Source organism: Filicampus tigris, chromosome 2 (assembly GCF_054856515.1).
Source record: "Filicampus tigris isolate MCC_2025a chromosome 2, RoL_Ftig_1.0, whole genome shotgun sequence".
NCBI classification, from domain to species: Eukaryota; Metazoa; Chordata; class Actinopteri; order Syngnathiformes; family Syngnathidae; genus Filicampus; species Filicampus tigris.
The window spans coordinates 15,073,231-15,307,857 of record NC_141218.1 but is presented as its reverse complement, the minus strand read 5'-3'; the positions used below and the strand labels follow the sequence as shown (position 1 = coordinate 15,307,857).

General features: G+C 40.5%; 7 protein-coding genes and 1 long non-coding RNA gene across 14 annotated transcripts; 7 read left to right on the top strand and 1 right to left on the bottom strand.

The window, feature by feature from the left end:
- Positions 1–64,991: 64,991 nt before the first annotated feature.
- On the bottom strand, positions 64,992–91,046 carry LOC147151553 (uncharacterized). 2 transcript variants are annotated; one of them, XR_015085752.1, is made up of 4 exons: positions 90,904–91,046; positions 66,907–67,041; positions 66,659–66,794; positions 64,992–65,672 (listed from the first exon to the last, which is right to left on the bottom strand). It is a non-coding gene; the product is annotated as an uncharacterized LOC147151553 (long non-coding RNA). The 2 variants fall into 2 exon arrangements; XR_015085751.1 differs by lacking the exon at positions 64,992–65,672 and having other exon boundaries at positions 65,681–66,794.
- Positions 66,662–149,060, top strand: frmpd3 (FERM and PDZ domain containing 3). 2 transcript variants are annotated; one of them, XM_086024023.1, is made up of 17 exons: positions 66,662–67,246; positions 103,160–103,243; positions 130,147–130,259; positions 131,290–131,444; positions 131,561–131,663; positions 131,976–132,021; positions 133,628–133,732; positions 135,824–135,931; positions 138,118–138,249; positions 140,402–140,521; positions 141,075–141,211; positions 142,025–142,151; positions 142,956–143,045; positions 143,177–143,356; positions 143,449–143,584; positions 144,187–145,074; positions 145,839–149,060. In XM_086024023.1, the coding sequence occupies exons 3-17, from the start codon at positions 130,219–130,221 to the stop codon at positions 148,628–148,630; spliced, it is 5,160 nt and encodes a 1,719-aa protein (XP_085880149.1). In that variant the 5' UTR covers positions 66,662–67,246; positions 103,160–103,243; positions 130,147–130,218; the 3' UTR covers positions 148,631–149,060. The 2 variants fall into 2 exon arrangements, with proteins under 2 accessions (XP_085880149.1, XP_085880150.1); XM_086024024.1 differs by lacking the exon at positions 144,187–145,074 and having other exon boundaries at positions 66,663–67,246.
- A 4,206-nt stretch (positions 149,061–153,266) lies between these two features.
- LOC147151551 (ribose-phosphate pyrophosphokinase 1) lies at positions 153,267–159,507 on the top strand. 2 transcript variants are annotated; one of them, XM_086023716.1, is made up of 8 exons: positions 153,267–153,415; positions 153,508–153,657; positions 154,467–154,656; positions 155,957–156,055; positions 156,779–156,903; positions 157,043–157,216; positions 157,852–158,011; positions 158,319–159,507. In XM_086023716.1, exons 2-8 carry the CDS (start codon positions 153,536–153,538, stop codon positions 158,409–158,411), a joined length of 963 nt encoding a protein of 320 aa, XP_085879842.1. In that variant the 5' UTR covers positions 153,267–153,415; positions 153,508–153,535; the 3' UTR covers positions 158,412–159,507. The 2 variants fall into 2 exon arrangements, with proteins under 2 accessions (XP_085879842.1, XP_085879844.1); XM_086023718.1 differs by having other exon boundaries at positions 153,319–153,657; positions 154,467–154,650.
- A 338-nt stretch (positions 159,508–159,845) lies between these two features.
- LOC147151550 (solute carrier family 25 member 53-like) lies at positions 159,846–162,300 on the top strand. The gene is made up of 3 exons (XM_086023719.1): positions 159,846–159,909; positions 160,013–160,090; positions 160,240–162,300. Exon 3 carries the CDS (start codon positions 160,247–160,249, stop codon positions 161,117–161,119), a length of 873 nt encoding a protein of 290 aa, XP_085879845.1. The 5' UTR covers positions 159,846–159,909; positions 160,013–160,090; positions 160,240–160,246; the 3' UTR covers positions 161,120–162,300.
- A 982-nt stretch (positions 162,301–163,282) lies between these two features.
- On the top strand, positions 163,283–173,039 carry tmsb1 (thymosin beta 1). 2 transcript variants are annotated; one of them, XM_086023306.1, is made up of 11 exons: positions 163,283–163,450; positions 163,898–164,005; positions 164,917–164,952; positions 165,857–165,952; positions 167,304–167,339; positions 168,494–168,589; positions 168,901–168,936; positions 169,326–169,421; positions 171,074–171,109; positions 171,654–171,749; positions 172,382–173,039. In XM_086023306.1, exons 2-11 carry the CDS (start codon positions 163,906–163,908, stop codon positions 172,423–172,425), a joined length of 672 nt encoding a protein of 223 aa, XP_085879432.1. In that variant the 5' UTR covers positions 163,283–163,450; positions 163,898–163,905; the 3' UTR covers positions 172,426–173,039. The 2 variants fall into 2 exon arrangements, with proteins under 2 accessions (XP_085879432.1, XP_085879433.1); XM_086023307.1 differs by lacking the exon at positions 171,654–171,749 and having other exon boundaries at positions 163,284–163,450.
- Positions 173,040–175,429: 2,390 nt separating this feature from the next.
- On the top strand, positions 175,430–188,472 carry LOC147151548 (SLAIN motif-containing protein-like). Of its 3 annotated transcripts, none has more exons than XM_086023920.1 (9): positions 175,430–175,595; positions 176,163–176,791; positions 180,092–180,228; positions 181,190–181,312; positions 183,650–183,790; positions 184,428–184,757; positions 184,887–185,027; positions 186,342–186,627; positions 187,578–188,472. In XM_086023920.1, exons 1-9 carry the CDS (start codon positions 175,545–175,547, stop codon positions 187,630–187,632), a joined length of 1,893 nt encoding a protein of 630 aa, XP_085880046.1. In that variant the 5' UTR covers positions 175,430–175,544; the 3' UTR covers positions 187,633–188,472. The 3 variants fall into 3 exon arrangements, with proteins under 3 accessions (XP_085880046.1, XP_085880045.1, XP_085880047.1); XM_086023919.1 differs by having other exon boundaries at positions 175,435–175,595; positions 184,884–185,027; XM_086023921.1 differs by having other exon boundaries at positions 175,459–175,760; positions 184,884–185,027.
- A 132-nt stretch (positions 188,473–188,604) lies between these two features.
- znf711 (ZFX family zinc finger ZNF711) lies at positions 188,605–195,549 on the top strand. The gene is made up of 8 exons (XM_086024223.1): positions 188,605–189,000; positions 189,966–190,044; positions 190,128–190,240; positions 191,766–192,593; positions 192,674–192,820; positions 192,897–193,073; positions 193,201–193,335; positions 193,442–195,549. The coding sequence occupies exons 3-8, from the start codon at positions 190,162–190,164 to the stop codon at positions 194,620–194,622; spliced, it is 2,547 nt and encodes an 848-aa protein (XP_085880349.1). The 5' UTR covers positions 188,605–189,000; positions 189,966–190,044; positions 190,128–190,161; the 3' UTR covers positions 194,623–195,549.
- Positions 195,550–201,179: 5,630 nt separating this feature from the next.
- On the top strand, positions 201,180–223,846 carry kctd12b (potassium channel tetramerisation domain containing 12b). The gene is made up of 2 exons (XM_086023918.1): positions 201,180–202,540; positions 222,962–223,846. Exons 1-2 carry the CDS (start codon positions 201,697–201,699, stop codon positions 223,552–223,554), a joined length of 1,437 nt encoding a protein of 478 aa, XP_085880044.1. The 5' UTR covers positions 201,180–201,696; the 3' UTR covers positions 223,555–223,846.
- Positions 223,847–234,627: the final 10,781 nt, after the last annotated feature.

Here is a 234,627-nt window from a genome sequence, read left to right as displayed (position 1 = left end):
AGACGTGCTTCTCACAAGAGGACAAAAGACAGACAGTACATATCAAGACTGCCTTGAGTGTATTCTGTACACACACCCGAGCATGAGTCTATACACTCATTGTGATTTTACAGTTACAGTGATTTGTTTTTTTTTTTGTTTTGTTTCTACACCACCACAACAGATTAGAAATAAATACCGCATGATCACAATGTGTATAATGTGGACTCACAGTTATTTTTTTGTTTTTTACTATAACTATTCAGAATGGGATGACTGAAGGGATCCAGGAATCAATCATTTTCTGGGACATCTATCATAAGTAGAAGTTTTGTAGTTGTTGTATTTTTACAATCTTATGCAAAACATCAACTGCTCGAAAGAAAGTAAAGGCTGGATTTACACCAGAGTCAACCCGAAAAAAAAGAAAAAAAAAAATCCCATGGAATTGTGTATTCTCAGATCGAAATTAGACCTCTTTGACATGGATAAAAATTCAATTGGATATTTGTCAATGTGAAGACGGTCAACGTGAAACTGTTGTAAAATACACACAGATTTGACAAAAACACGTCTACCCTACCCATAAGGAATTAAAAAACAAAAACACTCAGAGTGAATTCAAACAAGTCAATCAAGATTTTAGCTGAGGAAGAAACAACCTATGAATTTAAACACAAAAGTCTTCCAGTTAAGTGAAGATATTTCAATGTCTTTTATGGATGCTGTATTTTTGGGGCCTTTTAGATTTGAGGCTATGCTGGTTGTGCATCTGAGGAAATAGGTTGCTGAATAAGTCTTCTATCAAAATCAAATGTGACCCCTGAGCATGAAAATTGCTTACCCCTCACTTTTTTAAAAATGTTTGCAATATTAAATGTAAAATTATATCATAATTAATCCTCCACACTAATTGAGACATACTGCATTTACAGCGCCGTTTGGCTGTCACATATCTGTCCCATTTTTAGAATGTAAAAATATTGATTGTATGGATATACCATATAGTGCTTAACCTTTCTTCGGGTTGTCTCCTCAGAGCTGGTGAGAGTCTGTTGTGCTGCATGATAATGCAGGGACCTGGCTGTAACCGATGATAACGGTGTCATACATATATTCATGACGAATAATGAAAGGGTCAGACTGATAGTATTCACCAGTGTCCTCGCTGCAGCAGGTTAATTAGAAAATCACATGTTCATCCGAAGGACAATCGAGCAAATTAAAAGATTTTTCTGAATTATTTTTCCCTCATCACGTTGAGCTATCGTTTATTAGCACAAGCTCAATTAATTTGCCGAGTGTACTTGTGTCTTGCTCGCTTGTGCTAAAGTCCAATAGATTCAAGGCCACTTGCATGTTAAAGAACGGGCCTAAAAATAACATTTTTCAGATTTTGATTGAGACAGGAGTTCAGGAATTAGAGAGGACGATGATGATTTCAAAAGGAAATGCTTTCAAACAAATCAGTAATAACTCTAAGAAAAACAAATATTTTCAAACAGGCATACAGTAGAGAAAACAATTCTGAAGGGAAATGTGCTCCACTTGACCGGTAAAAACTGTAAGACACAGCAGAACCATTTTTAAAGGTGTACAATACACAAGGAAAACGCTGGCCTGGCACATCAACGTGGAGTTCATGCACTTCTTCTGGCGTCTTCTACTTCCGGAAATACGGCGTAGCAATCTATAATCTAATCTATAAAGTACCAACAAAAAACACCGCAATGAAGGTAACACAGCAGTCTGCCCCCCCCAAAAAAGATTTTAAAAAAAAAAATAGAAAAGTAAGAAATCCAAAACTCAGCAAAGTTGGTGGAAAAACTAGGGACAAAAGTAGCAACAAAAGTTATCATCAAAGCTAGAGACAAAAACATAACCTCAAGGAAGCACAAGAAACAAAAGCATAGAGTGTTGGCAACGTGGAAAACAAGGCCTCCAGCAATGGCTGGTTCAGGACGTGACAACAGACAAGATGATCTGACAAGGGAAGGACAGGGATAGATGCAGATTATTTATACACACAGGATTGATACAGGTGGAGAAAATCACAATGACGAGGAGACATCAAGACAGGACAACAAGCGCAAACAGTCCGCCATCTATTTTCTATACCTCTTATCCTCATTAAACAATTACTTCAAAATAAAAGCAATAATGAAAACACATAAGACAGGACCAAAAAGTAAGAATTCACCATACATGTACTGTACATATACTGTACTGTACGTAAATTTCAAAATATTTCTACATTGAATTTGTATTTAATTATTCAATTTTTATCTTATTCAAGGTGACTCAGCTGAGTGGCGGTGTGGCGCCCCCTTTTTCATAATGTGATTCAATATGTAGTTCACTGAATTAACACCGAGTTGAACCACTAAAAGCCTTTTATTTTTGACTTCCCGCAGAGGGCATGTCTCCTGCAAGTATCAATACTGCATTGTGAGACAGGAGTAGGGGAGGCAAAAATTATGCATCGGTGCTGTCCACTAGCTGGGACGGACTCGCTCGGGTAATTCCGTTCACCTGTCTTTTCCATCTATCTTGGACGCCAGTCTGAGTATTGCTGTGCCAAGCAGAGGCTTTGCTGGGCGGCCCCACAACAGCACTGCAGTGCCTGTATTGACCCACGACTCCGTCACAGTCAAGGACAAATGAGCTGCTGCTTCCGAGGGGATTAAGAAGGAGCATAACGCCAAAGTGGAGGGTTCATTTATCTGCTTGAACTTGAGCAGCAGTTAAAACCACATTTGAGACAGGGTTTGAGGCCTGGGACACTGGGACAAATAAGGACTGAGAGGAGCCGATCTGCTTTGGTAACAGTCGAATTAGATATATTTGGTCCTTGGAGCCAGCAGTTTGAGCAGCTCATCGGGGGTCAGTGATTGAAGGTGACGGTGAGCTGTCGCAGATGCTGACGCAGAGGGCGTCTGTGCAAATCGCGTACAACAACTATTCAAACAAGTCAACTGTGGCGCCATGTCTGACTTGGACAATTTCTGTCAAACCTCAGCAACACATTGATGCAAGCACGACATGCATGCCAGCAACCCAGCCTTTGGGGACCAGTTCACTGAAGCTGCTTAAATATTCCTTCGCATGGCATAATTTTAAAATGCACTGATTGAGGATTTGCATGCAACAGTCAAACAAAAAGCAATTACGGATAGAGTTGATTCATAAATTATGCATGTCTGCTCCAAGGATGACAATGTGAATTTCACCAAAATATCTTCTTCTTCTGCGATAACTGTTATACACCGTATGTATTTTGTACTATAGTATGTGTGTGAGCTTCACTGGTGATGATGTAAGAATAGGCACACACTCGCTAGTACAAGTATGGCTGAGGAAAGTCACAGTGGAAACCATTTTCGGTGGCCCAAGTCATTCATTCTGATTTAATAGCAACTAGCCTCCACAGAGTTGCTATACTGTTAGTTTAGAGGTGTGCTCTCCTTGGTGAGGTCAAGGGTTAAAAGCAAGATGGCCGTCTTAGGTCAAGTGTGTGTGCGTGTGTGTGTGTGTGTGTGTATGTGGGGACGGGAGAATTCACTCCCGTGTCGCCCTCCACTGTGTAGCTGATAGCTATTAGATTATTTTCTCTGTAGACCTCATTCACCTGCTAATTGATGTTCATATTTGGTTACACTCCACTGTAATGCAGTTCAGATTTATGTAAAAAGTGAACTGTACCTAGCACTTATTCTGGTGTTTCGCTGCATTACATTTCACGTTATCTTAGTGGTTAATAGGGCTTTAATGTCTTCTCCTGTACTTGCTCTATGTGTCACCTAAATTACTAATCATTCTCTTTAAGTGATTATGATACTTGTCAGAAGTGTAGTTAATTTGCCACCATGTAGGTGAAGATTATTGACTTTCAGAGAAGCTACGATAGAAAACTGTTTAGCCACGATAGCTAGCAAGACGCTGGTTGTGCTATTACCAGAGTTGGGCATTTTACTAAAAATGTGCGGTCCGTTTATCGCCTACTGCCTGCAGCCGGGGAACCCTTCTGCCATCTTTCAATCAACCTTTTCGTCCGGCCAGAAAAAATTGCATTCGCCTATAGGCCTACGATTTTAAACGGGCTTCCATTAGCGTTTCTGACTACCAACTTCGACAAACTACCACTCCCTCCCGAATGATATTTGAAACGAGTGACTGACTCACTGAGGGACGGAAGACTCACCACAGCCGGACTCAATGCTCCACCTTTTAGCACCTTTTAGGCCCTTTTTGGAGCTTCATCTACCTTTAAGGACCTCTGAAGTCTCGTCGCATTTACAGGAGACGCATTTAGTCCGGCCGTCTCCGTCTCGCAACATAGGAAAAATGTTACTTCTTCTCGACTGTTCCCTCACTCAAATCTGTCCCCCGAACAACAACAATTCAATCTAACAATACTATTTGTAACAGAAACCTCGCCGCGGCCGGACTAAATGCTTCTCCTTTTAGTACCTTTAACCCTTGTATTAAGGTATTAAGCTCCCCAAAACCTAAGGTCGTCTTTGGAATTACTCTCGAAAACGAAAACGTTTTCCCGGAAATTCAACACCTCCAAAATAATTAGTATCTCAGCCCCTGCAGCAGAAACATCATTCCAAAAGAATTTTGGACATTCTTTGACATGTGGCTTTCACACAGTTTATTCATCTTTGTTTCAATCGAGGATGTAAAAATAAAGTGTCAGCGCAAGAGGAACACCATCACATATACTGTATATTCTGATGCATTTCATTGGTTGAGAGACCGATAATTAAATAATAATAAGAAGATGACGTATACGCTCTCCCGGCTTTAAGGGTGGAAAGATGCAACTGCGCTCCCACCTCCAGTAGTAGAAACGCGGTAATGCGTTTCCGGCCTTAATGGGTTGAGGACCTCTTTGCACTTTTACGTACTTTTGAGGACCTCGCGCCTCGCCTCATTTAAAGAAGACACATTTAGTCAGACTGTCTCAGTCTCTTAACATAGGGAAAACACCACTTTCTCTCACCTCACTCAAATCACTCAAATCTGTCCCCCTGAAAACAACAACTCGCTCTAACAATACTATTATTATTGAAACATCGCCGCGGTCATTACTGAAGCCTCACTGGAAATATAGATTATATAGACAAATAAAAATGGGCTTCCGGCTATGCTTTGTCCCACTATTTTTTTAAATTTCGCGTTTATCGCCTTCAAAATGGGCGTCCGTCATAGGTGTTGTTGTCTCGCTATTACTTTAGTCACTCACAACACAAATGCACACTCTACTCCTTTTTAAGAACTTTGAGAAATGAATAAGATCCCCCCAAAGTGTAGATTGCATTGAAATGGAATAAATTTAATCAGATTGATTTCAATCTGCAGCTCAGCAAACTATAACGACTAATTCATCTGGAACTCTGTGGTTTCATGTCATTCTCTCACGGTTCCTTTCTTCCTTCTAGCCTCCATTTCTCAGACAATCAGATGAACAAACAAATCCTCGAAACAGGCTTGGATGTCTGCTAGTTAGTCGTGACCCATTACATATCAGTTGAAGACTTAAGAAGGAACAAAAACATGGAGCAAAACATTATCTGTGTATGTTTTTCTCTGAAGAAGAAAGGTAAATGAGCCAAATAGTAGGCCAAGGATATGTTTCCTGAATATTGTTGGGGCAAAAGGGTGTTTAGGAGTGACAGCAGCATTTCTTTTTCAATAACACACAAGGCTGACTCCAAAATATTTCATCTTTCTGCGCTCTCACTCTGTGCCAACTGTGCGCTTGTTGAATGATTGTTAGTGAAATGTGAAGATTTGCTGGGATAGGTTTTCAAGGAAAAAGATGAATACAAAACGATTTGAGTATTTAATACCAAAGAACATTTCAAACCTTTCCACTTAATGTACAGTATGTTGTATGCAGAGCTGGACATACCGCTTATGTGACGGACCGGTCTGCCTATGACGGACGCCCATTTTGTAGGCGATGAATGATAGACAGGAAACTTAAAAAAAATAGTCGGACTAATCATACTCAGAAGCCCATTTTTTCCCCGTCTATGTAATACCCGGTTAGCTAGTGTTCATTGTGGAGGGATAAACAGGCATGGGAATGATGATGTCAGGGCTACAGAGCACTCTTTGAGTTGAGTGTGTTCCTCAGCCAGGTGGTGCTGCTCTGCAGCCTCCTGCCCAAGGGGAGGGGACGGAAGAGGGTGTGTGCAAGGTGCTTTGGGTCCTCGATGATGCAGACGGCCCTCTTTCTGCATCTGCTGGTCAAGGTGCCTGTGGTTGTGGGGAGAGTTGTGGTTTCTCATAGTCTTCTGAGAAGCCTTTATTACCCTATGAAGAGGCTTCCTTTCTGCGTCTGTGCCACACTGTGACGCTGGTGCTGAGGATGCTGGCCACTGGACATTTGAAGAAGATCCTCAAGACAGATCCGCAGTCTGGTACATCGCAGCTTCCGGGCGATGTCGAGACATTGGTGAACTTTTTTCAGTGGACAGGACGTGTTTCGAGTCCAGGTGAGGTCCGTGGAAAGGTGGACCCCGAAGGTGCTTGTAGCTGGAGACCACTTCCATTGCTCTGTACTCGGACTCATCATTGTTCATGACATGTTTCATTACCATCGTTGTCTGCAGACTTCGCTATATGACAGCTCGGGAATTTCGCAGCGCAGTCATAGGTCAGTTGTGTGAACAGGAGGGGGCTAAGCACACAGCCCTGGATGTTTCTCTTTTAGGTACATTCTCTGTTATTTGCTGTTCCTGGAGATCTCACTGGGTCAGCACTTTCTGAATTATGCAGACAAGCCCAATTGGAACCAACTACCATACTGGGTTCACTTAAATACCCTTTAGTTCTTCATCGAATACTACACTCAAACTGGAGTTAAGGGACCGGATCATGCCAAAATTAAGTTCGTTGTTTGCCCGCAATTGGCTTATTTGTACTGCCAATGAGCAGTTGTTGTTCCAAATAACGTGGATAGGTATGGAGCACACTTCTGCCACTCCAACATAACACATCCATTTCATTACACTGTAATGTGCCTCTCTTATTCTTTGTTTTCTTAATCGTACATCAATTTAGTTCCAAACGAACGATTGAACTACAGAGAGCAGTGTGTGGCCATTACCGACAATACAACAAATATGGCTGGAAGAACTGTTTTTGCAATGCCGCAGGTTGCTTTGTGGAGACGCTGCACTACAAGAGCAGTAGCTAGGTCTGTAGGGTGCGATTTACCTGACAAAATCAATGGCAGCAGTTAACTTAAGATCCAAATGAGTGAAAACGGTATCAAATCCAATAATAAATCAATCTGCACTGTTAATTCAGCGTGTTGACATGTAAGGAATGGTGGGTTTGTAGAAAGAAATAAGATAACTTTGTGTTCGACTGAAGTTGAGTGGAATTTTTTTTTTTTAACCACAAAGAAAGCAGTTCCTAAACCCATCAAATTGTTTTACACGGGTCTGTTTAAGCACTGGCTCAAGGCGGTGGACAGCGGTGTTATTGTGAATGTGCTCACGTTTCTTCAGACTGTCAAATCTCCATAAACAAACATGCTTATGGTTGTCAATTTTGAAATTTGATGCACATTTTTTTTTTGTCCTTAAAGCACTTAAGCTTTGCGGAGACAAGTGTGTTTTGAGGTTTCTTTGGCTCGTTTGCTTGTATTTTGTTTTTGTGTCTGTCTGTAGCAAAGTGAAATGCTACAAAATGAAGAGAATAGACTGTTGGGAAATTTAATAATAATAAATTAATAAATGTAATTTAATAAATTAATACCAAACTTAATTTCATATAACAAATATTAGAATTTAGTTCATTAATGGATGTCAGTACTTCTGACAGTGTTCCTAACAGCCCACCACTACACTTTGTAATTGAACAGACAGTTTCATTGGCATGTCAATTGAACGGCAGGTAGCAGTCCATGGTCATAAGGATGATATGTAGGAAGAAAAAAAATCAGTTTTATTTGATATTGATTGAATTCATTTCTCACAATAAAACAAAACTGTTTTTTATTTAGGTGCTGCTTTTCACACTCAAATCTCCACAATTGCCAAATCTTCAATTAAGATACCCAGTGGAAAAAACTGTGACAAGATCATCTGGTCAGATATTTGCAGATGAAGTGTTCATTTAGTTTTTTGTTGTTGTTTTTTTGTTTGTTTTTTTTAACTCTGTGGCCTTCACAAGGGAGCCAGGCAGGCTTCAGATAATTATTCTATGAGAGTAATTGCAGCTTTGGTCCTAATGTGGTATAGGGGCATTATTTTATTAGGGTGTCGACAGTTGAATGTGCCGTTTACCCGTTTCTCATTTACTCTCAAGCCAATTCTAGTATTTATGTGGTGAGCTGGGAAATCATAAATTAAAGAGCGCAAGCTTCTAAATAAGAATTCCTTGAATCATTAGCTGCATTTGATTGAACAGAAAAGCAAATAATCATCTCTTGGGTGCAGTCAAGTCCGAGAGATGTCGATTTTTGTTGCACCGTCTCAGCTTAAAGAGACAGACAGAGGGGATGGAGGAAGGTCACCAATGATTCACACAGTAATGGATGCTAAGCAGTTGCATATGGGCATTTAGTTAACATTCAAATAGAACTTTATTGGTCTGTTAGATGGAAAAAAGTAGATAAATATGAAAGAAAATCTAATATTGGTAATAATATGGATCACAAGCTTTTTTCCTAAACTATACACTATTTTTTTTCTACAATTTGCAGTTTGTCATTTATGTCGGATAGTCTAGTAACTGCGGTTTCTGCTCGATGATGACATCACCGCTCAGCTTTGTGACACACAGATGGCCTACCGCAGAGTGGGGTCAACCCGGTGACAGGGCGCTCAATGTGTTTAATCAAGCAAGGGCACACAATAGAGAAACAGATTGTGTAGGAAGTGCTGATGCATTGATTTATCTGACTTGCAGCCATAACAAACATGAGCATTCCTAATCCGGACCAGTTGTATCCCAACTCTCCCTAAGAAGAAGCCAGGAGGGACCTTAGTCCTTTTTGCTGTTTGAATGATTTATGTTTCACCCTGCTGATGACTAACTTCTCTTTTAGGGGGTGCAAACCAAATAAACCTTGGAATAAAATAACCTTCACCCCTATAGATGGTGCTGCAACATAATCACTTGTATTATTCGTCTTGATGTACACAACAACTCTGTCAAAACGTTTCACTTCCACATGCACCAGAAAAAATGATAAAATGGTGTAATACGCATGCCAAGGCAGTAGTTGGTGAAGAAACATGTGCAGGATCGCTTACTGATTGTTCAACAAAGTCTTATTGGAAACCTTCTTTTGACTACCCATTGTCAGCAAAAGGGTTTAAAATTTGAAAAACGATGATCAAATGATGATCAAAAATGTAAAGTGTACACCTTCCTATCAAACTTAAATACCTACCTCAGTTTTTTTTTCTTTTTTTAATAAATCAGAGTCTGTTGTCAAAATTAACACGTAAACTTCCACTTGTTTTCATATGCCCATTCAGGCTCCAAAAATCTGAACAAACAACTCAAAAAACAGCTCAAGAAAGATTTTTTTTTAATATACTACAAGATCAATAGTTCCATCAAGCATTAGTCCGAATTCAATTGAAATGGACAGGTTGATCAGCTTCTCAAATAGAAAACGGATTGCTTTAAAAGTCCAACAGGCAGGCTCCGCTGCACAACATGATCTTGAAAAAGTTCATATTCCATCTGTAAGACAGACTGTAAATCTCCCTTCATAGGCCAATATCCATCCAGCTTTGGAAGCTCTTCACAAAATCATAAAGATGAGGTATTAGCTTCTCAAGACTCCAGCTCTCCCGAACGTCCACTGCGTCCTTACATTGTCGTAAAAGTGAGCAATATAAGATGGCATTGTCTTTCACGGGACAGTAACTTTTCCAAGAGTGGCTTTCTTTGACGAGGGAATGGAAATCTATTAAGTGGATACATTAGTATAGAGGATGGGATGAAGAAATGGTAATATGATTAATGGGTTGCTCCATCATACAAAGGACATACACAATCTGTTACAGGACGCTGGTTAACCGATTACTTTTATTTTTGAATACTGTAAATAGGTTCAGGATCAAACTGGATGTCATAAAATGTATTAACTGTAAATTAACTGCGCGTTTGAAAGACAAATGAAACAGGAAGTACTGTATTCCAGCACAGCCTAGTTTTTGTGGAAAATTATTGAATGTCACCTGCTGTAATCCTGCATTTTACGCCTACACAAAGTGACGGCTGTACGTTCATTTTACAATGTACATCTTTGGGCATGTCGCTGACGGTGTAGTGGTACACTCGCCTGAGTTGTGTGCGGGCAGCGTGGGATCGGTTCCCAGTCAGTGACTGTGTCCGTATGTGTGCCCTGCGACTGGCTGGCGACCAGTTCAGGGTGTAGTCTGCCTTTCGCCCGTAGTCAGCTGGGATAGGCCCCGGCACCTCCCCGCGACCCTGTACAGGATAAGCGGTGTGGAAGATGACACATCTTTGGGCATGACATGATAATGATACATATATTATGAGATGATAAGTAAAATTAATTATTTATTAATTAGAATTTGTTTACGTAAACACTTAGAGGGGTCGGTACACTGTACAATCTTTTTGTGTTATACATGGCTTTTTCTCTGTCAACGTGTAAATGTGTTCATAACACTTTTAAAGTGTGTATAAAGACATCCATCATCTGAACCGCTTATCCTCAAAGACATTAAAAATAAAATAAGTGACTGCTATAATAAAACATGCCTTTTGAGTATTTATATAGGGTATTTCTATATTGCGGATTTCACTTAATGCGGAGGTGGAACATCACACCCTTAGATTTCCAAACGGGTGACCAATAACTTCCCAAAGATTTTCTGCAACGTTCAAGCCAAATGTATTCTTGCTTTAGGGGAATTTGTTCCACTGTAAGTGCTACATCATGCCTTGTAGCAGTCACTAGCTTGTTCCTAGTCTCTTTGAATGTCATCTCATCCATCTGCTGTGTCGCTGCCTTTCCCCAAAAGGGAGTAGATGGAGTCACTGATGCAACCAGGTTTCCTCATTTGTCTTATTGCCCCTCGACCTGGGCCAGAAGTATTAGCTCACCGCAGGCCCTAATTGGGACGTGTCTTATAACTGAGGTCCCCAGGGTGTGCTCTAATGAATAGAGAATATCATTAATGCCACCGTGACAGATATTGGCTTGCAGCCCTCCAGGACTTCACTTCCTCCCTCTGTCTCTCTCTTTCTCAGCAACCACTGTCCACCAGAGTTATCCACAAACTCAAATCAAATCTTTAACAATTGATTGGTTTTGTGCTGGCCCATCTGTTTTTCCATCCTTGTTGTTGCATTATTTACAGTGTTGAGCTAAGAATAAGGTGGGCGTGTGGCTGAGATCTGCCTGTTACTGTGTCAGCGTCAACAGGTGAGTCGAACAAAAGATGAACGAGTGAACAGCTGCTGCGCTTCACGGTGAGGGCACCTCGAGGCATCTATCTCTCGCCGTCTGCCACGCTGTCGCGGCTCACACGGGGGGATGCCGATGGATTCACCCTGGATCTTAACCTCTCCTCGTCTCCATCTGTCCGCTTGCATGCTGCGAACTGCCCTTCAAAACCAGGAGATAAACTGTCTGCATGCAGCGCCATCTGCAACAGAAAGACATGGAAATATGTTTTTCCAGACAAAACCTAAACTCTTTAATTCAGTGGTTTTCTCATTCTCGTGAGTGCAGCATATAGGCCAGAGGTCAGCATTATTCTTGTTTTACAGTTATGCTGGATCATACTGTATGAAATGTTCAACAGACAGGCAGGACGGGGTACACTGCTTGCCAATCAATGTCATCTGCACTCCTGCCATTCCAGTATTACATTTCAGTTAGCACAAAAAGGGACTTTACTGCCCCCCACTGGTTGAATGTCATGTGTGCGAATGTACTGTATATACAGTATATATATATATATGTGATATATGTGTTTGCGTGTGTGTGTGTACACCCCCACACAATAACTCTAATGAAGGTTAGCGGTATAGAAAATGGATGGAAAGATGGATAGTTGTGTCATGATAAAGTTGTATTGACGTTAATATTTCTGGAAGGGTGCTTGTGGGATTATGTTACCATGATAACCAAATGTGACTGGCAGAGAGTGTGATCAGCCATGGCAAGCTCTAACAAGGGATTCTAGAGTGGAATGAGAATGAATGTGAGCAGAATAAAATGGGAGAGGGAAAAGACAGTTGGAGAGAAGTCCGAGTTAAAGTGGGGTGTTGTGTGTCGTTCGAGTGGGATTAGCTCGTGAGATGATGTGTTCGCGGCAGAAAGTGGCGAGCTAATGACCACACAGGAGCCAAATGACCTTCAAATCTAGAGAGTCTGTGTGAGTTTGTTTAAGTGTCTTTGCAAGTGTGTGTTTCGGTCACGTGTGTTTACTGTCAGGACTCATGTACACAACTTCACATTGACTGACAGCTCATCAATAAACATTGCACCTTGCATATTTAGCAGGCAAACACAAAAACTGAGCCCTGTTAAAAGTGGTGGTATTGCAAGTTTGCGGCCCCTGCGTTATGTATTATGTGCGTTAGCTCGATCGAATAAGTGTATTTAGGGCGTAGTGTGAGTTATACAAGCAATCACTAAGCATTTGGCATCAAGGCAAACTATACTGCAGTGCCCTGACCTTGGCTGTAATAGAACCAGCACCTATTCCTTTATGCGTTGGTCGCCAGCATAGACAATTTAAATGTCAACCAGGCCCGAGGGGCAAGAAGCAGTGGTACCTCACTGTATCGGCTTGGATGACATCCAAAATGTCTGACATTCGGTCTCACTGGTGCGTTTGCTCATGCACGAGCACCCCCCCACCCCACACACACACACACACCCACACCCACACCCTCTACACTTGACCCCCTGCTTTCCGTCTTTAAGGGAGTCTAGTCAGCGTGACTTGTGAAAAATACAGCATGTGGTCTGGGGGGGGACACAAGGTTGACCCGAGCTGCACTTGGTCAAGGCTTGTCAAACATCACCAGCAAAATGTTCTTCAGTGTTGTGAGCTTCTATAATGTTTTTGTTTTGGGTGGTGGTGATTTGCACTCCAGGGCCAGTGCACACGCGTATAGCGTCAAACTGAAGCCACACATGCGCAGGCATGCAAGTACTTGTCACTGCAGGGGAAACAGAGCACATGGTGACATAAGAGTAACATGACATTGATTGACCGATTGTTTTGCAGTTTGCTCAGTGCTCAATTGTCTTAAACCCATTGCTTTCATTTCACCAATTGCAGGTAACTCGTTGATTTAATGTCACGTTTTTGACTTTTTGAATCAAGTTCGTCATGGTTTTTCATCAAATGTGTATGCAAGGAATTGCATTGTGGAACTAAATGAGTTTACTGCCGGTTGATAGCAGAATAGATTGCAGGAGATAGTAATTACTTAATTATTAAATACATGTTTTCAATTTCAAGTGCATCTAACTAGGTGTAACTTGTGACTAGCACGTAGCACCATACAGTCAAACGTGCTAGTTTCAAATCTCATCTCAGACCCACTTCAGCTTCCTCCTGTTATGTTCATTGAAGACTCATGCCCATAGGTGCGAATGTGAGTATGAATGGTTGTTTGCAGAGATGGGCATTCAGTCCCAGGGATGGAACGGTCCGTCCGTCCGGGACCCATTTTGTATACGGACGGACGGAGCATGAGAACTTTTTCAAAAAATCTGGACTAAGCAAGGACGGAAGTGGATTTTCGTCCGTCCCTGTAATCATCCCTAACTGGATCAAGTACCGACTGACGTGTTGTCTTGGATTCATTTAAAAACCAAGACCACTGTTCTCTTCTGTGATAAGTTGGATCCCCCTCTTTATTAATTGCCTGCACAACACTGAAGTCCTTTTTTTTTGTCTTTTTCATGTGCGCTCCCTGCAATAACATTGTACTCATGGGCATAGTCTGCCCTTTAGTGGTTCAACACGTGTAGTACCATGGATTACACCAAAGGACTGATGAGTAAAAAAAGATAGATGGCAATTTTGTTTTGTTAACTAACTGGTATCATTTAGGACATAACGTATCCCTTTGCATGCAAACTACGTCCTTGTAAAAATCTCTGCACTCCCTCATTCATGTCAGCGCTGTACACTTAAAGCTAAGACCCGGAAGTGGAAGTCTTTCGTTCTGCTCCTAAAATAATATTGCTTTATTTTGCAAGTATTTTTTGGAAAAAATAATGCAACGTTTTCAGTCGTTTTTATTGGATTATCTTGCAAAAAAAACATTTTGCAATGTTAGTTTGGGTAGCGTGGCTAAAAAGGAATAATGAAGTTCTCCTCTTTAAACAGCAGATTTGAGAATATGCGTTGGCAAAAACTTCACCATATCAAATTCACTCTTTATAATGCACCAATAATACATTTACAACTTGCTTTATCTGTTTTCAGGTGGCTTGTTATCACCAGTTTTAAATAAAATAAACATTGTGTGTAGTAAACGTGTCCACATATAAACATTCTCTCATTAATTGTCATGGAGAAGTTCTAGTGAGCTCCCAGTTCTTTGCAGCATTTCAACAAACGATTCAGACCATCCCATGGAAGCATCATCTAAATGATATTCAATATGCAGTTCATTTGCAAACCAAATGATGTGGCACAATTCCAGCTGGGTTGCAATTGCTGTCAAGTGAGTGGGGAGGACCCACAACCCCGCAACCTAATCATATGGAATAGCTTGTCACGGATCATGGATTACAAATAATTCTTTTTCTGTATGAATAGGACTGGAGCAAATTAAGTCTGATTAAATAGTAACAGGCATGGTCGGACCCAGAACTTGATATGATGTCTACATTATGCCTGATTAGAAAGATGGAGGTTTGGGGTATTTAGTAGGGGTGGGCGATACTGGGAATTTTGGTATCGATCCGATACCAAGTAAATACAGAGTAGTAGCAGCCGATACCAATACGATAGATACAGATACTTTTTGCTTGGAAATGTCATGATCCCCCTTGAGTTAGTATATTATGTTTGTTTAATATATATATATATATATATATATATATATATATATATATATATATATACATACATATATGTATATATATATATATATATATATATATATATATATATATATATATATATATATATATATATAGTTTTATTTTTAATTAAATAACTACAATGCAAACTTTAACAGTATAAGAAATAAAATACTTCCACTACTGTTTTACTGTTTTAGAACAAAAGTCAAGAGAGTCAAACCAAAAAAAGCAGCAATGTAACGAAAATACAAATATAGCAACGTTAACATGACAACTACAATACATCCCATTGCACAATATTTGGAAAATAAAGTCAGAAAGTGCAAATAGTGTATACAATACAATGCAAAAACCTTTAACACTATAAAAAATAAAATACTAATGCTACAACAACTATTGTTGACTTTTTGGCTGAAAAGTCTCTGTCAGAGTACATTGTCTCTGTGTCCGCGGGGGTGTTCTGGCTTGGGGATCTCCCCCCTCCTCCTCCTCCTCCCTCAACTTCTTCGCTTGCAGCTCATAGTTCTCTGTAGGGTGAGCTTTTTTTTCATATGTTTGTGTAAATTCATGGTGTTACCACAGTAGCGGAGCACTTTATTACACAAATCACACTTGGCTCTGTCCTTTTCTGTTGTTGTGAAAAAAAGTCCACACCGCGCTCCGCTTCTTGTTTGGCTCTGCAATTGCATTAGGTTCCGGCTGCTCTCTCACTCTCCCGTCGCCCTCTCTGCCAGGGAGGGGCTAAAAGTGTGCCCGAGTCACTCACTCAGGCAGAGACTCAGAGAGTAGCAGGAGGGGCTGGGCGAGAGAGAGGGGGGGGAGAGAAGCGGTGCTTTGAGCAAAGTATCGATCCCGGGACAATAGTATCGATTCTATCCAAGTACTTGCTTAATATCGATAATATCGATATCTGGATCGATCCGCCCGTCCCTGGTATTTAGGCCATTATAGCTACATCACAAGTGGCCAATATGTGGCACCATTTTCACTTTTTACGAAGTGTTCCGTCAAGCAGCAGGCAGGAGTAAAATCAGCCCCAATGCCTTGATTATTTAATTAATCAAGAGTTTCACTCTGTCTGATGATCTCACACATCCAGATCATGGTAATATGGAAAGGTTACATCGAGGCAACTGGACTGTTCTGGCTTGTTGAAGATATTTCACCTTTACTCCAAAAAGCTTCAAATTAAAGGTAGTGTTTGCCCTTACTTCACTCCTTCCTCACGTGTCTGCCCAAAGAAATGCCCCCAACAGTTTCATGATGATGACTTGTTGGTCAAAAAGGAAAATGTCAGTCTTTATAGGTGCTTGCGTTTCTTTTGAGATTCTGGGTTTCTTAAGAGCAAGCAGCCGCCCGCCTGGTCGTGACACCCTTATTCTGCCCCTGGTCGTCATGGTAACAAAAGCTCATTAACCATGCAGAGCAGGTGAAGAGTGGCTCTTTTGTATAAAATGCATTACAAGTGGTGGCCACGTTGAGCATTGTTATTCTTTATACGAAAATGTTTTAAATTGTGAAAAAAAAAAGCATATACGGTAACTTTAAATCATAGGGGAATCCTAAAGGGGTCAATAACAACAACTGATTGATTAATTGATGAAGACATGAATACAGATCATTCACGTCTTTTGAGATTAACTCCAAACAGTGGCAGCTTTGGTGTTTCCTTCCCTGCTCCACCATCCCTTTCCTTAAGGAGGTGGATGATTGACCGGTGCGTTTGTGAGCACAAGTTGAGGCGTAATTACAGTATGTGTGAATTCTGGGAGGTCATGACAACTGTTTCTTTGTCACAACTCCCTTGCTGTGTTAACATAGGTTGAGTTGACTGTACACAGTAATGACCAATGGCAAAAAACAAAATTCTCCCAGCTCCTCACTTGGTGGATGAAGAATAATGCTCAGCTTGTATTCAACAGGCCGAAACAAGAGTAATAATATATTTTATAAGTCACTGACTTTTTGCAAAGATTGAATAAAACTCAATATTTATTTGCAAATACCTTGTTTTAATAAATGCATCAAGCCTGTGGTCCATTCACATCAAACAAGTGAAGCCAAGTCAATCTCCTGACTTAAACCCTATAGCGCACGAATATTGCCTGCTAAACAGTAGACTGATGGAATAACTTTAACACTATAAAAACAGTTGGGTTAAAAATAACACAATTTTGGGTCAAAAATGGACCGATCCACTAATAGGGTCAATTTGACCCACCTTCTTGTGTCGTTTTGTAAAAAACAGTCCAATTTTTGGGGTTATTTTGTACAAAACGACAGATTTCTGGGTTGCTTTCCGCAATAACAACTCAGAAAATTGGGTCAAATTGACCCAAGTAGTGGATCGGCCCATTTTTGACCCAAAATTGCGTTATTTTTACTCTCTTTTTACACTCTAACTGTTTTTGGAGTGATAAGCGAATAACAGCAACAACTGAAATAGACTGTGGGTTAAGCCTGAAAAAGTATCACAAAAGAGCAATGCAAAAATTTGGTAATGTCACTGGTCCAAATAACATATCGCAATAGACCACATGCAAAAGAAACCTCTGGCTACATTGTTATAATTGATGTGCCAATTTTGCGGAAACCCTGGTCAAATGGTTGATTGGGGGTTTTGCTTAGCGGTACACGGTAAAAAAATAAAATAAAATTTAAAAAAGGCTGCAGTTGTTAAAACAACGCAATAAATGTTGACAATTTTCCCTTGTGGTTGATATCTGACAGGACAATGAGACATTAAAGAACCATTAGAAAGAGATTATTTTCCGCCCTATGGGATGCCTTCAAACTGCCGCAGAACTGTGGGCTACTTATAAATCATTGTCACTGCTCAACAGGATGCTGGAGAAGATAAACAAACACTGTGGGTGGAATGCTTGAAATATTTCTATTCATATGCAAAAGAAAAATTTTGCCAATAAGAATAACGATTTTACCCTGAAAAATGTTTACACCGATACACCAACATCAAATGTCATTACTGCAGCTGTCCGTTGAGAATACAAAACATAATGAAAAGAACTGTTAAAGGCTCTGACAAATACAAACCACTGACTGATACCTTGGGAAAATAATATATCTGTAATTTTTTAACATTTTGTTGTAGCACAGTTTCATGTTCACGAGGTCAAAAATATATATTAGATGCCGGGCTGACCTGGTCTTTGCTCAAAAACATTCTTCTGCATTAAACACTCAGCCATGAGTGGTTTCAGCAGTGAAGACACAACAGGGGTAGTGAAAAAAGTGCCTGGAACACAGTCCGATGCCTTCTCACTGGAGGATAAAGGCAGCATTTTTTTTCTCCTTTTATTGACAACAGTTTTCTTAAGGTCCTTACAGATAACACATCCCCAAATCATGCTCATGTGAGGTATGATAGCATGCACCGACTTACTCGATTGGTGGACCTTTAGGCATGGAGAGTCATGATGGTCACTATTAAAGCGAGCACTGGTTCCTATTTTCCACAGCACTTTCTGGATTTCTTGTTGACAGCACAAGATTAGAAAAAAAGAGAAAGATAGTGGCTTGGATGGGGTTGCGTTCATCCGTCACAATTTAAGGGTGTAATCACGTAGGGGCAGTCATGTCCCACTTATCTTCAACTTGGCTGCAGATCAATATGACGCCTGAAGCATGGTCGCTCATACCAATCCTGAAGGCGGCATCATTTTAAGGCCTAATCTCAATGCCTCTTTATCACTGCCCCTCTCACGTGATTCTATCTTTATATATTTACAATTTGTATTTTGTAAAGCCAAAGGCAATGGGGGAGTGGCGTCTAAAGATGTTTCCATTACATTCATGTTATGTGGCGACACAATGAGGAATGCCTCTTTCCCAGGTACACAACTTCCATTGTGTTCATATTTCCGCATTACACATTTCATTCTGGGAAAAGTGAAGATGTCCACTCAAACCCGTTGAACCACAAAACAACTCAGCAGCAGATCAAATGCCAATAAAAGCCTTAAGAGGGGGCGGGGGAAACAAACAAAGAGAAGGTCATTTATTTTAAAACATTAAAGAAGTGTTTCAAGGCCTGTAAATGGGACAGAGGAGAAGAATGCACCTTATCCTCCTCTGGCAAGCTGCCACTCTTGTGCGGCTTTCATTTGGCCACTGAAAGAAAATGGCTTCTCTGATAATGGCGCCCAGTGTCACACGCTTTTCCCTCCATTTAAAGGAGAATAACTGGCTATTAGAGGTTGCTTGGAGAGGGGGCAATGCCCCTTTCAGGCGCTGCCCAGCTCGTCAGGCTCTTGAACATATCGAAAAGTTCAACCCAAATCAATGATTAGAGCAGCACTTGATTCATCATAATTACTTATGGTTCACTGTTTGCTCATAATTTTCAAACAGAATATTTGATTATTAATTGTAATATGCCCTTTTGTTGAATGAAAACACACTGTATGTACTTCAAAACGATTGTATATACAGGCATATCTCAAGTCAAATGTAAAACAAGAAATGTGTTCAAACTTCAATATATATATATAAGTTTACAGTCAGAAGCCTGTTTAAAATTTTAAAATCAGAGGCAGGTAGGAGCGGTGATTTTGGCCTGAAAGTGTTGAGGAATGATAAACGATTCATTGCTTTAAAGACTACTGGTGTGTTACCTCACCCTTTGTATCTTAGAAATGAGTTAGCAAATTCTCTGTTTACCGTTAAGACCTCAAGTACACAGACAAAAAGCAGCTATTTTACTAATCCTGTAGCAAGTTTTCATGGTCGAACATGCTTAGTCACAGTACAAGAAAAAAAGTCGTACTTAATGAGAACTTGGAAACCTGATTTCTATTATTTGATCGGCGCGGCTTTGTTTCAGAATATACATAGAGTTCATTCTGGTCTTCTGTTGGAGCCTAATGAATTTGTTTGTTTGACAGGCTACTGAAAAAACACATAAAGATAGTTTGATTCGTGGTTAAACATGTCAATCAAGGTGGGACATTTTCATTACGGCTGCATGACTACAGTAAAAGGAGCGTCCCATTAGTAGCTTTATCAGGACACGATCCAGACATTTACATCAATCATTTGCAGATTTCGGTCAATTAAACATAATGAAGTAGCTGTCGAGTTGAAAGCAAATTTTAACACCGCCAATAGCCTGATTAATAGCACATCCAGCAGGCTTTTAGTGCACATTTAGCCAGAAAGCAAAGATAAAAAAATGTGAGATTTGAGCACAATGACGTATTAAGTGCGTAGTTTGCCTCAGGTCTACATGTTAATCACAGCATCTTATGGAACACTTTATTGTTGTGAGAGTCGTTTTAATGCGGCCAAAAATCTGACAACTTTAATCCATACAAAGTAACAGGATTATTTGTGAAAGTCAAAGAAAAGTTTGACAGAGAGAAGAGTTAAGTGAGAGTGCCCCTGAGTTTTAAGGCTGCGTTATATGCCGACGGATGTTGTGTGACGATTCGGTGGCAGAAACCCGATGGAAACCTTATGCCTGCTCAAACCACATCTAACAACAGTGCATCAAACCCTCCGGGTCATTGTATTGCATTTTTTTAATCATCTCACTGGGTGGCAGAGCTACGGGGGTCGGAGGATCACGCGACCAGGAGGGGGCGGACGGTCTCCAAATGCCCACTTCATAGCATGTGCTTCCGCCATGTCAAGACGCTCGTGTTCGACTAGCACCCTGCATTTATAGGGAATGAAAGAAGATGCTTTGATTGGCCATGATTGAAGTTGGATGTGACCACTCCCACAGTGGCGCAGACCTCCTTTTAATCTGCAGAATTACCAACGACGTGTCTAACCCGCCTCCGCGCAGAGTTGCGCCACGTGTCGGCAGGATTTACGCCGGTCAAAAAAATAGAGCCCATAATGTTTGAATTGGAGAAGCCTCACAATTAAAAGTAATAGCATCGTTTTTGCATATGACCTCTGATATTTTCTGAGAATAAGGTGCAGCTCAGTAAACAGTGTTATTCAAACATGTGATCCGTTCATAATGTGTGACGTAAAACACTTATTGTATATTTTATCTGATTCTACTACGCTGCTCGGAGCAGGCTGCTCCTCTTTCACAACCTCTTCTCTCTTTGGATTATAAGGTCAGCAAAACTTTTTAGAGCTTGAGCTATTCTTTCGCATTGTTAAACTGAACAGTAAAAAAAAATAAATGTGCAAGATGCAGATATGCTTTCGCGTTCTTCTCAAGGTCAATGTAATATCCTGAAGAGTTTCTTTTAGTGAGTGGCTTCAGACAAGGCTAAGGTGCCAGCCACAAGACGTTCCGTATAAAGTTGAGGTAAGGGTTCCATGTGTAACGGAGTTAAAAATATACTTAATTTGTTCGTTTTGAATGTAAATGATCATTTCATGGTTATTTTTGTATATTTGTGAATTTAATCTCAATGCGTCATTTTTATTTATTCATATTTAGACATCTCCTGCGTAATCGGCGCACTCTGCTTCCGTCACATATGTTGGGCTTCCGTAGCAACTTCCTTCTTCCCTCACAATGCGGTAACAATTGCTGAGAGGAGCAGATGTGCCAGCTTGAGAAGACAAAGTGTGTCTGTATTGTCTTCTGTAGATTGCTGAGGCAAATAAATCCTGGAAAGCAGTCAATTAAACACTTTTCAGTCAACCCTCCACACACACCGGAGAACATCGGATTTACCAGTTCCTGACGTGTACATAGCAGGGCAGAGGATCAATGTGGTAACAGAGTATAAATACCTGGGCATCCTTTTAGACTCCCAGCTCACATTTAAAAAGCATGTGAAAAAAAGTTAACCAAACAGTTAAATTAAATTTGGCGAATTTGAGATATATTAGGCAAAGTCTAAAACCTGAAGCTGCCAAATTATTTTTCCACGCAATGATTATGCCACATTTGTCCTACTGTGTCAGCAGCTGGTCACAAGCCCGTAAAACTACATTGAAACCAATTCATTCAGTCTATAAACAGGCCCTGAAAGTCCTTGACATGAAACCGTATCGTCATCACCAATTGCAACATACTGGATGAATATAAATTGCTGAATTGGGAAAACTTTGTTAATTTCCAAGATGCCTCTCTTGTTTTTTAAAATTTTACATGGCATGGCCCCGCCGCCGCTCTCCAACTTTGTAAACCTGAGCAGGAGACAAACTAGATCTGCCTCCTCAATCAATCTCTTAGTTCCTCTCAGGAAAAGTGCCTTCAGCCAGTCGGCATTTTCAGTGAGAGCAGTTCAGTTTTTGGAGCACCAGTCCTTTTCACATACGCAATGTTGATTCATTTGGGCATTTTAAAAAATGGTTAAAATCACGGCTACTCGATAATCAAGTTTGCACACACAACCACCAGTGATGTAACATTTTAATTTTGATCTTCTGTGCTGCCTGCTGTCAATGTAACTCTGTACATTTTGTTGATACTGCTGTATTGTGTGTGGTTGTTGAGGTGTGATGTAGTGTGTGTCCGTATGAGCTTTTATGTAATGTTTTATTTGAACATCGTTGTTGTTTTTAGCTGCTGCATTTTAACATCTTGCACAGGGACTACGGTCGAAAACTAGCTTTATAGCTAAAAGTGGCGCATTTACAGAAATGTTGATTAATGTGCACTGTCCCCGTTTAAAAATAAACAATAACAAACAAAACACCCGTTACATGTGCAAGTTATTCCACATCAAACACATTCAGGCATGCCTTCATGGACCTTACAGAAACAACACAACCATGATTTTTTTTTAATTTTTTTTTTTTACAGGGGTTAATGGAATTGCATATCCACTCCCACCCCACATTGGGAGAACTTTCTGGCTCACTACCCCTGTCCTGAACGACCATGTCCTATTTGCTACCCATTGCGTCCCTTCCTCTCGACAGTATACTGTAGATAAAAGCCAACTCCAATGAAATGCCATTTTTTTTCCTCATCTTGCTGCAATGCCGGTATTGATTTCTGTCGTTTATGCTCTGTTCTTTCTTTCCTCTTCCATCCATCCCATCTCAAACCTCGTTCTGTCCAACTGCATTTCTAATAAATATCCATCTCAATACAAATGACAGGACAGGAGTAAATCAAACTTTCCTATCACACTTAAAAATAGCATGGAAACGGCAAACAGATCCTGATCCATCTTAGCATGATCAGGCAGCAGAACAGGACAGGTTATAAAAATAAGTATCTCGATACATTTGTCTGTAGCGTGTCAACTCTGCAGCATCTGATGCAAAGGGCAGCTCAAGTAGTCACAACAGGGAAGTCGGATCAATAACAATTATAATTTGAACGTCATACAATAATTCTCTGTTTTAGGGACAAGGATTAAATTAACATTGGAGCTAAGCTCTGGATACCCCTGAAAGTGTTTCTTTTTTTAACTCCAAAAACGATTGTTTAATGAACAGGTGAAGAAGTAATGATAGCTCAGATAAATTGATCGCTAGCGGGTGTGCAGGTGGAGCACGGGAGGTGAGCAAACAGCAATCTTGTGGCTATGGAGGAGCGCCAAGGGGATCACGGCAAGCGGACCAAAGAAATACACAAGAAAGCAAACAGAAAAGAGAAGCGGGCATGTTGGGGACTACAGCATCATTAGGGAGCTTTATTTTTAAACACAGATTGCTTTGCATGACAAATGACTTGGCATTTAGAATTCCATTTGAAAAGTAAACATTCCGACAGCACATTTCGGGGTAGAAAATAATATAAAAGCACTTTTGAAACAATGAGAAATACACAGATTGCATAACCATTTCCACTCTGAATCCCAAAAGAAAGACAAGGGATGTTGAGAGCTTCACAAAACAATGCCTAGTCCCCGTGACAGTTAGAAGGCAAGCCACATGCACCATTTCCATCCTAGGGGATAATGTGGAAAGGCTACCTCTGCATATGTATATAATGCAATTAGTCTGTTAGTGAGTGACTGTCGCCCCTTGGGCGGGATAAAACAGGACAGCCTCTTTTCGTCCACCAAGCTGCTCGGTTAAATATTGATGCCCCCCTGAGCTGTTTGAGAGGCTTGTTTCGTCAGACTGGAATGTAGCCACTAGCTGGCTGTACCACTGCGGTGGGAGCTTTGTGAACGGCCCCCGGAGGTCTCAAGCAGCTCACTTACATGACAGCTGACAGAGTCTGTTGTTTGGCAGCTGAGGGTTTAATGTACTCGTCACTCACAAAATCTACAGGGCGTGCGCTAAAAAGTAAAGTCAAGACATATTTTCTTGCAAGCTGCAGACCTCTGCGACAATCATTGTGGATTGAGTCGCTGATCCAATTACGGTACTTCAGTCTTCTTCAAAATATGTTTTATACCTTATTGACTAATATTTCATATTTTCTGTTTTTCGTATTTCCACCAAGTGTTAGAGTTCACTATGTCACGGTAGAAAGTGGTATGGGGCACTAAATCGTGATCAGGCCTGGCAACCCAACACATTAAACGATAGTCACATATATAGTAACTGTGATTTCAAATAGTGCTTTTTTTTCATTTTAACTTTTGGTTTACAATATTTATTTGGGTCAGATTTAAAAAAAAAAAAAGTTCTAATTTTGATTTATTAAAAGCAGAATCTGTAGCATTTGTGTCTCACCACAGAAAGATTACAAGTCAAAACCTTGGCACCGGAAGTCCCACAGTCCAAAATTATTTACTGCATGAAAATGTGAGTGTTAATGAGTGGAATTGTCAGTTTCTAGCTCCACATTTAAAATGGTAAAACACTAGCTCGGAAGAAATGGACTAGATTCATCCAGAATATCATTATTGGGAGCTCCAGTATAGTGAGTAAGCCATTTCCAAATCCTTATTTCCCATTGAATCTATTATTTGTCTTCTTTATGTCTGAAGCAAGACTTTCCTTTGATGGAAACTCCAATATTTTTGTGTGGCACGGTTTAAAATGGATGAAAGCATAACAAACCATATAACCGTGCAATGAACTTCTTGTGAGTGGTTGATGAGTTCCTGTGAGAGGAAGGCGGGTCATTGTAAAAACTCAGCGTTCCGCAGTAATCTTGCCTTTTGTACTGAGAATCCCAAGAGGAGTTGAATAAAAGCACGACTGATGAGATCATTACCAGATGTCACAAGACTTATCATAAAACTTGGCTACCATTTGAAAAAGTTGTTCTGGACTCCCATAAGTTAGATAGCTTTCTTGGTCCGATCTCAACATTATTACTCCAGTCTCCACCCAGTGATTGATTTTAAACAATGTAACACCCATCAATATAGGCTATGTATCTATTTCAGCTCCCTATATAAAGTTGTGACATTCACCTTAGTTCTGTGATGTTTTATGTTTGGCTATGCGTAGTGCAATCTGTAATGTGTCAATGGAAATGGCTTCTGCTCATGCTCATTGTGTATGTGTGACAGTGGGAAATTCAGAGTGAGTACCGGTAGTTCAAAAGCCCTTGTCTGTGCAAATATGAAAGGTACCACGGCAGACACCATCATGAAATGGGGCAGATGTGACAGGGACAAAGTCACTCTCCCAGCAGGAGACTCCATCTAACTGAATGAATAAACAGGAGAGGTGAGTTGTTCCATCATGTGAAAAGGTGTGTATAGCCATATGACATATTTTCGTAAAAAGTACAGTAGACGTGCACTTTTGCTGGCTGATCTATGAATCACGAGCCATGAATTATTCTCTTCATGTATCCAATTGTACTGTTACTCTAAACGGAACTTTTAAAATTGCGTCATTCCCAACTGAACAACTTATTTCCTCACTTCACTGTGAGAACTGATATCCTCCCACTTTCAATAGTCGGAGTACACCATGATACATCTAATGCAATATAATGCAACAGCCCTGAAATAAATCCACCCTTCAGGAGGATTAAAGGTTCCGTTTATTTTCGATCTGTAAATGTTGATTCATCCAGATCTTTTGTGTAAGTATTCTGGCAATATTATATTCTTAAACCCTGCACCAAACACAAATCAATATGTCAGCTGATCAATTCTCACTAACTGGACCACGCGGCAACAGTCTGTGACTTGATGGTTGCTATCGTAAACAAACTGATTAGAACATTGCGACTGGTGGAAACGTGGATCTTGTGGTTACCTCATCTGCTTCACAGTCAGAGGTTCTGGGTTCAAAACTCATCTCTTTCTGCATGGCGTTCGGATGTTCTCACCACGCTAGGGGAAGCTTTCGCAGTTTCATCCCACATTCCAAAAACATGAATGTTAGGATAACCGAAGACTCGAAATTGCCCATGGTGTGAGTGTGAATGTATACAGTTGTTTGTCTATTTGTGCTCTGGCACTGACAACCAGTCCGCTGTGTACTTAGCCTGAGCAAAATGATCCCAGGGCAAGATAAGCAGTACGTAAGCAATATTCCTGGCAACAGATTGCAAACCTGAAAAGAACATCTCAACTCTAATTGTTTTTTCACTCCCAAATAGTTTACTGCGAAACAGCGAAGATTGAGTGCATGAGTCAGAACGGGGCACACAAACAACAGCATGGAGAACAGAATGAGAACAAGGATCATCCATGTGTGGCTGTTAGACAGATGACTGCAAGAAAATGGACGACTGTAGCAAAGAGGAGACTTTGGAGTGGGACTTTTGTGTGTTTATTTTTGTTAACAGTCTACATACTGCAGATCCTCAAATACAATACAATACAATACAATGTTATTTATATAGCGCATTTCATAACGGCTAGAGCTGTAACAAAGCACTTTACAAACAATACAATAAATAGAACAAAAACAATAAAAGGCTGTGATACACGTATTAATAAATATAGACATAAATAATATATAAATATAAATAAAATATAAATAATGAAGCCAATAAATTGACATAAAACACCATATACAATTGACACCGGAAAAGAGCCGAAAGTTTCAGGTCTGATCAAAAGCCAGAGAAAAGAAATGTGTCTTCAATCGGGTTTTAAAAATGGACAGAGAGGGGGCTTGCCTAACAACCAATGGCCTAACTAGCTAAAAGTAGTACTTGTAGAAAATGAAGTACAGTACCTGCTTTTGCCAAAGGAAAGTTTTGAATGACAGCAAAGTCAAGGCAAGGGGAATAGGTACCATGCAATGGAAAATGTGTAACCAAAGTGGTTTAAATGGAAAGTTAGCAAGACATAAGATGACAACGGTTAAAAAATGTAAATCATTTCATTAACCTACCGGTATTATAACATCTAATTGAAAGTGAAATGTTGCGTAACCCTGGCCACCCCACTGAAAAATATCTGACTACGCACCTGTCTTGGATTGATGCTGTTTAAGGTTAAGGCTTTTTATCTCACCCCAGTCATTCCCAGCTCCTGGTTTCTGGTTGAAGAAAATAACATTAGACACTGTGACTACGCTTTTGTCATTTTTTTTTCCTGCATTTGGGTCATCCTGTCTCGACCGCCCCTTTAAAGCTTCGTTGAATTTGTCAAGTCTACAATAGGCTTCAATTACAGGCTCACAGATATGTCAGAAATGCATCTCCTGAAGTTAGTAAGGCATCAGTCCATCAATGTCTGGAGGTGAGGCAGCCCACCACCTCCAATCTCTCTCCTTGGTAAAAGATGTTCTTTTATGTTGAGCACAGACACAGACGCTTCAAAATGAGAGGTGAGATTTCAGACTGCCAATTACTTCAAACTGCAGAGAGATCGGGGATAACAGCCAATACCTGCTGGCTCAGCCACCTCTGTGCAAATAACCCCAAGGAATGCCAGGCGAACTTCAAAACCACGTAGAATTGTAAATGACTGGATTAAGGTCTAGTTTACAATAGCACAGAATTACACAAGCACCTTGTGTAAGTTTCTCATGACCTCTATTTACAAAATATGTACACAATTCCCCCTCAGAACTGCAACAGATAGAGTGCTGACAGAAATGCATAAGTCACGAGACAACATTTACTTTCTTCCTTTGTCTAGGTATTTAAAGCGGAAGTCAACCGAAACATATTTTTTTCAAGAATATGTTCCCAGCAGGCCCACTATTTGAAACACGGCATTCTGATAAACTTTGCGTTTGTGGAATATAAATTAAGAAGCAAAATGCACTCGTATTTAGCCATCTCTGGGGGCGGCCATTTTGTCTTCTGTCGACTGAAAATGACATCACAACTGCTCACAATGACCAATCATGGCTGACCTGTTTTCTGAATCTGAGCTGTGATTAGTCGTGAGCAGTTGTGATGTCATTTTCAGGCGACAGAAGACAAAATGGCTGCCCCCAGAGATGGCTAAAAACGAGTGGATTAACACTTATTCCACAAATGCAATATTTATCAGAATGCCCTGTTTCAACTAGTGGTCTTGCATGGCAGTTATACAAACACATTATCATAGGCGTCAAAGACAATAACTCAGGAGGAACCTCTACTTACAGTATGTTCTGTAATTAAAAATCTGATGACATGATTCAGTCTGGAGGAGAGGACTCTAAACCTCTGCTGAGTACCCCTACTCTAAACCAATAGCTGTGAGTCGGTATCTGTTGCCTCATATATACAGAGGGGCTCATCTCCATACGTGTCAGGCCTCTGATTGGCTTGTATTCAATCCAAGATGTAGTCCTCATTTTACCATAAATCTGATTTGATAGGCTCCATCTTCATCCATATAAACATAGCCAGTGTGTATACTGTAAGTGCACAAGCCCCATGTGAATGTGTATCCCCGTGTCTCCTGGTTTGTGTTAAGACTGACTTTTAATGAAAGAAGGTGTGTGACTCTGCACTTTTAACTTAAGCAGAAGGTCAGCTGGAGACCAAGAGGGAAGAAAATGTCCCTGTCACGACCAGGCAGGGCTTGTGAAGAGAAGAGCCAAGAGTCTTGTCATGGCAAGAGGGAGGCTTCGGCAAAGGGCAGGGCAAGCCTTCAGGGTACATGGGCTGAGCTCCACGTGTACCACACTCATATTTTGATTGCACTGTGCTCATTAGAATTGCCCTAAGGGCCGGTTCTGTCTGCAGCCTTCCAGTCTCACTGGTGAACGTATATTTCTGCAGTTTATTATATTTTGACATTAAACAAAATGTTTTCTTCTCGGGTACAGAAGCCAACATTCAAGTTTCTGTTTCATCTGGCACATGGAAAATGTTAGGTATCAAACTATGTACAACTCAAATGGGACTCAGCAAAGAGCTGACCTATGTCAATGTTGAACTGTTACAAAAGTGAAAAAAATATAATTGGCGCTTTATGGTTCATGGATGATATAATACTTTACAATTGCAGGATGGGACTCACTTGCATTGAGGGGCAGGGGAAACATTTCCACTGGGAGTGAAAGGACAAAAATGAAAATAAATTCCGCTAAGTGGAGCTGTGCGATATCTGATTCTGCCTCAGGGAATATGCCCATTGTGACTCAAATGACAAAATGAAACAAATTCCTGTAACAAAAGTGAAAAGCTCATACATCTGTGCAATTGTGCTGGCGCACCAGTTTTCTTCTTAGTAGGGTACTTTCTGGTCAGAAGGCCATACGGCAATTGCATAGGCAGGACTCTACCATTTACAGTTCCAAATTAAAGAGACTAGACTAAATGAAAAAAAAAAAAAACAGTAACCAAACTTGTTTGTGTTTAGATAAGCTGCTCTAAATGACAAAAAAAAACAAAAAAACAGAACCCTGGTTGACAGAATAAAACCTACTTGCTTAAACCTGGCTAACACGGCAAGATTTTTAAATTGTCTGCCGACTTCCAAACTCAGAGAGACCCAACACGTGATGAGAAGAAAAATCACAGGTAAGCTACAACAGTTTTGAACGTACCGTGTGCAGTACATCACACACAAACCGATTCACTCACGGATATTCTCATGTCAGATGGAAAATCTTGCAAAACCCGTCACGATTAAACGTGACTTCCGAGTAAACAAACATGGCGGATGAAGAGGCAGCAGGGGTCTCAGATCGTGTCTTGACAGTGGCGCTAGTTTGTGGATTATTTTTAACAGAAAAACGTGACACAAAAGCGAGTTGTTCCTCCAACGTCCACTGCACTCTCTGCTGTGCCATAACTGTTTTGACTTTGGATTCCCATCGAGTTTCCTCGATGGCCCGTCACCTCGCTTTCTGATTGGCTGCACGTCACTGTCAACTGTCCGCGTGCTCGTTTGTTCTCGGGGCACATCACACACGGTGCAAAACAATCCAACATGATGAATATCCCCGATTTGAGGTCGAAGGCCTGCCTGAGCGGTCGAGATCAGACCGAGCACACTACACATGGCAGGATCATCTGCTAATTTAATCTTTGGAGCCATTACGAGAATTGGGGCCAACCTACAATTGTTGGGAGGGGAGATTCGGGGCTGTAATTAGGCCAATTATCCTGCCGTGTGAACCGGCCTTTAGGCTTTGCACTTACGAGTTGATTTTAGGGTATAACTTGGCAGTAATTAGTGTCCATCCTGATTAAACAGGGTGAACAGATCTCACTGGTTTGGTCACAGGCAAGCGCGCTTGCTACAATGGGCACATTCATCTTGTCATTACAATTGGTCATGCTGGGCTGTATGATAGATGATGTGACAAGGACATTCCAGGTCTCCTTATGCTGGTATTTACACACGAGGAGAACATAGAAGGCAGCAAGTGCATTGCTACAAGAGAGCTTGTCTGTGTCAATGAATATACATTGGAAATGACTGAATACTGTACTGAGCAACCCAGGGTATAGGTATTAAAACAAAGTGAAGATATCCCCCTTCAAACAGCCTTCAAACAGACACAACTTTAGGCTTGGACACTTATGAAACGCCAATTAAAGATTACAAGGTCTTGGAGACTGTGCCATTATTGTCCGCATTAAGAATGATGATGACATGGGAGTAGAGGGAATTGACTCTAGACTTTTTGCTGGCAGAACCTTCCCAGCGACATGGGGAAGTGGGCGGAGCTGGGGGTAAACTCCCTCAGGCACAGCCACACATCTTCAACATTGGTGAACATCAAGGGGAAGGACGCAGAGAGTGGAGTCTCACAGGTACCTGGGTGTTTACCTGAAGAAAAAAATGGATTGTTCTACAAAGGCCGTGTACAAAAAAGCCAGAGCAGATCTGCTGAGGATACACAGGTCCTTTGGAGTATCGGGGGCCCTTCTGAGGACATACCGTACCATGACTCAATAATGGTAACAGACATTATTCAGGCTGGTGCAGCAGTATCTCAGCTGCTGACAAGGGATAACTGGACAGACTCATAAGATAGGCCTGCAATGTCCATGGACTTACCACAGGAGGTGGGGGAGAGAAGAATGGTAGGAAAGCTTTCTCTGAACAACAACTCCCACCCGAACCAGGAAACCATCAAAGCACTCAGAAGCTTATTCAGTGACAACCTCCTTCACCAGACATATGTGAAGGAGTGGTGTTGCTGCTGTAAGACTTTATAACCCATACCGCTCTCAATAACATGTTATTGCATAACGATTATTTTGATGGCTTTATCCCAATTGTGTATAGGGTATATTATTGTTGATCCATGTTTAGTCATCACATACAACATATAGTAGAGTCACTCCACTTAATATTGTCATTCCACTGCTGCATGCTGCTGGTGTTTAACTTCATATTATATGACCTTCATGAAATGCAATTTCCTCAGGTAATTCTGCATCATTGCAAATTTGCTTCACAAAGCCAAGACTGGAACAACCTCTTTTCAGCCTGGATTGCCAGGAAAACCCACGGCGTGGCCTAAAAATGACACTAATCTACATTTTTGGTGCAATGTATTTTTTGTTAGGGAATCCAATAATTGTCTTGAAGTTTTGGGGTCAATTCTGCTGGTGCTTTGCTAGAGCTATTTGATTTGGGAGGTCTGCCAAATGGTTAAATCTAGCTATTAGCAAACAGCCATAAAGGGCATAAAAGCCCCATTTCAGCATTGTTTATACACTCCGCAAAATAGTGAAAGTCAAGTACGAAACTTCACACCCCTGCCCCAGCCTTTCAGTGCTCCGTTTTAGGCAGGTGCTGTCCTACCTCCATTATGGCGTACTACTATGTCTGAAGGCAGAAAATTATTGGGACAACTACTGTTGAAATGTTATGTCCAAAAAAGTACCAAGCAGAAGTACGAGAAAGCATTGCAATCGATAGCGTAACAAATTATTATCAAATGAAAGTAACTGGCAAATTAGAATGCTTACTCCACTTTAAAAGTAACATGCTCAATGCCATGACTTCTTTAGGAGCTAGATAGGCTGTGCAAAAGTTGAAATCCACATGAAGGGCCTGACATAAAACTGCCTTAAAATCCAATTTGTAGTGAGCCTCACATATTGTAATTCTGCCTCCAAATGTAGCATTCCTCTAGTCTAGACAAGCGTTTTGATTATGGAGAGGAATGCGAAACCTGACCTTTCAGTTGATTGGACACACGTGTTTGTGCAAGGCAGCAACATGCCGGCCAGATTGAATTTTGATTGAATTTTGAATTCACATCATATCACACCCTTCGCATAAAATATGCATGAGGTAGCTCTGCCTCTTCACACTTCAATAATTTGCTGCGTGCCAGTTGTTAGACAACATACACGTTTATCATTGTTCATTCATCATTAAGTAATAAGTTTGTCTGGAGGCAGTAATTGGGAGCATAAACCTTTACTCGTTTCATATCAGGATCTGTTTCACTGTAACTTTTTTTTTAAGTCAGTTGTGGTCCCCAGGTTTCCACCAGTCTTGGCCATTTACACTGTGATAGTGTTACTTCAGAGGTTTGATGGACAGCTGAAGAAGATGTGGAGAAGACAACAATAGCAGGAGTCATTGCTTTGGATGTGTGGTTGAAAAACCTCATTGGAACATAATGAGCGTGGCAAGCTCATAAATTGTATGTAACAGTGGATCTGCACAGGGGAAAGATGATGTTGGATGAGGTCCTTTGACCACCAAAATGTAATTTGGAACTAAATACATGGTGAGCATTTGCTGCTTTAGGACTCTGAATGGTCTAAGCCTTCGACTAATGGGAATAGCAGTCTAAGACTAGGATATACAGTAAACACTTGCTATGATGGATGGTGTCACATTAAATGATGAAATGATGTGGCTAGGAAACAAATGGAAAGAAAGACGTCTCCAATCTGGTCCTATTTTATAGTTGAAGTCAGGAAATATATCTCTCATCTATTTGTTTATCACCCACTTATTGGTATGTGTTTCTTTTAAAATATATATATAAAAGCCAATGCATTTATTTCCTCATCAATATATTACACTAAGGGATAACAAAAATACTAAATTTTTTCATCAATCATGGAGATTAGTTTTTAAAGGTCAAACAAAATGCCAATGATTTAAATGTCATGATGCCATTTCACGTTTTACAATTTTTTTAAATAAATGGTTATATAGCGTTTATATATATATATATATATATATATATATATATATATATATCTATATATATATCTCTCTCTATATATATATATATATATAGATAGATAGATAGATATATATAGATAGATATATAGATAGATAATGGATATATGCGCCATGCTACCACAAAACGGTGTCCTGTGTGGCCATCATCACGGGACACAAGCTAGCTACACAGGTCCCTGTTGCAGCTGCTCAGAACAACATTGGTAAAGCGGCGATACATCAAAATCCACTTTTTCTTTCGATAAAGTTCATCATAAAGTAAGCTACCATTAGTCTTTATAAAGATGGTCATCCCAATACATAGTACAACAAGTATTGTCACTGTTACTGTTCTGTGGTTAACTTAACTATTGTATGACAGTGAATGAATTGAAATGCATTAATCTTGCAAATTCGCACAGTATACTTTGCAAGATTATTCAATCACATTAGTGAGCGGCTTGAGTAACTGAACTCTACAATATGTACCTAGTTCAACATTGTTGCTCGCACGTCGGTACATTCACGGGGAGCGATTACAGTTAATTGGTAAGGGAACCCTCAGCTGACTTGCGGAAAAGTGAATGAAACACCCATCCGTGTGGACTGACTAATAGTATACATTTTGGAAAAAATATGAAATTCACCAAAATGTGACTTATGAGGTTTTGGCCCGATGCCAGCGATATGTACAGTAGCTTAGTGATAGATTACGAGACATTCTGACTTGAGTACAAATTGGGCTCACGTCGTCGAGGACCCCCTGCACAGAATGACCCAGCGCAGATTTGAACTTGAGACCTTACTGTGAGACACTGGCCTGTGCTACCACAAAAGTTATTCACTGGACGTAAAAAAGTGCAATCACCCTCTATCGACTGCAATTTGTACTTGTGCATCCTGCTGAGACAGTCGGATCACGTCCTGCACCGTCATTCTCAGTCACCTCAGGAATCACCGATGCCTTCCACACAAAATCCAGTGCATTCACTTCAGTCGCTGTTTGGAAAACAAACTGCCTTTTATGACCAAAGCCTCTGTCATCCATGCCCTGTCGATAAACCCTCATTCAAATCCACGCCTTTTTTTCTTGCCACCTTGTTCCAATGTTCTGATGATACAGCATATTTTTACACAGTCATGTTAACCTCTTGCTACAATGAATAGCTTCATTCATTGTGAACATTGTTTGTGTATTCTTTTCAGTCACCCCCCCACCAAAACAAAAAACAAAAACGTACACCGGTGCTGTAGCAATTGCAAGCCTCCTCAACAAGATCAAGATAAGAGTTTCTCCTAAGCCGATGACAGATGATGACAAGCATGGTTATCTGTTTCAAAAATATATGTCTCCAGAAATTTGCCCTTGGTACTGAGAAATCCCTATCTCATCCAGCAACTAGATTGTAGATCTTGATAAACAATGAGATTCTAGACCATGATAAAACATCATGTCCCTAATGCTCCCTTGCATAGAAACAAGTAACCTTTACTAAAATGGCACTCACAGTAAAGCACTAACTGTTGACTAAAGTGGACAAAAAAGGAATGTCCCATTTGTGTGGGTTTGTCCCACTGTTAATTGGCAGGCTACATCGTCGTTCGTGGAGAAGGATGGATATATGTTACAAAAGGACAAGTTGTGTTATTTTTGGTAGGAGACATTGACAACATAAAGTGACTCCACTTGCAAAAAATATATTGCTACATCCGCACTTTCATGCATATCCTCAAGAAGATTTATAAGATGATAGGTTTCTTCTTCCATGTGAAACCTCTCCATGGAATTGTGTCAGGAAATGACTTGAAATTCCTGCATCCTCAACTCAAAGTACATCCTCACCAAGATGTTCTTCCTTGGCTAATAAGCTACCTCCATAAGGTAACAAATGAGCGGCCTGGACAGTGCCATTTTAAGTGATACTCAATCATGAGAAAAAACACTATGGTCAACAAGATGGTAATTCAGTGAACACTCACAAAATGACTGGAGGACCTAGATTTTCCAGATGACATCCTTCAAAACAAGATTAAGATTTTCAAAAGCAACATCAAGGCAGTCCTCCTAAATGGATCCGAGACATGGACAGTCATCAACATCACCAACAACAACCTTCAGATCTTCATCAAAAGTTGCCCAGAACACATCCTGAACATCAGGTGGCTCGACGGATAACTAAAAAAAATCTATGGGAGAAAACGGAGCAGACGACCATCAGTCAGGATGTGATGAGGAGAAAGTTGGCGTGGATTGGACACACTTTACAAAAAGCACCAGAGTACATCACAAGACAGGTACTTGACAGGAACCCATCGGGGAAGAGGAAAGTGTGGAGGCTAAGACAGACTTGGAGAAACTCATTCGAGAGTGAAGTCAAGAGAATCGGACAAACATGGGCCCAGCTAAAGAAAACGCTCAAAAATTAATTTGTAGGAGGGCTGTGGTTCCTGTCTGGCCTTTGCTCCACTTGGGAGTCTAACGGTTCAAGAAGCGGAAGAAGAATGGGACACCAAAATTGAATGGATTTTCTTTAGTTCAGGTGCAAATCCTCTTCTATATTTTGTCAAAATCTGTTTCAGGGCTTGATAAATGGAGATCGTCCATAATATTTTGTCAAAATCAGTTTGATATCTTGGTAATTAACCAACAAACAAGCAAAGATAATACCTCTCAGTTTCATGCTTTTGAGCTTGACAAAGGTAAACATCTAAATAGGGTGAAATGGATACTTTTTGATGAAATCATCCTGGCAATTACAGATGTTGTCAGGATCAAGATGGCGATGAAGATACTTCAGGACACAGCCATTTGATTAGTTCAGTTTTATTTTGGTACCAAGCTTGTATCAGAGGCAAATCTAAAAAAATAATGGCGCTCTTTGTCGGCTTCCCATCCATCTAAGGCTGGAGAATGAATAGCTAACGTTAGTCATGAATATGTATGCCATAGTGTCACAGAGTGTCACCTTACACTACAGGGCCCCCTGACATCAATCTTGTCTTTGTTCTTCCAAAGCCTGCAGAGACCAGTTACCCAACTGTGTATATGCAGGTCACAAATCTAACAGCTACAGATGTTTACCTATAGTGAGATAAAAACCTCCTTCCCTGTGCCTACAGGCTTCTTTGACACCTCAGTAAACCATAAAAGCTTTAGATCACCCATTGGAATCTTGACTCCTGTGATTGATTTGTGTCTTACTCTAAGCCTGTAGCAGTGCAGTGAGCCAAGACTCCAACTGAACCATTGCTCAACTCTTCATTTTCATAGGTAAACCTAATAAAATGTCGAATCTGTATAAATGATAATACATCACAAGGGGCAATGCACATGCTAACTTGCACAGTGTTCAAACAATCGAATTGGTTTAAGAGCATCTGTTGGCTGTCCGCTGGCTTTCCCTAGATGAGAAACACACTTGAATGGAAAAGATACTAACTCATCAGCTTTTAGCTGCATGCAGGGAAAAAAAGTCTACATTAACAGGCCTACTTGTCCCACTGTCGATTCAACACACCAAGATACGCCATTGTATACACAAAAAGCTGACACTACATAATCTCACTCAAACTGTTCATGCACACGCATGAGTGCACCCATGTATTAGGTTTGATTTTGATAAATGTTAGTGGGTGGAGTGGGCATTCAACCATTTTTATCGGTAACATCCTGGAGCAAAGTCAGGATAGAATGCATGCAAATGTATGTGTGAGTTTGTGTGCGTTGTAAAGACTAGAAAGACAGATAGAGTTGCTGCATGCATGTAAACAACTCTATTAGTGAGCTGTCCTTGCATGATGGAGAGAGCCTCTGTGGGATGTTGTCTCTGGTGTTCTGCCAACTCTCTTCCCGTATTCTTCCACTCCTCATTCAGGGGGCACATTATGAAATACTCAAAAGGCTGTGAGAGCTGTTTTGTTCTTCCTTTCACCTCCCGTGCATCTACTGCTCTTCAAGTCTGTGCATAGTACAGGCGGACTCCTCGTTCTGATAATGTTGTTCGGATAGTATTTTAATATTCAAAGGCCACCTAATGCTCTCACCTTTGTATAATTTTGTCTTGTATAATGCAGCAAAAAGAAAAGGGACCATAGAAGCCAGCAGCTTTCAGTCTGAAGGTGGGTGAAGAACATTAAGAGTCAGAGAAAGCGGAGATGGAAGTAATAAAAGAAAATATGAAACAGCCATGCTGAATGTCACTTGTTCAAATGACAGACCTTCTTCAGGTAAGGTGAGCCCAGGTCTCTAATCTCTTCCACTCCCCTGCCGATTGCAAGGTGCAGGGAATCTTGTGTTCTCATCAGCATAAGTGGGACGCCGCAGAACACACGCCGGAATGCAAACGTTTAACCTTGGAGTCGTCTTTGGTTAACAGATTGCACCATTGCCTCCTGACACTGCAGTACAATAAAAAAGACGGGATGTGAGACGTGTATGAGCAGTGTGTACCTGTGTGTTTGCCTCGAATCTTGACAGCTATTGTACGCAACAGTAACGCCGCGCTCCGCCTAAAAGCTTGTTGCATAGGAAATCATATTTAGTGGAACACAGGCTGCGATTTGTAATCCTTGGCAGTGCTTTTTAGACGCAGCCTTTTATCAGGCACCCAAAAGAACATAAACAGAGACCTTCCATACACAATGTTGGATGAACATCATCAGGCACAAGCGGGGAAACAGACAGATGCATGCCCTCTTGAGAAATGAGCTATGCTATCTCTGTTATCGTCCTCTCCAGCTGGGCCCTGTAAAAGGCAATAGCACTGTCGAAACGATCCTCGTATTTCAACAATTCACAGGGAGCATGTTGAAAGCTTGAACTTATTTATTTTTTGACATTCTGCAACCAAATGAATATGTTTCAGATGCCACAAACAGCTGCTAGCATGCTCTCTTTTCAATCAATTTAGGGATTTACAAGGTGGGTCAAATCAGCTGGTGGATATGCCAGTTAGCTGCCTCGGTTAGCAAGTCTACAAGCATTGTGCTCAAGATCAATCCGACACCAAGATTTGCCCGAGACCAGAACTCACAGAGACCAAGATAAGACCAAGACTTTTGGGAGTCAAGACCGAGTCAAGACCAAGACCAAGACAAACCGAGACCTAGACAAAACCATAAAAATCAGAAAACCATGACAAGGTTGAACAGTTAAAGTGGAAGACAACCCATGTGGCGGCACGGTGATCGACTGGTTAGCACGTCCGCCTCACAGTTCAGAGGTCGTGGGTTCGATCCCGGCTCCGGCCTCCCTGGGTGGAGTTTGCGTGTTCTCCCCGTGCCTGCGTGGGCTTTCTCCGGGTACTCCGGTTTCCTCCCACATTCCAAAAACATGCATGGTAAGTTTATTGGACTCTCTAAATTGCCCCTAGGTGTGATTGTGAGTGCGGATGTTTGTCTCTGTGTGCCCTGCGATTGGCTGGCAACCGATTCAGGGTGTCCCCCGCCCACTGCCCGAAGACAGCTGGGATAGGCTCCAGCACGCCCCGCGACTCTTGTGAGGAGAAGCGGTATCGATAATGGATGGATGGATGGACAACTCATGTGAAATATGAATTAAGCTACAAAATCCACCAGTTTTTAATCCATCTCAGGGGTAGCCCTTTTGTCACTTTCTGTCAACTGAAAATGACATCACTGTTGCTCAGGGCTCAGGTAACAACCAACCACCGCTCAGCTTCAGAAGACAGGGAAGCGGTGATTGGCCGTTACCTGAGCCCTGAGCAACTGTGATGTCATTTTCAGTTGACAGCAAGTGACAAAATAGCCGCTTCCTGAGATGGCCAAAAATGGGTGGATTTTGCTTCTTAACTCATATTCCGCAAACGCAATATTAATCAGAACACCTTGTTTAGACAAGTGGGCAGAGATGGGAAATCCAGGTCTAGAAAGTATAAACCCTAACATAGTTTGGCTTTAGCCACAGGTGCTTCAACTCAGGTAGGCAAGTAGATGAGCTCAGTTGATTAGAAGCACCTGTAGCTCAAGCCAAACTGTGTCAGGTTTTTACTTTCTGGACCAGAATATCCAATCTCTGCTAGTGAGGCACATACAACTTATTGTTGTAAAGACATTTTGTGGGGTTTACCTCCCATTAAAGGGCATTTTCACTTTAATTTTAATTTTCTTATAAAACACCTACAAACACAGTGTTGCAACACTTTCAAACTTTTTTAGCTCATTTTTTGCAAAAAAAAGAAAAAGAAATGCCTGCATGTATTAAAAAAATGAAGATTTAAGAATAGCTTGTTTGCATTCAGGAAACATCTGCGACTACAGCATTTTGTGACCTAAATGTGCATGGTGGACTCTCATAATGTTCTTTCAAATAAACATTTTCAGTCATAACACTGGGAAAGTTGCAGCCAATATGGCAAATCCCAAGTCCAGCCAGTCCAAGAAATCTACACTAGACCAGGGGTCTCCAAGTCCAATCCTAGTGATACGCTATCAAGCCTGTTTTATATGTAACCGTTCCATATATTCTGTATAGCCCATTTTCCAAAACACCTGATTCAAATGATCAGGATTGTTATCAGGCTTGTGCAAAGCTTGCTGATGAGCTGATCATTTGAATCAGGTGTTTTGGAAAATGGGCTATACAGAATATAAAACAATATATAAATGTGTATATATAACAGGCTGGATAGGGGCTCACAATGACGGACTTGGAGACCCCTGATCTAGACACTCGACCTCTCATAGCTGGTTTTACACATTCATTTCAAGATAGCGTCTTATTACCGTTATCTTGAATCTGTCAAACAGTGATGTGTGGCGCTTATAGCATTGCCTCCCATAGCAGACACTTTTAATACGCATGTTTTGCATATCCTTACCCTACCAAGCTGTGGTACGCCAAGAATTCCCAGGAGACTTTTTTGACAATGGCAAAAGTCAACGGGCTCACTGGCTGCTCGCATGAACAATGGGAGGGTAAGGGGTCGTGTCAATCTGCCCGCACTAACGACTTAAAAAACAACAACAACCCCAAAGAAGCAGTTCATAACCACTGATGTTGAGTTTCAGTGGTTTTGAAATTGTGACTTTTTAAAACCATGGTAGGCTATACCTTGAAACCGGTAACCGGCCCGTGCCTGTTGCCTTGTAGTGTTTCAAACTTAAACTTCAAAACAAATGAAAGGTCACACAGCGTCCAATGTGACGTGTATCTTGACACCTTAAAAATCGAAAGTTAAAAGATTCTCCCCGGATCTGCCCACATATCAATCAGCCTGTTACTTTCGTTCCCATGACCTTCACTACCCGATGTGAACAACAAGTCATGTGTTTTTACTACTTTGTAGGTAGAAAGATGGTGCTACTGTATGGCCATTATATGTCATGGTTGAAAGTAGAAACAATCCACCTGGAGGTAACTGAGCACCAACTGCATTCAGCTCTTAAATACCGTAAGCGTAGACACATGACACATTCTGCCCATTATGCCTGCATCAGTAGGCTATTTATGAGGTGCCATCAGAACTAAAGAGCAAGGTTGACAGCAGAAGCTTTAACATTCACATCGCAGCTGCCATCTGGAAAGGTAATACTGTATGGTTTAATTGTTGTGTGTTTGTATTTGTGAAGAAGTGTTTGTGTTTCCCCTGTGCTTGTCCCAATTTGAAATGCATTTAAATGCTTACACAAAAGCCTAGGCAGACATTGACTTGTTGCCACCTCAAGCTCTGAAAATATGAGCTCATAGGATAGTGCTCTATTCAATGAATAAACACATTTCAGCGCCAGTTATAAAGTGCTCGGTTACACGATCAGATGTGTTTTTGACAAAATGACAAAAACAAAAGACAACGTAGAAAAGGCCCCAAAATCATTAATTGTTTGAGAAAATATTTTATCTTCATTATTTAGGTGTCTCAAGGATTTTGTTTTCATTCATATATTGTTGTTGTCTATGAAAAAACAAACACCATAACGTAACACCAAACACACCAAACACATACACCTAACCATACACGCATGCATGAAGAGTGAGGAATTGTATTTCAGCAACTCGAGTAGTAAAGGAGGAAAACACACATACAGTATCTACCTCAGTGAGTTTATTGCTATCCCTCCTCTGTGTCTGGCCTCACTTGGTGTTTGGCAAACACACTGACGTGACGGCAGCCCCGCTTATCCTGAGCTATAGAGAGAGAATACCTCTGACACAAATTTCCAGGTGGGGTTGAAACGTTTTCACATTTTGCATCTGGACCTGCAAGAAGACATTGTTCTTCTGCCCAGTAAGAGATAAGAAAAGGTTTAGAAAATGTATTAATTGAAAATAAGACATACTTATTGAAAACACACATTGAGATATATGACTATTTCATTCAACATTAAAGTTTAGTAATGATCAGAGCAGGACATTTTGCTAAAACTTTGCGGTGCGTGTATTGCCTACCGCCTACAGCCAGGGTACCCTTACGCCATCTGTCTATCCGCCATTTTGTCGGTCCGGAAAAAAATTGTAATCGCCTATAGGGCGGTCCGCCTATTTTAAATGGGCTTCCGTTAGTGTTTTTGACTACCAACTCCGACACACTACCACTCGCCCTTTTTAAGTTTTCCGTCTATTGTTTATCGCCTACAGAAAGGGCGTCCATCAAGGTGGATAGACGGACCGGTCCGTCACATAGGCGGAATGCCCAGCTCTGGTAATGATTGACAAATGAGTCAAACTCAAAAATGTCTGCTTATGACAAAACAAAATGTCTATTAATATTGTTAGTTATTTGTATGCATTTATCATAAATTATACCATATTTCTTCTTAATTCTCAGTCTTTTTCAGTCAGATTTAAAAAAAAATAATGATTAAAAAATATGTGTTTATTTACTTATTTCTCAGGTTAATTTCTCATGGAAAATTACTGTAAATGACCAGAAATGATTATGCCCCTACAGATCCACAGCACACACGTGTGTCCTGGTGGGTTAGCGACATTTCATACCCTGTGTTCATGTTGATGTGTGTGCGTGTGTATGTGTGCAATAATCTACTGTATTTGTGTGGTGCTTAGCAAGGGGCTGTGGGACTTTGCTTTTCCCCGTTCTTTCATGATTAAAGCAGAGAAGACTCTTTTAATCTCGGTATTTTTTTTCTACCCCATACTTTTCCTGAGAGTTTTCGCTCTTCCTCGTCCACCCCCAACTTTGACAAAAGCCTCTTTCAACCCACCCCATAAAAATCATCCCAGGGGATTGCATACTTTTATTTTTGTAGATATAAAATATTATGAAATAGTAAGAACTATTGAATAAGTCTACTGTTTGTTTTGAAATCCGTCTGAAGAAGGGCAATTATGTAGTTGGAGAATGATGCTTTAGCGTGTAGTGTTGTGTATTGGTGTGTACATCATCAGTCTTGAGTGTACAATAATAGTTTTGCAAGCAAGTTTAATTGCGTACACAATCACGTTCAGTTGTTTGCAGCAAGTCAGCTTTCCTTCTATGCCTAAATGGAAATTAATTCCTGCCACAATAATAGCCGCGCTACAGTGTGTGGGGGGGGGACAATAAAATGGCTGAGAATACATGTATTTATACAACAGAATATTAAACTTTCACAAGATAATGGAGTGAAATCCTCATCCCATAGGAGAACAAAAAAGAGAGGTCTGTAATTAAGTTGAAGCTGAAGTGTGCTACATAGTAGAAAATTCACCAATTACCTGGTACATTAGATTTAATTTGAATACTATTGCACTGTATTCCCATGTTTCCTGAAGAGTAATTGCAGGTTAATTGAGACAAACACCCGCAATCGGCCAAGGCTGTTTAAAATGTAGGATTAGAAATAATGTGAATATGACCAAATGAAATTTGTCATTTCTTTGGAATTATTTTCCATTTGTTTATGCTTCCACTTCATTATGCTATTTACTTAATTGTTGAACTCCATGGAAACAGCTGGCAAGAAAAGTCATAATTGTGGAAATTGATGGGATAAACGTTCCATAAAAGAGGTTGTGTTTTACTTCTTATCTCTTAATGATGAAAAGGCAAAATGCATTTGACAACTTTACACAAACCAACCGGTTCAGCATAGTTCAGGTCAAGCTAGTGTGCTGCTAAAACTGGGGCAGCACTCACACTTGAGTCAACATATAGAAAGCAGCGATAACAGGACTATTAAAAAGCTTTACAGTGTGTCGACATAACGTGAATTCTATCACAAATATTTGTTGAGGCAATAACAAAGTCATTTCGTTTGAACATAAAACTCTTAAAACAGTATTCATGTTCCACACGACAACATATTCTTGCGAGTACTTAATTGCGCGCCCTTTCGTAACCTTGGAAAACCATATTTCGGGACTGTGGAGTGTAAATGAATTCCCTTAGTTACCGGTGCAATTGCTCAAATTCGGCTATTTTCAGCTAATGGACTGACCCTTTTCACACTGCACTTAGCAGGGCACATCCATTCATTGCGTATGTGGTGGGGGACTGAATGGAACATTGCTGCGCAGCACGTTAACAGGACTTCTGACGCGACAACTAGGCGCCTTGAGTTAAAAAAATGTTCTATTTGAGAGCGACGTCTGTGTGACATCAGACAAGCTCTGCCAATAGGAGAAGAGCTGGCGGAGTGATTTGGTGCTATTTCGGCGGACTTATCCACACATAATGAGGACAATGGAGGAAGCCATTGTTGTCATAAATGTCGTGTCTCTGTGATACAGACAAGAGATGACATACAGTGATGTGTTTAAGAAGACACTGCTCCCTGATCGTCTGAAATATATTTCAAAGCCTTGGTGGATCTGTAGCTCACGAAAGAGATTAAAGTCTCCAGGTTTTGTCAAGCCATTAGTAAAGGATTCACAATTCCTTAGTTTTTTTCTGCTGCTCGTTCCCTCCTCCTTCTTATAATTTGCTCTTAATGAAACCAGCAACTCTGATGCCTCCAGAATGCAAATGGTGTAGCCTCTTTCCCGCTCATTTGCAGAGCTGTAGTGAGGATCTATTACATTTTGGTGGGTATACTTTTTAGTTACACATTTCCACTATATACCCATTCGGTCCCACCCTAATGTGGAACAGTCCGATAACGACAAGTCTATATCGAGCAAACAGTAAAGTCAACTGTGACTTCATGTTACTTAGTGGAGCGTTGCTGCATGGGCCATAAACCGTTGACAGAACCCTACATCTTTTCCAGGTTTCATAACCCCTAGTGAGACCTGGCATAGTGCCTTCATATCATTTCTCTTAATGAATACACTTTTATGCATGTAACAATGTGAATAAAAAGCTTTAAAGTGTTCTTTGCCAGGAACCTTTTGTGCTGATACGTAGACCGCAATGTATTCACCTCTACCGACTTTTATAGATACCATAAAATGGTTATGAACGGCTGTTGAATAGTTAAGATAACTGTTGTTAGGTAATATATATCGGATACCCACCCTAGAGTTCAGACCATGTTTACTTTTATGAAAAATGGTGCTTCACTTCAAGGAGTTTCTTGTGAACTTGTTTTGTGGATAGCGTCTTTTTCCCCCAGACTCGCAGATGTGAGGATTGTATTTCCCAATGACAGACAACAGCAGAGAGGCCTGCATTGTGTGTTCGCACCTGCACATTGATGAACTCACTACGGAGTTGAGTCTTTGATAAAAGCTGCCAAGACAGTGGCAGTGCTATCGGGTAAAGCCTTCTGGGGGAACACAGTAGAGTTAATGCGCTAGTTTTTATTCTCTGTGGTGTTCACCCGTTTCGTCTATCTTGTCTAGAAACTCTGTCCAGATATAGATTGAAGTATTTCTTAATTCTAGGAGTGAATGACTAAAGATTTTTTTGCAGTCATTGTTAATGTGATGAAAGTCAAGTGGAGGTCAATGACTTCATTGATCTTTTTCAGCACAGTACAGCAGTCTTCAACGGTTTGCGTGTCACGTAAAGACTTATGCTAAATGTAGTCATTGTAATTAGTGGGACTGTGATTGGTTGGCGACCAGTGTACCACGCCTGTCATCCAATGAAAGCTGGGAGAGGGTTAGGCTGATGTTACATCAAGGGCGTGACACGTTTCATGATGTTGGTGGTTTGTTGTATGAATAAATTTCTTGTTAGGACGAAGTTGTTATTTTTGTTCATAGGACATTTTGTTGACTGCCCCTGGTTTCTCGCTGCCAGTCCTGTGGTCCTGCTGGTATGTAAGTCTTAAGACTAACAGAGATCTAACTAGCTCAAGCTAGCTACTTGAGGCCAACTGCTAAGGTCATCCACTACCATCTTATTTTTAGTATCAGACCCGCACAGATGTACAAGGACTGTTTGCCCCAAAGAGCATGATAGTTCACCAACAGCAGCAGACGGGCGAGTCATAAGTCTTCTGTAAATTGGCCGATTGGACGACGAGGTGTCAACATTTTGTGATTAGCGATTAGGTGACTAAGCTGTAAATGTTGATGCAGAGTAGTAAAGTCAACTAGTCTGACTAACCCATACTTCATTCTAGTCGAACTGTATTTGCCATGCACTGTGACAGGCATAGGCCCGAAAATAGACATGTTCATATTATGACACCACTGTATACAGCTACACTGTCTCCTAGAGAACATCATTTACATGAATATCAGGAATCCATTTTCGTTTGCCTGACAACCATTTAGGGTAATGAGGGAGTGTGATGCTGAATAGTGAATAGTGGTATAATTCAATGAAACATCTGGCAAGTGTTGGGCAGTAAAGTGCTCTATTTTATCCCTGTTTGTAATGTTTAATGCAAATGGGCACTTTGCCCAACTGCATCTCTTAGCTACCTGAGTATTTTTTCCTTTAAGGAGACACAGATAGCTTCATTCACATGTGAGTAAGTGACATTTTTGTTTTTTTCCTTTTCTCCATTCACATATATTAGCTGTCAGCTGGCCTTTCCTCAGGCAGCTTCATATAAGAATGAATAATGGATTTTTTGCTGCAATATAATTCATTGTCTGAATCAAATATATTGCTTTGCAAAAAGTGCTGACCAGCAAAGCTACAGTATTTGTATTTCCACCACCACTCTTTGCTCTACTTAATCTGATATCCTTTAGTTCTCATTCAGCGCACCACTTATCTCCTATTAAAAGCATTTTTTTTTTTTTTTTTTATGCCAGGCGACCAATCTGCATGAGCAGCAGTACGGAACAAAAACGGTTTGTTGTTCAACACACAAAGGTGGCAAGTAGGAGTTTTTGTTGGACATTAAGGGCCCTATTTTCATTCCCAGAGCAAGTCTACCGCAACGTTCAGTCTAACTGTCTGCATGGGTGTACTTTTCTTTCTTTTGGCATTTTGCTAGACTTGGCACAGCTAGAATTGGGCATAATGGGGCGTTTTCACCATTGTGGGATGGAACGAGCCTTTTCCCAACCAATCGAGGCGACATCCCTCATTTGCAATGAAATCAGGGCGGTCGGAATGCAATACACGTCAACCACGGTGGTTGACATTGCGGAAACAGATATAGATGCGGCGGAGTCTGTGTATGACATTGACAGGTAAACTGCAAGATCTCCTCTTGCGGGTGATGTGGGAAATTGGAGAACGACTTGCCCCAGTACGACCGTGCGTACGCCGTGTATGAGCTAAGATTGACTAAGATTGTGGAGCATTTGGCAACAGCTGTAAAAGTGGTGGAGTTTGAATGAGGGTTTTGGTTGCTCTCACTGTTTACCATGAAAAACTTGCCACGAATGCAAATGGAAGTTTGAAGTGGTTGAACTGGAAGTGATAGTGGAGGAAGCAAAACCACTATATTAGTGAGATAAAGAAAATATATCGATGACTCTGGTTTTTGGGGGAAGCCAGTAACCACATCAAAGATTCAAGTAAGTGCATATGTTGAGTTTTGTCATAGGTGATATGGCATGACTCCTTCAGAAGCTCCAAAATTGCAATGCTTAATAGACAATGTCTCAATAATATTTGTTTATGGCATGTGAAAAATGTTTACACAAGCAGAAAAGATCTTTTCTCGCCATTGTCTGTCATGCTTGCTGAATCCTCCTCCTTGCCATAATAACATCGTTACGCACATCGTTTACACCTGTACCACCACAATTACATTGCTAGTGCTGAATTAATCGATTTGAATCTACTTCTCCCAGCATTATTATTGCCGTTCATGCACTATATACAACTAAAACAATTTAAATTTATTGCACATTTTGTCACTGTAAACAATGTTAATATTACTGAAAACATACTTTTTTGCTCATTGCCCAAGACAATGCCACAGTGTACTCTGTGTAAATTTTCATTTTCAAATCCACTATACAGTAATCCAATACAAAGCAAAAACAATGACAAATTAGATGTTAGTGTTTTCCCCCATGTCAATATCAACAAAACAACGTGAGTTGGGAATAGCTTTGAGAAACACTATGCGAGGAAGTCACATGAGACAGATACCCGGACCACCTGCTTTGTAAAATGCATAAACTTTCAAAAAGAGGATACAGTATGTTGCATTCCCAAGCAGGCCGAGGAGCATCAGTGAGGAGATGTTCATAAATGAATAAACAAACATTATGACACTGTTGACTTATTCATGCTGAGCTCTCGGTCATACACTATACACGGACTTTTCACGTCACTGAGAATTCTTGAAAACCAAATGGGCAAATCAAAGAGAGCCATGAAAAATGAATCTTTTGTCTCGGCCTCCACTATAAATAGAACTGACTGAGAGCTTTCACGTGTCATTAAATAATATGCACTTGCCAAAAAGTGCCTCCTTTACTTAAAACCTTTAAAAGTTAGAGACAGTCATTAATTTTAGCTTACAGCTGAGGGCTCCCATTAAAAACAAACAATTACCCAGTGTAATTAAAGGGGTGTGCCATGCTAGAGGCCTTGTTTATTTTCCTCAAGTTAAATGCTGAAATTCAATTCCTCTGGACACAACACACACATAAGAAATGTGATTATCATGCAAACATTTGAAAAATACATATGAAGCTACTGTCAAACTTGCCATGGTTTTGCTCAACCTAACCTGAATACTATTCATATAAATCATATGAAAACATTTACAAAATGTATATCACAGTCAAAAATAAAACGTGTTTAGACTTAGGCTGTATTCATATTTAAACGTCAAATAAGTACAGTGGTAGTTTCAAAAAAAAAAAACAATACAAAAAAGGAAGAAGCGCATCAAGTTGTGGTTAGCAAGTCTGCCTTAGAGTCAAAAGGTTCTGGGTTCAAATCTTGGCTAAAGCCTTCCTTTGTGGTGTTTTTATGTTCTCCCGGTGCCTACATGGGTTTTTGTCCATAATCCCTGCTATGCACCATAAAAGATGATCAACAAAACAAATTGGGTTTGAATAATAAGCCCAGCAACAGTTTCTGATTGACTCAATGATTTATTGACATTTTCTGCTCTCATTTAAATCAGAAAATCAAACTAAATGTGAATTCCATACAATATAAAGTAATACAACTTAGGTTTCTTCCTATAAGGTGGCAAATCCAGGTCAAGAAAGTAAGTCTCCCACGGTTTGACCACAGGTGCTTGTTTACCTGGTTAGCTTATTGGTTAGCTTGTTACTAGTAATTATATCTTAATATTACCTGCAAAATCTGGTAAAGAAAAAGAATATAATAAAATGTGTTTTCTGGCGCAAAACGTCCTTATCAAGACATTTTTTCTTTTCAGGTTAAAAATAATAACAATTTCCTAAGAACTAATCTTTTTTTTCCCCCCTAGGAATCTTTTTTTTGCAGTGAAGATAAAACATCACAGACCATGCCAATCTATTTTGTAATCCATTAAAATGTTCAGTGAACCCTCACTGCTGTCACCTGCAGCTAAAATTAAGACTTTGAATGACGCATAATCAGGACATAACTATAACTTCAACTAAATGCAAGAAAGAGACACCATTTTTGGCCCAATCTCAAGTACTGTGACACAAAAAAAGTCTGTGTTATAAACCCATAGCATCCTCCACGTTTCCACAGTGGGATGCAGTGAAACTGTTTAACTTTTCAAACGTATGTCTCCAAAAATAAACTTCTGAACAGTTTGACTGGGGATGTGTTCAACTTTGTAGGCTTGCTACGTTCCAAGAACTTTTCCAAAGGCCTCAAAGTCATTAACAGATAAAACGCAAGGCAAACCGTATAAAGGCAATCAAGGCTTTGATGTTTTCCTTTTCCTCATAGTACAAACACTTGACTTTGGCCAACACACACTCTCAGAAGCCATGTGACACGCCTCACAAAGTACACTGAGGAAAATGAGCGGTACATCAGTTAAACGGAGCGCCACCTTAAAAAAAAAAAAAACACAACCGTCAGCGTATTTTGATGATCAGAGCTATGTGTTGCACCAAGGTGAAGTTTAAAGAAAGCTCGAGACCGGAGCAATTTAAGTTGGCAGGGGAGGTATAATTAAAAGGAGAGCAAACAAGAGCAGCTCAGTGCTGATGCCCTCGTTCTCCTCCATTAGAGGGAGAGACCATCATAGGCCTAATGTGTCCATTGCAAGCCGCAAAAGAGGGAGCAGGAGCTGCTGGGGTCCGAATGGACTCACTAATGAGTAACTTTTCAAGACTGCCCTGCCAACAGAATAACTCCAGGGAGTAACACACACATGAGCAAACATGCACACACGCATGCACACAAACATGCCGAGCTAAAACTGTCGTGTCGTCAGCTAATGAGAGAAGAGGGTGCCGTGTGTAAGGAGCCACAGGCAGGATAGTTAGGGCAAGGAAAATACTTTACGGCACAAAAGCCAAAAGAGTGTAAAATGAGGGTAATGACAGCTGGTTTGGAATAGATGAGAATACACTTCAGCTTATCCGCCCCAGATGGCGCACTCAAAAATGTTCCTCATGTATTACTCTGCAGAGCGATGCTGATAATGGGGCAAGTAAACAAAATATAAACAAACAATTCTTCAACAAGCACTGACACATAGACCCACCCACCCAGACACAATGTGATTACATGTCATTAGATCAGACGTCAGCATATTTTCGTCCCAACCATCCTTCAATGTTATCCATGTGTGTATGTTTTTTTCAGCCACTCTGGTTTCCTCCCACATGGAAAAAAAAAATCACGCTAGCTTCAATGAAGACTGAATTGCCAATAGGTGTGGACGTGAGAATGGTTGTTCATGTATGTGCCCTGCTACAAGTTGCCAGCCAGTCAAGGATGTACCTACCTCTCACCCAAAGTCATCTGCGATATCATCTAGCTCACCTGCGACCCGAATGCTACTTTCAGACCAAATTTGAATGGAACTATTCTAGCGATGTGATTACTGTACCATATGAAGTTCATGTAGAGACGTTGACGGAGATGGGTCAACTTGAACACACTTATCGCGTCGCAACAGCCAATCAGTGTCGACAATGTACTTACTACATCACACAAACAGAACACACGCACACACACACGCAAAGCACACGGCGCCCTGTGCAGGTGGAGTGGAGAAACAATATAGAGCAAAAATAAGACATTTCACTTTCTGGGCATCAAGGGTATTATAGTTAACTAAAACTAACAAAATAACTAAAATTGGGAAAAAAATGTTTTGTTAACAAAATAAAATAAAACTAAAATGCTTTACAGAAAACAAAAACTAACTGGAATTTCATGTTACGTTGGTAATCCTAACTATAATTATGGCAAAAATGTCCTTCATTTTCACGTTTGTTGTTAAACGTCATACATGAATTTTCGAGGTACATTTTAAATGTATTTATTTCGGTATTACTGTACGTCCGTACAGAAGACGGAAGGTCAGATGTTTGAATAGCGTAGTTTACTTTCCATCATCACGCAATAACTTACTATACTAAAAGTTATCAAACGAAAGTAAGTACTTTGTAAAACAAAGTGTTTAAAAAAAACACGTACTAAAAACTAACAAATTTGCCTATAAAAACTTACTAAAACTAATTGAATTTAAAAAACAAAAGTCAAAACGAAATATAAACGAACTAGAAAGATCCAAAGCTATTATAACCCTGGTAGGCACCGGGAGCTGTACAACACAGGCAGCTTGCAGTAGCTATTGGGAATGAGCCAAAAAGGAGTAGGCTTGGAGAATGGTGACTGGGGATGTTGGCGTATATGTTAAGTGTAACTTGTTTACAGCTGTTGAACTTTGAACCAAGATAGCACGAGCATTTAGCATTAGCCAATGTTTCAGCACAACAGGTTATCTGATTGAGAGATGTTCATACAGTATTTTTCTTTTCTGTCAGAGGAGAAGGAGCCCCTCCTCTTTTCTGTTTTGGTATGGTGCAAATGAAGCAGTTACGTTCGTAGCACCCCACTATCAGAGAAACATGCGCCGAAGTGTCGTTTCACCTTTGGTGTAAACGTAGCATTACAGAGATGTTGCCACAGTACAGGCAAGCCACGCAATTGTTTACTGTCGAATCACATGAGCTACCCTGACCTGAAGAAACTCATCAATCACTTGTTGGGTGAACTAGAACAGAGTTTGTAAGCAACAGTGACCTCACCCAAATTCCCACAGACACATTTTTAAGTCGAAGGAGTAACCTTTCATTTTAATGAAAGATGGACCTGACTTGGATGAACTCCTCCCATCTGGGAAGGATCTTTGACACTGACGAACACATCTCTTCCTCTGAGGTGAGCTTTGGTCTCATCTCAGTAGTTTCGTCAATTTTACAAAATTTAATTACCCCATTTATCAGTCATTTCACAGGCCTTCTATGCCACTTTAATGTTCTCTCATTCCCGGACATTGTTGTGACAAGCTGCCCTCTATCTTGCCACACTGATTTATTCATAGATGACTAGATTTGCATATTTGGACACTCCAACGACCTGGAATGAATGTGGTCACAGTTTGATCATCCGTAGGGTAACATTCCACAGGAGTTCCAACTAATTTGGGGATTGAAATTCACATTATAAAGGTCAAGTGACAATGCTGTAGAATGCCAGGGGGACATTTTCGAGTTCGGAGGAAGGCGCACCAGGTCCCTGTTGGTGGGCCAGTGGAAGCCTGAAGTCAGAGGAATTCAGAATGGTACTAGTGGAGATTCACTTTTGAGGCTGCGAGATAGTGTCACATGTTAATTTATCTAGAACACATACACATCAGGAGCAACAAGTTTCTAATTGGAGAATTGACTCAAGCAAATCTCTATGGCACAGCTTTCACCGCTCAAGTGCATTCGTTTACCAACCAACTCTTGGGACAAACAAATTCTGTGAAATTTGTTGTCACATTCAAAAAGATAGATATGAATATTTTTGTAGAATGAATATTTTTGTAGACTGGATATCGTGTTGATTAAAGCAGAAGTGGCTCATTTCTATCAATACCATGATACTGGTCAACTTCTATTTCTTTTGACATAAAAACTCTACTAACTGTACAGGTACCTTTTAAGTCATATTGTAACATTCTTAACTGTCATACAATGTGAAAAATAAGGTCACCAAGCGTACTATTGTAAAGGCCATATTATGGGTTTTCACTAAGGGGTATCCTGATAAAAGCAGTTCAAAGTACAGTACATTTAGTACTGACTTGTAACTCTCCTATAGAAATTATCTGAAATATAGAGGACGGTTCGGAGAAAATTGGTGAGGTGGAATTATGTAAATTGGGAGAAAGAAAACAATGTCTTCACCTTATTTCAGAAGGCGTAATGCCAAGTTGAGTTGTATTGCAGATGTACCTCACAAATACAATGTGCAGTAGCACTTGTTTGTCACACAACTGTAAAAAAAAATGTTAACCACTCCCAATAATAAATAGCAAAAACAATATAACACTCTTCCTTAACTTTGATAAGACGTGATGATGCATATGGTAATGTGGTCTCAAAGCCAATGAAAAATAAAACAAGCAAATTTGATGTAATGTCTCATGCAATAGGCATGCTCCTAATTCAAACGTTTGAGATGTATTTTCCCCAGAAGTTCAGAATTGTAACACCTTAAAGGCTAAAATGTTCTGCTGCACCCTATTAAAATCTCTCAATAAAGCAAACAATGTAACAGCAGTTTAAACATTGAAATGACAGGTATATAATTGGTTCTTATAAGCTTGACGGCAGTACTGAAGTCTAGAATAATGTGATTTAAAGATACTAAAGCCTCCCTTGAACTTGAATTATTACTTTGTTCTGGAGGGGGAAAAAATTACCCTTAGGCCTCTTCCTTGACTTCTTTGTTTTACTCTTATTAATAATAATTTCATGACAATTCCCACACTTCATGCTTTTCTGCTTCTTTTATATTCAAGTACAGTATTAATAACAATATATTATTAAATAATGAATAAAAAATGTGGCAGTAGTTAGCACAGCTGCTCATAGCTGGGAAATTCATGGTTGGAATTTTGTCTGTTGCCTTCCTGTGAGGATTTGGCATGTTCTCCCCATGCTCGGGTGGGTTTTCTCCAACTTCTTTCCAAAAAAATGCGTGGTAAATTACATTTTTTTTAAAGACTCTACAATGTCCATAGGTGTGAATGTGACTGTGAATGGTTGTTTGTGTATAATGTCAGCTGAGTCAATGGCAGGCTTGAGTCCGACTGGAGTCGCCAATTTTACGACATGTGGGTACTTGCTTGACTAAAACGTATTAACGACTCGACTTGACTTTGACTTGAACTACATCACTCGATAAGTTGTCACGTTTATATTTCAAAATCGGAATTTTCAAGATCGTTAAGCTAGCGGTAGCTCGTCAAAATCTAAACTAAGCTTTCATGACAGTTATGTATTCAAATGAGAAGGCAGTGATTGACAATTTGGAGACTGAAAACCGGAAAGTCACCATATCATAAAAGAACTACGAATGAAAACATGTTAGCATGGACACTGAAAAATCCATTAATTTTTGTATCTACATATGCAGGTTACGTTAAAGTTACCACAAAACAAAACTATGGAGTGTTTGCACATTTAAAAATGATGCCAGTGTAATTTTAGAGCGGTTAGTCCCGATATAGATTTTTGTCTCCGACTGCTCCAATGACAGAATGATTCAGAGTGCACATTTGGAATCACGCTATGCCAATTATAATCAGTAACCGGACCTCCTGTAGTTGTCACATAGGAGTGAGATAGGATGCAGGGTTGTTTTCTGTTGGTTCAAAAAGCCACAAATCAATGCGGGACTCCCAAGAGCTCACGGCTTTGTACTAACATGGTTGTGCTGTGTCTGTCTGTGTAATGTAATGCTGTTTGACTGCATGGAGTCCCAGCGGCTATTTTCAGTCTCATCCCCATGACGATAACAGCCAAATCCTTGATATGCCTGGACAGAGATCTGGAACATCTATCTTGGAGCATCTGTAAACTCGCACAACACAAATTAGCTGTCTTCTTTTTCAAAGGACAATGCTTTTAGCGACATGCTTCTTGCCAGCACAATTGCTTTGGCCCTAAACTGTTGTTTTTGAGCTCTTGGATACATTTGAAGGATTAGAAAGAACAAACTGGGCAGTGCTGTGTGTATTCAATGTAGGCCTAAAACAAAAAAAACCAAAAGCATTTTGTGAAATTATAATGTCATCCACAGATGACTGCAGACACATTTGTCACAGAAATTGAGGTGACAGAGTCTGACATTTTAATTTGCCAGTTTTAATCCTTGTTATTCAAACCGGTGCTATTATAATTTCTGATCAAATGGTACATTCTTTGTTATGGGTAATGTTCAGATTTTACAGTGCATATATACATAAACTGAATATAACTGAGCTAAACCTATTAATGCCGAAACCACTCAAGTGAAACTGACAGATGAGACACCAGTACAGCAGGCATGAAAATGAAATTGGAATATAGTCGAAGAAATTCGACATAAGACAATATTGTTATTCTATTTTGCTGTTGATCTCGTTTGTCCGGTCATGGTTAAGAAGCTCCTCGGTTGTAAAGCCCAGGTGATGGATGAGATCCGCCCTGAGTTGCTAAAGGCTCTGGATATTGTGGAGCTGTCTGAGTTGACACACCTCTGCAACTGTCTGTAGACAGCACCACTAGATTAGCAGACTCTGGGTTGTGATCCCCCTTATAAGAAGAGGGACTGGAGAGAGTTTTACAACTACAGTTTTACAATGCTCAGCCTTCCCGGTAAAGGTCTATTCAAGGATTCTGGTGAGGAGGGTCCATCAGGAAGTTGAACCTCAGCCTTTGTCCTGGCCAGCAGGATCCTGGAGCTGGCATGGGAGTTCACCAAATGAGTCTACGTCCGATTTATGGACCTGGAGAAGGGATTGAACCATGTCCCTTGGGTGGTCCTGTGAGGTGTGCTTTGGGACTATGGGGTAATGGACCCAAGATACGGGCCCTTCAGTCCCCTCATAACTGTCAGTGTCAGTGTTTGGTCTGCATTGTCAGCAGTAAGTCAGGTTCTTTTCCAGTGAGGACTGACCTTTGTCACAGATTCTGTATGTAACCTTTAAACAGAATTCCTAAGCAAAACCAACGGTCCGGTTTGCAACTTCAGTATTGCTCTGCATTTTGCAGGTGATGTGGGTTTGTTGGCTTCATTGTCAAAATGCTACTGCAGTGGTTTGCACCAAGTTTGAATTGGTTTGGATGAGAATTGGCCACTCCAAATCTGACGCCATGGTCCTCATTTGGAAAAAGGTATCAGAGATGGAGGGGGGGGGATAAGATTCTGCCCCAAGTGGAGGTGTTCAAGTATCTTGGGGCCTTGTTCGCAAAAGGTAAGAATGGAGTGGAAGCATGTAATAGCATCGGTCTGCCGTGGTAGAAGTGAGCTAAGACGAAAGGTTAAACTCTGGATTTAACAGTTGAGCTATGTTCGCATCCCTTACCTACACTGGATTTAAAAAGTCTACACAACCCTGTTGAAATGCCAAGTTTTTGTGATATTGTATAAAACAAGACCAAGGTAAAACATTTTATACTCGTACAACTCAGTAGTAAAAAAAAAACACATTTCAGAGAGGGGAAGTAAAAACGAACAACAGAGATAATGCGGTTGCACAAGTGTATGTCTTGTAATTGGGGCTGTGGCTGTGTTCAGATGCATTTAAATCTCAAGTGTGAAATCTTTTCAGAAAATGCCAAATGAAGTCTCAGTAAAGTAATTCAACATAATACAAAAAATAAAGCATGAAAAAACAATTCTATTTGGTATATTCAACAAAGTAATCGTTTTTCCGAAGTTTGATCCTGGTGAGCCACAACCTGGAAGTGAAACGTCACGTCAAGACAACAACAGCAGTGCGCAACGTGGAAAGTGTGCAAAGCCAGTCAGAAATCGACTTGGAAAGCAGTATTTTAAACTCATCTTAGGCGATCCAGGTGTTTGATAAGTTTTACGAAGAGGAAGTTGTTGGCATGATGTATGTTGGACCATACATGCACGGGCCAGATGCTCAGGCGAAGAAAATTGTTGTGCCCGAGCAACATGACATGGAGTGGAGACGAGACTCAGACTGGAAGAATGGTAAGCTATATAGGCTACGGTTATTAGCCTTGCATTATTGTTTGAAATTTGATGCTGTGCTGTGCTGTAAATTACACATGATGAACTTAGCTGGTCCGTTTATTCTGCTAGTACTGAGAGCACACGTCATAGTGGGTTGGTGTCCCACATTGTCAAATTAATTTCTTGTCACATTGCGATAGTACTAGTAGGCGCAACTAAAGTATATTTAAGAAATCATAAAATGCAAGTGAATCTAGTGAGACTTGATTGGCAGTTTTCCAAGAGGATCTTCATTCATCAACAGTCATCCCGGCTCATGATGTAGTGGGAACAGCGTTTGCTCCAATTGTGGGCCGCTGCTTTTTTCCTCTGTGTATTACGGGTTCAAATACCGCTCTCTACCTTTATATTTTTCTTTTTTACTATGTTTACAATTTCTTGCAGCCAGTCGAGAGTTGTAAAGGAGATGTTTAGGTTCAAGTGTTTATTGCGCCATTGAACAGGTATGCAGTTGAACAGTTTGGATGTTGCTTGTGACGAATCTGCGGACAGGAAAAACAAAATTACTGGACTGGCATAGCCCGAACGGCCACAGCTGGAATCGGGAGCCAGTTAATGTGGAAGCCAGTTGAACTGTATCAGAGGCGTGAAATCCAAAACGAAACTGGTCCATTTACATGTGTTGGCCTGAATGTGTACAATGCATTGCCACATAGCGCAGAGGCATTTCGGCGAAAAACGCAATAACAACGGCGAAGAGCAGTTAACGGGACAATACACAATGCAGTACAATGCAGTACAATGGGTAACTGGCGACTCGATCTCTTCAAATGACATCACTCGCCGGAGATTGCCGAGCAGTCGCATTTTCGTTGTTAAGCGCGCTGCTATGGGTCTATATGAATCTGGGTGGGTTGCGTCATAAAAACTAAGGAAAGTATGCTTAAAATAGTTTTAGCTGTTAGTATTACTCAAAAGATGGTTTGGCCAAGTTTACTTCACACTTGGTCTTTAAATTAGAATGATATCACAATATAGGACTGGACATTTGACTAAAATTCCTGAATAGATGATCAGGGAAGTTAACATTGATTTGCTCAATGGTTAGTTCAAAAATAATAATAATAATGAGGCATGAGAATAATGCTGCACAGTGGAATGTGGAAGTAGCTCAACTTCACACACCAAGCTCACCGGTGCCTTTATTGTTACGCCGAATTAGTGCACTTCATTTTGTGTAACGTCAGTAGTGGATCGCAATATCTTTCGATAGCCACTGTGATGTCCCTTCGAGTTAAGGTCAATGTGGATATTGACCACCTAATTTCTAGTCGTGCTTTCACTGTGCATCCATTCATGAAACTTAATGCCCCGGAACACTTGACCCCCAGTGACAAAGCAGTTGAGTGACATTGCCATGTGTACACGCATAAATCTGCAGCGCAAATACGGCCACGCGGAAGCGGCATCTTGCCGTGAGGCGTCTTTGTGCATGTGCATTATGTGCTGTGTTAGAAGCGCTCCAAAACATTGTTAACCGCAGGATCAGAGGCGATCCAAGGGTTAATCGAACCGTTAAGCCCACATGCTGTGGAGGATCAAAGACTTTCAAAGTGGCATGATTGCAATCAGTCCTTCAAGCTGCTGCTACATGCTCTCTGGCAAGGTTACGGCTGATACAATGCAGGCAAGGCAAGCCATCTTTATTTATATAGTGCATTTCAAACACAATGTAACTCAATGTGCTTTACATGTATGTATGTCTTTTGACATGTATCAGAAAAAATTAATGCAAATATAATTTGCATGTTTAAAGCAGCAACAACACCACGTCTGAATAGTTGGCAAAACATTCGGTGGTTGTTTCTATTCTGTAATTGTGGGCTAATACTCCTATATTAGTAACTCGTTCACGGCCTGCCTTTTCAAAAGCAAAGTTCCCCATATTGCCAGCTGTTTTAAAACATTTCCTCTGACATTTCAAGACCTAAGGAATATGTATTTTGTGACAGTATGAGAATTTTACCAAAAGAAAGAGTACATTCTCCTCTTTCACCAGAAAATAACGTGTTTTATGTTCTTTAGTATTCAGGAGTATGCCTGCGTTACATTGGTTGGTTTCACCAAAAATACCAGTTCATTACCAAAAAGAGGAGAAAGGGAGCTTTTTGTGAAAAACTGTCAAGCAGAACAGTGACTTTGACGCTAATATCTGCTGCTTTTGTGACACTTAAAAACTATAAACTATAAAAGAACAAAACACTGAAAAAGGGCTTCTGATGGCAAACCAAAACAATTACTTACAGATGCATAAAAAAACAGGCCATGAGTGAAGCTGACTCGCCATCTGGATTGATATAACTTGAGTGGATTTCATACATGGCTTCCATCCTTCCATCTTTTCTTTTGCAATTGCAACACTCACTTTCTACAACAGTACTCACCGTGACACATACTCTGTTTATGTATACTGTATCCGAGTGCCTTAACTTGTCTAACGTTCAACGTGTTGGTATTTCTCCCCCTCATAATCAACATGACAAGCCAAGTCCGCCTGTCCTTGTCCTTTTACAGCACTTCCGTCCTTGCATTCAGTCTTGTCCTTCGTCCACAAAATTGCCGTCCATCCGGGACGGACAGACGTAGACAGATTGTTCTGTCCCAGGGACAAAATGCCTATCTCTGCAAATGACCACATGCCAAGACAAAAAAAAAAAAAGAAATGCTGGATGCTGGATTGTTTTCCTTTGTTTACTATGTTGTTAACCACCAAAGGCAGACAAAAAAAAAAAGAAGCCATCGATAAATGTGCATGCCAAACACTATCTTATACGATTAAAAATTTAACATATACCATATAAATATATCGTTTTAGCTTGTGGGAAAAGTTGTAAAAGTCCACTGAGGTCTTTTTTATTCTTTAACAGACAGCAATTTCTTGCTCAACGGAGATTTAAAACAACATCAACAACTAGACAGCTATAAAGTTATAATTGATTATCCCCAGACTGGGATTTTGTTATTTTCAATGTTTTATAATGACTGTATAGTCAGACATTTATCATGAAAGTATTTCATGTTTTTTTTAATTTATTTATTTTTTTTATTAAAAGGTACTAACCATAGTTATAAGAAAGCATAAGAAAAAAACTATTTATATCAGCAACATACTGCACTGTTTCTACTTTTTCTACTACTATAATCCAGTCATCCATTTCTTGGAAATACTTAAATCACAAAGCAGCAGAAGTCCGCTGATAGTGTAGTGGTACACACGCCTGAGTTGTGTGCGGGCAGCGTGGGGATCGATTCCCGCTCAGTGACAGTGTCTATGTGTGCCCTGCGACTGGCTGGCGACCAGTTCGGGGTGTAGTCTGCCTTCGCCCATTGACGGCTGGGATAGGCTCCAGCAACTCCCCGCGACCCTATATAGGATAAGCGGTTTGGAAGATGACATGACATGACATGACAAAGCAGCAGACTTTTTAGGTTTGTCATGGGCACATGAAGTGATGTATGACTACATGACATTGTTTAAGTCACACGTTTTAAACTCAAGGCCCAGGCACCAGATTCGGCCCGCCACATCATTTTACGTGGCCCACAAAGTCAAATCGTGTGCGTCGACTTCGTTTCTTGCTAAAATATCAACATTGCAAGTTGCCTTCACTTTTAATATTAAGATATTGCAAGCTTTTTTTTTTTTTACTAATCACCCTTTAAAAACAACTGACAAATAATTTTAACAATCTATATATTTTTTACTGCCTTCTGAGTTCAAAACTAGCCATCAATTGTTGTGTATATGTGATAATATGAGGCATACATTTATATGGGTTCAGTCATCTGAGCACATAACTACGATGTGACCTGCGACAAAAATGAATTTGACCTCACTGGTTCAAGGCACATTTTATTTTCTGTCAATTCACAAACACATCAATCATTCATTACAGTCATCCTGAGGGGGCAAACATCACCTTGGTACCTGCAAGATCACAGGTGACACAAGACGGGGGTGGAACGCAAGTGTGTCAAGGCAACTGTTAGAAAGTTGAAATGATCAACATTACACCTTCCACTACAACTGTATTTACAGTAATTGTTGTATTCTCCAAAACGTTTTATGCCTGGGCCCAGCAGTCAACCAAATCAACACAACACCCAACAGCCCCCCAGCTAGACCGCGGCCCCCCAACTGCCCGATGCTTTGGCACTAACGGAACAAGGCAGGAGCATGATAGTCAGAGTGAATGAAAGCACCTTCCTTCACCCAATGCTGTACTAACCTTCTTCCTCATGCACAATTACACGTGCACATTCATGCACCGTGGGATCAGTCACAGCCTCAGTTCACACCTAAAGCCTGATTGAGCGGCAGATTACAGCTAGGTGAACACATCGGAGCGTCAAAAGCAGGCAGGTCAGCGCAGGCCTGTTCCTCTTTCGGGATGAGTGAGGCTACAACAAAGAATTAAAACGTACCTTTGATTCGTTCTTACCTTAACTTCTATTTATTTATTCCAATTTAAAAACAAAAAAAAAGGCGCATCTTTTACCTTACTTGAATTAACTGGTTCAAAAGTGCATGTTTTTATCCTTCAGAGGAGTACAGCGGTGGTTTGAGGACCTAGGTTGTTTACAATAAAAATTTGGCGTGAAATGCAGCTAAAAAAAAGTCTCTTCAGCAAATGGAGCAAGAAAATGTGCCTGTAGGTCTTAGCTTCCTGCAAGGAAAGCGTCTCTCCATAGCTAACATGCCAGCCTAGACGGTCTTAGTTGGCAGGACTACAGAATCTGTTGATGGGCTTTTCTGTCATATTGACAGGGCTGACGGCTGCTTGAACTGCTCTTCCTACATAAATCCCAGATTGAAACTCAACCAAAGGCTCTTTTAATTTGGGATGCGACAAAGAGCCCGTCAGGGAGGGATTTTGCTGAAGGGGGTTTTACCAAGTAGAATGCAAATATAAGGAGAAGACTTATCTTTATCCTTGCACCACAAAAAGAGGAGGATGAGGAGCTTGTTTAGTATTCTCCTCCCGCTCTTTGAAAATGCCCTTGCTTTTTTATCAGATGGATATTAGTGGCTGCATACTCCTTCCCTCTCATTTCAGAAGCCTTTGTCTGCATTCCTTTCAGTTCTATCATTCGTCATCTCTTTTTAATTGATGCAATCGAAGCAGCATAGACGGTATGCTCAAAAAGGTCTGCATTAGCTTCCACACACAGAAGTGTTTGGACAATGACATCAGAGTTTTGGTGATTTTGCCTTCGTACAGCATCACAACTGATTTGAAATAAAATTGTAGAAGTTTTTTATCACACCAATATTTCCAGCCCTTATAACTAGTTTTCCGACATTTACAGGGACTCCAGACTATATGGACAACAAACCATACGCACGGCAATGCATTAAGCATGGAAAGGTCAAGTGGCATAAGGGTTCCGTTGTCAATATGTTGCAAGCTTCCAGGACGCCATCTGATGGAAATATAACCTCTGTCGTTAAATGTGTGACAACCTGGGGCTGCGCAATATGTACATACAATAGTTTTATGCTGGTACTTGGCATCAAAGATTTGTACTTTTTAAAGGAGAGCTGATAGCTCCTGCAGCCAGCACTGCGGTTTGCTGTCTGCTACGTTCAGCGCTGTGCGCACAACTACAATGGAGGTGCAAAGTTAATATTTGCCAAAACAATTTCACCATCACAACTAATACAAAAGCTGTCGACAGCTGTCGCAGATGCGTCTCCCTCGCCATTCCACGCCACCGAGCCAGCCGCTTCTGTCACGAATCTCCCCTCATGGGGAACAACAATGGGAAACTGGCGCCGTGAGCCATGAGCACATTAATTCTGTCAGTAATGTGTGCTTGTCATTATTATTTTATCAATTGCAATTTTTGATGATTTTTGTTTTCATAACCCCAATTTTGTTGCATCTGCACCATACAATGACTATGAGTGCTTCTATTCTATTTAGCGTATGTTCAATCTTTGTGTCCAGCACTTTGTGACATCCGTGGTTGTTTTTTAAAGTGCTCTATGAATAAAGTGTCTCAAAGATTAAGCCATGCAAGTTTAAGTGAAAGGCCATTGGCTCATTTAATCAGATATGGATTTTTAGATCACTTCATCTTTACTTGGATAACTGTGGCAATTACAAAGCTAATACGTTATTCACGGTAACAGCGAGTGATGTTTTTACGAGTTCCAGTTTGTCATTTTCACTATATGTTTACCCAGAGATGGGTATCCTATCCCAGGGACAGAACGGTCTGTCCATCCGTAGGTCCATTCTGGGGATAGAAGATGAGACATTTTTTATAAAGGATGGACTAAGGAAGGACAGAAGTGGGTTTTTGTCCGTCCTTGTAATCGTCCTGACTGATTATCGTCCTGGCTGATCAAGTACTGACTGATGTGTTGGGTTCCTTTAAAAAGAAAGACAACTGTTCTCTTCTGCGATACCACGGCGCCGCCTTCATTAAGTCCCTGCTCAACACTGTAGAGTCCTTTTTTTTCCTTTTTCATGTGCGTTCCCTGCAGTAACATTGTACTCACACGCATAGTCTGCTCTGTAGTGGTTCAACAAATGTAATACGAATTACCCCACAGGACACTCATTTCACTGACGAGGAAAAAGGTGTTTGGCAATTTTGTTTTGTTAACTAACTGTTAACATTAAGTACATACCTTATCTCTTTGCATGCGAAGTATGTGTTGATCTGGGACCTCTAGAGCGTTAAAAATCCCTCCAAACCGTCATTCATGTTTTTACCAGCGCCGCCATACACTTAAAGCTACGACCCCGAAGTGTAAGTCTTTCCTTCTTCTCCTAAACATGTCATTATTTTGCAATAATTATTTTAATTGTGAAATGACGCAATAAAAACTGAAAACTTGCTGCGTTCTAATGCAAAGGTTTTGCAATAAAACGCAATTGTATTTCTTTATAACACAATCTTAAATATTCTCTTGATTCTCTTGGTGACCAACGGTGGTTGTGTTGGCAGCTAAATGCTCTCTTGATTGACACTTAAACAGTTGTAAACAATTCAATCCATTCACGCAAGCATGAAATACTGAGCGAAACGTGACCCAGTAAGACTACCGTAACCCGTCGCTATCTCAAAGCCGTCGTCATGGTCGCTGCAGCTCTACTGAAACCAGAGGTTTATCTCATCTCAAAGCACACATCCAAAAGTGATGGCACGCCCACTACAGCTCTCTGTCACTCACCAGAGACGACAGAGAGAGGGGGGGAAAAACTCACACTCGATATACAGCGCTACAGCAACACTCTCGAACTGAAAGTTGCAAGTTTTGGCGCTTCTTTTGAGAAAATAAATCCTTACTTGAAAGTTGAAAGTTTGAAAAGTCAGTAAAGCAAGGAACAAAGTCATATGGAAACATTGGGCAGCAGAACTGTTCTAAGGGAATATCCAATTTGATTGGTTGGTAGCGTAAGGTGGGGCGCTGTGCCGGCTAGAAGCAGAGGTGAAGCAGAGAAAGCGGTACAGCTCAATGTTGCCCATTGTAGGCAGGTGAAAACAGACAACCCGTCAACCCAATTCCATTCACTCACAAGGCAGAGAGAAGCAGAGGAAGGAAAAATAACTGACTGGAAAATTGGTCAATCGATTTTTATTTTTTCAGGACGTGTGGTGGTTGTTATTCTGACTCGGCCTGTACCACCGAACAGAAATTACATGTTTTTTATTTTTTTATGTTTTCATCCAATACAGTGGTATTTTCCTTGAAGTGGAAATCAACCCAAACACATTTCTTTTCAACAATATGTTCCCAGCAGGCCCACTAGTTGAAACACGACTTTCTGATTAATATTGTGTTTGTGGGATATGAGTTAAGCAGCAAAATGCACCCCCTGTTTAGCCATCTCAGGGGGCGGCCATTTTGTCACTTCTGTCGACTGAAAATGACATCACAACTGCTCAGGGCTCAGGTAACGACTAATCATGGCTCAGCTCCAGAAAATAGGTCAGCAGTGATGGTCATTACCTGATCCCTGAGCAACTGTGATGTCATTTTCAGTCGAAAGAAGTGACAAAATGGCCGCCCCCAGAGATGGCTAAAAAACGGGTGGATTAACTCTTACCCTACAAATGCAATATTTAGCAGAATGCCGTGTTTCAACTAGTGGGCTTGCATAGAACATTTTCTTGAAAAAAAAATGTTCAGGTTGACTTTCACTTTAAATACAAAATAGCAAGTAGTAAAAAAAATATATAAGCCAATTAAGATGCTTGGTCAAGGACTAAAAGAAACTAAAAGAAGTCAAGGTACGACTGTATAAGGCAAAATTATAAACGCTGTCATTGTCCAAATATAGACAAACTGTACCGACTTTAATGTTTATCTATATACATTCAAGTCTAGGAATATTTGGACAGTTCAGTACAACACTACAATGGCTTAGAAATGAAACAAGATATGCTTTAACTGAAGACTTTTCGCTTTAATTTGAGGGTATTTACATCCAAATCAGATAGTATGTATATCTAACTCCCACTCTTTAAAGGACCAGAAGTAATGGGACAATAGGCTGCTCAGCTGCTTTATGGTCAGGTGGGCATTTATGGCTGCCGCTGGAGTTTAAGGAAAAGAAGTGGAATGTTATGCTATGGCCACGTCAACTACCTGACCTGAATCCAATTGTGAATGCATTTTACTAGCTGAAGACAAAATTGAAGAGAAAAAGACGCCAACAACCAGGAACCAAAGACAGTTGCAGTAGAGGTCTGGCAGAGCATCAGCAGCAATGAAATCCAGCCTCTGGTGATGTCTATGCGTTCTAGACTTCAGGCTGTAATTGCCTGCAAAGAATTTGCAGCCAAGCATTAAAAAGAGCAAGTTTGACCGATGATTGTTAATTTGCCCCATTACGTTTAATATCTTAAAAAATGAGAGGCACACATACAAACTGTTTTCATGCCTATGCCACTCACCTGATTGGAATGTCAATTCCCTCAAATTCACGCTGAAAGTCTGCAGTTAAAGCCCATCTTGTTCATCCATCCATCCATTATCTGTACCGCTTCTCCTCACAAGGGTCGCGGGGCGTGCTGGAGCCTATCCCAGCTGTCTTTGGGCAGTAGGCGGGGGACACCCTGAACTGGTTGCCAGCCAATCGCAGGGCACACAGAGCCAAACATCCGCACTCACAATCACACCTAGGGGCAATTTAGAGTATCCAATCAACTTACCATGCATGTTTTTGGAATGTGGGAGGAAACCGGAGTGCCCGGAGAAAACCCACGCAGGCACGGGGAGAACATGCAAACTCCACACAGGGAGGCCGGAGCCGGGATCGAACCCACGACCTCTGAACTGTGAGGCGGACGTGCTAACCAGTCGACCACCGTGCCGCCTCCATCTTGTTCATTTCATTCCAAATCCACCGTGGTGGTGTTTGGAGCCAAAAAGAGGCGAATTGTGTCAATGTTCCAATATTCATGGACCTGGGTGTACATCATTCCCCTGGCGATTTAGATATGCAAGGACCTGTTAATGCTGAAGTGTCCCACGTGTATTCACGTCCACATGCAATTGCTCAAAACATTGCTCATGGGCAGACTTGCACGCAAGCAAGAAATATATTGCATGTACTGTGACAGCACATGATGCCGTTATGTGCCACACATACACTGTCATGGGAATTGGTGACTCATTAACTCTGCCACTGCCCGATTGACTGATATAGATGCAGGCAGGGGGGTGGGGTGCATTCCCTTTTCGTATATCTTTTCCATCCTCCCTCTCGGCTCTTAAATGCTTTCTCGCTCCTTCCTTTCTGCTTTACCTCTGCACTCCTGCCCGCGCTCTCTCTCTCTCTCTCTCTCTCTCCCACTGTCGCGCTCCTTCTGTGTCTTTTTCACTCTCTCTTTCACATTGCCTCAGCATCCCGGAGCCACCAGCGGCAGCAGACAGCATCATCACTGAGGGGGAAGAGACTTTTTCAAGTGGACTGACACGCAAAACACACACACAGGAAGCAAGGCTAGCTGGACAACGGAAAAGCGGTTTCATGTCCAGCAGCTGCGTGCTGACCCGTAGTAAGAGGAGGCGCAGCGCTCTCAGCTCCACGTCCGCTTCAGTCCTCTAAGCACCTCCCATCGCTCACCCCTCCACCCACCTTGAGTGCTGCCTGGTGTTGCGGCTGCTGAGGGGCTGGCTGGAATGACCCTGGAGCGCAGGAAGCACAAGAAGATGCGATCAGGGGGGCTGGCGCCTAGTTAGACAACCTGATCCTTCATCCCTGTTCTGCTGGACAGCACACCGCTGTGACCTGAGTGGCACATACATGCCCATGTAGGAGGGCATGGCTGTGTAGAGCGAGGGTTGACAGTAACCACGCTGGACCAAAGGACCTCTACAGAAAGACGCACAGGTGAGAGAACAACCTCATGCATATGTATCTGCGACAACTAAGCGTGTTTGATTATGTTAATCTGTGCGATTTTTATTTGCTGAAGGTTTTTTCCGTTATGTGCCTGCGTGTCCTGTTGGGCTGCCATTGCCGCGCTCTCATTGATTAGAAAGCAGATGGGTGAGCTCTGTGGCAGAATGATAATGGAAGATGTCTCCTGGAGGACATGGTCCGATCTCCATCACACGTCCGACGATAGTCATTGGGGATGGAAGGGTTGCATAGGGGAAATATTTGGGCGAGGGATGAAAAGGAGAGTGAAGGTCTGTGGCATTTTGTGGAATTTATGTGAGTGTCATGTCCTTTGAGATAGGGCTGTTTATGGGGAGAGCTTTTGGCTTTGTTGAGTGTCATTTTGAATTCTAGTACAGTATCGAGGATTTACGAATTCCAGGAACTTATGTGATGGCAGACTAGCACACACGTGATGGAATCAAATCTAGCTCCTGAGGTCCCAGCCCTAGAACTGTGATTCTATAGTCCTGTTTGTCCAGTACCACCCAAAAAATGAGTGCTCCAAGTACCGCCATAATGACCAACTTTTAAAACAGAGTAGTGTAATGGGCCTAAGTGTTCATGACAATAATAGTATTGCAAGTCACCGTCACATTATGCAACGTTTGAACATAAACACTGTGCCTAAATACAAACAAAATGTATTGAAATGTTAAATACAACTGAACTTTACTTGGCCGGTGAATCTTGAGCCCAAGTACCACTAGTGGTACAACAGTTTGAGAATCACTGCTAACTGCTCCTCAACTCACTCATCATAACAGACTTTTCTCAAATAAACAATCTAACTCATAAAAATGCTGAAATAGAAACTCTAACTAAGAGACTATTCTAAAATATCTTTTTTAAATCTGACTAAACATGCGAAGCTAACAGAAATCTACCTAAGTTGACTAGCAAGTTGAGTAATGCTAGTTATTCCCTATCTACTTCCCTATCGAGTCGAGTCTGTAAGTGTGAGTGGTGAATTGTTACATAGACAGTATTACTTCTAATGCATGCTTAGTCATATTAAAGAAGTCAACCCAAACCTTTTTTTTCTCTCAAGAATACGTTCTATGCAGGCCCATCAGTTGAATCAAAGCATTCTGATTAATATTGCGTTTGTGGAATATGAGTTAAGCAGCAAAATCCACCCAATTTTCGTCATCTCAGGGGACGGCCATTTTGCCACTTCTGTTGACTGACAATGACATCACAACTGTTAAGGGCCCAGGTAACGAGCAATCACGGCTCACCTGTTTTCTGAAGCCGAGCCATGATTGGTCATTAACTGAGCCCTGAGCAACTGTGATGTCATTTGCAGTTGACAAAATGTCAAAATGGGCACCCCCTGAGATGGACAAAAAAAACGGGTGGATTTTGCTGCTTAACTCATATTCCACAAACAAAATATTAATCAGAAGGCCTTGTTTGAACTAGTAGGCCTGCATAGAACATATTCTTGAAAAAAAAAATGTTTGGATTGAGTACCCTTTAAACAAGTAACTTTTCTGTGACTCCTGCCACAAGCTAAAAAGGCCATAAGCCTTTCCTCCAAATTCTCCTTTAATCAACTTGGGCTCATTACACTAGTGTAAAATGGTTACTGTGCTTTTCATTTTCAGTAGACGTCAAAGACAAGAGGCAGCAACAGCAACCCCAAAGTGCATTTCAGAGATTGGCTCGGGGTGGATGTGCTTATTCAGTGGTGCCTGTGGCTGAGAGAGATGAGCTGTCCAGTGCTGTTGCGTGGAGCATACATCACTGCACGCAGGGCTGTGGACCCAGGAGGAATCAACAGAAGGAAAGCCATTACTTAGATGACCAGGCTCCTCTGATCTCATCATGTGGCAGGGTGGGTTATGGAGACACTGGACATAGGCGGACGGAGGGAAGGAGACAGCTAGAGCACATGAGAGACAGAACACTCTCTTTAATGCCGAGATTAATTCTAGAAGGCAGCACATTCAGAATGCTGGAAATATCAATATTTTTCATTATGAGGTTTGTTTCAGAGAGTAAGGTGGCTGATTGCGAAGGCCACAAAACATCTATATGGAATCCACTCAGGCCGACAGTGGTCATGCCGGCAAAATGATGTAGGCGTCTAAAGGTTAATTTGTTCTTTAGCAGGAACAGTGTTGGATATCAAAGCATGTGAAGCCAGTCAGTCAATGCATCGTTTTATGCTAGTGACTGAGCAGTTGATTCCGGTTTCAAAAGCATGTATGGAAGATGAATCATCGACGGGTCTGTGCTCTGTTAGTGTACATTAGACAACCACAAACAGCTGTTAATGCCTTGCCAACTTTGCTTGGCCACATATTGAGGAGTAGCCAAACATGTGCCAAAATGCACAACCAAACAGGAAGCTCTCGTGTAATGGCACTGCCTAACATCAATATGTGTCGAGAACACTGTTAAGTGTGGATCCAATGTAGCGAGGATGGGGGTAACGGTTAAATGTACAATAATGAAACAAAAACAATCTTTGCCATCACTGGAACACATTGACTGATCAACTTGATAGGAAGGCGTAGGCAACGAGAGGCCCGTGGCCTCTTCATTCATTTCCCCCACGCCTAATCTTTTATGGGGGGGGCGGGCGAAACAATTTTTTTTTCTTTTTTTACAAACCAAAAAAACTCAACTCAAAAAATGCTGAGAAACATTCACTATACATTTTCCGCAAATGGCAAAAATAATCCAAAATATGAAAAAATATTGAAGGAAAAGAAAAAAAATCTGCAAGTCCACTGTTGCCAAACTGTGACTAGGCAGTGGTCGACCGTAATTTTAAATTGTAATATCACCAATCATCACTAGATGGCAGACATGTCTGATGCATCTGGTCTCAGACTGCCCTACCACGAGTAGGCCTAATATATTTTGCAGATTTAAAATGATCTGAAGGACAAACATTGTACCCCAATAATATTACAATTTTGAGTGAGTTGATTTTTGTACAAACGGAAGTCTTGCACTTAATGTTCGTTTCTTGTTCAGCAATTTTGTGCCGTCATTGAATGGTAATTTTTTTTTGCACTGTAGAAAAAAAGCACAGTATTTGGTTATTTTGTTTTTTGCTTCAAGCCCTCTGTTGTTGGGTTAGGATAGTGGATCTTGAAAAATGTATAATAAAAAGTGAAATATATTACGTATTTTGGCCATATTTAAAATAGCATTGTCATCATACATCTGGTTAGGAAGTTCCGCAGCACCACTGGTGAAAAATTGTGGCCTCCTCCAGCATTTAGTTAGTTGGCCATGCCTGATCTAAGCAAATCGTAGAACAATAGCTATGAGCCGCCACTTAATACAGTACATTAATGAAATAAAACACTCTCTTGATAAATTAGCAGAATTTCAGAAGCATTTGTCTTGCTCATCTAATATGTTAGCATTCTCATGTGTAAGGGTGTTAGCCATCATATACCACTTTCTTCACAATAACTTGCTCTTAACATAACATGTGACATCATGAAGGGGAGTTAGCCCATTGATGGCTAGCTGTAAAGAAGCTAACATTAGCAGTTGACCACATTTCCTGATCTTCAGCCTCACAGTCTCTTTTGCTTACTCATCCCTGGTAGACAGTCCATTAGCACACACTTGAAATGTGTGAGGCTGTTTGATACATGGACTGCACCCCCCAGTGTACTGTATCTTCTGCACGCTAACATCTGAAATTGGTGTTGAAAAGAAAACAGAGAAATCCCCCCAAAAAATGCGGTGTCATCCAATTACCTGTTATCATACATGATGACGATATTTTATGAAACTTTTATGGCATGTTTATTGGGAACATAGCTCAAATTTGACATTATTACCATTGGAGATGTGTCAGCGGATATAAAAAGTCGACACAGACCTGTTCAAATGCCAGGGTTTTGTAATATACTCTAAAAAAAAAAAAAAACACAATTAAAAAGACAGGACAAATATAACTCATTTCAAAACTTCTTCCATCATTAATGTGACGCATAGCATGTACAACTCAAATGAAATCAAGTATGGCATAATATACTGTAGACAAACACTCACATTCACACCTATGGACAATTAAGACATTTCAATAAACCGAAAATGCATGTTTTTGGAATGTCGAAGGAAGCAATGGTACCGAGTAAGTTCAGGGAGAACATTTAACACAATTAAACTCTTGAGTTGTTGATCCAATGCTCTATATACCAAGATCAACTCAAATTGTATATGGGTACTAAAATGGGGGAATGAATGAACAAAATCACTGCAGTGCCCTGTAAAAAGCCTGGCCTTGTAAAGGTGTGATGGACTATAGAAGCATATAGAAACAGACAAACAAAGAAAAAACTGTGTAGGCCCTCAAAACAATCAAACATTTACAACAGAAAGCAGTTAAATGAGAAACAGCACATATTATTTCAGTCTCACAAATTAAGTGCTAAGTAATTGTTAAATATGAGTCTCATTGGCACATACAAATGCTCAAAAGGTTTTTAATCTAACCAAAGATCTTTATCTCTAGTCTTCTTACACATTTTCATAGAGTTTTCAAAGCACTGCTTGATGTGAAACTTGGGGATTAAAAGGCATTTGATTTTCACTTCATTTGAAATGGATTTCTTTCTTATCATGGCATTTACTGTCTAAATAAAAAGTGGCAAAGAGCGGCAACCTGGTGGCTAGACGGTGCATACTTTCTATTCTACCATTCCCAGTGCATTTATGGCCAGTGGGAGAAGATGAATGGAGGCAGTCAGGCTAATTAAAAAAAAACAACAAAAACATGTTTTATGAGTTTGAATACTGCACAGTAATGTGCAAAAATCTTCGGCCACTCGAGATTTTTTTGTTTGAATGACGTTGGTTAATGAAAAACACAAATGTGCCCCACCACAAAATACAAAATAAGCACTTTTCTTGTTGAGTTGAGGCACAGCATTGTACATAGCAATAATAATTCAAGTGAGAAATGACTGCAAAGGGCAACTGTCCAAGCAAGTGATTACAACATTTCATGTGACATTTTGGAAAGATGCTGACTGATATTGTATGTATTGATGTAGTCCTCCCAAATTATGACTTTTTACATTCTACTGACTTTGGTGACTGTCGTCATTGTGTCTAATGCATTCCTGATGTGTGTACTGATAGTGAGTCGACACAATAACTTTAGCTCATGTCTGTGCAATAGTTGTGATCTCACTTTAAACCATGCCTGCTAACATGGCAGTTATCAGGTTTAGATGAAGTCTGATTCTTTTCTGTATGTCTCTGGTTCCACTGCAGCGTTGATTTGTTATCCAGTGTTTATTGTTCTCATCTTTAAGTGAACACAGTTGCGCACAGTCTATGCTTCATTTTCTTTCACTCATGTGTAATTGCTGTCAGCAGCAACATTTCATCATGTCACAAAATGGAACAAAGGGACAACAAAAACTAGAAAACACAATGCTAATCAGTGATGGCCTAACATCAAAATAGGTGGAAAATGACAGCTAGTAGAATGCTGTCATTTTTGGTTGAATTGTTTTTTGTTTTTTTTTACCTCAGCTTTTACATCCTACCGCATTATACATTATTTGCAAGCAGATTGTGTTTTTGTTTTTGTGTTTCAACAATTATTAGGTGCTTTTAGGTTTTAATACTATCAGCGGACAACCAATTTTTTTTGCCCGTTTACGAAAGTTATAGTGGAAGTCAAGTCAAACATTTTCTTTGCAATAATATGTTGTATGCGCCCTGTTTCTTGCCATCTTAGATGGTGGCCATTTGTACTGCCACTTGCTGTCGACTGACAATGATATTACAGTGCCTAAGCGCTCAGGTAATGACTGTCACAGCTCACTTGTTTCTGTGTTTGGTCATGTCACATTTGCAAGCTGAACCTTTAGGCACTGTGATGTCATTTTCCATTGCCAGCAAGTGGCAAAATGGCCGCTCCCTGAGATGGGTAAAAACGGGTGGAATTTGCTGCTTGATGGATGGATGTATCTGGACATCTAATGTTATGTTTCCACTGCACCGTTTCAGTTGGATTAAACTTGTCTCTGTTGGGCTTGTAGAATAATTATGTTGAAAAAAAAAAAAAAAAGCATGCTACGTTCAACACATCAGTCAGGAAAAACACTCTGAGGACACACAAACAATGGGAGCGAACAAGTGTCCTGTATTGTATTTTCTTCTTCACACCACGTGGCTGTAAGTCATGGTAAAAAGATTTTTTTTTCAGTGTTACCGGGTGAAATATGCATATTAATCTCTCTCTTGCTAGCACATCACTGAATTTCACACTTGTGCTCTGCAGCGTAGTGTGCAGGCCTTACCTAACTTGGCCAGCATCCCAAACTATCAGCTGGGAATCAGAAGAGAAAAACACTTGAAACAAAAATAAAACGTTGCTTATTATACAACCCTGCAAGAGACATTTGACTTATGACAGGCTTGTTGCCTCACCAGCCCTGTTTTACAGGGTTTACTGCCATGCTGGTTTGTACAGACGTCATTACAGTAATGCCAAACAACGGGGGAAATATTATGTCCCTCCTGTTTCCATGCAGTCAGGTAAAACACTCCTGCTCTGTGACATAATCTTGTGCTTACGCCAATTTACAACACTGCCAATTAAGTATGTCTACAAATGTGCTTGTACTATTTCAAGGCTGAAGATGCTTAAACATCCGCTCAACACTGACAATTGCATGGTAGTGGGTTTCTGTTGCCTTCGCTCAATATACTAATAGCCAACGCAAGCTCCACATGTTAGAACATCATAAAAAGCCCACCTATGTGTCTGCAACCATGTAGGAAATAGATGACTGCAGTGTTTTCTGCAGGCTCTCTTGCTCTCGTTCTTATGACATTAGGCTTGGTTTGGAGCCCTTTTCATTTGTCAACAGAGGAAAACAAGGACCATGAATGTATTGTAGGTTTGTGGGCGGTAAAGAAAAAAACATACATTTTTCAAGAAAGGACAGCTTTGAAAAAAAGAGGAAAAAAAATAGCTCGAGGAGATGTCGCGGTGGTAGGAAAGGTACTTCTCTAGGATAAATGAGTAGCTAAGTCAGGTAGACATTAAACAGCTCTGCCATGCTGCGTTCCACATGCAAAAATCAAGCCAGAACCAAATTCTTCAGTGCACGGGGCTAATTTGCCAAAGAAATGAGGGTAGTATTCAGATAAATGTTCACATTTATTGAATATTTCAAAAGAATTTAATGGAATTCACCCTTCCACCACCTTCCGGCCAGTGTTGTTCCTTATTTTTAGTCATCTTTAAATATGCCACGCACAATGGCATTCATCCATCCTTTATCCAAGCCGCTTATCCTCACGAGGGTCGAGGGCGTGCTGGAGCCTGGGCAGTAGGCGGGGGTACACCCTGAACTGGTTATCAGCCAATCGCAGGGCACACAAAGACAAACAACCATCCGCACTCACAATCACACCTAGGGACAATTTAGAGCATTCAATCAACCAACTATGCATGTTTTTTGGAATGTGTGAGGAAACCGGAGTTCCCGGAGAAAACCCACACAGGCACGGGGAGAACATGCAAGCTGTTAACAAAAGGTATAATAATATACTGAAACAACATTTGACTTGGATCCTTATTTTTGGACCACCCTCCAGTAAAAAGGGTTGATACCATGATCTGCTGTTTGCTGCAGAGCCACAAACAACATTCAGGCCCATCCCCACTACTCGAAGGCGGAGGGAGGCTACCCTCTCATCCACTGGCGTGAATCCAAATGTACAGGCACCGAACCAGAGGGACAATAAGTTACGCCTGCTTGGCGCCTTTCACCATGGGCAACTCCAGAGTGGAAGAGAGTACAAACCCTCTCAAGAGGATGCTACCAGAGCCTGTGTGTGTTAAGGTGAGCCCGACTATATCCAGTCAGAACCTGTCGACCTCACACGCCAGCTCGGGTTCCTTACCTGTCACAAGGGTGACATTCCACATCCCTGGAGACAGCTTTTATAGCTGGGGATCGGACCACCAGTCACAATGCGCACGACCTCCTTGGCCTCTCCCACAGGAGCTGAGCACATGGGAGCCTTGTACCTCCCATACAGAAAAAAAAAAAAAAAAGGTGAAAAAAAATTTGATATGACCTCAAAGTGGAATCAACCATGTGCCTATGACGGTCAAAAAATATATATATATACAAACCATTCCAGTTTGGAACCAAGGTCAACCCGGAGAACAGATGCAAAATATGCAATCTCTGTCATTGCAGTATTTGATGTCCATTATAATACACAACGAAAAACAAAATAAATACAATTTTTGTCATTGGCACAGCAAAAACACGGTAGCACCGAGCAATGAAATTCGTAGCTTGCTAGTCTCCCTTCACGTATACGAAGAATATAAAAATTTTAAAATGAGTACGAATTTAAAAAAAACAAAAAAACAATGAATACTAAAGGAAAAAAGAAGGTAGGCAATGTATTTAAGAACAATGAGATAATGACAGTATAAAAACAGAAAAAGACTGTATTCAAGTTTGGCAGTAGTAACAGTCTGGCAGTGCAAAAAGGAAGAAAATATGTATCGTACTGTGCAAAGATTCAGCCATTTGACGATTTCTAAGTATTGCAGGTGGCAGAGGTATTGCACAGTGTAAACGTTCAAAATATTGCACAGTGTGGGTGACAGGTGATGTCATTTGTTGAGGAGTCTAGGTAGAAGCTGATATCCAGTACAATATCAAATACTTTGCCGCTGCAAAGATGAGAATGTTAAATGCAGAAGTGAATGTGTGATGAACATGTAATGTGACATGATGTTATAGTGGTATGCAAAATGATAAAGGAGTACCTTGTATTTGTCCATATCATTTAGACAAACTACCTCGCTCAGCTTTACAGCCATCATTGTCATGATGAGCATCGGCAACATTTTCTATGTAATTGCCTCGACCTTCTACCTACGGCGGTGCATCTGCATTCTTCTCCCCCTCGCTATGTAATCATCATCATCATCATCATCAAGTGAGATGAGGTTTGGGAAAGCAAGGTCGCATGAGTCCTTTGCTTTTGTTACTGTTGGTATGCATGATTGGTAACGAACACAACCCATACAACCTTCACTTTTATAATGAGCAATTCTTTATTTTCCATTGAGGGATGTTCAATGTATTCTAACTGCTACAGTGTTGTTTTTTAATAGAAAAACGTAGCACAAAAATACCCACTCAATCAACCTGTATAATTTACAGTGTGGGATATTTTAAGGCCAAAAGTAGTTGGAGGTACCATGACAGTTTTCAGTAAGCAAAGAGTCATCTCAACATTTTTTTTTTTCATTTCCGAGACCCAAAACAAAAATTTGGCAACCATAATTTAATAAACACCACTGTTAACATCTAACAATATAGATTGCGCTATAGCAATTTTCTTTTTCAAGATACCATATGTACAGGTTATTAGGTTAAACCTTATTACTACAAAAATCAGTTTTACAGACACTGATGATAATTTCACCATGCACTTTCATTGAACAATAAATTGTGAAGTGTAATTTACTCCATAAGTGAATATGATAACTAATGTGGAGAGTCAATAAAACATGTCTTTGTCATGACACCATGTCAGCAAATATACAGTGAAACCGTTTGTATCCAGAAAACTAAACAGTATCATTACACACTCACAATGCCAGTGATGCACCATGAGAAAGCAGTTGCGCTAAATTAAGCAGCAAAGGTGATCCATACACAGCTCGTAAAAGAGTCACCTTTACACACATGCTTACATATTACATGCTCTATGTCTATAGGTGCTGTCATGGTTGCCGGAGTAGGAGGGCCCAAATGCAGGGAGGCAGGAGAATCAGGGCGTACTGAAGAACACATTTATTAACAAAAAACCAACACAAACAAATGTCCAAAACTCAAAGCAGCAAAGAAACCCTAGAGAACCCAAAGGCAATACCAGGAGAAACAAAACGTATGTGTAATGTGACATTAACAATAATGAGTAGTGTGAAAAGACACACATTTGATGATTGTGGTATTGTTTCCTGTCAGACTTAATGTACAGATCAGACAGAACCAAGGACGTTTTGATATAGTTTTAGCAATAATCAACCTATTTCCAATTCACTGGCTACACAACATCTACGCTGTGGTAGTGGTAAACACTTATTACTGATGTCAATAAAACAACAATGAGTGTTTTGTTTGTTTTTTTACTTAAGTGCATTTTTCTTATCATTTAAGTATGATTACTTTATCTTTTTGCCTCTGTCCTCCTTTTGTAGTATTTTCTTGCCACACAATTGGCATTTGTAGCTGATCGTTATTTGGCTTGACCCACAATCAAGGTTGCATGTACGCTGCAAATGCAATAGGCATGCTGCCTATGGTGTCACACATTTCCAGTGATCTACGGTCTATGAGATGAGCCAAAAATTGTAGCCGCATGCCAGGAAAGGCCGTGAGGATTGAGATATGGAATTAAACAATGCAAATTTCATTTACATAGCATAGCCACCATCTCTTGTGGGTAAGAAAAGCATTCACTGCAATGGCAAAGCCTGAAGGATACGAACAATGTTCTGTAGGACATGCAAAATGTCATTTTAATTTCATTGCATTCAAGGGAATAAATGCTATTTACTGTAGCTCATATGCTTCAAGCCAAGGAACCAACAATTCGAAGGAATGGAAATTTGGAAAAAGACAGACGGAAAGGGATTTACATATTTCACCCTCCATAGTGCATGACATAATTAAAAGATTAAAGGACCCTGGAGGGATTTCAATGCATGGAGGGCAGGCATATAAGATCATCACTGGAAATCTATGATCCCTCAGAAGGTGCAGAAAGAACCATAAACTTTCATCACCCTACAATATAGCGGAGGTACATTAAAAGCATCAATTGGGATTGCTAATTGCTATATGAATGAAATAAACATGCGGTCTTCACAGAACTACTGTATTGCGGTATCTAGGATAGTACATGAACCACAAGAAACTTGTAGATGAAAATTAGAATGCTAATGCTAGGTATGCAAAGAGTATACCATAACATCCTGATAAATTCCAAACATGGCTTGAGACCTAAAGGCAAAAACATGTCTAGTCATGTCTTATAACAGATGCGTATGAGGACCCAACTACTATCTCATATAAGTCTAATTGAAAACAATGATATCAATTACAGTATTTGCAATTACAGTACCCCTAGTACTAGTAACTGGAAAAGAAATCCAACTGATTGCGAGAGCAAGGTATTGTTACACAGTAAAGTCCCTATGAAGTGAAAATAAATGTCTTCCAAATTTGACACGACACAGAGAAGTGTTGTTAAAAAACCTGCCAAATTTAAATGACTAAAACATTTCACTAACATAAAATGAGGCTTCAAAATGAGATGTTTTGAGCATGTCTGCTAAATTCGTGACACAACACTCTGAAAAATTGATAACACTTTGTCGAGCAACTTATGCCTACATAGCCCAACATGTTTGACAAAATACAGTATATCCACTTGACGCCTGCAATGGCTGTAATATATCCCATTGGGTCATCATGACATGGAAAGGAGGAGAGGAAAGGCACTAGCCAAGAGCTAGCTGGCAAGCTAACATGCTTCTGGGGCTCTTAACAGGCAGCAGGCTTGTCTGCGGCAACACCACCTCACTTGGGATTTTAAATAATGATACGGAGCTGTTCTGTAAATTGTGGCATTCCGGGAAGCTGCATTTTTGGGGTGTTTAGCGATAGCTTGCTAGTTAATTGCACGCTATAGTGGTAGAAATGGGCCAAGTAATAATGACCAATTGAGACACTGTTGCAAGAAATGGCTCTCAGATTTTTATTTAGTGGGGGAATGGTGACTGATGCAGTATGTATGTAAAGTATCAGTATCAGTCTTCGCACATGTTTTCATCAATTGTCTTCAAACATTTGTAATGCATTTAGAAACAAACGTATGATTTCAATTTACAGAGTCGTTAATCAAATTCTACAACCTGGTACAGTGCCCCACCTGTTGTTTTGTCTTCTATTTAGCGAGAGGCGTTTATTTGTTCAAGAGGACAGTTGAGAGATGACTGAGGCATGGCGTACATTAAAGCACAAGTGACTACCGTATTTTCTGAACTATAAGTCGCTCCGGAGTACAAGTCACGCCAGCCATAAAATGCATAATAAAGAAGGAAAAAAACATGTATAAGTCGCACTGCAGTATAAGTCGCATTGTGGATTTGATCAAATTCCAACACCAAGAACAGACATGTAATTTAAAATTTAAATGACGAACAATTTAAAATAAAACTACAATAGAGACAACAACGGGCTGAACGGTATGCTTACGTTACATGACACAACACCCATCCAACATCTCTGTGAGAGCAACAAAAAGCTGCTCTCGATTGATTTTAGTATTGCGCACTGACATGTTCTTGAAAATCATTATTGCAAATTGACTGCAATTACTTGATGCAAGCAAAACATGCACACATATGTGAGCACACATGGTGACATTCAGGATTCATTTCTTTTCTAATGTTTCTAATGTTTCTCCCTCTACATCAGCTGCATATCCTTTAAGTGTGATGTATGAAAGGAGACCTGCCATAGTTGTCGTCGATATGGTACGGTGTGTAACTGATGAGATGAAGCTCCCCACTGGTTAATTAATGGTGTGCCCATAATGTGGGTGGCCCGCTCTCCAGTGGCTGTGGAGTGAATTCTCTGGAGAAGGACGGTAATGAAGTGCACTTAGACCACCTGCCACGAAGAGTGTAGCCATGATTAAAAGTCACCAAGAGGTTCTTCTGATTTCAAAGGCTTCCCCACAGGGACAATATGTGCCTTGATTGATCCAAGACATAACAAGCCATCAGTTAAACATCCATCTAGTGCACAATACCTGGATCTGTTTTCAGGGGTGCGCAATAAATTGCATGTTTGTAATCTCAGCAACGAGGATGAGCTAACTTCTCATTTCTCATCTCAATGGGCTGAGGGTGATAAATAGTTCATGTTTGGTTTCAACGTCTGCTCTGAAGGGTGAGAACAAACAAATCTGGATTCAGACAAATACGCAGATAATGTCGAGAACACAGTTAACTGTGGCTCTGTAAATTCTATCAGCATGTATAAGTTCCTGACAAATACATTGACAGCAGCACACAGCTCAACAAACAGAGAACGTCAATAATGCACTTACTCGTGAAAGTCTAGTCCGAATAAGACAAGACTGTTGGGATTTGTGCACCTCATGCTTAAATTTGAAACAACACTGATTACTTTTGGTGCAATGTCACAAACAGGAAATTGCCGATCTTATTTTATTTGCATACACTACAGTTTGATGAATACAATTTTTAAATGTACATGGAGCTACATTATGTAAACCTGCACAATCAAAAAAAACAATGGTGCAAAACAAAACAATCTGCATTCACCAATATTATACTGTAAACAGTTTCTACCCCGATTGTGGAGTGGAACACGCTGCTCCATTTGATGCAGTCATCGCCAGTTTGATTCCCATCCAGTCCAGATCAAGGTTATAGTAAACCAAAATGAACATAACTAAAATCGAAAAACATTTTCATGAAAAAAATGAAATAAAATCAAGAGTTGAAAAATGCATAATTAACTGAAACTACATTTTACATGGATAAAACTGACTAAAAGTAACTAGAATGAAAATGTCCATTTTCATCTTTGTCAAATAATTTCAGACGTGAACTTTTGCACTTGATTTGAAATTTGGAATTACTGTACGGCATACAGAAGAAGGAAGGTGTAACAGACATTTGAATATTGTTGTTTATTACATGACACTTATTGTGACTTTTTTTTATCGTACACTGAACAAATGCTCAATATATATTTTTTAAAACACTAAAACTAACACTAAAACTAATAAAAACTCAACTAAACCAACACTAACAAACCCCCTATAAAAGCTTATTAAAACTAAGTGAATTTGAAAAACAAAAGTCAAACTGAAATAAACACTTACTAACAAAAAAATGTTGCATTAGAGCAAAAAACATGTGCCAAACAAATAAAAGTGAAGCTCGCTGTCACCGAACACAATAAGGTAGTTTATTTTGACTTGAGTTGTAATTATTAAATAGTTTACACTGGGGAACAATTTGGAAAAAAAATCTGTCGAGCTAGATTTTTATGCTGATTAAAACAAAAATTGGCATGCTGATTCTAAAATTGCAGTTTTATTTTCTAGCACATCGTTTTTTTTCCCCCACTGCTTACCCTCTAGGTAAGCAAAATTGGTTAGTTTTAGTCAGACTTCAGTAAGAAGTGCTGAATACGAATGGACTCATCAAAAGCTACGTGGCAATTTGTTTCTGCAATCATAATTGAGACAATGTGGTGAGAGGTGTGTGCAGCTCCCAATAATTCAGTATTATCAATATTGTATCTGCAAATGGAAAGCTAGCCCAGTAGGCTTTTTTTTTAGAAGGCTAGCATAGTGCTGGCTTTTCTCTTAACCTTGTAATTACGGGCATACTGTTGTAAATTCTATTTCAGTTAATGCTGTTTTTTTTTGTAGTTTTCAAAGCTTGTAAGTATTCCATCTTAATGTTACATGTATACACATTTATTTCATATTTCTTAAGAAAGGGTATCCTTTAGCTGAAAAACTTGACGTGATAGAGAAAAACTGAGATCAATTTTGGATTTTGCACCCAAAAATTGGTTAAAAACAGTTGTCAGACCTAACGCAACAAAAAAATGTGTTCCCCAGTATTATTAACGTGTATTTTGCTCTAAAGTGTAATACAACTCCTTCTATGTTCAGTTTTAACTGTACAGTATTCACTTAACGATATGTTTATAATTGTGGAGGAATTTTGCAGTGGTTGCAACTGTTTCTATTGTGCAGTATTTACATTACATTACATACATGTATATTAGCAAACTGTGTTTCATTGGGTCTTTTAGTAAAATATAAGCATTTGTCTTTGTAAACCAGTTTCTAATGGAGTCATGGACTTGGGCTGACAGACTGACAAAACAATCAAATATATGCGGAACATGAATAAAACATTTGCTCATGAAATTCAGAGTATTTCCGTGCAAGTGCCATTTGGGATTTTATGCACACCAAGTTTTGATTTGAAACAATAATCTGTAATCAGTTTTGGGAGTTTGATGAAGTAACGCATTAACAGTTTCAGCATAAGTGGTTGGATCCGGCAGTGTTATACAGTCGCAGCTGCTGAGATGTGGATTTCTGTCCCTTTTTCCACATGGTGGAATTGATATTGAACAGATATTGGATTTTGCTGGAGAATGAAGCCAAATTAGTCTGAGTCTCACCAGCGTAGATATTATTCACGAATAAGCCTTTGAAACCATATTTACATTTATGTGAAGGCGACGGATGGCTGATGATTAAACCGAGCCTCTTCGCATTATAGTCATATAAATATTGACTACAGTAAAGCTTGCTGACATGTCAAACAGTGTGTCGTCTCAGACACAAGTCTGCATTTCAAGTCCTATCTGAACTTATTGACTTACTGTATATTGCTTCCCACTGCTAACTTGGTATGAATATTTTACTGTCACACCAGTTTGTCTCTGGGTCCCTTCACCAAACATTTCATTATTTTGTGAAAGTTGTCTTCATTTTGAATTTAGTCCTAAATGCCCATTATGTGAACATCATTTTGGGTAGCTCTAGAAATGTTGCCTCTTTGTTCAGCGGATTTTGACATTAGGCACACCCATTCCAAAAAAGTGTATCTTTGCAAAGATGACGTTCAGTTTTGTGCACGAGGCGAGTGGGATATGACGTTTGAAACATCAAATGACTGTATTGTGAATTTTTAAAACAATTGGTATTGCACCAACATTCATTGGTAAGCACTACTTTTAGGGCGGTGTGGAGTTTGACAAAACATCCATCCATCCACCATTATCTATACCGCTTTATCTTGACGAGGGTCGCGGGGGTGCCGGAGCCTATCCCAACTGTCTTCGGGCAGTAGGCGGGGTACACCCTGAACTGGTTGCCAGCCAATCGCAGTTGACAAAACATTTCAAAGGAAAAATAACTTATCTTTGGAATAAGTAATTTTATTAGTAAAATCATACATTCAGATTCAACAAGTGCCCTGACATGGTTGGCTACTACTCAAGCCACGAGTTACATGTCCGTCACAGGGGGTAACCAGCTATGGAGTCTCAGAGATTTCCACTTCTGTTTTTATTTTGTCTTGCAGGTATGGAAACATACAGGATTATGCACAAACCCATTCGATGGGGAACTGTGGATTTTTAACAATTGGGTTACTTTTTAACCCAAGCTCTAGTTATTTATTTTGACCCAGCAGATTGGGTTGAAGATTGGATTTGGGAGGGTTTAAGAACTGAAGCTGGTCACCTACTGAAGTTGAAGTATTATTTATGTATCTATTTTATTTTTTTGTTTTTTTTGTTTTAACCCTTCCTCAACACCCCCTCTTCAACTATAGGACAACTATTTTTATTCATGTACAGGTACGTGAAAAACAGAGTTTCAAAGAATCTCCAAAGCCCACTTAACCATCGTACAGACAGATATTTGAAGTTCTATTGTTAGTAATAATAATACTGTATAATACTGTAACAATAATAATATAAATAATTATTATAATACAGTACTGAGAAGAAGAAAATGAAGAAGAAAAAAAACAAACAAAAGGAAAAGTTTGACAAGTAGTGACTGACAGCTAAGGACAAGAGCCGGGAAGTTGAAGTAAATTTAATGCAACATTCTTAGGAATTCAGTGGTGACGGCTGGACGGTTCAGTGGCTAAAACTACAGGCTTTGGACACAGGGATTGAAATTCAAATCGCAGTCAGGGTGGATGTCACACACCTCAGAAAATGTTGGTAATTGATAATGATTTTTAACCCCAGCAATACTGATAACCTGGTAAAACATTTCTTGGTAGCTTTAACTCATCAACTCATCATGGGTAGTTTTGAACCCTTGTTGGATCAAAACTAGGGCTGTCAATAGATTAAAAACAAATGAGAGATTACTTAATTATGATCTGTAATTAATTGATCTAATTAATCCATTTTTAATCTCACTTAAAAATTACTGAGACTTGAACTGCTTCTTTGGAAAGCAAAGTCCTTCTTAAAAAGAACGCATACCACTCTACCTTTATCAGTAGTGCCATCTGGGCGTTTTTTAATTTACTATTCATCGGACCAACAACTCTCACATGCTCCTCCATTTTCACATCTTCTCTCTGCTCCTGAACTTGCCCTCCCACCAACAATAGGAGCCTGTCAGGTTATGCCAAAGACAATGACAGCCAATCAGTGTCCACTTCATCGTGTTCCATTAACCGTTGTTTTTTACACCTACAACAACTCAAGCACAAGCCCCATGCATCAAAATGGATCTCATCATCATACAGAAACAGTAAAGTTAGAGATCAAAATTTAGACTAATGCGATTAAAAAATTAAGTCTTTAACTCTGACTGTAATTAATTGATCGCAATTAATGCACTAATTTGACACCCCTAATCAAAATATTGACCCAACAAGCTGAGTCAAATCCTCAACCCAATGTGCTGAGTATAATTAAGCCAACATTGGCTCGGTGGCCTTTGGACCCAGTGCTGGGTTAGCCATCTCACCCAACTTGGGTTACTTTTGACCCAGCAGTTTTAAGAGTGCCAAGTGTACTCTACTACGCTCTACTCTTTTTGTTGCATTGTGGAGCATACAATTGGTGGCTCTAAAGGGTTAAGAAAGAGGTCACTGCTGGAGATTTGCTGGAGAGACACACTCCTTCAACAACTGTACTGTATCATGCAATTCAGCCATTTAATGTGGAAGTCCTCGTTGTTAAATGTGAATGTTACCAATTTGGGAACACTGGGAATATCAGATTCAATTCAGAACCACAATCCAATTACTATGTATGGTTTAGCTTAGATTTTTTTTTTTTTATGACCATTTTTGTCCATTGCCTTTGTGTCACCACAGAATTAGTCATGGGTGCGCGACATAAAAACTGTCTCATGCATTATTGAATGCCTTAACACTTGTACAGAATGTGAGCAAACAATTACGTTTGAGTCCATATTTATCATAACCCCTACTTCTGACGGGGTGAATCCCAGTTAAATTGACTCACACCGGCGTCTAGAGTAGCATGTATGACTGTAATTCAGCATAGGGCCCTGCAGCAGTACTGCCACAAGCAGCCCTTTATGGCATCATGTCTTTGTGCGAATCACATTGTCAATGATTCACACTTCCTTTGTGAACATAAACGTACAGATGACGACAGCGCTTAAAACAAACAAACAAAAAAAAAGATCCAAAATATCATGTTGTTCATTCATGACGCATGAAGCCATCATCCAGCGGAGCTTTTATCCAAAAGAGGACACTGAGTGGTTATGAAAATGCTCGGGGCCTATTTTTAACTGAACCGTTACTTGAACCCCATTATGCATTTGTTATCACTTTGTATCCGTTCGTGCGGTTATGTGCCGTCCTGTGTTGACTGGATTGCTTCTAGAACCAGATGTGGGACACAAAAGCAGTTGACTTCACATAGACAGATGTTCTTTTGAGATAGGGGTTTCTGTATCACCCCTAAGTGTGAGAAAAAAAAAAGACCACCAACTTGAAAATGGGGAACACTTTTGTGCACATTAGAAATGACATACAGCCCCAGAGATTGAAATGCTGATTGCATCTCTAGGCTGTTATTATGAATCCATCACCAGGTGCTTGAAGTTGAGCATAGTCGCTTACTTATTTCTTCTGTTTTTTTGGCAGCGATGTTTCAAGAAGGCCTTAGAGAAAATGAGTGGAGGATACAGCAGCTGGTAGAGTAGAGGCTTGTTTTTGAGAGGGAGAAACTTCAGAGCCATGTTTAATCGGCATATCCTTACCTAAATGGTTGCCAGCAGCTGGGAGAGGAGGACCTGAGCGGGTGATTACCAAGGCAGATGAGAGATGAAGCCCAGTTCCTCAAATGGTACCAGCACACCATCTCACACACAGTTCATCTTTCAATTGACATCTTCAGGACCTCCTCTAAGTGAGAGCTACTTTTTGATAGCTTGATAGCTGGACTTGGTGCGGGTTTCCATGCTCAAGGTGACATGATGACTGCAATGCAGTGAAGATAAGATAAGATAAGAATGCCTTTATTGATCCCACAGTGGGGAAATTTTCATTGTTACAGTAGCAAAGATATAGGTCACACAGGGGCGGCGGCATAATGTGGCCATTAATGTATAACATTGACGGCAAACATTTAGGATCAAACCTATGTAGATATACGCAGTAACATGTGTATATACACATGTATATACACACCAACCTACATCTACATAAAAAATATGAGGAACACTCATTTCGGCCTGTACATAGTACAGAGGAAAAAATACTCTAAGTAAGTAAGTAAGTAAGTGGAAGCATGGAGGAAGAAGAAATGGACTGAAATTTGGAATTTCAGGGGCAATATGAGACTGTGGGCAAGGTTGTGTTCACAATATAATGCATCATGGCAGGGAGAACAGCCTTCACCTAAGAATGTCACAGTTGCAGTGGAAATGTTATACCCCACCCCTTAAGAAAAAAAAAACACTACTGAGCCGTGTACTGAGAAACAAAGAAAAATATATTTCTAATAAAATAATCGAATTTGTCTTCCAAGAGTGGACTCACACAGAACACTTAAGGTTATTTATGATTGATCATAAAACTTCACAACTGAAAAAATTGGACCAGTCTAGCAGGCCCAGAACTGATTGCAAACGAGAAAGCTAGCAGTCACTTGTTGCTAAGTAGAGTAGCCTCAATGTATAATTAAAATTCACACATAATCCAATGGATGGATTTAAGACACACACAGCCACTAGGCTGCTTAAATGAAAAACCGATAGCAGACAGAGTCAAAACAAACAAGCAGTCAGACAGCTATGCAAGCGACAACAAAATGTTCATATCTTAAAAATAAATAAAAAAACATGTGTAACTGGTGATGCAGTTCTCTGCTTAGTCGGTATCTACAAGTCAATATTTCACATTTCTAGTGGTGACAGCAGAGGAAGCTACAAGCCCAAAAGCTGTGAAACTATGTAATAAGACAAGAAGGGGTGCTCTCAAAACATATTTTGCAGAATTTTCATGCTCTACTGTGAATGTGTGTGTGTGTGTGCGTGCGTTTTAACTCAGCTAGTGATAATAATTCCCCATTGCTGTCTCTAATGTTCTAATTTACCAATATAGCATCTCTATCATTGATGAAAGCATGTATATAATTTCCTAGACTGTATTGGACAAGCCCCCTATATATATATATATATATATATATATATATATATATATATATATATATATATATATATATATATATATATATATATATATATATATATATATATAGTACTGTATATACTGTGTGTATATATATATATATATATATATATATACATATACACACTGTGAATATGTATATACATATGCTGTACAAGACCAGCAGCGGACGATTAAGATGAGGAACCTTGCCTAATATCTACGTTAAAGTTTTTAATTTTCAATCCTAAAATTAGTTTACCTTAACTAGAACAGCGCAGTGCATTTTAGCCAAATGGTTTAAAGCACGTTTAAACCCTTTGTTGTTGTTGTGCAAAGTGAAAATTGGTGTCATTATATCTGCTCTTGTTGCTGCTACTTCTTTTTTGTTGCCTTCTTCTTCATTGTCGTCTTCATCTTCTCTCTCCCACTTCTTTTAAGACTACGAAGAAAAAGCACTGTCGCCGGAAGTAGTCATGGCAGCTTAACTTTCACTTTGCACAGTAACATCAACTAGGACCTCTGGATAAAATGCAATACAATACAATGCAATAGACAATGTTTAACAAACACATTAGCATTTTATTTGCCGATATTTAGTCGTCTTTGTCATGCTGTCGGTGGCCGAGCATGCGCCGCTCACAACTTGCGAACACAGCTGTTAACTATCCGCTTATTCGGTTCGACTCTGACTAAATGAGCGGCACATTTGAAAACTTTATGAGTTTCCGAACAGAATGTTGTTCAAAAATGCCGTTCGTTTATTGAGAGTGCACCCAAAACAGGTGCTCTAAATGCTTCAGTGCTTCAAGCGGTCCAGATGGAAGCACGAGCTGCTGATTGCTTTAGAACATAGGCTGCCTTTGCAAACTAATAAGAGGGGAACGCGCTCTGCCTCTCCGAACACACAGACTCAGAGAGTAGTGTGCGAGCGCCAGGGTAAATTACCGACCGTGACCCTAATGTTCATTTCTTGACCGTTCCAACTTAGAAGAACAATAGCAGGAAAATGTGCCAAAATAGCAAGGTAAAACTGTAACCCATGAAGTTAAGGTCCCAAATGAAAATCCGCGATAGAGTGAATCCGCAATAAATGAGCCACAAAGTAGCGAGGGAACAACACTGTATATATACTTAAGTCAGCGCCTCAACCTCTGACTATCCGCGGTCGGTGACGTGGCAACGAACGTGTGTCCATCCCCGGGAAGCATTTTGGGACAGTCTTGGCGCTTGATTCTCCGTTTGGCTTTTCGATGTGTTTTGATGGGTCGCAAAATTTGCAATGCAAATCGTAATGTGAAACTACTTAGTTTGAGCCTTGGGATCTGCTGGCATTTACGCCACGGTGCAGTTGCACTGTCTATACAAATAGTGGCATTATTATGTGTTGTAGTCGCTTGAGAAGTAAAAAGAGTTCATCTGCTTTTGGCTGCTCTGCCATTTGAAGGAGTGGGCATGTCTTGATGAAAATGTTGTTCACAGTCTGACCCTGACGTGATGCCATATCGTATATTATATGAGTGGTGTGCTGGCAAACTTCCTGATCTATAGATTTGTCACTTGTGACACCATAATTTCAAGCCCAGTTTTTTTCATCTTGGAAAAACACAGATTTGACTCCCGGAGATTTGCAGTAGAAGCTGCAATGACCACACGGAAAATGGCTGCGTGGATGAATTGACGCAAAGCGGGGACGTGACCCCAACTCCTGCCCCCAATCATTGTTCACCTCAGTCTTTAACAATTCATTTCTCCTGCTCTCCTACTTCATGTGAGATGAGTGCACTCTCTCCAGTTCAAGTTTAGCAGTCCGGTGCAGGTGACTTTAATGATCTCGGTTTTACGGCGTTCCGTTAAGAACGACGAGCAGACTCCCGGCAGGAGTGCTGAGGAGACAAAAGGACACGGTGCAGCGATTCAAGGCCAGCATGAGCCCCGCCCATTTCTGCACATCTCACTGCAAATTTATGGTTCATGCTGATTGCAGGCGGAGCTGTTTTGCATTTTACCTATCAGCCCCCGAGGAAAGTGCGATCGCTCATCGCGCTGTTCAATGGTTTGTAACTTGATGAACTATGCAGCTTATAAAGGGGACAAGTCAGCTTTTTTACCTGAACTATTTTACAAATGGAAACTTCATTGGAGACGTTTTGAAATTCAAATGACACTATAAGAAACTTACTCTGCCACAGCACAATTTCATTTATTATATTTACGTGCTGATTTTATTCTCTGTTGTCAAGAGCATAGAGACACTCGGTATGTTTAAAAAAAGGAAAGAAAAATCTATTGAGACATCAAAAGTTATATATAAGTTTTTGTGTTGTTGAGATTGCACAGAACTGATGCACGGGATTCAGTATACAAACGTTCTTATGCCTGAACCATACAAAAAAAAAAATGGAGGGATGGAGCACGAAAAACAGCAGTCCCTTTTTACAGTATTTCTCTTGTGTTTAATGTGACAGCAACAAAACTCATCATGTAATCGAAGCATTCCATTGATATTTTCCGTTGAAGGCATCCTAATCAATAATTTAATCGTGAATTAGTGTACTAGATTTTGACCTGCCTTTTTTTTCCAGTCATCAACTCACACAATCAATGTTATCCATTAACAAAGAAACAATGTTAGACTCTTGTCTTTACATTGTTGTGAATCTTTGCTCTTAGTCAGAACTCAAAGGAGGATGAGTGTGTAGTGGACCAGGCAACCGCTAACATTATGATTTGTTTTTTTATTGGTTGTTTGGATTTGGATATACTTTATAATGAAATATTTAGATTCTTACATTTTTCAGCGTATAAATCACTCCGGAGTATAAATCGCACCAGTCAAAAAATGCAACACGGCGTATAAGTCACATTCTGGGGGGAAATTCGTTTCACAACCCAGAGTAAGAAAAGTAGAGCTCGGACTCACACCCCAAATCCCCATTCCCTACGGGTGCGTTTGAAAAGATGCTCTGAGCGTACACTGCTTTACATCGACCATTCGGAAAATCAGAGCATTGTTCAAATTTCGTTCTGTTCAGTTATTCAGAGTGCCTCAAAAAAGAGTGCCTGAGCCCAGTGCGTCAGACAGTACAGATGGAAACAGATCAAGCACAAAATGCTAATTGGTTTATAAGATAGGTTGCTTTCAGGAATTAATGGGAGAGGAGCACGCTCTGCCTCTCCAAATACACATAGTCTTAGAATTGTGTTAAGGCATATATTTCCGAACCCACCACTGTGTGAGTGAGTTCCGGTCAGACGAAACATCCGCTTCTAACTACAAAAAAGTTTTTCTTTTTAGATTAAAGTGGCTTACCTTAACTAGAATCCCATGTCACATTGTGGCCAAGGGTAGAATCCAGGTCAGTTATTGTGCCTTCTGGTGCTATAAATCCTTGTTGTGGTGCAAGAAAGCAGCAAGCTAAACTAGCGGCACATCACTAAGTAGTTGCCATGACTATTACTATTTCCGTTGTGACTTTTTCTTCCATTTCTTCTACTTTCTTTTGGCGGTTGGCAAATACTTTTGGGGCATTACTGCCACTTTCTGGCCACCGGTAGTAATGCACTAAAACTTTAGACAACCGCCTAAGTTGCACCTGAGTATAAATCGCAGAACCAGCCAAACTATGAAAAAAAACGTGTGACTTATATTTTTCAGCAATATAGCAAAACCTTGACTAATCTATGCATGTAAACATACAAACTGTGTAGGCTATTGATGTTTAAAAAAATACTAATAATTAAAAACACCAAAGGCACCCACTGCGCATAAAGTGGTGCAGAAAATGTTGCAATTAAATCCCTGCAAAGTGAGGACAGTGTGTTATATTTTGGCATGAACTACAGGTTCCTTCACTTCTAATGGGTGGGCTTTCGAAGCACAAACAGCTTCAGCTTCGAAGAGAGTAGCACTCTGTAATCGTTATGTCGTCAGTGCGTCAGCCAATGGAGATCTCTTCACTGTGATCTATGGGGAGATGTCACACTGTTGGATTGAGCGCAATTTCCTGAAATAGACAGCAAAGTCTTCTTGTTTTTATTCCACTGTTGTAATACCTCTTGCTGCGCAGTATCTTCACTGCAATCTCATTCACTTTACTGAGAGGAAACGTGATGATAAGAGAAGTTCATTAAGTTTCATAGCGTTGTGACAAGGGGAACTTTATGAAAGACTTGTTGCCACTAATCCAAGAGGCGTTTTCAAGGACCGTCTGCAAAATAGGAGATTTCAAACATACATAAAAACAACATCAGTTAATTAACCCATTAAGGACAGGAGCGCATAACCGCGTTTCTACCACTAAAGCCGGGAGCACTGTTGCGTGTTTCTCCCTTTGAAGCCGGGAGAGCGTATACGTCATTTTCTTTTTTTAATCCAGTTCTTGTTCTCTTAGCCAATGAAATGCATCAGAATATATATATATATATGACAGTCTCGAGTTGTCGGAGGATACCCGGAATTTTTTCGAGCAGTAATGGCGGACGCCGTCGATTGCGGGAGCTCTGCTATAAGTCACGGCAGTGATATAGATGACACGCTCGCGAACTTTAAAACCGTGAAACCATCCAAACGCGATGTATGGTTAAAATATATGTTAGTAGACAATGACAATTTCAAAGTCTTTGTAAGAGAATAAATACAGCATGGTAATTACCACTCGATTGTTTTTTATTAAAGTAGTGCTTCACTTGCATCTTCGATTGAAACAGTAAATATTAATAAACCTGGGCCAGTGTGAAAGTCAAATGTCCAAGCTCTTAAATTCTTTTCGAATTATGTTTCTATCTGCTACAGGGGCTGAAATTAATTATTTTGTCGGTGGCGAAAATGTCAGGTTTTCAAGGGTTACTCCAAAGACGGCCGCATGTTTTAGAGAGATGTCTCACGAGGGGCTTCAGGCTTTAATGGATTAAATATAAAAGAAAAAAAAAAAGCATGTGGTCTTTACACCATGAGCATTTGATGTTCCATTTTAAGAGATAGTAGTTTAATAGAATAGGACCCTGAGCATTTGCCCATATTAACTAATGGGCTCTGCTATAGCATAATATAATAATGAGTGCAATAATAGTAAAATTATGAAAAAATGTTTTTAAAGCACACCAGCATTCATATTTTGTATATACCGGTAATACACATCAGATTTTTTTTTTGTACAAAAACATTAGTATAAAATTGTATTTCTCAGAATTCATACAATGAATTATACCTCAGTGTCCGAATGTTGCTGCCCTTTAGAGAGTGCCTCAGTAAAGCATGACTTTCATGAATAAAAGTCTATTTCAGCATAGAATACACAGTGATGATGGTACTGTGGGTGGGTGTTTTGTACAGTTTGACATTATGAGAGAAAAAACGAGCGAGTGCAACAATTAGTCACAGGTGGCTGCTGATGCGAACTCTTTAAAGTGGTCACAGAGTACATTCAGGAGAGAAAGCAGGTGAGCGGGCTGTCAAACACACAATGAGCTAAGCACTGGGATAATAGTGGAAATGAAAGTCAGGAAACATTGAATTCAGACAGCAAGCACTTACGGTAAATGGCTTCTTAAGAATGCTGTATTTTTCTGTTTCATATATGCTCGGTACTGTGCTTTAAATGTGTTGTACAACATTTCTGATGCATATAAAAGGGCCAACATCTTTGTTTACATCATTTGTTAAGGGCACTGTACTGAATTGAGAACTAATATCACATTCTGTGAAAACAACTTGATTTCATTTGTAGCTCTGAAGAGAAAACGCTTTATCTGAAGCAGAAGAGGTTCCAATGAAAGTACGGAATCATATTAAATTACATTATGAAGGCCAAAGAAAAAGCCTCCAGTAAACATGTTGCTGTCTTCGGGGTAGTTAAAATGTCACATTATTTTTGTCTTCTAGTGCAAATTGGACCATGTCCAATTCCTGCATTGAACTTGCATATGTGACCTGATAGCATGTGCAATTTGGCATTTAAAGAGAGTTGATTAATCGTTGACCTTTGCTTTCATTGTGTGAAGATGTGCACAGCATGTTTACATCAGTAATATCGTGGAAAAACTGCTGCAGGTATTTAATGAATGTGTCTCTATTATTGAGAGAACATAACTTTTGAAATGACCGTAAAGTATCATTTTTATCTGTTTGTTTACCCCGAAAAGGGAAATTTAATTTACGCTCTACTGTATGTTTTTAGTTGCACACCACACAGAGAAGTCGCCCACACCCATGCGGGCCTTCAAGTAGTGGATGTATGAGCGGGAATGCAAATGGTGATTGGTGTGTCCAAGGGGGTGTTCGGGTGCTTTGCTCAAGGGCACCTCGACAATCAGGATGCAGACTAGCATCTCTCAAGCAACTTCTTTTGTCCACAGTGGATCTCAAACCTGCAGTTCCAAAGGCCAAGTCCGTATGGATTAACTATAACCACGCCAATACAAATCTTACACAAATCTGTCAACAATCGACCTTGCATGATCCCTGGCATGCTTGTGCAGCTTTTTATGACTTCAAAATGTACAGTATGTACCTTCAACTCTATATATCAGTATGTGCCAACCCTTGTACACTTACAGGGCACAACCTGGTGAAATGCAATGACACAAACTTGACTACAGTCCCTAACAGTGCAGTGGTTAACTTGCCTAACTTTTGTCAAGGCAGCATGCATTCAGTTGTATTTTTTCCAAGCTTTTTCAGTTTCATACATTTATTTGTTTTCGTTTATTTATAGATAGTTTGTGACCTATAAATTTACTTTTTTCCCCCCTTATTCTTTTTAAAGAACAATAGAACAAATTAACAGCATGTGGCCAGAAGACATCTTCAGAAGTAGGTCTTGGAAAAGCATACCAAGGGGGCAGAAACTTTTTATCTGTCGCCATAAATGGAAACTGTTTAATATATCGTAATGTTTTAATAGGGTAAAATGTAATGCTATAGTGGTTGCATGCATATTAAGCATCCCTAAAAACCCTGAAACAGAGATCCATTCAAGTTTTATGTCCAGACTAAATGCAATGTATTATAATATGAAATGTTGTCTAGGATGGGGTTATATTATCTTTTTATGAGGTTAGCTGACAGGGTGCGGCAGATCCATCAAGTCAGTTACAAGGTTGGTCCCACATTGATTTGAGTTGTTTTCCCCACAGATTGGATCTCAGGGAATCCGAAGGCCTAGCCAGTCCCTTGAACTATGTCTAGGTGCTCAAGTTTATTCCTGACTGACTGTCAAGTATACATTTCAGCATTACCAGCTGGGAAAAAATTGCCATGAAGAGTCTGAAACAAAGTTGAGGCAACACTCAGTCATGTCAAAGCTCATACTCACATTAGTGAAGAATGAATCAACTCACCAATGTTTCTGAGGTGGTAAAAAAAAAAGAAGTCATTTTACTTTCAAAATACCGCACGGGTTGAGGCTATAAAAGCCATCCATCCATTATCTATACCGCTTATCCTCACAAGGGTCGCGGGGCGTGCTGGAGCCTATCCCAGCTGTCTTCGGGCAGTAGGCGGGGGACACCCGGAATTGGTTGCAAGCCAATCGCAGGGCACACAGAGACAAACATCCGCACTCACAATCACACCTAGGGGCAATTTAGAGTGTCCAATCAACTTACCATGCATGTTTTTGGAATGTGGGAGGAAACCGGAGTACCCGGAGAAAACCCACGCAGGCACGGGGAGAACATGCAAACTCCGCACAGGGAGGCCGGAGCCGGGATCGAACCCACGACCTCTGAACTGTGAGGCGAACGTGCTAACCAGTCGACCACGGAAAAAGAACAACGAATTTCCGTGTTACAGCAGAAAAATTCGGTGGATTGGTTTCACCCAAGTGGGATAATTGCTGCAACTGTGCCGCAACATCCAGCCATCAGAAAGGAAGCAAGGATGTAAAAATGTTTTTATTACAATTGCTTTCAACAGTTTGAGCAGAAGAAGTGATAGCCTGGTGGTAAGCTTCATATCACTTTTATGTACAGATTGTACTGGCATGGAATAGCACAAAAGTCTGCCCACCAATATTCCATCTTTGAAGGTGGTATTGGAGACGTTTGAGTGGCAGGACGGTTTCTGTGTAAAGAAGAATACTATGATTCTCGGAGAGGGATGTGAAGATGCAGATGCTCACTTTTCCCATTTGGTTGTGTTGAAAAGCATGTGTTGCTGTTCAACCAAAGGCAGGCGCTGATGTTGTAAAAAATCATATAGCAGGATGCTGTTTCCTGTCTAGAGATGGTGCTGTGGATTGTCCATGCAGGACAGCTTCAATGGGTTTTGTGGAAAAGGCAAAGGCATCTTATTGCCATATCCACAGTACTGTTACGCATTGATGCCTGTAACACTTTATTCAAAAACAGTTGCTATTTTGAGTAGCACGTTACTATAGCTGAGAGAGCAGTTTGGTTAGTATCTTTAGGGAAGACAACAGCAGACATTTGCCATTAGGCTGTAGAAGTGAGCCGCAAATCTTTGATCACCACACCAGATTCAGCCACGGTCTGGTACATTCAAAGTTTGCACATTTACAGTGCATTTTTGGTGCATTTACGCCTTCGACCATAAAGAATTATGGGATGAGGTCATCTACGTCCTATTGTCTGAGGGAGTGACACCAAGTCACATGCGCCAAGTCACATTTTCACGTTTACATGTACAGGCCAATGCAGGAAGTAGAGACGTTCACGATTTCAGGATGGAAATATAATCCCAATATTGAGTTTGTGTCAGCTAAATACGCCAAATATATGGTACCATCAACAAAGTGTTATCTATCATAAAAAAATACATACAATTAGAAGAAACATAGTTAAAAATGCACTTCCAATAAAGTATAGGCAAAATCAGTCATGATTTTTACGTTCAGCAGGGTTGTTGGCGTCTGCTGAAAGTAACTAAAAAAGAAATTTGTTCTCTACTTATTAGTTACTTTTAAAATCAAGTAATCAGCAAAGTTACTAAGTTACTTCAAAAATTAAGTAATATTTAAGTAAGTAAGTTACGTGTCAAGGTAACTGTGGCAACACTGCTGTTATGGCTCTGATGGCCCCACTTGGCAGGATCTCTGTGTAACAGAGGCTTTCATCTTGCTCTGAAATGTCTTTTCAATTCCAACTACTTTTCACAAAATCTCTCTCGGCATCTTTACTCTGTATGTTCTAATCTTAACCTTGAGATGCTTTGCTTCGACATAAACTAGCTCGAACATCAGCTTGCCAGATAATAAATGAGGGTTTTCAATTCCAGCATAACATGAGCGCCAACTCCACAGACACGTTGTTATTATGTAAACAAAAAGCTTAATTAGTTGCTTGTCTTCCTTATCACACATTCCCATATAGACCCTTTGCCCAGTTAGGTAATCAAGTATGCTCCCCTGGAGTGTAAACATTAAGACGCAGGGTAAATCATGATGAGCTTTTTCAAGGTCTGTTCAGATGGTGCTTGAGGATTAAAAGCAGCACAGTTTATATATTGTGAGTAAGAATGACTTGGGTTATTTTCCATCTATGGTATTCATAACGCTATTCTGACTGTACTAATATATTTAGCTGTTTTCACATAAAAGAATTCTCATTAATTCTGTCAAAAGTAACACGTTTTAATGTTTCCAATATTCATTACAACAGAGGCTCATTGTACATCACTCTCATTAATGATGACCAAAGATTTTTTTTTTTTGTAATGTGTTATCAAAAACAACGAGTCTCTTTGTTAGCAGCTAGCGAGCTAACAACATGCTACGAGACGTGTTTATGCCGACACGAAGAATGAATTAATGATGTTTTATACCAGTCAAGTTGCAATGGCACATAATGTGTCAAGGCCTCATTAGGCTACTATACAAGCTCATTTATCCACTAGAGTCTACATGCATTGAAATACTTAACACAGACTCCCAAGATTGTAATCTAGCCAGGCTGGATCATGTTTGTTAAACATGCAGGTGGTACATCTAAAATAGAAAATTAAAATTCAGTGACACGAGCTGCTTTCAGTGCTGCTGATTACTCATTTCTTATTAAGCACAGTGTTTAATGTTCCAAACATTGCACTGTGTCACTCACTGGCCTCTCTGCTTGAATACTAATGTGAATCCAGATTCTCTTGTTCTTATAATGTAATTTAATGGAACTGTTTCTGCACAACTGTCAACCTCTCACCCACACAGCGAGCAAAACAAACTGCCAAGGGATGAACTATCTTCATTAGCAAGTGTTCATTTTTGGAGTGGAGGATTCTACAGCACATGTGGGTGCAGGTGGGCATGGACGCCACACATAGAATGTTGAAGCTTGAAATTAAATTGGAATAACAGCTGGGTCGTTGAGATATGACAGAATGTGGACCACTCAGAAGCTGCACGGCTCCAAAGTCACTTTATTCCACCAAATTCGTTTGACGTTCAAGTGCGTCCAACAATTCCATAAGCCACTTCCATGAGTTAGTGTGAAGACATGCAGAGAGCCAAAGGCAGCCGTAGCAGGGAGCATTTGAAGGCGCTAAGTTGAATATTGACAATAAAGAACTGTGAACAATTACGCACTTTATCTTCCTGCCTGACAAACGCCCCCCTCTCCATTATGAGATTTTAGCTGACACCTCAACTCGCTGCTAATGCAGGGCGGCTCAAACAGCTTTGTTAAATACACTTCAGTTGTTTAACCATAATTTTCTTCCCTTATAGTCCTTTTAATGCCTCCATTAGTGCAGAGATGCAGTGAATAACAATTAAAGAAAGGTGAAGGAATTCAGCAGATAATGAATAACTATTGAATGAAAGCCGGCACATTGGGTTTTTAAATCCTTGATTGGGAATAAATTGGGCTGTAATCATTAAATCTTAGGACAATCAGATACAGATTATAAATGAAGCTATTTATTTGTTTATTGTTATAAAACACTCAGTGTGACTTCAGAAAGTAACCTCACCCAATCATGTGTTTCACAATGTTCCTAAATATGAAAAATGCAAGTCGGAATTCACAATAGGAATTCAGGCGCAGAAGATAATTAATAGAAATTGGTAGTAGTTGCTAAAGGCCAAGTGAAGGTGCAAAACTGATTTATATGCTCTTATATGAAATATGGCATGCACATATTTAGCACAGGAAACAAAATCTGCCTAGCAACAATGTACTTATTTTCAAACTTCAAATATGTGCCTTGGCTCAATAAAGATTGGGAATCACTGGTCTAGAGGGTGTGGGCAGGGCTGATCATAGGTTTAAATGCTTCTGGCACAAATTCTTTGTCAGGAACGTGGTTGCATGGCAGATTGAGACAAGATATTAAAAAGGAAGAGTGAGTAGATAAAAGCAATCATTACCGGCATGTGTTTGGAAGATTGCGACTCTGCAAAGCAAAGCTGTAAACAGGTTTGCTAGCTTGTTGCTATGACAACATCGCTGCTAACAAGCTAAATAAATGCATGAACTGCTTCAGCCAAGGATCGTAATTAAAAGGAGGTAAAGTTTTATCCAGATCCAGATGTAACCAAGGCAACACAAATATGAAGTTGAAATTGCGGCCAAATGCATAATGTGCATTGGATCAGATTCAAATTTCGGGGTTATTTTTGAGTATCTGCTCTTACTGTGCATACACATGTTGCTGAGGGAGGATGTGATTTGACGAGGTTTAGATTTTTTTTTTCTTTTTTAATTTTGCAATTTAAAACCACACTATGTTCGTCCATTACACATAGTTTCTTACCAAACAGGTATACCCTGCATTAAACTTTTATTTTTCATTTATTTTTCATTTGGTTTAATAAAGAACTTAGAGCTGCAAAATGTCTAGCAAAGCAAAACACTAGACACATCAACCGCAAAACACTCCCTTCGACCACACACTTTTCCAAGAATGGAGAAGAGCAGTTGAAGGCAAGAGACTGACCATTTGCTCATAAAAGTTGGCATAATCCATTTTGCCAGAAAACGCCCTCCCCCCAACTTTTGTCTACGTCCCTGCCTGTCGGTTCCACATCACTGCTTTAAATGCAGAAGGAATTGTGTCTCCGTCATAAATAATGCTCCTGAAATCTGACTTCTTCCTTACCCTTAGAATCAATTTCATAGAAAAGCCAAGACTGACAGTGTACACAGGAAATGAATTTCCAAAACCTCTCAGAGGACCTTGTAGAGGAGAAGGGGAAAAAGTTTTCAGAGATATTTTACTGAGCTGCCAAAATATCTGCAGTCACTAGGAGGCATAAATCCCCTCTGGCTCTTTATCACTTAAATATATAATTATATATCTTTCTATTTAACATTTAAATTTTGAAAACATCTCCCGGTTAAGTAACAAAAGCATCTCTCTGTTTATCATGCAAATTACATCTCATGCTGAATCATAGCCGTTATTTGTGCAGCCCAACAGACATCGACCACCACCCATAAAGCATTTGTGGAAACAGCACTTTGTACGAATAATATACGTCAAAAATCTTGGAATTGATTGTGCATTAGTCCCTTCTTGAAGCGATGTCTTCGAAATGGAGTGCGGTACTTTGCTGCTACAGCAGAAGAGCTGTTGATTCAATCCCACCTAATTTTCACTCTCAAGTTGTACTTCTCCGGGTGACATAATGTGCCACTGTTAAATGTTTCATCCATCCATCCATTATCTATGTGGCTTATCCTCACGAGGGTCGCGGTCGTGTTGGAGCCTATCCCAGCTGTCTTCGGGCAGTGGGCGGGGGACACCCTGAACTGGTTGCCAGCCAATTGCAGGGCACACGGATAAACAACCACTCACGGTCACACCAAGTGACAATATAGAGAGTCCAATTAAGATACCATGCATGTTTTTGTCATGTTTGTTATGATAACATTTGTAAACCTGTGACAGATATGATTAATATCAGTCGACACAAAGTTGCGATTTTATCTTCCTACCTTGTGTGACAAAGACATATGTATGCATACACTCACTTCAGCATATTTTGGTCAATGTGAATCCTGAAAAGTTGACCTGGTCACCTCTGTTCTACAGTATAGCGAGATACTACAGTAATTTTACTTTTATTCTAAGCATATATAATTTAAAACGAGCCTCAAAAATAAATCCATTCTTTAATCGTCTGTGTTAAAAGTTGCACTCGCATTCATAACTGCATGAAAATCAAATCAGCACACATAATAATGACAATCATAATAATAAAACATTGTTAGTGATGAAATTAAATTTAAATACATGAGAAGTTGCGCATTTTTAGAGCTGTTTTTTAAGGAAAAGAATTAACATTTTAATATAGATGAAACGGCATGAAAAAAAATCTCTGCGTGGACTTAGTCTGACATAGTATCCTGAAACTTTGACTATAACAATTTGATAACTCCAATTGAAAATTGTTAGAGATTGTTTGTTTTTTTATGTGATTGTCACGTTTTTCTTCATACTGCTACTGTATTAAATTCTGTAAATGCACATTACATCTCAATTAAATGCAGTACAGTACATAATATAGGTGTCATGCTACAATGCCTATGGCATCTGCCTCAGTTATTATGGGTATGTACTGTATGCCTAATGTGATCACAGGGTTGTCACAAACATCTTAATATGTATTAATGTAAACTACTATAAGTCCCTGTGTCATGTGATTGCTGCTTGGACACGAAACAACACGAATGCCTCAGGGCAAATGGATCCATTTTGTTGTTGGCACTGAAGATGGACCAGTGTTGTGACGTTATGGCGACTGACAATCCATGTTATATGCGGCTAATGAGGTGATTACCCACAATATCACAGGAACCACCCCGGGGCTTTATTGAATTAATACATTTAAGTCTTATCTGATTCTTGTTGGATTCATAATTTAAACACTCCATAAATTCCTCCGAGGTCCGATTACTGAACTTCTCGTACATTCCTTTCCTGTGATTTGAATAGGAGGGAATACATCTTACAACTACATCATTTAAAGTATTAAAACCGAAAACCCATTTTGACCATTGTAGTTATAGATTTGTCAAAATAGTGTGTATTGCCTTAAGCAAACAAGACAGATCAAATATCGGCATGTCAATTGGGGAAAAAAAATGAAGTCTGGTTATGTCTCGCCTTGAGAAATTACACTTTAGGCAGAGGAAAAATTTCATAGCTGAGGTTTTAAGGTCAGTCCAACAGCAATTACAAGAAGTCACTAACAAGAATATGACAGTTTACTTGCCAAAGTCGTCAACAGGTTGTTAGTCCAAAACAAATCAAAAAAGCAAACTTACACTCCTCCTCATTTGCACCCAAACAGGTGTCTGCCTACAACTGTGATGAAAATGCAGTTTAGTTATACGAGTGTTGTTTAGGACTGCCTACACACATTAACTCCTGCGCCACAACAGGAAAAAGCTGAGGATTGTCTTTTCTTTTCTAACTTTCTGCTGATGAATAGTAAACAATTTTACAACTAAGCCTCAACAGCCCAAGTATATTTATTAGATCCATCAGGCTGATTAAATGAATGCACAATATTGTAAACTAAAAGATGTTGGCGGTGGTTGATTTTACATGGTCTGATAGCGTTTCCTGTAAACTGTGACAATTATTGGCCTTTTTTAAGGATTAATCACATTGAATCTATTCAATTAACTACTATTGTTAACAACAACAAAAAAAGATTCACGATACTACCAGAACAAAAGATTTTGCATTGAAATCTCGAGCACAGTACAATAGCCAATTAACTGATCGGGTCTCATTATGTTCCACTTAACCAGCCAACCGGCCATTGTCGGTACCAGTTATCCTATACCATTAATTGGAATTGTGATTAATTGTACATAATAGATCATAGATAAAATAGATATGAGATATGAGTCATCGTTGGACCAATGTGTTCTCATTCTCACCCGCACCTAATCGGTAGGAGGTGTACATGTTCTCGTCATACCGAAACTAGAACTACTTCCTGCTTTCGTTTCTAAGAAACATGGGAAATGTAGTTCCACTAGCATTATTTGTGCTCCGTTTGACAAATTTTAAGTGACCAAAAACAGACCCTTTGGCCTATATTTGGCATGTTATGTTATTATTATTATTTTACTTAATTAAAATAAATTAAATGAATAAAGACTATTTAAGTATCTAGGCTCCATTTGTTTGTCCTACTTCGAGGCTGTCGTTAATTGAAGGTAGCTGACGAAAGGTGTGATGAACTATCTAACGTACAATGCTTCACCAAGATAATGCGCCTTATAATCCGGTGTGTTTTATAGTCCGAAAAATATGGTAATATAACTGCATCTTACTGAGGGCCATCTCCACATACAATATATCCAAATTGGTCTGTATTACACTTCCCCGAGGTAGCCAAGGCTAGCACATCGCGAAGGAGCAGCACAATATCCATTGACTTGAAAATGTGGCAAAAAAAAGTTTGGGGGATGTAGTTGTCATTACTGTGTGAATTAGTCTTGTCTTTTTGTGTGAATAATGAAAATAATCAAATCAACATAACATTAAAAAAACAATACTGTTCTTGCTTAGTAACCGAAATGATTATTAAGTGATGCTTGTTAAACACTTTAATTCAGTTGTATTGATTTTTTTTTTTCTTTCCATGCCTCAACAGTTTCCCACATTGCGGATTTGTGTGGGAGACCATTTATGGGTGATCCCTGCTGACAAAGAAACCTTCAGTCAACACTCAAACACTGTAAGTAACCATTTCATCCCTTTATCCCCTTTTGCTTTATATTAACCTAAGCGCTACATAAGTGCAGAAGGATTAACATAACACAGTGAGACAGGTTATACAGTTGAACAGGTCAATTGATTTCAGGGCGAATTAGACTTTTATGTCGAATGTGAATCATGTGAGAAAAACTGTTGTCATGTCATGTGACTAAAGCACATCAAACATTACGAGGATTACACTTTTAAGTCCGTTATCAAATGTGACCCGCGGGCTTCATATACAGTGGCTCGGATTGGCATTAATGTATAAGCTTTCGCAGCTTTCTCATTTAAAATGAGTCGCTCATAATTATTCCCACGACTCTCCCCGTTTTTCGCTGTCTCTCATTCTTCCTATGGCCATTAAGCAACTCATAGCCCATAAAAGGTTATGAACTCTCCCTATTGTCGCGATATTGACGACACAGCAGCGTTTTGACGATGGGACTATATGTGCGTGTTTGTGTGTCTTCTGCAGCTTTTTGCTCACATCTGCAATTCCGCATTGATCCCATGCCAGACAGCCAGTGAGCACGAAGCTGATGCAGACTTTGGGGTTCTGTGTTGGTCGGGGCCGTCAGCCAGTGGCCGTGGCCATAACTGTGAATGATTGCAGTCAATACAGCAATCACATTGTGCTGCAGTCATCAGCCGTTGTGGGCACATACACACACCGCCTGCACGTGATTGATAAAGCAATTTGGTTATAATAATAGAGACAGTTTTATTTTTCTATTTCCATAAAATATCTTAAATTTCAGTTTAAGACAAAGCTGAGAAATGAATCCCTTGTTGTCCTAACACAGCGTAGCATACTAAACACTGTGTTTGGCAAAAAACAAAATCTTAATTAGCATATGAAACACTGTCAACAAACATGGTGTTTATCCCTGCAGCGTTTTGGGATTATAATCAACTCATGGGCCCACTTTTTTTGTCTCAGAGAGGGGCTTGTTATGCTTGTTGGAACCCCCTCCATGATGCTGACGAACAGCCATGTATTTTATCACACGCATGTGGGTCACCATCAGAAAGCAGAGTGAAGTAAAAATACCATGCTGACGTGATAAGTGCTGTGAAAGAGATGTTTTGGAGAGATTGAGACGTTTTACTGGAAAGTTTGCATTTCTGCTGCAATGTGAATAGATTTTTCTGTGTCCCCGCGCGATGAAAGTCTGATGCTTTGCAGAGATTTGGACAAACAGTGCCTGAAAGCAAATGGCCACAGAGGATCTGGGATAGAAAATACAGCTGCAGTAAAGGAAAAAGAACTTAAACTGCTGTGGGGAGAATATAAACCGCCATCCAAGCATGTGGGGGCTTCCCCTGACAGGCACAGATGAGTTTGTTTCCCACCTGAACTTCACCGTGTGTTTGATTATTATAGTTAGTGCTGTATAATCTCAGTTCTGAGCCTCCCAGTACCTGAGGACGGTCTTGTTTGCGTAAACTGTTGGCGAACAACTGGCTCTTAGGGCCTGATTTACTAAAATCCTAAACAGCAGGTGCTAAATTGCCAACAGATTATGCGTGCTGTTGGTGGGTTTGTTGAGCGTAAGATATTCATCATCATCGTCATTCGGCGCATTGGGGCGGGATGTCCGAAACAATACTACCCCACACTTCTTGGTTCATCAGTAAATTCTGAAGGTCTTCCATTTCAATCCCTGTCTCCTTAGAAATTAGATTCGGGATGGGCAACTTAAATGCTGGAGGGGACCACAATTTGACATCGGTGCTACTCAGGGGCCACATAGGACCACACAATTCCTAACCATATATATGACAGAAATGGTATTTTAGATACGGACAAAATATGTGCATATGTGCAAAATACATGTTCTTAACTCATTCACTGCCAGACATTTTCAGACCCTCTTTTATCTTAACGTTTGAAATAATTGGAAAAAATATAAATAAATTGCTGGGATTTCATGGCTGGACTGTGAAAAGACAAGTAAATTCGTCAATGGCAGTGAATGAGTTCATATTTGAGTTTTCATTATACGTTTTTCAGTGTATATCTAAAACAACAACAAAGAGTTTAAAGCAAACAACAAAATAAACACATCCTGTATTTTCTTTCCAGCGCAAGTGGCTCTTTGATATAAAAAAAACATTCAAGAACGACACAAAACTACAGAACAATAAACTAACATTAAGTGCAAGAACTCATTTTTGTGCCTTTATTCCACAAAAATCAACTCACTCAAAATTTTAATATTATTGAGGTACTATGTTTGTCCTGCATAGAATTCCAAATCTGTCAAAAATTATTAAGACTACTCATGTTGTGGTATAGGGCAGTATATGGGCAGTTTGAGCGCAACTTACCTGCAGATTCTCATTTGTCCTGTTTTTCTCCCTTCTTTTTTCTCAATACAGTATTCCATCCATTATCGATACCGCTTATCCTCACAAGGGTCGCGGGCAATACAGTATTATATATTTTATTTTTTCCCCAATATTTTTCGGATTTTTTTCCCCATTTACCTGCTGTTTTTTGTAGAAAACGTATATTGAATGTTTCTCAGTGTTTTGGAAGATTTTTGGGGGTTCGTACTAATAATTATAAAAATAATTATAATAATAATAATACTTTTTTCCCTTTTCTTTCTTTCTTTTGTAATTACTCAATGGGCCACTTAGAATCGGAATAAGATGGATGTCCACTCAACTATCATCACCTTAGCATTACCTACAAAACAATCTGAAGACGTTCAACCCCCAGGCAAAACCTAACGTGCATATACTGTATATCTAAAAAGGATGCATTGATGAAATTATTAGTGCACAAACTCACGTAAAAATGGATGAAAGTTTTGTCCCTTGAAGGCAGACCAACTAGCCAGCCCTGCTGTCTTCCTCACGTGGACTAGTTGCTGAGTGCCTGTTTAAAGTTATTAGTCGGACAGATACAACAAAAGTCGGGCTTAATGGTGTTTTTTTGTTTTTGTTACAAAGGAAGCATTTACCAGTGTGAACACTCGCACTCTCATCTGAAGCCTTTGGAGGACTACTTTTATCTATACGGTGACACTTCTGTGTATCTCCTGCACTCTGCATTTAGCCTTGCTATCTTCAGTCAAGTCCCCTTGCATCAGTGGATAAAACTGTTCTGTTCGGTTGCGGTATGATGATAGTGATGACGATTAGCTTGCAGCAGTCATTGTACACTGTGGCATTTCTTATCTCACGTCCCTCGAGCTGACAGGCGCAGGCAGACTAAGGCTGCCTTTCTTCTTCACGTTCAGCCCGCTAAGGATGCTAACACAGTCCAGCTTGTGTTACCATATAACTGTAGTATCCAATTTCATGTGCAAATGCCTCATGTAAAAGTCTGACACACCAATCAGTCTCTGAATGCAAGCCTCTCCATTCTGAATTGAAGTCAATTCATGGTCCTCAATCTGAATTTAGGATGCGCTGAGTCTTACAAGTGCGCATCAGTTGGTGTGATCATTTCCAGTCTCATCAAAACGGGACTTGTCTGCAGTCACAACACTCTCTCCAGATGAGTGGCGCCTTCACACTGGGTGACGTAGCACTGCAATTAATCACAGAGAAGGGTTGGTAATAAGGTGATTAGGAATTGTGTGAATTTCACCTTCACATCCATTTTGCTCCCAGAAAAAGAAACACAGAAAATCATACAAAGAGCTAAAAGGCAGAGTTGTTGCGGATTTGAAAAAAATAAATAAATACTTTGAGTGACGAAACGTGGCTGCTCAGCAGGTGGCGATTGACACATTTCCCCTTCGCAGCTGCTACCGTTAAACTCTACAGAATATAATTTGATTCAAAAAAACTCACATTTTGCCATTTTAGAAACTAGAAAACTCAGATAATCCTCTGCCATCCTCACAAGAACTCCATGATTTATTATCAAAAAGAAACAGTACTTGCAGAGTGCTCACAAGAACATGCATCCACAGTTATGTGCAAAATATTTACTGTTGTTAACTTGATTCTTTTCAAGCAGCCATTTTGACATACTCCCCCGCTCATCGCGGGTATACATTCTGACTGTGATGAGTGAAAATCGATGACACAGTGGGTATTTATTTTATTCTTTAAACATTGGTTAATAAAGAAAAAAAAAGATCCTCATCCAAGGCAAGAGGGTTGGTTGTGGAGCACCACTAAGGTGCCTTTTACGCAAGTGCATGAACTCGACCTTGATGAACTCGACCTTGATGAACTCGACCTTGATGAACTCGACGTGCTCGCGTTATCCGCGAACACGTCACTGCGGTAATGCTGCATGCAGTTTGACTTTATACTGGCGCACAACCCACGCATGTTGTTTTGAAAATGTGTTACAGTTTCATTCCAAGTCGGGGGGCGTCGCTTCAAAAAAACAGCGACAGCAATGGATATCATGCCTGCTACAACAAAGGAACCTAGATGACTAGATGATGCATTTAATTGTGTTGCGAAAACGATCTGGAAGGTGGCGGTACGTGCGTGTGTAGCTTCTTTCCACACACATACGTGACATAACACCCACGCCGCTGCCAAACTAGTTCGCTTCGCAGCAGCAACGAGCCGCGTGGTGGATCCTCTCCTCCGTGGCAACAAATAAATTGCCGGGCCGAGCTGGGGGAAACTGTACGTCATTGCAAAATGTGACATAACGGACCGATCACGTGAGAGAATGCGCGCGGAGTTGTATACGCAGCAACAATGTCTGACGTGTGAGCGGCATGTGTTGCAGACCTGTCGCCGACATGTCTAAAGCACAATGCGTCGGTCACGTGATGCAATACGGCAGTTGTCGCCCGCACCGACGCGGGAGTATAAAGAAGCCTAAAGCCTTGCGGCGAGTAGGCTGAGATGAAATTTGGCCACCTCGGGACCACATCGAACGCATGAGGGACGATCAGTGGGCCGGACTAAAATCCACTTCTGGCCATACATAGTCCAGCCACTTTTTAAAAATTTGTCAGCCCCCGCCCCCGGCCCCAAAAATGGGCCCAGGGACGGACTGCCCAGCTCTGGCAGTCACATACACAATGTTTCCAGGGACGAATTTTTGAGCACGATAAACAAGCTCTGTAGCAATCCTAAATCATAGTGACAAATGCTTGCGTTAACCTTGCTTAACGACAAAGCGCAAACTAAGAGCCTTGTCGAGCTACTTGTAGATGTTGTCTCGGGGTTTGTACAGTGCTAGCTCTTACTCATAACCTCTGCTCATCCTTGAGCCCTCAGGGCCACAGCTGCTGCAGTATACACACACAAACCCCACAAAAGCCTCTACATGTTGCCATGGCGACACCTGTCCTGAGGAGTATGTAAATGAGTAATTCTTTTGTTTATATTCTGGAATATGACCGTGGATATTTTATCATATAGTTATATTTAATAGAACTGTGTATGAATGGCATGTAATCGCAGCCCTGCTTTTAGCCTTACTTGCGTGTGTATTCACGTGCACGGACAGCAACACTGTGTGCAACTGAGCTACACTTCGAACACATGTTGTTCTTGTTCGCTTCTGCAGCCTTGAAGACATTTTGTCTGGGATTAATTATTCTGTTAATCTTTGTCTGACACTCTTTGTTTTGTAGCGCGCAGACAAACACACATATCTGCCTGCCTGCGCGTGTGCGTGCGTGTGTCTGTGAGACACAAATGCTTTTTGGAGCATGAAATAAGCTTTCCATGGAAGCGGTGACGGTTAGAGTAGCTGACGTCTCCTGCTATTTCTTAATTAAGTACATGCAGCTCTCATCTTTAAATTGTAAATGTCACCTCTGGGCGCCTAACTGCCATTCCAGTCTCTCCTCTTGGTTTTGGCTCAAGCTGGTCAAGTAAAACGTTTGGGAGCAGTAATGCAGCACTCGGCTGCCATCTTAATCAGCCTTTGAGAGGGAAGGTCACGGTGTCATGAGATTGACTGTGAAAACACAGAGAACTTTCTTGAAGTTGGAAAATCGGCAAATCTGCTCCTTCCTCTCCTTTCGCTTTGATGTTTCTCTCTTTATATAGTGTATGTGCATATGTGTGTGCATGCATACTGTTGTCTTTTTATCATTATGTGGTCATTTTGGCTGGTCCAAACAAGAAAAATGCTGCGATGAGCTCATTTTACTCTGTGTGTGCGTGTTATGCAGACTTTAATGAGCCGAAAGGAGCCTGCTCTAACACATCAGTGCTCTGCATCCATTTGCCTCCACATTTATTGGCCATACATATAAAACTGCATCTGGACTTCCTCTCACTGTCAAAAATTAGACAAAATGAGGATTTGAAATGGAGATTGTATTGACTGCACATTTTGAAGGAAAGCTCCACAGCAAGGGACAAAACCAGAAATTTTGCAGTGGGGTGGTCAGGGACTCACAGCATTTTACTGAGGAACAGCCATAAGCATGCACACATTTACACACGTGCATGTGTTCACTCACATGCTCCTTTCTACCTTTGCAACTGTGAAGTCTTTGTGTATCATACCATCCGCAGTCAAGGATTCTTGAACTAAAATGCTCACATATCCAGAAACTTGCTCAACACACTCATAATATCAAGCAGGATCGAGTATATGTAAAAAGCAACGTTTTGCTGAGCTTGATTTACTAGCTAATGACGTTTTATTATCTGTTGATTTGCTTTTGTGTACTTCACATTTGTGTATCTCATAGTCTACGATGTGTGTATTTTATTTCATGAAACCATGACTGTGGATGGTATAATTAACCAGAGCTGGGCATTCCGCCTATGTGACCAATCCGCCTATGATAGACGTCCATTTTGTAGCCGATAAACAATATACGGGAAACTTACAAAAAATAGTCGGACTAAGCATAGTCGGAAGCCCATTTTTTTCCATCTATGTAATCGTCTATCATCTATTTTTGTGGTGAGGTCCCGCGGGTGACATTTGAAACGAAAGACTCACCGCGGCATGGAAGCCTCACCGTTTAAATGCGGCAACATTTCCATTTCCCATTGGTCACGGCCCTCAAAGGTACATAAATGTACGTAAAGGCCCAAAAAGGTGCTAAAAGGAGACATATTTAGTCCGGCCGCGATGAGGCTTCCATGTCACGGTGAGTTTTTCATTTCAAATATTGCTCAGTGGTAGTTTGTGATAGTGGTAGTTTGTCAAAGGTGGTAGTCGGAATCGCCCCTTTAAAATGATAGGCGGACCGGCCTATAGGCGATTACTATTTCACTAAGTCACAAAAAATAGTTAAAGTGTAATTTATTCCACCGCCCTGAGTTCAGCAGTTCACTGGGCATCTGGCCAGTCGAGCCCTGCGTTCGTGTTACAAAGGCAGGAAAGTCACAGGTGTCAAAAATGTCCCCTAAATGTGAGATCGCCAGAGAGTGACCTGTGGCCACCACGCAGACACGCCCCTGCTCTCCAGTTTGAAGAATCCTGTATGCACATCTGTTGGAGTGATTATTCATATAATAATCACTGTCATTTGATAAATCATACATTTGCTGCTCATGATGCTTTCATAAACTAATCGCAAGGAGGTCAAGAGAAGTCAAGCTAACATTTGCTAATATGAATGTGATTGCTGAAATTTCCTGCCATATTGTTGATTTCTCTACTCATGTCTTACCACACATGTATTGAGTAATTTTCCAAGTACATGCAGACACATAGATAGACAAGTACAAGACTTTTCAGCTGCCCTTTTGCTCACCCCATCCTTTAGCGTTAGAACGCCCTTGTATGTAGGGATGTGAGAATAAAAAGAAGGGGGATGGGGAAACTTTTTAGAACGCCTGTAAGAATTGTATTGAACAGTTCTTCTCTGTTCTCCTTGCAAGCTTTAAAATTCAAAGAGAGTGTCTTCATCTCCTTATTTTGTTTTTTTCATAAATGTCTATCTGATGAACCTTGACAACATCAGTAACACTTAAAAGAAATTTTAAAAAAATAAAATGACATGGAATGTCATTATGATTTAGGTATTGTTCACTAAAAAAACAAATTATAATAATAAAGGAAAATGGAAAAACCTCCCAAGCTTGGAAAATTAACACAAGTTAATAAAACAAAATAAAACACAAGAGAATTTGCATAATGCTTAATTCAAGTGTACCAATATGTATGAGTTTCTCCTTTGGCCGATTTTCCAAACATTGCCAACTGTATTAATTAACATACAAAGGGAATTTTATTGTTTTATATTTAATGTCCTGTTTTCAATTGCTTTTCTTTGTTCTGTGTGACTGTGTTGTAGATGGAAAAAGCAGATGTAAGAACAAAGAACCAAAGAATCTATGAAGTGCAAAATAATCCCAAGTTATTAAAGTTATTCGTGTTTGTGTGCTCATTTGTTAGCAATGTAGTTAACCGATTTCCAGTGGTGGGTACGCCCAATCCGTTAGTCATAATGCAGTCATTGCTTCAGGCCAGCCCATCTATTCGAGTCGTTGGCGACAGCTAATTAGCATCAAGAACATACTTATTGGTACTACGTCACATGCAGGCACCGCACAAGCAGACATGTAGCCAAATACAGGGGGGAAAAAAGTGTTGTATACATTTGGGTCCCACAGACTGCAATGGTATTGTCCCATTTTGTTTTTATTCCACCAATCATGCCTGTTGTTTTAATTTGAACATTTTATTTATTTGGCTGCGTGTCTGATTGAGCGGTGCCTGCGTGTGACGTAGTAAGTATGTTCTCAACACCGATTGGCTGTCACCAACGCGGAACACACTGGGCCCACGTAGCATGGCCTGAAATAATGATGGCACGCTGACTGACAGATAAACCTGCCCACCACTGCCGATTTTAACAAAACTTTGGAGAAGGGTGGTGCTTGTGCCCAAGAACAACACATTAAATTTATTGCAATTTTGGTGCAGCTATATTGTAGCTTAAGGTGCTGATCATGTGTTTTCTGCAGTTTTATATGGCAATCTTTATTCATCAGTGAATAATGCATAAATGCTAATGAAAATATTTTGGCATCTTAAGGTGGCACGACTGTGCTGATTCAAATTTGGATTGCTCAGCCTTGGCGGAGGTCTTAAGTCTACTGAGAGCCATTATACACTGTAGTTTGAAGTAGTAATTATTACCTGATGATTTACAATCAACAAATGAGAGATCAACTTGAAGATGAAGCAGTTTTTTTACTGCTGTTTAGCAAAAAGTTGTTGTATTTTTTGCTGACAAGTTAAATTCTGTCGGTTCACTTTTACGCCATTTTAGCTGCACCACATTGCCCCCGTCAGCTCTGATAATGTCCTCATTTTATTGGGACACAGTAAGTATGTTGGGGTGGTTCAGTTACACCTTACTTTTATCACTGTAAAGTGGTTTATTAGCTCATAATCTGTCTTTCAAGACCTTTCGCTTGTTGGTTGCTTATCTTTGGATCTTAGAAAGCAAAACGAGATATTTTGTACAGCCTCATAAAGAATTGACACAAAGTACAGTAGCAGTATTGATTACAATAATAGTGATATAATGTTCTTGAAAAGTTGATGGAATTGTCAACAAAGAATTAATATTATCCAGGGATAACATTATAGTATTTAACATTATAACCATGGAAGTAACTTAACATTACTTTCAGGTTTATTTTTACTACACCTTATTTACTTTTTACTGTAGTAACATTAACATGAAACGTAGAACAGAAAACACATAAATGCATTAGTGATAAGATAGCACACATTTGATGAGTCATTTTGCGCTAGCTCTAGCACGCCATGCGTGACAAGCACACCCTCTCATCGGCAAAAATATGTATGGGGCCCCATACTGATATCATGAATCAGTCGAAAACTCAATCATTTTGAGTCTATGGTATATTAGGAGTCTAAATTGACCATAGGTTTGAATGCGAGTGTGATTGTTGTTTGTGTCTCCTGCAATTGGCTGTTGACCAGTTCAGGGGTACCCCGCCTCTTGCTAAAGTCATCTGGGATAGGCTCCAACTCACCCGTGACCCTAATGAGGATATGCGGATAAATCACTGGATGGATTCATGTCAACAACTTGTGTGATGTACTGTACAAGGAATCTTTCATTTTAAAGCTGCTCAACACATCAATAAGATATTGTTGCTGGGTGCAAGACAAGGCTGACCTTGACATAATTCAAATTACAGGGTTCATCAACCACGGTCCCATTTACAGTTAAGTAGTGATAGAATTAAGCCTACCGACGTACAGTATAGAAAGATTTGGGTCACGCCACCATCCAAGGACCGCAAGTCCATCATTCGTAAACTGAGGACCCCCAGTAACTTAAGTCACACAATTCAACACAATTCAAGAATCTTGGTCAGCCTCTAATTTTTTTTTTTTTTTTTTTTTTTTTTAGATTTTGAATCTTTGTGTAAATAGAAATTGTCTCTTTCGGTGTTGGGGTTGCGATCATAAAACCTGATTGTACAGCCATTATTTCAAACCAAGTTTCTAACGTACTTGACTGTCAAGTGTAAAAAAATTACAGTAGTTAACTTGTGTTTGTTTTGAAACACTGAGGGCTCTATTTTCGTGATCTTTGCACGGAGGCGAGTTAGACTCAATTTTGGTCATTTTGCAGACAAACGCAGGCAGTTGACCTGTCAGAGGGAGGACTGCGCCCCCATGGGAGTGGTCACAGCCAACTTCAATCATGGCCAATCTAAGTGGCTACTTTCATTCCCTTTAAATATGGCGCAATAGTCTTCATATAAGCTCTACTCCTAGATAACAGTGGAGCAAAATTCCAAACGGCTCGCTCATAGACACATTTTCAAAAATAGGCAGCTTCCAAAAATGTAGTGGTTATTTAATTTCACACTTGATGAGTAGACAGAAATTTCAGTACTTGTATACAGGCAATTAAAAAGTCAATTGTCCATACTATGTCTCATTTAGGAGGTTCCAGTCTCATTTACAGTTCAGCGAGCTTCTTGTGTTGCTTCAGATGTTGCACCATGCTTTAAAAAGTGAAATGAACAGCCAGTTCTTGAGACGAATGAGTGTGAGGTACAGTACTCAGAATAAATGATCATTTTTGAAGATCATGACCAACATTTGCCCGCAAATTCTGCCCATCCGATTAGGAATCTTTCCCCACCGCCTTATTCAAAATTGGATATGCTGACCACTGGGCATTTTACATCTCAGACTACTTTGAGAATATATAATAATATATATAATACATAGACGGAAAAAAATGGGTTTCGGACTATGCTTAGTCTGACTATTTTTTATAAGTTTCCTAATTATCACCGCCAAAATGGGCATCCGTCATAGGCGGATGGGTCCGTCACATAGGCGGTATGCCCAGCTCTACCAAACACAGGGATGTATGATCCCTTTTAAAAAGCAAAGAAAAATAATTGACCTCTTCCTGTCTTCACCGTTGCAAGCATTCCCCACAGTTGTAGTGGTAAACCGCTTTTGTGCACTTTGAGACAGCTTTACTCATCGATCCCTTCAAATCAATGCACAATGTGTTCAGTATCACATGGCTGAGAGAATCTTTTTGATTATCCCTGCATTCACATTGATTATCGTGTGTTTTCCGAGGCCCTCATACTGGGGTTATCGCGCTGGGGCTGCTGATAAGCTGCTAACGTTATTGATTGTGTCCCATTAACTCGGACAAAAGTGCACCAATTCATCACAACTGGTAACTGAGCCATTGCTCAGTGGACCAGCACTTGCAAAAGGAATACACGTCTCTCCACAGGTGCACACAATACAACAGGCGTCCTGTGTGAAATATTGGAGAATGAGTGACTCTGATGTGCTCTTTTGCTCCTTTACAAGCAGGGCTCAGGCTTGAATGCAGAAAAATAACATAAATGACCTGTTTTCCAAACCTTCCTGGACTGGACCAGTTGTGCTATTCAGCATCGCCAATAGCATTCAACTGTTTGAATATTCCAACTAAATCAATACTGCAAAGGATGTTGATGCTTTCCGATGACTGAACAAATTGCAAGTTACCAAGGATCCTATTTTTCGAAGTATAAAAGCCCCAGGCCAACGCTGTCGAGCGCATTTCACATTAGGTACGATAATAACAAATGCAAACAAGAATCGTGTATCTGCTTCAATGCCACAGTCAAGCCCTTTTAGATCTGCACAGAGCAGCAAGATGCAAACTGCTTGCCCCTCTCCTTCACCCAAGGAAGCACTGAATGGATTAAAGCTGGACGAGCAGCCAAGCATATATTCATTTCCTACACACTGACAGAGAATTCAGCAGACGATATATTATACTACAGAGAGTCACACACACCTCCTGGAAATATCACACCAAAGGCAGAATGAGAATACTTTTTATTAAGGAAATATAGCATCCTGCTTTATTGCAAGCATAAAGGAGGTGTGGGACACCAAAAGAACTATACATGATAAACATCCTCGTTTAATCATTGTTTTATGGATTCAAAGTATAGTCATTTATATATATATATATATATATATATATATATATATATATATATATATATATATATATATATATATATATATAGATGACAAGCAGAATAATTATCTCCCATTAGTAAGACATTGCTTCCTGCAGGAATATAACTCTGTGTTCAATTAAACAGGCACGGGTTTTACAGCTAGTCAATATGTGAGTTAGCTGAAAAAAGATGGTCATTATTTCAGTATTGAAATTTTGTGACGTTTTTGTCTGTTGGTGTACCTTGAGATTTTTCTAATGTAGAATGGGTGCCTTGGCTCAGTAAAGGATGGGAAACACTGCTTATACGACTTCTTGGGTCTAGGCAGACATGCAGGATGACAGCTGGTTATGCCAGATGATTACACATGTGAATGGAGAAGCCACTTCCACTTGGTATTCTCCACACAGCCACTAAAGCATAACAAGGAAAAGAAGATAAGTTTGTGGTGGCAGAGGAAGATAAGAAGACAAAAAGGATGAAAATGCTGCTCCCGCCCCTCCATGTAGTTAGACAAATCCGCCTCTTATCGTGGTCAGGATTTCAGGCGAGCAGCGCTCTGCAGAACACAAAACATCATGCACCAGTGTGCTAAACCAGCGCTTCCAAACCATGCGGCAGTAAACTGGAACCAGTCCATTAGACATTTGGAATTGGGATGCACAAAGAGATGGGAGAAAAAAAGTTTTTTCGTCCATCAGTTTATGAAATAACTTTTTTTGTTTATTTTTTTTTTAATGTGGAGCATCTACATATGCCTTCAAACATGTGAAATCACTCATGTCGGCCAAGTAATACAGTTGTTAAAAAAGTAAGCAAATGAGTGAAAAGGAAACATTTGTAAAGAGAAAATCCAAATGAAGAGCCAGAAACCGGCACTTAAAATACAATATCAGCAGTCCCACTTCAAATATGGATTTAGCGCTTCAGTTGATTCTCACACACCAAGCCCGCTCTGCATAACATCCGGTGAGAGGCTTGCAATTGAGGCCATGAAGTCTTCAAAGCTAGCAGAAAGCGCTGATTACTTTTTTTTTCGCATTTCCAACAAACTTTGTCAAGCAGGATTTTCTACAATCACTGTGACCCCAAAAAAAACCCTCCAAAAAACAGTGTGTAAATAAGTTACACACTTAGGGTGTCATTGACTCTAATTAGACTAACATGGGACCGGCTCATTGACGAGAAACAAGTGCTGGGGTCCTACAAGTTAAACCAACTACATGCGGCATAAACCATGGTGGGTTGTAGATCTAATCATTTGTCTGCAATTGTTGCTATGCCGGTGTCAAAATATTACTACAACTGAAACCGGTCCTTGGTGCATAAAAGATTGGGACCCCGCTGACTCTACTACTCTGTGATGAATTGCTTTTAAATGAAGTATAATCACCTGGACTTGTCGATAAATGCAAGCATAGCATCCAGAAAGCTCCATTAATGTTGCAGAATAAAAGACAAGTGAGATTAACGAGTAAAAAATAAGTAGACAATGTCCTTCAGCATTAATATTGTGGCCAAGCACTGAGGTCGAAATAGGAAAATGTTTTTTTTTTTCTGGTGCATTCATGCCCTGTCATCATTATTTACAGTAATTGTGCACCAAGTCATCAAACATGCACTTCAAACACACATCCACAAACATGACAGTAGTATCATACATTTATCAGACTACCGGTAACGCCGTGCAAATGTATGGAAAGCCGTTTACCCGATATCCTTGATATCAAGCTTCAGGTCCGCTTCCTAGTATGCTCTTTGTCCTCACTGGTAAGGCATTTCAGCTCACTAGTAGAATGATTAGGGAACACTAGTAGTACATAATTTAACCTCACTAGTAGTGAATTATTGTGCTGCACTACTAACACTGCAAGGTCTAACAAGCAGGCATGTGTCACACACTAACAGAAACCTGGACCCTACCAGTCGCACCAAAATGCCCACTAGTACTTTTGCCTCACTAATAGCATGTAGTTGTCTTACTAGTGCGCCAAATTTGTCCTACTAGTGTGCAGAAATGTCATCCAGTAAAAACGTTTAAGTCCAGAAAAAAACATTACAAGTAAGAAGACATAGTCCTTCTACTAGTATCCCCTATTCATTCTACTAGTGAGAACTAGGATCTTACTAATACATGAACCTTAAGCTGGACCTTTAGGACAACGGTGCCATGCTAGTAGGTCAACTACATGTCATTCCTGAGGCAAACCTGCGCACTAGTTGACAACTGTGTGCCACTTGTGGCTACTACAGTTACATAAGTCAGCTAGTTCACATCCAGTACTTTACTAGTAATACATGTAATAGTAGCACACGGACATCAACTGCTGCACAGTTTTGCTTCACTAGTAACATGTAGTTGTCTTACTAGTACGCCAAAGGTGTCCTATTAGTGTGCAAAATGCTATACTACTATAAAATGTTACGAGTAAGATAGTTCATACTAGCACGTCCTAATTGTTTGACTAGTGCGCTGAACTGTCTTGCTATTGAGGACAAATAGCATGCTAATGGTACTAGGAGGTCAGCTGACATTTATGTCACTAGTAGCTCATTTTGTAGTGAATGGGGGTCTCAGCTTCTGTACCACCGCACAGAGATGTCCCCATGAAAGATGTGAGTGCACCACATCTAAAGGGAATGAGAGGAGCTACTTTGATTGGCAGCAAAGCTCTGTTCATGCCCACAACGCTGCAAACCTCCATTTTGTACAGAGGCAGGCATTCTGTCAGACTGCTGAGGATTAAAGAATGATTGGGCACTTTTTAAAAATGACGGACTAAGCACTGACAAAAGTGAATTTTCGTCTGCCAGTGTAATCGTCACTAACCGTTTTGCTGAAGTTTTTTGGGGGGGTGGGGGAGGGCAGACCGATTGACGGACTTCACCGACGGACTGACGAACTGATGATTACAACTCGACTCGGCTTGAAAATGACGGACGGGTACTCAGGCCACAGACGGAAGATGAATGATATCGAAAATTAGAGCACTTTGCATAGTGAATCTAGATCATGAGCTTCATTTTTTAAATTTAAACGATTGACATAAATTGGATTTTCCACGATATTCCGATTCATTGAGATGCACCGGTGTGCATATGGAAAGACGTAGAAGGAGAACACCACTTTACTGGGTGCCATTGGAGTGATGCAATGGAAGGGTCGTGTGGGTGGCGGTGGTGAGTAGGGGCTGGGGGGTGTTTGGGAGGGCAGTGTTGCGTGGAGAATGAGTTTCACTGTCTGCCGTTGGACTGTCAGAAGAGAAGCTGCTTCACTGGAGGGTGACAGCAGAGAGACAGAGCCACTCTGCTGCTGTCATGGACACTTTTCCTCTCTTCTGGGTTTTAGACACGTGGATGGTGCGTCTGATGAGCGCAGCTGTTCAAGACCTCTTGGCAATGTTTGCGCTCTTCATTGGTTTTGAGGGGTTTCGTTTTTTTGCTTTACACGTTTGGAAGATGGTGCAGGTAAATATAAAGACAAGTTCGATTTTAGCAGAACTTTATGGCTCTGTATGCATTACAAATCTGTATGTCGTGGACGAGCTGCATTTTGTCAGCCAAAACACCTCATCAGCAAAGATCGTACTCAATGACCTGCAAGACAGCGTCGCAGCTGAACATATGTTTGTCTTAATATGTTTATGTTAATCCGTCTCATTGGCACTCTCACAGAAGATTGTTTCTGTGCAGAGCTATGGGGGCCTCTATGTGAATGTTTATGGTGCAGATTGGCTGCTATGCCCGATGCTGTCAGACTACAAAACCGTATTCAGGAATACATCTGTGGGAGAAACGACATCTTTCCATTCATCCGTTTTTACATCCATATGTTTTTGGAAGTATCTGAGAGGCCCGAGCCAACACAAATTGATCCCGGGACTTTTCCGCTTGCGGTAACAATGCTAACAACCGAACCTCAATGCTGCCTTGCTCTCAATTCAACACAAGACTTATTAAATCAAATGTGGTTCAAAACAATGCCAGCACATGAGAGACATTGGGAGTGAGATTACTACAGTCACTGACGAAAACCTTTGACTAATGTTGAAGTGAAGTAAGGTGCACACGGGCCAATGACATTTTTGCTATGTGTGCGTTTTTTGATAAGAAATATGCAGACTTTGCTGATTGCTTTGTGACCGATCATTAAAGATGATAAAATCTTCATGACAAAGTCACGTCCCGTTTTAATCTGGTGATAAATCTGCGGGAATGTTGTAAAAAGTGACTAATTTACACATGAATCAATATCAGATACATGATTTAAAAAGTGATGTGCAGTATGTGTTTGAGGGAGCATATTCTTAAACATGTTTTAACAGGGAAGTATGACACTATGCAGAGCAGCAGTAATGGCCCATTTGCAACAAAAAATATGTATTTCTTGATCCGGAAAATGAAACTGCTTGCATTTTCAGTTATATCAATTTGTTTTGCAGAAATCATCAAATTACGAAGTCATCTGGTACATACCTATTCCCTCCCCTCATATTTTGGTGTGACATCAGCGGAGGAACTGGACACAATTTGTTCAGTCTAAATCACTCAATCTACATCGTTTGAAATGTCCTAAAACTGCGCTCAATCGTCACCAAATTGTATGTGGACATATCTACTCATGCCCACTTCAACCACCGAAAATATCACAACGGAAAATGGACACGAGTAGGCATTTGCATATGAGTTTTGATGATTTTGATTGGTCACGGTCCTCGGACACTAGGTGTCATGGAGCGTTTTTACAAATGCACAGTCAGGGGTGACAGTCCTTTGCTACGAGCGAGACGGGGAAGTATGTTGGCCTCGTACCGAGACAATGATGATGGGAGGAGAAGAAATGTTAGTGCTGACATCATTTTTACAAACAGACCTGTTACATGAATGTCAATGTTCAACGCAATCATTGGTCCCAAGATTTCCGAAATATGTGGAGAGTCAAGGCCAAGCAGCTAGCGGGCACTCTAAATCTTTACTCTTACCGCAATAACCACTTGATGTGTGCCAAGATATCACAGCTCTATTAGAGAGGTTAAGCTGCTAAAGAAGGACAGATATGCACTTCAGTATTGTGCTGAAGATCATGTCGTGTAATGATCCCATTAATAATGCAGAGAAGAAAAGACCCAGGGCATTGACGGATAAGTCAAGTGCAACCTATTGACATTTTGGTCAGGCAGGCCGGCCTTTTATCATTATTCAAGGAGCAGATGGCGCAATCGTCTTTCTTGTAGATCAAACGAGAAATATTATCATATCACTTGCACCTCATAGATAGATGAGTAAGATATATGCTTCCGGGGCAAGTTGGGTGGAGGCCTGTGTGAAGAATACACACTTTGTATTCTGCCAAGCAAACATGACCAAGAAAAAAAATGAATCAAAGTAATTCTGTCAATCTAGGTTGCTATACCTACTAGCTAAAATTATATTTAGACACTTGTTGTCTGTGGTGTTTGAATTAATGGCTGCGGAAGTGAAACAGGAAGTCTTTAAAAAACAGCTCGATATAGTAGAATTCCTTGTATGGGTCCTGTCTGAAAGGTTGATGGCCTCACTAATGTACAAAGGACAATATACACCATACTGTATACCGGTACACAAAAGTATTTGGCCTGGTGATTGTTCCACCAAAAGGAAGGGGAAATGAAAGCAATTAATAGATTTTGAAGGTGGGGATACTTTTTTGTATCTGTTCACTCTCCAGTTTTTACTAAAGATGTGGCATGACTGTGCCCGCAATCACCCCTATTCATTAATCTTGGACTATTTGCTATCAAAACAAGGTGATTTAGAGAAAAGCAAAAGGGTTTTTGCAAGAAACTCAGTTTAGGTCAGAGCGACAGGATGAGGTGCTTTAACAAAGCTTCACCGTCTAGTGAATTACAGGGGCATTGTTTTCTTTGTATGCATTGGACACTTAATGGAATCGGTGAAAAAAAAGGAATGATGTGCCAGTGCTGGTGTTGTCCCCAAGGTTGTAAACTCCTGTCAGCAGAATTCACATCTACTCCAAAACCTATTACCTTTCTCATGTCCTTAACTTTTGAGCCTCTACTGATGCAAGACAAAAACACAGAATAGATGGCCAAAATTCAAAACAGAGAAGAAAACACATACATGGCAGAACACAAACTAGACTGCTTTTTTGTTGTTGTTTTTACGGCGTGTTACTGACCTTACACAGTAACAATGTTTACATGACGGTGTCTTGTTGAAAGTTAAAATCAGAACAGGAGCGCCTTTGTATACAAGAAAATTATTCACCATTTGCATGTCACATCGCAAGTAATGCGATCTGATGTGACAACATGTTTGCACACGAGAGCAACACGATGATCGGAAAATGGAAAAAAGTAAGCATTGTTTGACAAATCATGAGACAAAGATGTTCATTAAGGTGGAAATCAACCCACACATAGTTTTTTCAAGAATATGTTCGCAGCAGGCCCACTAGTTGAAACACGGCATTTTGATTAATGTTGTCTTTGTGGAATATGAGCTAAGCAGCAAAATCCACCCCTTTCTAGCCATCTCAGGGGGGCGGCCATTTTGTCACTTATGTGACCAGAAGTAACGACCAATCACGGCTCAGCTTCGGAAAACAGGTTAGCTGTAATTGGTCCTTACCTGAGCCCTGAGCAGTTGTGATGTCATTTTCAGTCGACAGAAGTGACAAAATGGCCGCCCCCAGAGATGGCTAAAAACGGGTGGATTAACTCTTATTCCACAAACGTAATATTTATCAGAATTCCTTGTTTCAACTAGTGGGCTTGCATGGAACATATGCTTGAAAAAAACATGTTTGGGTTGACTTCCACTTTAAACAATTACCTTCCAGGCAGTACGTTTGTTTTGAGAGAGGCAAACAGATTGCCCGGGAGAGAGAAAAAAAAGATGGAGTAGAAAAATAACTTAAGAAGGAAAGAACCAGAGAAAGCATTAGGGTTGCAGGAAGCACATAACTAAATACCATGTGGCCTTGTGGGGGAGGCCGTTCGTGTCAAGTGAGGCAGGCATAGCGTCCTGTTATCCAGCAGATAAACACAGTTGCACTGAACGAAGATGTGCGCTGGCAAAAATCTTCCTATTTCAATGTATTCTTCACTTGAAAAAAAAAAAAGACAAGTGTGTAATGTCTGCAAGTAGCCAACATTATATTGAGAGTATGTATACTGTAGCCATCATGTTCCCAACAAAGTAAAGTGGTTGCATTGCTTTACGGGTGTGTCCCTAGAAAAGAGGATTGGACAAACTGGTTTCTTTTGAATGCCTCTCTTAGTCTAACACCTAAAATCCTCAAATCCTTGCAAAAAGAAGTGAAGAAAAAAAGCAAGGCTTTGGTAAAGGCTTGTTTATAGCAAACTCGAACCTGAAGCCAGGGGTTATTTTGCCAGACTGACATAGGCTACCCGCTGGTTGGTCCAAGAGGCCTGAAGTGAAAGGCATCGTTTGTCCAAAAAAAAAGCTCATTTTACCAGGAAGATAATCGCGTATCCTCTTTCATCATGTTAAAAGGATTTTTGCAGATTCGGGGATTTTCTCCATGATGCAAAATGTTGGCAACCTTTTGTTATTGCCCACAGAGGACTTCTCTGTGAACGCATGGAACACATTGATATGCAACACAGGATTCATGAGACACTTTGTCTAATGCGACAGTTATCAGCAACAATATTTTACTTGCCAGTGGCAAGTGATAATGATTTTAAAAAATTGAACCAAAACGTATTTAGGGCTGCAACTAACGATTGTTTTAATAACCGATTGATCCGTCAGTTATTTTGATGAATCCGATTTTTAAAAAGTTAGCATGTAAATCCCTTTATTCAAAAAAAGGGCATTATTTCAAATGGACAGTGTAGAAACTTCACAAATGTAAATTAATTAAGTCTCACTTCCTGGTCCTTAACGATAGAAAATGCAGAGTGCTAAAATGTTGACCATTGTTTTCCAGAGTAAAAGTTTTCTTTTTTTTCAAAACCATTAGGACTGCAGAAATCAGAGACTATTTACTGTTGAGGCTGATTCCTACTACTTTTTTAATTTCATTCTCATTTGTTCCTGAGTTTGATGATACAAAGCATTGAAGCGTTTTAAACATGAAAAATAAATACATCAGAATCAGGCAGGGAGCAGGTACTTACTGCACTTTATGCACAGTTTTGTGACATTTAAAGAAAAGTTAGCTTCCTTGGTGATGTCATTGGAAGCACTCCTATGGGAAATTACACTCTCCTCTGTATCGCCTCTTCACTGTGAATTGTTCGTGCGTCCCACCATTCCTGCTCGGTCTAGCAATGTAATTGAGGTTACCGTCTGTCTGGATGTCTTCCAGATCAAGAAATTAAATCTGGAGACCTTGACCAAGTCCTCACAAACATCAAAGAAAATCTTGTTGCTCTAATTCAGGGGTGTCCAAACTCGGTCCTCACGGGCCGGTGTCCTGCCTGTTTTCCAGCTCTCCTTGCTGCAACGCACCTGATGATCGTTAGCAAGCTCTGAAGAAGCTTGATAACGATCATCATAGCAAGCTCTGAAGAATCTTGATAGCGATGTGGTTGAAAAGTGGCACGCAGTCAATACTAGTGACCTTTTGTGGTATTGATGGAATTAATAAGTGGAATGTATAGTAATTGTATTTGCATAAGCATCTGGTTGGTATGTCACGGTACGTTCCATTTTTGATGTTATTGTTATCATGACACGGTTCCTATTTGCGTTCAATAGTTCGTTTCTGTGGAGGCATTACACAAAAGCTCCAACTTTTACATGCTCACTGAGCTGAGGTCTGACAAGATTTGCAGATCTCGCGTGACGTCATGAATAGTGGTGGTTTAAAATCCAAGTCGTGTTTGACTTTTGACGTATTTTGTGCCAAAAAACTTTATCTGTACTCCAAGTTGTACTATAATACTGTGTGCAGATCGCCCTTATAATAACCGGCTTTCTTCAAAACAATTTCCTTCCAAGTGTCAACAGTGGTCCAAGTTCTTATTTCCTTCACAATAGGACCGCTGCAGCTTTCTGCTATTTGTATTCATAATAGCAACAATGTGCCTCAGCTTAGAGCCTGCTCACTTTCCATAAAAGCACCAGGAGCTATGGGTGGTTACCCTCCACTTAATGATGCAATTTTGTCCACAGCAAGCTACGGCTATGAACATTTAACATTATTTCCTCAGTTCTTTGCAGATATGTGTGCCTTTAGGTTCGAAGCTTAAAGTTCAACTACAATTATAAGAAAAAAGTATGATGTGTTTTAACAGTGACTCTAAAAAGCATGCGCATTGTTGTGTTTGCTCAGGGTGCATTTAAGGTTTGGCCCAATGATGTTTGTATTTTGGTGGCTCACACTGTCAACAGCAGCCAATTAGCAACTTAACTTTGGTCAAGGGTTAATGCAAACGAATACAGACCTAATTAGCAGTTTGATTGCATTCAAAGTCAGGCAGTACGGTGGTCCAGTGCAGTGATTCCCGACCACTGTGCCATGAGAGATAATTTGGTGTACTGTGGGAAATTGTCCAATTGAAAATCTTTCATCTATCTTATTCCAGCAACAGGCAGAATAATTAAATGTTTTTCCCACTAAATGGCAGTAGGTACAACTTAAAAATAAAGTAAATTTGAGTAAACGAACAAGATTAGTACTTTAATATACGTAATCCTCGCATCTCCAAAACCATCGCTTTTTAGGAAACAAAAAAATGGAATGATTGTTGAGCAATTACAATTGCATCATCAAAGAGAGCAAGCCATTTTCAACACTTTATATTTGATCAGTAAATTGTAAAAAAAAAAAATATATATATATATATATATATATATATATATATATATATATATATATACACACATATTATATATATATACACACATATTTGGACAGCTTGCATTTCCTCCGGGTACTGTGGCTTCTACCCACAACCCCAAAACATGCACGGTAGGTAACTTGGAATGAATGTGAAAGTTTGGTTGTAGGGCTATGTATATCACAATTATTTAATAATAAAATGTGTCGATTATTTTGGCGACTCATTGATGAACCAGGTTTTTAAATATAACATGTTTTAATTAGGGCCCGACAAATACCAACTTTTTGGGGCTGAAGGCAATTATTATATATTATTATTTATACTAACATTTGGCAGAATAAAATTTGGATACCCGATTAAGCGACCAATTAATAACAAAATATATAATGGATGAAATATCTTCTGTTTTGTTTCCTTTACGATTAAAACAATAAAGACATGAATTACAGACAGACTATTTGTAACTATTAGTTTTCCAATACTTTGTCCTTAAGTACCGTATTTTTGAGATTATAAAACGCTACTTTTAGAACCCTGCGACTTTTAATGTGATGCGGTTTATTCATGGATTTTACTGAAGAGCCGTCAATAGATGTACCCATTCTTGTCACATCTGACCGATGAAATTACCGAACACGTCACAGTGGACCAACAAAGGTGTCCGAGTTCGCCCTCTTACTGAGTACTTATCAGCTATTTGCGGTTGGACCAACATGATTTACAGCTTTGGTAGGAGCCGGCTGTATGAGAGAGAGAGAGAGAGACAGAGAGAGAATTTGATCTAGATACATTTTATAATTGATGAGTTGTCAACTAATCGATTAATCGTTGCACCTCTATTTGTTTGTCTATATGTGCCCTGAACGACCAGTCCGGGTTGTTCCCTATATCCCCGCCCTAGGTCAACTAGGATAGACTCCTGCTCACCCGACACCCCGATGAGGGCAATCTATCTCTATAAAAAAATGGAAGGATGATGGCCTGCGTTGGAAATGATTTTTAGCCAATACCTTCACTACACAAACCCATAATATATAATGTGATACTTACTCTGTTTATTGTTGCTTTGCAAAAGAGATTGATTAAAGGACTCGCAAACTGACTGACTGATTAATGTAGCCTCCAGAGTCACCTTGTCACGGTCACCACTGATCACATATTCTGCACTGCTGTTATTTATTTATTTATTGTTATGCAAGCTAATGATGATAAAACTGTCAGGCCTGGAAGAAATGAAAGTGAAGGTCATTTATTGTTACCTGACCCAGAGGCCATGGGGAGCAGTTGCAGCCTGGCACACAAGGGGGCACAGTGTGTAGCAGGCACCCTGACCTCCGTGCCCAGGGGCGCGCTGAAATCTGGCCACAGCTGTTACGTGGTATCACAAAGCAGCTGGTGATCTCTCCCTAAGATGCAGCCGCCACATCGCTATTCTCATCCACCCACGAGCTTCAATGAGCTACACCGAGAGCTGTAGTCATAGCAACGCGCAGACCTGTTGATGCCCTTGGGGATCATTTCTTGACAGAGTTCCTCAGTGTCCTCCCTTTTGGCATTTGCGCGATGCTGCTATTGCCAGGTAGATATGTTTGCCTCCGTGTCCCCTGGCAACCTTCATTGCTCTCTCACGTCTTCTCAAAAGTCAGTCAGGAATTTCAATGTTGTTTATAAAGCCACACAGCAGTTTCCTTTCATTTCTGCTTCAGTAAAAAGCCCCTAAGCAAACTGTATTTGTAAAAGTACTTGCTAGATGCCCCGGTGGCATACAAAATAGTCTAGGACAGTGGTTAGATGTAGAGCAAAAGTATTAGTATTATTACCTGTATGCAAGGTTCTAAATCAACAACCGCCAACCCGCTAAATGCAGGTTAAAATTCATTTTGCGGGGGGAAAGCGGCTGGGGGGCGTCGGCCACTGACAAAGACCTAGGCCCCCCGAAGACAGATAATTGATTTTGGGGTATTTTCTGATGTTTCCAATAATTCATTTCCACATTTCACTATATTCTACGTAGAGAACCTATTCGAATGTCTATCAGAGTTTACTGAAGAATTTGGGGGGTTTGTACTTTTTTTTTTTTGTTTGTTTGTTTTTTTTGCGGACCCCCTGAGATAGCCTTGGCCCACCCATAACCCCCGCAAGGATAAAACTCTAGCTCCGCCACTCCCTCCAGGAGAAAACTCGGCTAAACACACAGTAAACAAGCCTTCATAAGGGTGATAAACAACTAATTTGGCAATCCAAGCCATGGAGCCTTGCGCATGCGTCATCAAAATAATGATGGGAACTTGGAGGGGGAGATAAAAATGAGCCGATGTTGGTTACCTCACACGGGAAATCTGTATTGGTTGGCGACGAATAGTAAGTGATAAGTTACTGTTTGTTACTCCCTTGAAGGTACTGTATTAGACATTAAAGCCTGTTCCCATCGGAATTCGCAAGGGGTGGTGGGTGTTTCACAGGAAATCTCTGGTGGGTCGCCTCAAGATGAGAGGGGAAGTTTAGTTTTATTTCTTACCTCAGCCTGGTTCCTACCTTAGATTGCATTTGTGCTTGCACATTAAAGACTACAACCCTGTTTTTGTTTTAATTCTTCGTTTAAAAAAAAGAGCATTCAAGTAACAAGTTTGTTGTCATGAGATTGTGGTCTAAAGGTTGCAGCTGTCTACTAGTGTGGACTGAATGGATGGCATCATTGGGGAAATATTTTGAAGGAAATGGCTCGCAGCAAGATATTGTTAAAAAAAATAGAACTATGAACAAGTTCATTTTTGGAACTGTGAACTTAGTTCAAAATGTTCCGATTATGAACTGTGAATTGAAGTAATTCATTTTAAAATTTGTGAACAGAACTTTGAATGTGTTCACATAGAATATGAAATTTCCCAACACTGGTCACACAAATGCCGATATTTCACGTGACAGTCTAGGGTGCAACCAGCATGAGAAATAAAAAGAGTGGAACAAGAGTTAAAAAAAAAAAGGGCTTGTGGAAATTGTGATTGACTTGAGAGTTATCAGCTACAATGGCTGGTGATCAAAAAAGTTAATCTACAACCCTGCCTGTATGTACTGTATGTGTTTCTGTGTTTGTGTATGAATATTCATTTTTTGAAGGAATATCACTCCCGGAATTCAATGATAATTTCCTGTTGAAGTATAAATAATTGTGACTCAGGTATCAATAGCATGGATTATATTGTTGATGCAAATATTGAAAAGAGTTGGACCACGAATAGAGCCCTGAGGTACACCTTTGACAAGCGGTAACGGGTCTAAGAGAAGACCTGCCGCCCTCACTGACTGCTTGCGCCCGGAGCAGTAACCGTTAAGCCAAGAGACACATTTCTGAGTGGCCTCGTCCTAATCAGGGCTAGCAGTCTAGAAAATAGACGGATGGGCGGATGTAGCCTGAGTCTCATCCGTCCAGGATTTAATTCAAGATGCTACTGACATTCACAGTGACACACAGTTGTCACACACACCTGATGTGTGAGCGATCCTTGGCATCTCCTTGAAGGCCTGCCAGATGGGTACCTCCCATAACCTGGAGAGGGAAGCAGATGGCAATTAAAACTCATTAGAGGGGCAGAAAGGAAAGGGCAAAGAAATGTAGGTAGACTTGCACTGTCAAGTACCTCTGTACAGAATAATAGAAAGTGGATAATAGATGAGGGGGCAGTAATCATTGTCGAACAAAATTTTCATTTTTCTGTGGCAGTACCAGCTGGGACGCAGCCTTCGTCACTGCTGTTCACCTCAGATACCGACGGATGAATGTCGAGTAGTTTATTATCTAATGACACTTTTTTTCCCTCCAAATCCTACAATGGTTAATAGATTTTTCATCATGTACATGGGATTAAAAATAAATTTATCAAAGATAAATGGTCTCTCATGAGACACAAGCGAGAGATTAGTTCTGCGCCACTGGAATTGTAGATGAGCCGTGTCCCTTGTAAGCCACTGTTAGCATAAACTACAAGTGACAAGAATTTAAATCAATAAACTATTGACCAAAGAACTCAGCCTCCAGTTACTGACAGTTTGTTGTCTGCCTGTGGCACTCACAAAAGTATTTGCTCCTGCATCCATGCATAATAACTCTGAGCAATCTTGACGTGGTCTTTCTCCTCTCCCCATTTTAAAGCATTAATGTCACAGCCGGTTTCATCTCTAACCAGGTCAGACGCTAAAACGCTTACATATTTCCATCACATTTCCATTACTTTTTCGTGACATTTTGCTGCCATATTTTGCTGCCGTATGCAATTCCACATACACACGCCACACAGTCCAACAGTAATCTCGCTCTTACGTCCTCCCACGCAGGCATCTGTAAAAGGGAACGGGTGGTTCACAACAGTGGCAGAGATTCGGCGCTAAATACTTTATTTGCATTCGCTCGTCTTATGTCCTTGATAAGAGCTGTTTTTAAGGCAGGTCTGATGTGTCAGATGTTTTAATCACATGTATCAAAGGAAAATCTGTACATTTTTTACTCTAACCTTGTGCAATTTTGCAGAACGTGATTTTGAGACATATTTCCAATTATCATTTTTCTTATACTAGATTTATTCATCATGTAACAAGCTGCAGTTTCAACAGAGATAAGCCTCCAGAGAGAAAGAGATGCAATGTCATTTTTCATGTCTCTACGTCTATACAGGTGAATGATTTTGAAAAAAGAGTGTGGCCTTGCAGTGCAAACCTGTCCCATGCTGCTCCCTTCTCTCAGGGGATGGCCGAGGTCCAGGATGGACACACATACGCCTCGGATAGGTATTCAGTTATGATTCCGTTGTTTGTTTCCCTGGAAAGCACTACATACTGCAGGATACTGTAGAGGTTTCTTGAAAGTCTAGTATCGATCAATCAATAGATAACAAACAAAAAATATCTAAACAAGAACACGTTCCTCTTTACAAATTAAAGCAGGATAGATGCAGCGGTAGCAAACAGTAGTGGTACATGTTGCTTCCTATCAAGCAGCTGGCCAGGTTTTGCTTCCTGGCCAGTACCTCAAAACTAAGCTGTCCGAGCACCCCAGTTCTGGTCCCAACCTCAATTACAATGGGTTGATTGTGTCCAGAAGGCCAAACAAATCATGCGGGTGACTCTTTGGGCGACCCCTGATGGGAGGACCCGAAAGTTAACTAATACAACAGGGGTCTTCAATCCTGTTCCTCATGGGCCGCTGGTACTGCCTGCTCCTACACATCTGATTCAAACGATCAGATAATCAACAAGGTCTGTAGAAGCTGGATAATGATCCTGATCATTTCAATCAGATGTATTGCAGCAGCGAGAAATGGAAAACAGGCAGGACAGCGGATCCCCAGGAACAGGATCGAAGAGCCCTGTAATACGAGATGCTCGAATTTGACAGATTTGACCAAAGACTATTTCAACAGAAAAATGTAATAACTAGTATTATTGTTATGAGAACATTATGTCTGCAGCTCAGGAGCCAACATAAGCGTTTGCAAAGTTGCATCGAACTGTTAATACTGATGATGCTTTCATTTTTGGGGAAATTTATACTCGATTGTAACTTGACAAGATCCAAATGAACGCCGATATATCGATACATTTGGGCTCATAGCATTCTGACTTTTTTCTCATAATGCTTGCAACAGCCTCCTTTCTTTTCAGTGCATTTTTTTGCATTGTACTGGTGACTATGTACAACTACTAGGTAAACTCTATACCAAACTCTATAAGGACACCAAATGTAAAGATTGAAACATACCATGAAAACGATTTGTCAGGGCTTCTCTAAAATGTCACATTTTGTGTCATGTGTGTTTAGCTCTGCAATGTTAGAGGAGAGCCAAGATGGTATGGACAGTGGTACCCTAAGTCCTGCCACAGCTAGACAAGTCACCATCCAGCGGCATCCCACTCAAGGCTTCGGCTTCATTGCAGGCAGCCAGAGGCCCGTCATTGTACGCTCCGTCTCTGCTGGTTAGTGAGTGCATATGGGAGAAAAAGAAAGCCAGTAATAAAAGGAGTGACGGTTATGTAAGATGACTTCAGTGTTTAACTCCGTACGCTGGTTGTGTGTTGTCATCTATCTGCAGACGGACCTTCCTTTGGTAAGCTTCTCCCCGGAGATCAGATCTTGGCCATTAACGAGGAGACGGTGAGCGACGCGCCCCGAGAGAGAGTCATAGACCTTGTAAGGTAGCATCCTTTACTGTCCCAGGAGGGAGGGTGGGAGTGTTTAGGGCCGGGGGACGTGTGAGGCCAAGTGAAAAGTAAAAGGGAACACAGGTAAAAAAAAAAAAGAAAAAAAAATGAGGGTGGCCCGAAAGGAACACAGTGTTTCTTACCATGACTCATACATGACCACATTAACACAAAATGGTGGACGAGTCAGTCCTTCTATTGCTGAAGGACAGAGAGGAAATGGCAGATAGAAAGTGGCGGAGCTCTCCAAACACTGCGCTGCACACGGCATTACCTAACCTACTCTACTCTGTTGCCTCCCCATAGACGCTGCAAAGACACTATTGTTCTCACTGTGCTGCAGCCTCATCAGGTGCGTAGAAGTACCTCGCTCTCATCATTTATTTTCACGCATGTCTTAACAAGCACGCCCTCACATTTGGTGCTTAATTATTAGAGTACTGGTCATTTCTCTTCGGCTAACTCTGTCTGAAAAGCTCCAGGTCGTTCATTAAAAGCATCCATCCATCATGGAGAAATGTCATTTGCTAAATAAACTGCACATTTTGAGCTGGTAAAATGATGAGGTCAAAATGCAGATGGGTGTGTTTGCGATTCAAAGTTGAAACTTTCACCTTATTATAAGTTAGGAAGAAATACCACTGTTGAATTTATTTGGGGGAACATGGTGGTGCATAAAACAAGTACTTCAGACAGACTGCATACCAAGGAAACTCCATACAGTCCCCTCCAAAGGTATTGGAATGGCAAGGTCAATTCCGTTGTTTTTGTTGTATACTAAAGACATTTGGGTTTCATATCAAAAGATGAATGGGACAAAAGTGCAGAATTCCAGCTTCTATTTCATGATATTTAAATCTAGATGCGGTAAACAACTCAAGACGGAGGAAACCTTTGTTTGAACCCACAAACGTTTCAAGTGAGCAAAAGTATTGGAACATGTGACTGATGGGTCTTTCTAGTTGCTCAGGTCTTGCCTCCTAGATTGATTGCTTAAACTTTAGAACGTGCTTGTTTTTGACTTTGCGTTTCACCTGCATGTGCAGGCAAACATGAACCCAGCGAGCTATCTATGGGTGAAAAGCAAACCACTTTGAAACTGGGAGAAGAGGGCAAATCGATCAGAGCTAACGTAACACAAACATTGGACAGGAATGTCGAGAAAAAGAGAGAAACTACTGGTGTACTGAGAGCAACAGAGATCAAACTGTTCGGCCAAGGGTATCAACAGCAGTTGATGACAGAAACATTGTGAGAGCTGTGAAGAAACACCCAAAGACAAATGTACTGTATATAGTACTGACATACTGTCTGATGTCGGGAACATATGGACAAGACTGTACCACCTACTGAACAAGGGAATGAACTCAACTCGGACATCAACTTTGTGATTGAATCCTCTCTCTGCATTAAACATGAAATACAAGGAAAACAAGTAGCACAGAGGACAAGTAGTTAGCACGTCTGACCTAATAGTTCTGGGGTTAGTGGTTCGAATCTCAAGAATACTGGATCTGGTGGGGTTCTGCCCCGCAGCTGCCGTCTCCTTTCATATTAGTTGTCTAACATTACCGGTATTTGTAGAATGTATTTCAACCTATAATCTGACTGACGATCGAACAAACCCCCCAAAATTTGCATAGCGATTTCAAGCCGTGTGACTCCTTCTTAAGAAAAGACACAAAGAAACCATTGTAATCTCACCACAAACGTTGTCGTAAATTTCTTCTTATTCTTGCATTCTTCGTAAAATGCAGTCGCCACTGGCGTTGGGGCCTCAAAGGGTGTTATTTTTTTTTGCACTCAGTTCAAGCATCTTAACAGTTTAACATTTAAACCAGCATGGTAATTGTAGTTTTTGCCTTTCAGCAACAAACTGCCAAAACTTTTTATCACTGACCTTCACTATGTGACTTTCTAATCCCTTTAATGTGCGTTGCTTCTTTACTTATCCACAGTCACCTAAATCTGCCTTTATAAGTGCAGCCAAAAAGGCCCGTCTGCGAACGAACCCGCCGAAAGTGCGCTTTTCAGAGCAAGTGTCCATCAGCGATCCAGACTCAGTAAGTTTCTGCATCTCCGACTTGTGCATGCCAACACGTATTGTTGCCCTTTCCCTCAATCTCCCACAGCTCATTTCTTTTGTTTGATCTGCAAATATCCTCTCTCAAGCCACTCTTCACTAAATGTGTATATGCGTGTGCGTACGCATGTGTTTGTCTGTGTAACAAAGAGAAAGCTTTTGGGTGAGAAGTTTAGCCTTGAATAAATTGCTTTTTAGGCCGTTTAAAATCCTCAGATGAGCAACCAGAACTTGAAAGTCTCCATAGACCTCTCGTCTTGTGGTTATTTGTCATAGTGGGAATGTTGTGAGGCAAGCATTGTCACATTGATGCTTTGTGCATCAAAAAATGATTCCGATTATTCTCTCACTGGCCACACCGTCGCTCACCAGATTTGAACGCAAACATCAAAATGGATAGCGCGCTATTACTTCCAGGACTTATTGGCATTCATTTTGCTTCAAAGCGCCGATGACAACATGGTGCACATTGGGGTGGTATTTGTGGATTGCTATTATATGCTGTAATGACCCTGAATTACAGTCCTCAATTAATTGTGACTCAGTCACAGCATAGCTCAACATTCACACTAATTTATTGGGGGCATTTTTGTAACAGCGCAGAAGGCAGACTGGCAGAAATTATTCTACAGAATATCTGGTTCTTGGTACACTTTTTAAATAAGGCACAGAGCATTGAGTTTCTTATCAGTGAGACCCAATAGATTTTTTTATTAGTTTGTTGGACAGGCAATGTGAACTTTAATTATAGCTGATTTTTCTAAGATTGTCCAGCCTGGTGATACCAGCATAGTGCAAATGGCAGTTTCCTTAATTACACCTTGAGAACATTATTGTCAATAAAAAATAGATTTTCTGGATCTCTTCTCTTACTTAAACTAATTGTCCGCTTCTCTTGGGAATCGACCCGATTTGATCCGCAGCTACGCAATGTGGAAAGACGTTTCTCTGATTGTCGCAACAACTGAAACCAAGTACAGTTGCGGATTAATCTCGGCCTCCTCTGATGGGAACACAAGCTCCTATTGACAAGTTAAACGCTCAGTGTTGACGAGGAAGGAGAGATGAGGAAAATTAGTGTAGTGCCATGTTCTCTCGTCACACTCCAAATTTCCACTAACTAGAATGACACTCAGTTGAGCGCTGGCCTACTTCAAGACCTCTGGATTAGCACTAAATTTGGTGCCTCCATTGCGTTTTGAGATCAACATTGCATACGTCACTGAGAAACTAAGCAAAATTTATAACACCCAGAAAAATAAAATAAAAATGGAATGGGTTTTTTTTTTTCCTTGGCCCATTCCCTTCATATTGGTCCGATCCTATATGAAAAGATTGGGAAACTACTTAGCACGTTTGGGGACGCTTCACCCTCGTCTCTAGCTAAATTATCGAGAAATCTGTAGGCTACAGAAGATGCCCAGAACAACAGCTGGTAAAGCCAAGTGACTACTTGCATTTACCAAAAACAGACTGCTGGGCATCTGTTGTGGACACAGATTGCTTTGTCAGATGCATTGTTGCATTAAACCTACAAATTGTCACGCATTAAGTTTGGATTTTGTTCTTACAAACCAAAACAGGAGATTTAAAAAGGCTTGTTTCAGTGTGGCTTTAAAGAGATTTCTTTTGCTGCATCCGGACTTCCTCTGATTAAAAAAACCTTAAAGTCTGACAGACATGAAGAAACTTTACCGTCCGTAGTCCTTTATGGCTGCATAATCACGACTGAGTCATACCTTAAAAACCCTCCAGTGAGATGAAAAAAAAGAGGAGGCAGAGAGAGGATGCCAATCACCTTATCCAGGAAGAATGGACTGCACTGTGCTTTATAACTTTTCTTCAAACAAGTGCTTTGAGTAAAAGCAAAAACCTTGGCTCTCCCTCTGTGCCTCCACTCACACAAGTCTGCAGTCAATGTCTTCTATCTTAGCAAGTAATTTTTTTTTTTTATGCACCGAAGACATGCTGACCGACCGTAACAGACGCTGGATTTCTTACTGACAGAGATTGCAAGTGAGCACTACATCAAGAGTAACCCAGCACCATTCTCTCCTTGCATCTCTTTCAGACAATGCTGAAGGACGACTCCTTGCTACTCATACCCAATGTGCTGAAGGTGTTTTTGGAGAATGGACAGATTAAGTCCTTTACCTTTGATAGCCGTACAACTGTGAGGGTAAGTACCACTATGGCTATGTAACATAAATTAGACTGGAGTATAATCCACAGGGGTTTACTGTTGGCAAAACCACAAATATTCTTCATGAGATTCTATCTCCACTGGTCCATAAATGAGAATAATTACTTTAAGAACCTGTCGAGAGGATGCCTGCTCGCCCGTTAGGCGAGATAGGCACATGCGATGGGCGTCGTAGACTCTAGGGGGCGCCAGAAATCGGCTGAAAATTAACCAACAATGTAATTATATCCAAACGAATTATTACGAATAACTCTTAACTTCAAGTCAAAAGGAAAGAGGACTAAATTATGCACTGTGTCACCTGCGCTGAATTAACTCTTGAGTGCCTGCCTTAATTGCTATATAATTCGAAATGTATGATGGTGGTAGCTGCATTTTAAATGGTACGTGAAAATAAAAATATTTCATGGCTGAGTAATAAAATTAGAAAAAAATATATAAATACTAAAGGGCAATAAGAAAATGGAAATACGTTAACTATTTGATGTTATACTAAAAAAGTAAAAACAACTGTGACAGCCTCCTTTGTTGTGGAGAAAAGTGAAACATGAGTATATCTAAAGCTATCATAGAAATGTAAAATATGTGTATTATGTTTCTGTTGTAACCGGCACATTATATACACAAACAATAACACATTTCTCTTGTTATTTTTGCAGATTTTTCTCAAAGTCCTAAATCTAATTCAAATGCAAATGCACTTACCATAATGCACAAATTGCCATTGGCTAAAGTAAGGCATTAAACCTCTTGATGAACTACTAATACTAACCCTAACCCTAACTCTAACCCTTTCAAGTGGGGAAGCTGCACATATTTAAAATAACTGACCCTGAACATGGAACAGTTAAGATACATTTAAATTTAAAGCAATGCCCAATAAATATTACTACAAAATGATAAAATACTGGAAAAAAGAGTCTCTTTTGACTTTACATGATAAAAGGTATGGACACTGGCACATGCATTAAAATTACTATAGTTATTTTTTTCCCAATAAAATTACATGTGCAAAGCAGGTCCCTCACATGATTTGTTTGACAGTAACGAAAGAGTCCTGAAAATTATGGAAATATTCCATTTTATATTTTGAAATGTGTGATATAAGGTCATGAATTAAAGGCAATGTTAAAAATGTTACATCTTTTGTAAGCATATGTAAATAAATGAAGGGGGGCTCCCTATAAAATCTTGAACGTAGCATTAGTCGCCACTTTGGCTTGGGCCCTGCCTCCCCTTGTAAGTAACATCAGTCTTTGCCGAAGCGATGTGACTGAATGTATTTTGTATCTGTTTTTGAGTCCTCCTCGTTTCCCAAAACTGAAACTTTCACAAATGCGATTAAGAACCTAAAGCAATAAATAATTTCAGTCAGACTTTATGTCATTCTCTAAGAAGAATGTGACATCTCTGAACAGACTCATTAAATTGGCTCTATTAGATTTCATGAATCTGCTCAGAGCAGGGGAGGAAAGGGGAAACCAGAAACTGCTTTTACATTAAAGAGAGATGAAAACTGTCCCTGTCAGCGTAATTAAATGGAATTTCAGCATAATAGGAAGGCGTGGATCAATAAAGAATACTGCGGATTAAATCAATGGCGCACCAGAATGCACAGTTGAATGGACATAGCTTTCCTGCAGCATTCTAGGCTACAAGTCATACAATTTTGTGGCCCGGTTGATTGGACGACTTTTTCGTCATTTACGGCAAACCCTTCAAGTTGCTACAGTAAAACTGTTTGTCCTTGCTTTTAAGAGCTAGCAATTGCTCACAATTAGAACAACAGCAGGAGCCAAACTACATTAACATGTCAGTGCTCCAAGATCTCTCATGTCTGATAAAATTAAACATCGGCCATTGAAACAAATCTGCCCAAGAGCAAAAGTTTGACTCCATCCCTCAAATGTTTAGTATGTATTAACTGTACAGAATGGAGAATATACAAGAAAGCTCTGCATTGCTCAAAGTGACAGATATGACATTGAAGTATAGGATAAGGAAGCGCCCACCACTACGATATCACTATGACAAAGTGGGGTGAATAAAAATACAGTGCAACCACGGTGGAAATTGTCTCCATACATCAAGTGTATTTGTTGCAATATATTCCTACGTTGAAAAATTTTTGGTCTAATCGGTTCCCACTGTTCTCCATCCAGGATGTGATCTCCTCCCTGCAAGACCGCCTCTCACTGCGCTACATTGAGCATTTTGCCCTTGTGCTGGAGGCTGGTGGTCTCGACCAGAGTCAAAAGTTACTTCTGCTGCAGGAGAACCAACCCTTGACGCACGTAAATACAACATGTGTAAAAAAATTGAAAAGAATGTATTTAAATACAGTGGAACCTATAAAGTCAAACATAATCTGCTCCTCCCAAATTGTTCCTAAATCGGTTTTCCTTTCGGAGGAAATGTAAATATGACCATCTTAACTGCGTAGGCAATACGTAACATTTAACATTCCCGATTGTCGGACAATAGATGTGAACCAATGTTAAATACAACTAAAATAAAGTAAAACTACTCACTCCTTTGACAACACCAGATAAGACCCAAAGGGCCTGATTTACTGGATCGTGGATGCAAATTCAGTCACATACTTGATTGCTAATGCACACAGATGTGGACGCTACACTAGCTAGCTATCAAATAAGAGCTTCTATGTTAAAATGAAACTTGACCTGTTACGATGATTTCGATGAAAATAGCTTTTGATTTCAGTAAATACAACATACTAATGCTGCAAATTCAACAAATGACTATTTTCAATTCTTTACAACTCAACTCAACTATATTTATAGAGCACTTTCAAACAACCGCAGATGGTCACACGCACCCACTGACATTGCGCTCACAATTCGAGAAGGACTGCACTAAAACAACGCTGAGTCGGAAGCCAAAGAATAAACGTGTTTCAAGACGAGTTTAAAAGCTGGACCCTTGCGTAACCTTCAACAGTCAACACACAACCAACAGACAAACAACCACTAACGTGTTTTGAACACTGCTGTGCATCATAATTTGGAACAGTGCATTTGAGCAAAAACATTATTATTTTTGAAAAATACTGTTATCACTGGGGGGTTTGTTTAAAAACACATAAATTATTTTGTAACAGTTGATGACTTGAAAATTATGCTGAGTGCCATTTGCATGGATATTTTTTTTTTTCAATCAGAGAAAAACATAATTTGCACAATAAACGTGGAACGTGGACGGAACGTGGTGTAATCTACTAATCGGGCACACCAAGAATTACGTCTGCCAAACGCCAATATTGCTGCGTTTCCGTTAATGCTTTCTGTAAAATCTCAGTACTTGAGCTTCTTTGATATATTGTCAGTATATAATGTTCAAGAAGTACAGAATGTATTCAAATTGGTATGTGCCTTGTAAAATATGTATGTAACTAATATTGAATTTGTTTTATGGCTCATCACTGTACTGAGCAGCCAGACATTTTCCTGTGTCAGTGGCTTCTATTTCTTGTGCTATGGTAATCATCACATTTTTCCTTTTTATCATAACTGGCACCCATCTGTTAATGACAGGTAAAGCAAAACGCATTTCTGAGTAAATCCTTTAGATCACAGGTACCAAACACATGGCCTGTAGTCATTACACAATCTGTTATTTTATATGGCCTGCGAAATTTTCTCTTGTCTTCTGGTAAAAACTAACCATAAATAAATGCTAATAAACATATCCAGGGGCAATTGTTAAGATTCCCCCACCGAACATTATTAGGTAATGGACAATAAGTGCATAAACAAACACAGTGCAGCTGAACTTCTGGTTAGATGAACTTAAAAAATAATAATAAAAATAACATGGTACAAACACAACTTTCTATGGCTTTTTACTGAGTCTTCAGATTACCTTTAGTGTTTTAATATCATAATAATTTACACTGTAATAATTATTAAATAATTACAAGTGTGTCTGTGGAACTTTCTTTAAAAGACAATATTTACGATGCTGCTGTTTCATTATAAATTTCATTGAATCTGTTCCTGTTTACACAAAAGCTCAACAACGTATTTTGCATTTTGTTTCCCGACTGTACCCAACGTGAACCAAACCGTGAAGTCTAATCAAGGTAAGTACTGTTATTTGTGGCTTACCATTAAACCCGTAGCAATTATACATCCGTATAGTTTCACTGTATTCCTGTTTTAGATGCTCACTGAGCATAAGTCTCACAATATTTCCTGACATCAAATGTGACTTCACATATGATCATGGTTTGAACGGTTTCATTTTTGAATGATACATTTCTCAAAAGCTTTCGTTTGAACTTCAAATTATCCCACTTTTGAGGTGTTCAACTTTAGAGGTTCCACTGTATGACTACAGAGACTGCATGTAATGCATTTTAAATGTTGTCCACCCTGATCAACTGCAAAAATAAAATTGTGAGAGATCTATTTTGTCTTTCCACAGGTGGTGCACAGAACCTATTTCCAAGGAATGAAGTGTCTGTTTCGCATCTGCTTCTTCCCCAAGGACCCAGCAGACCTGCTGAGACGGGACCCTGCTGCATTTGAATACCTCTACATTCAGGTAAAGCACTGGATGAAGAGTGATCAAATGGACAGCCTGTCAGTATCATAATGCTGTTGGAGATCTGTCCTAACCAAGACTTGGCTATGCCAAGGGCTGTTAAATGATATCCTGGACAGCTATATTGCCCATGAATGGACAGTTTTAAATCCCTATTGCTATTCATTTTGAATGATTTCTAAATTAAGATGTCTCTTTTCAGATCCTCAAACTTTGAATGAATATTGCTCTATTTCAGACCAAAATGTGCTCTGTACTAATCAATTCACAAAAATGACACTGCCACCTTTGACATTTTCTTGTTTAATGATTTGATCTTGGCTGATTTTAGCAAATGCACGTTAAAATTCACTCTGGCGAGTCAGACCTAGGACACGTCATTCAATCACAAAATCGCATTTACCGCTAAAGTATATCTAACATGGTTATTAATTTGGAAGTTTTAGCAATTAACAGTTAAACTAATGGCATGACTTAGAAGAAGGTCACACTGTTTCAATGGCTCTGTTTGCAGTTAGCAGTGTTCTAAGAATCACATATCATGTTCTCACAGAATCGCAATGATGTAATCAAGGAGCGCTTTGGCATGGACTGGAAATCTGACATCACGTTACGATTAGCCGCACTCCATATCTACATCACTGTGTCCTCAGCAAGGCCCAATCAGAAGATCTCCCTGAAGCACGTAGAGTAAGTTCACAATCGAAACATGTTAAGCGTCTTTTATTTTTATCCTAGTTAACTGTTCGGCCAAGGAAAGTTAGTTCACTTTGCTGACTGATAAAATAGATCCTCTGAAGTTGCATGTCCCTGACGTTGTACAACCACTGTAATATATGAGCCCAAGAATACCTCACAACAGCTCAGCAAACGATAGACGCAAGTACTTGAATACAAATCAAACTGTATAATGAGGAATATCTATCTATCTATCTATCTATCTATCTATCTATCTATCTATCTATCTATCTATCTATCTATCTGTCCATCCATCCATCCATCCATCCATCCATCCATCCATCCATCCATCCATCTATCTATCTATCTTCATCCTTATTAATGAAATGGAAACCAAGAATATACTATGTCACGAAGCAGACTCACATTCAACGCAGTATGGCTAGTATATTAAAACATCACTAAAAATGTATTGTCCAGTTATTAAAAGTTTCATGATAGCAACAATTTGTCACTAGAATTTTTTTTCCCTTTCCATCATTTCAAATGGGAATTGTTTTAAAGGCCAAACTGCCTACGTGAATGGATTGCATTCATTTTGCTGAGAAATACATGACTTTCACAGCCATTTTTTCAATGCATTCTTTAAAACCTCAACCAAGTAATTAAGCTTGGGCAATCATCCACTGTGGGGCAGTATTAAGTTACACTGACGATGGAAGCTGTAAGATAGCCTCAGTGAGTTCCCTCTCAGACTCTGCTTAGTCATGCTGTTCTTGTTTTTTATTTATCTTGTATTCTCCAAACACTTTTTCTCTGTCACAGAAAAGAATGGGGTCTAGAGCCTTTTCTTCCACTCACTCTGCTCCCAACGGTCAAGGAGAAGAATGTTTGCAAGATTCTGTCACAGTTGTTGAAAACCTACCAGCATCCGCCACCATCAGGCAACAAGGTGCTAATACTGATTACACAAAACACCTCGTCTTACACCTGAGGCAAATACATGCTAAAACTTGACGTTGTCACTTCATACACGCTGTATAAATAGCAATAATATGATAAATGAACTCCCCCCTATACAGGGAGTGAGGCGTTATAATGTGACAATAATGTGACAATAATGTGACAGCAGTGGTATTTGTTAAGAACATCCATCTTGGGCTACAAAATCACTTAAGGGCATGTCAGCGTGTTTTTATGTAAAAAGAAATGTTAAATGATCTGTTTTTATGAGATTAGAGAAATATTATTCCAGTTATTGGAAAAGTATCACTGCATGCAGCGTTAATAAATATATCGGTGCATTCAGGGGAAATCTGACAATTGTAATGAATTTATAGGAATTTCTTTCTACAGAAAATATTTGCTTGATTGCTCGATTTTAAAGGAGCTAAGAAAAAATGAGGGCACTGTCAACCTTTTCAAACGAAAAAATAGTTGATTAACTATGCTTAAAAACACAGAAAAGCCTGTAATCTTACTCTGTCTGCTATTTTTTTCATACTACTACGTTGATTGCCAATTTTCTAGGCATTATACTACGAATCACAACAGAGGCAGAAACAGAAACCTAATATAGTTAAGTTTTGTAGTCTGCCTGGTAAGTCTAGATAAGAGCCAACCCTATAGCTTTAACAAGCTTACCTTGAGATGCAACTGTTGCATAAGCACTTATTACTACAGTACATGTGTGGCGCAACAGTGCCACCATGAGGGTATGTTGATGGAGCTTATGTTTTATCATGATTCTTGACAGGTCCCTCCTCTTCAAGGAAAGCTGCAGTACTTGCGTGTCCTCAATGACCTCCCACCTTTTGGAGGAATTCTTTTCAATACGGTTGGACTGGTAGTACATTTTGAGTCTTTTTATTCAGTAACAGAAGAACTGCAGTGTTTAAATCAGAGCTATTTCCTGCCTGTTGGTATTTTGTAAATTCAAATATATGACTGTAATAAATCTCCTTGGTGTGTCTACAGGATGAAAAACAATCAGCCACAACATTACTGGTGGGTCCTCGACATGGCATCAGTCATGTGATTGACCTGAAAAACAACCTGACAACAGTTCTGACTGAGTTTAGTAGAATATCAAAGATCCAGCTCTATCGAGAAAGCCAAGGGGTGGCTCGCGTGGAGGTTTCAATCCACGAAGGAAAGGTATGACACAGTCTTGCAAGTTTTGTTTCAAGGGGTGTATTAAATACAATGACACACTCCTACCGTTATTTTCTTACCTGCAACCCCTGCAGCCCTTGGTGCTGCTCATGGAATGGCCAGATGCCAGTAACTTTGCATGCCTCATCTCTGGCTACTACAAATTGTTTGTAGACCCAAAAAGGAACATCTACTTCAGGATCTCTGGTCAGTCTCATCTGACCAAGACAGGTATGTGGGAAGGCTTCTTATTCTACAGTGGTTCATTTCATACTAAAATTCAGCCCCAGAACATAATTCATTATATAAAATGTTGAAAATGATTGTCTCACATCAAACAAATCACAATGTCAGAATACAGTATATTGGTTGATGTATACAACATTTGCTGGCTTGAAATTTCATGGACTGAAATACCGGGCAACGGTTGAATCAACATCCCATGGCACCATACGCTGTCTGTCACCATCTTGGCTCATCAGAATGAGATACTCATTCCTTTTCCAGCAAGCCAGCCATGACATTACAGAATTCCAGTGTGAAACCTTTTGCTGTGATCACAAACATTTGTTGGAGCATGAACAAATCCACCGCTTTATGCTGTGTCTACCTGTAGTCTGCATACGAGAAGGATTGTCATACCATCACATTCCACCCGAATCTAACCCTCGAAACTCCAAAGTATTTCGACTTTCAACATCCATCTCTGAAATAACAAATATTCCCCATGAGACCATCAGCTGTCCGCCTCCGCTTTCCCATCTGGATCTTCTTAAAATAAACTTAATTGAAATGCCTCAAACTCTTCACTGCTCTGACAATTCTATCCCCAGATTACAGAAGCTCCCACCATTCACACCCACGTTCTGGGCCAACCGGCTTACCAAGTGGAGGGCGGAGAGGGGACGAGAGAGAAAGCTTGCACAGGGAGTCAGGGTCTTCAAGGGCCATAGCACCTGCAGAGTCTCAGCATCTAGGTCTGTGCCATTTCCACCTTCAAGAACAACAGTTTCAGGAGCTCCAAGCACACCCTGAAGCTGAGCTTGACATCAATGAGAACTTTGTTTCCCAGGGGGCTACTGAGCGGCCCCGAACCAAGTCAGACCCTACGCAGCAGAGTACAGAGGAGGTAGCTGTGGTGACACCAAGCCCACAGGTGGAAAATGCCGGATTCAGAATCCGTGCCCAAACATTGGCTCAAACCCAAAAATCACCACGGTACTTCTGTGACTCCTGCAAAGACAGGCACAGGAACGAGGATTTGTCAACAACAGTGAGCAGCGGCCGAAGCACAGGAAAAACTTGCTCGAGTGGTTGCGCTTCCAAAAATGGGGGTGGCGTTGATCTCATGGCCCTGCCACCTCCTGGGAACGAAGAGGATGAGGAGGAGGAGCCACGCAACGGAGGCGAAAAGCTGCAACCACCACAACCTGCGATTGCCGCCCCGCCACCTGGCTTCAGAGACAACAGCTCTGATGAGGATGACTCAAAGAGAGGGAGGAAGGCTCCAACTGGTGCCAGGACAGATGCCAGCACTGTGAAACAGCAACCTATTAAGGAGGACGTACCTGTGACACTTATTGATAACGTCGCCACGAGAACAGTCCGAGATCATGCACAGGAACTTGACGATGCATTGGTATCCACCTTACAAGCTCTAGAGGCTTTGGCAGCTTCCGAGGACTACCCCCATCACCACCAGCAGCCAACACAGACTGCAGGTCAACAACCTCAGTCCTGCTATGGTCCACACCAGGGGTGTCCAACTCCGGTGCTTGAGGGCCCCTATCCAGCATATTTTAGATCTCACTCTCCTCCAACACACCTGATTCAAATGATCAGGATCGTTATCAAGCTTATCAAAGCTTATTGATGAGCTGGTGGGAGACCTTTGAAACATGCCGGATAGGGGCCCTCGAGGACCGCAGTTGGACACCCTTGGTCTACACCTCAGCAATAGTAATCTGATTATCGCATTACTGAACATTTGCAGAGTAGAATCCCCTCTGTTTTGTCAGCCAAATCTCTTATTAGCAGCAAAAACACATAAAATGTGGAAATATTAAGCATAAAACGTCACAAATTGGTGACTAACTAACCGACTAACTCTGCAAATTAGTCTAAAACTGAGACAAGAGACAAAAGTCTTGAAAAGTGACAACAGCCGGTAACAACTCCATGCAAAAGTCAACCTACTGATTATTACTTTCTACCAAGAATAGAATGCTGGCTTATCTTGACACATCTGTCAAGCAAATGCATTGCACGGAAAAGGCACAATTCTCTCTCTGGGCCAAGAAAGCCCCACAATGCAGTGGTTACTGAGAGGGGCGAAAACTGAATCCTTAAGGGATTTTGTGGAGAAGTTGTTGGTCAAATTTCTGCCTTAATGACATAAAGCATTTGTAATAGTTACTTCATCTCGTTATATGTTTTCGATTGCGTCATAATCATCCTACTAATGTGCTTTTGTCTTACTCCTCAGGGCTTATTGTTCTGGCTGCTATTACACCAGAATCGTCGTTGGATTCAGGACATGAGACCAATTCCTCTGAACTGACAGATGTTTCTGAGATGGTCTCAGCAATGAAGCAAAACCAAAACCAAGCCTACCTGCTAGCACACCATATCAATAAGGAAAGCCGCCTCTGCCGCCGCGATTTTCCTCTAGCTTTCCCGGGCTGCACGGCAAAGACAATAGGGACAGGGGCATTTTCTGTGGGTCAGATCCGTGCTGGATGTCCTCCCAAGCAAGTAATCCTCAGTAAGACTGTTCCCTTTAAAGTCAGCCCCAGTCAAGACTCTGGGATTGTCAGTGTTGTTCCAGAGCAGAGAGGCAATCAAGATACCATTCCAAATGAACAGACACCAGAAATGAAAGCAAACTTTGCTTCGACTAAAGCAAGCATCCCTGAACCCCTCCTTAAATCACCTGAAGAACTTGAAGTGTCTGTTTCACCTTCCGCTCCAGTCACTAAAGATCCAAAGCTATCCAGTGCTTCAGGGGAGACACAGAGGCGAAATCTTCTCAATAGCGTAAAGGAGAAGTCAACACCACCTCTTAATACAGACAAAGCCTTATCTGTTCTCTTACCCGTGGACAGGACTGCCTCAGCCAAGGTTTCCCAAACTAATATGTGCCAAGACGCCGAGACTGCCTCTAGCGAGACCATGAAGCCTTCAAGTTCGACAGAATTTCTGCCAGTCGATGATCTCTTCTGCACGTGCCCAGTGCAACAGGAACCTGGGCCCCAGTTGAGGATTAAAGACCCGCAGGTTCAAAAGCTAGTGGTGTTTCAAACCTCATCTCCAACCGATGATGAACGTCTTCGCGCAAAAGGCCTCTTTATGGCTAATAGCAAAGAAAATACAGTAAAAGTGAGTGTAGAATGTAGTTTGACAAAACCTAGTCCTACAGTACAAACTAAGTACTCCCCTCATTTTCCTCTGACATCAGAAAGAAAGGAAGGAGCTGAGGGCACACTAGATGTCGCCATTGGCAAGTCCCATTCTGAATCACAGATATGTGCCACAAAGTCATTGCCAAATTTAGAAGACGAAACACAAAGCCCCTCTTTAGAGAGAGTATCTACTCTACCAACAAAAGAATCAAAGAAATTGGGCAGTGTTAAGGGGAAGTCCCAGCGTACTGCCCCTTTTTTGAGCATTAGAAACTTACTTTCAGCGACGTTCCCAGCGAGAATGAGAAGGGAAACTGATGAGCGAAGGGCTCAGTTGCAAAAGGTTCGTCAATATGAGTTGGAGTTCTTAGAAGAGCTCCTGAAACCCAAGTCCTCGCAGGCAGAATTTTTGCCCCAAGGATCCTCACCTGTACCCTCAGGGACTCCTTGTGCCTGCCAGATACGCACCAGCCCTGTCCTAAAAGCACCAGGTATCTCTAGAGAACAGCGGCGAAGCTGCGACTGTAAGAGAATGTGTAGGGGTATGAGACTACCTGATACACCAGTTGGCTCCACAACGGAAACGCAAAATAGAGGCAGAGAGAGAACTACGGCAAAGACCCCTCCAACCGTCTCCAAAGCACCTCACAGTGAAGGCGCCACCAGGCAATCTCAGAATTTAGAGGTCAAGACCGCACGAATACGTTCCATCAGCCTTGAGTCGAGAGAGCCGCGGGGGGAGCCGGGCGCGTGCTTGCCCGCGTGTACCTCACAAACAAACTATGTGGAAGCACCACCAAATAAGAAGCTCCAGAGGCGATACAGCATTGGAGAGTTGGATAACAGTACTAACACGCCTGTTTACGCAGAGGTAAAGCCCAAAACTAAGAGTCTTGAGAAAGAGATGGAGCGAGTCAGAGCCACAGGATTAAGGCTGCCGACCCCGGTGGAGCCAGTTCATACGCAGTCTCATCAGGCGGATGGAAAGGGGAAAAAAGGTGTGTTTTATATTCAGAGCCATGAGCTGCTGTGCGAAAGTAAAGAAGAGAGCGGGGAGGTGCTGCTGACGTTGCCCAGCGAAGACGGCGATGACAAGGATAAATGTTGCTCGTTCTGTTTCTGCTACCGGAAATGCGAGGCAGCAGATGAGAGCAGTGAGAAGGACGAGCTTTCATACTCGATTCCCCTTCAGGTTCTTCCAGGCATGGAGCTTGACTCAAGTACATTTCCTGTCGTCAGCAAAACCCTGCAGGTTCTTAATGCGGAAGACTGCAGTGGAGAAGAAGACACAGAGAAAGAGCCACAGGCACAAGAGATTGACTTGAGAGCTTGCGGCACACTGGAGGGGAGCCTGGCGCGGGTTGAGGCTCTACAGGGGAAATCTTTTAGCTTGCCTGATGGCTTCCTAAACGCCCAGTTGGATGCTAATGAGTTACTTGCCATCCTACGCCAGTGTGCGAACAGCCCGCAAACTGAGGGTGAGGCTCGTCTTCAGCCCTCGCGGATTGCAGAGTACAAGCAGGAGCTGGCAGTGCGCTTCAAAGAATTCCGAGCATCCTGCCGGCGAGTGGCCAGCGTGGAAAAAAGCCCAACATGTATGCTTGCGGTTGTCACAGCCAGCTTTCAAGTGCTGTGCGATTTAACCCAGACCTTCATCAAACTGGTCAGAGGGGTTCGCACAGAGGCTCAAAGACAGCAGCTGTTAAGAAAAGTCGAGGAAGTAGCTATTAACTATACTTTGCTCCTTCGCGCAGCAGAAGAATCGATGGGACATTCAAGCAGCCTGCCGACAAAAACAGTTAGCCCTCAAGTGTCCTCCGACACCAATAACATGAGCTCACTCACTCGACCCATCAAAGTTCTTCCTGCCAAGTAAAGACAACTCTTGCGGGATTATGAGCAAATCTAAAACAAGCTCATGATGAATTCATTCATTGTTTATACGTATTTTTACTGAATGTGCAATGGATACTCAGCAATGAAGATTGCAACGCAGCTGTTCCATCTCATGTTTACAGGCCCCGAGGTAGCCTTGTGTATATTGCTCTGAAATGTAAAGATAAACCAAAATGCACAAATGAATAGAATAGTAAGACAGGGCTAATCACCTCGTTAGTATATTATCAAAACAAGTAAGTCAGTAATATAGTATATTTTATAGGTAGTGTAAATTTGAGTTGTGTCTGCATAGAAAGTTATATACAGTAACATTTTGTGAAAAAAGATTAATATATTTAAAATGTAATAATTTAAAAGAAATTTAAATATATAATATATATACTGTATATGTGTATGGATGTATGTATATATATATGTATACACACACTATATATATATATATATATATATATATATATATATATATATATATATATATATATATATATATGTATATATATATATATATATATATATATATATATATATACATACATACATACATGCATACATGCATACGCTCTGGACAAAATATTTTGAGATTTTGTCAATTAGCGCGTGCTGTAGAGTGCATAGTTTAAAGCAATGGTTGATTTAATGGTACTATGTCGGTCGGTATATGGAGCTAAATGTTGTAATGAAAATTTGACATTTCTGTTGGCTATGTTGGACACACAGTAATTAAGGAAGAAATGACAGTGTTGGATACTGAAAACCACTCAGAGCCAACCGCAACATATTACATTTAGTTATGCCGATCCTGTAGGTACGCACACACCTGCAATGGGTATCATGTAGCAGAGATCCAATTAACACGCCTCTCCTCTGTACAATAACATCCTATTGAGAAGGGGTACCCTCACTATACTTAATACACATATATGTACTTGACACCATTCTGCTTCATATGCCACTTGCATCTCACTACTCAACTATACAATAAGCCGGTTCAATGTAAATGGCTATTCAGGCTCACTTAAAACAGACAATGTTTTTAGCAATTGTGCAAAATCACTGTATACTGTAATGTGTAATATAGTTTTGAACACGCCCATCCATAAGCAATGGAATAAGATGAATAGAACTTTGCACAGCTTCTGAATATAGAACTCGAGTTGAACTATTGTGTAATTGAGCGTTTTTGTGTTTTTTTAGCACATCTTTAGCTTAAATATTCATTTGAGTCTGCACAACTTTTACATTATTCCTAAATCTAAAGCTTTCATAGAATCCCTTGTCATGTTAGGTTGTCAGGCACCGTATAAACTTGCTTTCTGTGTGCTGTTGTACATTGTGCAATCTAGGAAGTATATAAGAAACACACAAAGTAGTTTTCTATGTATTTTAATAAAACTAACACATCCGCCCCGTGTCTGAAATCTTCTTTGTGTCTCGCACTCTAGTTAACACAAATTAATTAAAGAAGCTCTCAAAGGATGGGTTGACCACACTGGACACTGTTTAAAGTTCTGTGCAACAGAACTGTGACCGCCACACTTCTGAAATCAATTCTTATTGTGAAAAAAAAAAAGGATAATGCAATTCGATATATAGAAATGAGTAGTGGTATATGCTGGTAAAATGTCAAGAATAATATCAAGAAATTACTATCGGTTCTTGTTTTATGTTCCCTTTATATTCGTGACAGAGTTCAGCAGGTTACTACAGTAACTGTAGGATTACCGTAATTTCTTATACTCAACATCCTCTTGATAAATAAATAAATAATTGTTTCTATGTACCCATTACTCATGCATATACTACAAATTTGACTGACAAAATCATGTTCACAAGCATTCTGTTGACGTTGTCCATGATTGTTGTGGCATTTTTCATAAATGTAAAGACCTACTGTGTTTTTGTTTCATTTCTCTTCATGAGTTCCCTTTGCCTTAGGAACAGTTTTTTTAATGTGGGGTTTTTTTTTCACTTTCTACAGTGGAAAAAAATAATACTGTGGCAACATGTAAAGTTAGATTCTACAAACATACGTATTGCTCAACATTCTAAATATCAATATTAGGGCCAGATATAAAACTGTTTTCAAATATGAGATTTAGCTTCTGATTTTGTAAAATAATAATAAATAAACAAAATAAAAATGTATATAAATTAATTCTTTATAACAGGATTGTAACATACAGACAAAATAGAAAACCAGATTTGAAAGAGTATAGTCAATTAAAAAGCATGAAAATTGTAAGCATTTATTTTTATAAACAACAAAACATATCAGACAATGATCACAGCACTATGAGGGACATCTTTGTTTTGCTGTGTGGCTCTGTCATTCAGCACCACCATCTGGGTGGTTTTCTCTGGGTAATTTGGTTTCCTCCCACATTCCAAAAACATGCATGGTAGGTTGATTGGACACTAAATTGCTCCTAGGTGTGAGTGTGAGTGTGGATGTTTGTTTGTCTCTGTGTGCCCTGCGATTGGCTGGCAACCAGTTCAGGTTGTACCCTGCCTACTGCCCATAGACAGCTGGGATAGGGCATATGAAAAGTGAAAATAAAACCAAATGTATCCATCCATTATCTGTACCGCTTCTCCTCACAAGGGTTGCGGGGCGTGCTGGAGCCTATCCCAGCTGTCTTTGGGCAGTAGGCGGGGGACACCCTGAACTGGTTGCCAGCCAATCGCAGGGCACACAGAGACAAACATCCGCACTCACAATCACACTTAGGGCCAATTTAGAGTATCCAATCAACTTACCATGCATGTTTTTGGAATGTGGGAGGAAACCGGAGTGCCCGGAGAAAACCCACGCAGGCACGGGGAGAACATGTAAACTCCACACAGGGAGGCCGGAGCCGGGATCGAACCCGCGACCTCTGAACTTTGAGGCGGACGTGCTAACCAGTCGACCACCGTGCCGCCTATATATATATATATATATATATATATATATATATATATATAATGATGATCATATTGATGATGATTATGATGATGATGATGAAGATGACGATGTTCTTCCTGAGGATTCTCAGGAAGTTGAGACTTTTTCGTGCCTTCTTAGCCACCTGTGCAGTGTTCCTATTCCAGGTCAGTTTCTCTTCGATGTGCACTTCCAGGAAGCAGCAGTCACTGACCCTTTGCACACAGGTCCCTTCAATGAGAATGGGCTGAATGTTTTGTTTATTCTGAAGTCAATGATGAGTTCCTTGACTTACAATCACACGTAACGACAATTTAATTTCGTAAATTAACCCAAGAAACATGTTTTGGGAATGTGGGAGGAAGATGGAGTGCTCGGAGAAAACCAACACAAGCACGGGGAAAACTAACTACAAACTCCACAAGGTCGGAGGTCGGAGCCAAAAGGTGACTGTGAGGCAGACGTGCTAACCATTCAGCAACCATACAACCACTTGATACAATTTGACCAATTGCTTAAATGGTGCAGGCAACTACAAAGTTCAAGATTAGCTCTTATACAGACAGTCAGAAACAAACAATTTGTGATTTAACTGCAGACGTTCAGCTCATTTTACATCAGGTGAACGGTGTTGGAATTAAAACAGGTCTCCCACTAAATTCCTACACCGGTCACTTGATTTCTATGTGAATACCGTCAAATTGAACGTAGAAGTAAAGCACATCTTGTTGGTTTCATTTCAAATCCACTGTGGTGGTGTTTTAAAAATTGTTTTTTATAAATAAATAAATGAATAAATAAATACATACATACATAAATAGACCATGCCGATTGTGTTCAATTTAGGGGGTAGGGGGGTTACATGTTCATTGCAATGACCCCTATCGTGTGGAGTTTGAACTTGAAGCTTTTGCGTGATGTCATCAAGATACAATCAGTCCTGCAGAGTTTGACCCACTCAGGAAAAAAAACAACCCCTCGATCTACTTAGCTTTTGTGGAGTCACTGTCAAAGACAGTTGTACGAAAAAAGTAACATGAAACTTTGGAATTCTCTGGATTTATGCAAAAATTGCACATACAATTTAATATGGTCTCACACAACCAAGTGGCAATTGCATGTTTCTATGTTTTGACCACATGTAAACATCACAGTGCAAGGTGCAAAACGTATGTATACATTTTCAAAGTTTAGACGCAGCAATAGTTTTTAAAGAGCCACGAAAACAAGAGCAATATAAATTGCTTAACTCAAGAAGCAGTCACTATTTATTGAAAGTAGCTATCAATTGAAAGTTTGCACGTTTTGCTGTTTTTACAACGGCAGTTGAATAATAATGAGCGCAGTGTCATTGTTTTCCCATCAATGTTGGTTTTGAAGCAGAAACGCCTGTGGCATTTGGCACAACAAGAACGTTTAACGAGTATGACGATCGACACCCGATTAAAGAACACACGCAGGGATAACGACTGTGTTGTAAGATTCTCTAAAAATGAAAACAGTCAAGAACTTGCGCGTGTCCTTTTGAAAATTCCCGTCAAAGAAAAATCAGGAGTTGTTGCACTACATTATAAGAACAGCTAAATACAGTGAGGTTTTCACTTGCTGCTGTTACGTATAAGTGTAATTTTACAAGTTGACATCAGAAATAGTAGTCCGCTTTTTTTATACTTAGATTACTGCAAAGTCCGAGTGTACTTGGACGCAGCATTCGCGTTGACTCAGTCTGGTGTGACGTCATCACCATTAGCCGTAAGTGAAAGCGTGCGCGCGGCAAGCAGAGGAGAAGTCGCATGTGTGATGGACTAGAGCTGGCTAGCTGGTCAATATTGTACCTCGGTAAGAGTAGCCAGACAACTGTTGAGCATTTGATTCCGCTGTCTTATTTTTGTTTTCATTACTAATACAAGCTGTTGCCGTCGCCTGCTTAGACGACTCGACGCCCTGGACCGCAACAAAATGCCCAATATCAAAATATTCAGCGGTAGCTCACACCCAGACCTCTCTCAAAAGATAGCCGATCGCCTTGGTCTAGAGCTGGGGAAGGTGGTCACCAAGAAATTTAGCAACCAAGAAACATGGTGAGTTTACTGTCGCTGCTGTTTAATTTTACGACACCCAACTTGCTAGCTAACTGCGCCAATGTAGCCTAGCTAATGTGAGATCGCCGAGAAATTACCGCGCATGTGTCAATTGGAGCTTTGTTTATTCTGGCTCTCCTGCTACTGCGCTTGAGCATTTATTCAATATTCTTGAGATCCTGTTTAAAGTCCATGGACTAGTGCACTCGTTGTCCTCATCAGTAAGCCAATTCGGAGCACTAGTATATCTAGTCACTAGTCACGTTTTTCTCCTGCTAGGGCCACTTTTGCCCTACTAGTGCAACCATAAATTTAAAAAGAAAATGTTAAGATAGCTTATCCCTAAGGTCCATGTACTAGTATGCCCTATGTCCTCACTAGTAGGAACTGTGCAGTACTGTAGTTGACAACTGCATGCTACTAATACTGTTAGTGAGATTGTAGAATTCTACATTTAGCACTTCTCTAATAGTCATAATAACACATGCACAGTTTTGCCTCACTAGTTAAATGTAGTTGTCCAACTGGTGTGCAGACATGTCGTGCAGTTATGGGAAAAAAACAGTCATTTTTCTATTTCACTGAATTGTCTTACTAGTGAGGACAAAGAGCGTATTCGCATATTAAACTGGATATCGAATAAATGCTGAAATAGTTTTCCATTAAGAACAATTGGATCCTCCCCGGTTTAACTAGGTACATGTGACGCTTACCTATTGTTTAATCTTTCTCCTGCCACTGGGTATTTGCTTAGCTCTCTGCTGCTAAATGATGTTTGTCTTGTCACCTCTGTGAATCCCCCGCCACAGCGTGGAGATAGGCGAGAGTGTACGAGGTGAGGACGTGTACATCGTCCAAAGTGGCTGCGGGGAGATCAACGACAACTTGATGGAGCTGCTCATCATGATCAACGCCTGCAAGATTGCATCTGCCTCCAGAGTTACTGCCGTCATCCCTTGCTTTCCGTACGCCCGCCAGGACAAGAAGGACAAGGTGGGGGTGAGGGACATCTGTCTAATTTTCTCTGCCATGCTGTTTGCCATCAGACGTCATGACGAGAAGCCTCTGGCCATGTCCATGCACTCAATGTTGCTTTTCGGTTTGTTTGTGTTTGTTTGTTTTTGTTTTTGCTGTTATCTTCTCTTTCATCCGCTTTGATTGCAAGCCTGTTCCATATTGCACAGCCATTGCTTGTGATTGTGAAAGTTTCATGTTGAAGGAGCTATTGTTTACATTAAGTAACGTGAGCATTATACAGGGTGTACCAAAAAATTTAACATTTCGTAGTCACATCCAGCTAAATCTGACTCAAATTAACTAAAATTTTTAAGATATGTGAAACAATTTAGTGTGTTAGCGCAATGTTGTTTGTTTTGTTTAGTGGGTGAAAAATGACATTACCTTGCCAAGCAAACACATTTTGAAATGAGGTTTTGTGTGTTAATTATAGTTAACAAAAACGAAGAAATAGCCAAAGCTAAAACTGAAAAAAAACAATTATGAAATTTTAAAAAAAAGAGAGAGAGATAAAAAAAAGAAAATGAAAACATACCCGAGTGGAAGAACTGTTAGATTTTACATTTATAATACTAACAGGGTATAGAATTATCGCAAGTATGTCCTTCATTTTTGTTCTTATTAATTAATTTCATACATGAGCTTTCACGGGTTTATTTTAAATGTATTTATTTCAGTATTGTTGTAAATCCATAGAGAAGACAGAAGTTCAAACAGTCTTTTGGCAATTATTATTCAAATTATGATTATATTATGTAAAAAAGAAAAAACCAGCTCAAAAAATATTAAAGCTAACTAAATTTCAAGAAACAAAAGTAAAAATAAAAGAAACTATGTATTATGAAAAAACCCAAACTATTAATAACCCTGGTTGGAATTTGCAAAAACAAAAGTGTGCAGTGTGTATTATCAAGGAAACTATAAAAATTCACCAACTACAAAGCAGATTTGAATGTGGCACAAAAAAAGTCAAAGTGGCGGGCACATTGAACAATTGTTAAAATTTGTGAAATGCTGTCAATTTTTGGGGAGAACACCCTCTGCGTCTCTTGTTTTACCAGCAGTGATTGCTCATATTTGACAGGCTCATCATTTTTGCAAATAACTGTTATAGTGGTTTAAACTATTTTCATCCAGATTATTGAATCAATGAATCACAAACTATTAGGAAGGGGAAGTGTGATGAGATGCGAAGTTCTCAGTTCAGTGCTATTTTTATCCCAAAGTCATGCTTGGCAGTCGCCTTTTTCCTTGTGACTTAACAGATCCGTTTTCATTACAGAGCCGTGCTCCCATCTCTGCAAAGTTGGTGGCCAACATGCTGTCAGTGTCAGGTGCTGACCACATCATCACGATGGACTTGCACGCCTCGCAAATACAGGTGAACATTTGCACACCACAGTGAGGGTTTGGGTCCAGGTTTGGCTCTGGCTTTGCAAATGCCGGGTGAAATATCGTTATATTAGGATTAGGGTTATAAACTATTTGTCGACGCCTCTGGGCTGTCGCCATGGCATCACAAACGGCAGCAATGTGAAAATATACAAATTTAATCCCTGTGTATATTTTTTTTGTTCCACAAAAAGAGAATGTTTAATATTGTTCAAATATATGAAGCACTTTTCTCAAAAGGGTTCATTTACATTGTTTTAATGCATAAAAAGAACCATCTTATTATGATAATAAGGTAAGTTTGTGCATAGAAAGAGAACTAGCTTGTTCTAATATCAGTGTTTTTTTAATTTTTTTTATATATTTTAGAATCAGTAAAGCTGTGGTTTTAAAATAAAACCCAATGAAACGGCATTCTCTTCTGTTTATTTGGAATTAATATCGGCTTATTTACAGAAAAGCCAGTGTTACCATATAGATATCGCCTTTATCATATCGAATTGTATCGTTCCAAAAAAGAAATATATCACTTTGTGTGGAATCGTTGGGCCTTTTATCGATACGAATCGTATCGTTCAAAAAATGTAGCGTTACACCCCTACAATACTGCATTCCTTTTGAGTGCCCCCTCACATCTACTGTACATCGATTACCAGACAGAACTTTGTCCTATTCGTTTCCAGTATGATGATGACCCGTCACTGCCTTTCAGGGATTCTTTGACATCCCTGTTGACAACCTCTACGCAGAGCCCGCTGTGTTAAAATGGATTAAAGAAAACATACCCGAGTGGAAGAACTGTACTATTGTCTCACCAGACGCTGGAGGAGCAAAAAGGTGAGCTGAGGCCATTGGCACTCAAATCTTGTCATTTAGCCTCTGTAATTTCTATCTTAAGTCAAAACTTTGGCTGAGACGGTCGAATATTTTCTTTGCTCTTTAGCTGTTACTCGACTACTTTCCATTCTCTACGCAGGGTCACCTCGATCGCGGACCGGTTAAATGTGGACTTTGCTCTCATTCATAAAGAGCGGAAAAAGGCAAACGAGGTTGACCGGATGGTTCTTGTCGGCGACGTGACGGCTCGAGTCGCCATCCTCGTAGATGACATGGCGGACACCTGTGGGACCATCTGCCATGCTGCCGACAAGTAAGCCTGCTGAATCTAACGATTCATCTCAGTGTTTGACCACGTGGGGAAAGCCTCTTGATCAGGGGTGGGCAATTCAGTATTTCCATTTCTCCCTGATTCAAATGATCATATAATCAGCAAGGTCTGCAGAAGCTGGATAACTATCCTGATCATTTGAATCAGATGGGTTGCACCAGGGTGACATAGAAAACATGAGGGCCGGTATTGCCCACCCCTGCTCTTGATCATTTATTGAAGTTCCTTGCGAGCTAGCTTAATGTCCATGTACTGATACTCTCTTTGTCCACACTTCGAAGACAATTCAGTGCACTAGTAGATGACTAAGAACTAGTAGGAAAAAAAAACTTTTGTGTAAGTAGAGCCGTAACTTTTTTTTCTTCTTAAATCAATGAATCAGTTTAAAAAAAAAAAAAAAAAAAAAGATTTCCATCTCTTTAATTCAATGGCTTTAACAAATATAGTGATTGGTTGGTAGAAGCCACATTTAATATCAGCCAATCACAAGCCGCTTCCTCTCCGGAAAGTGCTACTTGTCTTTTTTCATTTGTTTGTTATCTAATTTTATACTCGCTCTTTGAGATAACCTACATGCATTCAAGTCCAATCCAGGCTCAGTGTTGTTTGCGTTTTAGGCTGATTTCTGCCGGTGCCACAAAAGTTTACGCCATCCTGACCCACGGCATCTTCTCTGGGCCAGCAATCTCTCGCATCAATAATGCCTGCTTCGAAGCTGTTGTGGTCACTAATACAATACCCCAGGAGGAGAAAATGAGGCATTGTCCAAAAATACAGGTAAACCGTTGTTTTGTCAAATGCAGTGGTTCTCCAACTTTTTTCTATCATGCCTCCTTTTGAAGGAATCATTTCCACCAACATAGCCAAACTAACTGGTCGTCATGTGTCGATGAGCTTCCCTTAAGAAAAAAAAAAATCCAAGTGCAGATATTCATTCATTATATATATGTATAGTGCTTGTCCTCATTTGGGCACAAGTGAGCAGCAGCCTGTCCCAGCGGACATTGTTGATTATCCATTATCATATCTATTTAAAAAAAAAAAAAGTATTCTCCCCAAAAAATTCAATGTTTTCATCTTCCAGGTTATCGACATCTCCATGATCCTCGCAGAAGCCATTCGGAGAACCCACAATGGCGAGTCGGTGTCGTACCTATTCAGCCACGTACCCTTGTAACGGTGTCTACTGTCAGGCCAATATATATATATAAAAAAGAGGCATATGCCACAAACACAACCAATAGAGAAGTTCCCTTTGACTGGGGATGAAAAGAACTATCATGTCTGTTACACGCATCCCACTCACGCACCAAATAGACCATATTTATTGAGCTTGGATGAAACCGTTTGACCAGAGAAAACCATCAAATGTAAGTTTGTGGTTGTATGGTGGCAAAATGTGAAAAGGTTCAAGTAGTAGACGTACTTTTTAAAGGCACTGTATGTGGTCTTCTTTTCAACTTTTCAGGTACAACATTTGAGTGGGGTTGGCCACTGAGGTCACATTTTGAAGATGTTACTCTGCAGGTAGAAATGGTACACAGACAGGTGCATTTCAATTAAAATCAGATTCTCATGGAAATGTGATTTTTTTTTCAGTAGTTTCAAGTGAAATTCAGACAAAACTACACAGTGATTTTTTTTAAAAAAAAAGATTTTTTAAACATCATAGCGTTACTCATCTAAATAAAATCTGATTATATAAGACATTCAAAATGTTTTTGAATATAGAAATTAGATGGCCATATGTCATGTATTTTCCTGTGTTAAATGATTCTACATATAATCAATGATGAATTTGGCATCTTGAGTTCGACTGAAATACACTTTTGCATGGTATTCTCATTTATGGAGATGCACCTGTACATGAAGTACTCATGTTTTTTCCCCGCTCTTTATATTGGGGAATTTTATATTTTAATTCCAAACTATACCATTTACATTTTGAGTAGGTGCCATTTATTCAGGTACGTTTTTAATAAAACTGAGTAGAATTGACTTTTTTTTTCCAGCATTTATGAAGCACAGATGTGCCAAATGGACACAAAACCAACATGATCATCTGAGTTTGTTCTATGTGGCCATTCTTTGTTTTGTTTTTCCATAATAAATACGTGCATTTACTGCATTGTTGATTTTACTCCAAATGCCGTCTATTTGCAAGGTTTTCTTTACCCCCTTGTCCTGTTCTCAATGACAATGTTTCTTGGTTACTGCGTTCATTTCTCTCCACATAATTAGTTACATTTTAAATAAAAACAATAATGGCTATATATCTTTGTAGAGTGTCCTCTTTTGTGTACATTTTTGATTAAACCTCTTCAAATACCAAACTGCCATTGCTTCATACTGTAAAGGGGTTTTAGAAAAGTAGTCATGAATATAACCAGCAATTGTTTGGTTTAATAGCAGGTGTATTTTAAAAACAGCTCACTAGAAAAACCTGCGTGTCGACGAAGTTCCCAAATCATCGGGAAACATGTTTTTGTTTCGCATCTTCAAATATGGCACGCCCAGGTTGGGTCTTTGATTGGCAGGAGTACACGACCAATCCTCGACGACATGACGTGTTAATCTCGGCCTATGGTTATTCTTAAAGGGGCGGGACTATAATTGCTAAGTGCACCGCATCCTGTTATGTGTCAGCGGCTACTTAAAGCTATTCCCGATGAACGGTAACTATTTACAAAAAAATAATAATCTTACTCTAGTTTAAAATCGAACAAGCTATCAGCTCGGGCATGGTAACTGATTTCCTTGTTTTCCCGCTTTTTTTAGAGTTGAAATATAGAAGTCAGTGGTGCTGCTATTGTGACTTACATGCTCCGCTTTTGTCGTATCGTGACATTTAAAGGAGTAAGTACAATTTTTGCTTCATTTTTATATTTAGTTTTCAATGTTAATTGGTGGTTTTCTTTCCAATATTTTTTTTTTCATTCATACTAGTATGGCTGTCCTGGATCAGGGTGAGGCACTTTAAATTGATTTGTGATGTCATTTTTCAGCTGAAGGATGGCAGGCAGTCCCAAGCCTGCACAAGATGAAGAGCGCCTGAGGGACTCAAAGACACGTTTCCATAGCTACCTCCATGGTGGGACCTCAAGCTTGGCGTCCACCCTTATTGTCTTCCCTGTCTACAAGACTGTTTTCCGCCAACAAATCCACAACATTCAGGTTCACCGGGCTGTAGAGCAGCTCCACAAAGAAGGTCTTGTCAAGCTCTACAGGGGCGTCACCCCACCATTACTGATGAGGACACTCAGTGGCACGCTGCTCTTTGGACTGCAGGACACTTTCCTCCGCCTGCTCTCCTTGCCCTCCCTCAGTGTCATCCCCTCCTCTCTGCATCCTGCTGTGGCGGGACTCGGCGTAGGAATGGTGGAGGCGCTGGTCTTCACGCCATTTGAGCGTGTTCAAAACGTTTTGCAGAGTGGCCACAACGACCGCCGCCTCCCAACGTTAAAGAGTGTGCTTGTGAAGCTGAGGGCTCAAACGCTGGCCTCGGGCTACTACCGGGCCTTCCTGCCCATCGCGGCTCGCAATGCCCTAGGCAGCTCCCTTTACTTTGGTTTGAAGGGGCCCTTGAGTGCTTCTGTATCAGGGCAAGGGCTTTCTCCATTAGCATCCTCTTTCATTTCTGGGACTGTGGTTTCCATGGCAATCAGCCTGAGCCTGTACCCACTGTCTGTGCTGGTGGCCAACATGCAGGTCGGGGTGCAGACAGAGGTAAAAGGGGTGATAGCCTGCTGGAGGATGCTGTGGAACTCCAGGCAGAGGAGTGTCCTATTACTGTATCGAGGTGGTGCCCTGGTCATTCTGAGATCATGTATCACCTGGGGAATCACCACGGCCATCTATGACAGGCAGCAAAAACGCTCAGGCTGAGCAGATGGGACTATAAATAATATAAGAGGAATTCTACATATCCCACTGCACAGTTTTTGGATTTATCCAAACTTCAAGCATTGCCTAAAGTCAAAGTGGTAAATTAATTCTGCAGGTTTCACTCAGCCTTTGACAGAAAATCCAATAAATTTGACAAATTGTAATGTACGTAGAAAGTCCTTGTAATGCGGTCACTTCTGACATTTTTTATTATTGTAGTTCAACAAAATGTGTTACATACACGTCCCCCCCAAAAAAGTTAAGGATATGCAGCTTTCGGGTGACATATCAGAATTTAAATATACACTAGAACCTTTGCTGACATAATTAGATTTTCTCTAAACTTCTGAAGGCACATGTCCAATTGTTCAGTTTTTACATACTTTTTACACACGCTGTTCTTCTGAAGGAGGTGGATGCGGGAAAAAAAGATCATTGATGTCTACTTCAGTGGCTTTCTGTGACTCTTCCAGTCTCTGTGTATCCTTGTTGAAACCTGCTGAGCTAAGCTAAGTGTCCACTTTCCTCTGAGAACATCCTGTTTGAAGCTTTGCAATGGCAAGGTGGTCTCATGATGTCAACGCGAAGAGTGAGATGTGTGAGGAATGTTTAGGTAGCAATTTTAGTTGAACAGTTGGGCAGGTGCATTGACAAATTTAAAGAAGGTAAAATTAAGTTCATCCGTAAAGGTTATAGTGCATTTCAGGTTCATCCTAAAATTTCCCCTCAAAGTAAAATATCCTTAACTTTCTGAGTAGTCTACTGTATGTGCTGTGAGTCAAAAATCATAAAAAAGAAAAACAGGAAGACACATTCTAATTAGAAGACCAAAACAATTAATTCTCTGTTTACTTCCATGCTGCAGGTTGGGCAAGTATTTTTTGCACGTGCATGTGCTGGTGACGCTCATGTGCCTTGCATTTCCACAATGTGAAAAGCACTCAAGAATCACAACAACTGTAACAACTGTATCTTGTTTGTATTTTGGAGAAAAGTACAAGAAAGGGACAGATTCATGTTCAATATGTGTCGTTAATGTAGATGTGATGCAGATGTTAAAATGGATTAAAGTAGAAGTGGGTGAATACACAAAATAGTTGTATTCTTTGAATATACTGTAGCTATTCTTTGAACAGGTACTGTATCTGTTACTTATCAAATTCCAAACACCCATTAAAACCTTAATATGGTATGGTGCATCTCAATACATTAGTAAAAATCATTATTATAATATATCATATAAATTAAATAATATAATACTTTAAAAAAATCATAGAAGTTAAATCCCCCAAATTTAACTTCTGCATACAGAATCATTAAACACAGAAAAGGCCAGTTCCTACCTGCTTTCTATTTGAACAATTATTTTGATTGTTTGTAATGTAATATTCTAATAAAATTAGATCATAAATTGTGGGTTTTCATTTGCTGTAAGTTGTAATAATAAAAGTATAGACGATTGCATGAAATATTTTATTCTGTGTGTAATGTATATAACATTCGACTTTCACTTTTTAAATTGATTTACTGAAATATTCTAATTCATTGTGATGCACCTGTACACTCACCCAGCACACAACAAAACTTACACATGCACATTTTTTAGATAATTCAGTGGCGTCGGGTCCAAACCTCTTGTGTCACAATTTGATAAATTTCGTATTTTTTTCCACAAATCTGTACTATTGGTCAGATTCCACCCCGACGCCAGCAATATGTAAGACATATGTGTCTTTTACAAATATAATCCATCCATCCATTATCTATACCGCTTATCCTCACAAGGGTCGCGGGGCGTGCTGGAGCCTATCCCAGCTGTCTTTGGGCAGAAGGCGGGGGAAACCCTGAATTGGTTGCCAGCCAAATCGCAGGGCACACAAAGACAATACAAATATAATGTTTAGTTTTGCTGGTTTTCTATTGAATCTATTTAGTCCTCTAGGTGGTGTTGTATCCCAAATAACCACCAAGATCTTCATCCCAGCAAGATTTGAGGCTCACTGAATTCACTGCCAGTATTCAGAGTTTCAGACAGTTCACTCTAACTTGCAAGTCCAGGCAGGGGAAAAGAATTGAGTACTTTTGCAACTCAGGAAGTCCCGGGAAGCCGTGCCCATCGCCCGAGGGGCCGCCTTTACTATTTACACCACGTCCAATTGAAATGCCTGTGAGCTTTGGGAACCAATAGGAGCCACTGGCTTAGGCGTGATTTCTCTGCACAGCACATTGGGGCGTGTTACCGCTGGTTAATAATCTGTTTGCTTAACTCGATTCCCGCAGACTCTTCCTACCTGCAGAACACATTGAGAGCACCACACGACTCTACCACAGGTAAAATTATTGACGATGTTTAGCTGCATGGGGATCCAATGTTGTTGTGCAACCTTGTATAGATTCTTATAGTTTATTCTGCTGAGATTGAATAGTCGGAAGTTACTTTTCTTTTCTTTTTTTAATAATGCCTGCTGTAAACAGGTCTCACTGTTGAGACCTAACGTATCTCCACTTCTGATTTTAATGTCCAAACTTCAATGTATATAATGTAGGCTGGAGTGCATGTTCTGAAACGTGTAGTTTCTTGTGAAGAGTTACGTAACTTCAGGGTTCATTTCAGCACAGGTATTTTAATGGGCTTGGCTTGCGTACTTGTATAGGCATGAAGTGGAGACCACACCTTTTGTGGGGAACACATAATTAGATTGTGTTTAGTTAGGATTGAACAATACACCACTGCTCAACTCACAATTGTGATTTTAGATTGTCTTTGCTTTTAAAAAGCTTGCAGAATGTGCGACAAAAAAGTCAAAGCTGAAGTGACGCAGTTTGATAAAACCTCTCTGCGGAAGACTTCGACGGATGACAAGACAATTCTCCCAACTCAAAGGGGTAGGTGGACTTTTTAGTACAATGCGATGCCATTCACCACTTATCAGCAGTGCAATACTTCCGCCAAACAATTAAAAGCACCTGCAGACTTCGGATCAAGTGTCAACAGTGAGTACACACCCAATGATTAAGACGAACTCTTCCTGTTCATTTCAGTATGATGTGCACTATGTGCTGTTATGAAATCTTGCATTGTACTCATAATGATAATTGATTTGCATGTGGTTTATAAAGAACAACATGATAGTGCAGATCTGTATTTTAACATCTGGTTCAACCAGATGTTTGATAGTTGACTATGGATGTGCAGTTTGAATCACTGGTTTTGTATCTTGCATGCTAGTGCAAATAGTAGTACAACACAAACAGTTGAGCAGTCTGCATACACAAACATCTGGAAAATATTTATTTATGTTGCAGCCTTATTCCAAACAAATGGAATTTTAAAAATACTCAAAATTCTATACACAACACCCTATAAAGACAAAAGGAAAACAACTGGCTGTTTTCTTGGTTGTTGTTTTTTTCAACTTTAGTAAAAAAAAAAAAAAAAAAAAAAAATTAAACCTTTACAAAACATCTCAAGTAAGGATGATCAGTAGAAATATGATGCACCTAACCTCAAGTATGAGCTTCATGGCAAAGGCTGTCAATACTTATGTACATGTGAATATATAAATTTTTGATTTGTTAATAAGTTTGCAGAAATCTAAATGGGGGGGGGGGGCTCTTGCCATTATGGGGTGTCGTGTGTAGAGTTTTGTAGGGAAAAATATGTCTTTTTCAAATTAAGTTGTAACTTAAAATGTGGAAAAAAATACTTTCCTGATGCACTGTAGAGTATGATTTCTTTTAATTTTTGTTTTTATTGTATCATCAATTCTTTGTTTCTGGTTTCATATTTTCTTCAGAGATTGAAGAGGAAAAGAAAATTAACAAAGAGCAACGTAAGTAAATAACTTCCTAAAATGTGACTACTTCTCCCCTTCTAAATATGATCCCTTTCAGTCTCCTGTTGTCATGCACAAGCACGAGTTGATCAAAAACCATTGCTCTATTTACTGCCTTAACATCAGACCATGTATTTTATTGATCTTTTTTATAATGTAAATTAGAAATAAACAGATTAATGCAAGGTTTGCTTTGTCGAGTTTAAGATTTGAACTAGGGCCTGACTGATTAATCAGATGGCCAGTTTAATCAAGCCACTATTGGCTCTGAAAATTGGCAATAATAATCGGCTGTTGTGTTTTTTTTGTTTGTTTTTTTTTTAAACACATTACAACATAAGACCAACGGTAATGATATTAAAACATCCCCCTCCCATAAAAATCTGCAAAAACTGGCAGATTACTGCCAATTTTTCTTTTTGTTGTAAAGCTAAACAAAAGATAAAGGACAAAGTATTTTGAAACAGTGAAATGTTCACCCTTGTAATTCACATTGTTATAGTTGTATGCTTTAACACACCCAAAAATAAGGTGTATTATTCATTTTATATATTTTTTTTAAATTAATCAGCCGATTGTTTATCAGACCCAAAAAACCCACATCGGTCAGCCCTATTTTAATAATAATGGTACAGTATTCTGCGAAGTAAAATTTTGTGGAAAATAGTACAGAAAGTGATATTTGTCTACACTGACTTGCTTTGTTTCCATTTAACTTGCCACAATGTCACAGCATACACGAATTTCAACTTTGAAAAAGTGCAAAAGGAATATGCAAAGAAATTAAATACTTTTGAAAACAGGCATATTTGACTGTTATAAGTCTAACTGTACAAAAGCACATAATAGTTTGTCGACGCACCAATTTACATAATAAGATGATCATTTTCTTTTTAAACAGCTGGCAGAATGGTCAACGACGAAGTGGAGAGATTTAACGTGAAAAAGCTCCGGAAGACTGAGACGGATGAGAAAAACCCACTTCCGACTAAAGAGGGTAGGTGGTAATTTGAGTATATTTACCTCCTGTCCAACTACAAGTGGGGATATCTGTAAATACAACCTAGTGAGAGAATAATTCTTCCAGTTCACTTATTATTGTGAAGCTGTGTAGTGAAAATGTTGCAGTTTAGCAAGGTACCTCAGATGTTTGGTGTGAATGGCGATCTTGAGGTCAGCATCTCACTCAGGTTGAGGTCCGGACTTTCCCTGGGTCGCTCCAACACACATTTCCTTTTGAAGCAATTCTGTTGATTTTCCTCTGTGTTTTGGATCATTGTCCTGTTGCAACACCCGTTCTCTTTTGAGCTTCAACTGCTGGACAGATGTCCTCAGGTTCTTCCGCAAAATAGGATAGCAAGCTGTCCAGGCCCTGAGGTAGCAAAGCACGCACATATCATGATTCTCTCTCCATCATGCTTCAGAGTTGGGTTCAGATTTTGATGTCTGTCAGCTTTTCCTGCTTTATGTGAGCCAACAATTCTTATTTGTGGGTCTTCTGGTAGCTCTTTTGAGCAAGGCATAATTCACATCAGGCAATGCTTCTTGACAAGAGACAGTTCTAAACTAGTTTGTTTTTTCTAGTAGCGAGAGCAGCTTTGAACCGCTCCTCCAAGTTCGTCTCAGGTTGACTCGAACTAGCTCTTGGAGAAGCCATAGGCTCGAGGTTCCCTTCACAACCTTTGGCGGATGACCAATGTATTGATTTCGAAATATTGTTAGTATATTTCGGCAGAAAGCCTTGATGTAAGCTAGTTACAGTAGCTCTGCCGCGGCACATCATTAAACACCAAAGATTGTACCTAAAAATACTGCCAACTACATTTCATATGAGGTATAACACCTGACAGACCATTTGAACATTCTGTATTAAACATAGACTGTAGCAACCACAAATAAATTACAACTTAATCGACCGTCAGCTGTCAACCTGGGATGGTTAAGTACACTTGATTTTTTTTTTTTTTTTTTTCCTCTTTCTTAAATTGGTGGTGCCACTGGCGCAGTAGTATGCAACCTTTTTTATCTTTGAAAGGAGTGGGGGTCAATTCTAAACACACTTTTTATGCACACTATGAGAAATATACAAGTAACAGCTATAATAAAATTGTAAATTTAGTATTGATAGATTTATTGCCAAGGCATTTGGTGAAGGTGGCGGCTGCCACCACTTGCCATACTGTAAAACCGCCTATGGTACTGTAAAAGTGCAAATAAATCTATCAAAGTACAGTTAGACAACACTGTTAATACAAAATACTGCAGTTTAGCTATACATACAGCATATCACTGTTTTTCTCCTGTTAGTATTTGTGTCAATTCTTTGTCTCCCGTTTGATATTTTTCAGAGATTGAAGAGGAAAAGAAAATAAACCAAGAGGAACGTAAGTGAATCACCCCTTCCTCAAGCTTGGCTTCTTCCTTTACTGTAAATAGGATGCCTTCCCATCCCCTCTCGTCATGTGCAGACATGAGTTGATCTGAAACTACAGTACTACTGTATTTCTGCCTTATAGTCAGGCTATGTATGAATTCAATTTAGAAATTAACAGAGTAAGGCTAGTTTCATTTTGTATGGCCGTGGCTCAGGTGAGCAACGTCAGACATACACACGGCTGCCACCAAACCAGTACAAAATCTGAGACCATAAACAGTTACCAGTTACAAAAATCAAACCACCTATATATCAAAATAGAACATATCATTGAATAGCAATTTGTGATACAAATAAAATCAGCCCTAGTTCGTTACTTTTATTTTAGCACATTTTGAATATAATTAAGTCTCAATACAATTTTTGTATAAATATTCTCCACTCATCAAAACATGTTTGGACTTCCTGAAGGGAGCGAGGTCGAGCCGCCAGCAGCGTCTCGTCAGTAATGGTGCGTGTGAGTCTGTGTCAATGTATGCTTCAAACTATAGTGAATAAACACACTACTGAAACTGTTAGGGAAGTGGGAATGGTTCCTGTTTGTAGATTAAACTGGGGTGGAAACGAAGGAATGAGTGCAGAAATGTAATGTGTGTGCGTGGTGCGCGCCAGCGCCACCGTGTGCGCTGAGAGGGTGAGAGCGGTGCGCAATTGCTCACACGCGCAACTTGGAGGGAACATTGGCTGTGGCTACATACATAGTTTACCACCACCAAAGGGTGAATGTGTGAGCGCATGAATAATATATCCATTGTGAGCGCTTTGAGTGACAGATTATCCAGAAAAGCGCAGTATAAATCGGATGCGTTAATGTACAGTTTAATAAAGATTTTGAAATTCAATAATAATGGACAGTTTAATGCAGAAGTACCTTTTGTCTGAGTTGTGGCATTTATGAAATGTTGTGGAAAATAGCACAGAAATGATATTTTTCGAACTGTGCTTAACAGTACCAACATGCACCACCGTCTTTTAATTTGACACAGTGTCCTGACAAACACCAACTTCAACTTTAAGTGCAAGAAGGATATGCAAGGAAACAAGTCAAATTGTGCAAAAGCACCAATTTACACAGTAAGATCAAGATGATTTTCTATTAAACAGCTGGCAGAATGGTCCACGACGAAGTGACGAGATTTAATGTGAACAGGCTGCGGAAGACTAGAACAGAAGAGAAGAACCCACTTCCATCGAAAAAGGGTAGGTGGTAACTTGAGCACAATTCAATTTCATTGATCCGTCCTCAGCAGTGCAACACCTCCCAGCCAACTGTTAATTGCCCCTGCAAATTTTTGGATGAAGGAACATGTATTACTACAAACACAATGCGAAAGGATAACTCTTTTAGTTCACCCATTATTTGTAAAGCAGCGTAATGCAATACGTGCCTTAACGAGATCTTAACTGTTGTCAACATTGTTATTAATTTGAATAATACAGCACATGACTTTTTTTCTCCTGTCAATATTGTATCATCAATTCTTTGGTTGCATTTTGTCATTTTTTTTTAGAGATCGAAGAGGAAAAGAAAATAAACCAAGAGGAGCGTAAGTGAATCACCATTTCCTCAAAGCTTCTTCTCCACTTCTTCTAAATATGAACTTTGCATCCGCTGTCTTAGTGTGCCAACATGATTTGATCAAAACTATTTCTGTATTTTTTTGCTTTAAAGTCAGGCCATGTATTTCATCGCTCCCTTTTAGAAATGAACAGGATATGGTAAGTTTTGTTTTGTAGCCTTTAAAAAAGGTTTTGACATTAATAATAATGGTACACCTTTTAATTTCAACTTTAAAAAGTGCAAAACTGATGCGCAAGGAAAATGAATACTGATCCTTTGAGAACAGGCATACTTTATGACTAATTATGCAAAATGGCTGACTAGTTTTCAATGCACCAATTTCCACAATAAGATGAACATTTTCTTTTTAAACAGCTGGTAGAATGATGCACGATGAAGTGGAGAGATTTAACGTGAACAGGCTGCGGAAGACTGCAACAAAAGAGAAGAACACACTTCCATCTAAAGGGGGTATGTGCTAACCTTTTGAATACAATTCTGTCCCATTTACCAGTCATAAGCAGCGCAACACATCCTGTCCAACTCTATGTATGGACTAGAGCAGGAGTGGCAAACTCAGTTATGGCGTCCCTTGGAGGGCCGTTACGACTGTGAACCCACATAAATATATGATCGCCTTATCACATACACACAACAAATTGATGGATAACTCAATTTGAAATCTGAAGCCATTAAATAGTTCAACTATTTTTCAATGTACTATATTTTAAAGGAGGGATTGGTAACAAATGCTTGCAATATCTCATATGTTGTGTTGTCAGTGAAGACAATTTCAAAGAAACTTGTCAAATCAACACATGATTTGCCTTCACGGGCCACAAAAGGATGTCGCGGGCCGGATCTGGCCCCCGGACCTTGAGTTTGGCACCTGTGGACTAGAGGGCGACACGGGAGCTGATTTTCACTCCCGTTTCATCCCACTCACACAGATAAATCCCAAACCGTCCCAGACCCGGACCATGGTAAGGGTGCGGGGGGGTCTTTTCGTCGGTCGCCGCCACCCAAAAAAACCAACACCCTCCGTACACTCATAAACATCATTTAAAGATCATTAGCTAGCTAATTTCCTATACACATCCACTCACCGGCTGGAAGTATCATGAGTGGATTGAATTGTTTACAACTGTTTAACCAAGATAGCATTTAGCTGCAACGCAAAACCATTGTGATGTGACGAAGATGATGATGATGCCGACTGGAGCAGGCCAGGGGACATCAGGAGAAAATTTTAGGATTGAGTAATAACGCAATACTATTGCGTATAATTGCAAAACTTTTGCATTTTAATGCTAGACATTTTCAGTTTTTATAAAGTAATTATTGCAAAATAGCGCAAGGTTATTTGAAGAGGAAAAACAAACACTTCCACTTCCGGGTTGTTTAAATGTATATGCTGGTAGAGATTTTTACGGTCTAAAGATGTCCCACACAAGGACATACTTCGCATGCAAAGGAATAAGGTACTAAATGTTAACACAACAAAATTGCTATCCCGGACTACACACACAAGTCATTCTGGGCGTGTTTCTAAATGTTGTCTTGACTCCTGTGGCATTATCCATGGTTTTACATGTTGAACCACTAGAGGGCAGACTATGCATGTGCAATGTGACTACTGGGAAGCACATGAAACGCGTTGTGCAGGCAATTAACGAAGGCGGCTCCGTAGAAGAGAACATGCAGTGGTTTTGCTTTTTAAAAGAACCCAACACAACACGTTCAGTCGGTACATGACCTGGTTAGGGACTAATTGAGGGACGGACGAAAACCCACTTCCGTCCTTTTTAAAAGACTTCTCATCCTCCGTCAGACCGTTCCATCCCTGGGACGGAATACATAGCTCTGTTAGTTTGTATATTCTTGTAACTTTATATGAAGTTCGGGCAACCCTTTTGACCAATTTATGCAGAAATTTAAGAAATTTCAAAGGTTTAACATACATTTTTCATCCTACTGTATACGTGCGAATCTGTTAGACACAGAACACTGTTTATATAGAATACTGTAGTTTAGACATACAGCGCATGACTTTTCTTTCCTCCTGTCAGTATTGTATCATCAATTCTTTATTTCTGTTTGTCTCCCTTTTGATATTTATTTAGAGATTGAAGAGGAAAAGAAATTGAACCAAGAGGAACGTAAGTGAATCAAACCTTCCTCAAGCATGATGTCTTCCCTCCTTCTAAATAGATCCTTTTCCATATCCTCTCTTTGTGTGTGACAACATGAGTTGATCATATACTATTATTGTATTACTGCCTTCACGTCAGGCCATGTAATTCATTGCTCATTTTTTTAGAACGTAACTTAGAAATGAACAGAATAAGGCAAGCTTTATTTTGTGAGTTGAACATTCTAACAAGAATAATAATGGTACAGTATTCATTGGGGTTTTTTTTCTTTGTCTGAGAGTAGTGCCATTTAGAAAATGTTGAGGAAAATAGCCCAGAAATAGATAATTTTCTAACAATGTGGATCAGTGTCAACACCGGCCTGCTTATTTCCATTTAATACGCCTAAATGTCAAGACATGAACTTCAATTTTAACAAGTGCAAAAAGGAAAATACTGATCCTTTGAGAACAGGCATACTTTGTTGTAAGACTAATTGTGCAAAAACACTTAATAGTTGGTCACTTGCACCAATTTATACAATAAGATGGAGCAATTGCTTTTTAAACAGCTGGCAGAATGGTCAATGAGGAAGTGACAAGATTTAACATGAAAAAGTTACGGAAAACTACAACAGAAGAGAAGAACACACTTCCAACTAAAGGGGGTAGGTGGTTTGTTTTGAGTACAATTCTATTCCATTTACTCGTAATCAGCAGTGCAAAAGTACAGTATGTGCCTTAAAGCGGAAGTCAACCCAAACATATTTTTTTCAAGAATATGTCCCATGCAAGCCCACTAGTTGAAACTGGGCATTCTGATAAATATTGTGTTTGTGGAATAAGTGTTAATACACTCGTTTTTAGCCATCTCTGGGGGCTGCCATTTTGTCTTCTGTCGACTGAAAATGACATCACAACTGCTCACAACGATCAATCACGGCTCAGATTCAGAAAACAGGTCAGCCGTGGTTGGTCGTTGTAAGTATCGTGATGTAATTTTCAGTCGACAGAAGACAAAATGGTCGCCCCCAGAGATGGCTAGAAACGAGTGCATTTTACTGCTTAACTCATATTCCACAAACGCAAAATTAATCAGAATGCCGTGTTTCAACTAATGGGCCTGCTGGGAACATATTCTCGAAAAAAATATGCTTGCGTTGACTTCCGCTTTTAAGGAGAGCCTCATTGTACTCAACATTATCAATTTGAATAATACAGCATATGCCTTTTTTCTCCTGTCAGTATTGTAACACCATTTCTTTGGTTCTGTTTGTTTCCCTTTTGATATCGTTTGTAGACATTGAAGCTGAAAAGAAAATGACAAAAGGGGGATGTAAATGACTCGCCCCTTACTCAAGCTTGGCTTCTGCTCCCCTTCATCTATATGATCCCATCCCATCTCCTGCTTCCAATGTGCCAACATGAGTTACTTAATAAATATTATATTACTGTATTCATGTCTTAAATTCATTCCATGTACGTATGTTATTGCTCTTTTTTTTTTTTAAGATTGTACTGTACTGGTAATTTAGAAATGAAAAGAATAAAACAAGTTCCGTTTTTTGTAGGGTTGAAGACACACTAACATTACTAGTCTATTAATGTAATACTGCAAATGTACTTTTTCTTCTATATGGTGCCATTCAAAAACTATTGTGGAAAGTAGCACAGAAATTAAGTTTTTATTTTTTTAATAACAATTCAGGTCAACGTCAACACTTGCCGACTTGCTTTGAATATAATTTGCCACAAAGTTACGACAAGTCATTTCAGGGGAAGTAACAGGAGACTTGAATTTGGGAAAAATGAAAAATATGCAAGTAAAATAATGCTGTGTGAAATTATCCTTTGGGAACAGGCATACTTAATTGTGCATTGTCCACCTTAATGGTAACATTAGTAATGTAATGTTTGTCAAGCACCAGTTTACACAATAAAGATGAACAAAAGTTCAATACTGCATTCATCCATTTTCTGTACTGCACTGCTAGACCTTGTCCCTGTTTTCTTGGAGTGAGCGGCAGGGTACATCCTGGACTGGTCACCAGCCAATCATGGAGCACACACAGAATCGACACACAATCGATCACATTCACATCTATGGCAATCAAGTCAGCTATCAAATTTAGAACAGTTCAAGCCTGCAGGAAAGAGAGGATGTCATCCAGGTGTAATCTATGCACTGATAAAATAAGCAGAGGTGAGCATTTTACTCAATTTTGCTAGTCCGTCATCTGTCAGCGGCCAGGGTACCCGTCCGTCATTCGTCAGTTTGTCATTTTTCATGACGAACTGAATTGTAATTGTCTGTCAGTTAGCTAAGTCACTCAGTCTCTTGGTCCGTCAGTCTTTCCCGCCCAAAAAAAGTCAGAAAACGGGCATCTACCAGTGACTGACTAAAATACCGTCATTGACGGATGAGGATTACACTGACTGATGAAAACCCCCTTCCGTCATTTGTCAGTCCATCTTTTTTAAAAGCTGTCCCCCATCATTCGTCAAACGTCAGCTAAACGGACGTCCGTCAGTGTTCATCAGTCTGATGGAATGCTCACCTTTGGAAATGAGTATTCTTTTTCAACACAGGGTAGATGCATCCCCTGTAAGACTGTAGTAACATTGCAAAATCAATGCAGTGTGAACAAATTTTGAAATGGCTGATGAGCCCATAAGGGATATTGTATGAACTGGTTGAGCATGTTTTGTTTCATTTGACTTGGGCCGATTCCCTTAAGATAGAGCCAACTGTGATTTTCCACAACTGGCTTGCACAAACATGTTCACAGTGCAGCAAGTATCCATGAAAGTAGAGATACAACGGGACTGGGTTGGTTTCTGTCTATATAGAATTAACATGAACATTTAAAAAAATAGTCTTTATTGCAGACTAATGGCGTTATTCCGTTTATTTTAATGCTATATCCATAATAACTCATTTTTGTCACCCGATGTACATGTCCCAAGTTCATTCATTCATTCATTATCCATACCGCTTCTCCTCACAAGGGTCGCGGGCGTGCTGGAGCCTATCCCAGCTGTCTTTGGGCAGTAGGCGGGGGACACCCTGAATTGGTTGCCAGCCAATCGCAGGGCACACAGAGACAAACATCCGCACTCACAATCACACCTAGGGGCAATTTAGACGGTCCAATCAACTTACCATGCATGTTTTTGGAATGTGGGAGGAAACCGGAGTGCCCGGAGAAAACCCACGCAGGCACGGGGAGAACATGCAAACTCCACACAGGGAGGCCGGAGCCGGGATCGAACCCTCGACCTCTGAACTGTGAGGCGGACGTGCTAACCAGTCGACCACCGTGCCGCCATGTCCCAAGTTGTATAAATTAATTGCTGGTTTAATGTCTGTCAAAATAGTTTGAAACCATTGAGGAAATCAGTAGACCGTTCCTAATACACATACAGCACAGTAGGAGTATCAATGATTTAAAAAAAAAAAATTCTATCTACTTATCCTGCAGCATTTGCTGTTCTGCAAGAGTTGTGTCAGGACAAATAGTTACTGCATGCTTCAAACCATCAAGGCGCCTGCTCACAATGCCCTGAGCATCTGACGGTTCCTGGCTGAGAAAAACATTGCCGCGCCGGCACCCACTCCCAACTCACCCGACCTGGCTCCATGTACTTTTTTCCTCTTTCCCAAGTTCAAGGGGGTTCTCAAGGAGACCTGTTGAAGACGTGGATGCCATCAAAATGGCTGTAACAACAGAACTACATTGAATCCCAGTAGAATACTCCCAGGAGTGCATCACGGTGTGGCAGAGAGTGCTCGGGAGTGTGATAGACCTCAGAGGGATTAATTAAAAAAAAAAACACTAGTTCATAGTTTTGATTTGAAATATACTGAGACAGTCTAAAATGTAAAAAAGCTTAATGTTGCTTGTTGCCGGAAAACTGATCAGTCATCACCAAAATCTATGTGGACACCTGAATCTCTACTCATACCCAATTCCATCTCTGAAAATGTCAGAACAATAACCCTAGAATAATGGATGCTGTCCAGGTTAAGCCTTTTCCAATAGGTGCTCGACCGCAGTAAAACCGCCCGTCTAGAAAACATCATGGAACGTTTTTGGACGTTTTATGCAGCAACTGGTCAAAGCCTAACATTCAAGAGAACCCTACCGGAATATTAGCCTGTGGTTGCATTGTTACCTCGATAGTGGTGTGTGAAGATGCCCGGAGCAAAAGGCAGGTCTCAGTGTGCCCCTAAACTCGCAAGCCAAAGTACCACCGCAAAGTGCAAACTGTTTAGTAAAAGAGCGACACCCAGCAGCTGCAGACAGATACTGTTGGATAACGATCTATTGCCCATTATTGCGTTCCTCCCATAGGGGGAGCCCGACAACAGCGGAAAGAAAACCTCGCGGGGGAGGGGCTCTGCGGGTTTCGCTCTGTATGCTAACTAAAGTCCATCAACAAGCTAGTTAGCGACGAGCGACATGACTACAGGCAGTGAAGTCTCGCTGGCATTACGACAACATGGACACCAAGTGAGAACAAGCGAGGCTTTTACGCGGTCATTAACGAAGACATTCACCGGTTTGGGATTCATTGGCTCCTTCATGTGGTCACTTGTGTTGCTGGGAGTTGTTTGAGCTCGGAGTGGCGGCCGGGCACTCGTCACGGCTGGCGACGACAACACGGAACACTCACCGGTACGGTTGTTTTGCTCATCGCATATGCTAGCTCCGCTAACATCAACCAGAGTGTTCGCAGGTTCACGAGCTAGTTATTATTCTCTTATCCCGTTGCAACGATAAATCTGCATCATATAGCAAAATTATTCTTTAGGAAAATGTTGCGCGTTGTGTGTCGAATTTTTGAACAAGCAAAAAGTGGAGTAAACGTGTTGTTGAATATGAATGTCTGATCACTGAAATTGGCTTGTCACACATGGCTCGTTTAGAGATAGTTCATCACGCATTTATGGTCTGATGAATATGTTGTCCGTGAAACAGACGAGAGGAGTCAAAGCGAGTAAACGTTTCTCCCGCCTTGTAAATAATAGGCAATCTCTTCATTTGTAGTCATACTAATGTGAGCTCAACTCCCAACAGAGGAGGATGGTGGTTCCAGAAAGCGCCAGCCCGGTCCCCCAGCCTGACAATGGAAGTCCTCCTGGCCTCATGGAGGGCTCCAAGCTTGGGTGCGAGGGGGGAGTGGAGGAAACTCAAGACCTACCGGGGGTGGAGCTCGAGGAGGTCAGAAAGTTGCAGGAACTTGTTCACAGACTGGAGGTCCAGAATGAGACGCTGCGCAACAGGGGAAGCAAAAGCATCATCAGCCGAGGAGCCAGCAGCGAGAGCAAGCGCACATTGGCCGACGATATCAACGAGAGGTTAAATTGTGCAGCAGGGAACCTGGGGAGCAGAGACTTAGAGCTGTCACTCCCGCTGGAAAGCTTCAGCAGTAGCGACGACATGTCCCCACTCCCTGGTTCCAACAGGCTGGAGGATGAAGAGGATGAAGCCGAGGATGTCGGCCCATGTGGCGGCTTCCTCACTTTGACCTGTAGCGGTGGGCCGAGACAGGGCCAAAGCCAGACGCCGGACAGCCCCTCGCAAGACAGTTATGAGTCTGAGACTTTAGCAGAAAGTGATTCAGGAATGGAGCAATCGGCTCTAGATGAAGTGGACATTCTCGATTTGGAAGAGGAGTGTGCACAAGTTGAAGATGAGGACAGTTGGTAAGTTTTTTCAACTAAACTGCACAGCCATTAATGTTTCAACATGTCCAAAATACACATATGCTGGTATGTTGCATTAGTGTCACATCAGATCATTTGTCTTAATGCAAGATTCTCTGCAGTAAGATGAGTCACATGGGCCTTTTTAGTTGGACCCTTGCAACTGAGTTTCTTACCATAGGGCAAGTGACTATTATGTCTCATTTGGCTATTTAGAATATTACATAATTCTGAGACGTAAACAAATGAGGAACACCACATCTTTGACATTTATCAGCAAAGGAAATGTAGCCAGCTGGAGGGAGGGATTTCAGAAATAGTAAATTGAATAGATGCGAATACCACAGGCTGTTAGTGCTCACTAAATAAAGTTAACTATAAAAAAGGAAAACAAGTCATACATATGCCCTGACTTAGTACCTGTTTGACAGGTTTGGAAGGTCTTTTTTTTTTTTTTTTTTTTTTTTAAGCCCTTAGTTAAAGGAATGAAAATTGATACCATACATTTTTTTTCCCTTTTTGTATAATACCGGTACATGTTGCCCTTTGTGGACAAAGGATCATATTTGGTAACTAAGACAAAATAAGATGCCACCTAACTACAAAGTAGTAGCCAGGACTGGATTTGAATCGCTAATGCTTGGCTATGTGCTTTAATTTGCTTTGACTGTAGGTCATCTTTTCATTTGCTAATTCTTGGCTTCCAATTTGAACGTACATCATATAATTTCCCAAAGCAGCAAATAGAAAAAAACAACAACAACAAAAGGGCAAAAACCAGCCAATTTAGCTGCTTAAGTGCCAGCCACCCCATTCGTGTCTTATTTCATCATTAGCCATACCATATGTGCTTTAGAGGCGCATCATAGCCAAAATACCCAGTAATCCTGGTAGGAACATAATCTGAGCTGGCCTGGCCTGGCTGCTGCCGCATGGATAAACTGCTTTGGGTGGGATTGCGCAGCATGTGACACAGGGCCCCGACTGTGACCGAACTGCAACTGGGACAGAAACACTGGCGCGAAATGAGGCTGTCCAATCTCCGGGGAATGCGGGGCCAATCATTACCCAGCTCTTGTTGAAGTCACAGTTGGCTGTGCAGAGTAATATTGTTTTCAAATAATGGATAATATCGCTACGCTCAACTCATAAGGAAGTGTTCTTCATGTACTGTTTACTTCCCAAGTAAACCAATATGATCGCACAGATTTGACTTGGATTACATTACATTAGGGGCATGCATTATTCGAGATCCAATGCTATATGCAAATATTTGCCTTCACAAATAGAATCATGCTTATTTTTTATTGACACTGTCCTGGTGGTGTTAATTAGGCAAAACTGTAGAACCTCCAATGTGGAACGCAATCTATTGACGCTAGTAGACTTCCAAATAATTTGAATCAAAACTTGAAACTGAAAACTATATACAGTGTTAATTCTTGGGTTCTCAGTGATTTTAAGTCTCACAAGATTTGCCGTAGTGTTTTGTAGTCAAGCTTTTGTGTGACATTTGAGGTTGTCATCGTGGTAGAATTTTCTTTTAAAAAAAAAAATCCAACAACAACATGGAAAAAAAGTGCCTCTAAAACAATAAATAAATTCGTAAAAAAACAATTGACTGATGAAATACGTGACCTACATATACTGCTCTTCTCACCAATAATCTCAGCAATTTTGACCCATTGACGTCTCACGATTTTGGCCTGTTCGAGCAATTGCTGGATATTTTTAACTGAAACGAAAGGGCTAAGGAGACTATTGAGAAACAATGATGTTATATCATCTTACTCTAATTTGGAGGTGTTTTTGGCCAGATTTTCTGTTGGCGATATCACACAAACATTCCTCAAAAAAGACAATTTTTCCAACACAAAAAAAAAAAAAATCCCTGGAACCCAGGGATTTTCAAAATTCTCGGTGCGTTGTACCCAGGTTTGAAGTGACCGTTCTATCCAGGTCATTTTGGAGAACTCGTCATGTCGCTGTTATCAGAGCTAGGCATCGCCTATTTTCCGTCTGCATATTTAATCGACCCACGTGGTCCCAATCGGTCCGAGTCAGCCAAACGACGTCGAGAACGGACTTAACCAGTACCACGTCACACGCTTGTGCCACACTCCTTACGTGCGACCGAGTAAGGAAAAAAATAAAACAGTGTTGTGTACCTTGCGGTCCCACAGACGCAATGAAATTCGCCCCATATTGTTTTTATTTCCCCCATGACCACGCTGTGCGTGTGTGTGTGTGTGTGTCTTTTGATTTTTTTTTTTATATATATATTTTGGCTTTATTTGGCAGCGTGTCTGCTCGTGCGTCGCCTGCTTGTGACATGAAGATTACGTTCTCGATGCCGATTGGCTGTCACCCACGAGGGATGGACCGGGACCATGTGGTCGATTAAATATGCATGCCCAGCTCTGGCTATTATAACACATTACAAAAAACAACTCTAATTATTCTGTTGTTAAATTATTTTGATGATAATTATCAAAACTAATATATATTTGAACTATCACTCAGATGAGACGTGGTGCATTTTTGCACAACTAAAACCAGAGCTGCATTTCTTTTTATGGACAAGCAGCAATATTTATGAAGCCATAGGGCTTGTGACTACATGCACTGAATATGGTGAGACTAAATAAAATGCAAGCGTGATGATGCAAGTGAATTCAACAGTGTTCCATGGGCACAAACAGACCACCACAGAGAGAAGCAGCGGGATGTGCGACCTGAATATTTCTCCTTGTGTTGTTGCCCATTCCGCTGGGAATTTTTTGCCTTTGTGTTTGTCTAATGGGAAGACAGTTTGTGGTTGATGCTGGTTCTGAACCAGTTGGTCTGCGTCTTTTGTGCACACGCCTCAAAGGATGAGACCATGTGACCAGTACTTCAAAGCTGCTGGCTTTTTGCCGTCACTGTGAAAAAAACGCGCACTTGCGACGGGATTTTAAACAAAAAGAGAGAGATGCATGATAACCGCACAGGGGCTTGCACATGGCTTCCTTTTGATGGAGATTTTTTTTGGAAGCAATACCCAGGTCTCAATTAGACATCCTTGTTATCTAGTGTAATTCAGATGTAGGATGAATTTGTTAATTTTTCCAAACATTTCTGCTCCCTGACATTTTCCTCAAGCTATGAAAATCTTAATTGTGTGACTTGGCATTCAGTTTTGTCCCTAAGGAGTCACCGCCATCCATTTGGTTTAATGTAAAGTATTGCTGTCCCATCTCTATTTTCTCACTTTGTTTTTTGCTTTGATTTGTAGCAACAGATTTTCTTTGTTGTGGGCAGGTTATACGTGTCTCCTAAAAAACAAGTATCGGACGCAGGACCCGAGTCTCCGTTGAAGTGGTGTCGGCAGGTTTTGGACCACCGCAGCCCAGAGACAGAGAAGGCATGTCGGACCCTAATCAACCGTTTGGACCAGAGTATGTGTTTCACTTATTACATTTTAACACATGCTTTTCATCAGCGGTGAGACAAAATACTGATATTGTTGTGTGAACTTGGTTGCTATTGTAGACATATGTAGGGTGTGTACTCTTGAGGTGAAGTTAAATATCTCATCCAACGTGCTCCTTTCATTATTTTAGCTTTGTGCAGCTTCTACTTTCAGCTCTCTGCAGAACACAAGACAAAAAAGCTATTCATCGCAGGGCAAAATGACTCCAAAGGTTATGCACTGGGTTGAGTCACTCACTTAGGGCCAACTTTCCTTTTTAAATGGTAGCAATAGGAGTGAAACGGTATGTTTGGCAAACCAGAGTTACTATTTCGGCTTCAGTGGTAATTCAGTCTCACAGAACGTGGTACATCCTACTGCATCACTATATTTTATTGTACTGTATTTCACACAGTGAGAGTAAAAGTGGGGACGTGACAAATGTAAGATAGGTCTCAAACCCCGTTATAGTCGCTGTATCTCCTCAAATCGTCCACTTGTGGAAAAAGTAGGTCAGCTAAATAGACGTCTCATTCTTTCCCTTTAGAAAAAAAATGGTCGGAAATTGTAAACACTCCTTCCGATGAATTCAAGTGTGGTGGTTTACCATATGTTGTTAACGCATTTCCTGCGCAGTTTAAAGATGATCTTTTATGGAGACTGCAGTTTTTTCTGTGTTGTCTTAAACTCACTTTACTCCTTATAGACACCTTGCCCACTCCTAAAATAAACATAATAAGGTTGTTAGAAACTACAGACCGGTAATTGTACAAACGTAACCCTTCCCACTGCAGCTGAGTTGGAGCGCCACAGCGTTTTCACTCCGCACCTTTTGTTACTTTGAACCCTCGTGTAACATCGAGTTATCAATTACACTTGACCCACCTTTACTATTCTTTGTCGTCCACAATATGTCATCTTATCTATCATTTCCTGTTGCCCCGCAGCATCCCGCTGGAGGAACATGTACAGCAGCTCGTCAGCAGAGGCAGGCTCGGCAGGCTCAGGCCTGATTTCTCCTGGGTACCACAAATCAACTAACAAATCTCTACTAACCTGTGGCAGCTCAGGTATGGCATGACATTAACACGCTGTGCTCCTCATGCCCTGTACAACACTACCAGTGGCACTGATGTCAGTTTTTGCTGGGAAGTGGGTCACTTGTCATGTGTGCACTAATGTGTCAATAATTGGTCCACTAGAGGGCTTTTTGCATGTGTTACTGGGTTAGGTTATAAATCACATATACTTGAAATTTATTGCTAATCCTTTTCAGTTTCAGTGAATCTGTGGTTGCTGTTATGTCAAAGTAAACCCAGAAAAAAATAACGGACGAACAATTACAGAAAATATTTAACGTTAATAACATTAGCGAAGGGACAAGCTAACTCGTATGACCGCAAAAGTCTGTTAAGTCTGTCAAGTCTGTCGGTCAAATTTCAATATGTTAGTGACTTAAACAAATTATATTTATGTATACTGAAGTACAGTGGTACCTCTACTTACGAAGTCTCTTCATATGAAATTTTCAAGTTACGAAACGGCTCAACAGGAAAATATTGCCTCTAGTTACGAAAGAAATTTCAGGATACGAACGGTAAAAGTATGGGGTGATACCCGCAGTATGGGCTGCTACTCGCAGCTCCGGAGTTTCGTGAACGCAACATACTCATAGCTGCTCTGCCATTGGCTAGCCTAGTATCTTCCTGGCATCCCATTGGCTAAGACGGACCTCTTCTGTATGTCTCTATGTGTGTGGATAGATAGGTAAATAGATGCAGCGTCCTCGTCATTCGCCCCTCGAGCCATGAGGTCTTCCGATAGTTTTACGTGAATTAGAAACGAGGAAAAGAAAAAAAGGAGAAAAGTTTTTTTGTCCATACAAACAAAGCAAGAGAAGCAAAAGTATAAAAGGGGGATGCATTTGTTTGATCTCGCCAAAGAATATGACCGTAATGTATCGACAGTCGCCACGTTATTAAATCATTTGTTTACCAAATGCCAGGCAAAAACCACTTCTGAGAGAGAACATGAACCAAAGAGGGCAAAAAGCGATGAGGACAGCAATTAAAAGATAAACGACCATCAGTTTTAATCTTTACTCTATTCTTTCTTTTTTTACATTATGCACAATTCTCATTTATTGTGCAATAATCTAATTGTAACATGTATTTGTTACATGTTTTCATGCATTTTTTATAAAGCATTTATGTCTCAATATCAGGGGGGCTTGGAACGGATTATGGCATTTACACGGAAAAGGCGTCTCTACTTACAAAATTTTCTACTTAAGAAATTTCTTCCAGAACCAATTAATTTCGTAAGTAGAGGTACCACTGTAGTCCGTTTCAGGGTCATAAATCGTTACCAGGTTAAAATGTTTATTAGCTCTCTAGGGATCTTCTGAAGTAACATTTTGACATTAACACTGTGACTAAGACTTTAAACCCCCTTATTAATAATGACAATGGGTAATTGCCTCTCAGATGCATGTCATCAACTGTAACACATATGAACAGTCTAATGTGAGGTAACCTGCGAAAACAAATTAAAACACCGATAGCTGACGGCGCAATATTAGCAGTCGACATCTTCATTCACTGCTTTCATGACAACACTAACTGATGAGATTAAAATCCACGACATTCAAAACAAACTATTTTAACCACACAATTGGTGAGAGTCCTCAAAGAGGTCTGTCACCAAGGGAAACAAAAACAGGAAATAGAAAAGTTAACAAAATAATGTCACCGCTGCCAACATGGCCACAACCTAGAAAAAACAAGAATAAATACCATTTTCACTCACACACTTTGCAGCAATAATTGTGGCTGCCAAAATGCTCTAGAATCTCACTTCAAATTGTAAATTAAAGTAACTATATTATAGATTTCTGTCACTATGATTTGTGTTTTAAAGTTCCTGGGATTGAATGGCTGGACTGTAAATTCGTCCATGGCAATGAATGAGTCAATTAAGGCAATTTGTGATCCGTTCAATTGGCTAACAGTTATCAGTGCCCAGTTACTTTGTGAAAATGTCCCCCATCAGCCCCATTAAGGCCTTAATGGTACAAAATAAACCTCTTCACAGACTGAAATCTGTTTTTTCTTCGTATTAACTATTGACATAAATTTCTGAAGTCAACCATATTCTGTTCCAGGAAGCTGGTCAAACTCTGATTTTTTTCGGATTTAAAATCTGAATTTTCCCTGTTGGGAAATTGTTCCGATTATCAACGCACCCTTAATTGCACACATTCGCATTTGTTCAACGAGTAAAAAAGTAATGCTATAGTGTACAGGGGGTTTTCTGGGGTTGAAAAACAACAGATATTAGCAGGATGAGCATGTCTTTCCATAACTAAATCCAACATGTTTATTTTAAAATATCATCCCACCTGACAGGTGTCTCAGGTGTGCCCTCAGCCCTGAGCTCTCAGTCTTCTATAGACAGCGAGCTCAGTACTTCTGATGACTCCATCTCCATGGGTTATAAGCTGCAGGATCTTACTGATGTCCAGATCATGGCTCGTCTACAAGAAGAGAGTGAGTAGAGACTTGAGTTTGTCCCGACCGGACTTTCGCACAGAGATGTAACAAAATTGCCACATCACAACTGTAACAAAAGACCGGGCATAAGTGTTCATCTAATGTCAAATGAAACAACAGGCATTGACATACACTGCGTTAACATGCAGCCAACCTGAATGTTGGCAGTATTCTGTTTTTTAAAAGCCATGTAAATGCGCACAGTAACCAGAATATACCCTTATTCAGGTATTTAAAATTCAGAATATCATGCCTGGGTTACTGCAGCCCAAAGAAGGGTCCCCAACACTGGGCCACGGGCCGCGTTGGACCGGCCGTGGCGACGCAAGTAACAAGCGGGGATGATGTAAATTGCGTCATGCCGTCCGTGCGTCATCGTTTTAATCGGGTTATTTAAATGTGGGGGGATAACTCTCTCCGCTCAAGTCACGTAAACAGGTTATTCCGAATGACTCCAAAATCAGAATTTCGACCTTAACCCGAATATTGACTGCATGTAAACATAGTCATTGCTTTCAACAAAACACGACAGGAGAAGTGTCAAGTGTTAGGCTTCACACCTCAAGCCCTGGCATGGAAATCCTCCTGAATCTGTGTTGAGTCTTGAATTTAGCATGTATATTTTTAATAACAGGTCTGAGGCAGGATTACGCTTCGAGTTCGACGTCTGCATCACGTCGCAGCTCTACAACGTCCCTGCAATCCCTTCGCCGGGGCGGCACCTACAGCGACCAGGAATTTGACAACTACAGTCTGGAAGATGAAGAGGATGAATTCAGTCCTGTGCCCCAGCAGCGCCACCGCTTCACCCCATCGCCCTTGGGCTCACCTCGATGTCTGTCGCCCTCAACCTCCAACCATGGTCAGGAGCACAGTAGCAGACTCGGGGCCCCTCGCACAAGAACCCCCAGACGTTCTCTTCAGGGCCCCAGTGCAGAGCTCCTCAAATTTGCCAAGAGTGAGGGTATGCAAATTTTGTTTTACAGTTTCTGTAAGTTTATATTTGGATAATTGGTCAAAACATGACCAACAGTCAAGGTGATGCCGTCCAACTCTTGTTACCTTGTGTGTTGTCTACCTGTGGTTCCAGAAGAGTTGAGGCACAGCATGCCTAATCTGGCCCCCCGCACCAGCCTGCGTTCCCTGGAGGCAGTCAGAAACAGCCGCAGCATGGAGGCTAACCTCCAGAGCTCTGGCAACCGCATGTCCCACTTGACTCCCTCCCCTTCCTCAGGTAATCCCTCCCTCTTTTCCCTGGACCGCTCTTCTAATAAAATGACATCTGCCTGTTCTATAACTTATCCCTCAGCAATGCCGCTTCCATTCCACCGCCCTGCTGCCACTTACAACTCTGTTTCAATTATTGGATTTAGGACTCCCGTCGTGTATTGGTATCAGGGGGGGAAAAAAAGATAAGCATTAAGTCTGTTATCTGAGTATTGTGAAAGCAAAAGCAATATGTAGGACTCGAGTTATCTTAGATAACACACTTCCCTCTCATTTCCATAAAGCAGGTGTCATCAACATGGTGTCCACGGGCACCAGTTAGCAAGGACTACATGAAATAGTCTTTCATCCAGTATTGATATTTCTACAGTATTGATATGTATCTGTTTACAACCTTGTTAAATCATTATTGTTATTATCATTAACATGATCAATGTCTTCACATTGGTTGAGATTTTTTTTAAAATAAAACATAAAATTAAAGTTAATTTGAGCAAGTTAGTTATTACAGAAGTGTTTATCAAACTGGTGACCATTTTGGATTAGTCAGTACCCAAGAAGTAGCTCTCAGTTTCAAAAGGATTGTTTAGCCTCGACATAAAGAATATACACTGCGTGGGCAGAGTTTAGCCCACGGGCCACATACCGGTACTTTTTTGCTCTTTAATTCAGCCTCCTGAGTATTTATCAAGTGTCCTTTGGTATTTGTTATATTAACTGTTTTTCTTACTAAAATAGGTTAATTCAAATAATTTGGTTAGTTGAGTTACAATTGAACTAGAATTAATATTAAAAATGAAATTATTTTTGTAAAATATTTTGCATCCATATTTGCACACATACTTTTTTTTTTTTTTTTAATACCTGATCGATGAATTTACCTGGTCCATCTGTCCATTCGAAAAATCAAATGTGACCCATCAGCACGGTGAGCCCACCTCTGATCGACACACACAGGACACATCAAGATCTACTCTCTATCAACATTATGCCTTTTCCAAAACTGGACTAAATTACGAGTACATCTATAATTGGCGTGGCGGTGCTTGCAACAAGTTTCGAAAAACAAAATACTAGAAACACTTCATTGCCAAGTGCAACTAGGATTGATGATGTTCCTCTTGTTGCCTCTTTGTTATTCCTCTAATAAAATTCCTTATCTGACAATCTCACTATACTGCTTATAGAACCTGCTTGCCCCCGTGTAAAAAAAACTCTTATGTGCGTCAGACAGGTTTTTTTTCCTCTCCTTATTCACTTCCATAAAGGGTTTATGGCAATAAACCCACGACTGACAAACACTGTCTGTTGTTTACTAAAGGTATGGCAGGTAGTCGGCTGCGCAGCAACGGCCAGTCTCCTCTTTCTCTGCGGGCTCCAGTGAAAGCTGTCACTCCCGTGGGCTCAATGGCATCTCGTCAGCCTTCCAGAGGTCTGCCTGTTATCCAAGCACCTCCTGCTTCGGGGGCTCGCCGGGTCCAGCCCTCTGGCTCTGCTAATGGCGGACCCTACATCCCAGGCAGAGCCTCCACTAGCGCTGGGCGGACCGCTGTAGGCCGAGGACAGTCGATACCCACCAGAAGTAAACTATCACAGCCGGCCAGAAGGTAAGCGCTATAAAAGACAGTGGAAGCCCTTAAATTGAACACAATCTTGTCGGTGATGCTGCTTGACATCCAAGTTGTTCTACTTTCTAAACAAAGTTACCCTGAATACATTTTTGGGGGAAGGGTCAATTTGCTCCAGACTCGAGCTGTCGCCATCATAAATTAATTATATTTCTACAGTGCTTTCAGTGACATTTTACTATTCTTAACAGTCATACGAATATAAAGAAAAGCTTGGCACTCTATGATGTCAAAGTAAAACTACACACCCTTTGAAGACGGCTGACAGACGTGATGAAAACATGAACGTGTTTTAGGCATGTTGTCACCTAGTGGAATTTTATAGACATTGCTAGATTGAATATGTGCGTCATAACTTGATTGACCTACAGTTGTATTGTTTATGTATTAATCTGTTGTATATTCAATAGGACAGCTGCTTGGTAAAATAAATGAAAAAATGATTTGACAATTACTGTTGCTCATATACTATGCCTTAGTAAGTCAGTTCTTGTTCTATAGTCATCATCACACTGACCACCTTGCCGTTACTGGCAGTCTTCTGAGGTGGAAACAACATTAAAAAAGTCAAAGAGAAGCAAAACACACTTGCTGAAGTTTCTCGATGAAGCCTTGGTCCATGATGACTTGACTGTCTGTGCGAGTTTCAGAATATTTTGGTTGAACACCTACTTATACGACTTGTGGGGTGTTTCACTTTGTAGAGTCTGTTTGTTTTGGGCGGTGAACGTGGGAAGGTCGCTACCATACTTCTAAACGAGCGCTCAACTCTCCTTAGTGCTAACACTGAATTGCAAAGTTTTTTTTTTTCCTGCTTATGATGTCATCACATTGTTGTACTTTTGACACTTGTCATAAAAAGTAGTTAGATGACCTGCCAAGCACTACCTGTGAACAAAGGCAATAAAGACTTTGGATTTGATCAACAGGTCGTTGGGCATGGCGAAAATCTCTGATGAATCCTGGAAAGATGGCTGCTACTGAAGTTTGATGCCCGACAAAGGTGTTCACTGGTGCAATCTTCGCTTATCCTTTTCTCAGTGATCTTGCAAAAAGTGTAGACTGGATTTAGTCAAGACTCATCTCTTTATCTTGCATGAAGCAATGTCAAGAATACCCAGCATGGCTGCGTTGGCAAAGAAGAAGGCACATGCCAACAAATGTTATATGGACAATCTCAAGAGCTTCCAGATTTGTTTGGGTCAATTTTACTTATTTTTCTATGGTAATTGTGAGAAACTGCTGTAATTTCCACTAATTGTAATTGCTTTTTGATGTTATTGATATGAAGATTTAAAGGAAGTTGTTCATTTTTTGTGTGAATTCCTACTATATGTAGGCAATAAGTAACGCATGCTTGATATTGTTTTTTTTTTTGTTTGTTTCCATTCTCATTGGTATGTAACTGTTCTATGCCAATTCCGTCTGATCTGTGTCGCACAATCTGAGAATTTCTGAATGCTGGCATTGTTCACATTGAAATTATCATCAGATTTTTGTTTACATTGTAAACTGCAGCGTTATCACACTGCCCTCATTGATATTTAAATTAAACTTAAAAATATATATCGGTTGTGCCAAGGTGCATTTGAGCTGCAACAACTTTTCTAAATCTAGATCTCTGGTCATCCAAGCTAAGCATTACTCTGATGCATTTACTGCTGCATATCCATTGGCGGATTGGGATGTTTTGGAATCTACTGATATTAAAATTGTTTATGCAATACAGGCTTCCTGCCTGAGGACAACTTTCACTCTCTTGTAGAGAACTTCTGAAAAGAACCTAGAATTAAAATGTATAATAAAGCTTGGTCTAAAACGTAATGTGTGTTTGTGTCCTTCTTTGTCTGTTTGCATCATATGCTAACAAAGTTCCAATGTTGAGTTGCTGCAGTAGCAGGACGTTGTCGTTTCCTGGGTGTGGATGACTAAAAATGCTACCACACCCATCGTCACAAAATGGCCTACAGGCCTCATCTGTGTATACTAAAAGTCCGAGTAGATAATTCGGATTTTTTTCAAGGATTCGCGTGGCAATACCTACGTTTCGTTCGCCAGCATAGTGCGCATATTGTGTTCCCATTAATAGAATGCCTGTTAGTGTAACTACTCTCTTATGCATGACGCAAATAGTAAGGGATCAGCGGTAAACGAGGCCACGCATTGTCTGCCCCCCGCCCTCCCTCTGCTTGTCAGGAAGCAAGCTGATTGGCCGAGGCCTAGCAAAGAGTGCCCGGGGATCCAAAACTGCAGGCCGCACTTAGCTTACCGTCAAAAATAAACCAAAAACAATAATAGACAAAACTGAGGAGGGGGAGAAACACCAAAAGACTCAGAAGACGGCGTTATCAGGTAAATTTACTTTGGACCAATCCGAATGGAATGTGGTTTAATTCGCAAGGGCCCAGTCGGCCGTAGCGGGCCTCTTTGAGCCTTGTGGAAAAAACAACACGGACATAATGCGGCACAGGCGGCGCCACCTAGCTTAGCAGGCTAGCTAGCCAGACGGGCGGTCGCGGGGCGCGTAGTTTCGAGAAAACCTCCAACTGATACATTGCGACACATTAGTTATCGATTTATTGGTCATCCTTGTATCGATACAAACGTTTCAATTGATAATGTGTGCTTTTTAAAGTCTCTAACAAGCGAAGACATTTAGCCGCGATGCTAAAACAAAATGGCGCTGGGTGGAACAGTTGTAGCTCGTTTGCTAGTTAGCTCCGCTGGGTGGGAAGCAAGCGGTAGCCAGCCTTCCGGAAAACATTGCAGTCTGCAGTACATGAAGTATGGCCAACCTCTGTGCACATTTACATATCACAATAGAATTATGGCTACACTCTCACATGCAGGAGTTACGGGAAAATATGCACGTTAAACGCTGCACTTTAGATAAAGCGTACTTTTTTTGTATTGAGCAGTGATGTGACGACAGTGCATTTCCTCTCACTGATAACATGCAGGAGGACTCCCCCAGTGGCAGCACTGGCGGGCTTGTCCTGCCCACCTAACAGGGGCAGCTCGCTTTCCCCAACTGAGCACTCGCCATCAGGCTCAACTAGCTCCAGGTGTACAGTTAAATACACCCAAGTTAAAGGCGCCTGTAGTACTATTGGTTGGCAGAGGACGGAGCCAGTGGTCAACAACATGCCATCCCACTGCCCTAGTGCACTACAGTGTGGTTCATGTAAAGTAATTACCTCTGCAGCATACATGGTCTTTCAAGGATATTGAATTGGAAAATACAATATTACTACTATTGATCTCAACACATTGCACTGTTATTGTGGCAACTAATGGTTGGGCTTTGTTTTTACCAGAGGGATCAATTGTATTGGTGGGAAGAAGCACGTCTAATATGCCGTTTTTATTTTAAGGTTCTTCGCATCAAATGTGAAGGTATTTATATATATTTTTTGTTTTTATGCTGTATGACTAATTATATACACACACGTGTGATGCTCACGATTTATACCTTATAGTTTTCAGGCTGTTTTCTTTTTCCTGGGGTTAAATATGGACCAAGGAGGCGGTGTGTTGGAGTTACACACACAGGAGCTGAAGATGCCCCATGCTATGATCATGCAGGACCTTGGTAGGTGGTGACATGTATTTAATTAAGTGTTGTCGCAAGTCTTTGTGGAGCACAAATTGTCACAGTTATAAATCTCAAGTCTGCTTTATAGATCACTTTAAAAACAACCACAGCTACATACAAAAGTGCTGTACATAAAGTAAAAAAACAACATCATCCAATAACAAAGACAGTTAAAACAATAAGTTAATGACATCAAAAGAGTAAACACAATAAAACACTAAAACAATGCTGAGGCTCATGTTGAGTTGAACACCATAGAAGAAAAAATGTGTTTAAAAGACGAGTTTTAAAGATGGGCAGAAAAAACATAAATATATAAGCAATTAAATACTCTCTGATTTCTCTACCCCTTCATGAAAGCCCATTGATTATCTTTTGCGTTTAGTCAAAAGAAAATGTTTGCTAACATCTGCGTTAAATTTGGAAAACAAATGATCAGTAGTTTTCCCTATTTTCTCACATATTACAGCAACTTAATTATAATCCATTTATGGAGGGGGGGGATCATAGTTTAATGTATTATCCCAAAAAAACTATTTGCAGTTGAAGTGGTTGAACCTGAAGCAGCCTCGGAATTGTATATCACACTATTAACTCATTCACTGCCATTGACGAATTTATTTGTCTTTTCACAGTCTAGCCATTCAATCCCAAATAAAATTGTATTTTATTGTAATAAACAATAATTGGAAAGTCATTTTTTTCTCTGTGAATTTCAAAAGAAAAATAGATATTTACCAGGTTAATGACTGGTAGAATTATCAATTAAAAAAATATTCAATAGTGACACATGGTTCAATATTAATGATGGCCCAGGGCCAGTAAACCGTTGTATCGGGCCACTACCTACCATCAGATGCTGGCCTGACCAGGGCACTTACTCACCAAATGTTTTCAGATGCAGAAAATGTCCCAAGAGCGCATTTATGGATTTCGACTAAAGACTTTTATTCCAGAAAAAAATAGCTGAAACACAATGTTATAATGACGCAAGAAACAAACACAACTGCTTGACCAGGTATAGGGGCATGAATGAAGGTAAGCATCATTTTGCTACCTTAGGCTGGTCCAATCGCTGCTAGCCTTAATGTAGTCATGCGAGCGGCAGCAGGACAACGAAATGGCAGCGAGGAACAAAGGTAGCGATGTAAAGTAAAGCTTCATCGCCAAATTATTAAATCCAATAATGCATGGACAACAACTGTACGCAAATGAGGATTTTATTCTGAGGACAAGTTGTATGGAAAATGGATGGATGGATATTTACTATATAAGTCTAAGCAGAAGTTAGCCATGCTTAAATTATGTTAAAAGCAATAAACATGCGTTTGATTTTAACCATGAATGAGAAGAGGAACTAAACACTGTCAGTGATGCACCTCACAGCACAGTAAACTTTTTTTTAACTTTAGCCCAGCTCCACATTTTATGAGTTTTATGGCGTTCAAGATTTGAGGTGCCACTGTATTTCCTCTGTCATACGTGTGACCTGTCCTCCAAGTAATGTCTCTCATTTTAACAGTTGCAGGGATGGGTGGCTTGGCACACATTGACGGCGATCACATTGTGGTGTCTGTTCCCGAGGGCATGCTTCTTTCTGACGTGATGACGGACGAGGGCATCCTCCTGGAGCATGGCCTGGAGGTGGAGGGCCTGGAGACTCAGGTTGTCGAAGGCCTGGAAACCGAAGTTGTCGAAGGTTTGCACACAGATGTGGAGGGTCTGGAGGCAGAGGTGGTTGAAGGGCTACAGACACAAGTGGTTGAGCTGGAGGCTCAGGTTGTGGAAGGTCTTGAAGGAGAGGTGGAGGTGGAGGGTCTCGAGGCACATGTGGTCGAGGGACTGGAAACGGAAGTTGATGTGGAGGACCTGGAAGCTCATGTTGTTGAAGGCCTTGAAGAGGAGGTGGAAGTGGAGGGCTTGGAAGCAGAAGTTGTGGAGGGTCTGGAGGTGGACGTAGAAAGCCTGCAGTCTCAGGACGTAGACGGTCACGAAATAGGCAACGAGGACATGGTGCACTCAGAACATAGTGTGATCATGCCGGACAACATCCTGGGAACAGAGGTTGCAATAGAGGCGGCGTTGGAACACCACCATGTGTTAACCTCGGACCTTATCCAGGATGCCAACCACCATGATGACATGTCGGACCAGGTGTTTGTAGCAGAGCTTCTTTCGGACCACCAGGATAACACTCTGGACCATCAACTTGTAGCAGAGGGTTTGATGGTGACAGAGGCCAATGCAGAGACCATCATCCACCAGCAACTTCCATCTGAGGCCGTTCCCCTGCAGATGGATGAGGATGACGACGGGAGAAGCAGCTCTGAAGATTACCTCATGATCTCCCGTAAGATCGTCTTCCATCTCCGACAGTGTTACTACTTGTGTCTGTCAACTTTTTTGAGGTTTAATCTTATTGCTCTTTAGTGGATGAGGTGGGAGAGAAGCTGGACATAGGAGACACCCCTCTTGAGATTAGCACTGAGGTGATGGAAGACAAAGAGTGCAAGGAAGACGCCGCCGCGGAAGTCATCAAAGTCTACATTTTCAAAGCTGAGGCAGACGACGATTTGGGCAAGTCGCTAAACCAGTATTGCATGGGTTGTTATGTGTGAGTATTAAAAATTAACCCCCGCCCCTGTTTTTCCAGGTGGGACAGAGGTGATAACTGAGGATGATTACCAAAATGGCCACCCTGACCTTGAAGCTGCCTCATCTGGAAGACTCGGAGTTGGCCGTGACAAGATGGTCTACATGGCAGTCAAGAAGCAGCCCAAAATCGAAGAGGACGATGACGAGGACAGTGATGAGGATGATGATGACATCAGTATGTTCTTGTGGCATTGTCTCAAAAGCGTTGTGTGCATTTTCATTAACTGGGCTGTAAATATCAAATAGATTCAGCCGTAGGCGTGGCATGACTGTGTTAATGAGTCTATACTGGGTTTGTGCAGGTAAGACTATAGATCAAGTCAAGAATGGCACAGCAACCCCATTTCTACAAATCCGAGAAGGTTTACCCACGAACCGTGTCCTCAAACCCAAAGCCAAGAAAAAGAAGAAAGGGGACACTCGGCAGTGTCAAACTGGTAAGAGCTGTATGCACCTCCTCTTACGGGCTTTTTGATATTGTAACACTTGGCACGCTTGACGACTGGCGAAATAAATGTGAGTTTGCTCAACTGCCTCTTTCAGCTGTCATCATCGGGCCAGATGGCATGCCCCTGACAGTTTACCCGTGCCACATATGCGGAAAGAAGTTCCGCTCTCGAGGCTTCCTAAAATGCCACATGAAAAACCACCCGGACCACCTCCTAAAGAAGAAGTACCAGTGTACAGACTGCGACTTTACCACCAACAAAAAGATCAGTTTCCACAACCATTTGGAGAGTCACAAGCTGCTGAGCCACAACAGCGAGCGCTCCCCGGAATACACAGAGTATGCTCGGCGCTATCACGAGTCCAGCCCGCTGGGCTCTGACAAACTCATCGTCAAGGACCGTGAGCCCAAGCTCCATCACTGCAAGTACTGCGACTACGAGACTGCAGAGCAAGGCCTGCTCAATCGCCACCTGCTGGCCGTGCACAGTAAGAACTTTGCACACGTGTGCGTCGAGTGCGCCAAAGGCTTTCGCCACCCGTCCGAGCTGAAGAAGCACATGCGGACCCACACGGGCGAGAAGCCCTATCACTGTCCGCACTGCGAGTTCCGCTGCGCGGATCAGTCTAACCTTAAGACTCACATCAAGAGCAAGCATGGCGCAGATCTGCCTTTCAAGTGCAGCCACTGCCCACAGGCGTACGCCGACGCGCGGGAACTCCAGCGTCACATAGAGATGGTGCAAGGCCACAAGACGCACCAGTGTCCGCATTGCGAGCACAAGAGCACCAACTCCAGTGACCTGAAACGACACATCATCTCCGTGCACACCAAGGACTTCCCCCACCAGTGCGACGTGTGTGAGAAAGGCTTTCACAGGCCTTCGGAGTTGAAGAAGCACGCCGAGACGCACAAGGGCAGCAAGGTGCACCAGTGCCGGCACTGTAACTTCAACGCCCCCGACACGTTCACCCTGAGTCGCCATATTCTTTCCCTGCACACCAAGGAACTTCCGTTTAAGTGCAAGCGCTGCCGGCGAGGCTTTCGGCAACCGGCGGAGCTGAAGAAGCACATGAAGACGCACAGCGGTAGGAAGGTTTATCAGTGCCAGTATTGTGAGTACAACAGTACGGACGCTTCAGGCTTCAAGCGCCACGTCATCTCCATTCACACCAAGGACTACCCCCACCGCTGTGACTACTGCACCAAGGGCTTCAGGAGGCCTTCAGAGAAGAGCCAGCACATAGCCAGACACCACAAAGACATGTTAATGTAACGTCATCACACTTAAGATCATCAGACCCCCCCGTAAATCTGTGTCACACACTCGGAGCTAATTTTAGTGTATTAAGAATTAAATGGTGTAGGCTGTTGAAGGCAACAACATTATATTCGCCGTTCTGTGTTGTAATGGGTGTAAAACTCCTCCTAATGCCAGAACACATTTTAGATGGGAGTGAAATCTTTAAAAAAAAAGAAAAAACATTATGACAAAAATATATATGACAGTGCGCACTGAGTGGGACAAGTGTAAATTGTGGTGTTTTTTTTTTTTTTTTTTTTTTTGGCTGAAAAAAAATCATGTAAGAACATATATTCAGGGTTTCAAATGTCTATATTTTTATACCCACTCAGCTGAAATGCTGCAGGAGAATAACTGTCTTGGAAAATGGAAAATGCCGGTTCATGAGCATCAGTTCAGTTTTTCTCCATACTACCAACTAGTATCTTTATTAATCAGTTTTTAGCGCGACATTTGTTTTCACTGCCATGTGATCCACCATTCTCAAGCTCCACAAAAGCGTTTTAGTGTTGTTGACATACACTAAGCACCTTAGCCCACAGTTTTATTCCCAACTTTTTACATTTCCCTCATTAATAATATGTGATATGACCACAATCATTTGAAAATTTATTAAAAGATAAGTCAGGTCTAACAAAAAAAAATATTAAGATGGTGCTACATATTGACAGGTTTGAATTGGATAACTGGTTAGCTTTGTGATCGCTAACTACTTGGTGGTTGCATGTGACGATAGATAAAGATACATAGTTTATGATGTTACCTATGACACATGTCTGCCCAGCTTGAAAAAACCGTTGCAATCATGCCTTACATCTGCTGGTCTTCTCCCTTAAGCACTGATGGACTCAGCCAATCTGAAATATTTTTTTTATTTTTTTTTTACTCAAACATACTGTATCAATACCATTCTCTCAGAGATTGAGGTTGAGTCAGTAGAAGGCACTTTAATAACTTGAATTATTATTTTTTGTATTTGAATTACATGTATGGGGTATATATATATATATATATATATATATATATATATATATATATATATATATATATATATATATATATATATATATATATATATATATATATATATATATATATATATATATATATATATATATATATATATATATATATATATATATATATATATATGGCATCAAAACCTTGTACCTCCAAAATAGTCACTTTTCAGGAGACCCCGAAAATGGCATGTTTGTTCAACCATTAGCATTGCATCATGGAAGAGAGCAAGATATTTTCAACACTTTCAATTGGTCAATAATTGGTAAAAATAACACACACGTTGACTGACCAAAAGTATCCATTTTTGCAAACATGAAATTCACCAAAATGTGACTTATAAGGTTTTGGCCCGATGCCAGCGATATATTAAAACCCCGGATAAATGAGTACACAGCCTTGTGAGTGTCTAAATGTATCTATACTAAGTGGGCACAATACAGTTGTTATGGAAAAGTGGTGGGTGAAACCATTTATTGTTCTGTTTCATGGCGAAGTGTTTGGGTTTTGTGTTTGGTTTGTGCTCACTAACAAGTTTCCCAGACCCTCATCCTGCAGTCCTTATACGTAAACCTAGCCCGATCCCAAATTTGGGATTAGTGTATACTCTTGTCAATGCTCATCATAATGGCATTAGTCTACAAAGTATGCACATATGCTGTCCCCATAAAATTGTGGTATATACTAAAATTCCTGCATTTCATGTACCTTAGTCTATATTTCCTTTCAAACTGATTGTGGATAAACTACTGGTGGGGAAGAAACCAAAATAAAAATATCTTTTTATGCCTCGTGTTCTTTCTTATAAAGACGGCTCAGATTTAATCATGTTGAAGTTCTGTGTCAACAGATTATTGCGACTGGTTAATCACCTGCTACATTTATCAGTGCAGGCTTCTAATGTAGAAAAGACCAAAATAGTACTATGTGGCGTTCAAACGATGCTTCTTTGGAAAATACTACAGTTGAACAATACAACCTCACAATAAACCACCATGTCATGTGAAATATCAATTCAGCATGTACTGCCAAGGATTGTCGCCTGTTTTGTGTGCGTGTGTTTTTTTTATTCCACTAACAAATCGATAACGCTGATGGCAAAGAGGAAAAGTGTGACGTCAACCACTGAATCCGGAAATGGTATCCCATATATTTTACATGCTAAGAAAGCTGAGACGTGTTCATATGCTGCATGCCAACACGGTTATCGAGTAATACCTAGAAAACGTCACTAGGTGACAGTATCGTTTTGCAAACTTACCCATAACCTCTCCATTTCATTTCTGCGGGGTCTTCAAACGGTGAGGAGTAATTAATTTTTTAGACTTTTATGACAAGTACAAGTGTTGAAATATACTTAAATGATTACATTTTATACATTTAGAAAGGTTAATGTTGGCGAGGGTTTGACTGGGACAAAAGAAATCACTTCTCATTGTTTCATGTGGCAAAAATGTCATTTGAAAGAGACGTGGAAGTAAACAAGCGTCACAAAGGATTGCGGTCAACTTGAGATTCCACTGTACCAAGGTCAGTCAAAATACAAGGCAGCTTTGAAAAAAAAAAAAAAAGATCCTCTGGGCAGCAAAAGAGGGCTTCAGTGACCTTCACTGTAGCTGTACCCTTGAGTTGGCCTATTGACCCCATGCTGCCCACCAGCCATCACAGCTGTTTGGGATAGTCCAATCTCAAGAGTTTCTTTCGCAATTAGAAAGATTAAAGTAAATGTAAAAAGTTGTCAAAAAAATAACAGAGTAACATGGCGGACTCTGTGCTGTGCAGCATCTTGAAACCTGAGTGGAAATGTTCATCCAAAAAAGATTTCAGATGAGTGTGCACCACTTTTCCCAGAATTTTTTAAAAATAAAAGGCATCTTGGAAATGGGTCTAAAATTTAACAGCACACCTTGATCAAGGCCAGGTTTCTTGAGTAGCTAGAATGACCCAGTAAATAGATGGTGTACAAAGGTCTTAAAAGCTGTAATGCATGACGCAAAGTAAAACTGAGACTAATGAGTTCACTCCAGTACCACGGACAAAGAAATGTAACAGCCTGTTCACTTTCCAAGAACATCTCTTGCATTTTGACGTGGTTGCCAATAGCAACCACCAAGGCTGCACTTATCAAGATGCCGGTCATAAATCCTCCCGTTATTTCTCAGCATCATCTCAGAGTTGAGCGCAAGAGACTGTCTTGCAAGGAAGCACCAAACCATGTCATGAGCTGCTGTGGCAACTCAATTATCTGCTTGTTTGGAGTCAGCAGAGCAGCAACCCCTACCCCCCCCTCCCCCACCCACACTTCAATGCCTCTGAGTAGGAGTGTCCAAACGCTTTCTGATGACAGTGGCATACAGAAAAGTCAAAGTACGCAAGGGCCACTTTGAAATTCTTCGACTTTTAATATACACGCTAAAAACAAAACATCAAGTCAATTAAATATTGTTTAGATATCATAGTTATTGAAGAAAATTATCTACGCCACAATTTTATGTTAAAGTTGATGTGGCGAATAGGCTAGGCACCCAAAGCGGACCTTGACATGATTCAGAAAGTGGAACAAACCATTTTTGATCCTGAAATTAATGTTTTTTCGTGGACGTAATGAAGAGAAATCGTGTTGCTATTTTAGTTGCAAATAGTTTCTTTGCTTCTTTAGAAAAGCGCCATATAAGGCCAAATTTTCTCCTAGTAGTACAGTGGTGCCTTGAGATAAGGGTTTAATTTATTACGTAAACATACTCATAACCCATACTAATAATTGCCTTGAATTAGACTGAAATGAATAGAAATGCTAACAATCTTTTCCAGCCGAGCAGTAAAAAAATCAATCAAAATTTGTAATGTGTTTTTAACTGCATTTGTATAATATTGTGCTTTAAAAAAACATGAAGTAATTGGATCATTGAAGTACAGTTTTTGCCAGATTTTTTGCTGTATTTCAACGGACATTGTGCTGATACTTCTGGTGTGCACGCCCTGGCCACCTGGGGGCAATATAATACAGCCATTCGGAAATACTGTACATGGAGCTCGTCTCAGCTCCTCCTTCAACTGTAGTAATATTAGTCGTTCTTCGCAGGGGACAAAGAATATATGCCTGTGAGTTTTGTTATATACATTTGTGTTGCTCCACTGTTTGTGTTCAATTATCCGCTGCGTAAAGGATTATAACACTGCAACACCAGTGCTTTTCATGACCTAATTTTTCATTTCCCATTTTGTGTTGGCATTAAGCTAGAATACTTTACGACAAGGCTTTGTGGTTGTTGTAAAAAAAAAACCACAATATGTAATCGTCTTTGTTTTATGTTTAGTTTGACAGTAACCTTGAGTGACCAAAGGCCACCATTATGAGATGGGAGTGGGAGATAAGCCAGTTGTGCGCAAAATTCCATGGCCAGCCCATTTATTTGATGCGTTTTACACATATCGGTGGTGGTGGTGATTAAAATGATGCACCTGCCGGGAGAAAATCCAGTAACACGTGCGGATGTGCAAGCAACTGTCCATAAGACGAAATATTTGGATTAGTCTGGACTGCATGTGATTCAGGGTCACGCTGCATCATATGTTTTTGCATATTACCGTGAACGGGAACAGCAGGGAGCTGGGACTTTCGCCATCAAGCCCTTTTTTTGGCAGTCATTCTTGACACATTCCACACCCTGAGCTGGCCCATTTAGCAAGAGTGGACCGATTCAGATTTTCTCAGACAAGGCCAAATTGCTTCCAAGTAGCCAGAGATTGGAAAGCCCGGTGGGAAATCACAATGCTACAGTGCTTAGAGTCGTGGAGGGTGGGGAAGTGGACGGGGGTACAGTCAGCAAAAAAATGAGCTGCCGATTACTCAAAAAAGACAACTATTGACTGGTAGGGCATCAGTCCGCCTGCATGTGTGTCACTCATGGTGGCTTTAGTTGTCTCCTCTGACTCCACATTTAGAAGTTATAACACATACACCAGCAATGTGCAAACTCTTTGTTGTGGGGTTGTGGGAGCAAATTGATTCATTCATTATGAGTATTGAAGAATGCTCCAAATGAAAAACTGGCAGGTGCTTGTGTGTTCCACATCTGGATATTTACCTTTATTATATTTTACTACACTAATATAATGTTATTGCCATATTTCAAAAAAGGTGCAGCTGTCTTAAAAAAAAAAAAAAAAAAATATATATATATATATATATATATATATATATATATATATATATATATATATATATATATATATATATATATATATATACTTCATGTGGTATTTCAATAATCTATTATTTCAAATACATTTTTAAATACAAAAATTACCCCGTCCTTAATGATTTTAATATGTTAGAACGGAGGAAGGAATTGAAATGAACGAATTATTCATGATATATTTGCAGAAAACTCATGCTATATAACCAAAATAAAATAAGTACTGTACAACAATGAAAATTTTTGTGCCACTAATTCAACGGCTGGGCGACACGGTGGTCGATTGGTTATCACGTCCCCCTCACAGTGCAGAGGTCGTAGGTTTGATTCCCGCCCCGACCTTTCTGTGTGGGGTTTGCACCCCGTTCCTCTGTGGGTTTTCTCCGGGTAGCCTACTCCGGTTTCCTCCCACATGCCAAAAACATGCATAGTAGGTTGATTGGACACTCTAAATTGCCCCTAGGTGTGATTGTGAGTGCGGATGTTTGTTAGTTTCTGTGTGCCCTGCGATTGGCCGGCAACCAATTCAGGGTGACCCCGCTTACTGCCCGAAGACAGCTGGGATAGGCTCCAGCATCCCCCTTGTCGCGTTATAGATAATGGCTCGATGGATGGATAATTCAACGGCATAGATACAGCACTGCATAATGCTCGCTAGATGTCACTGTAATCACATTTTTCTGGTACAACTCTCACCCCCATATGATCACGTCATTAGCTGCTTTTTTAATGTATTAAATTCATTTCATTTCCATTTTTGCAAACAATTAAGGTTTAGCATGATAAGTGTTTACCAATATCTTAAAACCTGTATTGACAGCATAGGTGTAGTGATAAAAATATCCAAGATTTAAACAGATACCATAGACAGCTCCTACCAATGTTCTGCCTCTGTGCCATGTCAATGCCAGTTTAGGGGCTTCGGAATCAGTTGTGCTCAGTGCTGGTCAATTTATCTTTTTTTTTTTTTTTTTTTTAGCAAAGGGACTGTTTATTTAACCAATCAGATTTCAAATTCATCAGGCAAATCTTTGATTTACACAGATTATTACGATGCATGTCAGTTTTCGGCATGTTAGCAGATAATATGTTTCTGAACTGCTCTGTAAAATAAACATGTAAGGACACAAACAAGCGGTGCATGAGGTTTGAATCCGATCAAATGTAACAAATAAATAAAGATCTTGATTACAAGAAAGTTTTCGTGGCGGTTTGGGGAACGTGGAGGGCGGTGGGGGTGGAGGTCGGGGGAGACGGCTCGCGCGTCATTGCGTGTGGGCGTGGTTTAGTTTCTAGAATAATGCGCCGCTAAGCCGCAGAAGAGCTCCAGTGTGACACGCGCATGCAGAGGGAGAGCGCAGTGAGCGAACCAGCCGATCACCTCGTAGTGATGGAAACCATTCAGCTCTTCCTGTACACCTTCCTCGTGTCTCACTACTTGTGGAGCGTCGTCTTCATCTTGTGGCTCTTCGTCAACGGGACGCCCACGGAGCTCAGCAACTATGGATTGCCTCATTGAAGTTGGCGAGGACGAGCGCAGAGACACGCGTCCGAGTCGTTATGGACAGTTGTGAAATTCTTGCGTTTCCTCTTCTGCGAACACAAGCAGGATTTCCGCAGGATATATGTTTCACATAACGAGCCTGAAATGCACAATGTTTTGGTAGTTGTGGTGAAAGCTGCTGTTGTTAGAATAGTGCGTGCGTAACGGCGTGTACCTTCCTTCCTTTTTTAAATTTTTTTTATTGCTACTTTTTTGGGCCTATGCAGTCCATCGATTAGGTCTTGCCAAGTGAGCTTTCATTCGTCCATTTGGAAAAAGTCAGCCATGGCTCTACCAGACAGTGGCATATCCGCAGAGGAGGTACCCTTCCCAGAGATCATAGAGCTGAATGTCGGCGGTCAGGTGTACATAACCCGCTATTCCACACTCACAAGTGTGCCAGACTCTCTTTTGTGGGAGATGTTCAGTCGTAAGTCAGCCAAAGGACTGGCCAGAGACACCAAAGGACGTTTCTTTGTGGACCGGGATGGCTTCCTTTTCCGCTACATCCTGGACTACATGCGGGACCAGCAGCTGGTCCTTCCAGACCACTTCCCCGAGCGCGGGCGGCTACAGCGGGAGGCCGAGTTCTTCAACCTGCCCGAGCTGGTCAAGCAACTGGCGCCCAAAATCAGCAAGCAGAACTCACTGGGCGACGACGGCTGTCAGAGCGACCCGGAGGACGCCTCGCCCGGGGTGGACGCCGCCCGGAATCTGGGGTCGCTCGGCGCCGCAGCGGCGGCCTGCGCCAGCCTAGTGCCCAGCTCCATGGACGGGAAGCGGTCCGGCTTCATCACCATCGGCTACCGAGGCTCGTACACCCTGGGCCGCGACAGCCACACCGATGCCAAATTCCGTCGGGTGGCCCGGATCATGGTCTGCGGTAAGACGTGCCTGGCCAAAGAGGTCTTCGGGGAGACCCTGAACGAGAGCCGCGACCCGGACCGCCCGCCGGAGCGCTATACGTCCCGCTACTATCTCAAATTCACCTTCCTGGAGCAGGCCTTCGACAAGCTGGCCGACGCCGGCTTCCACATGGTGGCCTGTAACTCCACGGGCACCTGCGCCTTTGCCCACGAGCAGACGGATGACAAGATCTGGACCAGCTACACTGAATATGTGTTCTACCGTGAGTGACGCTATCGAAACCGCCCCCCACCCCCACCACCACCACCACCTTGTCTGCAAGTGTCCCCTACCAGCCTCAAGCCTTCTCTGTAGTAGATTGTGCTGTAGATGTTCTGCTTCGGGCTCCTCGCAATTCCTCCCATGAACAATTCCCCACTAGCGACTCTTTCCACCTTCTCCCTCGTCCACAGACCCATTCAGCTTGAGCCCCCCCCCCCTCGCCCCCCCAGCTCATCTAGTTGTCGTCTTGACCGCACCGCAGCTTACCCTGCAGGGGACGGACCTTCCATGTACAACCCCTCTTCATGTTTCATCTGCCTCAGTGAAGCACAACTCTTTCTATGATCTAACTTTATTCAAACACAAGCCCCGAGTACGGGCGTTAAGAAAAAGGGCTTCAAAAGAGTGGCCATCTTGTACTGTGTAACTTTCCTTCCCCTGGCTCAACTCGGTTCCTCTCCTCTGAAATAAATCACCACCGTAATTGGACTTCTTATAAGCCTGGAGGGAGATGTGAGCGCTAAAAGAAGCAACATGTCCTGCGATATTATGTCCTGTGTCATGCAACTGGGATTGTGCCATAGCAGACCTGTCAGCTGTTGCTTTCACAGACAGTGTAATCATATCGAAAGGATTGTTAGTGTTTCCTTTCCACTGCTCAAAAGTGATGAAAGGCAGAATATGAAAAGACCTAGCGGACACAACAAAAAGGTCATCGTCGAGTGTACGTTGATTGTGCCGAACGGGCCTTTTAGTAGTTTAATCACCCACGCTAGGCTAGCGGAGGACCCGAGGGGGGAGAGGGCGTTGCGCCACTTGTACCACGCTGCTCAATATTTGTAGTTTTGTTAACATTCCGTCGCTCGATAACCACTTCGACTGTGTCATGTTTCGACCTCACCTCGGTGGGTCACGTCGTGGTTTCATGTCAGTATTGTTTGAAGCTGTTGCGTAGTTCAAGTGACTAGCTAAACGGAAACGGCGGAATTACGTTGTATAGTCGTCCCAAATCTGGTGATTTCTCTCCGCTGAAGCGAAGCCACTGCTCAAGAAATGTCTGCAAATTGTCAACATACCTCAGACTACGTCAGAACAGCTGCAGCAACAGCTGAAAACACACAGTTGGGAAAATAGCTAAAGCGCAGATGCTGGCAAAATATTAACTTACATTTAGTGTGAAGACTTTAAAACCGGGAGTCTTCAGGGTTTTTGTCTGACATTTGCTGTGAAACTTGTGGCAGGACATCCGCATCGAAATGTTGGACTCGTCGGCAAAGAAAATGCTGAAATGAAGTGTTCAACTAAAAGATTTGTCAAATAAAGGATGTTCTTTCGATTTCATATGCATTTTGGATCATAAATGTTGTCTCAGAATCACACTGACGACATTCAGCGCAAGCAGCAGGATATTTAGTTTGGGTCTTTTTTTGTATTAGAATTGTGTCGCAAACTAAACCAATTAAAATAGACATGCAGTCCATCCATTTTCTATACTGCTTGTGATCATAAGGAACTCATGTGAGCTGGGGCCTATCCCAGGTGACAAGGCCAGAGGCGAGTTACACCCTCGACTGGTCGCCAGCCAATTGCAGGGCACAAAGTGTAGACAAAAGAAAATTCCATTCATACACTCTTGGGTCAAAAATCCGTCCAATCTGCGTCCAAATGGACCAATCATCTACTTAAGGCATGTGCAAAGCCCGGCCCGGGGGCCAAATGCGGCCCGTGTTCAAATTTCCATCGGTCCGCAGCCTCTGGCATAAAATGAATAATGTGTGGGCCGTCAGTACTATGGACCACAGTGGAAAATGCACATGTAAAAAAAGCTATTTTGTATTTCACCAGAAGATGGCAGCAGACCCGTGGCCGTACTCTCGGGTGCTTTCGGAAATGCGCTCTGCCTCGCCGAACACACCACTCTTCAAGTCATGTTAGGTGTCAGGATGAACCCCTCGCTGCAGGCCCTTTGTGTGGCCTTTTCCAGCGCATTTCTAAAATACTGTAGAGACTGTAGCAAAGAAAAAGAACATTAACAGAGAGGGCCGTTGCTTACAGGACAAGTGGAATTTCATTGAAATACAGAACAACTGTGTCTGCCTATTTTGCTCAGAGACTGTGACATTTCATATCAAGAGTCATTCCGAGACAAAACATGCAAACTATGACAAGGTGACTGGTAATGAACGCCGTAAAGCAAATGGAAGCTGCTATGGTCAGCGCCCACACATTTTCACCTTACCAACATTTAGCCACATTGGCCCTCTTTGAAAAAAGTTTGGACAACCCTGATCTACTTGGTTCAATTACCTTCTGGGTCGTTTTGTATGAAACAATCTAAAAATCGGGTCACTTTGCACAAAATAACACAAAAACGTGTTATTTTGTACAAAACAGTTTCGTCAAATTGACCAAAGTAGTGGATCCGTCCATTTTTGGCCCAAATTGGGTTAATTTTGATCCAGCTGTTTTTAGAGTGATATGTTTACACCTATGGACAACTTTGAGTCTTTAATAACCTACACTCAACTGACAATCTGACCCCACTTTTTGGGTTATTAATTTCACCCAAAAACCTGTGTGAAAAGAATGACCAATAAAACAACCTGAAAGGCTGGGTTGTTTTGCACAAAATTAGCCAAAAGGTTTTTTGTTTTTGTGTGTAAATTTCATTTGGCCCAACTTTTGGGTTTAAATGAGTAACCCCAAAATCTGGGTCAAATTGACCCAAGTCTGGTCAGTCTTTCTGACCCATAATAGGGTTATTATTGACCCAACTGTTTTTAGCTTCCTAACCACTAGTCCTCCGTACAGTCCCATTTAGTCAACCATTAAGATGTACCTTTGGACACCATCTTCGTTTTTTGTTTTTTTTTTACAAATTTGACAATGTGACTTAAAAAAACTATTTCACACTAAGTAAAGTAAGGACAGTTTTTTCTTATATACTGTAGAGCAAATTCTATAGACATTGACAACTATCGCAAAATCATTACACAGGATTAATACAGCAAGCATAAAGTTTTTAATAGCAAAGAAATGCATAAAAAAGTGTTGGGAGGGGGCAATAAAACTTCCAACAGATTGTGAAATACGGCATCAGAGACATAATAAAGTACAGAGAAACAGTAGGTCAAAAAGCAGATTACATAACCTCAATTTTAGACTGTTGGCTGGATTACTTTCATTCATTTAATTCCTGAATTTGCTCACATTTTGTGTGCTGCCAGTAAAAAACAGCAGCAGGCAAAACAGTAGATATTATATTCCACTTCAACAACAACTTACGTGGTGGTGAATGTAGGTGAGATAAATCCTTTCGTAAACCTCTGACTCATGTAACACAAGATTATCACACACGAGCAGTTCTCCACGCTGAGCCTGAGCTCTCTGTCCGAGATGAAAACATTCATCAGCTTTGCACACAAACAAATGAGAAAACAACAAAAAAGGGCTGCAAATACATATGGCTCCCTTCCTGGAAAACAAAGAGTCCTCTGGGAATGAGACTGTATTATGCCTGCAGTGTCTCCAAAGCCTCCAAAGCAAACAGGCAGCATTCCTCTGTCATTGTGCTCGTGCACACACGCCAATGAGGGAAACCTCATTTAGCAGCACGCTGAACCACAATTCAGTAGAATTTTATACTAAAATGAACACTGTAAATAGTATAATTACCAGAAGAAAAAAAAATCGTTAAAGTATTGATTTTTATGATGGACTCTAACTGCTTTGGTTGTAAATTAAACAGTGTAATCTAAGATCAAACATGACCTGTTGAGATTTGAGAAAAAAAAAAAAAATGACCGTAGGCATGGTGGCGTAGTGGTAGTTGGCCTGATGATACTGAATGCAATTTTACAGTTTTATAGACCGCACGTATTGGGTGTATTATAAGGCATCACTGTACACCTTTACATCACTGTCAATAATATTATATGAACTAATTTATCTATATATTTGGGAGTCGTGACTACACTCTAAAAACAGTTGGGTCAAAAATAACTATTTTTGGGTTAAATTTGACCCAATTGTTGTGTTAAAAAAGGACTTTTGTCGATTTGAACCAAAAAATTGGGTTATTCAGTTTTGACCCAACTTTTAGGGTTAAATGAACACAACAAATTGGCTCTAAACAATGCAAATAATTGGGTTATTCCACTATTTTATCTATTTATTCATTTTATTTATAATGCTAAGGATACCACCCCTTCCCCAAAAATGTATTAATAACAACAAGTGAAAGTTTCAAAAAATGTGTATTTATCTTCAGGTACATCAATCCTGACGTTGACATAATTTCGGCAACAATAACAGTAGGGGATGATGTACATTTGGTCAGAGCTAGGCACTCTGTCCCGGGGCCGGACCGGCCGGACGCCCATTTTTAGGGGTGACACGTTTGAAGGGCTTGATTAAGCAAGGGCAGAAGTGGATTTTAGTCCGGCCCACTAATCGGTCCTCATGCGTGCGGCATCAGGCATGGTCACGAGGCAGCCAAAGTTCATCTCAGCCTACTCAGTGATATGCTTATGTTAACATGGCAGGGAGGTCGTTGTTTGTTGTGCGGTCCTCAGTGGTCATGGTTTCATAAAGTAGAACGCATACGTGTTCAGAATTTTGTTCAGCACATTCATGGTGGAAGTGAGAACAAATCTAAATTAAAAAGTAGTGTTTAGAATTGTGGCAAATTCATATATTTTGTGTCATGGCGCTTTTTAGATATGAATTGAATGAATAAGACACCAACGGCAGTCTGCAAAGTGGTGTCAGTGACAATAACTCTGATTGGCTGTCCGCCAGGAAATGAAAATCAGTGCATGAGATAGATGAATTTGTAAAATGGTATACAATTTATTTCAGTTCTTTAAACCAAGCGTTGCTTCCTTGCGGTCATCACCAGACAACTGCCACACACATGTGCTGTGTTGAGTTGTGGGTCCTTCTTGAAAAGTGCGTTGACGTTTATTGACCGCTTGAGGAGAGTTGCGCTCAACAGTTTTCAATCTCCAAGCAAGTTTTTTTTTTAACAATTTCAGCACTCGTCCTGTCCAACACACACGTTCAGTCACAAGCAACTTGTTTTCAAAACATTACAATGTGTGAAGTACTTACCAAAACAGTGTGATAAATGAAGAAATCCAAAAAGTGTCGTTGACTTGACCACGATGCTGCGTGTGTAGACATGAACAGTATGTCGGTGGCTGTCATGGCCGGCAGTCATACTCAATTAAAGTGTACATCTGGCACCTGTGTATGGGCCTGTAAGGTTGATTTTTGACCCAACATAAAACATTACTGGCATATAACCCAATGGTTCATTTGAACCAACAATTCGGTTAATTTATAAGAAATAACCCAGAATTTTGACCCAACACAAACGATCCAAAAATTGGGTTAATGAAATAACCTGACTGTTTTTAGAGTGAAACATCAATACGAGTTGGCTGTTGGTGCACAAAATTAATATTCAAATTTTTAAAGATATAATTTGAATGACTGCTTATAGTTTTGTTTCAAATGAGTATTTCCAAATATAAGAATAAGTACCATATCTACACACGTAGCAATTTATTGAAACAAGATAATATGCTTTGTCTAAATAGATTAAAAAAAAAAAAATACAGTCGACCCTCGTTCGGAACCCACAGATTGGCATATTCACACTTTTTTTTTTCCAGTTTTTCCTTTTCAATACGTTAATGTTATTTTTTTTCCTCCCCATTTTGCCCTTGAATGCTTATCAGCATTAAAAAAAAATTTTTTTAGGGGGTTAAAAAAAAGCTATATTTTTTCCAATGTGCTTCAATGGGCATCAATAAAACGCGGATTCCAGTCCAGTCCCTATCCCCGTAAATAGCTGGGGTCCACTTTATTGACAAAGTTGAGGTGAGCATGTTGACTTGGCCCTCGGCAAGGTTTCCAGTTTCTCATGAAGCACCTTTGCAAAATGAATTGCCCACCCGCTCTAAATTGTCCACAGGTCTGAATGTCTGAATCAGCTAGGATAGGGTAATGTACACCCGCAACTCCAATGAGAACAAGCGGTATTAAAAAATGTACAGATAAATGGTTGCCTGCCAGGTCTGTTGCAGTGCTGAACTTTTTGTAGGATTTCCTACTAAATTCATGTGAGGCTACTTTAGGTAATTCATTAGCACAAAGATGCTGAGTCATATTTGAGGTGTGAAATTTTGGGCCCTGGTGTTTTAGCCACTCGCAATCTTGAGCCGTCGCGGGACTCGACATTCAACAGCAGACGAGCGAGCAGCGTCAACCCCCGACAAAATTTCGCCCCTTGCCCACCCCACTGTTTCGTTGATTGCCGATTGCGCAACAGCTAGATTTGCATGTTCCATTTAAACGGCATCCAGGGGAAGCATTGCCGCTCACGATTCAGCTGTAAAAAAAAACTGCAAGGCAAAAAGAAAAAAAAGTGGAGCACCCTCCGAGCACCAGTCTGTTCTCGCTACATCCCGGCGGCGATTTGCCCCTCGTCATGTTCCCCCTGCTGTCATTGTCATCCACATGGCAGCGCGCCTTTCGTATGATCGCCTTGTCTCTCAGCCAGCTGGGTCAGCGCTTTCCCTATTTGGATAGCAGAGGAGAGAGCAGGAAGGGATGTACATCAAAAGGGAAAAGGGGGCTGGAAAGTGGGCCGAGGAAGAGGAGGAGGAGGTGGAAAGAGATAAAAAAGAGACGCGAGGTGGGGATGGGGGAGCGTTTTGCAAAGAATTTGGTGCTTCAGTCTCTGCTCTCCCTAAGCTATGCCTGCATGAAGAAGCACTTCTGTATGTTAATCTTCAGAGAGGAAGTGGGCTCAAACTAACTGGCCTGTGATTGTGTTACACCAAACAGACATAGATCTATGCGATTACTCTGCATGTTACGCGAGTCATATTGATTTACAATCAGACTATGCCGCCAGAGAGTGGGAAACTTGATATTTTTAGGACAATAACATACAGTACTGTAAACCCCCACTTTCCAAACCACCCCCGCAATAAGTAAAATCCGTGGTAATTCGAATGATAAGATCATCAGCAAGCTCTGCAGAAGCCTGCCAATTATCCTGATCATTTTGATCATTTGGTGTGTTGGAGGAGGGAAACATCTAGAACAGGGGTGTCCAAAATTTTGCAAAGAGCGACAGATTTCGTGGGGTGGAAATTTGTGGGGGCCGACCATTCAGATTTCAGTTGCTTTAATATTTCACGGCGTTCGTTACCAGTCACCTTGTCGTAGTTTGATCTGGTCGTGACTCTTGAACATTGAAAACAGCCACACTCTCTTAGCAAACTAGGCAGATGCAGTTGTTTTGTATTTCAGTGAAAAAAATCTGGCAATTTCCAACTGTCCCGGAAGCAACGGCCCTATCTTGTCAACTTACTTTTACTTCGCTAAAGTATCTCTGAAACCGGCTGGAAAGGGCCACACAAAGGTCATGCAGCGACAGGTTCACAACCACAGGTCTGCTGCCATCTTCTGGTGAAATATACAATAGCTTTTTAAAAAAAAAATTTTTTTACATACACATTATTAATTTTATGCCAGGTGCTGGAAATTTGAACAAGGGACACATTTGGTAAACGCCCGATCTAAAACATGCAGGATAGTGGCACCGGAAGACCGAATTTGGACACCCCTGATATAGATCAATAATCATGTCCAAAGATGTACATTACAAAATGAACCTGCAGCTGTTGCTTTCTATAAGCATAAAACGCATTCAATATCTTACTTATCTCTTCAGCAAAAATGAGGCAGAGTGTGAAAGACTTCCTGATTTCTCTTCTTCTTTCAAATTTACAGTGTTGAACATGATCGTGTGCCGCCACCTAGTGGCCGAACGTGGAATTACATCGCCAAAATAAAAAACAAAATTGAGTTATTACTGGCTCAAACTGTTGACATCATAAAACCATCATTAACATTACTGACAATGCTTTAAATACGATTTGAACATTCTTAAATGTCACACAAGCACCCTGGCACACTTTTTTGATGGCATCACAAGCGGCACCCAAAACCTCTTAGAAAGGTCTGAGGAGGTGTAAGGTTTAGATCGACTTCCTGTCACTGTGCCATGCGCATCTCCAAGACACTTCTTCTGCTTTGCAAGGTGCCCAGCTTGACGGAGAGCGGCATCGTTGCCACAATTACCTTGAAAAAGTAACTCAATTACTTACAGATTACTTGATTTAAAAAGTAACCGAGTTACTTTACTGATGACTTGATTTTAATAGTAAATGAGTTAGATTACAAGTTACTTTAATAGTTACATTCATCTTAACTCATTCACTGCCATACATTTTCAGACCCTCTTTTACCCTAACGTTTGAAAAAATTTGAAAAAAATATAAATAAATTCCTGGGATTGAATGGCTGGACTGTGAAAAGTCAATTTGTCAATGGCAGTGAATGAGTTAGCGTAATATGAACTAAAGGCAGGCTTTTTTACTTGACATATTTGTCGTGTCAGAATGTTTCTAACATGCATTATCTTTATATACTGTATATAACGATTGAATTTGAGAATCTCCTGCAGTCGCCAATCTTTTGGGACTTTCTCTCTCGGCTTGAATGCGATCCGTGTTTTTTTGGACGTAGGGTTATTGAGGCTACAGAACACTCTGTCGACAGCACAGTGTGCGATGCTGTTTTTAGCTGACACAAACTCAAAATAGTGACTGCATTTGAAAACAATCTCTCTCCTTCCTCCATTGCTGTTTATGTGGTATGATATTGACACGTCAACGCGCTGGAAACATGAGACGGGTTTTGTGCTATTTGAAGAGTAACTGTAGTCGGATTCCTTGACTGGTAAAAGTAACGCGTTACATTAGTCTTTAGAAGACGTGCACATTTCGCAGGAACAGACTGGTCTGCCAAATTGGCAAACATGCGCAGCGAGCCTTGCGTTGCTACGAAAATCAGGATCCATCTGCATTTGCACTCCGCAGCAGATGCGCTGTCTAAAAAAATAGAGCCTTACTACATGTGCCCTGTGAGTACTGATGTCCAGAGAAGCCAGCTGGGATCGGCTCCATCTCCTCACCGCCCTGAACAGGATAATCAGTGTAGAGAAAAAAAAATGGATGGAATTTTGGAGTTATAAACTCCCCCTGTGCGTTGGTAAAAGTGGAATTACCAGATTGTATTTTGTGAACAAACATCTCAGTTTTGTGTTGTTTTAGGAACATCTCAAAGTGGCTGCACCATCAGATGTCAGCATGCTGCTCGTTCAGCTGCAACCATCTGGGTCTCTTTGCTTATTCATGGCCCCCTCAAATTGTTCAGCTGCAACTTTACGACCAGTATTCCATCAATTTCTGCTTTGGCGTTGGAGAACAGGTTAGCCGCCTTTTGGTTGGAGTCTATGTTTGCTCAGTGCTCGGAGTGCTACGGGGGCCACACGAGGGCAATGCACTCCCCAGTTTGCCATTCTGCTGAATAGGCAGCTGGCACCGATGAAGCCAACACAACTCCGACACAAACATAAACACACGTGCACACGCACTCAGAGAGGGAGGCAAGATGCGCAGTTAGCCTCCCGCATGAAGCAAACGATTAGGAGCTGTGATTGTCTTGCTCCTTTTCATTCCTCCTTGTAATCTTTCATAATGCATTTACAAGCAAACGCGCCATTTGTCCCTCTTGACAGTAACAATCATGAGATTGCGGTAATAAGAAAAGCATCTTTGCCACTTATTAACTTGGGAGGAGAGAGAACAAATAATGTCGGAAATGGGAGCGAGAAAACCCCCAAGCGTACTTTACCGCTATTATTTTCTCCGTCAAAACGTGACGCAATTGGACGGTCTTCTCGCTTTTGTTGCGTTGGTGAGGTCAGAACCATTGAGAGTGCATGTCAGCCTGGATGACGACACCCACACTCGCATGTAAGCTAACATGCACCCGCGTGCGGCGACACTGGCTGCGAGCATCTTTATCTCATTGTGCGCTGCACTATTTTTAGTGAGTTAGGCATTGAGCCAGATGTGTACCTACTGCACTGCTATGTCCTCCAGCATGGGTACATCTCCTTCTCTTAACATATGGTCTATACATCTGCTATAAAGCACATATTGGCCCGCATGCAAGGAGAAAGTCAACAGAATAGTGAAAGCTAATGTAGTAATGTTCGGTCGACACACGCTATTCGTGGGGGATTGGGAGTGGGACAAAAGCGAAAATTTGCGTATAACTGACGGCCATTGAAATGCATTAGGAAGAAAAATGAATGATATTTACATTAAAAAATTCTTCAAACGCTGATGAACATTCAATCTATGTTTCCCACAAAAATCAGGGGCGGTGGGGGGAAAGAAAATCTCATATAAATAATCAAAAAGAAAAATATTTTAAAATATTGGAAGACAATTTTTTTTCAATCGACAAATATGAGAAACTGGTCAGTGCCCAGCATAAATGAGTCCAGCCCAACAAGTTTGTAAGAACACCTTTAGTTTCCTTTCAGATTCAAGATTTTCTATGGGATATCGTACTATACTACAAAATACTCCCACAAATGTGGGCCATTGAATGCAAACAAGATTTGTTCATTTGTACACACAAAAAAGTCATTTTCTTAAAGTCAACCCAAACATGTTTTTTTCAAGATGTTCCCAGCAGGCCCACTATTTGAAACACAGCATTCTGATTAATTTTGCATTTGTGGAATATAAGTTAAACAGCAAAATGTTTTTAGCCATCTCTGGGAGCGGCCATTTCGTCTTCACACACAACTCACAACTGCTCACAAGGACCAATCACGGCTGACCTGTTTTCTGAATCTGAGCCGAATATGTTCATGGAAATATTCATTGGACATTTATTTGTTTTTTACAAGAATTGTTGGGATTAAAAAAACAAAAAAAACAATTATTATTATTATTATTAATAACATTAATAATAATAATATGTTGTTTTTTTTCAATCCATTTGTGCTTAAGCACAGATCTTCGTGGGCCGGCCCTGTCCCTATCCACCAAAAATGGAGGGAGTCCACTGTACGTATATACTTGTACATATGTATGATGTACATTAAGCAAATATACAGAGCTGGGCATTTTCCTAAAATTTCCCAGTCCGTTTATCGCGTTCCGCCTGCAGCCAAGGTACCCTTAGACGGCGGTCCGTCTATCCACTTTTTTGTCCGGCCGGCCCAAATAGTAATCGCCAATAGGCCGGTCTGACTATCATTTTAAACGGGTTTCTGTTAGCGTTTCTGTCTACCAAGTTCAACCTGACCGCGGCCAGACTAAATTTGTCTCCTTTTAGGACCTAGAAGTTGTCCAAAAGCCTCAGCTGTGGCCACCGGGAAACGGAAGCCTCGCCGCAGCCATTGAGTCATCACCGCTCAAAGAGACGATAAACTGGGCTTCCAACTATGCTTATTCCGTTTTTTTTTTTGTTTTGTTTTTTAATTTCCCATTTATCGCCTACAAAATGGGCATCCATCATAGGCGGATAGATGGACCGGTCCGTCACATAGGCGGAATGCCCAGTTCTGCAAATACAAATACATGAAACACATACAACAGGCAGAACCTGGATTCTAACATGCAACCCCAGAACTGTGAGTCACCTTGCCATCCTCGGTGAAAAGACTTTATTAAATAAATGGTATGGTACTCACTTTACAACTTACAAACAGGCACACAGTGAGCTATTGGTTAGTACGCCTGCCTCGCAGCCAAGAGGTTTAAATCTCGGCTCTGTGTGGAGTTTTCATCTTCTTCCTGTGCTTGTGTGGGTTTTCTCCGGGGACCTCTTCCTCCCACATTCCAAAAATGTGCACTTAAGATTGTCTATTGGTGTGCATGTGAAAGTAAATGGTTGTTTGTCTATAGTCATGTGCCTTGCGATTGGCTGGTAACCAGTCCAGGATGTACCCCGCCTCTTGCACAGCTAGGCATCGCCTAACGAACTTCCCTTCTGCATATTTAGCCGACCCACATGGTCCCAGTATGTCCTTCGTCGGCGACAGCCGATCGGCGTCAAGAACTTAATGTAGACATCACACAGGCGCTGCACAAGCAGACACGCCACCAAATAAAGAAAAAAACATCAAATAAAAACAACACACACAGCGTGGTGATCGGTGAAATAAAAACGTCTGTGGGACCGAACGGTATACAACACTCATTTATTTGTATTTTTTGTCTTTACTTGGCTGTGTCTCTCTTGCCCAAAGTGAGTTGGGATAAATTCCAGCTCACCCTCGACCCTAATGAGGACAAGCAGTGCAGAGAATTGATGGAGGGGACTAAATCTCTAGGACCCTTGGAAATGACCTTAAAAAAAAAAGCTTCAAATGTCAGCTTTATCATTACAATGATAAAGAAAGGAAACCATTTCAAGAAAGCGCAAACAAAAGGTTTGTAGCCGAGTTTGGCATTTGCTTTATTATACATTCTCCCGGCTCGTCCTCAATATTGCATCTCGCCCCTTATGAACCATAAACGTGTGATAAAGTGAAATTTAAAATTGTGCCGAGCATAGCATTAGGCAAAGTGAATGATTTAGGCCGGCTGGATATGCATATTTTGTGATAAAGAGGCAATTAGAGACATGTAAGGTCGTAGACAATGTCAAGATGAACAAGAACAGCAACAGAGAAAGGGGAAAGAAAGAGACGAGGGAGGGGGGGAAAAAGACAAAATAATGTGAAAGCGTTGTCCAAGTTATATCACAAAAAGGTTAGACCAGGCATTTTGTGAAAACAAATAGATTACAGTAACATAAAAATATTGAGAAAATAGTGTCTGTAGTGTATTAATAATAACTGGGCCCCCCGATGCATTTCATGTGCACCCCTTAAGGCTGAGGTCTGGGGATGGGTCTGGACTGCAGGATCTCTCAGCATTTGAACACAATTTAGATATCACTCGGGATTATTTTCCTACCCAGACTGCCAACACTTGATTTTATTTTATTTAGCAGTTTTTATTCTAATCTATGCTGACTGTGAACTTGTGTGCAGTTTGTGAAAGATGTTACGCCGCAAAAGGTATGTGTAGGTGTAAGCGGCAAGTTGTACCGTAAATGTGTCAGTGTTGGCTGTTGCGAGGCTGGGATTCACCTCTCAGCCATCTGGAGACTGGGCGTCTAATCTGCCTGCCTAATTATCAGTAATCTGAAGGGTCAGCTTTGTCCTTGGTGTTGCAGTCATGTTCGCCCCCCCCCCCCCCCCCCTTGTTTTCAACTCGGGGGGAGTTGGACAGAAGACCTTGGACACACATGAAACATGTCAATCAATTTGGTCCAAATGTTTTAAATGGAGTCACCTTTTCGGTTTGGTCCTACCATTGTTGCCACAGTTACCTTGAATAAGTAATTTAGTTACTTTACAGATTACTTGATTTTAAAGGTATCATAGTTACTTTTCAGATGACTTGATTTTTTAAAGTATCAGTTACTTTTCTGATTACTTGATTTTAAAAGTAACTAAATGAGATTACAAGTTACTTTATTAGTTACTTTCAGAAGAGGCCGACAACTCCGCTTAACATAAAAATGACAACTGGTTTTGCCAATACCTTATTGGAAGTGCATTGTTAAGAGTAATGTTTAAGGATGCAGTTTTTATTAATACAGACAGTAAAGGGGTTTGTTTTACCACATTTATTTTATTTGTGAACTACTATTTGTGTTGCAAGTGCAACTACAATATTAGATAGAGTAACGCGTTTGATTAACAGTTTACTCAAAATGGCCGCTGTTATTGAGAAGCACGTTACTTGGTAACGCATTACTGGCATCGGTGGGTGCTACATTGAGAAGCTTTATTAGTTTTATAAATAACGAGCATCCGTGTTCATTTCAAGGCCCCCCAACTCGGTCCTCCCTCTTTGCTCTTCCTATTTGGCAGGTGCCACCGCCTCTCCTGCTGTTTGTCACTCATTTCCTCGACATTATGTTGATTGACAGCTTTGTAATTGCTCAGGGGCTCCCAAGTACACACCGGCGGATTTTTCATGCAGGGGACTTCAGCGTGTAAATTTAGCTGAAAAGAGTGTTGTGTCAAAACGTCTAATTACACGCCCACGTGTTTATGCTCTGATGGTAATCAAAGAGAAAAGCTTGTCAGTGAGAAGTCTGGAGGTGGTGAGGCCAAGCACATGGATCATTTCACAAAGTAGATGTTAAGATAGGTGAGCTACAAGCTGAATAATTACATGTAAAACGTTTAATACGTGGCAAAATGTTGTGGAAGGCACCGTACGTACGACCTCGAGCTACGGATGAGAGGTCTCCGCATCGCTCCTAGAGACGTAACAATCCACTTTAGCTCTGCCTCCTTCACACCACAGTGACGTTTCCATGGAGATGATGTGAGCCTTGTGTTTGCCATCCTCCCTGTCGTCAGGTCACAACACTTATCCCCGGGTACATGCATGTTTTCCAAAGTGATTGCTTATTGGTTAACCTATCTTATTACATGTGGTTTTTAGGATTGGGTACACACGGGGGGCAGGGTGGTGGTGATGTGGGGGTGGGGGCCTCCTTTGGGGCCTTAATGTTACCGTGGCGAGAAGGAAATAATCCGATTTCACTTCATTTGTCTGAAACAAACAAAAAAAATGGGCTTGTTTTCCTAACTCACTTGGTGGGTAGCTGTGGATTTTGAGCAAATTTTGTTACTTTTGCCCAACGTTGGGTCAATTATTTTGACCCAACAGGTTGAGTTGAATTTTGGATTTGGACAGGCAAAAACTTAGACAATGTTGGTAATAAAATTTGTATCATTTTTAACCACATCTATACTGATAACCTGGTAAGTTGTGGTAACCCATTTCTTGGTAGTTATAACTCATTTTTATTGTTGTGATGTCATTTTCAGTCGACAGAAATGACAAAATGGCCGCGAGATTGCTGAATAAGGGGGGATTTTGCTGCTTAATTCATATTGCACAAACGCACTATTAATCAGAATGCCGTGTTTCAACTAGTGGGTCTGATGGGAACATATTCTTGAAAAAAATATGCTTGGGTTGATTTCCGCTTTAAAAGTACAATGATTATCATTTTCCCTGAAAAAAAAAAAATACGAATGATTTTCTCGTAATAGTCTGACTTTATTCTAATCACATAATAGCTTTAGTCTTCTAATTTTCCAATTCAATATTTGTTTCTTTTCATTGTGGTCCCAGTCCTCCCCATTTGTAGTTTCCCTCCACGTTTCAGAAAAAGTGCCCCAATACTGCCAACATTTTACGTGTAAGAGTACCGGTCCTCTGAGATGTTCCATTGTTTGACTGACATTTTGAGGGCTGATCCCGAAAGACGATACAATGTGGACCTCCACTGAGCATTGTGTTGTGCAATGACCCTTCAAACAGTGCCACCATTCAACACAGTGCTCATCCTTTTCAGCCAGCACAGACAGAGCTGCTGGTGCACCTTTTTTTTTTAATTAGCATTGTGTTCCTTTATCTTCATAATAGAGGAAAGCGCGCGCGTGTGTGTCTGTCTGCTTCGCATTTAAATTACTGGTCATTTGTGTACAATGTGGCGATGTGAATTTCAAACATGCACAACATGCATAGTGTCGCATCGTTGTTAGTCATGTAAAAGTGTATGCTGATTGCAAACTTACATTCATGTTACTACAGAACCAATTTAATTAGTTGGACGGCTTGGATAGTGTTGAAAGGATAAATTAGAATGAGTAACATATTCTATTACTGGTAACTGGGAAAAAAAAACAACAAAAAAAACAAAGATGTTTGACATTTACCAGTCACCATACTTCCTTCCATAAGATGTGTTCCTGACCCACCCGCAGTAGATGAAAATCTACACTATAGAGATCATAAAAATATTGATACAAATAGTTGTACCCGTCATACATGTTTAAAGACATTTAAACTTGTTAAACACATCAAAATGTATTAAAACAGACATTTAAATCAAAGTATTCCTTGGCAAGCATTCTCACGCACTTACTGGCACCATTCTCCAAATAAGAGGCAAAGTGTCTTTCTCAATGCTGTTTTTTGTTTGGGGGGGGGTCACTCCCAGTTAAAGTTTACTGTTGTAAAAGTGACAAAAACAACAAAAAAATAAACATATACGCAAACACCAAAATATTCAACCAAACCATATAATTCTCTCTAAGCAAACATCAACTTAATGCTAACAGACAGATCCCGTGCGTAGAGCGTAAAATAGCATAGGTGGCTGGACTAAATGCGTCTCCTCTCTATCATTAATTGCTTTGTGCCTCAAAAGGACTAGCTACGGCCCTGGACTGAGCCAGACAAAGCGTGATCATTAGCAGCTCGTGCTTGATGACGCAAGGCAGCTTGGAGCTGCAATAACTTATGGTAATTGCACGACATATTGGCCATCAACAATTCATATGTACATTCTATTCTGCAGAGATATTCTCACTCAGCATCGGGGTCATTTTGCCAGGTTGTTTATGAGGGGATTGGTGAGATGGCCGTGTCTCCAATTGACTTGCTGTCAAACACATTGCGACTATCGACCATCTATTTTTGCTCGTTTTCCACCTGTCAAAGACCCCCCCAGCCCCGCTCAAGGGGAGTGTTGTGTTAGTAAGGTACGAATTACTATCACTGAAAAGAAGGTATGTGGGACAATAATCACATGACGTTTCAGTCTTTGTCACATTTTTCTTTCCCACTCCATCAACCAAACTTTTCAATTTCTTCATATGAGGAGAATATGAAAATACAGAATGCAAATCCAGATTAGGTTGGAATTTTTTTTTTAGACGCTGTATACTGTACATTTTCTGTGCGCTGAGAGTGTGAGAGCAGTGGTTGTTCTTGCTTCGGAGTAAGCAAATGATTACAGCCCTATTTGAGTACATTCAGTCAGATGAACAACATAACGAACCTTCTGGAGGACTTTTTGTGACATGAAGGTGCTAAATGTCAGCCGCACCGACATGTTGAAGCTGCTAATAGCAATAATGATGGCAGCGGAGCCATGTGTCACATTGCACAGATGGGAGAGCTCCAGAGTAGATGTGTGAGAAAGTACTTTGGCTTTTGCATACATCCCCGGAGAAGTGGCCTGAGGGAGCAAAAAAAAAAAAGGTTGAGTGCTCTGTTTCGCTGTTCTCCTCCACAAGGCTTAGCAATGGAGAAAATCATGGAGCCCATCCCCCAATGGATTATTCCTCCGACACTGCTAAGCCCCCGTACTCCCACGGCCAGGCATCCTCAAACACATGTATTCATTACAGCAGATTTGGAATGCACTGAGTGCACTGAAGCAGCGGGTGGAGAACATCTTCCTGCCAGCTCCTCCTTCCCCACCTTCCTTTTCCTTTTCTTTCTGTTTATCTGTCCCACTTTCAAATGAGAGTACAAAGAGACATCATGCCTCAAATGCAAATGCCCACACGTGTGCCCACGCGTAATTGCACAAACACATAAGATGGGCCGCACTCAGGCTCGTGCACTTTGTCACATGTTGATGTTGAGGGAAAAGCGGGGACACTGCGTGTGTGTCATTTCACACATTGGTTGAGGCAGTTATCGAGTACCTGGCTGCCTTTGCGGGAGCTCGGCTCTCAGGCGGCGCAAGATTAGCGCTTCGTGGATTTTCATATACTTCCACAGCTAGCACGTATGATTGAATGTCATGTGACTGGATGCGCAGTATGCATGCGGCGCTGCCGTTATCGTTCAGCGTGCTGGGACACCGCGGGCCGACGAGAAAAATCCGAACACATACCCGCGCAATCTAATGACATATTCACCCACTATCTGTATCAATAAAGCTCGGATCTGAGTGACACTGACAGAGAAGTATTCATTTTACAATATGGTCATGCTGCATGTGAATCACACTGAGAGGTGTTTGATATTCTGTACATGTACACTGAAAAATGAAACAATGGATGAACGTTTAAAATGTAAGAAATCTGTGACACCATCTGAGCTTTGACTCATGTAAATAATTCATTTAGTGCAACCTGAAATTTTGAGTATCGTGTAAACTCATTTTTTAAACAAATTCTTTCAAGTGGCCCCAAATTAAAATAATGAAATTGGCTTTATTACTTATAGCAAATAATCCTTTCGGTTTAACCTACAAGTTTTTTTTTCATGTAAAAAGATAGACTATAATGTGATTTCCGAGCAATATGTGCAATTTGACCATATGGTGCAAAAATTATAATGTATCTTCAATTGTCAAGAAGTGGCTCCCCTGTGTGCCAAACTAAAAGCATTTGAAGAAATATTTAAGAGATCTATAAATAAGAATTTCCCCTAAAATCTTTTCAAATTTTAAGTTCGACACGCACACAGAAATAAACAGAACTGTCCAACAGTCCTCAGCAGCCTTAAAGCGGACGTCAACCCAAACATATATTTTTTTCAAGAATATGTTCTATGCAAGCCCACTTGTTCAAACAAGGCATTCTGATAAATATTGCGTTTGTGAAATAAGAGTGAATCCTCTTGCTTTAGCCACCTCTGGGCGCGACCATTTTGTCACTGAAAATGACATCACAACTACTCAGGGCTCAGGTAACGACCAATCACGGCTGACCTGTTTTCTGAAGCTGAGCCGTGATTGGTCGAGCCCTGAATAGTTGTGATGTCATTTTCAGTCGACAGAAGTGACAAAATGGCCGCCCCCTGAGATGGCTATAAAGGGGTGGATTTTGTATCTTAACTCATATTCCACAAATGCAATATTAATCAGGATGCCATGTTTCAACTAATAGGCCTGCTGGGAACATATTCTTGAAAAAAATATGTTAGGGTTGATTTCCCTTCTTTAAACATGACACAAGACAATTATGAACGTGATGTGGCTTGATTTGGCAGGTACCTTTAAAGTCCGGCAGCAAGTTAAAACCAAGTGGTCAAATTGACTACTAAAATACACACACATTATTTTGACCTCTTTGGCATTGACTTAATAGCAACATGAGCTAATATTTTTAGCTTGCGCACAGCACTGGTAATCCACGTTGTTTTTGTGGGTATCAGCATAATACATCAGGCTAGTGAGCAGAAAGACAACTTTTATGAAGTTGTGTATGTGTTAATGGGGTACATACCAATTATCTGCTCTGAAAATGGTCAAGGGCCAGGCCGACAATCATTCCAGTTTAATATGTTCATTGCTTCCGACAAAAAAGGAGCACAACTCGGTTTTGAACAGGAAAACGTACACAACGTGCAACTATTCGCACAAAGGTGAGAAATCGTCCTATCTTGAAAAATGTCTCACTCGGCTTCGGCGAGAGGTTTTCACACCATCCACTGGTGTGTGGTGAACACACACACACACAAGCAGTTATCCTCCAATCCTTTTGTCTTGTTTCAGTTTTCTTCCCTGGTGAGTTATTTTCCCTGCTAATGTCTTCCCTTTTTCCCCCCTCACTGAGAGACAAAGCATCCTTTTTATTTTCTAGCCACATGATGTGCTTCGATTAGGCAAGCAAAACAATCACGATTAATATGTTTTTTTCTTATTTGACTTAGAAAAAGGCTAAACACATTCATTATCTATAATCTTGCTGCATGGATGGATAATTAAAGTTATTATCTGCCCACATTGTAATTTCTTGTACCGTATGATTATATCGACTATCTTATTTACAATGCGGTATTTTCATGAAAAATGAGGCCGTCATAATTGGTACAACTTCAATTTTAAAGGCTTAAAAGTGTTATTGTCTTGTACCTTACACAAATTATACAAATTGAAAAACAATGGGATTTGGCAGTAAAAACTTGTTGATGTTTATTGTCCAAGTACTAACTGGTAACCAGGTAATAGTTTTGGATGTTTCATTATAGTTTATTTTTATTTGACTTTTGTTGTTTAATTTCAGGTGGTTTTAATGAGTTTTTACAGCAGGGTTGTTGGTTTTTATTAGTTTTTAATTTTTCAAAATTGCTTTGTTTTAGAATATTTTTTATTAGTTTTGGTTTGTTTGTTTAAATATATAGGGTATTTGTTGAGCACAAAATAATAAGAAATAAGGTTAAGGCCACTAAGTATTGTGTAATAAAGTAAGCAATACCAAAATAATTACTTTTATAATGAACCACCAAGGCTGATGTAGGATATTGTTTGACAAAGATAAAAACTAAGGACATTTTAGCTGCAATTATGGTTAGTTTTATAAACGTAAGATGTAGTTTCAGTTAGTTTTCTTTTTTCTAAAAGCATTTCATGAACAAAAATGTTTTTTTCAATTTTAGTTTTGTTAGTTACCGTTAACTATAAAAACCTTGCTGGTAACTCATAGGAGCGCTCAAAATATTCAATGAAGTTCAATTTAAGTCATTGTTCCTCAAAGAAGTCCAGCTCTGATCAGTACTACCGTGCACAAGGTATGTCTCTGGGAGACCTTTTGAATGAATAATGAAAATTTAAGAATGAAAAAAAAAAAACATTATTTTTTTTCCTTTTTCAGGTGGTTCATCAGTGATTCCCAAGGCCAACACAACTTCAGATTTCCGCAATCTTCCTGAAGTGGCCACGTCCAAACCTCAGGTTGAATCGGCCCCAGCGGAGCCCACAAGCGACAGCATCATAAGCAATGGAGGTCGAACCCAAAGCCTCCCAGAAAGTAGCAGCATCCCAACGCCGGACGTAAAAGAACCACGACCCCTTGACTCCCCTCTTCCTCCCCTCTCCCCTCCACTTCCTTCTCCTCCATCACTTCCCCCGGGAAGTCCCGAACTCAGCCCTCCGCCCCCCCTTGTCCCAACCCAGATGCTGCCGTCGCCCAAACCTTCCCCTACCCCCAGTCCACCCTCGACTCCGCCTCCGGCCGAGAGCCCCCAGCGCCCAACCAACCTCCACCTAAAGACGCTGCCCCGGCTTCTCCCGCGAGAGAATGGAGGGCCTCCTACTGTGGTGAATGAAGATGAAGAGGAGAGAAAGATGCTGGAGGAGGATCTCAAGAAATGCATTGATGACTACAAAAAGATCCGCTTGCCCAAAGTGTTTCCAGATCGCAAGAGGCACTGGCAAAATGACCTGCTCAAGAAGTACAACGCGTAGCGTGCACCCGTTTAAACATATCCGTTTTGTACCAATGCTTAGTAAACTCCACAGTATTTTTTCATGGTGCTTGCATCCACTTTTTGGTGACCGCTGTTGGCAAGTTTACTTCAGCTCTACAACTAGATGTCATCAGCAAGGCAGTACACTGACTCACAAAGCTAGTCTACTTGTTACAATTAGACACTTGAGTTTGCCCAACGTATGCAAAACTGTCCTTTTAGACTTACTTTTTTGCGCTGTTGTGTTCAACAATTATTGAATCATCATTAAATATTCCAGCAGTACTGTACATCCTTGAACATGTGGTGCCGTGTTTTTCGGAATTTGCTTTCTGATACTACACGACATCGTCAATAACAAGCTCTGGGCGGGTCGCTCTGATCCCATTTTGCATCATCAAAAAAATAATGTGGATTAGAATAGGAATCTGTAAGGCAGGGCTAAGTATGGTATTTGTTGCATTCATTAAGATGTTTATTCTTAAAATTGGTGAATCAAAATACATCTTAAATTTATTTACTGTAAATAGTGGACCCTTCCTATTCACGGGGGAAAGGGACTGGGCTGGCCCGCGGATAATCCAGTGACATTTTTCTACTGTAAAATTTGGTGACTCCCTGGCTCAACCAGCGCAGTCAGGAGCCATTTTGACAGGGGAAGTCAACCCAAACATATTTGTTTTCGAGAATATGTTCTATGCAGGCCCACTAGTTGAAACAAGGCAATATGATTAATATGAAATCTGAGTTAAGATGCAAAATCCACACGTTTTTAGCTATCACTGGGGGTGGCCATTTTGTCACTTCTGGAGGCTGAAAATGACATCACAGACCCTTTGGGCATATTAATCATATTGCCTTGTTTCAACTAGTGGGCCTGCATAGAACATATTCTTCAAAAAAATATATGCTTGGGTTGACTTCCGCTTTGGGGGACACTTGACAGTTGACAGTTGCCAGCAATGCAGAAGTAAGAGTAAATAAATACTGTGTGCAACCATCCACATTGTGTTTGTTGTGTGGCATCACACAAGACAATTCTCCTTTTCTTGGAAAGCACACATAGTAGGTGGCTAGCACGGCAGCCAAATGATTAGTTCAACTGCTTCTACTTGTAACTTCATTGTTTTCTTCTCCTTTAAATTTTACATGGTAAATAAAAATGATAGTCTACATTTTTAATTGCTACCGTGAGAGTGGGGAACGGGGTAGAGCAGAAAAAGAGCTAGAAAATCAGTTTGTTATTTCAACATTTACATGCACGCCATGTCATGAATTATTTTAGTGTCAGAATCGACCGTGATCTATTTAAAAATGTTGTGTTGAGTGACTATGGCTGGGTTTACCGGGCAGCTTCCTGGACAATGTGGAGTCTTCAATTAAACTAAACTACGATGCATGTTTTTGATATGTGGAGCAAGATGGAGTACAGCAAAGAATATGAAAACTCCACCGTAATGTAAACATCTATATAGCCTACAGGTAAATACTATCACAGGCTTTCTATGAAAGAAAACAAAAGGATTAAAGAGACTGGACATGACCACCAAATCAACACATTTCATAGACTAGCACTTACACGAGGATGGCTCACATTCAACATTTAAGAAACGCACACGCCTGCAGGATAAAGCGATAAAAGTATGTTTTGAGGACTGAAATTCCTGTTGATAATCATCCAGAATGTCGAACCCATCAATGCGGGGTTCAAAGCTTTTTCTGTCTCCAATGCTTGTGATTAAATGGCTCAGCCGTTTTATCCATTTTTGTGATTACATTATCTTCCAGCTCGCAATGGGGAGCATTCAGCCAGAGAATGCAGTGTACCGCGAAGCAAAATGGGTTCTTAGTGGGGCCAGAGTAGGGAATAATAATGACATAACTGTGTGAACCAATGCATAAACTGTTCACCCACCTTCAGTGGGGAACGAGCAGGTGTGTGCGTACATATTCAAGGGCTGTTTTTTTCCTTTCACCTTGTCACGCTAATTTCATTTGCATTTCCCTAGCTGCATTTCCCTATCCCTATTTATAGTTGGCATTATATTCCATTAGACACTAGGACAGTGCTATCTAACATCTCTAGATACTAGCTACTGTATCTGCGTTTTTGCAAACACATCATCAAACTGATGTCATCTTTTACACAGTAGAGGATTGACAAAATATTGAAAGGCAACATTATAAGTAACATTATAACATTCTTAACTGTCATGGGTTAAAGTGTAGTAAGCACACATGTAAACGTGTAAAGACGTTGAATACATATTAGCAGAATAACTCACATCATAAACTAAATCACTGCTATATAGTTTACTGTATAGTAGTAATTCCCAAACACTATACCACAGCACATTAGTCGTCAGGTGTGCCATGGAAAAGTACCCAAATTCACTTCAATTAAATCGCAAATTATTATATAGGCCTACTACAAATAAATGTATATTCTATCTCTATACGCCATCAATGTGTAATGACAGGAAGAACAAGAAATGTTCAGCCACTAGTTGGCAGAAGGTACAACTAACCTGTTTACATTCATTCAACAGAATAAATAGCTTTGAGTTTAATTAAATAGGTGAATTAAATTTTGGAGTAAACTAAGATGATCTTTTTTTTTTTATCAGAACACTATCTTTACTTTCTGTGGTATTTTTGTTAGGTAGTGTGTTGTGAGATATTTCCACTCTGCTTCACGCCACTGGAAGTCAGTCATGCTAGCAAAATGAAGGCGAACGGGTCTTTTGTTTTTACTTCTTGACGTGACTGATGGCCACGATGAGGAGACAACTATAGTTCAAGAGGGAATGAGGGCAGTAGAAAATGGACAGCTATAGCACATTTATAGTACTACATCGTCTAGCTAAGGTACAGCAACTAGGTAAGCTAATGCTAGCATGTTTGTTTATTTTTATCAGTTCTACTACAATAACGTTCTTGTACCTGTGCAAGCAGTAGTTGGTCGAAGTTGGAAGTCGGAAACGCTAACGGAAGCCCGTTTAAAATCATAGGCGAACCAGCCTATTGGCGATTACAATTTTTTCCGGCGGGACAAAAAGGCGCATAGAGGAACGGTGAAATTGTACCCTGGCTGTAGGCGGTAGGCGATAAATGGACTGCAAATTTTTAGTAGAATGCCCATCTCCGTTTAACGGTAGAATGACTTGCACAGTTGAGCATAGTATTTTGACTGATATGTTTTTTGGGAATAAATGGGGGGTAAAAAAAAAAAAAATTTCCAGAAATTAATATTTGATGAATATTTTATAGTCGGGTCTGTGTCCCATGACTGATTCACGGAGGCTGCTAGTTTAGAAGATGTGACAACAATCTCGTGTCTTAAGCGATGACAGTTGTTGCCACAGTCGGACCTTGCGGTGCCGTACGGCCTAAATCAAGTGAGGCAATAATTTAAAATAAACCCATAAAGCTCAGGTATGAAATTAATTGATAAAGGCAAAAACAAAGAACATTTTCACTATAATTGTAGTTCGCTGTAATTATTTTTATTGAAAGATCATGTTTTTTTCAGTTATGATTTTTAGTTTATTTCGTTAATGAAAATATTTTTTATATTGTGATTGTTTTTTCGAGTTTTCTTTTATTTCTAACTTTGTTGTGAATGCAGTTGCTTCCCCAGCTGAAAGAGTGTGCACACTTTTTCAATGACATTTTCTCAGTTGTTCATTTTTTACTACCTCTCTTGAAAAGATTCTTTTTAGTTATTCATTTTAGTTCAGGTTATAAGACACCTTAATGGTGGAAATTGTTTTGATTAACTTGCTCTACCGGTAATTCTTTTAATATCACAAAAAAAAGCCATTTGTACAGGGGTGTGGAGACATTTAATATCGACTGTATGTAAAAAGAAGCGTTCAATCGCTAAAGTGCGTCAGATATGTGGTCTTCGTTTGAGGATTACCAGCAGTTTAGGTTCGAGATAGTCACTAAAAAGCAGTCAATTCCTCTCACAAGCTGCACGATGGGATCAGCCTTTGCGACATGATGCACTTCACAATTCCGTCAACACTCTAGCAAGCTCCAACTGGCTGTGCTTATTGCAAAGAAATCCATAGAAAAGTTTTTACTTGGCAGGTCAATAAAGTATTGCTTCATCAGCTTCTTTTCTCGCATTCCTAATCTCACAGCATTGGCTTGGGGAAGCGCCAGCCCCGTGTCTAGACACTCAAGTTCCATCAAAGGCCGATTAGAATGCATGCAAGGGGATGGAAAAAAACTCTTCCTATTATTCAAATTATAGTTAACTGTGGCAGAAGGCACATGCTACTGTACCAAATTCAATTGATTTGCATTCAGGCCTCTCACTGGGACATCACTTATGAATTCTTTTTTGTTGGCTTCTGCCTTCTTATGTTGGCCTTTACACTTCCGGGCACAATGAAGTTTTCTGAAGCCTCTGCAGTTCAGCAAAGAGAATGTTTAAAATATCCTTTGAATTAAAGGGGTAAAGTGGAGGGGGAATGCTTTTAGGGGAGGGAGATTAAACCTCAAATCTCGATCACCTGATGGATTCAAGCTGATTACAGTCTCGCCTTGATGTTTTGGTGAGCTAGAATATCACTGGATTTGGCTGATCTTGAATTTTTCATTGGTTTGTGACTGAACATTTGTACTTATGCAGTTACCCAATGAAAAATGAAATCCTGAAGAAATTCCCTTTTAATGGCATTGCTTCAAAAAGAAAGCCAAAACCTTTATTCTTGTGTTCTTGTGTGGAATTTAATGAGGTGCTTCTCAAGAAAAGAACACAGCAAAACAGTGAAATATTTAATTTGACAACATGGTTATTATAAATATATATTTTCATGATAAGAGCTTTTTGCAGCAAGTTAGTATAGCAAATGATACAATATGTTGTAACAATAATAATTATACAAAAACACCCATAACAAAGCACATTACTGACATAACTTGGTTGGTCATAATGTTCAAGTGATATGATGAGATTCAGCACCATTGGATGGGTTGGATTTTTCATCATATTGCTCTTGGGAAGTGGAACCAGACTACATATCCAAAGTGTCATCATTGTATTGGACATTTGCAATTGCTACCAACATGCTCATAATATTCAGCAGGTTCCACCCAGGCATTCTTTGAATGGAGCTGATCCGGCAGAACTGATGTGAGATGGCTTGTTGAATCCTGGATAATTGGAGGGATGTGAATCTCTGTAAGTAGTGGTACTTCATCAGGTTCTGACACTGCAAATTTCAGAATCTCTTGGTAGAGCTAGCATTCTTATAAAAGCTTTTACATCGGGGACATTAGCAGGCCAGTCTAACTTGTCTTGCTCTTGGATAGAGGAACCAGGATATATTCCAGTTACCATTTCAGTCTCCAATGGGCAACTTCTAAACCAACAGGGGATTGTTGCCATCAAGTGTAGTTGTAATTGTTGATTTGTTCTATCCTATTGCTCTCTTAAAGTAGATTCACAAGTGCTGTCGATTTTTGGCTTCCATTGGAAAGATACTGAATCATCCTTGGAATATCTCATCAAGCACACTTTTAAGTAGTCCAGGTTTATGAATCAAGTTAAGGACAGGTAAACTAGAAAGCTTTTCCAAAGGGTCATCATCTTTATCCGTGAAGACAAAGCATGGAACGTGATTGCTCTGGAATTGCTAACTTGAATGCAGTATTTAAACAACCATCATTGATCATTTCCAGATATGGCTTCCTTGCATTGAGCAGTAGTTTGAAGCATGTAGTTTAACAGCAATTGCTCCTAATCCATCTATGGATTTGATCATATCAACCACACTTGAACTAGGCCAGTTCATTCAGATTGTTCTTGGAAGTGAAAAATGCTAAATATTTCCAAGGCAGTCACATCATCATTCATTGAAATGAATGAAAACATCTTGGGTGAACAAATTTATCTCAATTGGAATCTCATGAAATGTATTTAATATGTTGAAAGTTGTTGAAACGTGGATGTTGGGAATTAAGAGGGGACATTTTTTTACAAGCTGTCCTATTTGCCAGTTATTAAATTCCTGGAATATTTTGAGTTGGTAGTACATGTGCAGCTTCTAAATCGGTGGGATTGGTCTCACAAATTGGACATGAAATTTGAAAGTCATTTGAATTAAATGAATCCTTGGAAGAAGGTCCAACGGTTACAGTGGCAGCGTCATGTTCAGATATGGCTTCCATGCTTTGAACATTTGCATGTGGCAAAAAACCTGCAGATTTGATATCATCAAGTACACCTGGAGTAGTCCAGGGTTCTAAATGATGTTGTTCTTGTAAAGAATGAGAAGTACCATCATCTTTATCCATTCCTGCAAACCATTGAAAATCAGGAGTTGGTTGCATAAATTCAGCTTCTAAATCCTCAACGAATTTGATATCATGAGATGTACTTGATATGTTGAAAGTTGTTGAGTCATGCTGCTCTTGGGCTTTAACAGGAGATAGTTCTTCAAATATGCCATCATATTCAGGCAGTCTTGAAATACAGGGAATGTCTTGGATTGGTAACATTTGTGCAGTTTCGAAACAATCAGAGTCATTGGTTTTGTTAAATCCACTTTCCATGTATTCAGAATTTGTGTATGGTAAAAAGGCTGCAGATTCTAAACCATCTTTGGCTGAGATCTCATTAAGCACACTTGGTGTAATCCAGGTTTTTGAATCATGTTGTTCTGGCAAAGGAGAACTAGAAAACCTTTCCGGAGTGCTGTCCTCTTCATCCATTATTGCAATGCATGGAACATCATTCCATAGTTTCATAAATTCAGCTTCGAAATCATTATTGGAATTGATCTCATGATACGGAAGTGTTAATTCATGGAGCTCTTGTGTATTAAGAGGACACAGGTCTTCTAATGAATCTTCATATCTAGCCAATAACTCAAAGCATGGGGTATCTTGGATTGTTTGCATATGCGCCTTTTCTAAACTGTCAGTAGTATAGGTCTCAGAAAGTGCACTTGATATGTTGAAAGTTGTTGATTCACATAGCTCTTGAGATTTAATTGGAGATAGTTCTTTAAATATGCCATCATATTTAGGTAGGCTTGAAATGCAGGGAACATCTTCGATTGGTAGCAGATGTGCAGTTTCTAATACTTCAATGCCATTGGTTTTAGAAAGTCCACTTTCCATATATTCAGAATTTGCGATCGGTGATAGAGCTGCAGATTCTAAATCATCTTTGGTCGTGATCTCATCAAGCACACTTGATGTAATCCAGGTTTCTGAATTATGTGGTTCTTGCAAAGGAGAACTGGAGAACTTTTCCAAAGTGACATCCTCTTTATCCATTATTGCAGTGCATGGAACATCGGTTGATAGTTTCTTGAATTCAGCTTCTAAATGGTCATTGGTATTGATCTCATGAAACGAACTTGTTAAATCTTGGAGCTCTTGTGAATTAAGAGGACACAGGTCTTCTGATGAATCATCAAATTTAGCCAATAACTCAAAACATGGGGTATCTTGGATTGTTTGCATATGTGTCTTTTCTAAACTGTCAGTAGTATAGGTCTCAGAATGTTCACTTGCTAGGTTGAAAGTTGTTGAGTCGCATAGCTCTTGAGATTTAATCGGAGATAGTTCTTTAAATATGCCATATTTAGGTAGGCTTGAAATGCAGGGAACATCTTCGATTGGTAGCACATGTGCAGTTTTAAATACATCAAGGTCATTGGTTTCAGAAGGTCCACTTTCCATATATTCAGAATTTGCGATTGGTAAAAAAGCTGCAGGTTCTAATTGATTTTTGGCTGTGATCTCATCAAAAACGCTTGGTGTAATCCAGGTTTCTGAATTATGTGGTTCTTGCAAAGGAGAACTGAAGAACTTTTCCAAGGTGACATCCTCTTTATCCATTATTGCAGTGCATGGAATATCGGCTGATAGTTTCATAAATTCAGCTTCTAAATCGTCATTGGTATTGATCTCATGAAACAAACTTGTTAAATCATGGAGCTCTTGTGAATTAAGAGGAGACAGTTCTTCTAATAAATCATCATATTTAGACAATAATTCAAAGCGTAGGTTATCTTGGGTTATTTGCACATGTGCCTTTTCTAAACCATCAGTACTATAGGTTTCCCGTGTACTTGGAATTGGAAAATTATTTGAATGATTTGGATACCCAGAGGAAAGTTCCCCAGTTACTGCCACTACATCATCATCTCCAGGGTTGGTTTTCATGCACTCAAGACTTGCATGTGTTAAAACAGCTGTGGATTCTAATCTATCAGTGGATTCGATCTCATCCAGCTCGCTTGAGATAGGCCAGGTTACTGATCCATGTTCTTGGAAAGGAAAACTAGAAAGAATTTCCAAAATACCATCATCATCATCATCACTTCCTACAGTGCATGGAACATCTTCAGTTGGTTGCATAAATTTGGCTTCAAAATCATCACTGGAATCAATCTCTTGAAGTGTACTTTCTATGTTGAAAGTTGTTAAATCTTGTAGGTCTTGGGAATTAAGAGAAGACAGTTCTTCCAAAGTATCATCAAAATTATCCAATACTTCAGTGCATGGAATATATTGGGTTTGTACAACTTCCAAACCATCAGTGAGATGGGTCTCATAGAGTGCATTAGGAAGTTGAAAGTCATGTAAGTTTTTGGAATCACTGGAACAAAGTCCACAAGTTCCTATCACTGCGTCATCATCTCCATATATGTCTTCAAAGTAGTGATCAATTGCACATGGTGAAACAGCTGCAGATTTGAATCCATCTGTGGATTTCATCTCATCAAGCGCACTTGAACGCACAGTAAATGAATCAGGTTGTTCTTGGAAATTAGAACAAGACAGTATTCCCAATGAGACGTTATCTTCATCCATTACAGCAATGCATCCACTGTCTAGTGTCGTCTGCATTAATCCATCTTCACATGAATTTATTTGATGAATCAAACTTCTTATGTCATGAAGCTCTTGAGCATCAACAGTAGGTAGTTCTTCCAATCTATCACATTCAGCCAACTCAGTGTATGGAATATCTTGAGTTGGGAATGTATGTGCCGCTTCTAATCCATCAGGGGCATAGATCTCAGAGAGTTCACTTGAAATTTGTAAGTTATTTGAATGATGTGAATCCCTGTAAAGAGGTCCACTAGTCACTGCCCCCATCGCCTCCTCTCCAGGCATGGGTACCATGCACTGAACAACTGCATGTGGTAAAACAGCTGCAGATTCTAATACATCATTGGTTATGATCTCAGCAAGCACACTAGAAGGCCAAGTAACAAAATCAAATTGTTCTTGGAAAGGAGAATCAAGGGTTACTTCCAAAGTGTCATCCTCTTGAGATTGCAGGGCAACACATGGAACAGATTGTGCTTTTCCCAGATCTGTATCTTCTGAATCATGAAGTGCACTTGGCATATTGAAATGAGCTGAAACCTGCAAATCTTTGTGAGGAGGCTCGCCAGTATACTTGTCTGTAGGTAAGACGTCCAAGCACTGAAAAGTTGTTAAAGCTGCAGATTCTGAATGATCCCTGGGATTGATTCCATCTCGCATTCTTGATATTGGCCACACTATTGAATCATGTAGTTTTTTGCCAACAGTACCAAACATTGGACTTTGCAGTACATTTGAAGATTCTTCTTCCTTGCTTAGGTCAGTCTCATTGATCATACTGGACATGGTGTATGTTGTCAAATCTTGTGAAACCTTTGAAGCAGAAGTAGTAGGTGCTGCCAGAGCTTTTCTGGCTATTGCTGCTAAACATAAAATGCTGGGATTTGGTAGTACGTTTAACTTTTGTAAAGTCTCTGTAGAATGAATCTTATCCATAGCACTTGAAAATGTGTCAGCAATTGAAACCTGTTGTTCATCAGTAGTAGGTACTGCCACAGTATCATCTTCTGTTGTTACAGCTGCCATGAATGGAGTAAGCGGCTCTGGAGATACAATTATTGATTTCACTCCAACGTTGTAGCCAATCTCACCAGGTATACTGGATTTGACCCAGTTTGGTGAATCGTGTTGCCCGTGGCAAGTATGACCAGAATGGACTTGCAAACCTTTCTCTGTTGCCATTTCTTCAACATATGGAGTAGCTTGCACAGGTTTAGCTTTTAAATCATCAATAGAATTGATTTCATGGTTCATTGACATAACGGTGGGAGTTGAATCTTGGAGGATTTGGAAGGGAGGATCACTAGTTGTTGCCTGGGTTTCATTATCTCTAATCATAAGCTCCATGCTTTCAACAACAGTCACTGCGTCCTCCTGGTAGACTCCTGGTAGACTCCTGGTAGACGTGATCCAGTCCAACATACTGGATATGTGGCTGGTTTGTGAGTCTTGTTGCTCTTGGCAACAAGGACCAGAATCAATTTCAACAGTGTCCTCTTCTGCTAAAATTGCAACTTTGGGAGTTTGTGGCACACTTGAAGGTTTTAAACCAACAATGGTTTCATCGTTTTTACCCATTACCTCCATACATTCAACAGCAGTTGCCAATTCTAAACCACTGGTGGACATGACCCAATCCAAGAAACTTGATATCGGACTGATTCTTGATCCTTCATGTTGTTCTTGGCCATCAATGGGACTCCTTTCATATAGTGTAGTTGATATAGTCGGTGTTGTTGGATCACTGGGTTCTCTGGGATTAGGGCCACTCGGTTCTGCCACGGTCTGATCAGCTCTACCCATAACATTCATGCTTTCAAAAACAGCTGTTGATTCCAAATCACTGGTGGATGTGATCCAATCAAACAAACTTAGAATAGGACTGGTTGTTGAATTTTGCTGCTCTTGGGAAGAAGGTAAACATTCTATTTCCAATGTGTCATTATCTCTTGCTATTGCGTCAACCTCTGAAGTTGGTGTAGATTTGAAACCTTCAACTAAAGGTGTAATTGTAGATGTTATAGGGGAGGTACTTGAATCCTCTGGTGCTTTGGAAGAAGGGAGCCTTAATTCTGCCATTGTCTCCTCAACTCCTCCAACAACCTTCTTGCTTTCAAAAGCAGCTTCCGATTCTAAACTACTGGTAGACATGATCCAGTCCAACACACTTGATATGGGACTTATTGTTGAATGAAGTTGGTCTTGGAAA

What these genes read in the sequence shown, in the direction of transcription:
- LOC147151548 (XM_086023919.1), top strand. Translation starts at nt 175,545, where the DNA reads ATGACTACAGGCAGTGAAGTCTCGCTGGCATTACGACAACATGGACAC. An exon ending in ACTAACCTGTGGCAGCTCAG is followed by an intron (nt 181,313 to 183,649) that starts GTATGGCATGAC and finishes CCCACCTGACAG; the next exon opens with GTGTCTCAGGTGTGCCCTCA. An exon ending in CAAATTTGCCAAGAGTGAGG is followed by an intron (nt 184,758 to 184,883) that starts GTATGCAAATTT and finishes CTGTGGTTCCAG; the next exon opens with AAGAGTTGAGGCACAGCATG.
- tmsb1 (XM_086023306.1), top strand. Translation starts at nt 163,906, where the DNA reads ATGTGCGACAAAAAAGTCAAAGCTGAAGTGACGCAGTTTGATAAAACC. An exon ending in GAAAATTAACAAAGAGCAAC is followed by an intron (nt 164,953 to 165,856) that starts GTAAGTAAATAA and finishes CTTTTTAAACAG; the next exon opens with CTGGCAGAATGGTCAACGAC. An exon ending in GAAAATAAACCAAGAGGAGC is followed by an intron (nt 168,937 to 169,325) that starts GTAAGTGAATCA and finishes CTTTTTAAACAG; the next exon opens with CTGGTAGAATGATGCACGAT.
- LOC147151550 (XM_086023719.1), top strand. Translation starts at nt 160,247, where the DNA reads ATGGCAGGCAGTCCCAAGCCTGCACAAGATGAAGAGCGCCTGAGGGAC.
- znf711 (XM_086024223.1), top strand. Translation starts at nt 190,162, where the DNA reads ATGGACCAAGGAGGCGGTGTGTTGGAGTTACACACACAGGAGCTGAAG. An exon ending in AGATTACCTCATGATCTCCC is followed by an intron (nt 192,594 to 192,673) that starts GTAAGATCGTCT and finishes ATTGCTCTTTAG; the next exon opens with TGGATGAGGTGGGAGAGAAG. An exon ending in TGAGGCAGACGACGATTTGG is followed by an intron (nt 192,821 to 192,896) that starts GCAAGTCGCTAA and finishes CTGTTTTTCCAG; the next exon opens with GTGGGACAGAGGTGATAACT.
- frmpd3 (XM_086024023.1), top strand. Translation starts at nt 130,219, where the DNA reads ATGGCCGAGGTCCAGGATGGACACACATACGCCTCGGATAG. An exon ending in ATAGCCGTACAACTGTGAGG is followed by an intron (nt 135,932 to 138,117) that starts GTAAGTACCACT and finishes TTCTCCATCCAG; the next exon opens with GATGTGATCTCCTCCCTGCA. An exon ending in ATCTCCCTGAAGCACGTAGA is followed by an intron (nt 141,212 to 142,024) that starts GTAAGTTCACAA and finishes TCTCTGTCACAG; the next exon opens with AAAAGAATGGGGTCTAGAGC.
- kctd12b (XM_086023918.1), top strand. Translation starts at nt 201,697, where the DNA reads ATGGCTCTACCAGACAGTGGCATATCCGCAGAGGAGGTACCCTTCCCA. An exon ending in CACTGAATATGTGTTCTACC is followed by an intron (nt 202,541 to 222,961) that starts GTGAGTGACGCT and finishes TTCCTTTTTCAG; the next exon opens with GTGGTTCATCAGTGATTCCC.
- LOC147151551 (XM_086023716.1), top strand. Translation starts at nt 153,536, where the DNA reads ATGCCCAATATCAAAATATTCAGCGGTAGCTCACACCCAGACCTCTCT. An exon ending in TTTAGCAACCAAGAAACATG is followed by an intron (nt 153,658 to 154,466) that starts GTGAGTTTACTG and finishes CCCCCGCCACAG; the next exon opens with CGTGGAGATAGGCGAGAGTG. An exon ending in ACAAGAAGGACAAGGTGGGG is followed by an intron (nt 154,657 to 155,956) that starts GTGAGGGACATC and finishes TTTTCATTACAG; the next exon opens with AGCCGTGCTCCCATCTCTGC.